The sequence below is a fragment of the Spea bombifrons genome, chromosome 5 (assembly GCF_027358695.1).
Source record: "Spea bombifrons isolate aSpeBom1 chromosome 5, aSpeBom1.2.pri, whole genome shotgun sequence".
NCBI classification, from domain to species: domain Eukaryota; kingdom Metazoa; phylum Chordata; class Amphibia; order Anura; family Pelobatidae; genus Spea; species Spea bombifrons.
In genome coordinates this window covers 57,279,883-57,529,967 of record NC_071091.1, presented here as the reverse complement: position 1 = coordinate 57,529,967, position 250,085 = coordinate 57,279,883, and the positions used below count along the sequence as shown (strand labels likewise).

Genomic DNA, 250,085 nt, shown 5'->3' with positions numbered 1-250,085 from the left:
AATAGAGACACGTGAAGAAAGTTTCAGCCTAAGAAATGAAATGTATTTTGTGGTCACTAGCGCCTCTTACTACACCTATTCACCCCACTTATTGCAGGTTTAACAGGGGTCTGGACAGAGGCCTATTCTGGCCTGTAGGTCTGGGTGTAGGACAGCGCCTCTGAGGCAAATAAAAAGCTTAAAAAGAGGAGTTAGTTGGCAGTTACCCACCTAAAGTATTTTAGAATGTATTTTTATCATAGTCATAGTGCTAGATTGTGAGCTCACTGGACTGTATCAGTAGGAGTATCTTTGTTATGTATTTGTTAGCATATCTAAAATGTACATTGATACGGCTTATGTTGCCACAGAAGAATAATCAGGCACACCGGTGTGCTCACTAGTGACGTTTCCTGGTCTCCACAGAGCTTTTTTCAGGAGCCACATGTCCTTAACAAGCAGAAGGCCAGGGTATGACATCATATCCTGACACTCCATGGCAGTAAGGATGGAGGCCGACAGGCAACGGAAGATCCTGGGTCGGTTTCGACACATATTTTCCACCTGGATGTCCAAGACCAAGTCTTGTACTATTCTATAGTTATGTGCAAACTGCTTACATTTTACTTAAACAGACCCAAATATTATTTACAGCATGGGTTAAGCTAGTCATAAATGTCTAAGTGTGCATCGCACTATATAATGATGGAAAAAAGTGCAACATATTTTTCTTATTACTTTTCCTATTTTACACTATATGTAAAACCCAATAATAAAAGTAAGGAAGATGACATCTTTTTTTTCTACAAAACTCCAGTATCATACCATTGGCCAAGAAAAAATAATCTAGGCATAAAATATTTACTCAATCATGAGATTGTAGTCCGCTAGAGCTCATCTTCCCATTTTTAAATTAAATATGCATTTATATAAATCAAATTTAGAGAGGGGGTACCAGTCACGTCTCAATTTTTCCTGCATGCTGAAAAGTAAGTAATTATAGATCAGCTGCCAGTATGCTAGAATCTTTATTTTTTTTTACTTGCTATCACTTGTCAAAATGTCAAAGTATACAACTTATTGAACACAGAATATCTCATTATTTAAGTACCACAATATAATGTTCTCTTCAGAGGACAGCAATTACAATTTCACAAATTTCATACTGTTATAAATAACACAAATACCTAATCATGTTATTTTATCTGGAGATGCTTGACTTTATCTTAATCCATAACTGTTACCTGTTCTGTAAGTCCATGGGTTTGCGTTAACAATAATACCTGCGTATGAGTCAACTGACAGCCCATCACTAGCGCTTTATTATTTTAGTTCATTGTCTTTCTCAAACAATGCGCCTAAATCACATAATAGTCTAAGCATAACAATTTACGCAACTTTTAAGTTGCTTACTCTACTTATGTAATTATTTAGCCATTTCCTAGTGAGATTGGTGTGCTTGGCACACCTTTGCATCTTTAGTTTGTCTTATCTTCTCAGCACAGATTTTATTAATCCTGATACAAGCTACTTTCACCTGCAAAATTCTTCATCCTATGGGTCTTCACCCGTTTCAAAGGCCCATGGTTTTTTGTAATCTGATGCAAAAGTATGAGACCGCAGCAGAGGGAAAAGACATCTTAATCATTCTTTCAGGTCTAGTCTCTCAACTGCAAGTGCTTGCGAGTTGGCAAAATATGCAATATTGACAAAAGTTCAACTCACTGGCCTACTAAAGCCAACTCTCTTTAGCACTTGCAAAAGAAAAAAATACACACCTCATATGCAGGAGTCATGTGCATACATGCTTTAAAAAAGCAGGCAACTCACAACTTCAGTAACCTGCAAATGCTAGATAAACTCTATGAGGCCCTAAGTCTATTGAGGATGCAATGCCTCATGCACAGACAGACATTTTTCAATCTGCTGCCATGTGGGGAAGCTGAATTAATTTTATTTCTGGTTTTAGGACATTTTTCATCTGGCTTGTTTCCTTTTATTTCTTGGATGGCCCCTTTCCTTGGGGTGGAAATGAAGACTGATGGCTTTGCTGTTCATCCCTGAAAACATAAGGGCTTATCTTTGGGGGGGGGTTCTACAGGTTGCATCCTTTCTGTGCCAAGTGGATAAGGATTTCGAATTTACACCCTTGTGGCACCCAAAGGGTTTTTAAATTGCTCTCTCTTTTAAGGGAGACTTAGAGGTATGGGGGGTAAGCATGGAATTTTTTAACCTATCCCCCTACATCCCACATTCCATTTCTTTCAAACATGACCATTTCTTTCCACAGGCGGATTTAGGTATTTTAACCTCCCTTACCCTAGTTGACAGGGAGTGGAGTGGGAATTTGTATTTCAAACACCCATCTCACTTGGAACAGGATGTAAAGTAAGGGGAAAGAATGGGTATGTTGTTTTTTTTAAAAAAAAATCCCCATGAGGATAGCATGGAATATAATTGAGTATACCCCTATGCCGGTTTATTTTAGTACCCCCACTAAGAGGAAGTGCCGGCACCGGAAGTTGTATACGCGTATTGCGTAGATGTCCCCCGCCGGCCCCGCAAGACACCCGGGAGTCTGCGCTGGTAAGTCTTGGGGGCAGAGGTAAAATGCATCGTGCGCACGTTCACCGGCTGCGGCGATGCACGTAAACAACCTCCGCTGCCGGCACGTCTGCACAATGTGCTTTCACAATCTCCCTTGCCGGGACTCCCCTCGTGGGAATTCCCGGCAAGGGAGATTGTTAAAGCACATCGTGCAGACGTGCCGGCAGCGGAGGTTGTTTATGCGCGCATCGCTGCAGCCGGTGAACGTCTGTGCGATGCGCTTAGACAATCTCCTGTGCCGGCACTCCCCCCGTGGAGAGTGCCGGCAGGGGAGGCTGTTTGAGGCTGGTTAGGGGGTAGGCTGGTAAAAGCTTCCTCAACACGTTTCGCTGACTTGGCTTCCTCACGAGTGTGAGGACACTGAGCAAGACATTGATGGTGGTACAGCATAACTCCCATCACTTTATACTTAGCCAGTCACTGCTGTTGGTACACCATAACTCCCATCACACTCTCACTCACAAAATTACTTATACTTTCTCACACTGTCAAAATATCTCCCTACCTTTCCCACGTCCCTGTGTTCTTTTCTGCAGCACCTCTTCCTCTTCTTTTTCCACCCCCTGCTTGTCTTCTTGTTTTGCCTTCAGGTGGGTGCGGCTTCAGTGCTGACATGATATGACATTAGAGCTGAAACAACGAATCGATAAAATCGATAATAATCGATAACGGAAATCATCGATAACGATTTCCGTTATCGATTAATCGAGTGATCGATTCGTCGTTGGAGCACTAGGCTCCTTTTACTTACCTCCGCCAGCGTTCCCCGCTTCTGCTCCACGCTCTGCAGTCTCCGCCTTCTTCAAGCTACGTGACGACGGATGTGACGCGCGTCTACTATCAAGTTGGAAGTGGAACAAGTTCGTAGCGGAGGTAAGTACTCTTTATGTCTATTGTCTGTGCGAATGTTTATGTGCGAGACTGGGTGCGCGGCAGAGTGTGTGTGTGTGTGTGTGTGTGTGTGTGTGTGTGTGTGTGTGTGTGCGTGCGTGCGTGCGTGTGTGCGTGTGTGCGCGCGGCAGAGTGTGTGTGTGGGTGCGCGGCAGAGTGAGTGGGGGGGTGCGCTGCACAGTGAGTGGGGGGGTGCGCTGCACAGTGGGGGGGGGGTGCGCTGCACAGTGGGGGGGGGTGCGCTGCACAGTGGGGGGGGGTGCGCTGCACAGTGGGGGGGGGTGCGCTGCACAGTGGGGGGTCCGCGGCACAGGGGGTGGGGGGTCCGCGGCACAGGGGGTGGGGGGTCCGCGGCACAGGGGGTGGGGGGGCAGGGGATGCAGGGCAGGATGTGAGTGCAGGGCAGAGTGGGGCCAGGAGACTGGATGCAGGTCAGAGTGGGGGTGGGAGGGCAGGGTGGCAGACTGGGTGCAGAGCAGAGTGGGGGTTGGGATGCAGGGCAGGGTGTGAGACTGGGTGCAGAGTAGAGTGGGGGTGGGGGGGCAGGGCAGGGTGTGAGACTGGGTGCAGAGCAGAGTGGGGATGCAGGGCAGGCTGTGAGACTGGGTGCAGGGCAGGCTGTGAGACTGGGTGCAGGGCAGGCTGTGAGACTGGGTGCAGGGCAGAGTGGGGATGCAGGGCAGGGTGTGAGACTGGGTGCAGGGCAGGCTGTGAGACTGGGTGCAGGGCAGAGTGGGGGTGGGGATGCAGGGCAGAGTGAGGGTGGGGGCACAGTGCAAAGGGGTGGGGGCACAATGCAAAATTCTTTTAAATAAACGAAAAATTTGCATATTGTTTTTTTTATCCGATTAATCGATTAATCGAAAAAATAATCGGCCGATTAATCGATTATTAAAATAATCGTTAGTTGCAGCCCTATATGACATCATATCTTGGCATTCGGCATCAGTATCTGGCGTGCATCTCAAGGGAAGACCAGAAAAATTGGAGCGCATATACATAGGGGAAGAAACAAAAACAACGCCAATAGTGTAATATGTCCAAAAATTAATAAAATAATAATAGTGTAAGTACCACTCACAAAAGGACTGTATGTTCAGGCTCATCAAATGTCAAACTTCAGAAAACGATATCTGTAAAACCAAACATAAACCGGGATGGTGCAATATCTTCTGTAACCTGATCTTAAAAGATCAAAATACACTTACAGTTAAGATGTGGCACAACTCAAAGAGTATTGTGCAAGCGCTATTGGAAATAAAACATCCGGTGTATGGTTAAAATTTCTCCAATTTATTTTCTCTCTCTCAACGCGTTTCGCCGATGGATCGTCGGCTTCATCAGGAGGAAAGGAAATCAAACGGCAACATAAATCATCCTATGTATATGCGCTCCAATTTTTCTGGTCTGCATTTGTACGCACTTTGAGGAAGAGTGCTGTTTGGTAGCTGCTTTCATTGTGGGAAGTATTTATTTATTTGTTCATTTCATTTTATATTTACACGTGGATTTGGGTTTTCTTTTTTTGCTTGCATCTCAAGGGGGCAGGATACAGAGGCCTGTATGATCAGACCTCCCGATCCCTTGATTTTGGGTTAGTTAGAGGGGGATCCATAATCTCCCCAACTAGCCCTGCTTTTCGAGAAGAGAGAGAGAGAGGGCCCTCTCTCTCTCCTCTGCGAGACCTCTACCTCGGTCTCAGTGCCGGCTTGTAATGTTGAGCTCCGGAAGATGACGTCATTTCCGGCGCTCAGCATTACAAGCCGGCACCGAGACCGAGCAGGGAGACTCACCACAGGACTGCTGAAAGGTAAGTACGGGGAGGGGGGGGGGGTAGATAATGGGGGGGCAGCAGGGAGAGGAAGGGTAGATAATGATGGAGGGGGCGGGATTTTAAACTTCGTCCCAGGCGGCATTTTATCTTGGGCTGGCCCTACAAACACAGATCCAGTTTGCCAAAGCATATGCACGATACATCCACAGCCAGCTCTGGCTTGTACAAGAGTTCCATTCCAAGATGTCCACATACGTAGAAAGCATTGACATTCAATTGTGGGGCATTTTGTCCCTGATTGTTTGTTTCAAGCAGCCATAAGTGGCACAAAATTAAAGTACTCGCAAAGTATTTCAATATGTATTCTTCATTTATAAGGCTGTACAGCATACCAGACTGTCCCTTTAACAAAGCATATATGAATGCTGGCTTTTGTTTTGAAATAGAAAATACTATTTATTTATTTGAGAAGTGTATCTGCATGAAAAGTGTAAATGTATTTTTTTTTAATGTGTGAGCCTGTAGTGTTAATCCAAAACCCTGTTCATCATATGTTTTGATATTGGACTAGACAACTACTGTACGTTGACATCGTCTGTGTATTATTATGTCAAGCAGACAACAATATGTACGTAGCTTATTGCTATTCTTTTCTATGGCTGTAATTTTAGGCCAACAGGAAATCTCCATTTACAACTTAACATTGTAACTTAATTTAATATCCCATTGCTATCATAATTTGTGTTCTGTCTTTACCTACTTCCAGACTTTCCAGTGACCCATCCTTTCCTGTTTCTAGTCTTAACTTCCTACACATTTTGGTTTTGCTCTGTTGATTTGAATTTCACCCACCCTGTTTTGCTTATAATGTTTTCCATGTGTCTAATTACACCTACCCAAAAGCTTATCAATAAGTCCCTCTAAGCAGGTTATTTGCTTGGGCCACTGACAGCTTGGATATTAATTCTGTAGCAGACAGGATTGTTGCTGCAGATTTGGTACTTTTGGTTGCGGATGCCGGAGTCTCCTTTACACATTTACTCAGAACAGATTTGCTTTTTAGGAAACATTCTAAGAGGTGCCATCTGTATGCTTGAGCAAAAGTGACCCCTGTGACCAGTAGCATTACTGTCCTGTGACGTTTGAAACTAAAGGAAATTTAAAAAAAGAATGGGAGAATGAGCTTTCTATGAATCATATCCAGTTCTGCCAACCTTACAAACCAGCCTGGTATCTCAGCTACTGTGGGCTATGTCCTGTTGGCCTGTATTTTGGGATAGAAATCTACAGAACCTAAAATGCCGGAGGTTAGATTCTAGTTGCATGTGACCAATGCCATTGCCTTCACTATACAATTCTCGTAAGCTGTGGATGCCCCGCAAATGGTGAATTTCCACAAGTGGCTGCAACTCCATTATTATAAGTTAATTTATGTTTGCCAGCTTTATTTAGCTTTATTCAGGTTGAACACAGTTAATAGGTTGATATAAAGTTCATGATTAATTTGAAATTAAAACCATAGAGTCTTTAGTTGGAAGTGATATTCCTTATTGGACAGACACAGAAAAAACATATAGAGTCACTTAGACTTTTAGTACCTTAGATTCTTTCTTATGACAATATCTATTGTCCGTATTAAATTAAAGCCATATTAATTAGCTGAAGCTGTTTCCAAACTTAAGTAATTTTTTTTTTTATTTACAGTAATACATTTGTCATCATATGAATATTATGTGTCCTGGGAAAATGCCCTGTTAAATCACAACATTTAGTTTCAGGACCACAGACAAAACACAAGATGTAAATACTGAATATATCATTTTGGGTCGTGGTTTTGGCTAGCAGAAGTATATTCTGGTTATGATGCTGTTATACCTTCCACAGGAACTACTAGTCATATCGGCAGCCTTCCAACCCACAAACAAGGAGGCAAGGGTTTGTACTTGTGGTACAGACTAAACGAACTCCATAATAGCAAATTGGATAATTTAGCTGTAAGGAAAGGGAAGTTCACTCCCAGCATTACACATAATGATGTTGATGTACTAGAAAGTGCTGATACTCTAGTCGAGTTGCTCAATAACTACAAATGTATTACTAAATGCACTAATATGGGCACAATGATGCTGATGTTTGCTCCCATTGATTGATTGGACAAAATAAAACCACAGGGGCCAAGGTGAATGTAGATTATTTGCAGACCAGTTATGATGGTGTCCTATTCAACAGTCCCTTGAAAGATGATAACCCTACACAGTTATGTAGACAAGGCAACTATGCAGATACGACTAGTGCAAAACTGTAATGTCATGGTTGCATATGCTGTCACAATAAACAAGACATACATGTGGAAAATGAGACATCAAAACAATGTCTTTCCCACAAGAGTCTCCCTGGGAATTTTCAGCCATGGGCGTTTTTTGTTACGCCAGCTATACTACCATTATTTTATTCTTTATTCCTAAAGAAGTTGTCTTGCTTATTCCAACAGTATGGCTAACCTAGAAAGAAGTTTCCATCTAAAGCAAAGTAAGGGCTTTTGAAAAAATGAAATATACCATATATAAAAGGGACCTCTTAATCCCATATGTGGTGGCTGATTTTCATCTCTCTATGCAGTCTTTTGAGATTTATTGACCTTTTGTTTTGCACACTATCTTCCCATTACATCTCCCCTGTTCTACTCTGTCTTCCTGTACCATGCCCCTGCACTGTTAACGCAGCCTCATTCCCATATAGAGAAGCAAGGAGAGGGCTCTTGGCATGGAAGGACTGAGTTACTAGGTTACTTTACGACCAGCATATGGCAGCATATGTACATTGTAGCACATTACTTTTTTACAGTCAGTCAGCATGTGACCAGGCGTATCGAGACAGACAGGCATGCACACTGGAGGACCCTATCTGCCCCTGGAGTGGCAATATCGGTAATTATGGAGCCCTACTGACCACCAGCCCACCATGCATCTGCCTGGTGTGCCAGATGGCCAGTCCAGGGCTGTTTCTTGTGAAAGTATACCAGGTGAGTTCCTATGTATGATCATAAGCTTGAGATCTGTTCAACCACCCAAGCCTAAACTGAATATAATTTAAAGTTTGCTCTTTCAGTTTACCCTGGTGATTTTTGGAGGGGAATATGATGATGTGGACTAATGAAGGTGAGAGGTGTATTGGTGGTAGGTATTTATTATGAGGGGGGTGCTGTACAAAATAAAAATATATTGAACATACAAAATATGTGTTCTTTACACAATAATGGCACTTTGAAATATGGGGTCATATCCAGTTATTTGCAGGGCTTTTTTTTAATTCCCAGTGTGGCTGATTATTTTCTGTTAATATAACGCCAACATGCGGCCCAGCTGTGAACTAGGAGAAAGCCTTCTGTTGACCATATCCATTTTGGTTTACATACCTCAGAACAACAGTGGTATATAATTGGTGACTTGGGCTTGGAAGCAATTCAGGATTTGTTTATTACGATATCTGCTTCCTGTGTTGGAAAACAAAACACTTTAAAAAGAAACAAACACAAAATACAACCTTGTTTTGCAAAATTATCACCAATTCAAAACCTTAAGAATATTCATCACAGATAAACAGTATCTCACAAAAGTGAGTACACCCCTCACATTTTTGTAAATATTTTATTATCGCTTTTGATGTGACAACACTGAACAAATGACACTCTGCTACAATGTAAAGTAGTGAGTGTATAACAGTGTAAATTTGCTGTTCCCTTAAAAATAACTCAACATATAGCCATTAATGTCTAAACCTTGGCAACAAAAGTGAGTACACCCCTAAGTGGATCTAGGATAAATTGTGTTGTGGATGGAAACCAGCTTCTATATGTCTACTATAGGTTCACAGTAGAAAACATAGTTGCATATGCTTATACCTCTGTAATATTATAGGGTAACTTAAGGATAATTACAAAGAAAATCAAATTACAATTTTATTGACTGGCAGGCTTGGTCTTCCAAAGTACCCTTAGAAGGACAACACAATTTAATGCATATTAGAAGCCTACTTTATCTTTATTTTATGGGAACAGTAGTCCTGATGTTTCTTAAGAGAATTTGCATCATAATTTAGTTATAGTTACCTTTCTTTTAAGATACTTTGATAGTATAACATTGTATTACCATGTCTACATTCTGCTATCATGTATTGAAAAAAAACAAAAATTTAGTGAACTCCCCATGAATGTTTCTGGTATCAATGAGAAAGGATGCTAATTTTAAGTAACATTAATTGGACAGTGTGTCCAATCTAATTAATCTCCAGATGTACTGTATTGGCTCGATTATAGGCCGCCCCCGATTATAGGCCGCAGCCTATAGTTTGATGCTATTTTAAAGAAAAAAATATTTTTCAAGAAAAATACACAGGAGTGGAATGGTTAAACAGTATTTTATCTAATGAACAGGAATAAATGTATTTTTACATTTTTGGTATCTATTATGCAGCATAGGTTATATACAAACAGAAATATGGAAAGCCAATAGCTATTTTAAGGTCCCCTCTTAATTCCTAATGCACCTTATTTATAGATATGCCCCCTGCCCTCCTGATATGCCACTGCCCTCCATTCTGCTTACCATGGTATGCCACTTTGCTCCCCTGATATGCCACTGCCTCCTGATATGCTTTATGCACCCCAAATATGACATTCTGCCCCCTGATATGACCGCCAGATATGACACTCTGCTCCCCTGATATGCTTCATACACCCCAGATATGCCACTCTACTCCTTGGTGTCTAGCAAAGGGCAGCCGCTGGACATCTGCGCAATGCGTGTAGACAACCTCTGCTGCTGCTCACCATTTCCGCCGGGTCTTCTAAGCCGGTGGTCCGTTATAGAAGCCCCAGCAGCAGCGGAAGTTCTCTGTGTCCATTGCATAGACGTTCACCGACCACCACAGAGGAGGATACAGGATCCTCATCTCTGGCAGCCAGTGAACGTCTGCGCGTGTCAGGCTCCATCCAGGCTAAGGAGCTGCATGTCTCATGCCTGCGGCCATATATCGGGAACCAGATCCATACAGACAACTGTAATGACCCAGAGTGCCCAAAGATGGAGTGCAGGAGTTATTGCGCAGTAGTGGAGAAGGACAGGGACTGATGCAGAGTGACTGCACTGTCCAGGGTGGGCATCTAGGGTTGTGCAGCCACATACCAGCGCCCTGACATAGCAGCGGATGATGACAGAACAGAGCAGAACTTGGAGATATCCTGCAGGCACCCTGGAGCAGGCATGAGACATAGCACTGGAATCATGTGCAGGAAACAGCTGAAACTAAACAAGCAGGGAGGACAGAGCAGAGCTTGGAGATATCCTGCAGGCACCCTAAAGCAAAGAGCAAAACTGGAATCAAGGAATCAGAGGTTCAGGACACAACATACCGAAATCCAGAAATGGACCACAGCCCACTGGGGCTGTTATGGTGGAGCACTGGAAGGTAATGTAACGCCAACGCTCCTTCATAGAAGTACGGCGGAAGTGCCGGCAGCAGCAGGGGCTGTCTGCATCGCGCAGACGTCCACCGGCTGCCAGAGAGGAGGATCCAGGTCCCTTGCAGCGCTGCGGGGGATCTGGATCCTAACCCTGCTTGCCCACGGTAGGGCAAGGAACTGCATATCTCAGACGGATCCTTCCACTAAACCCTGATTAAAGGCCGCACCCCCACTTTAAAGAACTATAATCGGGCCAATACGGTAATATTCAATAGCATCTTCTGCCTGTGTTCATCTTCTGCCTGTGTACTTTCTTGTATACAAACTCATGTTAATTGTATGATATAAAAGACCTGAGGATTTCCTTAGAAAATGTTTGGGGAAGGTAATTAATAAAAAGAAATATTAAGGCGATCAGTACACTCTTTCCTGGCCTCCAACCCCTTAAGTGTATATATTACAAATATCCCACCTTAAACCTGTATTTAATCAGGGATGGAATATATCCACATTACTCACACAGTCCTGATTTAAAGGACAAAATGATAAACACGAAACATTAAAGGCTGATAAAAATCCTCATTCACAAAAGAAAATATGCTTTTGTTGTATCTTGATAGCTATCCATTAGACATGGCATATACTTATCCACCATAAAGAACAAAACAAGGTCTTTTGAAATTTAGGTAAGTGCTTTGGTGGCACAAATTAACCGTGAAAACAAAATGTTTTGGAAACAGAAAAATATTATTATGCGGCCAGTGCGGCCAATTAATTCTCACATCTGAAGTGGTAAAATAACTCAGTGGGTGCAAAGGTCTACAAAACATGGCCCCTTAATTGCCCATCCCTGGTTTTATAGAGAGGAAGACCTCATTTTCAAACAGGTTTACTTAAAATATACAAACCCCAAAGTGTGTCTGTGGAGGGGGTGAGTTGGATTCCAGATAGTTTAAGAACCTTCCACATGCTTCAACAAGCTTAAATCTCAGTAGGGTGAGCAAGACTTACATGTCCCTGATAAACAAGTAGTTACTCAACACATTCCCACTACATAAGAAATTGCTGGCTAGTGCTTTCCAGATTTGGCTGATGTGCTTTTTCCCCAATCCTAATTGTTAGGACACAAACATGGTGTCCGAGCAAATAATAATGTAATAGTATACTTAATCAAGAGTGGCCAGAGCCGATAACTCTATTTTGTGTCATAATCGTGTTGTTGTTGGGTTCATTTCTCTCTCAGCCTTCCATGCTCTCTAAATATTCAGTCATGGCTTTGTAAAAGCACGGTACTACATACAGTATAACTGTTTGTATAACAGAAGCCTTGATGGAGTGAAAACTGCAATGTTTCTTTAAGACAGCTGTGGTTCAGAAGCTCCATTATTGGCAAAATAAGAGGCATTGTTTCCAAACCACATATACAGAACTGAGTCCAAAGATGTTTTATAGCGTGGCATGACCAAATAAATTATATCTTTCAATAAATTATAACCCCGGAGTTTGTGTGAATATGCTGTTAGAATTCTGTTGACAATAGAAAGAGTTAGACATAAGAACTTGGGGTCAATGGGTTTCATGTAAAATAAACCTTATGACACTGACAAACAACATAAAAAGAAATCATTTACAGTGGCGAGAGAACGTAAATGAACCCTTTGGAATTTCTACATTATTTGCATAAAATGTCATCTGATCTACATCTCAATCACAAGTATAGACAAACACAATGTGCTGCAGCTAATAACACACAATGAATGTTAATCTTTAATTTCTTTATTGAACACACTCATTAAACATTCACAATGCTGGTAGAAAAAATAAGTGAACCCTTGGATTTAACTGGTCAGATCAGACAACAATGTTCAGGAGGAATTTTGGACAAATATACAACTTCTAGTGAGCTTCTGCTGGCAGACAGCTACCTTGACATTATCTTAATGATACCTTAATAAGGTTGGGAATTCTGTGTCTCTTTGATGATAGCAAGCTGTCCGGGCCCTAAGGTATTAAAGCAGCATTAAATCAAGATGCTCCCTCCACCATCCTTCACCATTGGGATGATGCTTTCATGTGGGAATGCGGTGCCCTTTTTATGCCATATGTTGTGCTACATTTTCTGAACAATTCAAACTTAGCTTTTCATCAATACTCAAAACATTTTCCCAGTAGTGTTTGTGGGCTCAAGGTGCTCTTTGGTAAACTTAAGGAAAACAGCAATGTTAAATTGGAGAGTAGCAGCTTTCTCCATGGTGTCCTGCCATGGACTCCATGCCTGTTGAATGTTTTGCATGAACAGAGATGTTAATCAGTTCCAATGATTCCTTCAAGCCTTTAGCTGTTACTCTAGTTTTTTTTTTTTACCTTATTCAGCATTCTGCATTGTGCGGTTTGAAGTAATCTTGGCTGGGTGCCCACCTCTAGTGAGTAGCCAAAGTACTAAATAATCTCCACTTTTCCAGCTTTCTGCAAATCAACAATTCTTGATTGTAGGTCTTCTGAGACTTCTGAGGTGTGGTTCACATCAGCAGATGCTTCTTGAGAATAGCAAACACAAAATACTAGCTATGAATGGGCAAATGATAACAAGATCTCAATCAACCTGGCCAAAGACATTGTTCTCAATTGTTCCTCATACGGACATTTAAACTCCTAGCGCCAGAGCTGCTGCGGTACGCGTCAACCCCGTATTAACCTCTTATAAAAAACGAAGAAAAACGAACACGAAGAATGTCCACGAATATTCGCCCATAGAGAAGACAGGAACCGGCGAACATTCGCGGAATAGGGATATTTTTTTTGCCAAAGACAAGCCCAAGTCTAGTTGTTATCTTTTTTATAGAGGAGTTATAGGTATGGTCTGGGGTATCTGCTATTGGCAAGAAACCAGTGGCGTCGCTACAGGGGGGCAAGGGGGGGCAATTGCCCCCCCTAGGTTATTCCTTGCCCCCCCTGTTGCCCCCCAGCCGAATTTGTTACCCCTTGACTGCTAACGACGGCATGGTGCCGCCGCTAGCAGTCCCAGTCAGGTGCTAACGACGGCACCATGCCGTCACTAGCACTACCTTACCTTGATGGAGGTCTGTGGACCTCCATCACCACCTACCCCGGCGATCTGCCCCTCAAACTGAAGGGCATCACCGGGGCCACCCGATCTGCCCGGTGACGTCTCGCGCAATGACGCGATGACGTCACCGTCATATTAACGTTTATTAACAACTGACAATTGTCAGTTAAAGGTTTGGGGTTAAAGGTCTGTATCTCAGGCATCTAAGCAGCTACATACCCCCAACATATACCGTTGGAAAGGTAATCGCCTCGCCTTTCTAACGGTATATAGATTGTAAAATAATAAAATGAAAAATAAAAATAAAATAATAAGAAATATTAAGTAAAAAAATAAAACTGTAAAAAAAATGATTTGGGGGTCTCTAAAGGCAGATAAAAAAAGATCAAAATTGCCAAGAGACCCCCAAATTAAATTATGTAAACATAAAGTAGTTTAACTTTAAAAAAAAAAAAGTTTAAGTATTCTAGCTAAATGATCACTGTGGTAGCCAATGTTACCACAGCGATCATATAGCTATAAAAAGTCACATTCCCTTTTTAAAAATGGTCGATACTAATTTTTAATCCCATGATCCCTTTGATCATGGGGCTAAATTTAGCCAACGGTAGAGGGAGGCAATTTTTGAAATCCTGATGAACTGCAAATATTATTAAAATCAGCCATTTAGCCTGTGCGGTACGTGAGTAACCATCTCATCCCTGGAGCGCCTTGCATTTTTACTGCAAAACTTATTTTTGCTGTAAAAGTGATTTTTTTTTCTCCCTTTACCATCATTTCTTTGGGATTGTAAGGGGAAAGAATGGTGTGTGCTTCTGTGAGTGAATGTATGGAAAGAATGGTGTGTGCTTCTGTGAGTGAATGTATGGAAAGTATGGTGTGTGCTTCTGCGAGTGAATGGAGATATGAAAGGCGTGTGAATGGTCAGTAATTAGGGTTGAAGCCTTGACGTGGCATTACTGCTCACGTAGGAAGTTAAATTATGGCACAAAAAGTACACATTTGCAAGAACTACACCCCTTGGCGCATCAAATGAGGGGCTGCATGTGTTTCTAGTACAAACCTGGAGTGCGCAAGACACAAATGAACTTGTCGCTATGGTTAGAAAAAACATATTTTCTAGCCAAAACGACATATTCCATCATTATTTGTGCACTCAACTTTTGTCCTAGAAATACATGTAGCCCCTCATTTGACGCTCCAAAGGGTGTAGTTTCTTAAAATGGATGACTTGTCTGAATGAGGGAGAGCATGCGTTAATATGTGGATGATTTGTCTGAATGAGGGAGAGCATGAGTTAATGTGATTGTGTGTATCATAGATGTATAATTGTGGAAGGGCAAAGATGGCACTAGCAGGATGTTTGAGCCTTGGGGACCAAGATGGCACAGGCAGGGTGTATATGGGACAAAGATGGCAAATCATATGTGTGTTATCTGGGTGTGCAACCTGTGATCTATCCCTGTAATTTAGCGGGTTTTAAATATACCATTAATGCCGTGTTTTTATGTGAATTCCAGTTGATCTATACCTGCAAAGCTGGGTTTGTGTGTTATTCTGTAGATCCATATCTGCTATGCAATGTTTCCATACATTATTTATGTATACGTGCAAATACAGGGTTTGTATGTCTTGTTCAGTTGATTAATACCTGCAATGCTGTTTCCATGTATTTATTTGATCTATACCTGCGATGCTACGTTTCATATATTATTATTGTATACCTGCAAATACAGGGTTTGTATGTCTGATTCTGTTTATTTGATATATACCTTCGGTGCTGAGATCACAAGTGAATTTCAATTGATCTATACATGCAAAGCTGGGTTTGTGTGTTAATGTGTTGATCTATACCTGCTATCGGCAGCAGGGACTAATATTAATATATATATCGGCAACTGGGGCTAATATTAATATATTTGGGCAGCAGGGACTAATATATATATATCAGCAGCAGGATCTAATATATGCCCTGAAATCATTTAGTGCAAAAGTTAAGGTATTGTGTTGTTTAAAGGATTTCAAGGATTAGTCGTACTAAATTGTGGCTTCAGGCTTCCCATGTTGAATGATCAAGTATTGTATTGTCCAACAACAAAAGCATCATTCCATAGCACATTACTTTTGGCAATATATATATATTATATATGTGTTTTTTCAGTGGTATTTTAATGGTGGAAATTATTAATGCCCCCCCAGTTTGACTGTGGTATCTTGTGTGCCCCCCCTATATAGTGTTTCTAGAGTCGCCACTGCAAGAAACCTACATACAGATAATGAACTCTTCAAAATGCATTATGTGACTGCAAAGTAATTGAACAAAAACAACTGTTAGGTATCCACTGTGACCTTGCCTCTCACCATCAGGGATCGGCATATATTGACTCCATGAGCATAAGAAGCCAAGGTTGTTTTTCCCAAGGCTCTTTAATGCAGCTGTTATTTCTCCTTGGTGAGCTTTCTTTCCTGTTTTCTCAGGAAGGTGGCCACTGTGTTGTGAATATAGTGTTTGTATAATTGTTGGTTGGATAGTGGATTTATCAACAGTAAGAGATATGTCAGGAATTGTGGACAGTGGATGGCGGGATTACCATAAACTCATCGTGAAGATGTTGAACTTTAGGTAATGAGATGACACAATTCCTGAAAACACAGTTGGTGAGATGAGTTACAAGAGAGAGTGAAATGTCAGTAAAAGAAATATAGATTAGGGTGTCATATGTATATGGGTGGTACTGGAAGACAAAGGAAGATATCAGTTGTCTGAGGGAAGAAGTGTAGATCACCATCAGGGGAACCTTCCAGTTCCTAAAATTAGCACTATATCTTCAAACAATTCTTGCATGGAAAGAGTTAAAATAATGGCATGTTAAATGCCCATGGGGTGTATACATTTTAAAAAAGTATGATTTGATGGGGTTATTTGAATTGGCTGGGTTCAATAATGTTTCAATTAACACAGGGGGCAGGATGACCAGATGTCAAGTTTTCAATTTGAAAAATAGCGGTACGTAGGGAGTACGTTCCACTGGAGTTGCGGCTTCTTCTTTTCTGAATACATTTTACAGGGAAATTAGCACTATCAGTATTTAAAAAAAAAATTGTTGTTCACACTTAACGGTCCCTTAATGACTCTGAATGAGGATATCATTTTGAAAAGTCCAAGGTTCCTATACAGTACTTAAATATTTCACCTAATATTGCTATACAGCCCATCAACAAATAGATGTGCTGCTGTATACCCAGTAGTGCAAGTCATACCAGTGATGTTATTTAAGCTAGACTAGCCACAAAGAGGATATAAATATAAGAAATGAAGCAAGTGTAGGCTGCTTCCTCCTTGTGGTTTTCACATGCATGGACGGATGTGATGCATTTGCGACAGCTGGTTAGCCCTAAGCTAAATACTTGCCACCAAACCATTATCCACCATTACAAGTGGCACTTGCCAAGTTCAGTTTCTTTCCTGTTTTTTTTGGAATTACAAGACAAATATTTTTATCTTTTGCTGAACTAAAAACAAGGTCAGGTTCACAACATTGCTGAAACTAAGGAAAAGATAACTTAATGGGAAATTTAGTTTCCAGTCTGATAATTATGATTTTCCTTGTGCTTATTCATGATTATGTTACATATGTATTCTGTCTGGAAAACTGATCATAGTTTGAAAATGTATTTGAGGAAGTGTCTAATTCTATTAAAATGTTCTATGTTTGGTTAATTAGTTGATGAAAACCCATATGACAGGTTGCCATGGCTACAAGCAACTACACACTAGCACTTAGAGTTTCGCCTGCTGGACCCACAAATCAGATATAGAGGTGACTTGTGCACAAGGACCAAGAATGATTTGGACCAATTTTTTGTTTTTGGTCCATTAGTTTTCGGACAACCAATTTCCCAGACATTTTTTTTTATTCAGAAACACAATTTGTTGTCACTCACCCTCACTCACTATCACACTCTTTCCTTACAATCAAAACCACACAAGTGTCTGCACACTCAAATAATAAGTGAGTAAATTATACGGGCAACACAAAAATAATATGTACAAAAATACCCTTCCAGCGAGAGTTCCCACACACAGTATCCAAAAGGTTTGTATATAAAAGGAAGAGAAAAGAGAAAGAAAAAAAATTATGGTGTAGTATATCAAAGTACGTTTTTAAAAAAACACTATTAAGCAGATTGTTTTGCTGGTTTTATGATTATTGTGTCGTCACTTTGTAATTCCTTTAGTGCCATTTGTTCCTTTTTCGTTAAATTGTATTTATATCTAAACTTATGTTCCAATTTGTTGACGTCGTCCATTACCATAACCAAAAACATATCCATTGCTGGTGATTTTTGTGATCTTGGAAAAAAAGTGGACTTTTCTTTTAAACCCGTATGAATATACTTTGATTCCTGGACCGAAGGGGTATTCTTAAAAACATTCTTTGCATAATGTTTTTTTAAACATAAATTACGTAAGAATTTATTAATGTCAATAAAAATATTAAAATTATCTAATTTCAATGTGGGGGCATATTTTAATCCTTTATTTAGGACACTAATCTGTTCGCTTGTTAGTTCCTTTGAGCTTAGATTAAATACTCTTACCTCATTAGTCTCTTGTCTTTCTTTTTTCTCACGACTATGTCTTCCTCCTCTCTTTCCTCTCTTTCTATACTTCTCTGTCTTTATCGTTTTTACCTACTCCCCTCCGCTGCCTACCTTCTTTATTTACAAGTACCAGTGTGGGATAAAGAAGCTCCTAAGGAGACCATTACACTCTATGTATGGGCATATTTATGCCCTTTAAATTGTAAGGGTCCGATCTGCTTAATAGCGTTTTTTTAAAAACGTACTTTGATATACTACACCATAATTTTTTTTCTTTCTCTTTTCTCTTCCTTTTATATACGAACCTTTTGGATACTGTGTGTGGGAACTCTCGCTGGAAGGGTATTTTTGTACATATTATTTTTGTGTTGCCCGTATAATTTACTCACTTATTATTTGGGTGCGCAGACACTTGTGTGGTTTTGATTGTATTTAATTTGGAACATTTTGGGGAGTTTGTTCCTGTGTTTTTGCAGCACCACTTCACCAGAAGGTGTAATATTTATATTTAATTAGAATATTGCGCTTCACTTTTTTGTATTTTGACTCTTTCCTTACACTCTGTCTATCAATGTCTTCCTACCTTCTCCATGTCTCTGCAGCTCCACTAGTTGTTCTCTTCAGCTTCTTTTCTTCCTGTTCTCTGTGTCTTTATTTATTGTGTTACTCTGGCCTTTTGGAGCAGTTATCAAGGTGGAGCCTTGGCACACATCACTGGGACAACCTGATTGGAGGTTATCCCCATTGTGCCAAGGCTAGGCCCTGATATCAAAGTGCTTCAGGAGGCCAGAACAATGCAGAAGGCTCCACACAAAACTGCTCCTCTTTCTCCAAATTTCTGTCTGTATTATTCTGGCCTCCTGGTGCACTTCTGGATCAGGGCAGAGCCTAGGCTCCAGGAAGAGCTCCCGGAGGCCAGCAGATTACTGGGACAAGCAGGTCAATAGAGAAGAAAGAGAAGAACACGAAGAAGAAGTGGAGAACATGAAGCAGATGTGGAAAAGGAGACAGAAAAGGTAGGGAGACATTAAGAGAGAGTGTGTGTGAGAGCGCTTGACAGAGAATGAGTGCAGAAAATGAAATTCAAATTAAAATTCTGAGCTTTCAGCTTCATTTTCTCTTGTTTCCTTAGGGCTCTTTCTCATTTTCAGACATTTGTAGTAACTTACGAAACTGGCAAATTTTGTTAAAATTAAGATTCATACGAATCCAAATGTGGACTTGTGTCCAGCAGCTGGCTTTCCTTTGTGTGTCATGCTGGAATCTGGGAGTTAAGTGGAGTCACATGTTGGCACTCTTGGCTACATGGTCACAAGAACTTTGTCAAGCCTTGGTCGAGAATATAGCCCTTTTGCTAAGCTTGCTTTATCATAAGGCTTTTTATCGTTCGGTTGCCCAGAAAATTAGTGACCGCTAATGTATGGCAGTTATTGTTTCTAATCTAGCATGTTGAAGTCAACCATAATCCCTGAGCTAAAATTAGTGTAATATCTGTGCAAAAATGTATTCACTAACAAAAAGTCTGCTTCAACTCACATTTTAATAATTAAGCACCCATACAATAAATGAAATCAATGCAGATGCAAAATGTGTGTACACATGCACACACATATAAATATCTCTGCCAAAGCCTTTCCCTTTTGCCCAGAGTGTTTAGTAATATATAGCTCCCTACCCAAACATCAGTTGAAATTTAATAAAGGGTGAAAACAAAAAAATCTTTATTGAGTTACAGGATTGAAATATAATACCCTTCACTCACCCTATCCCACCAAAAGTAAACATCCTGGCCATCCGGCTGGTACCCTTCTTGCCGGCCCCTTGCTGTACACCATCAGAAGTCACCTATCTGTCACCCAATGTCGGACCTCCAGAACAGCTTCAGGAGGATTTGTTTTAACTCATCCATCAGGGTGGTAGCCTGGCACCCCTGCATCATACTCTGGGGGCCCTCTGCATGTTGTATGCCCATTCTGCATGCAAGTCCTTGCTCCCCTTTTGCAGGCTTCATAGTTTGTAATGTCCGGTAGTGTCAAGAATTGCACAGTACGCCTCAGTGGCACGTCCTGTTAATTTGCTGCTGAGGACTGTTACCCAGTCTGCCCTGTCCAGATCCTGCAGAGCACACAGCCTCTCAAAAATTTGAAGGTAGCCATCAGTATAATATGAAGGTCTTAAACGAGGAATAAGGTAATTTCCTCCTCCCTATGAACATTGTAACTATGCCACCTATCAGTCCACTCCACTGTTCCCTCGCCTTCATCACCTCAGTGACTTGTGCCATAACCTGGAGTTTTACCTCTGCTCGTTGGTTTGGTTTCCTCTAAGCTTCCCGCTGATGATGTGCTTGATTGATGGCTATAGACAAGCTCTCGGATGAATGCCAACTTGGGCTTGTTGCTTAGCACTCGTCCTCGAGCCTCCAGCAGGTCCTTTAAAAATGCTCTGCTTTAGCAGCAGCTATGGCTGCTCCATTCAACAATTTCCACTTTGAGGTGTCCGATAGGGAGGGAGAGCATCCAACTGCTGCCACCAAATGTGGTAGAGCTCCAAGACTACACAAGATTGTCTCCACCAAGGCCTTTTGCCCAGAGTTTTCAATGATACATGGCTCTCCACCCAAACATCAGTTGAACCTTGATGAAAGGTGAAAGCAAAAGACCCTTTATTGAGTTACAGAGTACACATTTAAATATATAATACCCTCCACTCCCCCTATCCGACCAAAAGTGAACATTTGGGGCCGCCTTCCTCGGGCCTTCTTCCCAGCCCCATATTTGGCTTTTTCTACAAAGGTCTAGATTGGCTTACCCCGTATAAACTGGCACCGTATAAGTAAATATGTAGATTATCATATGCTTTGAATAACTTTGATGACTTCCCACCCAAATGTATAACTTGCAAAACGCCTCATGGGAGTCATTACAATTTATTAGCCTTTCCAAAAATATAAATCATTGTATTTTGTGATACACCATGGCTTTAATAAGTACTTATTAATAAATAATTAGTATTGTACATAACACAGTTGAGATTTTCACATTGAAAGTGTTACTGTGAATATGGTTGGGGACTGGGGTTTTAGTAAGAAAATACTTTTTGGATGTTTTTAGTAAGAACTTGGGTTATTAGCATCTGTATGTGCCATCTAGTGGCTAACCTTTATAAATGTGGTAGCTGTTCTCAGATATGCATATTGATCATAGAAGTGGATTTTTTTGTTACATTTGTCACAATATTTTACATGCACAATTTTCTTACTAATACTTTACTAAAAGAGGTTCTAGCTTTGACGGAAGGAACAAATTCATAGCTTTGTGGCCCATTGATTGAATACAGAACACTCAATGTTTCACCGCCACTGACACACAGTGCCAATTTTATCCAAAGCTACAGATACAGGTTAAGTACCGTATTTGCTCAATTATAAGACGACCCCCAAAATCTGAATATTAACTTAGGAAAAAAAGAAAAAGCCTGAATATAAGACGACCCTAAAGGAAAAAAGTTTTACCAGTAAATGTTAATTCATGTAAACTATTTTTTTAAATAAAAGCTATGATTGAGAAAAATATATTTTTTGTTTTTATTTCCTTGTATTTTCCAACCTGTCCCCCAGTTACGCACATCTGCCCCCAGGCTTGCCACACCAATATGGCACTGTGGCCCATGATATGCCTTTTAACCCTCTATATGCCACTGTGCCCCATGGTATGCCCTTTGACCCCTATGTGCCACTCTGCCTCCAGAAATGCCTTATACCCCTATATCCCATTCTGGCATTTAGGGGGTTAAAATGCATATTATGGGGCAGAGTGGCATATAGGGAGGTATAAGGCATTCCAGCAGGCAGAGTGGCATTAAGGGAGTTAAAAGGCATTGTATAGAGCACTCTGCCTCCAGAAATGCCTTATAACCCTATATGCCACTCTGGCATTTAGGGGGTTAAAAGGCATATTATGGGGCAGAGTGGCATATAGGGAGGTATAAGGTATTTCAGGAAGCAGAGTGCTCTATTAAATTCCCCTTTAACGCCACTCTGCCTCCTGAAATGCCTTATACCTCCCTATATGCCACTCTGCCCCATAATATGCCTTTTAACCCCCTAAGTGCCGGAGTGGCATATAGGGGTATAAGGCATTCCAGAAATGCCCTATGCCCCCATTTAACACACACACACGCATACACACACTTACCGGTGCTTCCAATTTCCTGCTGTATTGCCGGGGCAGCGGGTTGACGTCTCCTTCCGCTGCAGCCGGAAGGAGGTGGAGTTGGCAGCGGGGGTTTGTCTGCGTCCGTCGCGGATACCTTCCCCGGCTGTCAGAGATCAGAGTTCCCCGCACCGGTGCCGCATCACGTAGACGTCAACCCGCTGCCCCGGAAATACAGCAGGAGGCACCGATGGGTACTCAACTCTGACAGGTGACCTAAGTCTGAGAATGTGCAGTAAGATATGTATAATTGTTTTTGATCTTGTCCTGATGTCCAGATATTTTGGGAAGAGGTAGCTGTGTACCTTAATCAACTTATTTCATTGACTATTACTCTTACATGTGCTATAGTTTTACTGTAGTCTAATACAAACGGATGAACCGGATAAAGCATTGTTGAAGGATAAAAGTATGTTTTCTCCTGAAGAAGCCTATTTCTGTGGGTGAAACACGTAAAGAGGACATTGAATTTTTTTGTTTGTATTGATCTTCTGGATTTTTCTTGCCTGCATTTTATCGACACTTATTTCAGTGTGGCTCCTGTAAGCGTATACTTTGGCTGGGGTATAAAAGATAAATAAAGTGCAGCGCTCTGTTTGTAATAACTATATTAATAGTGTTGTGCAGTTTTGCATTATAAACACTTGAACATGTCCGTCCTTACAAAATAACACCCATCGTGCATAATAAAAAATAAAATAAAAATAAATATAAAAAAAAAAAAAAAAACAGGTATACTTAGGTTCAGATCACAAATGATGTCTTCTATGAGACTCTCAGCAGGTTTGCATGAAAAATAAAAGAAACATATAGATAGTATAATATTGTTTATACAAAAGATATTGACCCTCCTATAAGATTGGTACTCACAATCTTTTGAGCAACCAAGTTTGCTCAAACTATAGGGCGTCTGTGTAGGAATATCATAGGATCCAATGGTTTCTGCAAAACAGCAGCTTGTGGTGTTCCACTCAATGGTGTTGTTCCTCAATTGAGGAACAACACCATTGAGTGGAACACCACAAGCTGCTGTTTTGCAGAAACCATTGGATCCTATGATATTCCTACACAGACGCCCTATAGTTTGAGCAAACTTGGTTGCTCAAAAGATTGTGAGTACCAATCTTATAGGAGGGTCAATATCTTTTGTATAAACAATATTATACTATCTATATGTTTCTTTTATTTTTCATGCAAACCTGCTGAGAGTCTCATAGAAGACATCATTTGTGATCTGAACCTAAGTATACCTGTTTTTTTTTTTTTTTTTATATTTATTTTTATTTTATTTTTTATTATGCACGATGGGTGTTATTTTGTAAGGACGGACATGTTCAAGTGTTTATAATGCAAAACTGCACAACACTATTAATATAGTTATTACAAACAGAGCGCTGCACTTTATTTATCTTTTGTGTTCTTTTTACTGTCACGTAGGGGTTAAGTGTCAAGTGCTGGCAGCTATTTATACTCACTTAATATATCCAAATATTTATTAGAAGCGCCGTCATTCACTTTATTTTTGTACATTTGGCTGGGGTATGCCTGTGGTTTTTTAGATAATATACCATTGGTGGTGTTTTTGTGTTTTTATTAAAATATTTATTTAAAAAGAAGAAAGAGGGCAGAGTTTCATCTTTTCTCATCTGTTTGTGAGTGTAACTATTTTATTTCTATTTCATTTTTCATCCACGTATTGTTTAATGTTTTTCAAGTTGTCTTGGTGTCCCTGCACCATCCTCTTTTGTTTTCACTGGTTTTGGCATTTGGGAGACGTGTATCGGTGAGAGGCTGCGGTTTACCAACGAAGTATTTACATTTGTCATGTTTGATATTTGTGCTCACAGTATCTTTGCACACATTCATTTTTGGTTTAATTGTGTGTTCAAATCATGAGTAACTAAATATATTAATTTTGACTGTGTAAACTGTAAGTTGTAATTACTATTTTAGATATTTTGCTTTAGTCTTAATATACGTACCTTAATTACTTTTGTCTGGTTTATAGATGTTTATTTGGAAATATAAATAAAAATTCATGCATCATTTTATTACAAAGACTTTGTCTTTCAGGAAATCACTTAATTACAGGAGGAAAACATAATACTTAGCTCACCGTAGACACATTGTAATGTCTATTTGGCAAGGTACAAGATAGATTGTATGGTTGCTATATTGGAAGATGAACAGGGATAGTTCTTCAGTGGATTGGTTGGCATGACTTCTTCTTTTACATCTCGTTTTCTTCATTTCTTTTCTAGATTTTATTAGATTTAGGCTACAGTCTCACCTGGCAATACAAACCCTGTTCCACATAGACAAAAAATAGCTGTACATTCATAAGCAAACTCTTGCTTTAATGAATAAACCCCTCATATTTTATTTTCTTACAAACTTAACTTTGTTTTATCAAGTTCATTAAGCATTCACTGTGAGAATATTATTGTTAGTCGTAGTCTAATAGGAAATTATCAAACTGCATTTCTGTCATGCATATGTCTTGATATTGTCATATCTTGTGCATTGGCATTAAGGTCTTCCTAAAGGGATAGACACAAAGGGTTTCCATGGTCTTAGTTTGTTTTGTGGCTTGGTGATATTGTGGCATGTCTACTGAATGCATTTAGTTGTAGTAAGCTTGATGACCATTAGGTGGTGACAAATCACTGTGAATAGTGAATTCTATAATAAGACTGGAAAAAAATAACCATTAAACTAGTATGCCCTCAAAGACTACTTCACAGGGTCTACTGGAAGAACTGAGGAAGGGACATTTACCATAAAAATATATATATAAATATATTATTTATATAAATAAACAGAAACACACATACTAAAGTAACAAGTACACAGGGGAGAATATCATCTTCCATAGAATTTTATTAGCTGATTCTTATCTCATCGTCTTAAATCAAGTGGATTTGCAAGACAACTCAATACATATATTCTTTTGTTTAATCTTGTTAAATTGGACATGTCAGAGAATAAAATCTATCCTCTATAGCAAGATTTTTCTTGATTTATTTATAGAATAAGTATTTTATATAGTAATTGGTGAAATGAATGATCACATACCTGGGGGCATCAGTATATCTTGGATAGGGCTGCAACAACTAATCAATAAAATCAATAATTATCAACAATGAAAATCGTTGCCAACGAATTTCATTAATGATTAGTTGAATCAATTTTATCGAATATAAGATGAGGGTCCAACCTCAAATTAGTAGCTAATGCAGAGAAATGTCTTAAAGAGTTTCTGGGTACATATCTGGATGATAACCAATTTGGTCCATACCCACTTGAAAGATTTCAAAAATTATATACATCAAGAGATCCAAGATTAGGGCTGCAACAAACACTGGATCTGGCCTCTATGTCAGCCAATGCCAGAGGAGACACACAGCCAGAGGAGACGTAGTCAGGAAGGAAGAGTCAGAACCAGAAGGACGGTATCAGTGCCGTATCAGAAGCCAAGAGGAGAGTCAGAACATGCCGGGTCTACATGGTCAGTGGCAGAGCTAAATCAGGAACCAAGGAACGAAGTCGGAAGCAACCCAGGTCACAACGGGTTAATCCAAATCAGAATAATGCTAGCAGAAGAACAGGGCCAGACAAACGGCAATGCAAAGGCCCGAATGGTGGAATAAGCAGGTATTTATGGGGGAGGGCTGCATCCAGGTAAGTATAAGCAGCTGGTCAGGTTATTAGTATATGGACTACTGATCTGAAAGGTGACCTCTAGAGGCTGAAATGGATATGACACCTATAAATACATACAGAGTCCAGGCTAACGGGGGGATTCTGACAATAATGTTTTATGATTTGCATGTTCTTTAATTAATTCTGATTGTACTGATAATTTGACTGAGATTTTATTGGATTTCACATCAGAACTTAATTTTTCATACACATTATGTATGCCTAACATCAAGTTTTCTTGCGTTGTACAATTTGATATGTCTTTAGAGGTCTCTAAGATCGATTTGTTAACAGATCTATCAGGTGATAATATTTCTCTGGGTGGAAGCTTTTGTATGGCATGGCCAGATTTGGGTAAATAAAAGGTATTCATTGTTTTTGATTTGTCAATATTTTGGGATTTTTCTTTCTTTGGAGCCAAGTTACAGATTTTCTTATTATGACAACAAGTGAAACTTTTGTACATAGAATGCAGTAGCCTGTGAATCTATGAAGTTCGGTGCTTATATTTGAACAATATCCTTAAAATTCCACTACTTCAAGAGCTTTAATTAGAAATCTTATATTCAATTTTAAACTGCTATCAAGTTACCGTATTTGCTCGATTATAAGACGAGGTTTTTTTCAGAGCAAATGCTCTGAAAAATACCCCTCGTCTTATAATCGGGGTCGTCTTCTAATCAGACCTCAAATAGAGGTCTGATTAGGAGACTAAGATCCAGATCCCCCGCACCGCTGCAGGGGACCTGGATCCTCCTGTCGTCGCCCCCCCCCTACACACACACACTTACCGGTGCTTCCGGAGGTGAAGTTGGCAGCGGGGGTTTGTATGCGTCCGTCGCAAATACCTTCCCCGACTGTCAGAGATCAGAGTTCCAGAGTTCCTGATTTCTGACAGCCGGGGAAGGTATTTGCGACGGACGCATACAAACCCCCGCTGCCAACTCCACCTCCTTCCGGCTGCCGCGGAATGAGACGTCAACCCGCTGCCCCGGCAATACAGCAGGAAATTGGAAGCACCGGTAAGTAAGTAAGTGTGTGTGTGTGTGTGTGTGTGTAGGGCATTTCTGGAATGCCTTACACCCCTATATGCCACTCTGGCACTTAGGGGGTTAAAAGGCATATTATGGGGCAGAGTGGCATATAGGGAGGTATAAGGCATTTCAGGAGGCAGAGTGGCGTTAAGGGGGCATTTAATAGTGCACTCTGCCTCCTGAAATGCCTTATACCTCCCTATATGCCACTCTGCCCCATAATATGCCTTTTAACCCCCTAAATGCCAGAGTGGCATATAGGGGTATAAGGCATTTCTGGAGGCAGAGTGCTCTATATAATGCCTTTTAACTCCCTTAATGCCACTCTGCCTCCTGGAATGCCTTATACCTCCCTATATGCCACTCTGCCCCATAATATGCATTTTAACCCCCTAAATGCCAGAATGGGATATAGGGGTATAAGGCATTTCTGGAGGCAGAGTGGCACATAGGGGGTCAAAAGGCATACCATGGGGCACAGTGGCATATAGAGGGTTAAAAGGCATATCATGGGCCACAGTGCCATATTGGTGTGGCAAGCCTGGGGGCAGATGTGCGTAACTGGGGGACAGGTTGGAAAATACAATAGAAAATATAAAAGAAATAAAAACAAAAAAAAAATATTTTTCTCAATCATAGCTTTTATTAAAAAAAATAGTTTACATGAATTAACATTTACTGGAAAAACTTTTTTCCTTTAGGGTCGTCTTATATTCAGGCTTTTTCTTTTTTTCCTAAGTTAATATTCAGATTTTGGGGGGTCGTCTTATAATCAGGGTCGTCTTATAATCGAGCAAATACGGTACTTAAATAATTAATGGTACCGGATACTTTATCGTATCTTAAACATAGGATAGTACAAATTAAAACCCTTTGTTTGTCGCAGACCTTGGGCCCGCAACACCAGAGGTAGGGACTCCACGTCTTCCAATATCCAGCCACCAAGTGTGTTTCAAAGAACATCACTGGTCAATGCATCCACCAGCATCAGTAATCACGAAGTACACAAGACAAGCGATCATGATGGGCGGGTAAAATAAGCTTTTCATGGATTGCCGACCTCCTTAGCTCAGGAACATAGCCACTGTCGCAGCATGTCCTGCATCCTACATCATTATGCACTGCGTACCTCAGAGGGGATTATATGAGTTTACTATTTGAATTGATATTGCAGTTGGTAACCTTTTTGCTTTTCTTTCTTTTTTTTTGTAGAGTGTTTCTTCTTCTCACTATCACTCTAGCTTATCACATAAATTAGGAAGTAGGGTTCTGCAGCAAATGCTCTGAAAAATAACCATCGTCTTATATTCAAGGTCGTCTTCTAGTCAGGCCTCAAATAGAGATCTGATTACAAGACTAAGATCCAGATACCCCGCAGCGCTGCAGGGGACCTGGCTCCTTCTCTTCAGCAGCTGGTGGGCATCTGCAACCTCCTCTGCTGCCAGGGCATTTATGACGTTAAATGACCTTCCGGTACTCATTCATTTGAAGTGTCGGCAGCAGCAGTGGAGGTTGTCTGTGCACATTGTGCAGAACCTCCACCGTCTGCCCCCTACTACACACTAAGTTATCTGAAGCACGGGGAGACGTCTATGAAAGCACTGGTATGTCGGGGGAGAGTATAAGGGCTTTCTAGAGGCAGAGTGGTATATAGGGGGTTAAAAAGAATATCAAGGAGGCAGAGTGGCATATAGGGGGTTAAAAAGAATATCAGGGAGGCAGAGTGGCATATAGGGGGTTAAAAAGAATATCGGGGGGGTGGCCGACCAGCAACTAAGATGGACGCATAAGTCCTAAGCTCCCGCACATCGCGCCCGTTAATAGGCTCCGGTTTCATGCAAGGTCCCTCAAAATGTGCAAACATTCTAAACTTAACACCCCGAAGCCGTCGGGACCCAAAGAAAAGTCGGCACTTACCTCCGTGCTCTCCTACTTCAATGCATCGGACCAAGATTCCCGCGACTCTTCACACAGGCTGCCATCTTCGCCTACAAGTCCTGTTAGTGAAGCAGATGTAGAGGATCATCGCACCTCGCAGCCACCTCGTGCCTACTCGGTGGAGCAGTTATGGCATGACAAGCTTGACTCCCTACCTTCCAAGGACGACATCACGGCTACACAGGGCTACACGTGTGTCTGCCATACAAGCGGACATCCGCCATATTGGGAACCGCGTGGCTTCCTTGGAAGATACACAACCGAGGATCTGCAAGACAGTAGACTCGCTTAACTCACAATTGCGAGACCAAGCCGATGCTCTGGTACAACTTACAAGAAAGCTGGAGGATTTGGACAACAGGGGCCGAAGGAATAACATACGGGTAGGTGGATTACCGGAATCGGTTGCACATGACGACATTACCCCGACGCTGCAACTCATATTTAATAAGATTCTACACCGACCGGCTGACACTGTCATCCACTTTGACAGAGCACACAGAGCCCTCCGACAGAGACCCACGGAAGCGGCACCTCCTCAAGACATTATCTGCTGTCTGCAAAGTTATCCCTTGAAGGAAGACATAATGTGCAAAAAGAATATCAAGGAGGCAGAGTGGCATATAGGGATTAAAAAGAATATCGGGGCAGAGTGGCATATAGGGGTTAAAAAGAATATCAGGGAGGCAGAGTGGCATATAGAGGGTTAAAAAGAATATCAGGGAGGCAGAGTGGCATATATGGGGTTAAAGGAATATCAGGGAGGCAGAGTGGCATATAGGGGGTTAAAAAGAATATCAGGGAGGCAGAGTAGCATATAGGGGGTTAAAAGGAATATTAGGGAGCCGGAGTGGCATATAGGGGTGTATAAAACATATCTGGGGCAGGGTGGCATATATGGGGGTTAAAAGGCATATCTGGGAGGCAGAGTGGCATATAAGGGGTATAAGGCATATAGGGGGTAAAAGGTATATCTGGGGGGCAGATGTGCATAACTGGGGGGCAGGTTGGCAAATAAAAGGAAATAAAAACAAAAAAAACATTTTTCACTTATATTCAGGCTTTTTCTTTTTTTTCCTAAATATTCAAATTTTGGGGAGTTGCCTTATAATCAGGGTCGTCTTATAATCGAGCAAATACGGTATGTGATCGACCAGCAGGAGGGTCCCCAGCAGTATCTGTACAGACCATGATGGGTGTCTATTGCAAGCACCAATGTTTCTCGAAGTGTCAGCACTGATTCCCCTTGAATGGAATGACCAAACATTCAAACACTGTTACTGTGCCGGTTATAGCACCAAGCACTTGTACAATAAATCTCAAGGCTAACAATCAGGGTTAGTCCTACACCACATGGCACCCCATGCAAGAATGCTCTTTGGTGCCCCCCATTTTACACATTGAGATAAAATTATGTTTTTACATAGTTTTTGTATGTGTACACAAATTAATTCATAAACATCACTACCTGCTGATTTATCTATGTGACCTTTAGGTATATATAACACTGTGATACACCCAGCTAACATTCTGAAAAGAGAGAAATCAGAAGAGGAAAGAGGTCCCTCTTTGGGCTCAATAGGTGTACCTGGGAACTTTCCATTGTAGGCTACTCTGAGCTCTCCGTCTTCCGAGGAGTGACGTTGTGATAAAAGGCAGGGATAGTCCCAGACTGACTTTAGTGAATGTGGGGTAGGAGGGGAGTGGGTATTGCCGAAACGGTGCGAAACAGGGATCTACCTAGAGGAGACTCTCAGTTAAACCAAGAGAGTTCCTAGGTATAGCAAACTGGGAATCTGCCCCTATTAAATAGACCCAGGGGGCTGTCACCAATTTAGACCCATCTCTCTAGGAACAACACAGCCATCATCTCACTGACTAAGGCAACGTAATAGTACATTCTAAGGTCATTAAGAGACTAAGCTATTTCTCCCTATTTGTTAAGTTGGTGTGGACTGGTTGAGGTAGTGTTTGCAGGGTTGAGTGAGGAAGAGATACCTTCAGGACAGGAAACTGATTAGATATGCTAGCTTTGCCGCCTTTGCCATATATCTCAGGTATCTTGTAGCAAAATACAATTATACACTGTCATTAAGATTTTTAAACAACCAACCAAGTGAAATAGTGTACTATGAGAAATGATTGGGCTGTATGTTTAAATGCGTAATAAATGAGTAATGCAAGTAGCATTCTTCAAGTTTGAGGCATTGTTACTAACAGCAGCCAGATAAGGATAACCATGGTATACTTCTTTACTACAGTGATTAATGATGGAAATAAACAACTAAGAAGGGAATGTGTTTCTTTGAGATAAGCTGGTTGTTTTATCTAGTACAGGGTTGTGTGACTCATGCCGGCTTAAATTATAGTATTATAAAACATTACATTAACAAAAACATCTGTAACATCTAAGAAATTAGATGGCTTAAATAGAAATTGAAATACATGTCAAGGTTCTTGTGTTTGCAAACATGGATCACAGTTATTAGAATGTTAACTTTCGTAGATGAATGCACATTTTCTACCTTGATTTTGCTTGGTTTGTAAACTTAGAATTCATGCTCCATTCAAAAAATCCACTGGTTGTGAACACAGGAGTACTCAGTTACTATATGCAGAGTTAATATGTTGCCCCGGAAGCCAGCTTAATTTGACACATTTTGGCATGAAACTTAATACAAAATATGGTGGTGGACTAAGGAGTTTGTAGATTACATTTTTAAAAAGTTCCTACTTATACTTGATGTTATTTTAGTTATCTTAGACACTGTTTTTTAAATAGCTGCTGTACCCATTTTTCTTTAAAATAGTTGTGAAAATCCCATCTCTTCCTGCATACCCTGGCCAAGGCTGTATTTAATTTGTGATTTAATTAAGACAGAAACAATAACTAAAAATGACATAGCAACTAAATTTCCTACCCTTCACAGCACCTTATCCCTACCAAGCACGTTTCTATTGGAAACTACTAGCATAGTCTTCTTTTCATGATCTTGCTCAGACACTGTATTACGTAAAGTCAGGATCATGTCATGACATCAGAGCGACTTGCGACAGACAGAAACAACCTACAGAGCAAGCTTCCCGTGACCCCCGACATTAGAAACTACGCAGCACAGAATCTTCTAGATAGTGAACTTACACATGCCTGCTCATATACATATATACATATACATTCACGCTTGCCCTTATGCACAAATGTCCTTGCATACACTTGTCCTTACACATGCTTACTTGATATCATACCTCGTACTCACTTAATTTTGAGCAAGTTACAGGCAGATACCTGATTTCCCTACCTCCTTGGATTGAACTATTTGCCTTTGGAGAAAAATGTTAGGGGGGGACCTCTAAGGGCAGCAGGCAACTGGGGTGCACCACCTCCACCAGCTGGCCTAGGTAAGAGGTGGCAGGATGTCATACAAACCCTGCTCATAGACATTTATGAAGCAGGAGTAAAATGGAAGACAGTTTTCCTGGTAATGACATGTTTAGAGGGAGGGTATTGAGCAGATCAGCTTAGAGGGCACACATGTGGACATTTTTTTTGTGGTGGGTGTGATTTTTTGAGTTGAAGGGGACATTGGAACCTTCCTCACCCAAATAGAAAGACGAGCCTATTTCTATACTACAACCTCAGGGTGATGTAGTAGTTGTTGATTAAGAAAGTATGGCATTGACGTATGTAACAGCTTTTTCCTTATAGTACTCCCTCAGTAAGCCAAAATGTCCACTAATAATTATTCCAAGGTAACTACAAAAGTGTGTATTGCAGTAATGTTTCTATGACAAATTACATTTGGAATTTAATCTAGAAGCATGAGGTAATATTTGCAAGTGTTTATTCAGATGTTTGTGAAAATCGCATTCTGAAGTAAAGTCATATAATTAACCACGAAAGAACGACACCATGCGTGACAGTTTGGAAAGAAGCGGCCACAGCGCTTATTGACAAGCGTAATATAGAACAGGTTAAAACAGAAATGATGGCCCCACCCCCTTTTTATAACAACAGGCATCCTGGGTCCGAGTATACTGCCTGCAACACCAGCCATGCCTTGACACTCCAATTTAACTACCCCAGTCCCTAGCCGTAACCAACACCAGCTAAGTGGCGCCTTCAAGATCAACAAATGAAGACCACGCGGTCCAGATTGCTGCCACAGCTGAGCACTGTTGAACACATTAAACATGCCTGCTCTCCCACTCAGTAAGAGCCCTTTCCAAATATCCAGACCTATGTTGTTCAAATGAATGCCATCCGACAGGAACAGCCTGTCTCCATCATCCTCCAAATACGAATGATGGAGTACCACTACCCCATTCCTTGAAACGAAACAAGACACTCCCTTATTGAATTTCTTCCTTTTCTCTATTCAAGGTCAACTACACCACAGTGTTATCTTGGACCACACAATATTTGATGTCCATGTTCTCCGGTTTAAACGTAAAAGGTCATACTTCATATACTGAACTAAACAACCCCTAAGTCATTACCAATCTCATGGAACACCAAAATATCAGGCAGATGAGTATGCATGGTTCTCTTCACCATCTCCTGCAGGTTGTTATGCTCAAGTCGATGCATTGTTGGCCCTCAATGGTGCCTACTCTGCGGGCACACATCCACCTTACGGGCCGCCCAGTATACATATGAATGACCAAAGCTCCACACCACCACTGGACTGTGACCTGCAAGAAACCTGTCATACATACAAAGATCAACTGCAAGTGAATAACCAAAGTAACTAGCAAATGGCCTAGTTGCTTTGGGCCTAACTTCAAGATATGTCTTTGGAGTATCTCAAGCAGAAACATCAAACACCCACAACCACCCAAACAAGCTCACAAACCTCGCCCCACCTTTATCTGTCTTGGAATCTCTGATTAAAAAAAAACCTGCCCTCTACTGTTGGAGACGTCCCACACTAATACACCACCACCCTGTTTATTGGTTGTGCTAACTAGTTCTGTAAAGAAGGAGAACACCAAACAAAAAGGTAAACTTCAAAAGTCAACTAAGAAACTTATAGCAAATGACCACCAAGCCAAACTAGCAATGAAAATTACACTACAAGACCTGATGTACACAAAAGAGTTTTGTAATATCAGAAAAACACAGAAACTGGAACAGAAAAGCCAAGGCTGCCATCCGCTGGCTGATACTCAATACAGAAACACCTTCTGTGGAGGCCAGGTCCACAAACCACAGAAGAAAATCGTGTTAGCCCAAGAGGAACTCGGCTGAAACAAGCAAACTCTATTCTCTCCATACCCCACTATGCACAGCACAAGTACTTACCAACACAGAGCATTGAATCAGTGAGTGTTCCTCGCAGCCCAACATCCAGAGCCATGTTGCACACAGTTCCCCCTCGCTCAAACCTGCTGGGCCAGCCTCCAAAAACAATCCCACTAATGGTGAGAAAGAGAGTCTGTGATGTTGTTAGTGACTTCTGGTACATGCAGCACCTTAAAAACCACATTCAGCTGCAACCGCAACAACCACATGCAACCAACCACAGCAAGCACCACCCCTGAATTATAAAGGTAGAAACTGATTGCTCTGTTACCAACAACCCCCCAAACCTCCAAAGAAACCACAATGGGAAAACGTTCCAAAATGTTGTGGGTAACGCTTGCAACCACCCACACAGATGGCTACAGTGCACCAACACCCTGCAAAGTAAGCCTTCGAAACTAATTCCCCCTGCCATGTCTGTTATAATCACTTGCTCCACACCCTAAGATCTTCCCTATGCGTTCTAGAGATCTGGGTAAAATGTTGAGGAGTCCTGAACTCACAGGTCACCAAAAATAGCCAGCAATTAAACACTCCTCCCACTACAATAATTCTACATGCACAATTAAGCTTCCCAAACACAGACTATTACTGCGGAAGGGTAACTATATATGCACCTCCAACAAAAACCATCTCCGACCTCAATTCCTCCCTCTTGTCCTGAGGCAGGAGACTGTGGAAGAATACAGGATGACCTATGTCCCATATTCTGTTTTCCTCAACAGAATATTTCCACTAACTACTGATAACACCAGTTTGGATACTAAACCCAAGGTTTGTCTGAACACATCATCCTGACCTTCTTCGCTATTAGTTGTATAAATATGTTTATTAATAAGGGCATAGAACTATTTTATGTATTATGATTGGTTTAGGATAGGGCGTTATTTCCGGTATGATTTTATAAATATATCCATAATGCGTCATAATAAACAGGAATCTTATTATACAAACACTCTTGTCTGTGTGTCTGATTTTCTCTTGGGCCGCTCGATAAAGATATCTACATAATTTGGAACCCCAAGGTAAAGAAGTACTCGGAAGTTCACCAACAGTAAATTGGTGCCGAAACCCGGGACCTGGCAACATCCACGGGATCCGGACCTCGAGGAGGGATGACCACCCAGTGATGGGGAAACAAACCAGCTGCAGCATGGTAAGGAGTTTATTCTTACTTTACCTTGTTTCGCCCTCACTGTGAGGTCACCTTCAGTCCGGGTGAGTGTTTGGTTAAAAAGGCTGGGTCCTGTGAACTAGATGAATACCTATACCTTGTGGGCACTATTGGTATGAGTGGTATGGGTGATGACAGATGTTTGACTTTGGAAATTGTGTGTTTTGTCCAGACCGTGGTATTAGGTGGTGTCTTTCTTACCTGGCTGTTGTTTAAAATTTCAAAAAGTGTACAAAAAGGGCTCTCCCCTACCAGTTTTATGTGAAGGAGAAGTATACCAAGGTTATACTGTCTCCGGCTGACGGAGAAGTGTTTATTATTGTGGTGCAGTTGTTGCAGATTACACTGTCTCCGGCCGACACAAAGAAAACTCCTCTGCAGGGGTGTGTGTTAAATCATCATCATCATATCTCAGTACCCAAAAATAGCCTTTGCCTGTGTTCTGTCTGCATTAAAATCAATCGAAAACAGCTTTTAAGCAATTCCATACAGTGTGTACCTTATTAAAGTGATTAAACGGATACATTTTACATGTACATCCTATCATTATACATTAAGCCAGACGTTGACGTGGTACGCCTCTGCCCCTAAAACAGCCTGCCTGTGCCACCACTGCTTCTAAAACAGCCTGCTTGTGCCGCATCTGCCACTGGAACAACCTGTCTGTGCCACCACTACCCCTTTAGCAGCCTGCCTGTGCCAACTCTGCTTCCCCCAAACAGGCTGCCTGTCCCATTTCTGCCCCGAAACACTCACTCATTCATTAATTTGCCCATTCACTCTCCCTCACCCCCTTACTTCTTTTGAAGATTTCACTGGTCTGGGGGCTGGCTGAGCATCCCTGGTACTGCGCAGATGTTTTTGCGGCCTGACGGCATCCTAATGAGTGCCTGTAACTTACTGCTGTGCAGCTCGCACTCTGCATGAGGAACTCCACAGTGGCAAGCTACGGGCCGCGATAGGCGGCTGTTGGGCCACATAGACATATACTCGGCCAGCCCCATGCCCTCCACATAAGGTACACCACTGGAATCTATTCTTCATGTACTAGGAATTTTATGAATTTTATTACATGCAAGTAAAGGACATTTTCACGCAATCATTTGTGAATGACAAGGCAACTTCATGCATTATCACAGATGGTTTGTGATCACATTGGTACAGATATATACATGTTATTAATAAATTGCACTTTACAAGAAATGTTTTGCACAGCCTCTTTGAATGATCATTTGTACTACTTTAGGTTTGTTAACATTGAACTTCACATGTTCTTTTCAGAAAATAATTTTCTTCCATTACAGATCTGACATTGATTGTGTTTAGTAACATACTGCAGAGCGTTACAAACTAAACCCAAATATGAGATGCAGAGTACTATTATATTTTGAATGGCATCATGAAACTTAACTAATGGGCATAAAATCTTTGCATAAACATAAAGTTCTGATTTCAGTCTTGCCAAACAAATCAATCACATGTGACACAACGTAAGACAAGACAAAGTTTATTTTTCCATGTCTGCCCTAAGCACACAATAGACATCTTTGTAAATCACAGCACATGAATAAATCATTTAATTATGTGGTTTTAACAAACAAAGCTCTGTGTTACAGTCTTCCTCTGAGAATATGAGGCATATGGACCTCGTTCGATGGACATTAAGCAAGATCCAAATGTTTTCAGTTTAGATTAGGGTGCTTTTACTAACTTCCAGAAATGAACAATACCCAATATTTTACCATAAAATTAGCCTTAGCAAACAGTCTGAGTTATTATGGTAACTATGGAAAGTGTGTGTACTGTATTTAATATTTCACATTTTGAGAGTATTCCGCATGACATCATCAGTGTTGATGACTTTTGTATGGCTGGGTTGACAAAAGCATCCTGGATTGTTTTTAAATGAATGAACTAGAAGTTCCTAAGTATAGTTATATTTTTTAGATGTACATTGTTAATTGTTATCAGAAATATTAATTAGAATAGGAGCAAAAACATAAAAAGATTGTCTAATATTTGTAGACGTTATTATTATTAATAATAAATACTGTATAATGCAACGTTTTTTAATTCCAAACATCAAGGGCAGCAAACATTCAATTCAAGGTACTTGTTTTGAGAAGTCTATATTGGGAGTCTATTCATTGTGCTACGTATGAGTGCACACAGATCGGCTAAATGTACGAGGTTGCTAAAAGTCCAATTCACTAAAACCAACTCAAATTTGCACTCAGGGGGGTTGCTAGGTCTCCAAAAGATCTGGAGCTAGACCCCCAGTGGACTGGATAGCAGTCTGCTTTGGGGCTTGACACTGCAGGTCTTGTGGGTGCAATCAACTTATAGAGTTAAAAATGGATGCCTAAAGTACATTTAGACATTCAATTTTAACGCTATAATATGTACATAAGAACTTGTCCTAGATTGCACCCACAAGATTTGCCCCAGCACTCAGATTGCACCGACAGGAATTGTCCACAAAACTTACCCCGCCCTTTGCACCCACAATGGTCTCCTCTTGATCCTCCCCTTTCTCATTATCTCTTTGATTTCTCTTTATCTCAGCTCTCCCATTGCTCTTTAGCGCTTCTTTTCTTTCCCTTTATCTCTCTATTTTCTCTCTCTCACATTTTTTTATCACTCCCATTTTTCTTTTCTTTCCCTTTATCTCTCTATTTTCTCTCTCTCCCATTTTTTTTATCACTCCCATTTTTTCCTTATCACTCCCCCTTCCCTGATCCCCCTTCTCATAATCTCTCCTTCTCTTTCTCTTTATCTCTCCTTTCTATAATTTCCTTTTCTGTTTATCTCTTGCCTTTCTTTTTCACGTCTCTATCGTCCCACATTTACCTTTATCCTCTTTGTTTCTCTTTTTTCAACCCCCTTTCCTTTGACCCCCTTTCTCATGATATTTTCTCTTTTTTTCATTTATCTCATCTCTTCCATTTCTCTTTATCTCTCATCTGATTTCACTGTATCGGGTCTATATTACCCACCTCTCATTTTCGCTCCCCTTTCTCCCTCCCCTCTTCTTTCTCTACTCTTATTAATTATTACACTTGGCATCTTTTCCCCATCTTTCCCTCGCCTCTCCTCCATGAACCTGCATTCGCAGTTGCACACATTTTTACACAAACTCCTGCTAGGTATTCTAACTGTAAGTGATATTATTGGAAAGTGAAAGCGTTAAGGAACAGCAGCAACTCAGCCACGAAGCTGAAGACCACGTGAAGTCACAGAGTGAAGTCACTGATTGTTGAGGCGCATGGTGCATAAAAGTCACCAACATTTTCCTGATTCCATAGCTGAAGAGTTCCAGACTTCCATTGGCATTAATATCAGCACAAAAACTGTGCAGCGGAAGCTTTATGAAATGGGTTTCTATGCGCGAGGAGCTGCATGCAAGCCTCAAATCATAAGGACAATGCCAGGCATTGGATCAAGTGGTTTAAAGCACACCACCACTGGGCTCTGGAGCGCTTCTCTGTTTGGCAGCCTGATGAGCCAGTCTAGGTTTGACAGATGCAAGGACAACGTTACCTGGTTGACTGCATGGTGCTAACTGTTTGGTGGATGAGCTATAATGGTATGGGGCTGTTTTTCAGGGGTTTGGCTAGGTGCCTTACTTCCAGTGAAGCTTAAAGCTACAGCATACCAAGAAATGTTGGACACTGCTATGCTTCCAACTATGTGGGAACAGTTTTCGATTTCAGTATAGTGTGTCAATGTACTGAGTGTGCATCAATGTCTAGAGTGGAAGAACTTCACTGGCCCACACAGGGCCCTAACCTCAACCCCACTGAACAACTTTTGGATGAACAGGAATGGAGATTGGGAGCCTGGCCTTCTCATCCAACATCGGTGCCTGACCTCACAAATGCTCTACTGGTTAAACACTCCAAAATATTGTGGAAAGCCTTCACAGAAGAGTGGAAGCTGTTACAGCTGCAAATGGAGGGGGGGGGGTCAACTCCATTATTATTGTCTATGTATTTAGAATGCAATGTCATAACACCCTGTTGGTGTAATGGTCAGGTGTCCCAATACTTTTGTCCATATAGTGTACATGCTCATACACTTACACATATATGCTCATACATACAAACAGACATACATATACATGCTCATACACAAACATACATACGTGCATGCTCACATTTTTATATTTTCCCTCCTTCCTCCACTTACCCCCCCCACAGCTCGACTGTAGATGTGTGAGCAATCTTTTACCCACAGGATCACGTAACTTTGTGTTACACTTAAACAAATATTCTCATATACAAACAGATGTACACATACATGCTCAGACACAAACATACATACACACATGCATGTATGCATACATGAATTCTCACACTTCTATATTGTCCCTCCTTCCTCCACTCACTTACCCCCCCAGCTCAACAGTACATGTACGAGCAATCCTTTAGCCACGGGATCACGGGACCTTGTGTTACGTGACCACTCTCTGTTCCTGCTTCCCTGGGCCAGTCTAAAATTGGTTACAAACGGCTGATCAGGAGAAAATTTGGGTAAGATCGTAAAAATGTAATTTTTTTTCCTTTTTTAGTATAGAGTTTTTTAATCTATAATCACTAATAAGTATTACTGTATTTGCTCGATTATAACACGAGGTTTTTTTCAGAGCAAATGCTCTGAAAACTACCCCTCGTCTTATAATTGGTGTCGTCTTATAATCAGACCTCAAATAGGTCTGACTATGAGACGACTAAGATCCAGATCCCCCGCAGCTGCAGGGGACCTAGATCCTCCTGCCCCCCCACACACACTTACCGGTGCTTCTGAGTCCGCGGTGTGTAGACGGGGTAGCGTTTAGATGTCTACGCGATTCGCATATAGGGGGTATAAGGCATTTCTGGAGCAGATGTGCATAACTGGGGGGGGGCAGGTTGGAAAATAGAAGGAAATAAAACTATTTCTCTCAATCATAGCTTTTATTAAAAAAATTGTTTATATGAATTAACATTTACTGGTAAAACTTTTTTCCTATAGGGTCGTCTTATATTCAGGCTTTTTCTTTTTTCCTAAATTAATATTCAGATTTGGGGGGCCGTCTTATAATCAGGGTCGTCTTATAATCGAGCAAGTACGGTATGTTTTATGTTGTCTATTATTTTAATTTGAGTGGTATACTTATAACTTATGTTATAAGTTGTGTCATCCATAGTTGATGACACAATTTTTTAATATTGTTGTGTCATCAACTATGGAAAAGGGGAATCATGCGTTACCAAAATATGGTAAAATTACACAAAAATATTTTGGTCCTTTGTCTATGAAAACCCCCAGGACTGAAGGGGTTAAGGACACTACTTTCCTGGGTTGTAGCCTGCTAACTTAGGCTGTTTCTAGAAATAAAAACTACAGTAGAAAGTGTTCTTCACTGAAGTCGACAAAAAATCTTGTCATACTATATCTGCTTAAATACCAACTAGTTAATAAATAGTTACAAAACACACACACTCATTATGAAAAAAGGAAAACTAAATTTTATTGTTGGAGGTTAAAATATAGAATACAACTGCTGCAGTAATTATGTTCTCATGTGCTTTGCCAAACTTGTCATTTTATTTAGGCTTTTAATGTTGTATTGCGTAATGGGAATATGCCCCTGAAAGTCTAATTGTGTCTTTGGCAAAGACTGAAATAAAAATGATTACTCAAAGTTTCTAGGGCTCTAGATGGAAATGACGAGTTTTGAATGTGTTGAAAAGTGCAGACTTTAATTTCAAACAGTTTATAAAACTATATGGATATGTTTAATATAGTTTCTTTTGTATAAAAAAAGAATATGCTATGATTGAGGTGGTTGGTTATAAAGGAACAATTATATAATAGCTGGTTTGTAGAAGCATTATTAAACACTCATCTACACCAGACAAGCCAGAAGGCTTGTTTTTTCCCTCAGAAATCTCATGGTGCTGCCACAACCGCAAGGGATTCTGGGTAGGCACATGCAAATAAGGTCAACAATGATCACCTTTTGCCTCTATATACATGGAACCCTTGAAAGCAATTGCCCGCTGTACAAGACAGCCTTTAGACAAAACTCGGGTAAGAGGTAAGACTCAGGTAATAGCTGGTTTATTAGGGTAAACAAACTGGACACAGTAATATTTCTTCAGCTGGTTTATTGCACGAGGAGTCATTTCCAAGTATCAACTATAGCTGTTTAGCCCAGAATATAAAGGTAAATTTCACAAAGCAACTACTATAGAGCGTATTAATCAGATATGAATATTTGTGCAGATAAGCATACGTGAATATGCTCATGCACAGAATAAATAACCTAATATTGCACAAAACTCTTACAAACCCCCTCAATGGTTAGTTTCAAAAGACAGAAACAGTTGGATCCAGTTTGAATTTCAACCCTTTATACATTTTCATCCAAACCTAGGTATGCAACTATTATGATCCTTATGAAAAAAATGGTTATTATGCAAACATTAGTGTGTATTTTGTCTCCATGCGTATTTGTAGCTGGTTTATATGCTTTAAATTCTGGCAACTACATACTTTTTAATGCTTGCCTATATAAGTTGTTTTAATCATTCCATGTTACAAAATAAAGAAACTACTTTAAGACAACATAATTACAAAATGAGACCGTGCCACTGTAAAAGTAACACCACTCCTTACTCACCGATGCTCTAATTTTCTTTTCATATTCATTGTCTTGTTTCAGGATTTTGTTCCACTACTATATCAGGATTCAGTACCTCTGTACCCATAGCTCTATAGCTTATGTTCATTGAACTCCATCTATTGTTCTTGAAATTCCCCTTCTGTATTCATGAGCCTGACATTCTTAATATAGATTCTATAAAATAGGACATGTGTCTGGGCGAGAATATGCAAACCAAAAGAAAGCAGCCCATATTTTAAATGAAAACCAATATATATTTAGGTGTGAGCTTTCCTGTCTTTTGGCTCCAGCGGCAGATAGGGTGCTGCATCGTTTGGCCAGCAGCAGGATATGCCCGTCAGCATGCCAAGTGAGCATAAAAATGTAGAATGTGGCCAAGGATATCCAGTCGTCGACCGCACCTGGCATCCTCCATGTGTTTAATGTGCTTGAAAGAAATGCCTAAAGGGAAACTCCATTCTCCATAAACAATTTACCTTGTAAGTATTTTCACATGCATTACTTAAATTACACCGGTATTACCTTATAGAGAAACTGCGGCTCCCTGTCACAACGTTTCACACCACTGATTGGCTGCTTGAAATCAATGGTAGAGCTTTTCACAAATGTAACCTGGGGATCTTATTTGACCCTGCCCAGAGTGTTCAGCAAGTCATTGCTGGAGCTGAGTGACGGTAAATATATCACGTGCCACAGCAAATAGCTGAAGGCTGGGAGATTCAGCCAATCACCAATCATATCATATGATTGGTGATTGGCTGTAGTGGCTGTAGTGTCACTTTGACTAGTATGTTTATCCAAATATTCTTAAAATGGGAACTTTGGAACACATTCTAAATACACTGTGTCAACAAAGCCTTACGCCAATAGCTGTGTACTACAGTACACATTTTTAATTATTTGTCTAACCATTACACAATTTCATTCATAGTTTCTCTGCTTAATAGTAAGTCATTCATCACGTTCCTTTTTCTTTGTTTATATTTTCATTTTCTTTTCTTCTTGATTGCTCATGTGTTGTGCCAAATTAGCTGTGAGTTAGCTTTGCCAAAACCTAATGCATGGACCCCAGCTCCAGAAGGCAATAAAGGACTTTAAAAAGGTTTATTGCTTGAGCCGTTGTCTTTGGGTAGCTTCCAAACTAAGGACGTTTTTTCGTAGACTATTAGGGGTCCTTAGTGTCAGATTATTTACTCTGGACCTACCACATTAATCCAACCCTTGCCAAATCTGAAGCATCATGGAGGTTTATTGTCAAACTGCAGAAACTGACCCAGCAAGTGTGGTCCTGATACTACATAACTTCTTAGTCAATTTCTGCTGTTAAATATCTACATCTGGGACAACTTTCAAAATGCTAGTTTATGAGATCAAAAGGCCTAAAGACAGATTGAACATCTGCATGGATAACGTCTCCAGGCATATTGAGTTTGATCCTCAATGTCGTAGACATTAGAAAAATACTTTCTGTGTAATATCCAGCACAGGACTGTTTGAAAAGAGGAACAAGCAAGGTTTAGTTTCAGATTGTTTAGATGTAAAAGATAACCCTCCATGTTCTTTGTCTGTGACAGGCAACACCTGCCTTTCTGGCAAAATGGTGAGAGTGTAAGAAGCTGTCTGTTCCTGCCTGTTACAAGTACAAGCTAAGTGCAGGATATGTATAATGTAAACTAATCAGCACCAATCAGTGTCCACCTGCTTCAAAACATCATCCTCTAGGCTTTGGTTTCAACTGACTGCAACTAGTATATAGCCAGTAATAACTCACAATCATACTTAGGGACGTTCCAGGGTAAGCTCACATTACTTTTTTATCTTCTGTTGGAAAGGCATCCACCTTTACTTTCCCTCCAACGGCAGAAACGGCAGAGAGAGAATAAAAGCATAACATTCAGCTTATCCAGCCAGCATTATTTAGCACTTTTTATCCTTAGTCTGGCCCTGGCCACGTTAATTTAAAAGGAAAAAACTTGAATACGTTTGCATATCACCATCGTAAAAGAGAAGCTTTTACAATTTTTTACTAGTATCAGTAAATTTTGGTTTACTTTTATACAATGCAAAAACTATACCTATTTTCCGGAAGCTGCATAATAGAGAGTTGTATGCATTCTACGGTTGTCATCCTTGTCATACTGACTGTGGTTAAAAAAAAAACCTTGTGTCTTAAACACCCAGTCAGATACTCTGATTAGAATCTATGGGGGAACAGACTTCATTAGCAGTGCCATAAAGATTCTGCTCAGTTCAGCAACACCGAGATTGGCAGCAGGGGCCACGTGTGGCCCCTCCACCAGACAGCAATGTCTGGCGATGGACGCCTGATTTAAAACAGACAGTGTCCTTTTAAAAAAAAAGTTGTAAAGAGGGTCTCTACAGCTACTGCATTCACCCATGGAAGTTGATGGAGCTCAGCTTTCTAATCACAATGTGATTAGTAAAATAAATTTAAGAATAAGAAAATAAAAGAAAATAAATTTAAAAATAAAAAATAAAAATAATTCCCAACTAATTTCCTAAAATTAGCGCAATATCTTCACAAAAATTCTCGCATGTAAAGAGTTAAAATACTGACATATTAAATGCTCATGGTGTGTCTACTATTAAAAAAAATTAAGATTTTTTAATGATGACGTAAATTGAATTGGCCGGGTTTAAAGATGTCCCAATAATAGGACATGGGAACAGATTGACCAGGTGTCCAAATTCCAAAAAAAAGTCTCAAAAGGTGGCCTTTTACCGCTCAAATAACCGACAAACCCATGCACAGAGAGTATCACTGTACTAGGACTGTACAGGAGTGTTGCTAAACACATATTGGGGTGAGATATTCCAGGAGCAGTAAATTCATATCAAAAGTACAATGTGTGTGGGGGAAAAATACACACAAAAATACTACTGCAAATTTTGACAAAGGCTGGTGGTAAAATATGTTCATGGAAAGAGTTAAAATACCAGTATTTAAAATACCTTGGGGTGTCTAGTTTTTAAACATAAGTGGTTTGAGGGGGTAAACTGAACTGGCCGGCTTCAAAGATGTCCCAAATAGAACATGTGGCAGAATTTTCAACATGTCAAAATTCCAAGTTGAAAAACTGAATTGCACATGTCCCAGATGTGGCTTATTACCCCTCAAACAACCTGACAAACCTATGCATGGGTGGTATCACTGTACTCAGGAGATATTGCTGAACACATATTGGGATATTGTTTGACAGTGACATATACCAGGAACTGTTAATTCATACCTGAAGTAAAATGTGTTTGGGGGAAATGGGGGGGGGATATGCAACAAAGTTTGACAAAAACTGGTGGTAGAATGAATGCATGGAAAGAGCTAAAATGCTAGCATTTGAAATACCCTGGGGTTTCTAGTTTTCAGAAATATATGATTTGATGGCAAAATTACCAGATTTGGAAAAAAGAATTGTGAAATAGCAAAACGCTACTTGTACGTACTGCCCTATTACTTGCAAAAAAGAAAAGCAAAAAACATTGGTTATTTCTAAACTCTGAATAAATAGTAATGTTTACTTAGCAGGTTTTTCATTAGCTTATATAGATAAGTAAAGCATTTTTCAATTTTATACTTTTCTTATAGTAAATTATAGCATACAATCAAAATAATGGTATCTAAAGAAAGCCCTTCTTGTCCTGAAAAAAAACAAATAGATAACTTGTGTGGGTTCAGTAAATGAGAAAGAAGAAAATTACAGCTAAACACGACCACTGTAGAAATGTTAAAACAGCCATTGTCATGAAGAGTACAAAAAAATAAGCCATTGTCACATGGTGTTTCTATATTGGCCTAAAGGAAGCAAGAAAATACTTTCTAAAGCAGGACCAGCTGGAAATAACATATCACATCCATATAAGGTAGATAGAAGTCCAGGACTGCAAACAAAATTTAAATTAACTGAACTTGTGCAAAAGAAAAAGACATACGTATGCAAAATGATAAAGTCTAAGGGCTACATGCAATGTGTTGCCCACCCTCTAGTGCTTTGGTATTATTGGCATCACTTCTATATTGTGGAGGATGTGGTGAGTCAGGCTTCTGTTTGCATATGTGGTTGGACCACTCTCTTTTGAAAATGTTTTATGTCCAAGTGTTCTAGCCAAAGCAAATAGTTTTGACAAACCCTTATTTATAATAGAAGTGCTGTAAGGAGACAAATATGGAGGACTTAACAATCTCTCATATATTGCATTAAGAAATTAGTGTTGCAAAAAAAATCCACATATCTCTCTAACAAAAGGCATGATACATATTCTTGGAAAACACAAATTCAACATCAAGAAGAATTTCTTGAAAAAGAATAAGAAATACATTATGTCATTACAATCTGTTTATAAAAGACATTATAATTTTATGTATTGTATAATTTATTATTATTTTTATTATACAGGGCCACCATCGGAGGAGCACACTAGCCAAGGAGGCTGGGCACCCCTGCGTGGCTGCACAGCATTATGTCATGCTGCAGTAGTAGAGAGTAGGTAGATTGATTGATATTTAGCCCCCATAAGCTTGTGGGGAGAAATATTAACCCCAGCAATGCTGTGATCGTGTCACACACAATCGTAGCATTGAAGGGGTTAACGCTGCACCATCGCTTCTAATGAAGAGAACGGGCTGTGGGTGGGGTTGGGGCTGATTTAATCCTTGAAGCTGCCTCTGGCGATTGCGGGGAAGAGCCTCTTTGAGCGTTCCTGTAGAAGTGAGCAAAGGAAGACCACCATATCAAAGTGAAAAAGGGGTATAACTAAGTATAAACAAGCCCCTGTGCCATCATAATTGATCCATTATCAAAGTAAAAAGTATGTAAAATATATGTTCTGATGTTATTAATTAAGGAAACATGCGACATCATATTGGAAATCCAAACCAAAGCTTTTTCTCGTACCCAGTTTGAATATCCAGAATACCTCCTATTGATTAAGGCATGTTACTAAATTACCACCTCAGGGTGAGGAGATAACATGTTCAATTCCCATAAGACTAAAGAGAGATATCCACTAATGGGAGACATTTCCACTATTACACAAAGAGAAACATTTGTCCAATGAGGAGGATTCAACTTTATTTGCCACATCTGAGATATGCTCTCTGGTGAGGTCCTTCAGTTTCCTTACAGTGCGGCACTGAATGCCACATTGGATTAAAAAGATGACATAACCTGTAGAACAGTTGATATATTGGGCTAAGCAATTACAAACCCTATGACTGCAAGGAAACATACCAATGGTGTGAAGCCAGGTAAAAATTACCAGTTTTAATTATATGTTTGTATGTTCTGTCAGATCACAATATAGTCAGATGACTATTTAGAATTTTTTAGAAAATTGTATTAGGCTGGTCAGTAAGAGTAAAAAACTAAAGAAACCGCTGTAGTCCGCAGAAGTGGCCAAAATCGTAAAAGACAAGAAGTCATCCTTTAGTAAATAGAAAAATAGCCAAAGCGAGGACAGATCTATAAGATTAGGCATAAAGAAGCAAAGCAAGTTATAAGAGCTGCCAAATCGTCCCAGGGGATTGGAAATTAGCGAATGTTGTGCCCATTCACAAAAAAGGCAGTAGAGAGGAGTCGGGCAACTGCCCCACGCTATTTTGTACACTGAGCAAGAAAAGAGTTCTACAAAAGCCCTTATATAAAATATATTATTTTATTATTGTACAAAAAATTAGTAAAAAACATATATAAAGTATTTCATTATATAGACAACAGAGATTTAAAGAAGAAAATCAGAGCACATGGAGGAAATATGGCTGTATGTTGTATAAAGTGTCTCAAGTGCATATAAATCAACATAAGAATCATAAAGTGCTAAGTCATTTGGATGTAATTGAATATTACTCTATATAGAGTGCATCTATCAAATATATGACCATCAAAAAGTGCATAATTAATAATACTCACTATGGAGTGCACCTCTTCACTTGATAAATATATAAAGCACTAACGACATCAATGCAAAGTATACAATTCAATACAATGATATAAATACTGTTCTAAGAGCGATATGCTCCTTACCCATATTGTCCACAACTGCCCCACGCTAGTCTGCATTCTTAATAACTAAATCTGTATTAGAGATGAGAGAATTCAATGCCTTACATTGTATATTCGACAGATTGGCATACATAGGTTTGGTGCTGACATGATTAGACAAGTCCATCAATGGAGAAGAGAAAATGTGTGCAACCAACATCAGCAAATAATATTCAATATTCAAAGAAACCATGTTAGAAGAAGTTTTTTGACACCTACCTAAAACTTTTCGCAGTACTCTACATACAGTATGCCGGTATACATATATATGCAGGCATCAGGTAAGTAAACAGCTAGGAATAGTTGTTTCTTTAATACACAGTCCAATAAAACAGATATAGTTTTCTAGATTGTATTTAATACATTAAAGTACACGAACTGCCTGGATTTAGAAGTAGTTTTTTTTACAATGGTATTATGTAACAGATCATTTAAATCAGTACCCTTTGGTAATTATTCAGATTTTCATAGCTGCTAGCATGTTACCAGGGGGAAATTGAAAACATCCACCTTCAAAAGAATCAATAACATTTGACGTGATGGATAACGGCATAAATTAATTGCTAATTACAATGTGCACTTCAATGAATAAGTGAGCTCATGGTTTAAAATGCAACCCTCAGCAATTTAGCGTGATAAACTACAATTTATTTTATGGATACACTAATCATTTTCTTCATTACTGAACACCACTTCCCCCACAATGAGGTCAAAATGTTGCTCCAGATCCCTTGCAATAACATAGTCATAGTCTCCACTGAAGCTGTAGCGAGCTCCTAGCTTTATTACATTAAACTGGAGACAAATATTTTTTATTTCTGAAAATACCAGGATCATCATCTTTTTAAAACCAGCATGAAAATATTACAAAAATCCCTGTGGGCAATGGTTAAATGGTCTTTATAGCATATGGATGTCATCCAATCTAATATTAAAGTATTTCTGCATTAATAATATGCCACATGGTCATTTGCTTTATGGATACAAGATTTTGCTGCAGGTGTAATTTCTAAATGATTCTTGAATCTGCATTCATGCAATATATATGGCATAAAAAGGTAGTCCCATAAAGTATGTTCTCGGGTTTCATTGAAAAATTCACTAAAATCTCTGTTTACTGTTTAAACAGGATATTAAGTTTGGAGGCACACATATAGATTGTTGATCATTTATTAAAGTTATTCTGTGATACATAAGGCAATATTATATTTTACTTTGATTTATTTAAATTGCATTAAAATATTAAATCAATATGTATATCAAAATTAATAACACCATATTTTCCTGACTCACTAAATCAAATAAAAGCTCTGCAAAAGTATTACATTAATCTTTCAAAATAGATAGCAAATGGTTACTCTCACTCTCCTGGAGGAGTGTCTTTGTAAAGGGGTGTGGTTAACCAAATGAAAGGGTGGGGTTAACCCCGGATAACTTTTAGTGGGTGTAGCATGTGATGAAGGTGGGTGGGGACAGCTGCCTTGATAAAGAAGAAACTGACCTCGAAACCGACAGTTCCTAGATACGGCCATAATGCAAGTAGAATCTTATTTAATCTCATGTTTTTGAATTTTGTTTTTTAGGAGCAGTGATAGTGGCTGAAAATTTAGATTCCAGATTATGCTATGAAACATTTAATCAGACATTCCCTCTTTACCAGCTACCACCCCCCAAGGATAACCATTTTAAGTTGAAAAAAGACAGAATATCTTACTATTTAACTTTATTTGTATTACTTGTATCTTCAGAGGTTCAACAAAAGTAATTTTACCTTTTATTCTGTTTTTCATGAGTTTGGAAATAATAATGGGACTAAAGATAAAAAGTACCAAACCTGAAATTCTTATTTTTAAGTATGTTCCCAGGAGTGTGGTGGCAGCAGCTACAATGCTACTAGTAAAGAATGTATGAACATGGGCATCCACAGAAATATTAGCCCTTTTAATGAGGTGGACATAGGCAAAAGGAGGCAGAGCATTGCTGACGATACAAATGTGCAGAATGAGGTGGAGCGTTGGCTTACATTTTGCCATGCTCCAAAGACAATAGCTTTTGAAAGAGAGAGTGCCCTTCGAATGAGTTCATATGCCCCATTTGCCAGAGACAAACAGAGAATCTTGATTCATCATTTTACAGAACACGTTTTCACTTCTCCGGCCCAGTGTTAACTTGCTTTCCACCTATTGATCCAACACTTGGTACTTAGTGATGTGAGGCTTACATGCAGCCATGAAAACCCATTCCATGAATCTCCCGCCACAGAGTTTTTGTGCTGACAATAATTGTTGAAGTTTGGAATCAGCAGAGCGTTGGCGACTTTTACACACCATGTGCCTCAGCACTCAGTGACCCACCAAGTTGCTGCTGTTCCTAAACGCTTCCACTTTCCAGTAATACCACTTACAGTTGACCGTGGAATATCTAGCAGGGATGACATTTCACAAACTGATTTATTGCAAAGGTGGCATCCTATCACAGTACCACGCTTGAATTCACTGAGCTCTTCAGAACCCATTTTTTCATAATGTAAATGCAGACTGCATGACTAGTCAATAGACCTTATTATTCAATGTTTTTTTGTTTTCTGCAATATTACTAGCCTACTCACTGCTCATTATCAGGTCAGTGTACCATAAGCAGTGTTAAATTTTGCATTTGGTGCCCCCTATTGTATTGTAAATATGTTTCCTTTTTTTTTTACCTCTTGGAGCTGCTTTTGGATTCATAGCAGAATTACTGTTCTAAAACAATTTGTAGAGACAATTTTGTGTTCTGTAGTTTTCGATTAAGGAGGTCAAAAATACAATGGAAAATTTTGTTTGACCTCCATCCATGACACCCCCCAAAACACGCAAATTACACCACGTCTCATTTTTGGATACTGCACAAAATAGTGTGCTAGAGAATCGCTAGAGAATCTCATAAAAGATGAAGAGGGGTAAAGAGAGCCCACCTTAAAAGGCTCTGGAAACGGGGAAAGTAAAACTGTCTAAATTCTAAATGGAGTATTACCACCAGCTATATTATCAAGTTGTAGTGGGTCTGGCTCCTGTAGCTAATGGGAGACAGAGGAAGTTAGATTAAGGTGGTAAGAGGAAACCACAAAGTGACACAATAGGACTCTGTAGACTGACACCCAGGATTTGAGCTGGTTTCTTCGGTATATGTCTGTTTATTATAAACAACGACTTTCATTTTAGTGAGTGTAAATGCATGTGTGACAAGGCAGCACAGCATCACTAAGACTTATTAAATGTCTTACTGACATTTTGCTGGCATTGTTGAGTATGTTATTTACAACATGTCCAAGATACAATCTGATTTAGAAGTGTGCTTCCTGCTGTTTAAATACACATTATTATTTTGTTGTAGAGCACTGTAATATCCTCATAAGTACCAGCTCTTGAAAAAGAGGGACAGGGGGTTTTGGTCACAAAGAGGCACTGCCCCGCTTAAGAGAAAAGTTTGAGAGGTAGTCTTTAGGCTAAATTTGTAAACATGTTCACTCCACCACCAAAGGCTACCAATGAAGAAATTATCCATAGACAAAAATGGGGCTGTTAATCTATTCTTGCTTTTCTAAAAACACGTTCAATAGCATAAAATAATCTGACACGCTGAGTTATGGTTAAGGACTGTGTTCGTAAAACAGGAGTACCGTGTCATTTGAGGTCTGCCCGCATTTTTGCTGGTGCTAGAAGTGTTGTACTGTCCGGCCTTCAGTTTTTAGCTCCCTGTGGCTTCGCTTTCCAGACATAGTCTCACATTACGATTTTCATTCCCTCCTCGAGGAAATTGCTCTCCTGATTTCATTAACCAGTTTGCATGTAAGAGCTTCTGTTAAAGTCAACAATGTAATACTGTCAAACGTACATGAAAAATAATATGACTGATATTATAAGGTACAAGGGATTAATTTAGGCACGATGACTTTTTATTCCGCCCTTCTATATATACTGTAACTGGATTTTTGTTTTCTTTCAATAGGCCTAGTAAATTGCAAATGAAAATACAGCAGGGTAATGCTAGGTTTGGAGCGATCATCTTAGAACCATTGACTTTATTTCATTATATTGTTTCTTTTAGAAATGTATGACGAACATTTTTTTTATCTTACCTATATACACATTCATAACCCTTTTAAGCTACATGTGATATACATTATATCATGTGGGGATCTTGCAAAATCTCAGCATATTCACTATATCCAAAATGCAGAATTTGTGGTAGTGATCAGGCTTTTTGGTACAGAAATTAGCTCTCTGAAACTAACCCTAATATGCTTTTAAAAACATTATTACTAAACATACACATATTTATTTGTTAATATAACACTAGTGGATATGTTGAACAAAATTTAAAACTTTGGGCTAGCCCAGGTTGTTAATTTACTAAACTCTTATTTGTCACATAAAAACACCATCTTTCTCACGCTAACTTAACAAGTTGTTACTCCATGAGCAAACCTGTAGTAATGCCTTCAGAAAATTAACAGAATTTATACCCAAATTCAAAATGACTAATAACGTACTACACCAAGCCTTAAGCAATAAGCCATTATCCAATATCATGCTGATGAGTCCCATTAAGGACAAATGGTAATCTGGCTATTGCACCTCTTTCCTTCCTAAAGGTTGTCTAGTACAGATGACATTTGCACTGAAGTAATCTATGTATAAAGTGGATCTAGGGAGGAAAGAATGTGATCATTGTTAACCTTGTTTGCATATACCTAACCAGAATCCCTTGCAGTGGTGGTAACCCTAAAAGATTCAGGCTTGTCTGGTGGATGTAGATGTTTATCTCTCATATTTAGACAATATATATATATATATATATATATATATATATATATATATATATATATATATATATATATATATATATACACACACACACACACACACATACAGGGGTGTAACTGGAAACCACAGGGCCCAAAATTTCCCCAGGGCCCCCAAACCTCAACAGCTTGTCCGTGCCTCCTGTGCCCCTTACACCCCCTTCCAACATACACTCTGGCATTCATATGGTACAAATCCATGCTCACAGACACAATTACACATCCATGCTCACACACACAATTACACATCCATGCTCATGTACATACATACATACATACACACCAACACATATAGATAGATAGATAGATAGATAGATAGATAGATAGATAGATAGATAGATAGATAGATAGATACACATTTAATGCTTTTTTTAAGACTAATGCACTATGATGAAACAATTCTTTACAGTTCTTATTTATACAACAGCATTTGTTTGCTAAGGTGAAATGTTACTCAATTTTATACCAATTTCCATAGGAATGTTAATGTTTTCTCACTTTCTTAGCTTTATTACTAAAGCATCAGTATACCTCATATTGGTAACGTCTCCCCACAAAGTCCTCTGCTACGTTCTGCAAAACCTGATAAAAAGTTGGCAGTAGATGTTTTGTTTTACAGATTACATACTCCTAGTTGTTATTTCTCAGACTACTTTTTGCCTTTTGATGTTACTTCTACAAAATATTGTGCATAGTTTCTGTGCAAGGGCAATTTACTAAATTGCTTCCTTACGAGTACAATATAAACACTTGCTGACATGGCAAATATGGTACTTATGCCTAGCAACCTTCGGCTAATGGACAGTAAGGTTTTCTCCTACTTTTATAACATGCAAATATTTCCAATAAAACTATACATACTGGGTACTACATAAAGTAAAAATCACCAATGAAAAATATGTTGTAAGCCAACACATGAAACCCATAATTTGATTAATTTCAACACAATTTGATTGAATGTATTACACAAAACCTTTGGTTGTATTACATTTTATTCTTAACGTATTGGGGCAGACGCTTGCAAACTCCCAAAACATTATAACCTAGCAACAAGAGTCATGATTGAGACACTGCCAGGAGCAGTAAATGCCAGTAACACGCTAAGCACGCTTACATGCCATTATCTTGGAGTGGGCAGAGCGAAACGCAGAGTGAAACACAGTTGCTTTTATTGTTTGATTAAATATATACCACTCCCGCCTGTGAGACTACAGTATCAATTTGTGTTGAAGACAGTTTGAGCTATGCCAGCAATAGCTATTTTAGGAACATTTCATTGAGTTAAAAAAAAAATCAACTTGGAAGACATTTAAGCAACCTTCCCCCAAGCTTAGTCCAACTGTGCATTAGGTAAAACGAGAAATCTTGTGCCAAAATGTTAAAATAGATCAGTTGTCGGATCTGCTAAATGTCAAGAGCTAACATTAGCCTATTTGTCTGTTGTTTTTTTTATGTATGTTGTTGAAAGTGTGTAAAAATATCTAAAGATAAAATGACTGGAGATAAAATATCTTGATTAATTATTCCCCAGAGATGGTTTGGCTTGTTTTGCTGAAAATCTTAAAAAGTTGTAATATTTCTTCTCCAATAGACACACAGCATTATCATTTATACAAATACGTAAAATGAGCCAATGTTTGAATTTATAATTATATATACTGTATATTAGACTTGTGCATTCATTTTTGCATGTTTCGTGCGTTCATACGAATCAACAAAAATGAGGGTGATCTCCTGGGAAACTAGAGAAAACAAATTGCAAAAGTTACCAAGTTTTTTTTGATTTGTTAGATTCCTTCTCATGTGTAGCCCCCATTGCAAGCCATTTTTATGCCATTGCAAGCCGTTTTGGTGCTCCGTGATGAGGTAAAGTGAGAGGGACTGTGTATAGGAGGGTACATATCAGTGACCGATAAGTAGAAGGGTCCAACATCCTGTGGGAGTTTTTCCTAACATAGTTTCACTCTGGTCAGCCAGCATTTACTCATTACTCATATACAATACTGCCATACCTGGGAACTTCTGGACTCCGGCTACACGGAGCCTTCCCTTGCGGGACGCGGCAAGGACAGCACACTGACGTCAGCGGGCGGTCCTGTGACGTCTGTTTGATGTCCTACTGACGTAGGTGGGCGGTCACGCTGACGTTGGTGGGTGGTCCCGGTGATGTTAATGGGAGTTCCCGCTGATGTCGGGGGAGTTCCCACTGACCGCAGCGGGAAACACCCCCAAATTTAAGGAAAAATGGGCAGGGAGCGGGGCTCCCGCGACCCAGAGGAGAAGCAGTGCTCACCCGGCAATCTCCGGGTCAAACCCGGAATGTTCCCAGGTAATTAATAGTTTATTTTAGTGCAGAAAATGTACTGTTGTAGGGTAGATTGGAGAGGCTGTAATGACTACTTTAGTGTATTACAAGGACTGCAGCAGAGGTGTTGGAAATGGGTAGAGTGTCACCACTTTTGAGATATGTGGTTGGCCTCTTGAGCCTAGTTTGCCAACCATGTATGCAATATGTGGTTCCTGCCCTAACAGTTTTAAATGGTTCAGAAGAATGCATATGTACACACACAGACAGAAAATTCATTACGATCTGCTTTGGGTTTTTTTCCCAGTCCTGGTGGGAACTGGTGGAAAATTTACAAAACAGAGTAGCAGTAAATCAGCATGCCTTAGGAATTATTACAAAGCAGCAAATCACTGCCTGTTTAGAAACGGTGTTCAGTTAGAGATGATGTTAAGAACTTATGTAGAAAGCATACACATTTTTTCATGTGTTTCCTACAACATGGTTTCAGTGGGCATTGGCATTCTCTGATTGTTCATGTTGCAGATTAACCCCTTCGCGACCTTTGCCGGTTCAGGACCGTCATGACAAGAAGGTCACTAAATGACCTTTGACGGTCCTGAACCGTCAAAAAGTTAAATAAGCTTAGAAAGTGATCAAGGATCACTTTCTTCGCTTAAACGGCCTTGCTGCAATGCCTCGATGTCGAGGCATTCAGCAAGGCCGAGATCGGCATCGGGGGCCATGTCTGGCCCCTCCCCGGGGCGTCAACAGCCGCCATACATTGTATGGCGGCGGACGCCCGTTTTAAAAGCGTTTAGGAGGCGATCAACGATCGCCTCCTAAACTTAAATGGTGTCGCTGGAATGCCTCGATCAGGAGGCATCCAGCGACACCAAACACTTACCTTTAGGTGGGCTGTGACCGCTCCGGAGAGCGGTCACAGCCGCAGCTGCCGGTGATCTTCGCCATCAAGTAAGATGGCGGCGGCCCGGGAAATAAAACAAGAGAGACGAAAAAGTTCGCTAGAGGGTCTCCAGACCCTCTAGAGAACTGGCTCCACTTGCTGGTTGAATACAGGTACTGCATTCAACCATGCAAGTCAATGGAGCCCAGCTTTCTAATCACTATGTGATTAGTAAAATATTCAAAAAAATGGAAAAAAAAAAAAAAAATGTGCTAACATTTAAAAATAATTATGCAGTGATGTCACTAGATGAACCATCCAGTACCAGCAAAATGTGTAAAAAAAAAATATAAAAAAAGTATTAAAAAAATAAAAAAAAATAAAAAAATAAAGTTTATTATTTTGAGCAAGTGCTAAAATTTCTCAAAAATCTCAAAGAGTTAAAATAAAAGCACTTCAAATACCCAAGGGGTGTCTAATATATAAAAAAAATGGCTGATGGGGTAAATTGGAGTGGCCTAGCTCACAGATAGGGCATAGGTACAGACTGACCAAAATGGAGAAAAAAAGCACACTTCCCAAATGTGGCATTTTAAATCTGAAACAACCCGACAAACCCATGCATGTCGGGTATCACTGCACTCAGGAGATGTTCCTGAACACATATTGGGGGGTTGTTTGACAGTGACATATACCAGAACCTGTATATCTATAACTAAAGTACAATTTGTGTGAAAAAAATTACTATTACAAAGTTTGACAAAGTGTAGTTCTATAATTGGTGCATGGAAAGGGTTAAAATAACAGCATTCGGAATACCCTGGGGTGTCTAGTTTTCCAAAATATATGGTTTGAATGGGTTAAATTTAGTTAACCGGCTTCAAAGATATTCCAAAGAGGAGATGGAGGCAGAATGACCAAATGACCACCTGAATTACGCATGCCCCAAAAGTAGCCTTTTACCAGCCAAACAATCTGACAAACCCATGCATGTGGGGTATCGCTGTACTCAGGAGATGTTCCTGAACACACATTGGGGTGTTGTTAGACAGTGGCATATACCAGAACCTGTATATCTATAACTAAAGTACAATTTGTGTGGAAAAAAAAATAAAAAAAATTACTATTACAAAGTTTGACAAAGTGTAGTTGTATAATTGGTGCATGGAAAGGGTTAAAATTACAGCATTTGGAATACCCTGGGGTGTCTAGTTTTCAAAAATATATGGTTTGAATGGGTTAAATTGAGTTAACCAGCTTCAAAGATGTTCCAAAGAGGAGATGGAGGCAGACTGACCAGATTTGTTAAAAAAGATTTGGAAATCATAAAACGCTGCTTGTACTTATTGCCCTATAACGTACAAAAAACAGCAAAAAAACATAAAAACATTGGGTATCTCTAAACTCAGGACAAGTAGTAGAATCTATTTAGCTAGTTTTTTTACTTGCTTTTTTAGGTGAGTAAAATATTTTTCAAATAAAAGTCATAAAATGTCTTTTTTTTCAATTTTTCACCATGTTTTTTTTATTTTTTTATAGTAAATAAGATGATACGATCAAAATAATGGTATCTGAAGAAAGCCCATCTTGTCCTGAAAAAAACAATATATAACTTATGTGGGTACACTAAATGGGTGAGGAGAAAATTACACCTGAACACAAGCACCACAAAAGTGTCAAAACAGCCTCGGTCCCACAGGGTAGAAAACGAAAAATGAGCCCGGTCCTTAAGGGGTTAAATATGCCTTTTCTTAACTTAGTTATTATGTGAGCCATGGTTCGCTTTTCTTGGCTAGACCAGGAGTGATAGAAGACCTCAGGGCAAAGAATCATTGCCAGAGATGCTTACGCTCTTCTTTCAATAAGTGTTGCACTCACTTAAATAAACTGATTTTTGTTGTTTTAAGTGCATAAGCAGTGTGGTGCCATGAATAGAGAGCCTATTGTAAATACAATAGAACGTTGAAGGAGTTGGATTTTAGGCCCTGTGTTCTGTGTGCCTCTTTTTGTTTTATAATTTCTGTTTTATATCATTTGTTTTCTTCTTACCAGACATTTATCCTCTCGGCCTCTGCAGAACAACTGTAATTATGTACTTATACCCTTTCCTGAAATGTAAAAAGCTTATTTTATAATTATAAATTATTATTATTATTATTATTATTATTATTATTATTTTACAATGCCTGATTCTTACATGACCATTTTTTCTACAGGTTGGCAAAGTGACAGCATGCAGAGGCTGTTTGTTTAGAAAAGAAAAAGGTTCCCAGTGAAATCTGCTGCTTCACTAAGCTGTCAGCTCCATACACCACTTCCTGGCAGGGGTCAAACACTCTACAGAGAGATCTTGTGGACAGACTGTCAACTTTCTCACTTCAACAATCAGAGCTTCCTTGTTTAAATGTCTATAATGGAAGGCACACATGTATGTGTAACCATTTCACTGCCATTTGGCAACCATCTTACCTGCTACTACAGTATTGTGATGTCACAGGTGCCCCCTCCATACTGTTAAGCCTCTGCCCCCCAACAAAAATAATTAAAAATAAATAAAAATGTAATATATATATATATATATATATATTTATTTATAAACGGACCACCACACCTTGATTGGCTACAACTCCCATCACCCTCGCCCTGATGACAAGTGTGATGGGAATGGTGGCCCTTAAATGCGAGCGAAACAGAGGTGCAAAAGTGTTGCTTCACAGCATATTTATTTTCTAAAAAATAAAAATCAGGACTGAAGCTTAATTCAGGTCTGTTTCACTCCCCCAGAATCTCCATAGAGTCTCACAGAAACCAATACACTGCGTGAACAGTAGGAAGCTGGCTGCGGGAGCCAACAAATAAAGACTCAAACTAGACAATATATACTGTAGTAATTACTTATTACTGTCGATAATCTACCACATGATATCAAGCAGCAGGGTTACACAGCCAGCAGGGGAGATATGGTGAAAAGGTGCCTATGAGTAAGTGCTGAGTTCAACTCTCAGAGGGTTAAACATACAAGGATTATAGTAAAGTAATTGGCTGGGCATCCTTACTGCACTAAAGAAAGCTTTAGTTCTGAGACTGCTGAAAGAGGGAGCTTCAGACTACCACCATGTATGGGATAAGGGGTGACCTCTTACATTCACATGATTGTACCTTTGTACTCCTTTGAGTTCCATTGACTACTGCTCCACACACCTCAGCTCCTGATTTACAATCTGTTTTGCTAACTCTTTGATATACTACCTTTGTCAACGTTCCATTGATATAAGAGAGTTTGGATTCTGTGTAAAGTACCTATGATGAGATGTTTTGCCCCTTCATGCTATAAAATGAACCGTATTATCCATATCTAATTAAGTTTTTCTCACTTTATCTGCCATCCTTGAATTAAAAAAAAAAACTTGCAGTGACTATTTGATAAATATTCCTACATAATAACACACACATTCTAATGGATTGCAATGTTAACATTTTATGAGATGTAAGATTTAAAATATATGAAACTTTACAAATCATTTCTTCTCATTTAATTAGTAATTTATAGTATAGATACCTCTGCATTTATAGAACTAGGGATGCCTTTTCCATCAAAATGTTAACTGTTGCCCCCCCCAACGAATAATTTCATCTATTTATAGAGAAAACGTTGTGTGAGAATGCTTTCAATTAAACCGAACTTGTAATAGGCCACACACCATCTTTATTACTATGATGCAAACATTTAGTTTGCAGGGTCTGGATGAGCCTATTACCAGTTCTCTGTATCATCTTCCATTATTTGTATGGTAGTACCGTGTTTCCCCGATAGTAAGACACCCCCGATAGTAAGACGTATCGGGGGTTTCAGAGGGGTCGGCTAATATAAGCCGTACCCCGAAAGTAAGACATATGTCTTACTTTCGGGGAAACACGGGGGATTTGCCGGGTCCGCCACTCTAAGGGGCCAGGAAGTCCCCACCAAGGCCGGCCTTACGTGTCTGCGGCCGCACAGGATTTAAATTAAAACATCGGGGTTTTTTTTTAACTTTATTTAACATCCTCCATGTTAAATAAAGTTTTTTTAACTTTATTTAACATGGAGGATGTTAAATAAAGTTGAAAAAAACCCCCGATGTTTTTATTTAAACCCTGTGCGGCCGCAGACCCCTAAGGCCGGCCCTGGTGGGGGCTTCCCGGCCTCTTAGAGCAGGGCGCCACACTCCAGGGGGCGCGACGGGGGGCGGTCCGCACCGGGTGCCGCTCATCAGGGGCTGCCAACTTGCGGCACCCGGCACTCCTCCAGAGACGGACAGTAATGTCCGCCGCTGGAGGAGCAGGCTCGCAAGGGAGCGGTATCGGAGGTCTTTAACAGACCTCCGGCTCCCTTGAGTGATTTTAAGCCGGGTTCAACCCGGCTTAAAATCACTCAAGGGAGCCGGAGGTCTGTTAATGACCTCCGATACCGCTCCCTTGTGATCTGCGCGGCAACAGCTGTTGTGCGCCGGGGTTTCTTGTCAGATCCCGGCGCACAACACTGAAGCCGCGCCCACCGCTGTCCGTGCCCTCTGAACCAGGAAGAAGACAGAACTGAAGAAGAGGAGCGAAGAGGAGGAAAAGAAGCTGAAAGAAGAAAGGAAAGGTAGGAAAGCATTAAGTGAGAGTGGATTGGTGTATATGTGTGTGTGGATTGGTGTATATGTGTGTGTGGATTGGTGTATATGTGTGTGTGGATTGGTGTATATGTGTGTGTGGATTGGTGTATGTGTGTGTGGATTGGTGTATGTGTGTGTGGATTGGTGTATGTGTGTGTGGATTGGTGTATATGTGTGTGTGGATTGGTGTATATGTGTGTGTGGATTGGTGTATATGTGTGTGTGGATTGGTGTATATGTGTGTGGATTGGTATATGTGTGTGGATTAGTGTATATGTGTGTGGATTTGTGTATACGTGTGTGGATTTGTGTTTATGTGTGTGGATTGGTATACGTGTGGATTGGTAGGTGTGTTGATTGGTAAGTGTGTGAGAGTGATGGGTGTTATGCTGTACCATTTCCAATGTCTTTTTCATGATCTAATTATGCTCTAAAAGTACATCATAACTCCCATCACTCTCAATTTTTTCCCAATATAAGACATACCCCGAAAGTAAGACATAGTGGGGCTTTTAGGGATAAAAAGAAAGTAAGACACTGTCTTACTTTCGGGGAAACACGGTATATAGTGGTAGACAAGTAATACAGCTGGTGCTTTTCAAATGCTTATTAACCACATGTGCTGATAATTCCACATGAGCCAAAAAGACATTCTCTTGATGCTGAAATTGCTCACAACTGCGATAGCTTAAATCACAAAACCGTAGACTTTTGTCTGGGATTTGCTTGGTGCCCCATGCAGTGCATCTAACTCCTACCCAAATCTCTATTAATTGGATAAAGGAAAGCGAATGTTTCCCCCTTTCTACAAGCCAAAATTCTTAGTTAACCCTGAACCTTAGTTATGGACTTCAGCCTAAAAAGATTGTTGTGAGGTGAATTACTGATAATTCTTTGGCTCTTTCTAGACTACAATATACATTATAACAATGAAGAGTAGAGAGCAGGAACATAATGAGTCTCAGGGTTTCAAATGTGGAATACAATAGATCAATGAAGTTGCTTAAAGGGTAACTCTTACCATCCTGCCTATTTTTTTTCAATAAAGCATTAAATATGTAAGTACCACATACTAAAACCCCTCATCATTATTTTGTTTTACTTACTTTTATGCTTCAGTACCTAGTTACCCATGATACCCTGGCATTTTACAAAGTCTGCTTTGCTCCCTGGCATGCAATGTAATTGTGTAAGTATGGTCCCACATTCACATTTCCAATAGGGAAGCTGTATATGACTAAAAAGGCCCAGAATGTGGTCTTATTTTTGCAAACACATGGCTTCACGCATGGGATGTATGAGATCAGCTGAGGATAGTACTGCCCCATTTGGTCCGTGGTCTGGCCGGGAGAGGCAACACTAGAGTGTTATGAAGAAAAATGATACAGGAGTCTGTGCACACAGAAAAATACAGGTCCAAGTAAGGACATCCATGAAAAAGTTCAGTTAAGTGTTACCCAACACTATTTTATTATTTTTGTCTAGGATATTTCAGACCAGCCTTTCAATTTTCATATATTAATATAATGTTATTAATTTATTATTTTATGAAATATGTTTATTTTTGGACTGACTATGAGTTCCTTAAATGTTTACCAAAGTAACTCTGATGTTTCCAAGGATGAGCTGTCTAAAAATGTGAGTAAAATGTGAAAACAAAATACTACGTCCCTTGAGATGTCTAGTTGCCAATACTAAAAACAACTTATTTTTAGACAGAGTAGTCTATATAAACCTTTGCAAAGCTGGGAATTTAAAATGTGCTTAAGCACAATAGAAAAGTGGTGTAAAAACATTTGTTGCCAAGAGTAAATACGGACTTTATTAAGCAATTAACATACCCATCCATACTCATCATATTAGCATGTAAACACGTAACAGTAACATGGAGACTGAGGAATTTCTAACAAAAGGACAATTAACTGCCTATTAATGAAAAATTAACCTACATCTGCTAGTAACCCAACCTGCAACTTTACTATTTTAGTAAAGCATGTTGAATCCTGGCTTTAATGCAGGGAAAAACCTTGGGAAAAGTTATTATTCAGTAATTAAAACTCAAGACTTGCAATACCCTGGTCATAAAATGACCCAGAATGCATTAAAACAATATTCAGTTTGAGGGTTTATTTAGGCTACAACAAAAATTCTGAACAATTGATTTGTAAACCCAAATCAGAAAACTTGGATCATTGGAAAATGATGCATGGCATTCAGAAATGTAGAACACATTTTAAAAAAACATGTTTTTTTCCAAAATATTGGGCTACCAAAACTAAACGAAAACTTGGACCAAATCATACATCTTCCAATACTTTGGGGGCTTACAGGTTCACTGGAGAACATTGCTTGGAAAACGGGCAAAATACGTGCCCCCGTGATACCATGGATATATATGTTGCCCATTATGGTGAAGAGACTACTTTTCAAACTTTGCAAATATTTTTTTATACATAGCTTACATAGTCTTATCACTCAGTTATCTGAGCTTCATTGGGAGGTCATGCATTGTTGAGACTAAGGACATTTCATAAATTAAAAATCATGGTTTCCTTTGCTCAAATGAAACAAATGTTGTGCTATATGCAGTGGCATAACTACAGAGGCCACAACTGCGACAGACACACTCCAAAAGTCTTGTGGAAAGTCTTCCCAGAAGATAGGTAGCTGTTAATGCCCATGGATTTGAAATGGGATGTCCTCCAAGCGCATATAGGTGTGATGGTCCGATGTCCACATACTTTTTGTCATACAGTATACTTCAGTCCCAAATCTCTGGAGCTACGAACCACCTCAGCTAGCATTCTTCTGAGGCTCAGCCAGTTCTAGGACAAAGTCCTGGTAGTTAGCAGGCTTTCCTGCATAGCGCAAGATATAATGAGATATCATATTATTGAGTGATTAAGTGATTTTGCCTAGCCTAGCCTTAGATCATTATTTAACCTAGCAACACCCCCTCCTGATTGGCAAAGAAAAAGGTATAGGCAGTTTTAATTAAGGAATGCTAAAAATTGGGACATGGCCCCTTTAACTATATAGATCTACTCTTAGTAAGTCATACTGTTGCAGAACTGTTTAAGCAATATGGGGACAACAAAACTAAATATAAACACTGATGGATTTTTCTCACACAACTGTTTATTTTTTTTCTTAATGCTTTTGCCTGTGAAGTGTTAAGATTTCCTTTTCATTGAAACTTGTAGCTAATTTAGCTGGAAAGCCTCCAGCTTCTGCTAGCTTTTATCTATAAATTCACACAAATTGATTTGGCAATACGTGGTGTTGTGGATGCAAAGGCTGCACAGCTTCCCAGAACCTTTAAAAAAATGGCATGCTCTGATTAAAAGAGAAAGGTCTAGAGAAGGTTAGCCCAGAATTAAAGCATACATGATACAAAAAAAAAGCTGCTGCTGAAAAGGCAACTGTTAACATAAACAATCTATTCAATCTATGTTACCAACCCTATAGCCTGAACAAGAAATCTAAAATCTGCCGAGCATTACAAAGACCTAATGTATTTTACTAGGAAGGTTAAAATAAGATTCTCCCTGTATACCAACTATCTACATGACATCATTCATTAATGTGGGTAGTGGTGTATCAGTGGAACTGCCAACATCACAGATTTTAGCATAGTATTTGAAGATACCTAATAGCTTGAATTTTAGGTGCAATTTTGTTTGGAGATATTATGTCCCTTTCAGAATCACATTTTCTACCAGTGAGGGTCCGTAACAAAAGTGGAAAATAACTTTTGGAGCTGCTAGCAGTGGTATAATAGTAAGGTAGGTTTCTTATATATATATATTTAAAAAGCATAAGTATTATTATTTATTGATTTATACAGAGACATCATATCCCACAGCACTTTGAAATGTGTAAAAGGACATAACAACAACTATTTTCTAACCGAAGCCTAACCCTTCGCGTACAATACATATAGGGATTTCCTACAAGGGAAGGTAAACAGTAGAAAATGCACCAAAAAACGATTTGGACAAATTGTTCATTTTGTTTTTAAAACATTCATTTTCGGACAACAAATTTAGTGTCCTGTCCTTTTTGGTTTGGATGAAATACGGAGGGCTTTTACCATTTGTCACTCACCCTCATTGACTCTCTCACACTCTCATTCTGCAAATAGTAAAAAAACAAGAGTACTTATAGTAATTGGAGTAATGCAAGATCTAATGTCTTGTGCTGCTTTAGGCAAATGCTGCGGCTGCTCCACAGCAATATGAAGAGGGAGAAAACATGGAAGAACGCCAAGCGCAACTCGACAAATGCTGCCGTGAACACACTTGCTTTTATTTACAACATAGAGCAGACTAGCAGAGACACAAACGTTTTGGTGCTAACCCTCAAGCAACCCTGAACTATATAAAAAGATCAACCCATGGTAACACGGATAAAAAATTCAAAGCCCCCTGCTTTGTTTTTGTTGGTTTTCGTTGGGGGGTTCTTCCTCATTTATGGACATTAGTACAAATTGACCATATTGGCACATATGAATCTGAATGTGCACGTCTAGAAAACAGGGCTGATTTTAGTAGGATTATGTCAAGTTAATTGTTTTTTAAAAGTGAACCGACTGGCGACCCCCCCCAACACAAATGTTTTCTTTGTGGTGAGAGCCGGCACTTTTGTACTTTTAGGCCAGCTCTATACCACATGCGTAGCTGGCACCGTAAGGATTAAATTGTGTCATTATTTGTCCTTTATTATTTTTTTCTAAACAGTGGCCTATATCTTACCTCCGTACCTCACTTTCTAGATTAAGGGTAGTTGTTCGTTATTTAATTGTTCTCTGGTCCATCTGCTGAGTTTTTCATAGGCTTTCTATGTTATGCACAGAAGTGGTGCAGCCACTGCAAGAAAAAATGTTTTAGCCATTTGTCGCCAAGCATTATAAATCAAAATGTGCCTGGCAAGCAACAAATTGAAAGTACAGAACATTACTAAAGACTGCTGATTTATATTCAAGTTGTTTTATATCTATGGGAGAAATAAGGATCTTGTAAAGAGCTTGTGTAAGAAGCAATCTGGTGTCGTTCCCAGTTAGACTGAACCGTACTTGTTTATACTTTCAAATAATTTAATATCTGTTGAGTGATATGATGTGAAAATATGATGTAAAATTATACATCCTGGTTCTTGATGTGACCTTTGATGTAGCCTTAAATGTATTGCATTAAACATTAGTGGTCACCTGCCTTTGGACCAATCAAAGTTTGCTATTTAACCACTGTGACATTATACTAGAATGTTCATTTTATTGTAAGATATGGTATAACATCTACATCACCCGATCCATGATTCATCAGTTATACCGTAAACTGTTATTTTATTGTTTTGTATTTATAGTACTCATTCTGTTATTGGCATGGCTGCTGCGATTGGCTGGATCAGTAAAGACCAAGCCATGTACCTTTAAGGTTTATAAGGGTGCTCTGTGGAACAACAAAAGCCTGTGAATTAAATTGTAGTTAATGTGCTTGCAAATGTGTTATTTGAAAGTGAATTTTGATGCTCTTGGAATGCTTATATGATAGCTCGTCAAACCAAAAAGTTTGGGTCCTGCAGATAGGGCAACATTTTCTGAACCGGGGTACAATTGGTCCCTTTGGTGTTAAATATATAGAACTCTGTAAGAACCTGTTTAAGGGGCACTTTGACTAGGTCTACAGTTTGGAAATATTTGTCTTGACAGCTTAATAGACCGCTAAAAGACATATTTTATAACCAATATATTGTGCACTTAATATAGGGTAATTGAACATGTGATAGTGTAGGATTCATAAACTGTATGTTTTTGATTCAAGACATGGTAGAAGGGCCTAGATTCAATTGAGCTGACTAAAGTTGTAGTCAGAAACTACAGCATTGGCGCTTTGCACACAGTATGTACAGAGCAATTCAATCCCCCTGACTAAAAGCAAACAAAGGACTGTTGTAAGCCAAAATGCACATAAGCAGTAAACAACACCACCTAATCACATCACAAGGTCTGCTGTGAGAACAGCTAATTTAACAAGTCATTTAACCAAAATGTTTTGTAGAAACTGTAAAACTACAGAAGGACACCTTTTGCTACATTAAAAAGTTTATTACAGCTACAATCTTTTGTTGTGCTACAAACACAGGGCTAAGGGGTGAAGCTTTCTTTTTCTTCAGTTGCTTTGTTTCTTGTAAATATGATTTAAATAAAATAACGTGGTTCAGTTGAAAATTTTAGGGCATATCACATTCAGAAGTGAAATTTATTGTCTCTCACACTCTCACTAACACTCTCATTCTCTTACATTCTAATTCATTCTCTCACACTCTCTCTGAATGTCTCCCTACCTTCCACGTCTCTGTCTCCTTGACGCACATGTTTTATTGCATCTTCTTGTTCTTATGTCTTCTTTCTAAGTCCGCTTCTTGTGTCATGGTCTCCCGGTGAACTCCCAGCGGAGCCTCCAGACATACCTGTGACAGAATGACCTGTCATACAGGGCCCCAAAGTACTCAAAGATGGCTCCAGCCTGGCTGCCAAACAGGCAGGAACTCCATTGTGTCCCATTACTAATCCATAACTAATCCCATTAACAGGATTGCTGCCAGGGGGAGATTCAGTAGCTAAAGGGGTTTAAAGGTTGGGTTGTCTACATGTACCTGTTTATCAATGTTAATTTATGTTAATGAAGTTCTATGGATATATGAGTCTATGTTTTACAAGAATAAACTGTAATAAACTGTTCATTCCTGCTGTACTCAATTCAAGGTAGTTGTGTCTACCTATTGGGTACAAATAGCAGGGTTCCAAGGTGTGCATGCTGACTGGTGCTGGAAGTGATTTCAGGGACAACAGGAGGATACAGGTGTGTGATCTCTGGGAGTTACTACAGCCTGTTACAATACCCTCTCCCCAATAGGCAGAATGTGGAGAGCGTGTCCTTGTGACGCCGCACTTTTGTGGAAGTGCACAGAGAACCCACAACACAGAGAAAGAGAGGTGCAGAAACGCTTCTCTTTCTCAGTGAATCTATCGTCATTATTCTGGCCCCCTGGTGGACTTCCGCTACACCCTCTTCCCAGTTCCTCAAATGAGAATTGTGGAGGTTCACGCAATTTAACAAAGTGGCGGTGTGCCAAGCTGCCACCCCCTTACCCTTTCCACCTGGCCTAAGTAATTGGGGTGTTCCCTATATTAACTGACCTGTTTCCTTCCTCTATTTGCTCAGTTATAGAGAATCCAATAAGATTGCTTGAGATAAGTCATCTATTTCCAAATACTGGGTTTAGAAAATAGTTTCCTTCTTTCATGGTACTATTTGCCCACAATTAAAAAAGAAAAACTTTAATTAAATATCGTTTTGAAGCTTTCCATCTGGGTTGAAGGACCTTATGACTCTGTAACCTCTTTTGGACAAAGTGCAGAACTGGAAGGGACCAAAGTGTCGGAGTGTGGAAGTGTAAGTAGGTCAAGATTTCTTGTTATAGAGACCATTTTTTTAATCTCCCTGATGTAGAAACTCAATTATTATTTACATTTGTACCTGTATCAATAGATACTGTATAGAACTAGCCGATAGCTTGCTTAAAATTCATCTGACCTCAACATTTTCCTTTCCACAACCCCACTACCTTGAGGGTGGTTAGGTATAGTAATCTTCTAATTTATACCTAATGTGTCAGCACACTCCAAGCTATATATCATATACTCATAGTAAGTTATATTCACTGAGCTCCAAGTGAGCTTGACAACATTATATTGCACTTAGTATGGCAAAGGGGACATTCCTACCTTCTCATTAAATGTGGAAACCATGATAATGAGGCATTGGAGAAAAAACTCAGAGCTTGATTAATGTAATTATTTCAAATAATGATTGCTTTGTTAACTTATATTTTAAAAAATGTATTTGAAATGAAACTTATATCATGACAGATGGATTTTCATTTTAAAATGATTCTATAGGGGATTAATAAATCTGCCATAATATCAATCTCCACATGTGGTTACTTGTGTCTGCGCAACTAAAGAACATGTAGTGTTCCAGACAATGGTTAAAACCTCTATCATTAAAGAACAGCTCTGGAAAAAGAGGGTTGAGAACTAATAGTTCTTACACATGGTTATAAACACATCCCACGTCCCTGTAAACACTAAAGCTTAAGAGTATACTCATTTCATTAATACCATAACATGAACAATTTATTGCCAGACTATTTAATTGAAATCAGCCTTTGCAATACAACATTGTACATTTCAAATAAGGTTAGTGCCAGTAAAAACACAACTCAGAACAGATGCAATTTCAGTCTGAAAGTGGTGGGAGGAAAGATTTGACAAAAATAGCACTATGGAATTGATAGTTTTCTCTATGTATCAACTATTGGGCACTTTGCTAGTAGAAACACCCATCAGAAGATGTTCTTGTTAATCTTCACTTAATACACAATACAATACAGCAAGAAATGACAATAACCTCAGTATACAGCATGTGTTAGTGGAATACAGGTGAAAATGGATGCCTGCAGTTAATCGATCCTGCTTGTATACATGTGTCTACAGTGTAGGAAATTATTTAAAGGTATGAGTAGAGTGTAAAACTAATGCTTTAATGTCATAGTACAAATGGTCCTATTACCATAGATTAAAAGTAATAGTCTAAAGACTTATGACTTTGGTACAATTGTGTCTTCATCTATAAACCATTTTTTGATACAAGTGAATGTATATAATTATAAGAGGTGTGATTAGATGAATGTAGTCAATAAAAGTCGGTGACAAGATTGTATCACTTATTTGGGTTGTTTCTTTTTCTATTTTGTAGCTGTTCTGTGTACCGGTATTGTTAACATTGTTAACATTCTGTATGACTAGATATTATTTACAAGAAAGTCACTCAAGGCGCCCTCGTCCTTTTTTAACTAAATGATAGATTTACAATATTATTTCTATTGGGGACCATGAGAAAAGGAAAGCTTGGTCCTCTGGGGCTAAACTTGAAGCCCGAAGGCTATTTTGGAGCCCCCAGACATGGTCACAGATTTGTCTCTCCTCTTTGACAGTCGGGGAAGGTCTGCGCGATGGACCTGACTACACACCAGGGAGTCAGAAGCATCGGCAAGTTTCTTTTGGGGGGAGTGTTAAATGGGGTGCATAATACAGGAGGATCCAGGTCCCCTGCAGCGCTGCATGTTTTCCTTTATATGTGCCAAATATGTATCTTGGGCACCTTGTTTCTTTTTGGCCAAAAGCTTTTAAAAGTCCACCATTGTGGTCAGTAACTTTGTGTAAAAGTACCATAAGGCTAGATACCAAGCCCACATCCAGTGTTCTTTACTCCTATTGTGACTGTATGTGATAATGTGTATTTATTATGTATGTGTTAACCATTTTAATTGTAATTTGTTGGCGCTTAATAAATAAAATGTAATAAAAATAATGTTTTATGTTTTCCATACTTTACATACATAAGCAATCTAGATCAGCGAATGTCATAAATTCCAATTTACAGTGTGGAAAAACTCTTCTTGATCAGTTCTGCAAATGAACAGCACTTTAAGAGTTATAAACCCTGAGGGAACACCAAAGAACCAATGCCAGGAAAAACATATGGCCTCCCCAGATGAAAACAATGTGACATTATAGATCCCGCCAATAAATTAAAAATAGAACACATTCAATATGTTATACCAGTTTGTTGTTCCTGGATATTTTGGCTTGTGATATTTTTGCAGATGAATGGTGTCAGGTGAGAAAGTTTAACACTTAAACTTAATTATAGGTTAAAGTAGAAGGTGTACAGTGCTTCACTTTTGTAGTTAAAAAAATGAAGACATAAAATGAGTTAACCCTACTATAAGGCAAAGTCAATGAAAACAACCCCACATAATTACAAAAGTATTATATGTGCTATGTACAGTCCAGTGGTCGGTTAAATTAAAAAGGTGCAATGACAGCACAAACGTAGTCTACCCATTGGTTAATCTGGAATTTAGTTTCTACCTTCACCCTACCTACATTTCACAAAAACACAAAACTATGTAACTATGCTTAGTGATTAAAATAAAAAATATACATCCAGGGGCATAACTAGAAACCTCAGGGCCCCGGTGCGAGAATCTGTTAAGGCCCCCCCACCCCCAACCCATCTATCCCTTTCTCACGATCTACCCTCTCCCTCCCTACCCCCCCTTCTCACGATCGACCCTCTCCCTCCCTACCCCCTTCTCACGATCTACCCTCTCCCTCCCTACCCCCCTTCTCACGATCTACCCACTCCCTCCCCCCTTCTCACGATCTACTTACTCCCTCCCTCCCCCCTTCTCACGATCTACCCACTCCCTCCCTACCCCCCTTCTCACGATCTACCCAATCCCTCCCTACCCCCCTTACTGTCAACTCCTGTGTTGGGAGCGTGAGGCGTTTGTCTCGGGTGCCGGCGCTTCACAAATCCAGGATGCCTCCGCTCCCCGCCGCTGCTGCCGCCGCTGCCACCACAGCCACCGCAGCCGCCTGCCTCAGCGCTGCCCAGAGTGCAGTGTTGGGAGCGTGAGGCGTTTGTCATATGCTGGCGCTCAGTGTAAAGCGCCAGCACCCGAGACAAACGCCTCACGCTCCCAACACTGCACTCTGGGCACCGCTGAGGCAGGCGGCTGCGGCGGGAGCAGCAGCGAAGGTGGGAGCAGCAGCAGCGGCGACGGCGGCAGCAGCGGCGGGGAGCGGAGGCATCCTGGATTTCTGTCAGTCAGGGGGGCCCAAGAGTTGCTGAGCGGTTGTTTTCAGCAACCGCTCGGCACCCCTTGGGCCCCCCTGACTGGGAGAACTCCAGGGCCCGGTCGCAGTCGCGACCCCTGCGACCCCGGTAGTTCCGCCACTGTATACATCCTGTCTTGAATAAACAACATGGCAAAATGTATCTTAGCTATCTGCTCTCAGGGCTTGCATGATCATCTCTAGGAACCTCCTAGGGTGGCTACCTCGAGCTCTTCCTTTTCCTGGAGAGTTGCTTCATGTGGGGTCAGGGCTAGTTACATGTAGGGACAGGGCTAGCCCCAGCCATCACTTGGAGAAAGCAGGAAGTGGCTTCATCCAGAGAGTCTGGATCAAACACAGAAAGTTCCCAGGTACAGGGAGCCGCTATCAGAAATCTCGGGTACAGATTTATCACAGTACAGACATAAAGCTTGGGCCCTATTCCCTTCTTATCAGCCCGCCCCATGTTAATCTCATTGTCCCACCCATTGCTCTGGCCATGTTCCACCCATCAGCCCGATTTATGACATTCGCATAAGCACACCTTATGAGAGCAAGGGTGAGCCTAGGGCTAGTGGCCCCTGGCTGCAGAATTTCTTTGGCATCCCCATTACGAAATGCAAACATATGAACATGCAAATTTGCTCTAACACCCTTACATACACACACATTGTTTTTCCTGCTCCTCATTTCAGTCTCCCAGAAACTGCTAGGCTTGCCCCGTACCTACTCCAACACCTTAAGCCAGCACACACACTCATACTCATGCGAACAAAATACACTTACATACTCTAAAAACACTCGGTAACAGACAGACACACACTAATACCATTTGCTCACACACTCTCACTTATGCTCTCACACTCTCTCGCACACTTGAGCTATCTTACACACTCAAGCTCTCTCACAATGTCTTCCTACCTTCTCCACACCAACTGCTTACATGTCTCTGTCTCCTTTCCAGCAGCTCTGCTTCTTTTCTGGCCTCTTTGTGTTCTTTCTTCATCTGCTTCTGTCCATTTCTTTTTTTCATCACATTCATGCTCACACACACACATACAAATCCATGCTCACACATACACATCCATGCTCACACATACACATCTATGCTCATACACACATAAACATCTATGTTCACACGTGCATGCAGGGGCATAACTAGAAGCCTCAGGGCCCCGGTGCGAGAATCTGTTAAGGGCCCCCCCAACTCAATCTACCTCCCCTTCTCACGCTATCTACCCCTCTCCCTCCCTTCTCACGCTCTCTACAATTCTCACTATCAACCCTCTCCCTACCCCCTTCTCACTATCTACCCTCTCCCTACCCCCTCTTCTCTCTATCTACCCCCTCTTCTCACTATCTAACCCCCTCTCTACCCCCCTCTTCTCACTATCTACCCCTCCCTACCCCCCTCACACTACCTACCCCCTCCCTACCCCCTCTCACACTATCTACCCCCTCCCTACCCCTCTCACACTATCTACCCCCTCCCTACCCCTCTCACACTATCTACCCCCTCCATACCCCCTCTCACACTATCTACCCCCTCCCTACCCCCCTCTCACACTACCTACCCCCTCCCTACCCCCTCTCACACTATCTACCCTCTCCCTACCCCCTCTCACACTATCTACCCCCCTACCCCCTCTCACACTATCTACCCCTCCCTACCCCCTCTCACACTATCTACCCCCTCCCTACCCCACTCTCACACTATCTACCCTCTCCCTACCCCCTCTCACACTATCTACCCTCTCCCTACCCCCCTCTCTACCCCCCTCTCACACTATCTACCCCCTCTCCTTCCCCCCTCTCACACTATCTACCCCCTCTCCCTCCCCCTCTTCTCACTATCTACCCCCTCCCTACCCCCCTCTTCTCACTATCTACCCCCTCCTCTCACTATCTACCCCCTCCCTACCCCCCTCTCACACTATCTACCCCCTCCCTACCCCCTCTCACATTATCTACCCCCTCCCTATCCCCTCTCACACTATTTACCCCCTCTCCCTCCCCCTCTCACACTATCTACCCCCTCTCCCTCCCCCTCTCACACTATCTACCCCCTCTCCCTCCCTTCTCACACTATCTACCCCCTCTCCCTCCCCCTTCTCACTATCTACCCTCTCCCTACCCCCCATTCTCACTATCTACCCTCTCCCTACCCCCCTTCTCACTATCTACCCTCTCCCCATGCCCCTTCTCAGTATCTACCCTCTCCCTACCCCCGTCTCCCTATCTACCCTCTCCCCACAGAAATGTCTTAGAGTGGATGATTAAAACAGAGAATTAAAACAGGATTAAAAGTGAATTGTAATGCATCGGAACTCAGATGTAAACTGCATGGCAATGTGAAATGTTTAACTGATATGTGTTAGAAAGAGGGGGGGAAAACTAATTTTATTTAAAAAAAAGTTGAATTTTAAAGAAAAAGTCAAACCTTGCTCATAAAGCTATCCCAGTGATACATAAAGTCCATAGAACTGCTAAATTGTCATGTAAATATTAATAAAATAATTTTTTATAAAAAAAAAACTAGAGATGTGAAGTAGAAAAATAGGATTAAGTGAGCTCTGGATATTAAAATAATCTGAGAAAAGCCAAGCAAAAAACACATATCTTGCAAAAGAAAAGCTGTGTGTAAGGAATGCTGTGGCTAAAGCTGTACTGTTCTAGACACCATAGTTAAAGGGAGAGAAGAGAAAAACGGGCAATGAGCCATTTTATGTTGTACTGTACAATGGTAGCTCAAATTTTAGTCCATTTGTCCTAGTCAGCAGTCTCTTGTTTTAGAATTTACTCTAATTGTCTGATATTTTTGGAAAAACTTTAAGTGACATTATTTTTTGTGAACAAACGAAATAAGAAAAAACATAAAGTAGAAGGTTTAGGCAAAAGTTGTTATTTGGTACTCCAATGGACGTAGTGGTTCCACAACCCCACTTTCCTAGCCTATTAGAAGCAAGTAGAGAAATCAATTCTGTACTATATTTTCTATTTCACCTCGCTGGGGAGCAGCTTCAAGTTTTATCAATTCCTAGCACCTTTAGGCAATGCTACCATGGAGCAATCAGGAGGCACATAGGAAAAAAGATAGGTACCACTGAATAATCAACATTTAATACTCACCAGCCAACCCAAATATGGAACCAGAGTGACAAAGGGGCATTAGAGTGTTCAGGCTGCATTTTATTTAATGCCTTTGCTTTATTAAAGTAGGTTTGGCCTATTATGATGTCAAGTCCCTCTGAAGTACTTGGATTCTCAAGTTTATGAAATTCCATGAAGGAATCCATGATGTGGGTGTTGGAGGCTATCAGGTGCTGGTCTGAGAGCGAAAGGCAGGGGCGCATGGGTGCAAATCACACCAAGACACCGAAAGCCAGAGGGTTACGCAAAACTCGTGGTCTACGGTCCAAAGTGCCTGGGCTGGCAGCGGACAAAACGTAGGTAGGATATAACAAGCCGAGGTCAGGGCAAACGGAGAGATGGAGAAACAATGAGGCAAGCCAGAGGTCAAAATCCAGGGAATCCAAACAGAGCTGAGCCAAATGCACGGAACAAGGGGAATGAAGACTTCACAGGAAAGCAACCATAGCAGGGGCGGAGCCTGTATGTGGGACCCCTCCCGAAAAAACATTAATGTTGGCAAGAATACCGTAGTTGCTCGATTATAAGACGACCCTGATTATAAGACGACCCCCCAAATCTGAATATTAATTTAGGAAAAAAAGAAAAAGCCTGAATATAAGACGACCCTATAGGAAAACAGTTTTACCAGTAAATATTAATTCATGTAAACTATTTTTTTAATAAAAGCTATGATTGAGAAAAATATTTTGGTTTTATTTCCTTCTATTTTCCAACCTACCCCCCCAGTTATGCACATCTGCCCCCAGGCTTGTCACTCTGCCCCAGAAATGCCTTATACCCCCTATATGCCACTGTGCCCCATGATATGCCTTTTAACCCTCTAAATGCCACTCTACCCCCAAAAATGCCTTATAGCCCATATATGCCACTCTGCCTCCCTGATATGCCTTTTAACCCCTATGTGCCACTCTGCCTCCAGAAATGCCTTATACCCCTATATGCCACTCTGGCATTAAGGGGGTTAAAAGGCATATTATGGGGCAGAGTGGCATATAGGGAGGTGTAAGGCATTTCAGGAGGCAGAGTGGCGTATAGAGAGTTAAAAAGGCTTTTCTGGAGGCAAAGTGGCATTAAGGGGGTTAAAAGGCATTTCATAGAGCACTCTGCCTCCAGAAATGCCTTATGTCCCCCATTTAACACTCCCTCCCCCAAACTTACCGGTGTTTCTGACTTCCCTGTCATGTAGCCGGGGCAGCGTGTAGATCCCACGCACTTGCGCTGCAGCCGGAAGGAGGTGTGGCTAGCAGCGGGGGTTTCTGCGTCCATCACGCAGACCTTCCCCGGCTGTCAGAGATCAAAGTTCCCCGCACCGGTGCCGGGGGAACTCTGATCTCTGACAGCCGGGGAAGGTCTGCGCGATGGACGCAGACAACCCCCGCTGCTAGCCACACCTCCTTCCGGCTGCAGCGTAAGTACATCTACACGCTGCCCCGGCTGCACACCAGGGACTCAGAAGCACCGGCAAATGGGGCGGGTGGGGGGAGACAGGAGGATCCAGGTCCCTTGCAGCTGCGGGGGATCTGGATCTTAGTCGTCTCATAGTCAGACCTATTTGAGGTGTGATTATAAGACGACCCCGATTATAGGACGAGGGGTATTTTTCCGAGCATTTGCTCTGAAAAAACGCATCTTATAATCGAGCAAATACGGTATTTATTTCACAAATCTGTAAACTGTATGTCAACTGGAAAAAAATAGAAATCGGAAAAACTAAATTAACTTAAATAAAATAAGTTTAAATAAATAACATTTACTGAACAGATATGGTACAGCATAGCTCCTGTTTTCATATACTGAGCCAGACATTGACGTTAGTGCAGCATAACCCCTATCACTATATGGTAAGCCAGACTTTGACGTGATAGGCCACTGCCCCTAAATCATCCTGTCTGTGCCACCGCTGTCCCTAAAACAGCCTCCCTGTGCCACCGCTGCCCCTAAAACAGCCTGCCTGTGCCACCGCTGCCCTTAAAACAACCTGCCTGTGCCACCACTGCCCCTAAAACAGCCGGGAAACTGTCTCTATGAAAAGCAGTTTCCCCTAAAACAGCCTGCCTGTGCCATCACTGACCTTAAAACATCCTGCCTGTGCCACCGCTGCCCCTAAAACAGCCTGCCTGTGCCACCACTGCCCCTGAAGCAGCCTGACTGTTCCACCTCTGCCCTGAAGCAGCCTGGCTGTGCCACTGCTGCCTTTAAAACAGCTTGTCTGTGCTACCTCTGCCCCCCTAAACATTCCTGCTCCCCCTGGGCAGGGAAAGAGTTTCCTCACACAGTGCGTGGAACAATACTGGTATTCTACATATGAGTCATATGTTGTTGACCCTAGGTCCTTACAGCTACCACCGGTTACAGATGGTTAAAAATAAATAAAAAATCGTCTATGTGTGAATTGCGGGTAGTAAAACAGGAACCCACGATCTAAGACGGAACTCTTGATTTAACCTGATTATGCTTCAGTAAGGGATATGCCAAATACGCCCATATAATCAAAATAACTGCTCAATGTTGGGAATGTTTGCTATGCCTCAACCCCTTTTTAGGTGGGTATAAATATATGTGCTTGTACGCAATAAAAGCAGAGATCTTATTATACATACACTCCTGTCTGTGTGTCTGATTTCTCTCGAGCCACTTGACAAAGTATCTATATAATTTGGAACCCCAAGGCATAAAAGTACTCGGAAGTTCTCCGACAGCAGTGAGCTGCAGGCTTGCGTTAGACGGCTGTCGCGGCATCCCCCCCCCCGTTGAGTGGCACGTGGGGACCACCCCCTCGCCCCCCTTAAAGTTTGCTACTGCACCATAGCCTGAGTACAAACAAGCACTGAATGAGAGTAAGAGAGGAGTTTAAATAGTGCTGGTGTTGGCTCCACCTCCTAGTGCAGTAGATCCGCCCCTATGTGTCACACTGACATGTGTGAGGCAGGCCTCTCCATACGAGTACCTCTGACAGTGGTGGGATGTGGCTGGGGGTATTAATAAAGGCCTTAACGAGCGCTGTGGATGTTGCATGGGCCGCACGAACTAATTGAGCCTGTGGATTTGGTCTATTGCCCGACCGCAATGATCCTGGATGCCTGTGATGGAGTCTGCCTGAGGTTGCAGCAGATGAGGGACTTCCCCGTCGGGGGGTCTGGGCCTGACAGGGGCATAACATCTCAACTAATCTGTGAAAGATTTTCCACAATGTTCATGTACGTACTAACATATTTATATCAGAAATGCTAGCGTTGGAAAGTAAAGCAATCCTCTATGTCCTAAATTAAAATAAAGTATATTCCCTCAATGACATCCCTATATAATTAGTTCAATTAATTTGTCGAATCATTACTGGATGAGAAACATTATTCCCCAGAAGTTGATCAGTCATTTAGGTAAATGAAACAGAAAGTATTACCACAGATAATTCATTAAAATGAGTAGAAGACAACAATCACAAATCAAGCCAAAAAAATTTAAATTGCATAACATCAGGAAATGGGATAGTAAAGGGAGAAAAAACACGTAACACAGGGCTATCCAGCCCCAGTAGGGTCTCCCAATGAATTTTGGTCAACAACTCTTTGAAATTGGCTCTTATGACATCTAGTGCTAATAAATACTGTAAATTTTGCCAGATATTCTCAAGGTGGTTGTTATCATAGTTTAATATAAGTGCACACATGCAAATATTGTTTTTAGATGTAAGTAACTGCACGTTTACAAGTTACATACCCAACATGAACTCTGTTACATGTTTTGTCGATTCCCTGCACCCACTTGACATGAAAACCCTAAAAACAAAGACAACCATGCATTCCAGTATTGTAGAATTCCTTCACATTTACCCCCCTGGCTTTGAGTTTGAATACTTACGCCCTAATTTCTCTTTCACATAGTATAAGGGCCAAATGAAATATTGAAGGATCTGGCTCATCTCCAACTTTCGCAGCTTCACAGTAAGAACTGTCTCCTTATTCCTAACACCTTCAAAAAGATCTGCAAAATGCACCTGCCAAACATAACATGGTTTCATGGAATTAATGTGGTGAAAGTAAATCTCTTTCCTCAGCTACAATAACTACATACATATATATATATATATATATATATATATATATATATATATATATATATATACACACACACACACACACACACACACACACACACACACACACATATATATATTCTAATTTGCCAATCTTTATTCCTTGATCAACTGCACTCATCCTAAACTTTCCATTTCACTTGTAATCTACTATTACTACACACTTCATGGATACTGCTATTTTTCAATACAATGAGATGTTCTTTTTAACTGTTTTCTTGAACACATTGAGAATTATTCAGTAAAGGTTGAGTCAAAAAAAGTTATTGATATTGTCAATGTTCCTTTTTCAGGGTCGGGGTCAGAAGAAGGCAGACAGATGTTAATGTGTCTATTTGCAGACAGCTGTCAGCTGTAGCCTTAGACTTTATCCTTGGAGCCATCTGTAGACACAACTGGAAGAAGCAGGGAGCCTTGGAACAGGTTCATAGCAACAGGGTTTGTAGAGGAGACAGGCAGCAATGTGCAGACAGAAAAAGAGTCTGTGGTACGAGCAGACATCAATAAGCAGATGGCAACAGGGTCTGTAAAACTGAGGTAATGCACAAGGGTACTGAAGGATAATCCAAAAGGGAAATCAACATCCAGGCCAAAATAAGCCAAATAGTCCAGATGATCAGAAACAACGCAATGCAAAATGGCAAACCAGGAACATTGGCAGATTTCATGCTAGGGGTCAAAACCAGAGAATCAGCTAAAGTACAAAAAAAACACAGGATAACCACAATTTCCTAGCAAGGAACCTAGGAGCATTATAGGCATTTGATTGCAGGAACAACAGGTGAGACGTAAGCATCTTATGTCCATTGGTGGCCGGAGAGTCACCTGGTGGCTTCAAGGTTTGGTGCAATACCTACCGTATGCAGGGTTGCTTGTTCAAACTTCCATGACTCCTGACAGATGTATATCAGCCTGGAAAGGTAAATCTCTTATGTGCACTCAAACATAAATCCAATAGCCATACGCGCTTCGTAAATCACTTCTTCAGAGGCATTTAATGGAAATGAGTCAATGGGATTTACTGTATAAAGACCCATCAGTTAGGATAATCACTTCATCTTCTCATTTTCCCATTAAGAGATTCGCATAGCTTGTTGCAAACCTGTCCCCCATTGCCATGCTCTCTAGTTGGAGATAGAATGCGTTATTCCCTTGCACAAAATGCAAGACAAATAATCAATGTAGCAGCAGCAATAGAAAAGTCTCTAGACATGGATGCCTGTGAGCAGGAATAGCAAGCACAGATAGTGTAGATGACAAACCTGACATGGAAGAAACCAAAGGCATGTTAAGCAAGGGAATGTGCCTAAGATCGATACCAGTGAGTAAGTTATTACCAGTTTCAGGAAAATGAAAGGGTGAATTCCACAGATGTTGAAAAAATATTTTTTTCTTGAACCAGTATTGAAAATATAGAACCTTGTAAGATAAAGATTTTGTTTGCATATAATTTACATAGATATCTATTTAAGCATGTATTATACATAACATTTTACAGATTTAGAACTAGACTGATTATGAGTTGGCCGTTTATGTTTTGTTGATTTGCCATATTCTGTTCTAGTGACATGTAGCTTAGAATAACCCTACTTTGCCAATTTTGGTTAGAATTACTTTAGTCTACAAAAATGACTACATAAATATTGAGGTAATTACTTAAAGGTTACATACTTATTAGCAATGTGTGAGTCAGTATGGTGCATACGTTGTGGTAAACAGTACATTCCTGCATCACCCCCAACAGTGGCTTACCATGAGTCAAACATCTGGAAGATTTAAGACTGAATATATTTTCCCTATATTTAAACAGCTGATTATTTAAACCATTTCCATTGTTATGCTTTTCAGTATTAATGTCATATAGCTTACTAGTAATAGAGGGACTGTCACCAGAGAATTAAGATAAGCATGTGATGCATTGTAATGTACCAATAAATACATGTAAGGAAAAATGTATATATTTGCATACATAATTTAATTGACAAAGGAAAAAAGGAAAAAGAAAAGAGCTAAGCATACACTCTCCCACACACCAACTCCTTCCTCCTTGCCTCTCATACTCCCCCTCCCATCTCTCTCTTGTTAGTATCTTCTCTGCAACTGCACACTCTCCAACACACTCTCTCTCCTCTCTAGCCTCACTTTCCATCTCTCTTCTCAGTATCATCTCTGCAGCTGGACACTCTCTCACACTGACTCCCTCCCCTCTTATCTCTCCCGTCATTATTGGCTATACACCTGCAAAAAGAGACCAGGGGAGGCCAGGCAACGGCTGGGGAAGGTGAGTGAACAAGTAGGATGGGAAGATTAAACAATTATTTTTATTTTTTTATGAAAAAACACTAAAAATAATAAAATTAATAAATTTTTTACATCACTGGCATAAAAACATATTGGAGAGGTGCCCTATCCATATTGCAGCCTATAGAGTACTTTGTAAGAAATGGATGTGGTCCTATAGAACATACAAAAATATGTATGTGGAGTATGCCTGGTCACCTACTGTCAGGGTCCACTCTGCTGCCTGAACCATGGCTGAATTATACTTCAGGCTAATACATTTGCTACCACTAGTGGCCACCCTCCTCCCTCTGAAGTGATCAGAACCTGATTATCAGGTTCAGCTGCGACTCATGAACTGAGTGAAGCCCTGCCTTTAAAAGACCTGCCTTGCCCTTCAGTCAGGGCCCGAGCCCGAGCCCGAGCCCGAGCCCGAGCCCGAGCCCGTTCCTGCCTGTGCCTGAACCCGTGCCTGTGCCTGAACCCGTGCCTGTGCCTGAACCCGTGCCTGTGCCTGAACCCGTGCCTGAGCCTGTGCCCTTTCCTGCCTGAGCCTGTGCCCGTTCCTGCCTGAGCCTGTACCCGTTCCCGTACTTGTGCCTGAGCCGGTACTTGTGCATGATCCAGTACCCAAGCATAAGCCTGTACCCGTGCATGAACCTGTACACGTGCCTGGCCCGGTAGTACTCCGTTCCCGTCCGCCCTGCCAGTGGGCCTCCGTTCCCGTCCGCCCTGCCAGTGGGCCTCCGTTTCCGTCCGTCCTGCCAGTGGGCCTCCGTTTCCGTCCGTCCTGCCAGAGGGTCTCACCTATGCCTGAACCTGTACCTGAACCTGCCTGTGGGCTTACCTGTACCCGAGCCTGAACCTGAACCTGTACCTGAACCTGCCAGTGGGCTTACCTGCCAGTGGGCCTGCACCTGAGCCTGTACCTGTACCTGCACCCGAGCCTGTACCTGTACCCGAACCTGTACCAGCTGCCTCAGCTCCTGAGCCTGTACCAGCTGCCTCAGCTCCCGAGCCTGTACCAGCTGACTCAGTCCCTGAGCCTGTACCTGCACCCGAGCCTGTACCTGCACCCTCTCCCATCTCTCTGCCTCAGCTCCCGTCTCTCTGCCTCAGCTCCCGTCTCTCTGCCTCAGCTCCCGTCTCTCTGCCTGCACATGGACTCCTACCAGACCTGCTCTCCCAGGTCCTGACACCTACATAAAAATGATGTGCGCTTACTCAGAAACCTCAAGCACTAGGTCTGGATTTCTGAAATGCTAAGTCATGGAAAATGACTGTAAAATTAGAAAAGCTGACATGATGATAGTACTTAAAAATTTAATCCAAAATATGCATATAACTGATAAAACAAAGCTGCAGGATCTTATGAGTCAGCACCCAATGATCCAATAGTTCTAGTAAAAGGAATACAGTATTTCACCCTTTTAATACCAATTGAGCTTTATTCTAACAGAGTTGGCAAAAAGATTTAATATTAAACCTTTAGGCAATCTGGATGCATCAATTACATTTATGTTAAAGAAAATTGGAGGAGAATTGGCCAGTGAGTTTGGGTTACTAAACATGGCTCCCCTGCCCCTGGATTAACCCGGAGACCCAGGGAAACTGCTTTTCACACAGAGAGTGTCCCAGTACAGCAATAATACATCTGCCTTTCTTGTTTTTTCTTCCTAGTCTCTTGTCCCCAGCCCCCAACATACACACCTCACATATCATAATAGTGTATATTCTGATGAATTACAAAGAGTGAGGGAGCATTGTCTAAGAGATACACTATATGGACAAAAGTATTGGCAGACCCGACTATTACACCAACAGGGACTTTATGCCATTGCATTCTAAATACAAAGACATTAATATGTATTTGGTCCCCTCTTTGCAGCTATAACAGCATCAACTCTTCTCCGAAGGCTTTCCCCAAGATTTTGGAGTGTTTCTGTGGGCTTTTTTCCCCATTCATTCAGTAGAGCTTTTGTGAGGCCAGGCACTGATGTTGGATGAGAAGGCTGGGCTCGCAATCTCCATTCCAGTTCATCCCAAAGGTGTTCGATGGGGTTCATGTCAAGGGCTCTGTGCGGACAAGTCAAGTTCTTCCACAACAAACTCATCCAACCATGCCATTATGGACCTTGCTTTGTGTACTAGGGGCACAGTCAAGCTGGAATAGAAAAGAGCCTCTCCCAAACTGTTCCCGCAAAGTTGGAAGCATAACATTGTGCAAAATATCTTGGTATGTTCCCTTTAGCAGTGTAGATGTCCAGTTACCCAAAATCTAGTGATTCAAATGGAATGAATGAAGGGGCATTATTTCATGATGAACTCTCTTTGTCACCATCTAGTCCTGCCAGTGTTCTTTTCTTTAATAGTTGACCGACTTCCCTAGTGGCTAGTGTTGGCTTCATATGCCAAAATAGGAATTTTCTTTTTAGCCTAAAGCTCACTTCCTGACACCTAGTTTTAATAAAAATAATAATGTGTGTATTTAAACATGTCATAACAATGCATAAAAATAATATATGTAGGAATTATGTACCTCATAATATTGTAACTATGGTATATGCTCATAGCAGATTTTCAACAAATTGATTACAAGACTTAAGGGAAGTGTGAATTCCCAATTGCCCAAAATTATAAAACCCTCTGCCCATCACATGTAAGTTATTAAATTGCTATAATGCAGAAAACAAGGGCTGACAGGTCTGGCTTTGGTTTACTTATAACAATCCCAGGCTCTTTTTAATAAAAGGAATGTTCTCAACAAGGATATTTGGTCAAGATTAATAATCATAGTGTGTCAATTGACTTGCAACATTCATATATACATTTGTTCTTATTTAAACGTTTGCTATTATGAAAATCTAGTAATGCAACATTTAGCATACATTTTTATTATAGCAGTTTATATAATTTGGCTACCAATAACCACCATATCACAATTCTTCTCTATTGGGTTTACAGTATTCATCAATACACATAATGTATTTTCCGTCATATAAAACGACTTTTTAACCCGTGAAAATCTAATCAAAAGTCGGGGGTCGTCTTATACAACGGGTACTGAAACTTACCGAGCCGGACTGGGGAATCACGAATCTCTAGGGGAGGGGCGAGCGGAGAAGCCGCCTCCCCTGGGCCAGTCTTCAGGGCCGCGCCGAGGTAGGTGCAAGATCGTGGTCTCCCCAACTAGCCCTGATCAGCGGGCGCCCAATGAGCAGGGCTGGTTGGGGAGATCACGACCTCTAACTAGCCCAACATTAGGGAGCTCGAGGTCCGGCAGGGTTAGGATACAGATCCCCCACAGCGGTGTAAGGGACCTGCATCCTACTCTCCGATACGCTCAGACAGCCTCCCCTGCCGGCACTTTACACGGGGGGAGTCCCGGCAAGGGAGATTGTTAAAGCACATTGTGCAGACGTGCCGGCAGCGGAGGTTGTTTACTCTCGCCGGTGAACGTCTGCACGGTGAGCTTTAACAATCCTCCTTACCAGTGCAGAACGGTATACAACTTCCGGTGCCGGCACTAAGTTGTATACCATTCTGCGTAGAATAGATGTCCCCTGCCGGCCCCGCAAGACACCCGAGACTCCGGGAGTCTGCACTGGTAAGTCTAGGGGACATCTCGGGGGGGGGACACAGACACAGAGTGGCAGCATATCTCGGGGGGGATACAGAGTGGCAGCATATCTCGGGGGGGGTTACAGAGTGGCAGCATATCTCGGGGGGAACACACACACAGAGTGGCAGTGTGTGTGTAAAGGCAGGGGTGTGTGGTGAAGGCAGTGTATAAATGTGTATGTAGCATTATTTGTGTATATGTTTTTCAGGTGTTTATTGAATAAAAGAAGAAAATGGTGCAATATATTCTTGTACTAGAAATTAATTTATATACATAAATTAACTTGAATAATCTATGACTTTTGAAATTTGAACCCCATGATGACCATATTTTTTTCCTACCTGAAGCTTTTTTGGCAACTTTGCCATACAGTTGTTAGACATTGATTCCCCTTTCCCATGTTTGATGTAACCACATATAGACATATTTTTCAGAGTCTTCTTTAAAAACTATAGAAATTCGTAATCCATATTAGTGAGAATATGTAAAAAGAAAAACTATACATTCAAACAGCAAATTATACTGAGCTATCGACATGGAGCCAACAATGGTGGCTTCTGCATCATTACACTGGAGTTGTCAGCATGGAATCAACAATGGCGGCTCCTGGTGATACGGGAGAGTATGGAATGTATTCAGACAGGCTGATCTTCCACACAATTGCAGGGATATCTCCCTGCTACTGTAGAAAATGCTGGAGGTATATTTGTGTCCTATGGTTGCTCTTGACACATTTTTGTCATGTTCATTAGGACAACAGTACATCCATGGAAACTTTAAGGAGTTAAACATCAGGCATCAGCCAGATGAATTATAAAAAAACAGCATGTTTTCCGGTGATATAGGATACTAAAAGTTCATGGACCTCAAAATTTTGTTTTTTTTGCCAATTAGTTTAGATTGTCAAAATGAACATGAAAAGCACCCCACTGATATGTTGGACTTCCTCTAACAATCCCATTAATTGTTATTAGTGTTAAGTGGTCATTGCTTTTTGTACAGCTCAGTGGGTATTCTAACATGAACTTTAACTTGATTTTCTAGGTCACTATTGTGCTCTGATTAACCTAAACCTACAAATGAATGTTATAAAACAGAGTGTTTATTTAAAATGCTGTTTCACATTTTAAAAAGTATTGTGACTCCTAGAATTCCCTCTACAACAACATTTTTTTGTTGGCTTTTTCAAAAAAGCACGTACAATGCTTATATATATATACGTTCTATGTATGGATGAGCTGACCGTGTCTTGAGGAAAAAAATCCTGGCTCAACAAATGCAGAGCAATGAGAGCCACTCATTTTGGTCTTCTTAAACGTTTGTGATTACTGTATACAGTAAATACATATCATAATGGGAATATGCACCCTACTTACTCTTACCTCAATACCAGCCTTTGGCTACATCAGTCTTATTGGAAACTGTGATCCACATAACTTCTTTCACTGGGGTCTGAGATCTTAAAAGTACTAGAGCTGTTGAAGAAGAAACAATGAATGCCATTAAGGTCCCCAAATATCAAAATGCCACCTAGCTTATGCTTGTCTATCTTAGAAAAAAACGTATTTGATTGGTATTAGGGGTGTAAGAGGATAGGAGTATATTCTCTGGAGTTAATTACTGTACACAAAAGAGAATCGGACCCCTGTAGGTCCGACACCCTTTGCCTTAAAGTAAATAACAAGTGTTTAGACACTCCTGCCATTTTTGCCTGAGCCATGGAATAGTGTTGCCATGTTTGAAGTATGTCTCCTGAGCTTTCATGCCATTTACATTCATTGTCATTATGTTAATCAAAGCCATATGAATACCGTATTTCCTGGAATATAAGACAATGTTTTTTCAGAGCAACTGTTCTGAAATACCCCTTGTCTTATATTTGAGGTCATTTTAAAATCCGACCTCAAATAGATGTCTGATTATGAGACTAAGATCCAGATTCCCGCAGTGCTGCAGGGGACCTGGATCTCTTCTATGGCGCACAAACAACATCCGCTGCTACAGCAGCATGACATAACCTTCTGGTGCTCAGTCATAGAGGTCCGGGCGGAAGGGCCGGGTAGCAGTAGAGGTTGTCTACGTGCATCGCACAGACGTTCACCGGCTGCCCCCACTAGACACCAGGCAGTCTTAAGCATGGGGACAAGTCTGGGGATGCATTGGTAAGTCTGGGAGGGCAGCGTGGCATATCAGGGGTTATAAGGCATATGCGGGGAGGCGCCAAGACACAAATGATTACTAGGCCCTCCTCCGGCGACATAGTTGGTGCTCCGTTCCATTGTACTAGCAAGTGGACTGGATAACCCCATCTGTAGGGAATCTGATGAGGCCGAGGAATGGTCATGACAGACTCAAAACATTTCCTCCGTTATAAGGTGAGTTTGGAGAGATCTGTGAGCAGTACCAGCTTTTGAAGTTGTGGTGGCAGTGTTGGCTTTAAATGAGCACGTTGCACTACTGCACCTCATACCCGAGTTTTGTCTAAAGCCTGTCTTTTACGGTGGGCAATTACTTTCAAGGGTTCCATGTATAAAGTGGATATAGAGGCAAAAGGTGATCATTGTTGACCTTATTTGTATGTGCCTACCCAGAAACCCTTGTGGTTGTGTCAGCACCATGAGATTTCTGAGGGAAAAACAAGCTTTCTGGCTTGTCTGGTGTCTGTAGAAGAGTGTTTAATAATGCTTCTACTACCGCCTTAATTTTAAGTGGAAGGGTTTTCTCTCACCTTTACCCACCATAACTTTTGTTATTAATTTTATCCTTGACATCAAAATTGTGAATAAGTGTGAGGACATCTTGTGGGAGATTTGCTTTGATCCCTTTGGGTTTTGATACCCGCAAACAATGTCTGAGCATATGAAGGTAGTGAAATCAATTTAGGGATACCTTAAAGGCATCCCTATGATTCTGCCAAAGAGCGGTCCTCTAAGTCCTTGATTTTAGTACGCAGGGTTTCTAACTTAGCATGGGTACTTGAGAATCTGCAATGGAAATATGTGCGTCAGCGAACTCTTTTATGTTTCAGATAGTTGGTACACAGGCCAAGGCCCTCTATTCTCTATTGCTGCAGATTTAATGTGTTCTGTTGGAGCTGGTGGATGTTAGAGACTTTGCTCTGCCCACCTTCCATTTGAGGATGCCCCACAGATGCTCAATAGAGTTTAGGTCTGGAGACATGCTTGGCCAGTCCATCACCTTTACCCTCAGCTTCTTTAGGAAGGCAGTGGTCATCTTGGAGGTGTGTTTGGGGTCATTGTCATGTTGGAATACTGCCCTGCGGCCCAGTCTCCGAAGGGAGGGGATCATGCTCTGCTTCAGTATGTCACAGTACATGTTGGCATTTATGGTTCCCTCAATGAACTGTAGCTCCCCAGTACCGGCAGCACTCATGCAGGCCCAGACCATGACACTCCCACCACCATGCTTGACTGTAGGCAAGACACACTTGTCATTGTACTCCTCACCTGGTTGCCGCCACACACGCTTGAAACCATCTGAACCAAAAAAGTTTATCTTGGTCTCATCGGACTACAGGACATGGTTCCAGTAATCCATGTCCTTAGTCTGATTGTCTTCAGCAAACTGTTTGCGGGCTTTCTTGTGCATCATCTTTAGAAGAGGCTTCCTTATGGGATGACAGCCATGCAGACCAATTTGATTGACGTATGGTCTGAGCACTGACAGGCTGACCCCCCACCCCTTCAGCAATGCTGGCAGGCAGGGCCGGCCCAAGACAAAATGCCGCCTGGGGCGAAGTTTAAAATGCCGCCGCCCCCCATTATCTACCCTTCCTCTCCCTGCCACCCCCTCCATTATCTACCCTTCCTCTATCCCCCCATTATCTACCTTTTCTCTCCCCCCCATTATCTACCCTTCCTCCCCCCCTCTTATCTACCCCCCCAATATCTACCCTTCCTCTCCCTGCCACACCCCCCCCCCGTACTTACCTTTCAGCAGTCCCGTGGTGAGTCTTCCTGCTCGGTCTCGGTGCCGGCTTGTAATGCTGAGCGCCCAAAATTACGTCATCTTCCGGCACTCAACATTACAAGCCGGCACCGAGACCGAGGGCTCGCAGAGGAGAGAGTGAGGGGCGCCGAGTGGGTACTGACAACTTGGTAAGATAAAACCACTCGGCGCCCCTCACTCTCTCTTCTCGGGGCTTGGGACGGCAAAGTGCCTCCTGGAGCGGATGCCCTACTCGGCTCCATTGTCGGGCCGGCCCTGCTGGCAGGACTCATACGTCTATTTCCCAAAGACAACCTCTGGACATGACGTTGAGCATGTGCACTCAACTTCTTTGGTCGACCATGGCGAGGCCTGTTCTGAGTAGAACCTGTCCTTTGAAACCGCTATATGGTCTTGCCCACCGTGCTGCAGCTCAGTTTCAGGGCCTTGGCAATCGTCTTATAGCCTAGGCCATCTTTATGTAGAGCGACAATTCTTTTTTTCAGATCCTCAGAGAGTTCTTTGCCATGAGGTGCCATGTTGAACTTCCAGTGACCAGTATGAGAGAGTGTGAGAGCGATAACACCAAATTAAACACACCTGCTCCCCATTCACACCTGAGACCTTGTAACACTAACAGGTCACATGACACCGGGGAGGGGAAATGGCTAATTGGGCCCAATTTGGACAATTCCACTTAGGGGTGTACTCACTTTTGTTGCCAATGTTTAGACATTAATGGCTGCGTGTTGAGTTATTTTGAGGGGACTTTACATTGTAGCAGAGTGTCATTTCTTTAGTGTTGTAACATGAAAAGATATAATAACATTTCTACAAAAATGTGAGGGGTGTACTCACTTTTGTGAGATACTGTATAATTGCATTGTACAATTTTCCTCGACCTTTTGTAAATATGAAGGCCAAATTATAACCTAAAGATGTGGGAATGCCTAAACAAGGCACATAAAAAATAACATAAGTAAAATACCTCCATAGTTAATTATGAAAACACAGTGAGCCGTCAAAGCAACATTTAAATATTAATAGGTATTTTTGGGCAATTGGAAATTCCAATAAAGAGAAATAACGGAAATAAAAAGGTGTCATAGAGGTGATACCATAAATCCCAATATGAGTAGTCCTACTTCCAAGCAGTATACATATGGTGCAATTATACAGTGATGATATATAAGCTGTGTGGGTGCCCACAAAAAGAAAATAAGCGTAAAAATGGTCTCATGTTTTTGGACACAAAACACCCTCAGTAAAGAAGGGGTAAAATAAGTGTTGTGTAGCATGCCATTTGTAAAGGAACCAGTAGATGGCACTGTAGTTGACAAGAATGGTCAAATGTATTGTGTAATTTTCACTCAAAGATGAAGCGCTAAATATATAAAAAATATGTACTTATGGAATTTCTGCAAAATTAAGAGTAGAATATATATATATATATAAAATATATAATTTAAAGTTATACACATTTTAGACATAACTTTACATATGTAAACCTGGTGTTGTAGGAATCATTCATAGATAAATAAATAAAAAAATCTTCAAGATGACAATCTCCCAGGTGATTAATGTGGTGAACACATGGGAAAGCAAAGTATAAAAAAGCCTCACAAATATGTAAACTAAGAAATACATAATAGAGGTTATCGTTGCAGACATTGTAGTTTTGGTATGAACTCAAGCAGCAACTTGTTTATAAGCAAGAAATTACTGTTGCTTTGTACATTTAAAGTCACTTGTCTGATTGGCCTAGGTTGAATACAATTCGTGTCCTGTTGATCATCAAGTCTTCCAATGAGTTTGATTGTGTGAGTGACAGTTGTTTCTGTGGCTATGTTGTGTATATTTTTAATATTTGAGATGCCTCGCTCCGTTTTATGGCCCTTTTTTGCAAACTTGACTTAAATTGAATTACTTATAATAGACTAGACCTGTTGCCTTTAGCTATGAGGTTTCCTTTCTGTTCACCCAGAAAGATCATCTAACGAAAGAAGGGGACTTGTTAGTATAAGCAGAACTTCATTAGCTCTGGCATACACAATCTTCTCAGTATGGTATTTGAGTAGGGAATGCCTCACAAATACCTCATGACTTCTTACAATTATGGCAGTCTCCTGGTCTGGAGATAAACAATATGTAACAAAAGTCATTTTTGTGCAGAGCTAAGTATACTACTATGTATGACAATGTATTTCATTCTTGAATAATATGAGACTTTTACAGAAAACATTTTTTTCCGACTATCCACAATTATGGTTTAGTCACTAAGCTTAGGTATATAAAAATCGGGGGACCCTCATTTTCTTGATGTATAGTTGTGTTGTTAGTGGGGTACCTTGTGTTGTGGACGTAGTAATAAGGTGAAGCTGCTGTTGTTTATTCTGTCTTTACATTGGTCCTGCATGAACTCACATTTCTGGACTTCGAACCAAACAAGACTGTGACATTCTTTGCTGATATGCTAGGGTGAAGCTGCATATTGCTGAAAATAATATTTGGCAATATGTAGCTTCCATATGGGATGTCAGGTGCCATTTTCAGCATCTGTATTTACACAATAATGTTGTGTGCAATGTTGTGTACTACATCACTACTGCAGTCTTATGAGCTCCAGGAGAACTTGCAGGCCTCCAGGAGAATTCCAGAGGGTCATGGTTATGTGTGTTCTCATACTTCCACAGTGCTGGGAAACACCAAATGTATAGAGAGAGGATTTTTGATGCATTTAGAAGGAAAAAAGGCTATTGTAAAGCTATTATTTGCATTAATATGCCTATGAGGGCTGGACCATACCTTCAAGTTATGTCACATGCATTCACATATTTTATCATAAACAAGGTCTTTTTCATATGGTTTGTGCATCGAGTTACTGACATTAATGATAATATGGATAAAAATCACTGTACCATCTTATTGGGAAAAACACATTTTTTTGAGATTCCTTTTACACTATGGGTGGTCCTCTGAACGAAGCAGTCTAGTTTGTTTCACGCAAATTCGTAAATGTACCTTACTTGGATTTCTTCCAAATATATCTGGCAAAGCACAGAAAACGTTAAAGAAATAAAACATACAGTACTCCGATATCCTCTAGAGCATAAACTATTGACCTAAAGATAAATTTAACTTGAAACATACATATTAATGATGCATTCTTGCTATAGAAGAAATTAGAGCTTTATGAATTTTACATTTGTGTAGGACCTCACATCACAAAATTAAAATATTTGACCTTTATGGTCATTTTTTTTTGCCTGGAAGTGCAAGCTTAGTGTTTTTTGGCACAATGGAATCGGTCCCATAGAATGTAGCATAGCTACAGCAAGGTAGAGATGGGAATGGAACAGGCTTGATATGTAGAATACTTTAAGGTCAGATTACAAACACACTTTGCGGGTAGTTATGTAGCCTGCACCTATGATTTTACCATTCTTATCAATTTTAAAGAATTAAATCATTAAAAAATGTACTTCCATGTAAAGATGAAAACCTTATCACTAATAATACATCCACAATCTAATATGAAATGAAATACCGTATTTGCTCGATTATAAGACGACCCTGATTATAAGACGACCCCCCAAAATCAAAATATTAATTTAGGAAAAAAACAAAAAGCCTGAATATAAGACGACCCTATAGGAAAAAAGTTTTACCAGTAAATATTAATTCATGTAAATTATTTTTTCATGTTTAATAAAAGCTATGATTGAGAAAAATATATTTTTTAAATTTCCTTTTATTTGCCAACCTGCCCCCCCCAGTTATGCCACTCTGCCCCCAGAAATGCTTTATACCCCCCTATTCTGGAGGTATATAGGCATATCATGGGGCTGAGTGGCATATAGGGGGTTAAAATGCATTTCTGGAGGTCCAGAAATGCATTTTAACCCCCTATATGCCACTCAGCCCCATGATATGCCTTTTAACCCAGCATGTACTGGCTGCCTTGGCTTGATAGGAGTGTGATTGCTGTTAGCAGTTTGATATATATATATATATATATATATATATATATATATATATATATATCAAACTGCTAACAGCAATCACACTCCTATCAAGCCAAGGCAGCCAGTACATGCTGGAACCTGGGGATGATAGTAGTGGGATTACAGCCTCCCTATGCCATGCTACAACCCCCACCCCCCTTACACATCCATGCTATCACACACAAACACATTTAAATACTCATTCATTCCATTAATCACACATACTTCACACATTAAACACACATTAATCACACATACTTACCCAAAAACCCTCCCCCACCCCCTTACCTGAACTGCAGATCTCTCACTCGAAGACTTCTGCAGGGGACCGGCTGTAGAGCAACTTCTCTGGCCCCGCCCCCAGAGGAGGGAGGGGGAGATAGAGCTCTGTGAGGACGCTGCAAGCTTCCTGTCCTCCTGCTTCTAACAGAAGAGACGCTGCTCGCGACCGGTAAGCAGCGTGGCCCCAGCAGACATTTTTTGGGGGGTCTGAGAAGACGACCCCGATTATAAGACGAGGGGTATTTTTCAGAGCATTTGCTCTGGAAAAAACCTCGTCTTATAATCGAGCAAATACGGTATAACATTTAATTCAATATTCTTACAATAACAATTCTTTATACCCATAACCCCCCCAAAAAAAATGCTGTCGATGAGAAGCACTATGAAACACAAGTGCAGTCAGCTGTTGAATAAGTCTTTTGCAACTAAGCATATTTCAACAACAAAAAATCCACTACCTGAATCATTACATTGAACGGCAGCTGTTAGAGCCCTGACATAAAACATGGGCCACCAGAAAGCAATTACTAATATTAGCACCAAAATTCTGTAAACTAATTTAGGCTCAATGTAGTGGGTTACACACATTTCCAATTTCCAATCCCTTGCATCCATGTAGAGCAGCTACCCTAGATCCACCAGAGCATCAGACATTTGTGTAGTGGACCTTAATACTTTGGTGGTTAGCATCCAAACTCACCAAAGTCAGACTAGCACCTCTGAAATGGTAAAATTAAAGTTCTATCCAGACCTTCTTGCATTTAACCATGCAAGGTCAATGGAGCCTAGCTCACTAATCAGTGAGATAAGTAAAAAACAAACACAAAAATATTGGCATTATAAATGCCCATAGGGTGCCTAGTTTTAAAAAAGATGTCCCAATTATGGGACGTGGGCACAGACCGACCAGATGTCTAAATGGCAAAAAAAAATACACACCTCACAAAGGTGGCCTTTTACCTCCCAAATAACCCAACAAACCCATGCATGTGTGGTATCACTGTGCTCAGGAGATGTTACTGAACACATATTGGGGTGTTGTTTGACACGGAAATATACCAGGGGCGGTAAATTTATACCGGAAGTACAAAAAATACAAAAAAAATTTACTACCATAAAGTTTGACAAAGGCTGATGGTAGAACTAGTGCATGGAAATGGTTAAAATACCAGCATTTGAAATACCTTGGGGTGTCTAGTTTTTAAAGTATATGGTTTGATGGGGTAAATTGCATTGGCCAGCTTCAAAGATACCCGAAATAGCACATGGGGCAGAATGACTAGCTTTGGGGAAAAAATGGTTTTGAAAAAGCAAAATGCTGCTGGTACTTATTGCCCCATAACATGCAGAATAAAGCAAAAAAACATAAAAACATTGGGTATTTCTAAACTCAGGACAAATAGTAGAATCTATTTAGCAGATTTTTTCATTCGTTTTTGCGGATGAGCAAAAGTTTTTTATTAAAAAAGTTAGAATCACTGTATTTTATCATTTTTTTATAGTAAATTAGATGATATGATAAAATAATGGTATCTAAAGAAAGCCCTGTTTGTCAAAAAAACAATATAGATTATATGTGTGGGAGCACGAAATGAGAAAGAAGAAAATCACAGCTAAACAGCAACACAGAAAAATGTTAAAAGAGCCATTGTCCCACAATGTACTACGAGTAAGAAACAGTCTTGTCATTAAGGAGTTAAATGTTGTCACTGAAGTGCCTCGATAGAGAGGCATTCAGCAACACAAAAAACCCACCCCAGGACGGACCGTGACCACACCAGAGAACAGTGCCACTGCAAGAGATTTTGCCTCTCGCAAGGTGGAGGCCTTCATTAAAAAATAATAGTTTACAAAAATAAGCATTTGGTAACATTTAAAAATAGTTATGGAGTGATGTCACCATCAGAGGAATCATCCAGTTCCAACAAAAAGTTTAAAAAAATCAGAACTTATAAAAAACAATTTCCGCTGTTACTTTCCAAAAAAATCCTGGCATGGAAAGAGTTAAAATACTAGCAATTCAAATACCCATGAGGTGTTTGTGAGATCCCATCTGTTTGTCCCCTATATTATTTTGGCCCAATTCCTGTTTTCATGTATTGCACCTCCATCCCTATGTCTTAACCCCTCAGCCAAATAAGTATATTCACCGACTTTCCCAAGAAAAATGCACACTTCCCCAATGTGGCACTTTATCTCCCAAAGAAGCAGACAAACCCATGCATGGGTGGTATCACTGTACTTAGGAGAGGCAGCTCTACACATATTGAGGTTTTGTTTTGAAGTGACATATACCAGGAGCTGTACGCATTTATACCTGAAGTACAATTTGTGTGAAAAAAACACAAAATAAATTACTACCAGGAAGTTCGACAAATGGTGGCAGTAGAATGACTAACTGGAATGTGTTTAAATACCAGCATTTAAAATATCATGGGGTGTCTAGTTTTAAAAAAAAAATATGGTTTAAAGAGGGCAAATTGAATTGACCAGCTTCAAAGATGTCCCAAATAGGACACTGGGAAATGATTCCCAGATTTGGAAAAATGGTATTGAAATAGCAAATACTTATTGTCCTATAAGTTGAAAGAAAAAATGCTTTGGGTATTTCTAAACTCAGAGCAAATAGTGGAATCTGCTTAGCAGTTCTTTCCATTATTTTTTGTAGATGAGTAAAAGATTTTTCAAATAAAAAATATTTTTGATATGATCAAAAAATGGTATCTGATGAAAGCTCTTCTTCTGAAAAATCTGTATGGGTACACTAATCGAGAGAGAAGAAAACTACAAATAAACATACAAAGTACCACAACAATGTTAAAACATTGGTACAAAAAAAAATAAAAAACAACCTGGTCCCTAAAGGGTTAATACAGTATAATACAAGACCAATGTTTTTACAGTTTCATTGCTTAGATGTGGCATCATGAGCAAAAACATTTGAAGCCACCTAGTAAAAGCTAAAAAAAAGTATTGCCATAAAGTGGAAGATCAGCTCTAAAGGTGCCAAGACATGAGTGGACGTGAGTCAGCATGACAGTTGTGAACGTGGCAGGTACATTTTAATAATAAAATAGTGCATTGTACAATATTTTCCTACTTATATATGTTATAAAACTTTTTTCTGAAAATGTCTCTTCATGTAGGTTTATGGAATAATTGTCTGTCTTACTTGAAAAAATTAATATTGCAAAAAAATCCTTCAGTAACAAGATTTAACCTTGAGATTTAGATGTTAGTTTTGACCCACCATAAGCAAACAGGATCTCTGCCTATAAACCATACATTAAATCATTTTGTCTAGCAATGTTCTCCCTATTTGTGTTAAGAACATCAAAACATAATTTTATTAAAAAAAAACTGTGAAAAATAATCATAAACTTCTTCCTGGCATCACTTCTTCCATGATCCATACCATATGGAAGGCTAGCGAAGTACACCTGCTATTTATGTTAAATCAACAAAATGCTGAATTGCAGATTGGCAAGAATATTACACAAAAAACAGCAAATTAGCACCAACAGCATGAACAGATACAAAAACACCACTTAAATTTTAATCGCATATCCCCAACTGACTATTGAAGTTCTCTTAACTTTCAGTAATCCTCTCCTAGAAATATGTGTCAAGTCTGGAAAATAAACATTTCCAACAAGGCACTAATTAAATATAAACATAACACACATATATGAAAATATATTCAATAGTTGTGTCTGTCAATGACTTAAAGGTGAGACACCAAGGGGGAAAAATGTATACATACATAAAATGTTGACAAAAATAAATATAAAATTTTTTTAATGTGTTTTATATTATAATTTATTGTGCTGTGTTACGCAACCTATAATTTCATAGCTGGAAGTATTGAAAGTTATACAGTTTAATCAAAAGCGTGGAGCAGCATAAACATATTCCTCCATCTCTGAGGTACATGGAGTCAAGTAGTAGAGTCATGATCAATTTTCATAATTTATATGATTCTCACCAAGGGGCATATTTATCTTTGGTACCACCATAGGCCTAACACAGGGTAGTGCTACCAGCAGCCCCCTTCAAGCTGCCTTCCTTACTGATGGGTGTCCAGACATGAAATCATATTACAGTGCTCCACCTTTAAAAGATATGCAGTGCCAGGCGCAATTGAATGATGTAGGCTGTCCTGACTCGGGACAGTCCGCCATAGTGTTAGCGGATTATTTTTTAAATGACAGGAAGTCTGATTGCCCAGTCTTGGTGAATTAATCAGCCACAGTTTATTGTTAATCCTCGTTAATCCTTGTTGATCCCCCAAAATTCCTACAAACAAAAGCCTAGCTCATCTGAACTCTTACTAACATAGATGTCCCTTACTAATCAGGGTCTAAACTAACCAAAATGTAGGCTTACCAACCTTTTAGACTTGCCATGCTGCTTCCAGCCCTCAAACAAAACTCTCCTCTTCTGTCCATCAGGCAAGACTTTATTGCAGTCACTGCAGCTAAAGACTTGCAGCTGACCAGTGTTTTGGAGTCAGCCTTAACTCCTGGCATGGATTCTGTTACAGCGGGGTGGAGCACTGGCCCGCCCTACTCTCCCCATGCTCCACCACAGGGGCCCATATATAAACATATTATTATATGGCACAACACATACTCCCCCTGGGGCTACATATCATTCCAAACATTACAAAACCTAGGGGTGATGTATACACCATCAGCAACAACACCCTGCACCTTATCACAATATATATATATATATATATATATATATATATATATATATATATATATATACACATACATGCATATATGGTAAATATTTAATATATGGACGAAAGTATTGGGACACCTGACCATTACACCAAAAGGGGCTTTTATGACATTGCATTCTATATATACATAGATATTAATATGTAGTCGGCCCCATCTTTGCAGCTATAACAGCTTCCACTCTTCTGGGAAGGTTCTGCATAAGATTTTGGAGTGTTTCTCTGGGAATGTTTGCCCATTCATCCAGTAGAGCATTTGTGAGGTCAGGTGCTGATGTTGGACAAGAACACATGGCTCGTAATCTCTGTTCCAGTTCATCCAACAAGTTTTTGATGGGGCTGAGATCAGGTCTCTGTGTGGGCCAGTCAAGTTCTTCCACTCATCAAACTCATCCAACCATGTCTTTATAGACCTTGCTTCATGCACTGGGGCACAGCTGGAATAGAACATTTGGAGTTGGAAGCAAAGCATTGTAAAAATGGCAGTGGATTGAAAAATATCCACCTATTGCGGCTCCAAGTGGCTGGAGGATTGATTGCATCATCCTCTGACTTAAATGGGTCTAGGATGAACTGTTAAATTTAAAGGCACAAATATAGAAAACATTAAGAGACTTCCAATCTGGGGACTCATCACAGAGCAAGACAGTAAGTGTTGCTTGTTTTTGAATAAGTCAGTCCCAGACTTATTAAAATGGTAATTCAACCCTTCAGCAAATCAAGCCAATTCTTCTTCATCTAAAAAAATGTAGCAGTTTTATCAAGTGATCTAACCTCAGAGACAAATATTCTACACAGTAAAATACATTATTTGCTTTAGCTAATAAATTCCTACAGTGATGGATCTAAAGGGTTTATGTGGCTTGAGTGTTTAGCATTGCTTTTTCCTCTGCATGTTCCAAATATAATAGCAAGGACTTTAAAAACAGCCAGGAATAAAGTTTTTTTTATAAAAACCACTTGTAGTTGGCCTCTGTATATGGTATAAATAAAACAGGCCTTGCCCAGTTCTGCAATTAAATAAGACATTACTATGATATATGATCGTATATTTTCGTCAGTTGCTACATTTGATTCACAAAGCAATTACAAATACATCTGAATGTAAATCAACATTGTAAATGTATTACATTATGTCAATGACACAAATCCTTATAAAATTTACTCATAAACTCCAAGTGCTGTTGCCCGTTCTCTCATATATATATAGCATAAATGTGAAATTAGAGCAAAAAAGTGCCCCTGATGTGAAAAAAAATACCAAAAATATTTTTTATAAATATCCTTAGCAAAAAGAAACTGGACAGCTACGGCTGTCGGTTGTGTGTAAAAAAATTATTCTGGTACAAAAGTTCTAATAACCTTAGAAACCCATGGAATATTCTAATTAAATGAAGTGCAAAGTTTACCTGTAAGTGTGGTAGATTAATGAAGCAGAACTTACTGCCTCTGTGGAAACTTCGTTAATGGCTTGGGGTCTGTCCTCAGCATAGGGGTTCTTATTATTATTTAACCACAAATCACTGCATCCAGGGTGGGGAAGAGGGGTTAAAAGGGTCCTGGAACCCCCTGTTTTTTTGTAATTATTATTTAATTTTAAATGCTTTTAATTTAGCAGAGGACTTGGAAAATATGGGAACATTTTTATAGGCAAAAAAAAAATACAGAAAGGGAAGCATACCCTAAAAGCATGCACATTCCAGTCCTCATGCTGACCAACATGTACACACAACAAAGCAAAAGTGTGCACACCCAGCAAATACTATTTAAGAGCACCAATCTGAGGCATAAATATTAGGGAATCCCACCACTTGTCCAACTACCCTGATTTTGGACAGTCCTATCTAATTTTACATGTATGTATATATTTTTAAGGGTGTGCTTTCTGTATTTTTTTGCGCATATTTGCTGCTTCGCACCAAGCACTCCAACTACCATACAGGAGCTTCAATAATTATGACCAAAGAGGTCAAGAGAGTCTCAGTGGATTAAAAGGCAGTGCAGTCCCACTGATTTGGCTCCTTAATAAGCAATATATTAATGTAAATTTAGAAAGGACTCGCCAAGCTTGGGGTACTTTGACGTAGTTGTCGGCTAAGCAATATGAGGCCATATAGTGTGGCAGAACGCCCAATATTTATGCCTTAGATATGTGCATTTAAATAGTATTTGCTGGATGTGCACTGATCTTTGGCTTTGGTGTCTGAACATTTTTTTATTTGAACACGGCCTTACCAGAGAAATTTTAAACACATTCATAGGAGACTATGAAAAGGAAACATGTCAGTGCAGTCTGTAATAGTGAATGGGTAATATGTTACTAAGGTGTGTAGAACACAATGTTAATGAGGTCTTTGTTAGTGATGTCTTGTGAATGTGAACTTTGTCAGTGGGATTGGTATAGTAGAGTTGTGGTGTGAGCTTTATAGTAGGGATGCAGTGTAAGTTTTGTGTAAACTGTTTGTGTGCGACTCTTTTTACCATCTAGGCCAGGGGTGTCCAAGTTTTTTCTGCAGTGGGCCACTTCATCAGAATTGTATATGTGCGTGGGCCGCACTCATTTTTCACTGTGAGAAAATATGGTCTTTAATAAAATATGCAGATTAAAATAAAGTAAATGACACAAAACCTTTACCCTCACTGATTTCTGGGCCTAGAAAGTGTTGTGACTACAAATTAAGGATAATAAAAAGGAAATTGTTCTATTTATTCTAGGGATGCACCAAAATAAAAATTCTGGACCAAAACATTCACTTAGCCAAAACCGAAAATGACCCCTCACCTTTAAAAATAATAATAAAAACTCAAATTTTTAATAAAAGTAGGTAACACACCACAATTGGACAAAAAAAATTAGCAAATGACTTGGCGTGATAGGAGTGTGATTGTTAACAGCAATCACACTCCTATCATACCCAGGCAAGGAGTAAATGCTGGTACCTAGGCATGATGGGGCTGTGCTTGCTGTGATTGCTGTTAGCAATGTTAGCTGTTAGCTGTTAGCAATCACACTCCTATCATGCCAAGTCAGCCAGTACATGCTGGTACAGGGTGGCTGTAAGTGATGTGCAGACCCCATACTGCTGGCAGCATCAATACACAAGGGGGCAGCTAGCTAGGTTTCAGCATGTACTGGCTGACTTGGCATGATAGGAGTGTGATTGCTAACAGCAATCACAGTCACATCATGCCTAGGTTCCAGCACTTACACATCCAACCAGTAAATGCTGGAACCTAGGCATGATGGGACTGTGATTGCTGTTAGCAATCACACTCATATCATGCCAAGTCAGCCAGTACATGCTGGCACAGGGTGGCTGTAAGTGATGTGCAGACCCCATACTGCTGGCAGCATCAATACACAAGGGGGCAGCTAGCCAGGTTTCAGCATGTACTGGCTGACTTGGCATGATAGGAGTGTGATTGCTAACAGCTATCAAACACACACTCATTCATTCATATACTCATTCATTCACAGATTAATTCCCTCAATCACGCATACTCATTCAAACACCCTCCCCACCCCCTTACCTGCACTGCAGCTCCTCGATGCCGCTCACAGACTTCAGCAGGAGGCGCGGCCTCCCTCTGCGTTCTCTGGTACTGCACAGAGGAAGCAGTACTGGAGCAGAGTCATGTGATGTCACGTGAACTCTGCTGGATTCCACTTCCTCTTTGCAGTACAAAAGACCCTCCCACTGGTAAGTATCAGGGCTCTTGTTGTAGCAGGGCTCGGGGTACGTCCCGCATAAGATCGGTTGCCCTGGCTGCCGATCTTACGCGGGCCGCACCTCGAGGTCTCGCTAGGCTAATCTCCACCCACAGTGTCTCCACATTACTACTGTCATCATGCACAGCTTCCTTAATACTGGGCTTTAGTTTAGGGTTTGCATATAAACAAATCCCTCCCCTTTTTTCTTTACTCTGTCCTTTCTAAAAAGCAAGTAAATTAACTGACCAGTCATGTGTATCATCCCACCACGTGTTTGTGATACTGTTCAAATCGCACTGTTCATCACTTACCAATATTTCCAGCTCACCCATTTTGTTTGCCAAGCTTCTCGCATTTGCTAAAAGACATTTACGGTTACTACCCATTTCTGGTGTAACAGTTGACAAATAATTAAGGTTTTGTACTATGCAGCTCCATATTGTCTATGCTAACCCCACCACTGCTCTCATCCCCTTTTCCCATAGCTAGACCCCCTTCCCTGTCTACTCTAGCTAGCACACCATTCCTATCTTTATCCTCCCCCCCAGAACCTAGTTTAAAAGATCCTCGATTCCTCTAGCCATCCTCTCACATAGCACTGCAGCCCCCTCTTGAGTTGGAGTCCACCCCTGCTGTAGAGTCTGTAGCCGCCTGCAAAGTCTGCCCAGTTCTCCAAAAACCCTCTTTCTTACACCACACTCTTAACCACGCATTGATCTCCCTAAGGTCCCTCTGTCTCCCTGAAGTAGCGCGTGGTAGCGGTAATATTCCAGAGAATATTACCTTGGAGGTCCTTTACCTAAATTTCTGACCTAATGCCCTAAAATCATTTTTAAGGACCCCCCACCTGCCCTTAACTTTGTTGTGTGTACTAAGACCGCTGGATCATCTCCAGCCCCTCCCAACAATCTGTCTACACGACTCTGCAATATGTCGAACCCGAGCACCCGGGAGATAGCTTACTGTTTGGCATTCGGGGTCCTGGCGACCTTCCTTATAATCAAATCCCCTACCACCAGCACCTGTCTAGCCTTCCTAGCTTTGTGGCTCCCCAATATGCTGGGGAGGCTACTCTCCCGGCTGCTAGGAGAGTCCACCTGCCCCAGAAATTCTTCCTCTGAGCTGGTTTCCCCAGCATCTTTGCACAAACTGGCAAACATGTTGGGGTTATCTAGTCCAGAACAAGCCTCCCTAGCTCTCCGGCCCCTGCTGCCCCTTACACAACTAACCCATCTCCACGCCCCTCTAGACTGGCCCCAGCCAATGCCTGCTCCGTAAGCAGTAAGCTTCTCTCCATGTTGTCTGTGTCCCTCAGTGTTGCCTCTTTAGATCTAGTACAGTACACATTTAGTTGTTGAATTGCACCTTAAAAAATACAAGCAATGGATCATTAAACGCTATGTAATTAAAGCATTACATTTATGTGTTATAAATGGTTATCGCCTTTCAATTTTAGACAGTCTTCAAAGTCTAAAGACTTATGTGGTAGAAGAGGAATTTATTGTAATAGTAGTGGTGTGAAGCTTTTCCCTATGGGGAATAAATACAAAAGAAGCAAATCAAAACCAATGTGGTTTACCAGGAAAGTAAAACAGGAGAAGAAGTGAGGGTTCTTGGCAATTAGCTTAAAGTACCAAACACAAAATATCCGTGGGTTTAATAATTTAAGAATAAGGAATGTAAAAATCTAATTTCAGAAAATAAGAAAAGCTTAAATGCCCTCATTATATTATGTATCAGTTTGTCTGTGTCTGGCCATTTCAGTTTGGTATGCCCCATATACTGTGTAAAATGGTCTATAAGGCATAGATGCTATGGAACTACATTACAATAATAATACATATTATGTTTTCTATAGCTCTAAAATAAAAACATAAGCAATATACAGTTCCGGATTATTATATTAGGTCACTTCGTAGTTTTTCAAAATAAATTTACTTGATAAAATGAAACATCACCTTATATACTCGTAATCATATTTAATGTGGAATATACAGGGATATAACTTTAAAGATAATTAGTTACAGCTTGATGATCAAATGAGACTTTTGTGTCAAGAAGTACATGGGTGTAACTGTAAATACGGTTGTGCTTTTGGCAACTATCGTCAGATAAATACATCTTCCTTTTGAGTTTGTTCTTAAGTTTTCAAATATTATACTAAAGTAATTAATGTATCACTGAACACATTTTTGGGTGTCCAATATACGTATCTCTGTTGTATTATTGTTTTTCTTTTCAAGGACGGGAATATTTAGTAAGTTTGGCTTCTATATACAAGATCTTCACATACAAAATTGCTTCTAGCTATGGCAATGTTTTCCCCCCATTTTTTTCCTGACAAGAAAATGTTCTGTGCCAAATCAACCATGGAAATGAGACTGAAAGCATGAAAAGAAGAAGTTTAAATGTCTGTTTGTAATTATAGTTGAAATTGGTTCATATGGATTTGTTTTTATAAAAGCATATAGTAAAGGGAAAACAGCAAATATAGGTACATAAATCTCAGAGTGGCTACATCCACTACGTAAAAACACAGACTGAAGGTATTCCATCCTCTTCGATGTTTTTTTGTGTAGTCTGGCTCTGCGGTAGCTGCGGAGATGGCAAGATGTCTGTAAATTCCTCACTGTACTCCTTTCCATGTGGTTTTATTAGGATATACAATACCTCCAGGAAAATGGCTCCAACACCACAGACTGCATTTTCTGATGTCCATTTTATTAAAAAAAAGCAAAATGTTTAGCTAAAAATAATCAAGCCAGGGTCAAATAAGCACTTCTCCCACTAAATATTAGTTATGGACAACATAGACTAGGATAGTAATTACTGTACATTCAGTCCATGGTTGAACATTTTCAGATGAAAATAAGACAGTTATCAAAATGGGTCCAAATATAGACCTTGCATGAAGCAGTTTAATGTGGATTTTACTTATTTTTATTATGTGCTGTTTTATATAGCCGTCATATTCTGCAGCCAGTAAATTTTAATGTACTAAAATTTTAATCGTATTTGTGGCTTTGATTTTATTATTAACTACCGTTAACATAGCTAATAGATACAGTTGGTAAAGTATGTACCATTTTCCACTGTGAAGTACTAAGATACTAAAGTAAAATTAGCTCTTTGAGGCTTAGGATACAACAAGACATCTGACTTATCAGCCACTTAAAGCCAATATATTTTCCCATATATTACATCCTATTTACAAATTTGAATTATTATGCACCCCCACCCCAGGATGTGCTTTTGTGACCCAAATATCTCAAAAACATTCACTGACTACAGGCCATTGTAATACATTAATTATAATTAAAAATTAAAAAAAAAAATGTAAGATTCTTGCCAATCAGTTTCTAAGAAGGAGGCTAATTACATCAACAACTAAAAATTAGAACTTGGTGTCCCTTGTTATACATTGATAGAAATGTATTTCATCTTACTAAAAAAAATAAACTACAACTTTGAATCTGTAAATTCACCACAATTGAGATGATTTATTATTATTATTTTTTAAATGATGTCTAGGTCTTATCTCCCTTAATCCTCCTTGTTAGTGCTGAAGCAAAGATTCTTTGTGTGAAATAATTTCCATTTTACTTACAGTGCTGCCTGTCACTATTTCCTTTCACAGTTTTAGAGGAAAGTTGTTAGGTCAACTGAGGTCCAACATTAAGAACAATTATATCACTATGAAAACATTTCTGTGAGCTGTGTAATGTCAAAGAACTTTTACTTTAATTTTACCTATTATGCAGCCATTCATTTACTGTATGTTTTAGAAGGCAACATGGTAACACAAGGGCAAATTGGAGTGATAATATGGGGAACTTTGTTTCCTGTATTATATTGTAGTGCTTTTTTCTCACTACATTTCTTATCTCATATATAATTACACAGGTAGTAAAGTTGAAAAAGTCCTTTAAACACAACCTTTCCTATAAATCCCTTTTACGGTATGACTCTGTTCTGAACAAACCCTACACAAAAACAATTTCAATTGCTAGTCATAAATAATACCCTTTTTGCCAAAAATCAATCCAGTTCTTTACAGCTTCCAAAGAACTGCCATCACCAGAAAAATGAAGCAGTCCTTGCTGTGAAGAATGTCCTTTTTTGTTTAAGATGGAACAGTGTCTCTTCTAACCTTAACAAGTGACCTCCTGATATCTACTCTCTCTGTGGTGTGAAGAGTTCCCATACAAGGGGCCCATATGGACCCCAAATGTATTAGACATTGTCATGTTGTCTCCCCTTAGGTGCATCTTTTGTAAATTAAATCAATTTAACATCAATCTAATCAATCTAAAACCCCCATCTGATTCATGTTATATGCCTTCTTTGTACTCTTTAAATTACATTCTATATTTCTTATGAATTGATGGCCCAAATATTGCATATTCTAAATTAATGCTAAATTATGCTTTATATAGAGGCAAAATCAAATTTTCAGATCTTACATTGATACACTTTTGTAATGTGTGCTAGTTATTTGTTAGACCTACCAACTGCTACTTGACATTGTATATGGTTATTGAGTTTGGAGTCGGCCCCATTTTGCCCATCACTACTATGTACTTTTATCCACCAATTGTATTACATTTTGTAACATTTTGCCATTTCTTAGCCATCTTTCAAATTTAACTATTTCTGAAACACACATGAGGTGAATTTACAACCTACACAAAATGGTGTTAATGCAAAAAATCTAAAGGTGGTTAAAATGACTTGGTTCATGGACAACAGAATTGTTTAGTAAATCACTTTTCTGCACTTTGACTTAAATGCTTATTACTCACATACTAGGCAAGTATTAGTTGATTTTGTATTGTGTATTTATTACAATGTATTTGCATATTTTCACATGTGTATATTTATACTTAACACACAGTATCGCATAGTGCATGAACAAACTATCAGGGGTCACACATGGTCATAACTGGGAACTATCCTTGGTAAATGAATGTAAAACTGCACTGTTATAAAAAGTGAAACTCAACTTGCTAATTTGAAAATTATTGCTTGTAATTGTCTTTGCAAAGCTTCATTAAGTACATGGATTTAATTTTAAAACAATCTATTTTTTTATTTCGTTTATTTTTGCATGTGCTGCATTTTTTTCCCTGTGTAATGTTTCCGGAGGGATCTGTTTCCATGTATGTTTTTATTTTGGGTATAGGAGAGGAGAAAGGAGACTTCCTGTTATTCTCCTCATCAGGGGATGCTAACCGTCTGACTTCTGTATTCTAAGCAGAACATCTCTTATTCCAAATGGCATTTGGGAACTTTCAATTAACCACTAAAATCTGTTTCACATTTACTGGATAAAACAATAACACTACATTTTACAGTAAAGCTGGATACTAGCTCGTATATGCACATAATGTATGGCTTGTATGCTAAATTGAGAAGACAACATTTCTCTGCCATCTTTTTTTTTTAATCTGTACACTAGATGTCCCTTATTTGCGTCTGCTGGTCTGTTCTGTCTGATTTGGTAAAGGTGGGTTATGGAGGTGATCTAAAATCAGGACGTCGAAGCAGCTATGGTACAAAACAAAAAATGCATTTTTCAAATGTGAATTCATACTTACTAGTTATAGCTTTTTTCTCACAGGGTAGTCTTATATTCAGGCTTTTTTCCCCCCTACATTAATATTCAAATTTTGGGGGGGTCATCTTATAATCAGGCAAACACGGTTATTAAAAGAACATAACGTTTTCTATCATCCTTATTCAGTCATAATACAGTCATTATTGCCTCATTTTACAATATATAACTTATTATATTATATTTTCTAGTGCAGGGGCGTCCAACATGCGGCCCAAATGCGGCCCGCGGCACCTCGAGGTGCGGCCCGCGTGAGATCGGCAGCCAGGGCAACCGGGATCACAAGAGCCCTGCTACTTACCTGTGGGAGGGTCTTTTGTACTGCACAGAAGAAGCGGAACCCAGCAGAGTTCACGTGGCATCACATGACTCCAGTCCTGCTTCCTCTGTGCAGTGTGTACAAGAGAACACAGAGGGAGGCCGCACCCCCTGCTGAAGTCTGTGAGCAGCATCGAGAGAGCTGCAGTGCAGGTAAGGGGGTGGGGAGGGTGTTTGAATGGGTATGCGTGATTGAGGGAATGAATCTGTGAATGAATGAGTATATAAATGAATGAGTGTGTGTGTGATAGCATGGATGTGTAAGTGCTGGAACCTAGGCATGATGGGACTGTGATTGCTGTTAGCAATCACACTCCTATCATGCCAAGTCAGCCAGTACATGCTGAAACCTGGCTAGCTGCCCCCCTTGTGTATTGATGCTGCCATCAGTATGGGGTCTGCACATCCCTTACAGCCACCCTGTACCAGCATGTACTGGCTGACTTGGCATGATAGGAGTGTGATTGCTAACAGCAATCACAGTCCCTTCGTGCCTAGGTTCCAGCATTTACTGGTTGCCTGGGTATAAAAGGAGCGTGATTGCTGTTAGCAATCACACTCCTATCATGCCAAGTCATATTGTTGATTTTTTTTGTCCAATTGTGGTGTGTTACTTACTTTTAATAAAAGTGTGGTTAACACACCAAAATTGGACAAAAAAATACAATAACAATATTAATTTATATATGATTGTTGACAGCAATCACACTCCTATCATGCCCAGCCAACCAGTGCATGCTGGAATCTGGGTATGCCTGAGATTGCTGTTAACAATCATAATATATATATATATATATATATATATATATAAACATTGTTTATTATTTTTTTAGTACAATTTTGGTGTGTAACTTTTATTAAAAGTGTAGGATTTTTTATTATTTTTAAAGGTGGGGGGGCATTTTCGGTTTCGGGTAAGTGAACCCTGAATTTTCGGTTTTGGTCCAGAATTTTCATTTCGGTGTATCCCTAGGATAAATAGAACTATTTCATTTTTACTTGTAGTCACAAAACTTTCTAGGCCCAGAAATCAGTGAGAGGAAAAGTAAAAGTCTAGAGTCATTTACTTTATTTTAATCTGCATATCTTATTAAAGGCCATATTTTCTCACAATGAAAAATGAGTGCAGCCCTCGCACGTATACAATTCTGATGAAGTGGCCCACTGCAGAAAAAACTTGGACACTACTGTTCTAGTGGCATGGCTGATGGAGCGAATATGCCTTTTCCACAGTCCCAGCAGGGTTCTCTTAGCTTTTAAAGACCGAAAATGCTTCAGAACAATGGGTCCTCCACCTGAAATGGCACCAGAGTTATTCCCACCAGAAACACTTTGCAAATACTAAATACTTTAACTAATCCTGTAAAATCTTAGATATAAGGCGCACAATTTAACCCTGAAAAGCAAGATGCATCAAGATTGAAATAGTTAAAATAATAATAATAATCTTCAACAGCACTGACCTGAAAATAAAATGTGCTTCCAGGTTTGTTTCTCTCAGTTATCTGCAGCAGTTCACACTGCTAATGATCAGATCACTGCTATTGGTCAGAGGTTACAGAGAGGGGTCTTCCATTTAAAAAAAACATTAATAAAGATTTTTTATTATTTTTACATTTATTACATAACTGATTACTATCTGATCACAGATTAGTTACATTTTAGGTCACTGGTTGTTGATCACATTCACCAATCAATATCAGTGACCTAAACTTGTGACTTACAAGGGATCTAATGGTGGATACAGATTTTTATATTTGAACATTTTTTTATTTGTAACAATTTTTAACCTCATAAGTTGCTATCCGATTAATGATTACTGGCTTTTTTGGTCACTGATCATTGATCCATCTTACAACCTTAGCAACCTTATCTGCTTTTATGTACTTAACATAATCAAGTTTAAAGTTATACCTGTATATTATACAAAAGTGCGTATCATACACAGGTTTTTATGTCAAGTAAAAGAGAAAGGTAAGAAAAAGCAAGTACAACATATAAAAATAAATGGAGAAAATGAATGAAACAAAATAACTTTAATGTTTTGTAAATATATACAGTATTTAATAAAGTGTCTGTCTCTTCCAATACCATGTTATAAAGTAAATAGTGAGAGAAGCATTGTGCCATGAAATATCAATATAACGCAGAACCATTTCTTGATATTTCATGTTCTTTCATTCTTATTGTTCTTTCTACCTATTTTCATCCCAAGAAATACAATGTAATTTTTTTTTTTGAAAGAGCAAAGAGAGTGGAATTACAACCTCTACTATATCAAGAACTATGGTGAGGTAATAAAATAATATACACTGGACTTCATGTAAGCTGGAACATCAATTATAAGCTTTTTTGCTATAATCATGTGTCATCTCTACTGGTGGAGTAAATCATTTGTAGTATCTCAGATACAATGGCAGACACTGCTAAATTCCTTTGGGATGGAGACAGATGTTTGTTTATATGAAACCTCTTCCTAAAATTAAGTGCATTAGTTACATTGATTTAATCTAATAATGTTGTAGGAATCTAAAATACACATAATCATCTAATTTGTGTTGCAGAGTAAAGGAGGATATATATAGATAATATGTTTATTTTATGTCAAGCATACACAAACAGCATACGCAAGGGAGTATGAGCACTTACAGGATAGTCATACATTTATCCTTAATCTAAGACAAGATCAAGAACTGATTAAGGGTTGAGTCTTGACAGCATGAAAATTGGGCAGACTAGATGAACCAAATGTTTCTTACTTGCTGTTAAGTTCTATATTTCTAAATATCTATAATTCAGTGATATGTGTGACAATTTCCTGTAATATGCTGGTATTTTTTATGTTGTTGTTTGATAGCAACTGTGTCTCTTCATCTCATGAAATAATGTAGGCTCCTGTGAATGTTTAGTATAGTGGCCAAGTGTAATTAAAGCATGATGCAGCTGTCCCAGGTAATGAAATGTCATCCCAAATGGCAAGGGAGCTTAAGAAGCACATCCAAAGCATTACTTGTATGGGGCATCTTAAGAGCCAACAGTAGATGGGCTGTCTCGACCCTCTGTGCTCTACCTATGAAGCCTTTTTTAATTACGCATTTTTGTGGACTGTGAGGGGTACCAGATATAGTGAGGGAAATTAAACATGCATGGGATGGACATAAAGCTAAGAAGAGACCGATGATTGATTTGGGAAAAAATATGCAGACAACATGGACTGAATAGTTCTTATCTACCCTGAAATCTGTGTTTCTATGTTTGGAAACCATTAATTTAAGTTTTCTCTACAGAAAGTAAGCACTGAAGCACATTCATTGTTAAATCTGTCTTGGTGAGTAATATGGCTATAACAGTAATATGGCTATATACACATACTACCCATACAGTGGCATTGGAGCCTGGTGTTAAGATGCTTAGGGTAATTGTGAGGGCTAGATGTATTCAGCATTATTAAATATAATAATTTCATATCTGCCTATTACAGACAAATCAAAGAAGGTTAATACTATAAGATCCTTATTAAAGGATGTCACATGTATACCTAAGGGTGATGAAAAACCTACATCACTTAATATTTTCTCTGGATGAAGATAACAAAGCCACCCACTATAGTTTAAACAGCAGCCATTGTGGAAAGCAGCCAGCTTTAGTAATTTAAATTGTGGTCAAGTTTTTTTCCTTTAACTCCTGGAAAAAAGTTAAATGTAATTGGATATTAACAGAGAATACTTTGCCATCTAAAATACAAATGAATTTCTTTTCAGAGAATATTCTCTGTTAAAGTCATGTCACATAGCCAGTGAAATAAAATTAAGATTATGGGTGTGTGGAGATGTCTGTCTGAAGAAGTCTTTGAGATAGCTAAGGACAGGAAAGCTTGTGCAGACTTGACCTGTGTGTCTTGTTTGTCCTGGTTCAAGGGAGTGAGCAAGAGAAGAGTCAGAACTGGCTTAAGATTTGCTTCCCTTCAGTTAGTTAGTTCTCACAGTGTAGCTTTGCCTCAGTTGTGGCATTTTCATGTTGCACCTGTAGACAGTGCACTTTGATATGACCCTCTATGCCACATAAAACCACCACTGAGGGCAATATAGCAGAAATGGAGACATAGCTGTGTTTTAGTCATCCCCGAAGGTTGGTATGTTGTATAATACTGTATTATGTTTCAATGTAACCATTTCCTAAATGCCACATAGAAACGGCAGATAAGAACCATTCGGCCCATCTAGTCTGCTCAATCTATGAATACATTCCTTAGTCCCTGGCCTTATCTTATATCTAGCTTACCCTTACTTGTATGCCTACCCCCATGCTTGTTTAAGCTTCTTCACTGTATTAACTTCTACTAATTATATGACCGGAAGACTATTTTCATGCATACATTACCCTTTCAGTAAAGTAATGTTTTCCGATATACTTTTAAACCTTTGCCCTTCTAGCTTAAGACTCTTGTTGTGGTAGTATTTCTTCTTTTATCATGATGATTCCTTTAAGTATATAAATATCCCCCGGTAGCCTTTCTCTGAACTCTCTCCAAAGTACGTATATCCTTCTGGAGATACCGTCTCTAGTACTGTACACAATACTCCAAGTGAGGTCTCAGATGTGCTCTATACAACGACATAAGCACTTCCCTCTTTCTACTGCTAATACCTCTCCCTATACAACCAAGTATTTTGCTAGCATTTCCTGCTGCTCTATTGCATTGTCAATTTATTTATCGGCGTATAACACGCACTTTTTTAACTAAAATATGAAGCTGAAACCCTACCTGCGTGTTATACGCCAATAAATCCTAGAGCCAGTGGCAGAACTACCGGGGTCGCAGGGGTCGCAACTGCGACCGGGCCCTGGAGTTCTGCCAGTCAGGGGGGCCCAAGGGGTGCCGAGCGGTTGCTGAAGACGACCGCTCGGCAACTCTCGGGCCCCCCTGACTGACAGAAATCCAGGACTCCTCTGCTGGCGGCGGCCGCCACTGCCACCTGCCTCAGCGCTTCAACTCCTGTGTTGGAAGCGTGAGGCGTTTGTCTCGGGTGCCGGCGCTTCACGCTGGGCGCCGGCATATGACGTCAGACGCCGGTGCTCAGCAGTGAAGCGCCGGCACCCGAGACAAACGCCTCATGCTTCCAACACAGGAGTTGAAGGTAAGTGACCAGGGGGGGGTTAGGGAGAGAGAGGGGAGATCCTGAGAAGGGGGGTTAGGGAGGGAGAGGGGAGATCCTGAGAAGGGGGGTTAGGGAGGGAGAGGGGAGATCCTGAGAAGGGGGGTTAGGGAATGAGAGGGGAGATCCTGAGAAGGGGGGTTAGGGAGGGAGAGGGGAGATCCTGAGAAGGGGGGTTAGGGAATGAGAGAGGAGATCCTGAGAAGGGGGGTTAGGGAGGAAGAGGGGAGATCCTGAGAAGGGGGGTTAGGGAGGGAGAGGGGAGATCCTGAGAAGGGGGGTTAGGGAGTGTGTGTCTGAGTGTGTGTGTCTGAGTGTGTGTCTGAGTGTGTTTGTGTGTCTCTGAGTCTGTGTCTAAGTGTGTGTCTTAGTGTGTGTCTTAGTGTGTGTGTCTTAGTGTGTGTGTCTTAGTGTGTGTGTCTTAGTGTGTGTGTGTCTGAGTGTGTGTGTGTCTTAGTGTATGTCTGAGTGTGTGTCTGAGTGTGTGTGTCTTAGTGTGTGTGTGTCTTACTGTGTGTGTCTTACTGTGTATGTCTTAGTGTGTGTGTCAGAGTGTGTGTGTCTGAGTGTGAGTGTGTCTTACTGTGTGTGTGTCTGAGTGTGAGTGTGTCTTACTGTGTGTGTGTCTGAGTTTGTGTGTGTCTGAGTTTGTGTGTGTCTTACTGTGTGTGTCTTACTGTGTGTGTCTGAGTGTGTGTGTCTTAGCGTGTGTGTGTCTTACTGTGTGTGTGTCTGAGTGTGTGTGTGTCTGAGTGTGTGTGTGTCTGAGTGTGTGTGTGTCTTACTGTGTGTGTGTGTGTGTGGGTGGTTTCCCAGATAGCAGTGATTCTGATGAAGTTTTTTTTGTTCAGTTTTTTTGTTCAAAGAGGTGCTTTTTCTTGTCGCTAGTAATTTGATGGCAGATAAAACAATTTGACCCATCTAGTCTTGACCCATCTAGACCTGCCTTGGTCTAGTCCTAGATTCACGATAGACGTATGCCTATCCATATGCATGTTTAAATTCCTTCATTTTATTGGTCTCTACAACTTCTGATGGAAGGATGATAGTTTTAGACCATACTCTTAGTACAGTAAAATCTCCTTGCATCTAAGCTTCTGGGAAACATGCTTCCTCTTTGCTTACATGTTTCTATAACCCAAGGGCTCAATAAGCAATAACTAGCACCTAAGGGGGGAATATAGAGAGAGAAGGAGAGAGAAACAGGAAGAGAATAGAGTACTTCTGCAACAACAGACAATAAAACCTGCAGGTGGTGTCCAGAAAAGGAGCACGTACCAGCAAACCCAGGGTTCGAATATATACAAACACATATAACACATAACATCCAACCTCCCGCCCCCTCTTACCTTTCACCGCTCCTGCAGCTTAACCTCTGGCTGCTCGCACACGTGACCCCGATACATTCCTGTCTCCCTGTGTTGGTTCAAAAAAGTTTAGAAATGGCCCTTCCGACCTGGTGCGGTCCAGGTCAGAAGGATCATTTCTAAACAATTTTGAACCGGTACGAGGAGACAGGAAGAAGGCGTTGCAAAGGTCACACCAGGCCCCCTAAATGCACGGGCCCGTTGCAGCTGAGATCTCTGCGACCCTGTACTAGTGGATATACCTGTGCTCATATGTGGATATAATAACAATTTGCTACATGGTTTTGTTCGCAGAATATGTTTCTATTTTTTCTATAGATATGCTTGAATTTAATATGATTGGCTGGATATTTCCCACAATAACAAAACTGTCTGAAACACATTCCATGTAAAAAATAAATTAGCCATCTTGTTATCATTTTACTTGCTAATCAGCTGTATGAAATATTACATCCCATAACAATCAAAATGAGCACTTATCTGTTAACAGGGAATCTTAAACAAAAACCATCACTTTGATAGCCTTTCACTATCACCACTAAAAACCATCACTTTCACTAACACAGCAAGATAATTTATCAAAACTAATTTATTAATTGATTTCTGGTCCAAATGTTAATCCCACCCGTCGTTATTAAGGCAGGCCATAACAAATAGGAACAGTAACAATAGTCACACACGTTTGCTGCCTCTTCTGGCTTTGACTTTGTATAAAGTGGTTTATCTTATTCTGTAAATGTAAAGATTTACTAGAAAATCAAAGATTGTGTGATTGCATGATTCACTCTGCACAAGAATAATCATAACATGACTTACGGCAAATAATGTATAATGTATTTTTTTGTAAGCTAATTTGTAAGTGATGCTTCCTTGGCTTCTTTTTTGAATTACCATACTTGCCACAATAGCAAAAACATATGTCTCTCTTTCACCACTAGGCACAAAGCTTTACAAGTTCCTGATCTAGAAGCAGTATCAGTTACATTCAGTAGACCTCATTCTCAGTCTGATTAATTACTTACCATCACCACACCCCTCCAGCATCTTGTTCATGTTATAGGATATGCTGAAAGAAAATATTTTGGCTAAAATATAGTTTTTCTTCATATACCCTATGCACGTTTTTAACTTTAATTCACAACTTGTTTAATATTGTTTTATTTCACGTAGCAACAAATAAGGTGATGGTCCATCTACTCTGCTTAATTTAACACCTTTGTAGCTGAATGCATTTTAATGCAAACTAGTACTGTTTAAATGACCTGATTATATATATATATATATATATATATATATATATATGCTCATTTACTTGTATAATGTTCAACTTTACTTTTGTTTATTTTTTCATTTCCCCATCTAACACTATTATGTTGTTTTTAAATAAAAAAATATAATACTTGATTCTGGGGGAAAAAATAATTTCATTGCCAATTAAATGAGCTGACGATATTCTGATGCCAAGTATTTCTGGGACTTGCTATTTGAGCAGTACTGGCAAAGTAACACAAGGGAATAAAAGTACAAAATTAATAATCTCTATATTTCAATGCCAGGCATATTTTTAGGAAAACAATATAACAGAATCCTAAAATTTGGATCACAGCTACAGGAAGCAGCTGATAAATTATACCAATTATTTCAAAAAAGGATATTTAGTTCATAAATTTTACTCTATTTAGACTGTTAATGTGGTAATACTTTGTATTTTGATTCAATATTAATTTCCTCTTTTAGTCGCACGCCTTTAGTTTTTCACTTTATTGTACTTGTCACATCTCCTTGAGAACCATAATAAGTAAGGTAGATTTAGAAGTCAAAATCTCTTTTTTATATTCTAGTCTAGTTGATGTTTTATGCATCAGTTCAAATCTAAATAATTTTTTACATTTTTTTTTAATTTAATATTGTAATATAATTATATATATTTTTTAACCTAAGTGGTGGAATGGAGCATATATTAACATTAGTAATCATATGTTTTATAATGTATAGTCATGCTGAATGTGAAATTTACAGCTGGTCAAGATGGTCACATTTGGAAATCTATATTGGTGTACACCATCTTTTAATTACCCAATTTTATCTAAAGGTCTGGTGAGACAATTTATATATATATGTTTAAAAAATGATTGTTTAATAATACAGACAGGGATGTCTTGAGTTATGGAGGTGTTCAGTTTCACCTACATCCTTTGTATTCTTAATGTTTTCGCCTATAAATATGTTATACCAAGAAATATGTTTTATGTTTTTATATTTTTTCTTACTTTATTGTTTTAATTTATTTCATTAGTGGAGTCCAACGCCATATTTATGGAACAGTAATAAGGACCTTTAGACATCAATTTGTTTTACAATGTATAGTGAAATGTTTTATAAAGGGAAGAGCAGTGTGTCTGCATTTTTTTTCTTCGGGAGTACTTTCTTCAAAGCTTGCACAATGGTTCTTCTTTGCAATGGCTTTCTGTGGCTTGCCTGTTGCGGCCCAGTGTAACGGTTTCCTGCCACCAAGTTTCCCCAAATATAGGATACTCCAGATACGTGTTGCTTGATTAATATGCAACTAACTATCACAATGTTCATTTCTTATCCAGTCTACTAACAGTGTTGTCTGACTACTCAACCTCTTCTCTCATGGTAGGAGAAGATTTCAACATAATAAATAACCCCAAACTGGACCAATAAGGAAAACACAGGTAACTAAACTAGCAAGTATCTCACTTTCTTATGCATACATTTTATGTCATCAATCCCAGGAGGGCACCTCACTTTGCAGAGAAATAGCTCTCACACTACTCTAGGGCACATGCTCCCTCATATAGGTCAGACTATATACTGACATCCTCAAGGGTTATGCCCATTGTTTACAGAGCCAAGATTAAGAACATAACATGGATCATGCACCTATATGGCTCAACCTTTTTCCATCCCCCTCACCTCCTCCCCTTAAGTGATGACACTTCCCTTGTTCCTTGATCAATAATTATAATTTGAATTGAGCAACCATGGCACAGAGGTGATCCACTAAACAGCTAAAAATAGGAGCGCCTCTTTGATGGCCCCTTTTTAACACACTCCTAGATGATAACCCAAATATTATCTCTATGAAGCAATGTATAACTATATTACGTCTAATACCTGGCAAGGATTCTTCTGTGTTACAATCTTACCGCTGTTTTGAATCAAGGTATTAAACACCTAACTAAACTTATGGCAAATCGTCTGCAGCAAACACTCCTTTTTCTACTAACTCACTACTAATTGGATTTTGTCACAAGATGCAATAATGTTCAAGGGATTACAACAGCATTGGCAGCTGTAATACTGTCCCACTCCTCCTCAAGGTCAAACTCGATGGTCCTCAGTTTAGATACTAAGAAAGTATTTGACGCAGTGGCTTGGCCACAAATCTGCAACCTTCAATTTTGACATTAGACTGTCCATTTAAACACGTGCTACCTACTTCACTCTTAGGTCTTGTGGGTAGTGGGTTGTTGTGAGGACAACAGGTGCCAGATCAGGTTGTAGTCGTGATGCAGGGGAAAGATCAGGCCCAGTGCATTGCTGAAGGCAGGCAGATGGTGATGTGTCCAATTCAGAACTTCTGCCGACTATAGTCTTATAGTCTTCCTGTCATGCAGAGCCTGTGTTGGGCTAATGCAGGGGTTTGGCGTTGGAAGGGTTAACCTAGCCAGATGTATTTTACAGCCTACAGCTTGCCTTCTTAAGCCACTCAGACTGACTGACATCTTGTACATGCCAGAGCCCTATCATAAATTCAGTCAGGTTCAGCTGCAGTAACCATTAGTGGTAACTCCCCTATGATATGGAATTTAGGGTGAGGGTTTTCTATGCTGGGTTTGGGTCATCTTGAGGGCACAATGGAATCTGTCAATTTTAACAAATGTATGTTAAGATGTAGCTTGATATTTGTGTGGTAATAAGGGCTAGGCCTGGGACACTGGAGGGGCAGAACATCTCACCAGAGAATAAAATTGACTGTTTTTTGGAAAATCAGAGAACCTCTCTATGGATTTGGATCACTGAAAACCCTAAAACTCAACAAGGACATTGAGGTTCACGCAGATGACCTAATTAAATTTTTCTGTGTTTCTCCTTGTTTATTTTTACAAACTGTTTTGTATACTAAATACTAAATCACATTTTTTCGTATAATTTTGTACATAAGCAGTTACTTTTGTCAGATTAAACTACATATTAATCTAGATTGTAAACTTGTTCGAGCAGTGCCCTCCTCACCTGTTATTATTATTATTATTATCTTTTATTTATATAGCGCCAACAGTTTACCCAGCGCAGCGCTGTTGTTTCTGTAAGTCAAATAGTTATGTTATATGCTACTTGTTATGCCCTGTCTAGCCATTCTACAGCGCTATGGAATTTGAGGGTGCTTTATAAAACAATAAATAATAATTATAATGAATACAGTTTCCGCCTTTGTGCTCTAACTGAACTCCACCTTCCGAGAAAGCCGGAATAAATCACGTTACTTAACTGTTTTACTTAAATTGGGTTTTATAAATTTTTGATTGGTTCAGTGTGTTACTGGGCGTTACTGAAACGTCCATAAGCTGTACTCATCTTAAAATATAACTTGGTGGTGGCAGCGTATTACCAGTCTGTTGTGGTTCTGTGGTGTGCTTAAGGGTTGAGTGACCAAAGGGCTGGTATTATTAACCCTTGCACACCGACACCCTATGTGTCCAGTTATCCAATAGCTAACCAGGACACTTTTTGTTTAGGAGCCATCTCTAGGAAATCCGTTAACAGGCAAGATACAAACTGTAGCTAGGGACACACAGCATTGAAAGTCCTCGGATGGGACACAGTGGCTGGATAGCCCACAGACAGGACACATGACTGGATAGCCTACTGACGGGGGCCCGCCCATTGCAAACAAGCAAGCATCAGAGTTCAAGCAGGGTCAAGCAAGGTGAATAACCCTCACACAGGTTGGTGAACACACAGCAGGATATCCCAAAGGCAGATTCCTGAACGCACAATAGGATAGCCCACAGGCTGGACTCACCACAGGAAAGCCTTCAAGCAGGGCACTTGGACTGATGGCAGGGAAGGCTGGCAGTCAACAGTAGACCAGCTAGCGGCAGCAGACCAGCAGAAAAACCAGGCAGATGGCGGCATGCTGTCCAATAAGCAGTACAAAGGATGTCGCGTATCCAAGAAAAGTTGCAGTTCAAGCCCAAGGTCAGAAACCAGAATATCAGGATCAGCTGGGTACCAAGGGAAAAACATTAGAACCAGGTCAAAGTCCAAAGCTAAAAGTCAAACTCAGAAGGCAAGATAAGATGCAGTAAATTACTAGCTCAGTATACAAGGTCAGGGACACAATGCTCTAGCACTGAGGCTTGGAGAATTCCTGGTTTATATAGGCCCATAATGAAAGAATGAGGGGCAGGTGTGACTCAAGAGCATGCAGCTATAATATGTCCATCTACAGAACAAAAGAACCAGCAACTGAAAAGCTACCTGGTGGTGTAATGATCAGGTGATTTATCTACCATGCCCAAGGTTGCTGGCATGAGTCACTGTGGTGGTTTTCCAATTGGTTTATTAAACATGTTTACTTTCTACATTTTCAATTTATGTCATAATAAACTGGAAATATAAAGTAATGTCTTAATGGCCTGCCAAGCACCCGTGTATCTCTGAGTATGATCAGATTAGAAGAGAGATGTGATTTTACAATAATCCATTGTGAAAAAGAAGCTTCACTGACCAGTCTTCCCAAATTCAACTCGGAACCTTCTATTACAAAATAGGTTCTTTTCTTAAATGTAACCTCAAACCAAAGAAAAAAAATAACAGAACAACTTCAAAGGCCTAACCAATGTGTGGTTCTTCCAAAATCACTCACCAAAAAATATAAACATCCTAAATTCTTCAATCTTAATGCCAAACCATTATTTAATTTAACCCTACATTTTCAGTTTCTTCCTGAAAACAGCTACATTTTACTGTTGGAATAATGTTATTCCACTCCTGGAATAACATCTGGCCAAATAATTAGAGGCTTTGGAAACAATAGGCTAATTTGTGTAAAGTCCCTGTACATACTATTAAATAATTCCACCAATCTTACATTACTTAAATCATTTCCAACAAGTATAATTATAACTTTTTTTTGCTGATGCCATTTCATACCCAGACATATATTTTGTCTTTTAGGTTATAATGCAAATTGTGTTGAGCAGCAAAATCATAGCTCTTTCCATATTGTCACACACAAGTGTTTTTTTATGCCCATCAACGTATGAATCCACTATTACCGTAATAAATAAATTGAATAATTGCTCAGAACATTCAGGTTTTATATTTCTAACTTGAATGAGTTTCCAGAAATAAATCTATAGTTTACAGTCTAGACTAACAATAGCGAGCCATCCATGAATGAACAACTATCTTACATGTGTGTGCATGGTGGTAGTTATTTTTTATTACTCGACTATCTAAATCTAAGAATTCTCTACTATTGGAGTACTTCAGTGGTTGATAGAACAAAAAAAGACCAGGGTGTGGACAAACGCACAGTAAGCATGTACCTGGGCAGGGCTAGCATTAGCCTAAGCCTCAATTACAATCAGACTTCTAATTTTTTCAAAAACGATTCATATCATTGTAAGGTTTTGTGGTAAACTGGCTCATTTATGCAACCCAAGGGCATGGTACAAAAAAAAAGCATAATAAACATTTCACATAAAAAACAAGACATATTTTATTTTGTTTAATTATGATAATTGAATTGAAACATTGATTTACTATAAACTGTTCTTAATGGTATTCCCAATCTACTGTTAGAACATTTTACACAGCTGTTACATCATGCTACATAATTAAACTAATTACATTTGTAATTTAAGAACATTCGGGGACTATGACAGAACTATGTGTATGTTTTAGCAAGGTTATTACGTAACCTCTAAAAATCTGAAACATGGGCATTAATTGATTTCTAATTGTGTAGGTAACTCCTATTCTGGTTAAAGAAAAACAAACCCAAAATGAAACAAAAGGCATTATTCTGAATCGATAATTGAACATTTTTTTTAATTAGAAGTAAAAGACATATTAAAACGGAGACGCTTGTTAATCATTGTTAATGATAATGGTTAGCAGGTTCATAGATGTAATAATTACCGGACTAAGGATAAAAATCATGCTGGCCTTTCTGCATACCTGGAAACTCTCATGGTTTGACTCAGGGTCTCCGGGTGAAGGGGCAGATCTCTGCTTAGAGCTGACTCCTTGATATTCTAAACGTTGGACGCCCCTGAAATAGGTAGTACTTAGTACCAAAAATTGTACATTTTGGAGATGCGGTCATGAAGCTGGATCATAGATTCATATCTGGTGGGCTTGTAGTAAAATATGGGCAGGCTGGGTAAAGGCTTTTCAAATAACTTCCACCTTACAGGGACACAGAATCGGCCCCTCTCCACAGATGGCATTATTACACCAGAATTGGAGAAGGATAAAGAAAAAAACAGCAGTGGTGATTCTACATATTCTATTAGCAATTACATTGATACTTGCTAGGAAATGGAGGAAACCAGTCCAAATTACTTGGGAGCATATTAGAAATCAGGTTAACTTACAGAAATCAATGAAGAAAGGGTACTATAGTAAAAAAGGGAATACTGAGAAACATGATTCAATTTGGGGTGGTTAAAATATCATAACAAATATACGCTGAACGTTATGTCTGTACATTGTGTCTATCGTGACAGCTTTGTGTATCAGATACGGATAATATATCTATTTTTGTTATAATTTTTTTTCTTCTTTTTATATGCTTGAGAATGTTGCATAACGACAACACTATTGAGTTTCAATAATTTATTCCTTTATCTGATTGTACTTTTGTATTTTAACAAACATTAGGAAAAAATTTGTAAATACAAAAAAAGTTACATGAGGTGGAAAATGATACTAAATACATCTTCAGAACAAAAATGTACACTTTGCAGTCTAACTGCACTTTTGACTAATATAAATGGCCAATTTTTTTTTGTTTTCTGCTCACACATTTAAAAATAGGACAGTTTCAATGACTGAACTAACATAAATCAATTCCTTAAAACTTAAATTAGCTTTTACACACCATTATTATATCACTCATTCCATTGGGTATTGTCCAATTTATAATGAAAAGAATACCAACGTAGTTGTAATTTTCTGCTAGGTGCGTATTCATACAAAGTCATATTCTGGATTTGCAGGCATTCTGCTGGTTTCTAGTTTGTCAATGTCACAATTGGCTTTATCTAATAAAATACTGGACACTTAGCACAAGACATATAGGGTTTATGTACAAACTAAAGTTATAGTGCAAAGTTTGAAAAGTATCCGTATCACCACAGAAACCAATGCCTAATGTCCCCTTAAGGACAATGGGTGGTCCCTAAACCCATTGAAAACACTGCATTTTGAGCCCGTACCGCTTTGTCGTTAAGGGGATGTTGGACTTTGCAATCACTTTTTTGGACCATAATCAGTCTGGTTATGGGATGTACCTTTTATGGAGACAAACCTATCACTAAAACAAGTTTCTAGAGCAAGCAATCAGTGCAGACACCTATATTGTAGATAATTTTAGTCCAATTCTTGTATTTCTGTTGTGCATTGACTGAAATACATACCTGGGAACATCCCAGGGTAGGCTACCCAGAGCTCAGATTCTTCTGGGGATGGCTTGTTGAAATGATGAGACTAGTTACACATAGGAGCAAGACTAGCCGCAGACAGCTCTAGATTTGCAAATATAAAGTATTGTCACATTGACCAAATTAAGGAGATCACTATGCATCAATAACGTCACATCATTAGACCTTGATGAGCTGACATTTAATATAGAGCATTTAAAAAAACTTAAAATTGCATTTAATTTGTTTTAACATTCAACATGTAGTTACAGTAATTGATACCTTTTAATTTAGTAATTCAAGTTATTTCTGCTTTTACTGTGAATGTCATTTAACCTATAAAATACATGTCACCCCATAACTGTTACATTATATGATTACAGTAGTAACATACATGAAAGCATAATTTTCATTGAAATCAAACTGTTTTCCAGACCATAACACATAAATTATCCCTAAAAGCATTTTATGTTGGTAAACCTTTTAATTCTAATGTACACTTACACGTTTTATTTCATTTTCTTTCCGTGATATGTCATACCACTAATGATTTCCTGCTGGGTTATTTCCTGGAACTTTGTAGTCATTTTATTAACTCATGGTGCTTGCTTACACCACCTGTTTAAGGCCAATTACTATCTTGTTTGTTGTTTGTTGGTACAGTTGATTCAAGGATCATGAAAATTAAAGAGAAACAGGGCCAGACTGGAAATAAAAAGCAGCCCTGGAAACATTTGGACACCAGCCCCATATATTTTATCACGTGGTTGATGTGTAAAAGGTTCTCCCTTAAGGGGAAAGGACTGTGAACCTTATGCTGTAGAGCATAAAAAATTCAGGCCTTACAATTAAATTGGGTTTCACAGACTCTGAAGAACCCAAACACCATCCAAGTTTCTGTGACTATACCTTTGTGATGAGATATGCAGACTGAAATAGATTAAGTGACTACAAATTGATGAGGGTGTTGTATTTCCGGATAAGAAAAAATAGGTAGTTCAATTTATGCCTACAGTAAGTGCCAGGAAACAGATGACCAAACACACATATCAGGACAGGCTCTGCCACACTGACACCCAAAACAGGACAGGCTCTGCCCCACTGACACCCAAACACACACACACCAGGGCAGGCTCTGCCACACTGACACCCAAACACACATCCCCGGACAGGCTCTGCCACACCGACACCCAAACACACACACCAGGACAGTCTCTGCTACAGCGATAACCACAGTAGGACAGACTAGGCCACAATGAAGCATAAACAAATGTATTTCTCATACTGCTTTGTTAACCCTCCCCTTTTGTATTTTTACTCTCTTGTGTACTGATGCCCCAGCCAGGCCCCTTTGTGCATTTGTGCCCCCACATCTATTAGTATTGATTGTCATGTGTATTGCCCAGAGCCAGCCCCTCTTTAGTATTGATTTATGTGAGGCCTCAGCAACCCACTTGTGTATTGTTGCCCCTACTGCCATGTGTAATGCCCCCAGCCACCCACTCCCCGTTTGTATTGATGAATGTGATGCTCAGCCACCCTATTTATGTATGCCTCCAGCCACCCCCCTTTTGTATGAATTTTTACTGATGTACCAAAACAGCCACCACCTGTGAATATGAGACGTCTATCACCCCAACTATTTTTTTTGCAACTAGTGGTTTCCTTCCCCTGCAGAATGCTGCTCACACTGGTCTCTTCCGTCGTGACTGACTTCTCCTTGTCACTTCTGTGTGAGCCCAACCCCTTGAGCATCACATCGTGTCTTTAAAGGGGCGGGATGAAGAGCCTCACTGAGGCACTAGGCGGCAGGGCGCATTTATGACGGCCGCTTTAATATCATTAGGCCACTTGGAATCCCACGACTGCACAACGGCCGCTTGGAATCTTGGTCTGCCAGCCCACAAAATGGCTGGCCCTCCAAGAAATCTCTGTTTCCTGGTGGGCCAGTCCGGCCCTGAAGAGTTTAACTATATAGCAACTTGGTAGCTTACATACTTTGTATCTATCAAGCATGGGTTCCTTTGTTCATTTACCAGCAGCTTGGCAGCCAATAATCCATACTATGTAAAGGTATAGTCTTGTGCTTTATCAGAATAGGTCAGAATAACTTGAAAGTGCTCGTACTGCACTTTTAGGTCCCCATCTTGAAGACCACCCAGCTATTACATGTAAAAAAATGAATAAAAAATAAAGGACTTAGGGCAGGGTCCAGAACATAACCAAGCTCACATAGAATTTATGCAGGAGAGGACTGGCAAGGGAGGCAGGAGGTGCAATTGTCCCTGGACTGATTGGGTGGTTTACTTGCATTCCCACCTAGGACTTAAAACTAGGTCTTAAAACATAATTTACACTCAATTCCAGCTCTCTTTATGTCTTCCTGCTACAGAGCCTCTTGGGGAATGTGCTTATATGAAGCACATTAAGTATTATTATAGAAATCAGTATTATCTACTCAGTAAATGTCCAAAATTGGACAAAAAAAAAATTAAAAACAATATTAATATATATATGTTTAAAAGCAATCACACTCCTATCATGCCCAGGTTCTAGCCTTTTTCAGAGTTTGCTGTAGTATTTCTGTGTGTTTTTTCCCCCACACACATTCTATTTACAGCTCCTGGTATGTGTCAATGTCGAACAATACCCCAATATGCACTCAGCAACATCTCCTGAGTACAGTGTTACCATCCATGCATATGTTAGGCTATTGAGCGGTATAAGGCTACCTTTGCAAGGTGTGCATTTTTTTTAATTTCGACATCTGGTCAGTCTGTGCTCATGTCCCATTTTTTAAGACATCATTAAACCCAACCAATTTGATTTACCCCATCAAATCATACGGGTTTCTCTGATGGTGACATCAATGGGGAATTATTTTTACATGTTACCAAATGTTTCTTTTTCGTATTTTTTTTTAAATGTATGTTACTCTTCACATTGTGAGGGGGAGGGACCCTCTTGAGAACCTGTTTATTTTTTAGAGAGCGCCGTCATCTGGGAAGTGTCACTGAATGCCTCGCTATCGAGAGTGAAATGACAGCGATGTCAGTGTCACAGTTCCTGTGACTATGATAGTCTCCCAAACTAATATTTATGCAATGAATTACACTGCTCGCCACCCAACTTTCAGCTTCTCCAAGCAGCAAAACTGGGATCCAACGGATGCCATGGAGCTCTGCCGATTTTGGGCCCTTGGCCTTTGCATGGGCATAATAAAAAAAACCTCTATACGCTCCTACTGGAGCAAAGACATTGTTATGTCTACCCCCATATTCTGCCATACAATGCCTAGGTTACATTATGAGATGCTGTTACATTTTCTTTATTTCAATGATAATAGCCAGTGCCCCCCAAAAGAAGACCCCCAGTATGATAGGCTATATAAGGTACAGCCCCTGCTTACCCACTTTCCGGCCAGATTTGCCGAGTTGTATACCCCCCAGCAGAATTTGACCATTGATGAGTCTCTCATGAAGTTCAAGGGGAGACTCACGTTTAAACAGTACATACCATCAAAACGCTCCACGTATGGAGCTAAGTTCTACAAACTCTGTGAGAGTGAAAATGGGTATGTTCATGCATTCCAAGTCTATGAGGGAAAGGACTGCCACCTTGACCCTCCTGGTTGCCCAGAACATCTGGGAACCACTGATAAAATTGTGTGGGACCTTATACTACCCCTGATGAACAAAGGGTACCATCTGTACCTTGATAATTTTTACACCAGTGTCCCTTTGTTCCGACTGCTTTACTGCTTCGAGACAGTCGCCTGTGGAACTATAAGGAGTAACCGCAAGGGGTTCCCAGCAAAATTAGAAAAGACCTGGTTAAAAAAGGGGGAATTCTCTGCTCTGTGCCAGGAGGAGCTGCTGGCACTTAAGTTTAGAGACAGGAAGAATGTGTGCATGCTCAGCGCCATCCATGACGAGAGCACTATGCGCGTTCCTGTCCGTGGCAGAGCTGGGGTTACTTTGAAACCAGCGTGCATCAGAGCTTATAATAAGCATATGGGAGGTGTGGACCTGGCAGACCAGCTGCTACAGCCATATCTTATCATGAGGAAGTGTAGGGCGTGGTACAAAAAGGTGGCAATCTACATGATGCAGATTGCCACCCACAATGCCTTCCTCATTTTTAAAAGGTCACACTCTGGAGGAAAAACTTTTCTCCAATTTCAGCTCCAGTTGATCTCCGAGGTGTTGACTTCTGATGCACCTCGCCCTTCAGCAGGTCCAGGAGTGGGAAGGACTGCTGAAGCCCACTTTATTTATAAAATCCCCCCAACAATCAAAAAGAGAACCCCCCTAAAGGAATGCTGAGTGTGCCAAAGGAAAGGCAAAAGGAAGGACACTTCATTCTACTGTCCTTCTTGCCCTTCCCAGCCGGGATTCTGGGTCGGCGATAGTTTTAGGGAGTACCATGCTGCTCTTGTTCAACCCCCCAGCAGCTGCCCATCCCTAACTTTCACCTGCCCCCTGTTAACCCTGTTGCCCCCTTATAGTTTTCATATAAAGTGCACTGTGTAAAAAAAATGCACCCAAAAACTTTGGCAGAAAATGGTAAAAAATTGGCACAAAATTTCACCTGCCGCGTTGCCTTGGGGGTCTACTATTGCAAACAGACTGCCAAGATGGGGTAAATTAAACTTGGGGACTGCAAGGGGGTCCAAAAACAGACGTGGACCCCTACAATCAAATGGTCCAAATTCCACGTTTGAAAGCTGAAAATTGCACGTCTCCTATAGGACCCTATAACTAGAGAAAAGCCTGGTATATGCATAAACTGGAGGCACCGCTGTACTGGGGGGACACAGCAGAATGCAAAATGGGGGGTTTTGTGGCAGCAGCATCCACCAGGTGTACACAATTCACAAAAAATGTTCACTTTTTGTGTAAAAAAAAATGACAAAATAATGTTACTCTAACTTTTGGCAGGAAATGGTTAAAAAATGACCACTTGAAGAGGTACAAAATGCCACCTGCCGCGTTGCCTTGGGGGTCTACTATTGCAAACAGACTGCCAAGATGGGGTAAATTAAGCTTGGGGACTGCCAGGGGGTCCAAAAACAGACATGGGCCCAACATTGTCCAAATTTGTTCCTTTCAATATATGATCCATAACTAACAAAAATACATGAAAATCCTAGGCATGTCAGGTATTTCCAATCCCAGGACAAATATGTGAATGTATTTTGAGGCAGTTATCTTTAGTTGCCCTAGTTTTCTATAGATTATGTTTAACAAAACTGGGGGGAAAAAAACATTTTTTTGCATAATTTCATCCATTTTGCCCATTATAATAAGAGTAAACAAAGGGTTAATTCTCTAAAGATGGTTTCAAAAGAAAGCCCTGTGTGTCCTTAAAAAAAAAATAATATATAATATGCGGGGATTCGTTCAAAAAACAAGTGTGCAATTCTGTTTGAACGCACACATAGCTAAAGGTAGCAAAATGGCTCTTGTCCCAGAGAAACATTTAAGAAAATAAACAATTGTCCTTAAGGGGTTAATGGTCAGGGGTGGCACAGGCAGAAGTTTAAAAGGTAGAAGTGGCAAAGGCAAGCTGCTTAAGGGGCAGTGCTTTCAACCCCCTCTGGCTGTTAAATGGCAATTTGTATTTAGGGCGTAGCAGACAAGTTTGTCTTGTGGAGCTAAGGAGCCTTTCGTCTTGGAGCAATTCCAGACAGCTAGGTTATAAATCTTAAGGGTTGTATTCCTTCCCTCCTACCATAAGCCCTGCTTCTTTAGGATGGTCACCTTGACCTGGTCTGCTGAGGTTCATCCCTCCCAGACACCGAGAAGGGGATCTGTAGACGTAGCAGCTGGTTGTTTTGAGGCAGAAATCCATTTTTCTTCCATTGTTTTATTTGACATGTGATGCTATGTAGCGCTCCTGAGGGTATTGCAGGAGTGAGGTAAGGGGGAGGGAAGGAATCGTGCCTGACGTGTGGGTTGGGAGGAGGCAAAGGAGGACCGGGGGGCTGCTGAACCTCCTACATTTGACGAGAGGGTATGGATGTTGGAAGAGTTTTTCTTCACTTTGAATGTAGTGTGTGAGTGGATGCAGCAGACAGCAGCCTCCCAGCCTTCTTCTCTTTAATGCCCCTGGGTGGGGGGATCTCTTAAAGCAACACGTAGATGCAGAGACGTCCTTCCAGAGTGGATCTGAGAGGTGATTAGGAGTGACAGATACAGGACAGATCTGTTTGCATTCACCAGGACAGATAAGCCCTGTCTTCCTCCCCATCTCTCTCCTGTGGATTATAATGTCACGGATCTGTGTGTGTAAATCTCCTTCCACCGCAGTCTGGGGGCTGAAGCCGTCTGTGGATATCGCACTTATTCTGGGGAAGAGCCTCTAATCTGCTGTGATTTGTCTGTCCCCCTCCCCATCAACTTTATTGCTTGGGGGTCTTTACTAAATTAAGGGGGCCTGTGCCATGGAGAGTTGCGATGTGTGTATTATTGTTTGCCCGATGGAAATACCCTGCGTCTGTGTGATAGGAGCATGAAGCCATCAGGATGGGAGCGAACAGTGGCAAATACGGCAGTGAGGGTGAGTAACAATACTCCTACTTACCCTCTACCCGAGGTGGAGCCTCCTCTGCTTCATTGTTCTCAGGAGCTCCACCGATGATTGTCTTACTGGGTAGATCACTTACTGTCTAGAATTTGCTACTTTTTGTGTCAGATTATCCCTTTGCAGGACATATTTTTGCTTACTAATCAGATTCTGCTCGCTTTAACCCATGGGGAATGGATTACACACCATCCTGGCATTCAAGGGGTTAAACGCCGTTACAGTATTGCCTTTATGTATACCTACTAATGAGTATCTGTTTGGAGGTTTGCACAATGATATATGAAAGTTTGAAGTTACCATTACTTTAAAATAGGAGGAGAGCCCTTGTATGTAGTCGAAGTTATTTGCCCCATTGTAGGGTAAAAGTGAGTTATCAGAGTGTAGAATGTGATTGTCACACAGCGGCTGTCCCCTGTCAACCATGTAGAGGGGATTCTCTTGGTAGAGAGTTTCCTTAAGTTTTCTTAAAGGAATGTCCAGCTCAGGGCTTTGTCTGGTTAGAAGTGATGATAGGCAGGAATTACACTATGTAATGCCACTTGTGGATGTCATAGCATTCAGTTTAACGCTTTAAGTGTCAGGGGGTAGTTGTAAAGCCCATCATGTATGCACAGATAGGGTTAAACTGGAAAAAAAAAAGTTTTTTTGTGAATTATTGCACAATATAGCTTGCTGTTACAAATGAGGATGTATTTACAAATTTTATACTTTGTAGCTTCCATCATAAATTATTTGCATCATCGTCTTATTTTGTACTAGGACAGCTGTCCCTGTATTTGCAGTTGTCCCTTATATGACAAACTGAGGAGCAGTTTCTTGCAGACAGCTATTGGTATATTTTTTTGGTGGCTTACAAACTTTGGAGCACACCCTGTCCTACTTTAACTACCTCTTAAGTTCTAACAGTCAGACTCCTTCTGGTGATCAGCTGTAGCTCCTCCTTGTCTTAAGTGTCCAATCACATGCACTGGATACTTAGATGGACCTTCTGTCTTAATGTGGTGTAAGAGATGTTTTACAAAAAATTATAATGTTTTTTGGTTTTTGAGAGAAAATTGAATAAAGAAAAGTTGATTTGACATGTTCTAGCTAAGTGGTTTATGTAGGCCATTGTAAGGCCATGGAAAACCCACCAAGAAACCCAAACTTCCCGAGCCATTTTAAATAGTTGGGTGTACTTCTTTTTTCTGCCTTCCAAAATTGTCCAGATACAAATATCTCTCCATCTGTAGTTGGCTTCCACTTTACTCAGCAAGCAAATTAAGAATCAGGGGAAAGGTAGGTTATCCACACCCCGCAAGCTATTCCTGATCTAGTTATTTTATTGAACAGAAGTGAAAGAAGATGCTTAAACATTAAGTCAGTTAATATGGGAGACTGGCAAAAGATTGCTGAGATCACAAAGCTGACGTTCTGTGATAAATGTCCCTTTTCATTTGCACCACCAGGTGGTGCATGTGCAGATCACATGAATGATCCTCTTAGGTGTCAATGGTACCTGTATTGAACTCATATCTTCAATGAACCTCTTGGAGCAAGAAGCGGTCTATTAACTCATATGCCTATAAAACTGCCATCAGTTCCTCCTAATACTAAACTCAATTAATGCCTTCGTACTCCTTAAAAGCTGTCCAGTGGTTCATAGGCTGTGTGGATTTCACAAATACTGGTGATGATGATGATGATAAACCCACATGGTGCTATGTATTGCACATCTCACAGATTTTGCTGTACGGAATCCTAGCCAAACTTTATTTGCTTTGTGGTATGGCCTACAAAATATCTCGTACTCCATGTTACCTATAGGTAAATAGTTTTAAATGGGCAATACTGTCAATCCATTCACATCGGTTGACACATTTGCGAGCTTAAAGTTGGAGACAATATGCTAAGTAAAAAGGTAAACATGGTTTCTGTGCTCAAGAGGCCCCAATTCAAGGGATTCCTTGACACCTCTCTTGTAGGCAACTGGAATCCACCTTGCCAATTTTTTAACTTGTGTTTTTGCTATTATAGCTACATATCTGGATGTGGCTCTTCTCTTGTTTCTTTGGAAGATATTTGGTTTCCTTTCTGTAAGCAGCCCTGTGTCTTAAGTCATTTTAAAAGTAGTCTTTTCATTATTGGACTATCTCTTCTGACTGGGCCATTCCATTGGTTACTATAGCAATAAGTTTGCACTTTTTATACATAACTCCTTAGTGTCCTTTCCCACTACCGGCATATTATATATATATATATATATATATATATATATATATATATATATATATATATATATATATATATATATAATGCCTGCATTATTTGTCAATCAGTTGTTATAGAATTCACTTTTACAATTATGTACCAAAGTTATAGCAATGTAGTATATGGTGCATAACAACATGTAACAATGAAAACATTGCTCCAACGCTTTAAAAAAAAACTTTTTCCAAGGTAATTGTGTATCCCACAATTCCTCCACATACTGCTCAGACCCTGACTGCATTCCTTCCAAGCAGCGATAGAGCAAACCCCTGGAGAGGGAGCTGAAACCAATGTGTTCCAGCTGTTTTGTGTAAATGCTACCAATGTAATTTCTCTCGACTTCAGGCATATACTTTTTTTTTGGCTCAAATGTACATGAAGTTTTTGAGGAGGAGCGGTTGGGATGGTCAGCTTAAGAGAACTTTACAAAGCACATCAACTCAACGGTATATATTTATTTTACAGAGCTTATTGAAATTTGCAGCACAGGAGAACTTGTATAAACACACACGCACGTGTGTATGTATATATATATATATATATATATATATATATGTATTAGTACATTATCAATGCAGCCGGAGACCAGTTTAAATTGCTGTTTTAAAGTCAGTTGTTTCTAGGCCTGTTAGCTAGATGTGTGCAAATGGACCACGCATTTTTAGATTCAGCTGTAGCGTGGTCTGTACAAAATTAATATTCAGCTCCCCAAATAAAAACAAAATACTATTAATAAACAGAATAGTATGCCTATTGTTATAGCATACCCACTAATAGTAACATTAAAGTATAGCAGAGTCATTGCAAATACTACTAGCTACATTGACTTGTTGGTACCAAGGCGTATCATAAAGGATGTGCTCACTAAGAGAAGTGGGCCTAAGTTGGCCTTTGAAGAATTATGAGTGAGTTAAAGGCAAACTACCACATTTGCTCGATTATAAGATGAACCCCCAAAATGTGAATATTAATTTAGAAAAAAAACCTGAAAATAAGACTACCTTATAAGAAAAATAGTTTTATTAGTAAATATATTTAAAAAAAAAAACTATGATTGAGAAAAACAATTTTTTTGTTTTTATTTCCTTTTATTTGCCAACCTGCCCCCGAGTTATGCGCATCTTCCCCATGGCTTGCTATTCTACCCCCTGCTATGCCTTATACCCCCCCTATATGCCACTCTGCCCCCTGATATGCCTATAACCCCAATATGCCACTCTGCCCCCTGATATGCCACTCTGCCTGCCCCAGATATGCCTTATACTCCCTATTTTTCACTGTGCCCCCCAGATATGCCTTATTCCCCGCTATTTGCCAATCTGCCCCCTGATATGCCTTATACCCCCTTATATGCCCCCCGACTTACCAATGCATCCCTAGACTTGTCCCTTGTGCTCCAGACTCCCTGGTATCAAGTGGGGTCAGTTGGTGGACGTCTGCACGATGTGCACAGACCACCTCCGCTGCTAACCAGGACTTCGGCCGTGGCTTCTATGACGGAGCTCCGGCATGGATGCAGTGTCGGGTAGCAGCGGAGGTTGTCTGTGCGCATCAGTGCGCAAATGTTCACCGGCTGCCAGAGAGGAGGATCCAGGTCTCTTGCAGCGCTGCAGGGGATCCTCCTCTCTGGAAGCCGGTGAATGTCTGCGCTATGCACGTAGACAACCTCTGCTGCTACTTGTCACGGACAGGGCTATCGGCCGAGCCGTGACGTGGGAGTACGGGCGTAACAAGGGTCAAACGCCAACCAGACTTCCGGCGCGTTTGGTCACTTTCCCCGCAGGGCACCAAGCAACCACCACCAACCCCAACCAGTCACCCCAAAACTCCCAGTGTAAAACACGCTGCCACCACCAAGAACTTTAAAACCGGGCGTCTTAGGTTACCCAAAAACAATTAGACTGCGATAACTACACAATCCCCAAACTGATATCTATATAGTTAACCGCTTAGTAACGTGACTTATATGTATACAGAAGGCTATCTCTAGGCTGAGTTCGATTAGAGAACAAAGACAGAACTGATTAAAAATGTTTAATCTGAGCATAAAATGGGTCACAGTGCTGTTATACAAAAATGCATATAAAAAGAGACATAGACTAAAATAGTACAAGTACAAAACAGTGTAAATTAAAAGGGATAAAACAGAGTATCATACCATACTTCCTTGGAGCCTTGATGTTGTCTCTGTGATGGTAAAAACAGGCTCTTTCCCTTACCAATTGCCCACCTTTTTATCCCCCCCCCCTAAGACCGCCCTTTTCCTGTTACCTGAGCAAGGGGATGGGAGTAGGGGGTTCAGAACTATGACCTTCTGAAGGCGGGGTTATATCTTCTCAACTTTGGTCTGGGATCAGAAAATATGTAATATGACGCCGGCCGAGCTTGGCATAATTATGACACCAGGATCATCATAATTCTCTGGGCCTAGTGATCATTTTCATACCAAACTCCACACCTGTATCAGTTGGCACAAGGACACATTCGCATAACACTTGCTATGGACATGCCTGCATGGCGTGTTTGGTCTCCCTGAAACCAGCACATCACAGGCATAAGGATGCAATGTATGATGGGGCCCAAAAGTTATGTACTCATCATATTTTGGACATTATGCATTTATTAATTTTACCCTGTGTCCATTGATACCCTGTCTCCACACCCCAGGGAGATGTTGCCAGGATGTCTGGCCTTTCACTCTTCCACAGGAATCCCTTCCTGTCCAAGGTGACAATACCCAGCATGGGGTAATCAAGTCTTATTTTGGGTTCTGGCTCCAAAAGGAAAGGTGTGAACAAATGTTACTGGACTTAGCCTCAAATCCCTTAACCCATTCAGTGCCAAGCCCCAGTTACTCATGCCCTGGCATGACACTACTGACCGTTACTACGGCCGGGACTTTTATGGTGGAGCTCCGGAAGGTCATGTCATGCCGGTGCTCAGTCATAGAAGTGCTGGCAGCAGCAGAGGTTGTCGGCGCGCATCGTGCAGATGTTCACCAGCTTCCAGAGTGGAGGATCCAGGTCCCCTGCAGCACTGTTGGGGATCTGGATATTAGTCTTATAGTTAGACCTCTATTTGAGGTCTGATTATAAGACGACCTTGAATATAAGACGAGGGGTATTTTTCAGAGCATTGAGCAAATACGGTATATTAAGAACTACTTATGTCAAAGAAAGTTAGAGAACCTTCCTAACCACCTCCCATAGTAGTTACTTTTAAACTACCAAAGCAGAGTAGCTTCCGAATAATGACTGTACAAGAACCAGGGGGTTGTTGTTGCATGTACACATGGAAACAAGGGGGGTCCAGCATCCATTAAATTCATAATTATGGCAAATATAAATAAAAAATATACAAATAACTTGAACAGAACAACAAAAATATAATAATAATGATTTAACAATAACATTTAGATATTCCGCTTTAGGCACAATTATACTAAGCTATAACGATATAGAGTAAATTATACATAAAAACATATTAACAATCTGAAACAAACAGAAAAACCTTAATCAACGGAATATAACCAAAATCATATATATATATATATATATATATCATATATTAACAAGACCATATAATGTTACAGTGACTGTATCCAAAAATTACAATGCTCGGTGTTCTTTTATGCCAACTGGGGGCTTGTCATGTATGTTGATTACCTCTTAAGAACATATCATGATATAAATTATATAGCAAGAAAAAAATAAAGGGGAAGGTGAACAAATCAAGATAAACAGAAACATATGGAAATAACCTTCAGAAAAGAGACAAATGCTGCACAAAGGTCACTAATCTATAATGTGAAAGCCGCATACTCGTAGCATTTTTTATGCATTTTTCATTTTCCTTTGGGATATTAGCAATCCATGTCTCCTTTGTCTGATCATGTAGAAGATTCCTGTTTGTCTTTGAGGATTCCGTTGTCAGTGATCAGTCCATGGTGTGGTTGCCCAACATTCAACTATAGAGAACTCTGATGGACAAAATATATATATTTTTTTTACAGCAGAAGTTTTAAGAGTTTCAGAATGGCTGCAGGCAGGGCGTACTAAGGCAAGTGCACCCAATTTTACATGGGCCTTCAATAGTAGTAGTGAGAGGCAGGTAGAGGGATATGTACGTACATTATTGTATGGTATTAGTGTGTAAATGTATGGTGTTGAAGTGGTTGAGATTTTGTTAGTGTTTATTTGCATAACATATGCTATTCCACAAATTAGTAATGTAGGTTTATAGCACATGCATGCTAGAATCATCAGACCAGTAATGAATGATGCAGGAAGCTGCAGCTTCTTCCTAAGTTGTTTTTTTAACCTTTTCAAAAAATATTAAAGTACATTAACCTGTCCCTTTAAGATTCCCAGACATCACATGGAGGTTGGCAGTACCTTACAGGGGTCACCTCCATTATAATTTTCTAGTGATGGTGTACATTCTCCACTCCTGCTACTGCAGCTGTGTGCAGCACACTTCATCATTTTATTTACAAGCTGGTTTTGTGAGCAGATGGTTTCCCTGTTGCCACTAGTAAGACGAACTTTATGCATGCAGAGTGATTTTTACCTGTTAGAATATTGCAATCTGTTACTGAGCTAAATTCTCATCATGTTCTGCTCAAGTATGTCGTCTACCCCAAGTTTCAGGATGGCTTCGGTGTGACTAATTGCAGATATCTGCAAGAGGCCAAACGAAATACCGGTATACCGACCATTTCCGGTCTAATATACTTAGTATTGATATTTAATTGATAATGAACAGTAACTTAAACATTCAGTAATATGCATTATACCGTATTGGCTCGGATATAGGCCGTCCCCGTATATAGGCCGCACCCTAAAAGTTTGGTGCTTTTTTAAAGAAAAAGTTTTTTTCTTTAAAAAAGCACCAAAAAAACATGCTGCCACTCTGTAAACCCCCCCCCCCCCGAGATATGCTGCCACTCTGTAAACCCCCCCCCGAGATATGCTGCCACTGTCCTCCCTCCCCGAGATATGCTGCCACTGTCCTCCCTCCCCGAGATATGCTACCACTGTCCTCCTCTGCCCCCACCCGAGATATGCTACCACTGTCCTCCTCTGCCCCCCCCCCGGACTTACCGGAGCAGACTCCTGGATGTGCCGGTACCGGAAGTTGTATACGCGTATTGCGTAGATGTCCCCCGCAAGACACCCGGGAGTCTGCTCCGGTAAGTCCCGGGGGGGGGTAAAACGCATCGTGCGGACGATGCGCTTAGACAACCTCCCGTGCCGGCACCCCCCCCGTGGGTAGTGCTGGCAGGGGAGGTTGTCTGAGCGTATCGGGGAGTAGGATGCAGGTGCCCTGCACCGCTGCGGGGGATCTGTATCCTAACCCCGCTGCCTGCCCGGCGCCCGGGACTGCATGTCCCGGGCGTCGGGCGCTAGACCCCGAATATAGGCCGCACCCCCACTTTAAAGACTTAAAGTGGGGGGAAAAAGTGCGGCCTATATTCGAGCCAATACGGTATATGCATATTTAACGAACCATGGAAATCCTGACCAGTTCTTAGAAAATTCAAAAAGTAGAACAAGTGAGATACGTGACATATCAAAGGGGAGTTAAAATTACAACTAAATTGATAACATTTATAAAGTGATTGTCACCCACTACCACAAGTTTTCATTTGGCCTTTAGAAGGCCACTCTACCTTTGGTAGAGTTATTGAGGGAAACCATCTTGTCTCCCAAAGAAGAAAACTTGAGGGTTTTACTTTACCAAGATATTGGTAGATAAGTGAGACAACTTCCTAGCAGGAGTGGTAGAGGGTAATACAATGAAGGAACTAATTGGGATAATCATATGGCTATCGTGAATATAAGACAAAACCATGGACTGAATAAGGTTTGATATCTTCCAAGGAGAAAATAAAATGGGCAGACAAGATGGGTCATAAAAATTATTTTTCTGTATGCAACCTTACCCTCAACCTTCGTTCTGGTTTATTAGCTCAATGCCATCATGTCAGCTGGGTCTTGGCTAGGTTCAGTTTGTGAATTATTGTAATTGTGAACACAAAACTAGGTTCATAAAGCTAACCTTCAATGTCAGTAGAGAAGGGTGTATTAAATATCTCATTGTTTTTAGTAATACATGAAATACACAGCTTTTAAACTAGTGGGAAATAAAGCAATACTCCATGTTCCCATTAAAGTGCAGAATTGGCTTTAATGCTTCATTCTGTACTGTGTTACAGTACCATGTGTTCTCTCTTTCTTTTCAATCATTATAAAATTCATACCAACCCCAATCTGCATTAGCTTCAACTTTAAACCCTTTTTCTCCATCTAGCATTCCTTACATGTTTTAGTCTGTTTTTATGATGCCAGCACATTTTTACTTCTATTCATGTTGCATTTTACACCCTATCTACGGTATATTTGTGATAACATACAGCATTGATATGTAGCGTTATTGAATTAACTTAATTTTAATTGACTTCACAAACATATTTTGCTATGTTTTCGAATTAGGTTAGAGGTTATAAGTCCCTTCCCTTCTTTTTTCGCTTGTGCTCTGTATTAAGGTTTAATTGGGTGAGGCATATAAAACCTGGTATTTTTTTTTCTTTCCACAGATATCCACATGGTTCATCTATTTTATGTTAGCTATTAATACCCCACCTCGCATGGGGTAACTTGACAGGCGTGCTTTGGTCAAAATACAGCACTAAAGCCTGATGATATTTAATTTGTTCTTCTTCACTAAGATATAAGTGCCTTTTTTTCCCTTTATTGCAATACTACCATTTTGGGATGGGATGGGATGGGCAGCCAGTCATTCCAAATGAAAGTACCTGCCTTCCCTATTCCGCATTTATACATACGGACAATATCAGTCATCAGTAGATACTTTTAGTTATGAGTAATGTGTTATGTTCACATCTGGTAACTGTCTGTTTAATCAAGAGTCTCCAAATGAAGCCCTGCTTAATTGGGTCTCAAGGTCAGTTTCTTGTTTCTCCTGGCAGGGGAGCATTGTTTGGTCATGCCTATTCCTTACCAACTTCCCCTCCCACTAAAGGCCATCTGGGGGTAGCTCTGCCTCTACATGAAGTCGCTTCCCCAGAAGAGGGAGCGCTCCCGGTAGCCGACCCTGGGTATGGTTATGTTATTCTAGTCTTCTCATTTTTTGAGATTGGTGGATGCAAATGTATTTATTTACCTATAAATGAACTGTAAATATTTCAGTGTTAATAGTCTGCTTATGGAATAAGCAAAATGTCACCATTTGGTGACATGTTGTATGTAGGTACAATTTTGTAATTTAACTTTGGCTCTTAAAATGTCATGAATCATTCACTAAGACAAATAATAAACATCGTTTATCTTAGGGCTGCAACTAACGATTATTTTAATAATCGATTAATCGGCCGATTATTTTTTCGATTAATCGATTAATCGGATAAAAAAAAACAATATGCAAATTTTTCGTTTATTTAAAAGAATTTAATGAACTGGATGTTAAAAAACAACTTAAAATTTACATTAACATTCTTATTTTGTTATGATGTAATAAAAAACAATATTTTCAAAGTACAAGAACCCAAACACAATATTTATGAAACAAAATAACCCCAAACATTCTGAAAAGAGGTGGACTATTACTGTTCAAGAAACTTTGCCCCAGCACTTTGCACTTTGCACCCAGCACTTTGCACCCAGCACTTTGCACCCAGCACTTTGCACCCAGCCCTGGCACTTTGCACCCAGCACTTTGCACCCAGCACTTTGCCCCAGCCCTGGCACTTTGCATCCAGCACTTTGCACCCAGCATTCAGCACTTTGCACCAGCACTTTGCACCCAGCCCTGGCACTTTGCACCCAGCACTTTGCACCCAGCCCTGGCACTTTGCACCCAGCACTGGCACTTTGCACCCAGCACTTTGCACTGTGCCCCTGCACCCAGTCTCTAACTCTGCCCTGCACCCAGCCCTGCCCCCACATTCTGCCCTGCCCCCACACTCACACTCTGCCCTGCACCCACTCTGCCCTGCACCCACACTCACACCCTGCATCCCCACCCCCACTCTGCCCTGCACCCAGTCTCCCACTCTGCTCTGCACCCACACTCACACCCTGCATCCCCACCCCCACTCTGCCCTGCACCCAGTCTCCTGCCCTGCACCCCCCACCCCCACTCTGCCCTGCACCCCCACTCTGCCCTGCACCCACACTCACGAACCGCTCTGTGCGAATGGAGCCACTCGCACAGAGCGAACCGCTCTGTGCGAATGGAGCCACTCGCACAGAGCGAACCGCTCTGTGCGAATGGAGCCACTCGCACAGAGCGAACCGCTCTGTGCGAATGGAGCCACTCGCACAGAGCGAACCGCTCTGTGCGAATGGAGCCACTCGCACAGAGCGAACCGCTCTGTGCGAATGGAGCCACTCGCACAGAGCGAACCGCTCTGTGCGAGTGGAGCCACTCGCACAGAGCGAACCGCTCTGTGCGAGTGGCTCCATTCGCACAGAGCGATTCGCTCTGTGCGAGTGGCTCTGTGCGATCCGTGCACATAGACATGAAGAATACTTACCTCCGGAACGCGTCACATCCGTCACGTAGCTAAAGGAAGGCGGAGACTGCAGAGCGTGTAGCAGAAGCGGGGAACGCTCGCGGAGGTAAGTAAAAGGAGCCGAGTGCTCCAACAACGAATTGATCACTCGATTAATCGATAACGGAAATCGTTATCGATGATTTCCGTTATCGATTATTATCGATTTTATCGATTCGTTGTTTCAGCTCTAGTTTATCTATGCACAGGGGGTAGGGAACATTAAATATTATCAAAATTAAATGAAACAAAATAACATGTGGTTTGGATCTTGAATTTACCCAGGTTAATCTCCACAATTTATGACACGTGAGTCAAAGCAGAACTTCAGTGGGACCCACTGATTGTTGCTGTTATCAGTAAACAACATCTGTTAAGATGATCTAAAAGCCCGACCTTGATAATTCCAAGGAGACTTCCTCCTCTAGTGGTTTCTTCCTGTTGCCATCTTTTAGGTGTTAGCTGGGGATTTGTCTTTCTAGACTGAAGAAGAACTTTACCTGATTCAGCATTATGTTATCCACTGGGTAAAATTCTCTGAGAATACTTACCAAAGTTTCGGAATTTCCATACATAGAAAGATGCAGGTATCGACCTTCTGTGTATCGCATGGGAGCAGCATCTAAACTTCCCATTCAAAGAGTCTTCATGATTATTGTTTACCTTCAGTTAAAATCTACTAAGGTGACCATTATTTTGTTAGTACTGAGATTGCTTAACGTATAGTGATAGGGGATTTCTGGGGACACTAATACTTACTGGTTTCAAGCCTTACCATTAACATGATTGTCCTATTTTGTCAAACAATTGAACAATTTTAATATTTGAGGATATTTTTACTGTGTAGTAGCTATGAATGGGGTTATGTAACTATGGCTCAAAATGTTTGAAGGTGGACTAATCTGCAAGGTTATTCCATTGATTATTATTGTGACTGCTCAACTTTGTCCACTTTATACCACAATTACCTACAGGACAATGATTGACCGTGTCAGTTGATGGTTGTGTTTCCACCATCTGTAGGTTGAATGGATAAAGGTTAAGTGACTTTTTAAAACAATTATTACAATGTACAAATGCCCTAAAGTCCAAAGATATAAAAAGGAATGTGTTGTGCTAATCAAACAGCTTTTCTTCTGTTGGTGTAAACTCAGTGATAATAGCTAGTTCATTAGAGATTCCTTGGGTTTGCATTCCATGCCCTAGATACTCTGTCTGCTTTCTAAATAGTTGGCATTTTATACCAGTCTGTTTTCAGCGTGGGAAACATTTATTATTCTTTCTTTTATCTAAAGAAACACATCATCACCTTTAGTACTTTTATTTTGACTCCATTAAAAATCCAGCACATATATAGTGCCAACTAGAAAAACAACACAAATCGATTTATTGAGATGTAGTAAAAAATTTTCATATTGAATCACACTTTTTAAATATTAAATGTAATTTTGATTCACATTATGATGCGTACAAAGTGTACTAATAAAACCTTAAGAAATTAACTATTTTTCTATATTTATTTATAAATATAATTATTTTAATAAATATTTATTTAACTAATGAGATGTGTCCTTCAAGTGTTTTTTATTTAAAAACAAAAGATGAGTTACGATGAACTGTTATTTTAGTTAATTCAAGAAACAATTTACATGGTTACTTTGGGGTCTAGAGTCTCCTTGACTCCTTTCTAATGGACTTGTTCCCTTTTTGTCTGAAGGGTCTTGAGAATGACTTAATGTGACAAGGTAAGATCAAATCATTTAACCTTATAATACAACTAATAATAATAATAGTATCAGTGGCTATTTGAATGAAGTGTGTGCATACTTTGAATATTTTCAGACTTTATAAGCTACCATATAATTCTTTTCTGGGAATATACTTATTTGAGCCTTCCCTGTAGGTCTTCAAACCTGAAAGCAGATAGTACAAGGCCTTTGCTGTAACAAGTGTCTAGAGTATCTGCAGATGCGAAAAACATATGGACTTTTAATGTCTTCAACAAAAAATCAAATGGTTGTAATTCTTAAAGTAGAACCTAAATCGATGCTGCTGCCCTCTGGAAATTATGGTAAATGACAGACAAAGTTGGCTCTGGCTGGTGGGAGGGCAACATCAATAGGGCTTCCCCGGAAGAGGCATCCATATTTTTATCGATTACGATTTTGCACCTAACCTTTTGAGTTTCGGGGAAATATATATTTGCGGGAGGCCAGCGTATTTCCATAGTTTTGCTACAGTTAGAATTATATACGCGGTTTGCCTAGGATAATGTATCATTATATACATATTTTTTTCAGGACAGGGTAAGCTATTCAAAGATTCTTAATTTAAGGAAAGCAACCATGCATCCAATCACGTAATTTAACGGTATCTATGCCAAACCAAATAGTGAATGTAACTAAACTAGATAATTTTCTTAGCATCCATATATATTATGTACATGTAGATTGCACATGTATGTGATAGTACATAATATATTCACATAGCAAGGAGTTAAATATCATAACTATGCTATAGAAACGTAACATAAGTAAAAAAATACATTTCCAAAAGCATGACTTCTTGCACATGCTTTAAGGGCTACAACTCCCTTCACCCACATCCTTATTGCTGTGTGTGATTGGAGTTGTGGACTACAGAAGTTCATTATTAAGAGCGGTAACTGGATTTTAAATTGACTCTATTCTTTAATTGGACAAAATTCTGTGTATGTGGCTGATTAGCAACATCATCTTCAGAAGAAGCCTTGTGAATATGTTGGCACACATGACTTCCTCTGTGAGAGACAAGATGGCTGCCAGTCAGCAGCCTCCTACACTACAGAAAAATAATTTATGCAATCATTTTTAGCAATTGCTGAGAAAGGACTTTGTTGGGACCCCACATATGAGGTACGTAGCTGGCATCACATACACGGTTGACTACTAAAAAGTTTAAAGCGCATAGCATACTAAAGGAGCACAGTCAGGAATGCATCCCCAGGCCTAATCAGATACATTCAATGATTTAAAAAAAAAAAAAAAAAAAACAACTATATCAAAGAGGAAGTTCATTCTCCTGCAAACACATTAGCCAGGAAATAGCTGCATAAATTTGACTTGGATATTGTAATTGTGTGACATTCCTTATTCCCAGGGTTGGCGGAAAGAGCTTCACGCTGTGTAGCAAGGCAAAGGATAGCGAAAGCCAAAATTCTTTCTTTGTTTTATATTCCAGTTTGGGAACTGAATTTGTGATTTTAGCCAAAAGGACCATCAAACTGGAGTAAAAAGAAAAAAAAAATTAAAGAAACCATCAAAACCATGACAAAATGTATTTATGATCACAAGATTGTTATATTGAAACTGTCACTGTGGGCCATAAACATACAATGGGAGAATAATTAATTATATATAGTCAGGGGTCTAACTAGAAACCACAAGGCCCTGGTGCAAAAATTCCCTGGGGCCCCCCAACAGATGGCCTGTGCCATCATTGCCCCGAGACTTGTCTGTGCCTTCTTTGTCCCATGCCCCCCTTCCAACATACACTCTGGCACACATTTGTAAACATACTTACACAAATTACACACACTCATACTCACTAACACGCATGCATTCATTCTAACACAAACTCCATCTCACCCAACTTAAACATACATGCTCACACATAGAAAAACCTACACATCCGTGCTCACACACACACAATTACACATCCATGCTCACAAACACATACAATTACACATGCAGGCTCTCACACACAATTACACATCCATGCTCACACACACATAATTACACACGCACACAAGTACACATCCATGCTCCCACACACACAATTTCTAATCCATACTCGTGCGCACACACACACACAATTACTCATCCATGCTCACACATACAATTACACATCCATGCTCACACACACACAATTACACATCCATGCACGCACACACTGTTACACATCCGTTCTCACATTATCACACATTCATGCTCACATACATACAAACAACCCCTGCCCCCGCTTACCTCTCACCGCTCCTGCAGTTTGTGTTTCACCACGGGGTCACATGGTGTAACGTGAACCCAATACACTCCTGTCTCCCCATGCCATTTCAAAATAGTTTACTTTTAGCTGTGCGGTCTAGGTCGGAAGGGACCTTTCTAAACTACTTTGAATGAGGAGAGAGGAACAAGCACCATCGCAGCTTCGACCTCTGCAACCCTTGTAGTTTCTCCAGAGTATATAGTAAAGCTCAAATGAGGGACAAGCAGTTCAGAGCTTGCAGGTCCTCGCTGCTTTTGAAAAGAGTTTTTTTCCTGTTGGTACCCATAATCAATATAATCACCAGTATGAATCGAAATCTGAAAAAATAACAGCAACTAGTTGCCAGTACAGAAAGAGTACATAAGAGGATCCTCTGCCTTCAATAGAGGTTGGAGGCAGCTAGCATTTGATGAACTATAATTGCCAAGATCCTATAAAATGAAGTTTGTAAAAATCATCTCTTTATCTGGAACATTCACTACCAAGTTCTTAGCTTCCTGTGGAAGCAATATCAGCACCAGAACTGTTTCTCAGGAGCTTTATAAAAAAAAAGTTTTAATTGGCATCCCACACAGTCCTAGGGTCAACGTACACAATAGCAATTATCAGATCAAGTAGTGTAAACTTTACTGAGAAAGTGGTAGATAACATAGAAAGATACAACGATCAGCCACAGCATTATGACCACCTGCCTAATATTGTGTAGGTCCCCCTTTTGCTTGCAAAACAGCCCTGACTCATCGAGACATGTACTCAGCTAAACCTCTGAAGGTGTGCTGTGGTATCTGTCACCAAGAGGTTAGGAGCAGATGCTTTAAGTCCTGTAAGTTGCAAGGTGGAGCCTTCATGGATGCATCCAAATGCAATGTGTTCTCCAGGTAAGCGACGCACCCAGTCATCCATGGCTCCGTGGTACAGTTCTTATGCTCACATTTCAGCAGTGGACACGGGGCAGCATTAGCACCCTAACTGGTCTACAGTTACGCAACCCCATACACAACAAACTGTGATTCACTGTGTGTTCTGATACATTTCTATCACAACCAGCATTAACTTTTTCAGCAATTTGGGCTACAGTAGCTCATCTGTTGGATTTGACCATGCGGGCCAGCCTTCACCCCTTGGACCACTTTTGATAGGTACTGATCAAAGTCGCTCAAGTTTGCCCATTTTTACTGTTTTTAACACATTTTGAATCTAAGACGAGACCAATGACTAATTTAACGGTTTAATCTTTGCATCAGAAAAAAAAGCAGGCAGATTTCCTGTCTGCTCTCATGCGCGTTTATGTAAAGTTTGCCGGTTTGGAGCAGGGGAAACATGTTCACTGGCAATTATGAACTACTGAACTACACTTCATCTGGCAGCTGATCTGATGACAGAGTTGACGGATGCAAGGAGAAAGCTGCCAACCTGCCAAAATGCCATCTGTAAAGTTTGTTTGAGGCAGAATTATTGAGGCAGAATAATGGAAACATCTGGGGATGTTTCCATTATTCATGAAAGTCCACCTAGTTCTACTGATAAGACGTGTTAAAGCTACAACAAAGTCACATTGTAGACAATTCTTTGGGTCCAACTGTGACAACAGTTTGGGAAGGCCTTTTCCGGGTTTATGAATGAAAGTCAGTTTTATAAAGTAATGGTTGTAGAGATTGTGGGGGGATAACTTGGCCATGCTACAGAGAGCACTGAGTTTAACACAATCAAACACCTTTGGAATGAATTGGAATACTGCAGACCACAAGCCAATCCTTATTGTTCAATTTTACAAATCCTCGTGCAGCTAAATGGAAGCAAACCCAACAGCAATGTTCCAATAATTGATTAGAAAGAATTCTTAGGCTGTAATACCAAAAAAGGGTGCATCAACTCTGTAATAATGTCCTGGTAATGGAATGTTTAAAGATGCTGTTCCATCTACTTGTGACACACACTCACGCTAACACCCTGATAGGAAATACTAACACCATACTACTGTTGCGTGGGTCAAGCGACTCATGTTACAAGACCCCACTTGGCACCTTGGTTACCATCTTAACTTGCCCCTGGTTAGAAACATCATTCCTAGTACCGTTGAATGCCTAAATAAATGTTTTTTAATCATGTAATTATTTTATCATTTTTCAGGGAAACAGGGAAACAGGGAAACAGCACACAAACACAACAGAGATAATCTGTATAAAGACAAAAGAAGAAATGGAAATGATACAAATACTAACAAAGGGATTTCAAACAAAACACATTTTATATGTAAACACACATAAACGTATACTACACTTTAAAATGTTGGACTTTAAGAAGGTAATTTTGAAATCCTAAAAGTAACTAGAATTTTACTTTACTGATATCTTTGAAGTGATTTGAAAGTAGTTCTCCTTGTACTTCAGCTAACATGGGAAACTATTACTTTTACTCACTATACATCATTGTCATGATGTTCCGTTGTAACACATGTAATTGCTTTGTTTGTCAGATCATTTCCTTGTTTGCCTTCAGGGGATGGACGTTTGTCCCACAGAAATAATTTTGATTAGCATCCAGCTAGAAGGACAGCTTATTCAATATGCTTATGGCTGGTAAGATCAAATATGTGACAAGCATAGCCTACCTGAGGGGTAAACACAGTGCACAGCTTGGACTAAATTGTTAACTCCCAGATTTATCAAGCTTGACTACTAAAATACAATTCCAATGGAGTCCACTGCATGTGTTTAATACAACTCAAGCTGCAAACTTCAACTAGCATCCTATGCAGGCGGCAAGCTTAACAAAAAATTGGTATAAGACTTAAAAATAAATACTGCTTGCTTATTCACAACTATTTCCTATACCCGATAGGTCTCCTCCTTACCCATCTTGCCCCTCTACAATCCACCATGAATGCTGCTGCCAGAGTTATCTTCATCTCCCATTGCTTTATTAACACCTCTAACCTTACTTAATATTACAAAATCCTGACTCTTAACCATCAAAGCCCTTCATAGCGGTTCCCCTACTTACGTCTCCTCACTCATATTTAAATACACTGTTGCCAGTAATTCTGTTCATCCGATTAGCACTAAGGCTCAAATGGAACACAATTACAGCTGAAAGTTGTTCTGTAGCCAGATATGTATAATATATTGCTTATAATCTAGAGGAAATGGGGTGAGAAGAAACATAAGGTATGGAGAAAGGGAAGAGGTACTGTGAGGTTATATTAGTAGCAGGAAAGTTCTTGCTACAGAGAGGGTATGCTTCATGAAGAACATTGGGAGGGAGGGTGAAAGCTGGAGGTTAGGTGGAAGTGAGTTCCAGAAATATGGGGCAGCGCAAGTGAAGTCTTGTAAACCCGAAATATGTTTGTTCTTTTGTATAAATGTATTTGAATTTTATTAATAAAAATCACCTTCTAAGATATATACATTCTTTGTCTTCTTCATGGTGATGGAACAGTGAGGCCTTTCTGATATGTGTCTGTGCTCATTCTACGCAATATTGTGCCCTCTTAATAAGATCTGCAGGTAGCTGTGGATCAGACCTGCACAATGTTCATTTTAGACCATTATTCCTTACAGAACTGCCTTAACTCAGCCATTTTCCTAAGATGTCTGATGTGAACGGCTCTTTTGAGGTCATTCCACAGCATCTCTAATGGGTTAAGGTCTGGGATCTGATAAGGCCACTCCAAAAGGCGGATTTACTTTGATGTTTAGTGTCATAGTCATGCTGCAATACACATGTTCTACTGAGCTTCACCTGGCCAACAGCCACTCTGACATTATCCTGTATGATACCTTGATAAACTTGGGAATTCATTGCCCCTTTGATGGTGGCAAGCTGTCCCTAAATAATGATGCTCCCTCCACCATACTTCACCATTGGGATTATGGACATATGTCCTGGCAGCAAGCTCCTACCTGAAATTTTAATACATCATATTTTGCTGTTATGGTACCTTGTATGGCAGGGGCGTCCAACCTGCAGCCCTCCAGCTGCTGCAGGACTACATCTCCCATCCTCCTCAGCCAGCCCCTTAGCTGGCATTATGGGAGATGTAGTCCTGCAGCGGCTGGAGGTTGGACGCCCTTATTGTATGGTATTAACACTGGGGTGATCATGCCCCCCCCCCCCGTTATTTTTAGCATACTGGTAATAAAACCCACTATCTACCTGATAGCTAGGTGACCTATTCTTTCTTCTTATGCCCTGTTAACCCTCTCCTGCACAAAGCACATATGTTTTTGTTAATGTGATTAGCCTAGGGTGTCAGGGTCCATACAGCAGACCCCGACGAGGTTACTCACCGGAATACCTGCAACTCACGGGTATCGAGTCCAGTGCTGCATCACCGGTCCTCTCCTCCTCCGTGGCTGTAGCTAGAGGGCGCGCGCTCTTTCACATAACTTTATTGTTCCCGAACAGCAGGAACACACTCGAGTGACGTCACGGGTGGCAAGTTTAAAATCGAGCACTGAGCTTTGCTCAGTGCTCAGTTATTGTGCCTCGTAGTCGTTTCATACGCCAGCTTTGTGTTTCCCTGTTTGCTCTCCGTGTACCAGACCTGGCTTATCCTTATCTTTGCTGCTCTCCTGTTCCCAGGCCCTTGGCATCTAAACGGTTTTCTGACCCTCCGTGTACCGACCTCGGCTTGTTTCTGGGCCTTGCATTTCTCTACTACTTACTGTGTACCGAACCCCGGCTTGTTACCCTATGCTGATTGTGGGCCTTGTCTACTAAACTCCTTGCTCTTGTCTGTGTCCTGCATACTGGACTCCCTTGTACCTACCAACAAGCCTGACATAGGGGCTCACTTTTTTTTTTACATACACTGTGAATGTTTGAGTAGTGCATTCAATGTGGAGAAGAGCAATACAGTAATTTGTTATTATTTAAAACAGATTGTGTTTGTTCATTATTTTAACTTAGATGAAGTTCATATCCTAAGACACAAACACTAATTCCAAAGTGTTGCCTAATGATTGCTGTAGAATGTATAATTAACTCCTTCAAGACCGGGACGTACCTGGTACTTCCTGGTCAAAGGTCACCGACAGACCAGGACGTACCAGGTACGTCATCGATGATGAGCAATCCAGCGTCACTATGAACGCCGGGATCGCGAGGGGCGGCTGCTACTGACCGCTGGGTGTCCCCAGCGATCCGTAGCAGCCACTCCTCCTCAATTCCGTGCATGTGATCGCTTTGAAGCGAATCACAAGCATGGAATTAAATTTTTTTGTTTTTAAAACTGCGGTCTTCAAGGGAAGACGCGGTACAAGAATGCCGGTCCTGAATGGGTTAAACAATTGTAAACAAAGTCTACTCTATTGAACGCATTGTCTCCCATCAAACCAGAAGATTGCAACTTCATTGATTAAAATGGATATAGTGACACATTGCATTGTTTAAAGTTAATTATGCTTGACTTAATTATGAAGGCTAATGTTCATTTTAAAGGAGTGGACTTCCTGACCTTACATTCCCATGCATATTCCCATGTGATGTCATGACTTAAAGGACCTGGGCCAGAAAGGAAGTAGCAAATTAAGGCAAGACAAACATACTGAAAATACAACAATAAGGACTCAGTTCATGGAAGTCACTCATTTGTATGAAGTACTACAGTTTTGAAATTTAAGTTATAATGCTTAATTCATTTACTGACTATGAACTTTAGGAATTCTAATCAAAGGGCAGGTGTGTAGCTGAAAACTGGTCAAAGAATTTCCCTACAAGACCACAAAACCAAACCTACCAAACAGGAAATTGCTTAATGTTTCCTGCTATTTGTCTGTGTATTTAAATTACCATTAGCTGCCATGTTAGGCTCCTGCTTTCTCTGTGGTCAATAAATCAAGATGTATTTTTATATTATCCATTTGGATATTCCGCTCTATTCTAGAGAGCCCTGTGCTTCTCCTCTTGTCTCCAAAATACATCACCAGAAGGCATTTTGTGAACTTTAAGCATTGGTAAGCTAACCTTGGACTTGGGTTTGTATAGCCTAGTTGTCTCTGATGAATTTATCATTTGTTTATTTTCTAGATTACGTGATATGTGGTTGTCATTCTATTATAAAGGAGTGTCTTATCCATAAAGATGAAGTGAAGCATACTTATCATTATTGTATTCTGTCTTCTTTCAATTTTTTTTTTAATAATAGATGGCTGAGTAACTAACTATGAATGCAATATTCCTATCTTGGTGAGAATGCTAAAAATTTGCAATATTGTAATCCCAGTTATTTAGTGTGATTGAATATAGCTGCTTTCCAAATCATCATCTAATAAGCCCATTACAATATCATGGTTTCATTAGTAACCAACAACCTTCATGTGCCCATAACTGTAACTGCTTGTTTTGACCAATGGCTGTCAGCCGCGCACAGATGGACCAGACAAAGATTATGAGTGTCTAGGTAAACAAAAAATAAGAAATGGCAATAAATGCTATGTTATAATAGCTCTAGGATGCATTAAGTGCATATATTAGAAACCAAAGAGATTTGTTGATGAAAGGCATTTAATTAAGTTACTACATTGCAATATGTTCATTTCAGTTCTACAACTTCATTCTGCACTCCTTGCTTCACCTGATTTGAATTTTCGACAGAAGAAGCAATTTTGTTTTCTGATGAAAATCTTTTTGATTCTCTGTAGCCTAAAGGGAAGATACTGCACATCATTAATTGTTGGAACAAGTTCTACATATCGTATAATCAACAAGGCCTAAAAAGAGCAATACAACCATATGAATTTAGTTTGTTCTCATTTAGTTGTTTACCGTTACAATTCAAAGATTGTACAGGCTCTGAAATCCCATCACACAACAAGACACGTTGGCAGTGATGATGAAGTCTAATTGTATTCTTAATCTTTTAAGATTTACTAGTACATGTGTCTAGCTCTTCTCTACAAACAAACATACAGAGTAGCCACAAAGGGTGTCATGTCATGAATTGCCCTTTTTGGTTAGATACTTACAAACACAAAAATAAATGTGTTAAAATGAATCTGCTATCAAATACTTACATAGTTCATACACATGGAGGAAATGCTTTAACCATTAATCTTCTACTTCTACATGTTCTACATGCAACAATATTTACCTGGATTGTGTAAAAAATATTGTTTTGTGCCTTACTTATTTACATAAATAAGTATGTAAAATCTCTGTAAAGCTCTGTCCATAGCCACATCTCTAACCATACCTCCTAAAATAAAAAGTGTCCCTCATCGGCCGTTTAGTTGTATATTGGGAAGTATGGTGTATTACACGTATATGAGGGTTGTAGCACTAATAGGGAATTTTGCTTTGTTCAGTGTGGGTACATGTTTATATCCAATAATTTATTTAAAATTACTATTATTTGTTTGGTATAAATCAACATGCTGGGAAGTAAATTGCTGTGGGCAAGTATGTTCATGTTTCAAAAAAATGTTTCAGCAGACCTCCTGGCAATCATACATGCGCTATTAAATGACTTCCAGATAGTTATACTAATTCCACAGATCATCCCAAGATATTTATATGGTAGGAATATGCTAGCCAATATTGTGATTTGTCAGCCAACTTGGAAGGGTTTCATGTAATAGAAAATACAGACACTGCATACAAATGCAGGAGGCTGGCTTGTTTTAGGTACAGAAGTGCTTTGTCAGCAAAGTATCTTGGATTTATGTTATCACCTTTTAGGTAACCAAATTTTATTATATCTGGTACACACAATACTGCAGTTATGACAGATGCACTGTATATTGACTATTTTCCTTAGATATTTGATTTCTGTTTAGATGTTAGTAAAGGCTTGCTTGCTGGACTATTGGTTTGTTGGTATAAGAGCACAGGAAGAAATGGGGCCATACGTTTAATTAAAGACTATGCATTGAAGTCATTTTGTTCCAACGTTTCGTTTTACAGCTCGAATTCTTACTTTACAGCAATTTCTTTCACACCTGCCTATAACTTTACTGTATATACTGTATATACAGTATATATATATATATATATATATATATATATATATATATATATATAACCATGGGCTTTTCTGGATGTTTCTGCTTTTTTTTAAACTGAAGGATTTTAAACAAATATCTTGCCCCTGAAATGAACTAACATTTGTTTTCGCATAGTGGTGTTGCATTAGTTCTTTATGTTTTCTGAATGTTCTAAAATATCCCTCGACAATATTCTACATTCTTGCCCATACACAATGGTGAAGAAATGACATGGGTACGTGACTGAATACAAACATCTGTAACACTGAATACCAGACACAGTTGGGGTTAAGGGTTCATGTTCCATTATGCTAAATAAATACTTCAGACTGTTACCTTTGTTTACATCTATGGAAATGTCCTATGCAATATGATACACACAGTGTGTTACAGCTAAGGTAATGTACAACATAATACTAAAGACTGTTTTGGTGTCCTTCTTTGCATTGCAAGTATCTACTGTTGGCGTCTGACATCCATACCATGCTTAATAACATCAGGATATAAAGAGGCCACTTTTCATTGCAACTGGGTAAACATGCCAGACCGACTAGTTTCTTTTGAAAAATAAAATCATCCTGCAGATGACAAATCTAGCCTTGACAGCTTACATGGTTTTTGTTTGTTTTTAGATATAAAGGTCAAAAATCAGTTTTTGATCTGGTTGCCACTTGTCTGATCAGCCAATTATGTACTGGAGCGTGGATCCCAAGAAGAGAGGCTCTTTGAAATCACATGATTTGAAATAGACCTGTCATCCATAAACGTTGGATGGTTACGTCTCCCTTTCACATACTAGGGTTTGTAGTTTAAATTGAAGGAAACTGTATATCGTGCATGTATGTAAAACAGAGGATAGAGAGAATTGTGTGAAATGCATTGTTTCATTATATACATTTTGTATCTGCTGTTAGTTTGTATTTTTAATTGTATTCCTGTACTCTGATTCCGGGAAGACTCGGTGGCATGTCCTGGTGAGTGAGGTGAAGGCTCGTCTGTCGGGGGCCTTATTTTTTTACATATACATACTTACCATTGCATGCAACCAGGAAAGATTTGGATGACACCACAAGATTCACCATGTAAACAGTGACTGTAAGGAAGGATTTCATATTACATCCCCTGGGGGATGGGAGGTGATTTGTGAGTCAGCGACATCAGTAAATGATAAGCGATAGGGTATGGAGTAAGGCATTGGATGGATATAAACACCCGCCGCAGGGTTATTATAATAACACTTTTTAAATAATTTTAATTTTGCTATAAAGCATATTCTCATAAATTAGTTGAGTCAAGTTTTCTACTGACCACTTGATATCTTACTATATGGACCCAACAGTAAGGTTTTACACCAAATAGTAAAATAGGGAGGCAATTCAAGTTTGACATTATACAGAAGTATAGCATATTGATTATGCTTTTTGTTATAATGAAATGATAAATTGGAAGAAATAGTTTTCTATGTATGTAACTATAAGAGTAAAGTTACAAATACAAACTATTGCATATTTTCCCTTTTTTTAACATTTTGTCTATGATTTTATCTAAAAAGCATAGACAAAAGGACATTTATCTATGTATATACATTGTATATAGATTATTAGTATCCATAATAGCCATGGTTTATTGTAGATAAGACTTTTGTTATATAACCTAATATATTCTGTCTTCCTGGTTTGGGTAATCGCAACATGCGGTTGGCATTAAACTTCTACACTTTAAGTTACATAGGCACAAAGCTTAAAAGTTTGAATTCATAACATTATTGCCAAGAAATGCATTATCCTAAAGTGGTCTTCAGAAGAAGACCACACAGAGTGGGATTGCAACTTGAGATGGAACATCTTTAACGCTATAGTTCTGTTATTTTTTTTGTGATGATATATCACCAAATAAACTAGTACTTATTTTCTTTTTTGACTTCAAAATGAGTAGGTGTAACTTTACTTTAGAAGTATATATTTTTTGGAAATATGTTTATCCCTTCCATAGCTTAGAATGTTAAAATCAGAAGCACGCCGTTATTCCCCAATTGTTAAGTGATACCAGCTTCTTATGTTACTAACAGGTAAAGCTTTGAGGGAAATGTCGGTTTATAGTTTAATAGCTGGGGAAAAACGATGTGCAGAACCCATTAATATTTCCTTTATGCCATAAAAATACCATATACAAAAAGCTGGGGAGACTGCAAGTAATTTATACCATTAAGGTTTACCACTAACATTTATAGAAGAAATTTCATATATTCTGCTCTTGCCCTACCCTCACCGCTTCGATTACTCCATACATTTACTTTTCCAATTTATTTTTCATCTGTTTTCAATATTTTTAAATGGTACAGGTTTTAAATCATAAACTCACCATAAAGAATTCCACATATAATATCTTTTAGATCTATTTTGCCTCCAAAAGAGGCGCATGTAGGGAATATGTTTTTTTTTTTAAGGTTTATGTTATTTTAAAATAATTGTGCTAATGATGTTGGCTCTCCAAAAGGTATCATTCTCACCTATAATAGGTGCTATTCATTCATGTGGGCTTCTATACTTTTAGACCACCAAAATATCTTTTTTTTTTTTCATTTTTGTGGATGATTGGTTAAATCTTAGTACTCAGTATGGTTATATTAGTGAATACCATATGGTAATCAGAGTGTAGTAACCATCTTTAGTGTGTGGCCGCCTTCTGGATACACTCAGGGCTCCAACACAGTCACAGTCTTGCTTATCCTGTTGTTTTGTAGCACATTCCTAGTTTAAACCATCACACCTTTTCAGAACCACACTTTTGATTGTGGTTGTGTTATGATGGCTAACAGGTTTAGGTTGCAATGTCTTACTAAAAAGATTTCTTCAACATGGTAGAACATGGTATACATTGTTCTCTGCGCTACTATAGTGTGAAGATTTTTGGTTACAAGCATATCTGCAATACATGGGTCCTTTCTGTGTCCCATTTATGAGTGTTCTATGCAGTCTATTTGGAGAATGTGTAACGCACAGAATATTATTTAGATTAACAAATTACATTTACAATTAACACTTGGGTTAAGGGCTATCAAAACCAAAGGGCAAAATGGCAATTGACCAGGGGCCTCTAAAATTGCCCATTTTCTCTAGTCTTTTTAGTACCATAATTGACCCTTGCGTGCCAACTTAAGGTTAAGAAACATGTAAACTGCAGGAAAACTGAGATAAAACTATGGAGAAGAGATGCTATCCCCTGCCTTCAATGGTTTGTTCCATGGGCACTTCTTGTCTCCAAAAAAAGGAAATGAGAAAAAGTAAGCTTTATTGAAATTCAACGTGAGTTGCCCTATAAAATATGATGTTCAGATGAAACAATTAGATACTAATATTAATAATAATAAAAGAAAACAAATGCATAAATCAAACTACCAGCCAGTTATTTGTCTGTAATAATATTCTGATTCATAGGCTATATTTGTTTCTCAATCTGTTTTTTTAATGTAATATCTTATACAACATACTGCCCAATGCACCAACATCTAAACGTTATCATCAGACACAATTTGCATTGAGGGTGTGCTATCTGTAGGATTTAACTTCTTCTCTCTCTTCCCTCTCATCTATCACCTCTTTCTTCTCTCTTTCCCTGCACACAGCACTATCCCGCAGGCTTGCCCTATACACAACACTATTGGACATCACCTCTCCTCCCTGCATACAACGCTATGTGTCACCCGTTCCTGATCACAACACAATCGGACATCACCTTTTCTACCTACACATAACACTATGCAGCAGCCCCTACCATAAACACCATATGGCACCCTTTCTCCTCCTTGCAGATAACACAATGTGTCAGCCCATCTTACTTCTCTTACACAACACCATCCAGCATTTTTTCTCCTTCCTGTACACAACATTATGCATTAGCCCTTTGTGAATGCAACAGAATCGGGCATCCCCTTTCCTACCTATACATAACACTATGCAGCAGCCCCTCCCATACACAACACCATTTGGCATCCTCTCCCCTGCCTTACACAACATTATCAAGCGGTTCCTTTCCTCCCAGCACACACTATATCGCAGACCTTCTCTCTTCCCGTACCCAACACTATATGACAACCCCATTTCTCCCTGCCTATGTTCTGCAGTAGACTTTCCCTCCCACTACATACAACATGATACAGCAGCCCCACTCACCGCTTGCATACAACATCATCGTGAAGCCTCTATCTTCTTGCACACAAAACTCTCTGGCAGAGCTTTGGTTGGAATTTGGGTTTACACTGCGGAGGGCTTAGGGTGAAGATCAATAAGTCTTTTCTGGAGTGACAAGGCCTTTATAAATAGAGAGATGTAATTATAAACCTTTAAAATATTGATTAAACTGTAGATATGCATTCCAAACCTATACATGGATATGACAAAGTAGTTGAATTCCCTCAACATATTCTATATGATAGGCAGACGATACAAAAAATATAAGTGGACACTAATATTCCACCATTAAAATACTGTAATAATGAGGAGAGCTTAGCTTGCACCTCATAAAACCCTTATTAAAAAGCGTATCAGCTCTGCTGAAAAGGTTACGTTTATTATACTCATCTGAGGGAAAGAAATCCATAGTCATTTGTGCATTTTCTTGTTAAGTAACAATAGCACATTTTAATATACCATAGGTGCAAACAAACATATCATTAAATAAAGCTATATTAAGAAAATGCAATTTTAGTTTCTAGGATTTTTTATGTTTCCAGAAAATAGTATGCCTTAAAGTTTTCTAAGCTTTTTGGTATTTTAATATCTTTTTTATGAGAATTTGTTGGCAGAAATATATCAGAAAGTGCTTAAGGCTTATAAATAGAATGGCTGTTGTATGCTAAGAAAGCTGCTTAGATTTAAAGTACTATGCGTGATTTTGTGCCAGGTTTTTAGATGTTAGTTTGATGGCATTTGTTTTGCATAACGGTAGCCAGTTTGCATTTTGCCCAAAGAATTTGACTATGACAGCTTTTCATAGGCTGCCCGGTTATTTTTTGTACTTTAGGTATAGGAAGTGGCTTTGCCCACTTGCCTCCTGGTTCCTTAATCTCCCCCTAAGGCTTGTTATGCCCCTCTAACCCTTACCTACTCTCCCCAGCTGTCCTCCATCACTGCAGGCCGTCCAAAAGGAGTAGGCCGAAGCCACGGTCTGTAGTAGCTGCGTCTGCCCGCAATCAGGGGGGCCTTAAGTTCCAGCAAACCCCAGGTGTTGCCCAGATATCGGCATAATGTTGCACACATGTGGAGGGGTGGTGAAGGCTGCCTCCGCCATCAACTATCCACCAATAGTGTTCACACACATAAACAGTGAACCAGGTGCTGTGGAATCACTCCTCTCTGATAACCAATAGAGTGAAGAGCTTGTTTAACCCAGGGGAGGAGTAGATACCTGCAGCACTATAAAACCCCTCACACTGTGACCACTTTACTCCAGTGTTCAAGAACTTTGGTTCCTGTATGTCCATGGACTCGAGATCCCTGTTCTTCTCTTTGGCTCTCCTATTGAACTACCCTGTTTGTCTATTTCCTGATCCCAGCTTGGACTACCTATTGGACTGTTCCCGACATTGTTTTTGGACTATCCTCTGCTCTTACGCTCCAAACCCAATCCTGACAAGGCTATGTAGAATTTTTCAAGCCCTCCCAGTGCAAATTCCTAGGATGGCACGTCACTCTCGGAATACTCAGTCATGTTGGGCAAGGCTTAAGCACTGCCCAGTATGACTTAAAATTCGTGCAGTGATATCATGTCTGATTGTTAGTAATGAGAGAGACCAAAAAGTAAAAAGTTTTGAATGTGTAAATGATAGACACATGCACTATTCCAAATTAACCACTTAATTTAACTTGAGTATGACTGAGACTCACGTGAGAAAGTTTTTATTGTAGATAGCATGTTAGTAGAGTTGCCAGTTACATTGCTGGTACCAAAAACCCGGTGCAGATGCTTCAAACAGATAGGGGAAGATGGAGGCCCCTCGGGCCTGCTTTTTTTCCAGAGGTAGATCTAGGCGTTTCCACATCTGCTTTGCATGTTTTTTTATGCTTCTAATGACATACACTTGCAAGATTTACAACCTGGGCTCTGTGACAAGCCCTCTAGTGCCAGTTAAAAGTATTTGATAACATAGCCATAAGATTGTCCATTATAGGCTAATGTTGGGTCACCAAATGAGAAACATATTAAAATAAAACACAGCAATATTTTGAAAATGTGCAGGGTTATTTTTATTTTTGCAATGAGGCAGGAGGATTGGTTACAAATAATTAGGAAAATGAAATCAAAACTACAAAGAAAAATATTTCTCAATGAACTGTAACTAAACAGGGTCTCTATGTCACCTCTCTGCTACTCCATTTTGCCCACAGCAAGTTAAGACACCGGCTAATAAGGGACAGTTGAATGGGTAGATGCTAGGAGGGATTCTGGGTCTTATATCAGTTTGCCATACACTCTGTTTTACCCCTCAAATTCTAAACATTGTGCAATATGGGTCATGTATTCTGCTTAGGAGGAGTACTGTGAAGTTTCGGACATGATACACGCCTGTGTATAATATGTAGCTATAACCTTAATACTTGTGTATAAGAGGCACCCACCAATTTAGCTGATGATCAGCGAGACAGATTAATGATGGCTGACATAATCATTGATCACTACTTATTAGGTTAAAATTGTTAGAAAAATAAATAGTCTTATACAAATCTGTAACCACTGATCACTTGTAAGTGACAAGCTTAGGCCACTGACATCGGTGAATCCAATCAACAATTAGTGACCTTTAACACACACTTTAAAAATATATAAAAAAAGAATAATTAAATGTTTATCTTTATTAATGTGTTTGTGTTTTGTTTTTTATGACCCTCATAGAAGCAAAGCATATTTCAACAAATATGTTCCGGTAAAAAGGTTACATACATGCACTCATCTTATCATACTGCACTGTTTTTCACAGCATTATCTGTTATGCTTCTCTAGGACAATCTGGGACAGTCCGATTTCATATACATTATTGGTTGCGTTTCCATTACAAAATCAAATATCCTATATTTACACCTAGCCTATGTTTACATGATATTTAAGCAGTTTCGACGTGGATGCCTATAAACGGTTATTTTTGTTGTATTTTGTTTGGTTTAGTCTATTTTGATTAATGCAATGTCTTTGTTCCTCATATAAACATAGATATAACAGAACCCACGTTCACAGACGCAAGTAAATAATTTACTATATTTGTCTGCCCGAAGGCTTGATATAACATAACTATTTACACAAAGGCTGAAAATTAGTGAGTTTAGGTTTACATTCACCCATTCGTACAAACAGTAGAGGAGTGAAACATGTTGGAATAGATTTAGTTTGCAGAACAATGCACGCACATATACTCCATCACTTGTTGTTATTCTGTGTTCACATTCTATACGTTTCCTTAAACACTTCCAAAGATGATTAATTCGGAGAAGTTAATGAAAGAATGAACTATTGGTTTGCTTTATAACATGACAACATGCATAAAAAAAGTTGCACTATAAATTAATTGTACTCAGATGCTTTATTTTTATTACAAAAGTCTTTAATTCTAATGGGGCCCTCGACCAACATCTGTTATTGAGCCCCTAAGCCTATATTTAATAAATGTATGTGGACACAGAGCAACTCTATACAGTCATCTTAAGTAGACACTATGGCCACATTTCACATTGTTGCTGTCACAGGCATGCATGCGATACACGCTCACACTTCAGAGGGGAAATGCCCCTGGAAGAAACCCCCTGATCGGGGTGGGATAAGGCGCTATGTTAAACAATAATAATAATCTGTTCATTTTAGAGTTTGCTTACCTTCCTAGCAATTTTCCCCTCTATGTTTAAAACCTGACACACGAGGTCAGCTTTCGTCAATAAACCACTTAGTGTTTAAAATTGAGCCATAAAAAACACACAAAACCTGTACACATGTCATAAACATTGAGTTATTAACCCCTTAACGACAATCCCCGTACATGTACGGGGTTGCCGTGCAACGGGTTAACGACAATGCCCGTACATGTACGGGCTGCCGTTAAATAGCTGCATCGCCGCGATCGCGGCGTTTTCGCCGCGATCGGCGGCTTTGCAGCATCCACGGAAGCCTCACAAGTGAGGCTGACCGTGGATTCGGGGAGGGCAGCCCTTGGCAGCCCTCCCCGGAAGAAAAATGGCCGCCGCCGCACCGATCATGAAAGATCGCGGCGGCGCCCGGCTAAAACTGCTTAGGAAGCGATCTGAATCGCTTCCTAAGCATAAATGGTGTTACTGACATGCCTCGATATCGAGGCATATCAGCAACACTACCCCCCTACCCCGATCACCTTGTGATTGCTCCGAAGAGCAACCACAAGTGCCATCCTGTGAATGACGTTGCCGTCATTCACAGGATGGCATCAACAATAGAAATTAGTTCATAGAGGGTCTATCCAGACCCTCTTGTGAACTCTCGAGCTCCTCCTGCAGGTTGAATGCAGGTACTGCATCCAACCATGCAAGGTCAATGGAGCCCAGCTCACTAATGAGTGATTAGTAAAAAAAAAAAAAAAATTAAAAATTAAAAAAAAATTAAAAAAAATGTTTAAAAAAATAAAAATAATATGGTAACATATAAAAATCCCCACTGTCACCAAAAAAAATTAAAAAAAAATTAATAAGCAAGTCCTAAAATTATTTATCTTTACAAAAATTCCAGCATGGAAAGAGTTAAAAATATTGGCATTACAAATGCCCATAGGGTGTCTCGTATTAAAAAATGCATGAGTGGATGGGATAAATTGAATTGGCCGGGTTCAAAGGTGTCCCAAATATGGGACATGGGGGCAGTAGGACCAGATGTCTAAATGGCCAAAAAATACACACCTCACAAAGGCGGCCTTTTACCTCCCAAATAACCCAACAAACCCATGCATGTGGGGTATCACTGCGCTCAGGAGATGTTACTGAACACATATTGGGGTGTTGTTTAACAGGGACATATACCAGGAGCGATAAATTTATACCTGAAGTACAACGTGTGTGAAAAAAATACAAAAAAATTTACTATCATAAAGTTTCACAAAGGCTGGTGGTAAAATTAGTGCATGGAAAGGGTTAAATTACCAGCATGTGAAATACCTTGGGGTGTCTAGTTTTTAAAAATATATGACTTGATGGGGTAAATTGCATTGGCCGGCTTCAAAGATACCCGAAATGGCACATGGGGGGAAGAATTACCAGATTTGGAAAAAAAGGTTTTGAAATAGCAAAACGCTACCTGTACTTATTGCCCCATAACGTGCAGAAAAAAGCAAAAAAACATAAAAACATTGGGTATTTCTAAACTCAGGACAAATAGTAGAATCTATTTAGCAGGTTTTTTCATTCGTTTTTGCAGATGAGTAAAAGTTTTTTGTTTAAAAAGTGAGAAAAAGTAATTTTTTAACAAAAAATCCCCATATTTTATCATTTTTTTTATAGTAAATTAGATGATATGATAAAATTAATGGTATCTAAAGAAAGCCCTGTTTGTCCTGAAAAAAACAATATATAATATGTGTGGGAGCACGAAATGAGAAAGAAGAAAATCACAGCTAAACAGGAACACCGAAAAATGTTAAAATAGCCATTGTCCCACAATATACTACGAGTAAAAACCCCTATTGTCCTTAAGGGGTTAACAAAATATAATTTTTTTTTTTAAAAACAAGCAACATATGTTTACTTGATTTTAATTGATACAGTGCTGAAAACAACTATGTGGACAGTTTGCTCTTAAACACCGAAGCACTGAATTACTGAACACTATTGTGTCCATATCACAGTATAATATTTAACAAGATATTTAAAGAAATAGAATAAATGCCTTTTTCTTCCCCGCTCTCACACATGTGGCTGATCATTTTGCAATCTCTGATTGCGTTTAAGATTCTCTCTCATTCAGCATTAATCTGACACTTTATCCCTGATGAAAGCAGCTTGAGTGGCCTTTCTCATGATTAGATCTGATGTGCAATGCCACACAAATCCCACTTAACTACTTGGTGACATATGATATCAATTATCGCTCATCTAGTGTTGGGGCAATACGAGTGCCCGTTAATAGTCCTAATGCTAGTGTGACAGATGCACTGAACCAGACTATTGTCAACACATATGCCGCTGACTTTGTACTGTTAATTAGTCAGAGGATTGACCCAATATAAAACCGAAATATAATATTAGATACTTCAATAAAGATTGACTTTCATTTGTAAATAAAAACGTGGAATAAATTACACAAGGAACATGTCCTCCTTACTAACTCACACCGTACATAGACATTTCATTTATAACAGGGACAGCAAAAGATGGTAGGATAATGTCTTGGGGAAATTTAGAGAAATAATGGCAAAGCGTAGCGTAACTTACATTACTTGGAAGAATTTGGAAATTAGAAAAGATTCAGGACTTAATAAAGATGCTAGCTGGTTATTAGAGACCAAAGAAAATGTGAATAAAACTAGATGAATATTAATATTCTTACTTAGCATAATTGGTTTTAGCTGTTTTGTTGGATTGTTGAAATGTATGAACAACTTTAAACCGCACCGGCAAGTGGTCAGTCTTTCTTAACAATTTATCTGTACAGGTTAATGAATGCATATTAAAGGACCTTCATTTTAGGAGAAGCTGTATCTGCAGAGCTGCAGTAGACGGCCCTGTCCATGGTCATGTTGCCCCACTCTTGGCTGCTTGAAATCAGTAGTAGCACTTCCTGTGCATACATGCAGAGCACCACTAGAGCTGGCTGGTAGTGAATATATAATTAATGTGCTTTGACCAGCAGGATATTAATCCAAATACACCTTCTGCAAACCTAGGAGCTGGGGGTTAAAACAGAGGCAAACACATAGGGGAGCATTCTTCAGAAAGCCTCAATGCACTTGCAAGGAGGGCAAATGATAATTTGGGGGCCACTTGGCTATCATGAGCTTTAAAGTGATTATGATGGCTGGAGTGTCTTTTTAATAAGTGTTTACTTAATATGTGTTGACAACTTTGACAAGGTGCTCTGAAGACTGAAAAAATGCGTCATCCTAATCTATGAGCTCTTCATATGGTAAAGATGACCCCACTTAAGGTTCCATAGCTCCAGCATGAATTTGTGTCTTTAAATTAATCTCACATGAGACTGTTTTATGGTCACTCTTCCCAAGTGCTCCTTATCTAAATGATTAATATAAACTCATGGTTATTTGATACCATCGAGACAATCATATTTTCTAGTTGCTCCATTTGCTTTTTGACATGAAGGTGCCCTTTAGCTAACTCACAAATCTTCTAGCCAAAGTTGAAATACCTGTCACATTAATACTGTCAAGTTAACTTTAATCAAAGTTACCCTAATGCATGTATGACCTAGTTGTGCAGACTTTTCTATTTGTCATTAAACCTGAGCGTTCTGCATTTAATATCCCATGCATCATAGAATCTCAAAGACAGCTTCGGGCATCCCTCAGCGAAGCGACTTCGATCTACAGATGACTTTTCTTTAGCGCAGGCATGTTTTTTGACAATGACTTGGATCTACCTATTGTCTTTGGTGTAAATTTATACTTGGCAAGACAATTTGTTTGCAGTAGTTACATAATGCATTTTATTGGCTCTGGCGTTTTCATTTTTTTACACGCTCAATGCTAGCCTACAAATTAATCGGGCAAAAACACACGAAAATAGGGAACAAATTAAATGAAAATATGTTTAACATTGTGTTGGTATGGTAAAGATGGCTAGTCTGTTAAGAAAATTTTTTAAACAAAAGGCTGGAAAAATATATATTTTGGTGAAGTTTAAGAATCCATGCCGAGCAATTGTTTCCTGTGCGCTTGACCTTGTAGGAAACACCTGTGCAGCCCCCTGTGATATCATAGAAAAGAGAGGATGTGGAGGAAGTTCACTACTTCCCTATTTTCAGCGTGAACGCTCCTTAATGGGTATATCACTTGTTCACTCCAGTACTGGACCATAAGCGTTAACATAAGTAATGGAATCTCTGAATGTTAATCTTAATATAATATTCATAGGATATGGCAATATCCCTTTCTTTTACTTTTTTTTTAATTTTCTTTTTATCGATTTCAGTTTCATTTCATTAAAATAGTAAAATCCAAAACTAGATAAACAAGAGACAATAACAGATTTGATAACAGGTTTGATCTACCTTGACTTACAGCATGTGCATTTACATTAAAGGGCACTAGCATTACACAGCGAAATGTTGAATTTCTTTTGTGATTGCCATGCGACTTAAATCCAAGCTTCAGAGATAAAACTGAACCAATTTTAGGGACGTTTCTTCAACAACCTGACTTAATGATGACAGAGTGCTATGCAATTGCCATGCAATTGTGCTTTGAAAAGGCATTAGAACAATAGGTTATGGGAAAATAAATCAGGAACAGCATGTCTTTGACACTGAGCAAATGCAATTTAGTAATACGTGTAACTTAATGAGCTTGGTGATCCAAATTATACTCAGACAGAAGCAACCTAAAAGTGTTTGTATACCACATTGTTCATATGGGCTTTGACCAACTTAAAGATGTACGTTAGTCATGCCAAATGACCCATAATATATCAAATGGAGTCATATTATGACATTGTATAGTAGACAGTGCCTTCAGTGATGGTATGTTTTCAATTATCCATGTGAATTATAATTTATGGTCTCTATGCCATGAAGTGCAATATGATCATCCTTTGCAAACATCTACACATATGCTTGTCGTTTAGAGTGAACTCTGGGCCAAATCTGATCTGCATACTAAACTATATTATTTTATATGATCATGCGACTTTGTGTTACTTAAAATATGAAATCGGACCGCTGAATTTTGGTGAGGGAACATTGAGCTGCTGTTTGTTGTTGTGTATTTAATTTTGCAATACCACTTTACTAGGAGCATCATATTGTAATATTGTATATAGTGTTATAAATATACTTTGTAATGATGATTGGTGAGCACAGCATTCTTTCATATTTTATATAAAACTATATAAATCTACTTGGAATCAACACATATGGAGTGTAATATTATTATAGCTACATTTTTAAACCTGGGCAACAGCCAGTACAACAGTGAACCTGGACTAGAGGTTAAAACTGAGTGTGGTCAACCACCTTTCCTGACGATGACTACTCTGGATTCCATAATTCCCCAGTAGTTGTAGCAACCTGCCAAACAGCACAGTGTCCTGTGGATTATTGTTGATTCTCATCTTCTTTGTAGTTTAGGACTGGACTGTAAAGGGAAATCTTGGGGATAAGGGCACCTTTATGGCAGTAATTTAAAATCTTTAATTTGATTTTCTAGGAGCTCCACTGTGAGACACTCTTGGCTTCTAGCACTACTTTTTCAAAATAAAATAGACTCCACTGGCAGCTACTACATAGGTGTAATGCCTGTTACCATATCATAGGTTCCCGTGAACTCTTTTGTTTAATTTCTGGTCCATAAATACTGTGCATTTATGTTTAAAGGTACATAAGAAGCTTTTGGTGTCAAACTTCGATCCTAGAACATCAAATTCTACAATTGCAAACTTGCCACCTACATGGTTTTATGTATTGTCAATGGTTTTTCAAAAAGGATTTTTCTTGTATAACACTTATAAGTTGGATACGAGAACATATGGTAGAGGTATGCTCTTACTAATGGCATGTAAGAAAAAATGTATTGAATGTATAACATGGCTCCATGAGTAGATAAACAAAACACAATAAAGGCTTGGATTATTTCTCTTCTATGCAACATATATAACAAAACATGATATAACTTTTAGCCTATGTAACAGATAGACTTTACTGCATATTGTATCCATAGCAAGTTACAATTTTTCCATTCAGTAAACCATTAGTCTGTTGAACAGCTGTAAGGTTTCAGCTCACCCACTTGATTATACACTAAGTAAGGTCAACCCTAGGGAGTTTATTCAATATGAAGGTCTGGGTTTAATCTGATTAATGCATAACTATATCCGTGATATCATTCACTTTCATATTCAGTTCACAAGGCTGATGCTTCATCTTCAGAAATGCATTGTGTAGATGGTGAGTGGAAATGTTCCTAGCCTTCCGTATTGTCTAATATGACTGAAATTGCAATCCCTTAATCTGAACACTGATTGCCAAATACCTAATGTTATATTTCTGTTTTATTTATATTATATCATTTATGCATGGCTATAAGGATAAGATTAGTTATAGCTTGCCATTTTGGAGTCAGGAAGGAAATTTCTCCCTTTATTATTATTATTATCTTTTATTTATGTAGTGCAGACAATTTACACAGCGCTTAATACAATATATATCCAAGGGGTAAAATAAGATGAAAATTGACAGACTAAAACAAACTGATACATTAGGTGTAGGGCCCTGCTTGCAAGCTATTATTATTAGGTGCAATTGTAAATCACTTCAATGTGATCAACAACAAGGTTGAACTTGAGAGACTTTTTTTACCTAAATTACTATATAAATCATGGATGTAATATATATACAGTATATTTTTATTTTCTTCCGGAATCTTCTTCTATTACACCTCATCGCTCAGTGCATTAATAGGCTATGTTGGTGGGAGCATGCCTGATACTAATGTGCACTACACACAATATAGAGGAGAAAATTCCCTGGTGTGGTTTATAGACGACTAACCTCATTAAAAGTTGCTGGTGTAATTCCATTACAGCTGAGTTCACAACAAACATGCCTTTAATATTTGCATATTTTCCGTAGTAAACTTGGGTTCACATACCATAATTACACCAAGAATTCCAAAAACTACATAGAATACATATTGTATATGTAGTGTAGCGTAATGCTATACAACTTAACATTAGCATACATTTAAAAGTATAATACATGGATGTTATTTTTAAAGAATGTTTCAAATAACGGTAATTATGTTGGTGTGTCTATGCATAATTTCAGAATCAATGTGTGTAATATCTTCAGGAAGCATGATTACTTTCTGCTTTATAACAGATCAGACATAGCACAGAAACCACAGGAATGTGTGATTGAAATTACAGACCATGGAAATCTCCTGTGGACATTGTTCTGATTACAGGCTTATTCAAGTGACAAAATATGTCTCAGTTTTATTATTCACATTTTATAACCCGTGCACAAAAACAATAAAGCTGATCTACTTAATGTTTAACATTAAGGTTTTTTTAAAAAATACATAGTTTTTTTTTTTTATTTTAACGCTGGGTGCCCAGAGAAGTGTGACGTGTTTGTGTAGGCTAGCCAAACTAATACAGTGAATCATTAGGATTCATCTACAGAAACATATTTTTGTTGGTTACTGCCCTAGGCCCTACCTACGGGCAGTGACACAGCCACGGGCGTAGGAACCGGGGGGGACGGGGGGGACAGATCCCCCCCAGGAAATCATACGGGGGGGACCGATAATAGAGCAATCCCCCCCAGTGCCCTCGGTGCACAGCTGCCCGGTCAGCAGCTGCAGCGTGCAGGACTGGTTGGGGATTTCCCTAACCAGTCCAACACTTACCGGTGTGCTGTCTGTCACTGAGTGCCGGGCGATGGGATATGACGTTTATATCCCAACCCCGGCGCTCAGCAGAAACAGCTCTGCGCAGCTGCACTGCACTAGAGCGGCAAACCACCAGAAGGGGAGGAGGAAGAGCAAGCAGAAAGCAGAAGAGAAGAAGAGAAAGGTAAGAGATGTGCAAAACGAGGGGGGGGGGTCTGATGTGCAAAACGAGGGGGGGGGTCTGATGTGCAAAACGAGGGGGGGGGTCTGATGTGCAAAACGAGGGGGAGGGGGTCTGATGTGCAAAACGAGGGGGAGGGGGTCTGATGTGCAAAACGAGGGGGGGGGTCTGATGTGCAAAACGAGGGGGGGGTCTGATGTGCAAAACGAGGGGGGGGGTCTGATGTGCAAAACGAGGGGGGGGTCTGATGTGCAAAACGAGGGGGGGGTCTGATGTGCAAAACGAGGGGGGGGTCTGATGTGCAAAACGAGGGGGGGGTCTGATGTGCAAAACGAGGGGGGGGGGTCTGATGTGCAAAACGAGGGGGGGGTCTGATGTGCAAAACGAGGGGGGGGGGTCTGATGTGCAAAACGAGGGGGGGGGTCTGATGTGCAAAACGAGGGGGGGGGTCTGATGTGCAAAACGAGGGGGGGGGGTCTGATGTGCAAAACGAGGGGGGGGTCTGATGTGCAAAACGAGGGGGGGTCTGATGTGCAAAACGAGGGGGGGGTCTGATGTGCAAAACGAGGGGGGGTCTGATGTGCAAAACGAGGGGGGGTCTGATGTGCAAAACGAGGGGGGGTCTGATGTGCAAAACGAGTCTGATGTGCAAAATGAGGGGGGTCTGATGTGCAAAACAAGGGGGGGTCTGATGGTAGATATGTGTGTGGGCATATATATATATATATATATATATAGTGAGGCATGTATATGGGCAATGTCTATGAATGTGTATGGGCACTTGGGCAGGCATATGTGTGTATGGGCACACGCATATAAGGGCAGTGTATGTGCATACGTGTGTATGGGCAGTGTATATGTGTACGTGTGTGTGTGGGCAGTGTATATGTGTATGGGCAGTGTATATGTGTACGTGTGTACATGTGTATGGGCAGTGTATATGTGTACGTGTGTATGGGCAGTGTATATGTGTATGGGCAGTGTATATGTGTACGTGTGTGTGGGCAGTGTATATGTGTATGGGCAGTGTACGTGTGTATGGGCAGTGTATATGTGTATATCTGTATGGGCAGTGTATGTGTGTATGGGCAGTGTATATGTGTATGTGTGTATGGGCAGTGTATGTGTATGGGCAGTGTATATGTGTACGTGTGTATGGGCAGTGTATATGTGTACGTGTGTATGGGCAGTGTATATGTGTACGTGTGTATGGGCAGTGTATATGTGTACGTGTGTATGGGCAGTGTATATGTGTACGTGTGTATGGGCAGTGTATATGTGTACGTGTGTATGGGCAGTGTATATGTGTACGTCTGTATGGGCAGTGTATATGTGTGTGTATATAAGGAGTGTATTTGTCTTATAGTGTATACGTCTGTGTAAGTATGTGCAAAGGCAGTGTATATTTATGGGGAGGCGTGTGTGTGTGTGAGCAGTTTATGTATGTTTGGGCAGGCGTGTATAAGGGTAGTGCATATGTGTGAGTACTGGCAAGTGTGTATGTGCAGGCAATTGCAGTGTATGTGTGTGTTTTTGTGGGCAGGCATGCGTAAGGGCAGTGCATATGTGTGTATGGATAGTGTATATGTGTGTATGGATAGTGTATATGTGTGTATGGATAGTGTATATGTGTGTATGGATAGTGTATATGTGTGTATGGATAGTGTATATGTGTGTATGAGCAGGCATGTCGTACTTAAAGGGAAGATTATGATTCCCTGTAACACATGTTTAACTCAGGGGCACCTAGGGTTAAATCCAGGCCTATTTCTGGTTAAAATGAGTATGTGTGTCACTGTATGTCACAGCATTCGGACACAAGAGAATATTTCGGGGTGCTACTTGGTCTAGGGCATCACTAATACAAAGCACCACGAGTTAATCTAGGGGTAGGCAGAGTAAGTGAAGGATGTGTTTGCGTGTCTGGGTGTGATAGCGTATGTTTGTGGGTTTGTTATTGTGCACATCTGTTTTTATGGGTATGATAGTATGTTTCCAGGTGTGTTATGGTGGGCATGTGTCTAGGTATATTAGGGTAGGAATGTTTTGGGGTGTATTATTGTGTGCGTGTGTATGTTATTCAAGTGTTTAAGTGTGTGGATATGTTCCTGTGTGCATGACGTGTTAGGAGTCTTAGATGGTTCCTTCAATACATCACAGTAGTGTCTGTGTCCGTGTCCAGTGGGGTCCATCTGTGGTTGTAAGATTTTTCTGTTTCTGTGGGAATTTTCTCCCATTCATCCAGTAGAACGTTTTATGAGCTGTAGGTGATATACCTTTTTGGACAGCACTATGCTTCTAACTTTGTGGGAACGGTTTTGGGGAAGGTCCTTTTCTATTCCATCATGACTGTGCCCCAGTGTACAAAACAAGGTCCATAAAGGCATGGCTGCAAAAATTCCCCACAGAAACTCTCCAAAATCTTGTGGAAATCGTTCCCAGATGAGTGAAAGCCGTTATAGCGCCAAAGGGGGACCAACTTCATATTAATGTCTATGTATTTATAATGTGATGTCATAAAGTCCCTGTTGGTGAAATGGTCAGGTATACCCTACCAGAAAAAATGCTATCCCCCCCAGATTTTTAGGGGTTCCTACGCCCATGGACACAGCCATTCATGACCTACCTCTGTGCACACAATCCACTTCAGAAGGAGCCATGGAATCAGGTAAGGAAACTATGTAGGTTGTGTTGGCGAACCCCCGACTACCATAGTGTTTCCCCAACCAAGCCATTAAGTATCAACGTACTAGGGAGTCTCATCACCAAATAAAGCGATCTGTTTTACAGCAGACAGTCAAATACCCTCTTGTTCGTACTGCCTTAGGCCTAGTTGGCTTAGGTTAGTATACTCCACTGCTTATTAAATAAACTAACCTTCTAAATTTACACAATATTGACAACATTGTACTTATAAACGCACCGCTTACTGTCCTGTAACAGATTCTTTGTTTCCCTTGGGTTTGGGGTTTGCTAATGTCCAAAAATTATCTATGTTTTAACACATGGAAATTGGTCTGACATTTCTTAAACTTATACTGGCCTCTGTTTTTTGCTTCATTACCTCAGTAAATGTGCCATTAAGTCGGTGAATTATTTCTTTCAACTAAGCAAAGATGACATAATTAACTGTGACTTAAAACCTTACACTATATCAGGAGATAAGCGAACATGTCAGCCTTCTACAGTTAACTCCTACTTGGTGTCATATGAACCAGCAACAACACCCCATGCCCTTTTGCCTTATCTAAAACCAGGCAATTCATAAAAAAAAAAAAAAACATTTCACAGTTTTAAATATCCACAGATCATATTATATGACATATAAGTTCTAGATAAATATAAGTTTTGTATATGTTATTTTGAATTTACTTGGATTAAGCTAGTATTACATATATATATACATGTTACTCTGCTCCATATCTTAGAACATCAAAAACTAAAGATGATGACCACATCTGCCATTTTATCAAAGACATATATGTGTTGTTGCTGTTACCCTGCATTATGTGGGATGTGTACTTAGGCAAGTGATTCCCTTCTTTGAGTGCATATATCCCACAAACGGCACTTTACATGTGTAGATCCCCAACATGTTTACCAGGGATAGGCAAATCCTTGTCCATGACAAGGTTTGTGAAGGTCCATAGAACATTGTTAGATTGTCGACCACAGAGCATAGTAAATGTCTACCATGAGCAATGTTGGTGCCTACCCCTGAGGTTTACTGTACATGACTTGTGGAAAAAAAATGGCCATCTCAGTGACCATACGACCATATCACTAAGCCAAATGGAAAAGCATCTAGCTAGCACCAAGTTTTGGAAGGCATTCTTGCTAAACTGATAAGCAACACTAACGTACAGTATGTTCAAAATGTCAGATATGGCATTTTGTATAAACATGGCGTGAAAGAGTTTTTATAAACCATATCGTGTTAATAACCATATGTAGATACATATTACATACTTAAAATCTTAAACGTTTTATTATCAGAAAACAGTGTTGTTGAACATTAGTAGACTAACGACCATTCCTGCCTTAGTAAAAGGAATTATAATTACCGTACTATATAACGGATAAACCGCATATGTTTGCTTTGATCAATAAGAAACATACTTTAACCCCTTAAGGACCGGGCTCATTTTTCGTTTTCTACCCTGTGGGACCGAGGCTGTTTTGACACTTTTGTGGTGCTTGTGTTCAGGTGTAATTTTCTCCTCACCCATTTAGTGTACCCACATAAGTTATATATTGTTTTTTTCAGGACAAGATGGGCTTTCTTCAGATACCATTATTTTGATCGTATCATCTTATTTACTATAAAAAAAATAAAAAAAACATGGTGAAAAATTGAAAAAAAAGACATTTTATGACTTTTATTTGAAAAATCTTTTACTCACCTAAAAAAGCAAGTAAAAAAACTAGCTAAATAGATTCTACTACTTGTCCTGAGTTTAGAAATACCCAATGTTTTTATGTTTTTTTGCTGTTTTTTGTAAGTTATAGGGCAATAAGTACAAGCAGCGTTTTATGATTTCCAAATCTTTTTTAACAAATCTGGTCAGTCTGCCTCCATCTCCTCTTTGGAACATCTTTGAAGCCGGTTAACTCAATTTAACCCCCTCAAACCATATATTTTTGAAAACTAGACACCCCAGGGTATTCCAAATGCTGTTATTTTAACCCTTTCCATGCACCAATTATACAACTACACTTTGTCAAACTTTGTAATAGTAATTTTTTTTATTTTTTTTTCCACACAAATTGTACTTTAGTTATAGATATACAGGTTCTGGTATATGTCACTATCAAACAACACCCCAATGTGTGTTCAGGAACATCTCCTGAGTACAGCGATACCCCACATGCATGGGTTTGTCAGATTGTTTGGCTGGTAAAAGGCTACTTTTGGGGCATGCGTAATCCAGGTGGTCATTTGGTCATTCTGCCTCCATCTCCTCTTTGGAATATCTTTGAAGCCGGTTAACTCAATTTAACCCATTCAAACCATATATTTTGGAAAACTAGACACCCCAGGGTATTCCGAATGCTGTTATTTTAACCCTTTCCATGCACCAATTATAGAACTACACTTTGTCAAACTTTGTAATAGTAATTTTTTTTCACACAAATTGTACTTTAGTTATAGATATACAGGTTCTGGTATATGCCACTGTCAAACAACCCCCCAATATGTGTTCAGGAACATCTCCTGAGTGCAGTGATACCCGACATGCATGGGTTTGTCGGGTTGTTTCAGATTTAAAATGCCACATTTGGGAAGTGCGCTTTTTTTCTCCATTTTGGTCAGTCTGTACCTATGCCCTATCTGTGAGCTAGGCCACTCCAATTTACCCCATCAGCCATTTTTTTTTATATATTAGACACCCCTTGGGTATTTGAAGTGCTTTTATTTTAACTCTGAGATTTTTGAGAAATTTTAGCACTTGCTCAAAATAATAAACTTTATTTTTTTATTTTTTTTATTTTTTTAATACTTTTTTTATATTTTTTTTTACACATTGTGCTGGTACTGGATGGTTCATCTAGTGACATCACTGCATAATTATTTTTAAATGTTAGCACATTTTTTTTTTTTTCCATTTTTTTATTTTTTATTTTTTTTTGGAATATTTTACTAATCACATAGTGATTAGAAAGCTGGGCTCCATTGACTTGCATGGTTGAATGCAGTACCTGTATTCAACCAGCAAGTGGAGCCAGTTCTCTAGAGGGTCTGGAGACCCTCTAGCGAACTTTTTCGTCTTTATTGTTGTAGTTCCCGGGCCGCCGCCATCTTACTTGATGGCGAAGATCACCAGCAGCTGCGGCTGTGACCGCTCTCCGGAGCGGTCACAGCCCACCTAAAGGTAAGTGTTTGGTGTCGCTGGATGCCTCCTGATCGAGGCATTCCAGCGACACCATTTAAGTTTAGGAGGCGATCGTTGATCGCCTCCTAAACGCTTTTAAAACGGGCGTCCGCCGCCATACAATGTATGGCGGCTGTTGACGCCCCGGGGAGGGGCCAGACATGGCCCCCGATGCCGATCTCGGCCTTGCTGAATGCCTCGACATCGAGGCATTGCAGCAAGGCCGTTTAAGCGAAGAAAGTGATCCTTGATCACTTTCTAAGCTTATTTAACTTTTTGACGGTTCAGGACCGTCAAAGGTCATTTAGTGACCTTCTTGTCATGACGGTCCTGAACCGGCAAAGGTCGCGAAGGGGTTAATAAATGGTTGTTTTCCATATATTGTAGCTTTCGTTGTATTTATGTTATTTTTCCTATCATTTTTTAGGCAAAGGCAGCTCAAGCATCTCATCCGACGTGAGCTCCAGTACAGATTACACACCGACTAAAGCACTGAAGAATGTGGCTACCAGTGAAGGTACACATCTTCTCCTCTTAAATGTCAGCTCTTGCCAGCCTTGGGAGTTGAGTTCTGAACCAAATTTGTAAAAATGAATATCTAAATCATAGTGCACATTGTTTTATTTTACTCACATTTTCCAACTATAGAAATACCACTGACCTACTGACCTACCACTGACCTATCTACAACTACGTGGTTGTTATTTGGTTATAAGACCTAATGATTTGAGTGCAAATGTCAAACCAGATTATAGGTTGTGGCGCTCACATATTAGGTTTCTCCATTCGTGCATGATACAAGGAAGAAAAATAGGTATTTTATTAAAGTGCAAGCTTAAATCACAAGCACATTTATTCGCCAAATAGGGAGTTTGCATGTACATTTTTGTAAACTCCTGCACAAATTAATGTTTTTTGTAGTAATATCTTTGACAGTGCTGTTCCATAGAGTAACGCTTCCAGTAACGCTGGAAATCTCCTACTCGTAATTATAAACAAAGTGGAGTCCCTGGGTCCTACACATATACCCACATGTAAAAACCCATAGGTTTGGCATATCAGCATTGTGTTATACAGTTGTACAATGAGTTTCTAATGAACTGTATAATGAGGTTATATATATATATATATATATATATATATATATATATATATATATATATATATATAAATATATATATATATATATATATATATATATATATATATATATATATATATATATATATATATATATATATACAGATTAAGAGTTTGAAATATGAAACTAGGGTAGGAAACTAGGGTATAAAAATTACAATTATCCAAACTAGCATTATTGGAAATTTGGAAAATCATAGATGAATAGAGGTAACAAATGTATGATGATACAGTAGCTTCTGTATTGCAGTAATACATTTTTGCATGGTTCTGGTTGGCTTAAATAGGCATATTTTGATTAAAAACTATCATATGATTCATGTATATAAGCCTTTATTATGAATATTATTATATTATTAATCCTAAAACTAAAGGCAGATTCAAGGCCAAGAAATAGTTATTCAGTTGTATTAATAATAATAAATGATCACATGTGTGTTTCCTCTGTGGAGACTTGAAGTGTAGTGTTATACAAAATGTAAACTTGTCCACATGGCACCCTATTCCAGATTGATAGAGGCCACACCTACATTAGCCACTAATATAATGGCCACTTTCCTTCTTCTCCATTAGTCCAGTTGTACAAGATTACAACATGATAAAGATTGCATTGCATAGATTATTACTCTTTAAATGCCGGTTGTGTTTTGCAATTTTACACAAGTGACAAAGAAATTGTAGTCTTTGGTGAATCATATTATTTACCTGTGATTTTCATGTTCCTTCTCTTGGACCTATATGATTACACACAGATACTTAACCTTTTCAGTCCATGGGGTAAATGTTAAGCATTGTGTTTCACCATCAGCCCCTTTCTGGTACTCTAATGGTTAACTGGAGACATTAGAAGAGCTTAAGTATGTGATCTAGACCCTTTTCCACTCTGACCCAGCTTCCCAATGTACATTCCAGCCATGAATTTACTTTTAATTCTTTCCATTTGTCCCTTTTCTTTCTACTAAAGAGCTGCCCAGCCCTTTCAATTAAAGGAACAGTCACCACGAAGCCTGAACATGTCTTCAGCTTGGCATTCTGGACTTCTTTAAATGAGTTAGAACTGTCTAGGGAATCCTCTCACATGTCCAAGTTTTGAGAGCAATATAATACATTTCCAAGACAGTTTGTCTCATCTTTCTTTCTCTAAGCACACGCTTTTGGAATTTGGCAAAAAAAATTGCAATGTGGCCTAGTTCCAGATGTGTATTCATTGGCCGATTCTTTGAGACAGCCTCCGTTTAAGACAATTCAAGAATGTTATTTATTCAGTTTTTCCCCATCCTCCACTACTGTCCCTCCTCCTTTTCCCTTCAGTGCTTAGCTGGCATAGAAAGCAATGAAATCATTTTATAGTGACCTTCTACATACCTTCGCTAACAAGCCATAAAACCCACATAGTGAAGTGCTTGTTAAGTCACCATGGGACTTGAATATCCAACTTTTTGGTATTCCAGGTGCAGGGAACTGTAACTCCCATTGTACCACACAAATGCCTATGCATGTTGGGAGTTTGGATTAAAAAAAAGTACAAATTACTAGCAATCCCTGCTGCACAGAATTCATTTTATCAAATGCTTTGTTATTTGGAAAAACAAATACAATTTTTAAAATGATAGTTTTCTTATTCATCAGACGTTGGATAAATTAATAAAACATAGATATTATGGTATATATCGTGGAAAATGCAGAAAGATACAGTTTTAAATGTATAATACTGCTCCTTCTTGTTCTTCTTTATTTTTAATCCCTGGGGTTTATTGCAGTTTCTCGATTTATGCTTAAAAACCTTTGTCCAAAAGAAAACTGGATATGCTGTACTTAAAGTAATGTTGGATACTTTGGTGAGGTTGCAGAAAGGGTTACAATATTTAAATACTTTATTTGAAGAGTTTAGAAATATAGACGTGTAGGTTATATACACACAGTTTTTATATTTTGGATTTGTTTAGGGGGTTTCATGAAGGCTTTTATGTTCCTCATCCTCAACCCTTGCATTACAATTGAGAACTGGATGGGATAATGTCAAACTTAAACTAAATGCAGAATTAGAAACATCATTCACAGAGCAGCTAAATGGCCAGAGCCTTTGCAAAAGGGATTCTTTCTTTTGCCTCATTCAATTTCTTAAAAGTCTATGACTTTGATTTTTGGGATGTGGATAAACCTTCAGAGGAAGGAAAACAATGATGGATCTGCTAAGGTTTATTTGCTTAATGTGCTGGTTAGAGCATAAAGTTTTGTCAAGTACGTCTTCCAAATGTGATGTAAGCATTATTATTTAATCCCAATCCCACGTGCATTCCTTACACTGTACACACATAAAAAGGAAGCACTTTCTGGTTATGAACCTAAAAATTTACCGTTTTACCATTTTGAGTACTTCGCCTGTCCACAACTGCGATAGGCTCAGGACTCCTGCTTGTGATATATATGTGCCTCCCTAGACCACCAGTGATTGTGGCCCAAGGATAGTCCTTCCCCAAGAAACATGAACATATGGGATGTGATCAAGAGGCAGAGGGGCTCAGAAAACATCACTTTTACGTTGTGCTACGTATTAGGTGTTAATTAGAAAAGTAGCACGGGTTACAATGCTACTGTGACAAAAATGAATTACTTGTGCAAGTACATTCAAGGAATGGCCTGATTCTGCAATAATTAATCTCACTTGGAGCCAGATGCTTTCGTGATGTACTTGACCTCCTAGCTGTGCACTTTAGCGATAATCTCCAGTTTACAATTGTTAATACTCTTATCAGTGATTTTCTTCCTGAGAACCCATTAACAAAATTAAAGGAAGCACTAGATGTAAAAAGAGCTTGCAGATTTCTGATGTTCACCCATAATATGACTCATTATGATTTTGTTTTGTTCTCTCTTAATACAAAGCAAATTTACCATGAACCTTCTGTCACTTTGCTCTTGAATAGAAGTATAATTAAGTTTAAATTATTACAACTTGTACTTTTTCTGTTTGGTCGCCTAGTTACGTTATTATTTTGTTTTCTTGTTATTTAGCATTTCTCTAAATTAGGCATTTTTCTTGATATTTGCCTCAGTGTACACAATCATTTTTATGTTTAGTATTATCCTACATATACATTTTTGGCTGCTGATTGTAATGCAATACAATTTGAATAATAAAATTATTAATATAATGAATTATTAGTAAAATCATATTAAACATACATAGGGGATTACGCACATATGCTAACTGTTGTTTAATAGTTACTAAAACAATGTCACCACATTGATAAAAGTAGCCCTCACACTCTGCAATTAATCTAATCAAAGAAAGACAAATTATCAGGACTCCATCCAATTGGCTTAATAATAAAGCTTAAGATATAACGGTCAGACGATGTGCTCAATGAACACTATGCAGTCCTTTCTAAAACACTTTTACAGAAAAGCCATATGCATAGAAAGGACCCAACCAGAATGTGAATTAAGCCCTCATTATTGTAGGTAAATAGGTAAAGGCCTCAAACCCTTAAATGCTTAGAGCAGCCAGGAGGACAATTGCCCACCAGCCCTCTGTTTAGTACTAGGATTTGTACCTCACCTGCCACATCAAAACACCTCATGAGTGGCAGGTCCTAACTGAAATACAGTGCACTAAACCAATAAATAAAATGGCTCGGCTTCTAAACCAAGTATCTGTGCTAAGAAAAGGAGCACCTTTTCTGTAAAAAGAAATTAGCTATGCATTACGCACGGCCAACTTAGGCACACTTGTATGTAACAGTACCTGGGTTTCCCAATAAATGCTCAACTCTATGGCAGCGGGAAAAACTAACTTGCCCACACTGTGCCATGTGAACAAAACATTAACACATCCTAACTCTGTAGCCTATGTCAGCCACCATTATCACCGCCCCATGCACTCAAATTATTTTACCTTTAACCAAAGTGATTCAGAACACATAGGGGCTTATTCACTAAAGTGAGAATTGACAGGTGAGTTGTGGTTTCAACTCCTTGGCCTGACTAGACAGTATTAAGAGCCAACCCCATTGAGCTTCTGTTGAAAGAAGGCTGTCACTGTATTATGCTTTACTAAATTAGTGGGAGTTCTCCAAAGTCTCATTGAATTATACACAATGCAAGATCAGTTCAACCGTTGTTTGAATAAACCCCATAGATCACTCTACCAAAATTATGTACACTCACACCATCTATAATGTAATTGATTCATCAGTGAGTTGAATTACTAAGTTGATTAGCATTTCTATTTATTATGTGTATTGTTTTTGTATTTATTTATTATTACCCTCTCAATGGCTTTCCGTAAGGTTAATTTATCCATGCCCTACAAGACCCTAGCATTTAAGCTTTGGTCACGACTTCCATTATGCCCAACTGCCTAAGAACAACTTAAACTATTAAACAAATAATAATAATAATAATAATAATAATAATAAAAAGTAGTGCTTCCTACCCAACCCAAAGGGTGGTTAAAACAGTAATATTATTGGAATATAAAAGGGTTCTGCATTAATAAGGATTTTCCTTGTCTGAGAATCAAATTAGGCGTTTAATAATTAATAAGGGCAACCCTTACTGAGAAGTAAAACAGTTGCTAAAAAGTAACAATTTAGTTAGAAATGATCAGTTCTCAAGGTATTGAATCTTATATTGAAATCTGACAGACTGCTAAAGCATGGAACAGTAGAATTTAAGGATTAAAATAATCTTTTCAGACAACTGAGTAGGAGCTCAGCGCAAGGGTGGGGGGAGTAGCCTGTTCTACCACTCATTCTCGAGTGGATGAGTAGATAGTAGATTTTTCCAGCCCTGCTTATTTCATTTCTAACACAATAAATATTCAAATTACAGTACCCACCGAAAAATATTTTTTATCCAATGTTTAGGTTTCTGTACTCCAATTGTTTGCAAGCCTTTGCGATAAATCTTTAGATCTTCACTGGTGTAATAAATTGTGTAGACAAGCAGAGTCTGTGTCTCTGTCTAGATGTGTGGCCAATCATTAAAAAACAGAAGTCTGTTTATAGATGAAATAATTAACCCCTAGTATTAGTATTGTTTTGTGTGGACCTTTTTGTGTGCGTCATCGTTGACGTGAAAGTTTGGTTCCAGTTAAATGATGCAGTTATTATAACATTTGGAAATTCTGTTTTAAAGAGAAAGTCAAAAGGTTAGTTTTGAAAAAGATAAAAATCAATCGCCCTTGGTATTTTGGGGAGATTTACTGCCGGTGAAGAATGATCCATTCATAGGCCACATGAATGCAATAAAAAGCATGGGTATGTCATACCGACAAGCCACTTCACTGGGAAACATGCTAGACATATGCTGTGTAAATAACTGCAGGGATATATTGCACAGAAAAAGTATGTGTTCCTTTCTTCAGTCATTATCAGGTCATATTCGCTGTCTGCGACCATAAATTTAGCCATTCCTTAACTCAAATGGTCTGCAGAAGACCTTCCATGCCTAGACTGCTCAGTGGTAAATAGGTTCACACATACTTGAGTTAACAAGCCATTGTAAATATGTTTCAAGGATGTACTATTGAGATTCATCATCCTTGCTCGTTTACACTCTGTGTGAGGTAGGTGACATGCTGGAGCCAAGAGTGAGACAGAAGACTAAATAATAAAGCTTGTAGGTTAGGCTAATAAAGTGGCGTATCACTTGATGGTTTCTTTTCATAAATTGATTTATTTAGAAATACATTTTATTTTTCACTGCTTTAAGTAAACATCTTAAAATGATACCACTTTTGAGATTATTTTTCATTTTATTAAAAATATTAATAATAATGTAGTACAAAGTTACTTGTTTTGATGTGAATAAAATACAATTTAGTAAAAAAAAAAAGTATGATCATATATATTGTATTTGGGCATTTGCTGGAATAACATGCATTGGTTTCTTACCTGGGAGCATTATGAATGCGCTGAGCGTGAGACGCTTTTAAGGATTTTACTGCAGTGACATGCTAATGGAGGCAGTCAAATGGTTCTAAAAATAAACTATAGTACCTACTTTAGACCATGGAGAACTCATTACTGGTAGTATGACTAATATGTATCATACTATTAAGAATGGACTATTGTGACTAGTCCCTATAATGGTATTTACTATGTTTTGCACCTTGGGCCATACTTGGTAAGTGTGCTACTTGTTCAAATAACTTCCACGGGATGATAAATTGCATTTAAAGTAAAACCTGATATCTAACATTAATAAAACACCAGCATCTGGAAGGTGTTTAGAGATATTATTTTACCAATGTTATAAATCTGAATTTTTCATGCTGTTCCCAATTCTAATGATCAGCATTTCCAGTAAATCCCTGTTATCTAGAATCCTACTAAAGAACATTTTTGTGCTCCTGAACTTGTGCCACTCAGTGGCTAATGACTACAGCAGATGGGTTTGCTTTTTTCCATTTATTTCTCATCTCTTAAGGAACGGACATAAAAGATGCTATTCTCTCTCCTCTCACTTCTCTTTTTTCTTTTCTCTCTCTTCTTCTCTCTCTCTCGTCTTTCTCTCTTTCCTGTCCCTCTCTCCTCTCTTTCTCTCTCCTATATATATCACAGTGGCAACAAAGAAAAAAATGAAATGACCTCCTTTCAAAAGTCTGCATACCCTTAGTTCTTAATATTGTGTATTGCATCAATGACAGCATCAATGCCTGCAGGTCATGAAAAGTCTTTGGTAGTCTTGCATGAACTGCACATTTAATATCTCCCCAGAATGGCTCAATAATATTAAGGTCAGGAGACTGTGGTGGCCACTCCAGAACCTTCAACCTTTTCTGCTGTAACCACTGCATGGTCATTTTGGCCTTGTGCTTAGGGTCATTGTCATGCTGGAAAGTCCAAGAGCGTCCCATGTGCAGTTTTGTGGGAATGGTATTCTTTTTGCTATAGACCTTGTTGACCCCTCTCCAAATATAGCGCTTATTTATTATAAAGCTCTATTTTGGTCTCATCACTCCAAATTACAGTGTGCCAGAAGCTCTGAAGCGTGTCAAGGTGTTGTGGGGCATATTGTTACCCGGCTTTTTTTGTGGCATTGGCACAGCAAAGGCTTCTTTCTGGCAAGTCGACCATGGTCAAGTATCGTCATATTGTGCTCCTCGAAACAACCACATTGTTGTTTTCCAAAGCAGCCTGTATTTCTGTGTATATATATATATATACAAAATAATTTTATCTGGTAAAGGAAAGAATGACTATTATAATGAAGCAGTTAATATACAGGGGGAAATAAAACACTGGATGGACTTTAGAACCATAAATGGTAAAAAGTAAGTCTGATTGCCTGCCAAAAGGCTCAGCTAAGGGAGTAAGGTTTTGATTTACAGAAACAGCAAAGTTAGGTCTGAGTAGCAAGTTTCAAAACTGCTATGCGATTGTGATTATTGAGGGATTTAACAAGAGAATGGCAGCAGGAATCATTTTTAATTCTTGTATTACAAAGGCTTTAGGGTTTTGACTTTTTTTTTTTTTTGCAGAACAGCATAGGCAGACAACTCTGGCACTATGTACTGAAGGACAAAAGGCCTCAGGATCTTTGGATTGTGGCATATAGCCCTAATTAAATGTCTGAAGCTGGCAAGTCTTAAGCTGGCAAGCTTTAAAAAAGTTGATATGTAAAATATGGCTACGTGTACTGTTGCCCGAATGACTGCCTAGTGCCTACAGTATCATGATAATGAAGAAATAGCTACCAATTTGTACAAGTTTATAGAAACATCTTGCAAAGGTTGGAGGCGAAAGCCTAAATTGTCGACATTTGTATTATTTTGTACAGTTTATGGCCATTTTAATTCCAGTTACAGATAATGTTTTTAAATGGGTCTTGTGGAAAGAAAAATAAAATGCCTAGATGATGAGAGCGGACAACAGAAATATTGTTGGCAGGTTGAAATGAAGACAATAGAGATAGAGAGTATACAGCAAGAAGACCATTGAAACATTTGTAGGTTTTCAGTCTAGTTCATTAAACTAAGTTCAGATGATAGAGTAATTGGGAGGGTTTAGGGGAACTGCTTTAAGGGGAGGAATCAGTGAAATAATGATGTGTTTTATTATCACGGAGCTAAATATGGGTATATAATGTAATGATTGCAACACTATACTACAACAGGACCCAGACATAGATCTTGCATGATATAGTTTAATCTTCAGAGCAGAGAATCTCTCTCTCTCCGGGGCCCTCTGCTTCAAGGTGTTTTGTTAGTGTTGTTGGGGTGTATTGTTAGCGTTGTCGGGTGTTCCGTTCACAGTCCCAGGGCGTCTCGTTTAGAATTTGTGGATTTGGCTGCACCTCATCGCTTGTCTCTCACCTCCCTGGGTGTTCCTCTCTGTGCCTTTTGACATTCTTCCTCCCTCCTCCATCTTGAAACTGAGTACCCGTTCAATTCCTCTCATCTGCTCTTCTAGGCACACTGGTGTGGGGGGGGGCTTGTTTGGGGTTTATATCAAGAGCTGCTGCAGCTCTACTCATTTCATGTACAGGGAGGGAGGGGCTTCCATTTAGGCAGCGCTGCTCAGCAATGTTTCATGTGCAGCGAGAGAAGGAGGGGCTTGTTTAAGGGAATGTAGCCAGAGCTGCTCAGCAGCTCTACTTGTTTCACAAGTAGGGAAGAGGAGGAGGAGTGGTTAAGGGCAAAAAACTCTTTCTCTCTATATTCGGTTTTACCTTTTGCCACCTTCACTATCAAATGATACATTGCGGGCATACAACATAAGGTTTCCCTGGTTTTGACAAACCGTTGCAAATAGGACTTGTAAACAAGACCAAATAGCAAGGCAAACAGCAAGGCAAAAATAGGCTCTGCCTCCACATGTTTTTAAGTATTTACAATTAATTTTAAACTGAGCTAATACAGACCATTCATTTATGGATCAGTGTCTTTTCAGTTGAACATATCAATCAGTTTAGAAACGTACAATGTGACTGTACAGGGATTAAAATACACGATTTGATGGCAGGTAAAAAACACTGGCCCATCTAGTCTGCCTATATTTATATATTTATAGTCTTGGCATTGTCTTAGGATAGCAATTTGCCTATTCCATGCATATTTAAATTCTATAACTGTATTATGCCCTACCACTTCTGCTGGGAGACTGTTCAGCTTATCTACAACCCTTTTTAGAATTTGTGCTGCTACTAACCTTCACAAGGATTGCCTGCCTTCTGTATACTCACATGTGCATGCGCAAAGAAGGAAAAAGCCAGGAAAAGAAACACATTTATTTTGATGATACTTCATTATTATCAAAGTATATATGTCTGCGATTTTCCGATAAATGTTTCTATAACCTGTAGTACAACTGAACCATGGTATTTATATCAGGTCCACAGAACGTTCCTTTGTTAATATGCTCTGCACCTCAAGCATTTTATTTTTATTGTTTTATATAGCGCCATTTTATTCTGTAGCGCTATACAATGGGTGAACAGGACATATTTAACAACAGGTGAGAAGGGCCCTGCTCAGACAAGGTTAGACAATCTAGAGAATTTCTTCAGTACAGCCTCTGTATGCAGTTTTAGACCACGTATTAGGCTTATTAAAGAACTGAAAATGCATACTGTAAAAATATGTTTTCAGATTGCAAAGTTTCATGAATGCAGAGTTAACCTCAATTAAATAACTTTACATCACAATTTAAGTTTTTTTTAATGTTTTATATTCTAACAAATTTAACAGAAAAGTAAGCATATAAGCATACCTCTTATATTGTTTATTATTATTTTATGCCAAGAGGCAGCGGCTGAGGAAATAAGGCATGTTACCACTGCTAGGTATACACTTTAGAGAAAGAAAACATCTGGCTAAAAGTCTTTTTCAATAGCACAGAGAACATCGACGGAGGATCAAGTTTCAGCTCTGTCTAGAAACAGCAAGAGTACTCCAATGCTGAAAGGTAATCGCTAATTGAGGAACTGGAGAGAATCCTCCTGGGAAATTCATGTGAAAAAAAGAGAGTGAAACTATAATTTAATATATAACAAGAAAATAATAATAAATATAAACTGCAGGGAAAAGGGGAATTGAAGATTGTTGAATAAAGTTAAAAGTAGAATTATAATCACACTTGGACAAGTTTTTCAACGTGTCATCTTGGAAGCCATACCAGATCCCTCTGCGGATATTAGGAAAATTTAAGCAAAAGAATAACAGAGCGCTGGGTAATCTGACATGTCTTCCATGCATTGCTTGTTTCCAGATGTTCTAAAAGAAATGTCTTTTTCAAATTATTTATTACAGAGATGTTTTCTGTATTGCTTGTCCTGAGATGCATTTCTTGGCTTTTTCAGAAATACTTTTGGAAAATACAAAAGTAACTCGTGTGCTGCTGAGCATCTCCGAAAAGAATGTGATCAATACCTGGCAGTAAACACTTAGTTTGTGATGAATAACAGTGTCCCTGCATTGTATTTGGGGTGCCAAAGCTGCTTTGAGTTAAATCCTTTCTCAGATGTGCATATTTTTTGCGAAAAAGCAAAAAAAAAGTCCCTTTATGGTGGCTAAACCATCAGTATCATCGAAGAGGGCAACATCATGCCAATGTTTGCTATTAAATTAAAATCCTTGTGAGTATTTCCAAGTTATTGTATAGTACAGGTGTCTATAAAATGTTTAAGATCCAAGGCCATCTATGGGGCTTTTCCTGGTAAGTCGTGTAACCATTTTAACTATGCATTCTTTCTAGAAAATCTCAGCTTTTTAGTCCATCCTAATGTATAGAAAGGTCAGTGACTAGAAATGTTTTAATCAGAAATCACCTGTAAATGCGCAGTTTATTGAATAAACCTCAAGTTATCTATGCAGGGCCGGCCCAAGGCAAAATGCCGCCTGGGGCGAATTTTAAAATGCCCCCCCCTTATCTACCCTTCCTCTCCCTCCGTCCCTGCCGCCCCCTCCCCATTATCTACCCCCCCCTTGTACTTACCTCTCAGAAGTCCTGCGGCGAGTCTCCCTGTTCGGTCTCGGTGCCGGCTTGTAATGCTGAGCGCCGGAAATCTTCCAGCACTCAGCATTACAAGCCGGCACCGAGACTGAACAGGGAGACTCGCCGCAGAGGAAAGAGGGGCGCCGAGCGGGTACTGACCACTCGGCGCCCCTTTCTCTCTCTTTCGCTTTAAAAAAAAAAAAAGGGCTTGGGCCGGCGAAGTGCCGCCCCTTCAAAAGTGCCGCCTGGAACAGTTGCCCCACTCGGCTCCATTGTCGGGCCGGCCCTGTATCTATGCATACATATGAACCCGTGTCAACGCATGAGCTCACATGTGATTTTCCATTTTTTCACACTGCAGTGATGTCATATTACATTGGCATGTGTGTTTATATAGATTCTGTTAAACCTCATGCTGCTGGGGATGTAAGGATAGCAGTGGATGTCCGTGGGAAGGTGTCGGCGTTGAGGGTATGAGGGTAAAGTTTCCCCCTGGGTAAATCAGGGAGAGGGAGGGTTGAAGTTTCCCTCCAGAAAGATTGGGTGGGGTGTCTTGGTTAGTATATTTGCAATGTTGGGATGTATGCTTTGTATGTGTTCTGATGTTCAGTGATTTTAATGCAAAGTGATCACCATAGTAATGCCATTTCCCTTCTGATTTAGGATCCCCTCATTTGCTATAGGGATAAGACCACTTTTTAAACATAATCCCAAATTGACTGATGCACTAAATATGTGTAATGAAATTCCATGGAACCCGTTTGAAAACAATGTTCCACACTTTTCATTAGAATTTCCTCTCATAAATCTTCAAATATATGACTTCAATTGTTATTAGTGTTGATAAGGACCAATTAACTTAAGGTTTCCATTACTCGCAAGATTGTAAGCAAACAATTTGAAAAAGAGGAAACTAAAAATACAACTACGACCCCTCCCCCAAATTGTATTAATTTAGGAAAAAAAGAAGCCTGAATATAACACTACCCTATAGAAAAAAGTTTTATTAGTAAATATGTATTCACATGTAAACAATTTTTTCATATCTAATAAAAACTATGGTTGAAAATTGCATTTGTTTTTATTTCCTTTTATTTGCCAACCTGCCCCCAGTTATGCACATCTGCCCCACGGCTTGCCACTCTGCCCTGCTGATATGCCCTATACCCCCTTATATGCCAGTCTGCCCCCAAACTTGCCCCCAGTACTCCAGACTCCCTGGTGTCTAGTGGGGGCAGCCGATGAACGTCTGCATTTCCACCGGGGCGTCTATGATAGAGCGCCGGAAGGTCTTGTCACGCTAACGCTCCGTCATAGAAGCCCCGGAAGTGCTAGGCAGCAGCGGAGGTTGTCTGACCGGCTGCCAGAGGAGAGGATCCAGGTCCCCTGCAGCAGGACCTGCAGCACTACGGAGGATCTGGATCTTAGTGTTATAGTCAGAGCTCTATTTGAGGTCAGATTATAAAACGAATTTATAAATACGGTTTATAGGCAACAATATCTATATCATAATATATTTAACATTGTACTCTTGCTATATGGGCTTTTTGTTAAAGGAAGTTCGCTATATGCAATGGGGCTACCATAATCCCACAGTAAAGTCAAAACAGGATCTTGGGCTCTCATCTGCATTTTCTGGATGTTGTGCAGCATTTTATAACTGTGTATGTGGCAATATACCCATAGTAGAAGTATTGCCAGAAACAACAATTCTCTTATACAGGATTCCATGCTCAAAAACAAACATATCTATCTGGAGCACATTTACTCACTTAATAAAACAATATATTAACAGATGGAAACGGTCTGCTTTTTATCAGCTCTGTCTTTAAATTCATTCTTCTCAGATCTCTTAAAGTAGATAGAAGAGGGGTAGGATTTGGGATTTTCACTATACTCCTCAGCGTAATCCTTGTTTGGTGTGACCACTAATCCAGCAGTTCTAGAACTACACTAGAGTAATAGTAATCTGAAAATATGGTGGCCTGATATTATTTTATTCGTGGAATGTATACAGCAGAAACAACAAAATCTTTATGGAATTTGTAGATATTTAAATGTGGAATATACAGTATCTCACAAAAGTGAGTACACCCCTCACATTTTTGTAAATATTTTATTATATCTTTTCATGTGACAACACTGAAGAAATGACACTGCTACAATGTAAAGTAGTGAGAGTACCGCCTGTATAACAGTGTAAATTTGTTGTCCCCTCAAAATAACTCAACATACATACATTAATGTCTAAACCTTGGCAACAAAAGTGAGTACACCCCTAAGTGGAAATGTCCAAATTGGGCCCAAAATGTTAATATTTTATGTGGCCACCATTATTTTCTAGCACTGCCTTAACCCTTTTGGGCATGGAGTTCACCAGAGCTTCACAGGTTGCCACTGGAGTCCTCTTCCACTCCTCCATGACAACATCACGGAGCTGGTGGATGTTAGAGACCTTGCGCTCCCCCAACTTCCATTTGAGGATGCCCCACAGATGCTCAATAGGGTTTAGGTCTGGAGACATGCTTGGCCAGTCCATCACCTTTACCTTCAGCTTCTTTAGCAAGGCAGTGGTCGTCAGGGAGGTGTGTTTGGGGTCGTTATCATGTTGGAATACTGCCCTGTGGCCCAGTCTCCGAAGGGAGGGGATCATGCTCTGCTTCAGTATGTCACAGTACATGTTCACATTCATGGTTCCCTCAATGAACTTGAGCTCCCCAGTGCCGGCAGCACTGATGCAGGTCCAGACCATGACACTCCCACCATCACGCTTGACTGTAGGATAGACACACTTGTCTTTGTTCTCCTCACCTGATTGCTGCTACACATGCTTTACACCATCTGAACCAAAGTTTATCTTGGTCTCATCAGACCAAAGGATATAGTTTGCGGGCTTTCTTGTGCATCATCTTTCGAAGAGGCTTCCTTCTGGGGCGACAGCCATGCAGACCAATTTAATGCAGTGTGCGGCACGTATGGTCTGAGCACTGACAGGCTGACCCCCCACCCCTTCAACCTCTGCAGCAATGCTGGCAGCATTCATACGTATATTTCCCAAAGACAACCTCTGGATATGACACTGAGCACGTGCACTCAACTTCTGTGGTCCGTGGTCGACCATGGTGAGGCCTGTTCTGAGTGGAACCTGTCCTGTGAAACCGCTGTATGGTCCTTCTGACCTTGCTGCAGCTCAGTTTCAGGGTCTCTGCAATCTTCTTATAGCCTAAGCCATCTTTATGTAGAGCAACAATTTTTTTTTGCCATGAGGTGCCATGTTGAAATTCCAGCGACCAGTATGAGAGAGTGTGAGAGCAATAACACCAAATTTAACACACCTGCTCCCCATTCACACCTGAGACCTTGTAACACTAACGAGTCGCATGACACCGGGGAGGGAGAATGGCTAATTGGGCCCAATTTGCTCATTTCCACTTAGGGGTGTACTCACTTTTGTTGCCAAGGTTTAGGCATTAATGGCTGTGTGTTGAGTTATTTTGAGGGGACAGCAAATTTACACTGTTATACAGACTGTACACTCACTACTTTACATTGTAGCAGAGTGTCATTTCTTCAGTGTTGTCACATGAAAAGAAATAATAAAATATTTACAAAAATGGGAGGGGTGTACTCACTTTTGTGAGATACTGTAACTATAATAAGCTAACCTGTAATCATGAAGGGAATACACCTATAACCGTATCTAATTAACGAAAATCTCCTTTTCAGGAGATAGTTCAGGTTCAACTATCATTAGATCCCTGTAAAGGTACTCAGTTCCAGACTGGGGAAGAACATCAGGAAATGAGTAATTATTGTTCGGTGACTCACATTGCAATCAGGTCATCTATTTCCAAATCAAGCAACCCCATTTTGTATCATAAGAGAGCATATTGTTTAAAACTGGGTTACTCCTAAGTGAAGAATTATAACTCCGTTTCTATAGAGATTAGGAAGACCACTTCAATATTAATTGGTTTAGAGACAACATATCAACACGTAAATAGTCATATGTAGTAAATCTACCAATAATTAACAGTTAGCTAGCAGTAAGGCAAAAAAATAATAGCTGTGTCTATTATAAGAGGATAAATGAATTATTAATAAAATAAGTAAATGTCTCAAGCTGTCCCTAGTGTGGTTATTGGCACCGTCATTGGGGCAAAAAAGCAAATTGAGATGGTGTTATCATGCGTTAAATAATCGTAAGTGGCACTTTGCTCCTTTATTGTCACTTGCCAGATGTGATTTGATTCATATAACAACTACGCCCAAAGCTTATAGTTCATACTGCAGACTTTCAACGTGATACGTAGCATGCAAGTAGTTAAGTTTCCATCTCTTAGGTTACCTTGTGGCAGCTGTTCAATGTAAACTCATATAACCTTGAATTTCTTAAGGGTCCTTACAGTTTTCATAATAACATTAATTCTAAGTCTAAATTAATTAAGTGGTTCTAGTCAATAGGATTTTGTCTGTCTGAAAGTAGAAGCAGTGACTCTTTCAACTGAACTCTTAGGAATGTTTTGTTTTAAAGGATATATTTTTCCAAGAGAGGAGGAATAAGATAAGAAGCAAGGTTATAGTCCACCTAAAGCCTAAATTCATAAAACATGATTGGCAGAGTATGTTTGTAGTGAATAACTCTTATTTATTTTACAGTAAAAAAGAACCCAGAACCCAAATTAATTGCAACTTTAAGTATAAAGCTTTTAAAAAATGTGGTGTTTTTTTGTGTTTTTTTCAAGAACAGCATTGATGGTCATCTGCTCAAAACACTTGTCCTGGTTAAGTAAGAATATGTTAAGCAACATCCATAATTTGCAATTACCTTGAAATGCAACCTCAATGGCTCAGAAAATATGGTTATGTTAACCAATACATGTGTTTGAGGGCCTCAGTTGACTCTTGCAGTAGGCTAGATGTTTTGTGCTCTACTCCAGACTCAAGACCAATTTCTGCTATCATACTGCTACTACATAGACACTCTTCTCGTACTCTCATATTCTACTCCTGCACTACTTACAAGCGAGTAAAGTGGATGCATACACATCATTTTAATTGTTTGTGATATTTGGGGCACCAGCTGACTAAATATTGCTGGACAGAATTTATGATGTCCTATTAACCATTTAGAGAGCCACTGCAGCTAAGCAAAGGCCTTTGATCCAAATTATATTAGCTAAATTCTGTGTCATGCGTTTGGCAAACCCCTACCTTCGTATGTTTTCTTATAAGATAGACTTTTTACCACATCTGGGCCGTTACCCTGGATTGTGAGGAAATCCCTTTCTTAAATACTGCCGCTTTGTCTTATCGTTTTAACTCTGCTGGATTAGGCTATAAGAATGGGAGTGTGTTATTTTTAAAATGAGTACATCTGAACGCTTAAATACACTTTTTGTTATCCTGAGATCACATTGCTTATTTATACTTCTGGCTAACATTTATGCTCTGCGACTAAAAATGGAACTTTAGAATAAAAAAACAAACCTGCCACTAATGTCAATTTAAGGCTTAAATCCTCTGCTCTTAAGTATCGTATTACTGCATAAATTATATACAGTGTGGTATCTACCAGCTTGCTCATTTCCAATGTTCTTGTCACACTCTTTGCTATATGGTTAATAGGAAACAGAAGTTGTCTGCATTACCAGAGGTCTACTCCGATTGCCAGTACTGATTCAACCTAAACAGGGTAGTTGGGGTTATATCGAAATCAGGCACAGTGATTTCCTGGAAAAAAAAAATGGGGGGGGGGAGTGTTTGCTATGTAACTTTAGTTATCACGCTATCAACTCTTATAATAATGGTAACAACTGGATCAGATTTGTAAACAGGTGAATGATTCCGAGTGTGATCACTCTGCAACCCTGCATTAATATCTTTTACTCTTTTACTTAATCAGCTATGAGTGGCTTCATGTTTACAAATGAAATAGTTCAAGTTTACCCCTCATTTTCAAAAGAGTTAATACATGTGTTAGTGTATAGATTTTTCATATAATAGCCCATCTTTAATAACAAATGTTTATATTTGTCAAGAAAAACTAATCCCCTCTAAGTGAGAGACCTAATACCAAACTGGCCAGCAGCACCAGCAGGGATGCCAGTGTTGGCAAGGGGGTTAGCACACCTGCTGTTTTTTCATTTGCTTTCTTTATTTTATTATTAAAATCATTAAAATAATGTTCTTGTTAATGTTTCTTTAAAGAGTGTCATTTTGCCATTAGAACTTGGACATTATAGACATTATGATATGTTGTTGTACTAAACTAATCCCTATAGATCTCACGATGAAATGAACGATTTAACTGTATCTTTATGGTTGAGTACCAAATGTCTGCTAGATTCACTGCCTGTAGATTCTACGTTAGGTCACTAGATACTATTATCCTGCCAAAGTTTAAGATGCTTAATAATTTCTATATAGTTATCAAATTTAGTTATGTTCCTCTAAATAATAAGCCAAGTATCACCATCTTGGTGTTATAGCTCAAGTTGGACAGCAGTGGTATGCACAGTGAACTGATAAAACAAACTGTAAAGCCGTAAGCACTACTTTTACTTGCCCAACATCTACCCCCAGTGTCACAGTGCTTTGCTTTCCAGGAAGATTGTTGGCCAGGATATGCTGGGTCTTGCCTGTTTTGTCAGTCCAAAGCTTTTTTTTGTGGAGAGCAGCAATAAAAATGACAAATATCAGAACCAGATGAGTAACTTGGACTTTGCGTTAAATAACTAGTTAAAACTCGGCTATATAAGCAAGGTCATCCAAATTTAACTTGATACCACAGTGAACTCAATAAATGACATCATTATATTTACAATGAGTTTTGAACATGATGTTTGAAGATAATTTATAGGTTATCAACACTGAACTTAATAAAACTATCTTGAAACCATTTTTATCACCAAGGATTATATTTTTTCCTCTATTCTTGACAATTTATTTTCCCTCTCTGTGAAAAGTCAGCAATTTAAGCTGTTGTAAGAATTTCACAGGGGGGGGTATTTTAAGGTCATTACTTCCCAAAGACCCCCAGGAGGACAAGACTGACTACTGCAGAACTCAAGTATCTGTAAGGTCTGTTGGAGATCCCCACTGTTATGTTAGACAGAGTTATTAATAAATTGGGGAGCACATTCCTGTAGACATTTGATACATAGTATTTACGTCTGTTTTCACTTATATCCATTACCAGAAAAAGGCAAAGTAAATTGGTAGTTAAAGCCTCAGCCCACTTATTATGCTTATCTTTAAAAGATTACACGTTTCTATTTTAATGGAAAACTCATTTGATTTGTTTTTACTTGACCTTGAAATTTAAAAGTACACCCACACCATGTCCATGCTGCTGACTGGAACAGTGTTCCAGTCAGCAGCATGTTAACTTGCACATAGGTTCAACGACAGAGGTTTGGTGGGGCTGCCTGGACAACACCAGAAAATTACAAGCTGCCTCAGGTGGAAACCCGTAAAATGTCATATGCAGTTGGGATTCTATAAATAATATATAGGGGTCACATAAGATACCACAGTCAAAATGGGGGGGACTAATAATTTCAACCACTACATCATGCAACTGTTTTCCTCTCTTCCTGAGGTATTAGTTCAGACCTTTTCTTTATAGTTTACAAAAAAAGTGCAGAGGCAGAGCAACAGTTGTTGTGTGCAGAGCTATAGCAAGTTCTTTTTTGCGTCCAAGGCAAGAATGGAAAAAAATGCCTTTACTGACACCTGTCCATAAACACACATATACACATATACTGTCCTTACACATGATTGCTTATACAAGCTGCCTTTTACACATACCTGCCCAAACATGCAGCCTTTACACACAACTTCCCATTAACACACATATACACACCCCTTTCTCCCCCCATCTTTTACCTTTCTCCTCTTCTAAATTCTATATTCTAACTTCCAGATTTCATCCTGTTGTGGGTCTGTCAATTCAGACCTCTACTTTAGTGCTCCCTAATCCCAATGCGCCAGCTATCGATGCAGAGCACGGAAGCCGAGGTCTGAAGTGGCAGACCTTGTGCTCCCTAATGATTATGATCTCCCTAACCAGCCCTGCTCATCAGGCGCCTCCTACCCAGACTAGCCTTAATGGTGCCTGGGTGCACACTGCCCACAAGGCCGATTGATGAGCAGGGCTGGTTGGGGAGATAACAATCTTGGAGCCTCACCGCTCGCCCTCTCCTCTATACATTCGCTACTGTTTTAGGGGCTCTGTGGTGAATCACATTGCTGTCACCAATGTGATTCACCACGGGGCACCTACAACATGTGGCCTCTGGGCAACTGCTCAGTGTGCCCATGTGTTTAAACAGCACTGTGCCAATTGGTCCTGAAGCTGGGAGTTCCAAATTTGCCCCCCCCCCCGTAGCGATGCCTATGATCACATGGCAAGGCCAAACACAAAGTAGAACAGTATTATTTTTAAAGTTGGTTGGGCATAAAATGGTTTGACAATAGGGACATAGTGTTCCCATGATAAAATAAGAGGAGTGGAAATTAAAAAATAACATTAAAATTGAGAATATACAAAACTGGCAACAACATTAACACAAGTTAAGACATACTGGATAATTAATCTGCCTTCAGATTATTTGCCAAAAAATATAGTTTTTATTTTATTTTGTGCACAACCATTCACTACCTCCTGGCACAAAAAAATGTTCTGTAATAAAAACTAAACACATCATATCTTGAAAAATCTTAGACATGTTTAGCAGTTGTGTACATGCTACATTGAGGCCTGCAGTCTAGAATTTCTATGTGTATCCAGCAGTGGTCACTTTATACTAATGTACTTTATTCAAACACTTTCAAGGGTGAAACATTACACATCACATTCTTCAAAGAAAGAGAAACACTAGAAAGAGCTTGAGGTGGAGACAGGGGAGAAAATGTTAGCACGTGGTGGCTTCACGTTTCATAACTAAAGGTCCGTCTGGGATTGTATTGATCAAACTTGTGCTCCACTGCTGTTTTTGTAAGTTACACGCTAGGCCATAAAAAGAGATTTTTATTGTATCCTGCCAAGTCTCGTCATTTACCTTTTTCCAAAAAGCTGGACTGATAAGCATTAAATTTGGCCTGCAAACTGTAGATTCTGTGCAAGAATATATTAAGTTGCCTATTAGCAGCCATCTGGTTATGGATACCAACATCGACTCCTGCAACATGATAATCTGTGAGAAAATACCCGGTGCTCTAATGCTACGGGACAAATTGTTTTGTGTGCCACGGTTATTTAATCATTCTGCCCTGACATATTAGACAAGGAAAATTATTTATCATGGAAGCAAAAATAACCAGACTTTGCACCATTTCCTTTTCAATAAGCTCTGTGAAACAATTGAACATTCTGGCAATTGAAGTCTGCCCCACCTTCACTGACAGGGTTTATTCATCAACTGAATTCCTCTGGGTTTTTATGATGAATGACCAACTGGGTTTGTTAATGGGAAGGAAAGCACAAACGTGATTGGCGCAGGCTTACATGTCCTTATATCCAGACTTAACCTTAGTCATTGGCCCAATATTACAGTAAGTCATGTGAAAGTGAAACAAATGCATATTCATAAAGACTACACAGATTCTAAGTTTATTGGGAAAAAATGGCCCCATGCCTGCTTTACTGGAGAAAGAAAAACATCAGCTCAATATCATTAGGCATAGGTTCCACTCATGTCAGATTAACAACCAAGTGTGTTAAAGTAATTGGATAATATAGTCATTAAAAATACATATAGCTAGTGCTGCAACAACTAATTGATAATAATCGATAATGAAAATCGTTGCCAACAAATTTCATTATCGATTAGCTGAAACGATTTAATCGAATATAACATGAGGGTTTTTTCAGCGCAAATGCTCTGAAAAATACCCTGCATCTTATAATGATACTAAGATCCAGATGCCCCGCAGCGATACAGGGGACCCGTATCCTCCTCTCTGACAGCCAACGTGCGTCTGTGCGATGCGCACAGACATCCTCCGCCACTGTCCTCCGCTTCTGCCAGGGCTTCTATGGTGGAGCTCCAGCATGTCATTTCACCTTCCGGTGCTCCACCAAAGAAGTCCCAACGGAGGTACCGGTCAGTAGCGGCGGAGGTTGTGTGAGCGCATTGCGCAACGTTCGCTGGCTGCCAGAGAGGTGGATCCCTCGCAGCGCTGCAGGGGACCTGCGGCACTTCCACTGGGGCTTCTATGATTGAGCACCGGCATCACGTGACCTTCCGGTGCTCAGTCATAGAAACTCCAGCAAAAGTGCCAGCAGCAGAGGTTTGGCTACGTGCATCGCGCAGACGTTCACCGGCTCCCCCTACTAGACACCAAGGAGTCTGGAGCACGGGGTTAAGTCTGGGGGTTGCAGAGTGGCATATAGGGGGTATAAGGCATATTTGGGGGGCAGAGTGGCATATTTGGGGGTTATAAGGCATATTAGGGGGCACATTGGCATATAAGGGGTATAAGGCAAATCAGGGGGGCAGAGTGGCATATAGGGGGTTATAAGGCATATTGGGGATACAGTGGCATATAGGGGTATAAGGCATATTTGTGGGCATGGTGGCATGTTTGGGGGGAAGAGTGGCATATCTCGGGGGCAGAGTGGCATATCTGGGGGTTATAAGGCATATCAGGGGTAAAAAGCATATTTGGGGCAGAGGGACATATCTGGAGTATAAGGCATATCAGGGGGCACAGTGGCATATAAGGAGTATAAGGAATATTTGGGGCAGAGGGACATATCTGGAGTATAAGGCATATCTGGGGCAGTGGCATATCTGGGGGGCAGAGTGGCATATAGGGGGTTATACGGCATATAGGGGTATAAGGCACATTTGGGGGCAGAGTGGCATATCTGGGGGTTATAAGGCATATCAGAGGGCACAGTGGCATATAAGGGGTGTAAGGCATATTTGCAGGGCAGATGGGAATATCTGGGGTATAAGGCATATCTGGGGGGTAGAGTGGCATATAGGGGTTATAAGGTATATTGGGGCACAGTGGCAAATAGGGGGTATAAGGCATATTTGGGGGCATATTGGCATATCTGGGGAATAAGGCATAGCAGAGGGCACTATGGCTTATAGGGGGTATTAGGCATATCTGGGGGGGCAGAGTGGCACATCTGGGGGGGCAGAGTGGCACTCTGGGGGTATAAGGCATATCAGTGGGGTAAAAACCATATCAGAGGGCACAGTGGCATATCAGGGGGATGAAAGCCATATCTGGGGGGCAGAGTGGCATATTTGTGGGGGCTGAGTGGCATATCTGGGGTATAAGGCATATCGGGGGGTATAAGGCATATCAGGGGGTATAGTGGCATATCTGGGATATAAGGCATATCTGGGGGTAAAAGGCGTATCTGGGAGGCAATGCGGCAAGCCTGGGCTCAGATGTGCATAACGGGGGGGGGCAGGTTGGGAAATAAAACCAATTTTTTTTATTCTGCTGTTTATTTATTTTAAATAAACAAACAATTTACATTTATTTTTTTATCCGATTAGTCTAAAAAAGAATCTGCCAACTAATCGATTATGAAAATATTGATTTCCAAGGACATACAGAAAAAAGAGAAGGGGAAAAAAGGTAATTGGGCTAAAGAGGAGAGGTGCTGGGGCAGCAGTCGTCACCCACCCAGTCAATTTCAAACCAACTAAATCCAGCCGTGTAATCCAGGTTGGAGTGTATGCTTGCATCCTTCCAGCAGAAAAGTATAAACTCCTTCACCTCCCTAACCTTCTCCACCCTATCAATCCAATTTTTATATGAAGGCTTCCCATGAGGTGATTTTTAGTCATGCCTACACACTATCCAGGTTACTCTCACTCCTGCCTACGCTTCACCCACTCCCTCCCCTTCAATCATTTGGGTAGGGGTATTGAGATGGCTTCCTCTGGGATGCTGGGCAAAATTGTGTAGTTTTGTTACATGCAAGTGGTTTACACTTTACCCAAGAAAAAACTAGAGAGAGACTTCTGGGAGGTGAGGGAAGGTGCTAAACCAACAGGTAGATGCATTACAATAGAAATAAGCATTCAGATACATACATAGCTGACATCTTGGGTCCAATTAGCCTGCTACATATCTCTTACACACCTGGCACTTAAAACAGCTACAGAGCAACTGAGGCTATACTGCCCCTGCTCTTATTACAGCCACACTATTGGGAGAGGGGGAATTCTGTGCAGCCAACCCTGGGAAGATATGTCATGTAATAAACTGCCTGGTAATCTATTCACGATGGACCTGACCCAAGACAGTGCCCCCAGCCCCCTCTTCCATGGCCACCATCCTCATTACTGAGCACTGCAATACGATGTCTCATTCTGGTGCCTTGTATCTTAAAGGTGCATGGCAAAACACTATGGAGGTTCTGATAGCACAGCACAGTCCTCCTCCATAGTATAAGTGGCCAGAGCACTTCATGCTTGTCACCACATGAAAACACTGGATACCAGCAGCATCTCATTTGACTTGAGTGAGCAAATATAAACTTACTTTGTGTCTCATACATTTATTTATTAAACAAATATTGAAATGATGTCGCCATTAACAATGTAGATAAATCATATCTGACAAGGAGGAAACATTTATTATAATCATATCCAGACAAAATATGTGACTTTTCTAAACATGCAACTTTATCTCTGTGCATGATATCAGATCGTTTTCCACACTATTGTCTTTTAAAGCCTTTCTACAAGAGAGTGACTGTTTGAAAGAATGGGATACAGGCAAGGTCAGTGCTCACACAATTGTTTATTTTGCTCTAGAGACTTTGCATTGTAACAGAAAAACAATTGTTTAGAACCAAGAAATGAAATTCACCATGACCTATTATGTATAAATCTAAACATAGCCTCTTTTTATTACAATTATAATAGCTCTTACTGCTTTATTTGTTCATGTTCTGTTTCGTATTGTTTTACAATTAAATGACTGTGCACCACAATTACACCAAAAAATATATAGTAAAGTGAAAATAATACGTTTAATACTTTTTTATATGTAATGTCATAGCGGCATTGAAAAAAAAATAGGTTTTAAACATTGTTTATCTGAATATTTGGATATCTTGATTGTTTTGTATTGTTTTATGGTAATGCCAATTAACTTCTTCTTATGTTTTTGCCATACAAATAACTATAAAACATTCTTTTTATCACATTATTTGTATTAAAATTGCAGAAAGCAAAAGTGTTAAAAGGCCCTAATAAATTAAATACATTAGACACAATGGAATCAAAACATTTGCTACTGCAAACATTTTTAGATGAAAAAGTTCCATTTTATTCAGTGGAACAAAACAGTGATCACATTATTCTTCACGATATTCTTGTAAGAAACTTTTATTTCTTTATTAATTCATGTAAACTGTTTTGTCATATTATTATTATTTATTGTTTTATATAGAGCCATCAAATTCCATATTTAACCCCTTAACGAGGCTTGCAGTGCAATTTTATAACGACAATGCCCGTACACATACGGGCTGCCGTTAAACAGCTGCATCAGCGGCTTTGCAGCATCCACGGAAGCCTCGCAAGTGAAGCTGGCTGTGGATCTGGGAGGAAAGCCCTCCCCGGAAGAAAAATGGCCGCCGCCACACCGATCATCATAGATCGCGGCAGGCTAAAACAGTTTAGCAAGCGATCGGAAAACAACAGAATATCATAAACTTAAACACAGGGCCGGACTAGCCCACCGGGATACCGTCAACTTTCCTGGTGGGCCAGTCCGGCCCTGTGTTTAAGTTTATGATATTCTGTTGTTTACTACAAGCCAGTATGTTAAGAACTTGTGACTGCCATATAAGCATATGTATAATGTAAGACTAAATGGTCCACTAAATATCCTTGGACACAGAACTCCTACAATCCTCTTACTCCTAGTTGTGACATGGCATGACTGCATAAAAGTTATAAAATACACCAAGTGGATAGAGTTGTATTATACTTACCCACAGCAAAATGAAGCTTGTAGGGACCTAAACAAGCAAGAGGAAGAGTCTGAACTATGCTCAGGCCCACATTACTCCACCCTTGATAAGCCATTCCTTAGCCCAGTTTGAAGCCTTGTCTTGCCCAGAATTATTAGAGATAGGTCAACAAAATACCATTGCACAGACACACATCAAAACATGGGTACACCTGCTATAAAACAACACTTAAAACAACCTATTACTTCCAATCCTAGTTGAGTTGACTAATGCCATGTTTACCAGTGCATGAAGTAGAACAATATAACACTCTTTAGTGGCTGAATTAAGCTTTGCTACAAATCTGTAGAGAACATACATCATGTCTCAATGCTTCGGCCTGTGGCCTTTAGGATTGTCCCAACTTCTTGCAAGGCATTAAAAAGTGATTTTATCGTCCATCAATCTTTTTACGATGACATAAAATTACCTTCCATATGTTAATCGTTGGCTTTATATTAAGTTTATATTTCTGAAACAAGAATTATACACCTTTCTCTTTTCTGCAGGGAAAGTAATTGCTTTTCCAGGGGCTCTGGCAGGTTACTTGACGCTAGCTAGCTTTACACGGCTGACATGTGCCATCTTTGATTTGTAGCTTTGGGAACAAAACCATTCAGATTTTATTTAGAACTATAATAAGACATTAAATGCCTCCCTTTAAAGAAAGTAGCTCCACTGATCAGTTTATTATGATTTTGCAGTTTATTTGACGTTCTGCACTACATAATTTGATGGTGCCACTTCATTTATAAGCCTATTATTCTACTTCTGTCATAACTGAAGATAGTTTATGATAAATAAAAATTGTTGTACTTTTACATAAATGCATGGGCGTAGGAACCGGGGGGGACGGATCCCCCCAGTAACTCATGCGGGGGACCGATAATGAAGAAATCCCCCCCAGGGCCGTAGGAGCCCCCCCAATAGAAACGCTGCAAATGCGCCCCGCAAGACCTCGAGGTGCGGCCCGCGTAAGATCGGCAGCCAGAGCATCCGATCTTACGCGGTCCGCACCTCGAGCCCTGCTACAACAAGAGCCCTGCTACTTACCTGTGCGAGGGTCTTCTGTACTGCACAGAGGAAGCGGAACCCAGCAGAGTTCACGTGACATCACATCACATCCTGCTTCCTCTGTGCAGTACCAGAGAATGCAGAGGGAGGCTGCGCCCCCGGCTGAAGTCTGTGAGCGGCATCGAGGAGCTGCAGTTTAGGTAAGGGGGTGGGGAGGGTGTTTGAATCAGTATGCGTGATTGAGGGAATGAATCTGTGAATGAATGAGTATATGAATGAATAAGTGTGTGTGTGATAGCATGGCTGTGTAAGTGCTGGAACCTAGGCATGATGGGACTGTGATTGCTGTTAGCAATCACACTCCTATCATGCCAAGTCAGCCAGTACATGCTGAAACCTAGCTAGCTGCCCCCCTTGTGTATTGATGCTGCCAGCAGTATGGGGTCTGCACATCACTTACAGCCACCCTGTACCAGCATGTACTGGCTGACTTGGCATGATAGGAGTGTGATTGCTAACAGGAATCACAGTCCCATCATGCCTAGGTTCCAGAATTTACTGGTTGGATGTGTAAGTGCTGGAACCAAGGCATGATGGGACTGTGATTCCTGTTAGCAATCACACTCCTATCATGCCAAGTCAGCCAGTACATGCTGAAACCTAGCTAGCTGCCCCTCTTGTGTAGTGATGCTGCCAGCAATATGGGGTCTGCACATCACTTACAGCCACCCTGTACCAGCATGTACTGGCTGCCTGGGTATGATAGGAGTGTGATTGCTGTTAGCAATCACACTCCTATCATGCCAAGTCATATTGCTATTTTTTTGTCCAGTTGTGGTGTGTTGCTTTTATTAAAAGTTTTTATTATTATTTTTAAAGGTGGGGGGTTATTTACGGTTTTGGCTAAGTGAACCGTCAATGTTTTGGTCCAGAATTTTCATTTTGGTGCATCCCTAGAATAAATAGAACTATTTCATTTTTAATTATCCTGAGTCCTGAATTTGTAGAAACAAAACTTTCTAGGCCCAGAAATCAGTGAGAGGAAAAGTAAAGGTTTTGTGTCATTTACTTTATTTTAATCTGCATATTTTATTAAAGGCCATATTTTCTCACAGTGAAAAATAAGTGCGGCCCGCGCACATATACAATTCTGATTAAGTGGCCCACTGCAGAAAAAACTTGGACACCCCTGGGGTAGACAGTGAGAAGGGGGGGTAGGGAGAGGGTAGCTAGTGAGAAGGGGGTAGGGAGAGGGTAGCTGTTGAGAGGGGGGGTAGGGAGAGGGTAGCTAGTGAGAAGGGGGCGATAGGGAGAGGGTAGCTAGTGAGAAGGGGGCGACAGGGAGAGGGTAGCTAGTGAGAAGGGGGCGACAGGGAGAGGGTAGCTAGTGAGAAGGGAGGGTAGGGAGAGGGTAGCTAGTAAGAAAGTGTGAGCGGGGGGAGAGTGGGTAGATAGTGTGAGAAGGTGGAGAGAGGGTAGATAGTGTGAGAGATGGGGAGAAAGTGGGGATCTGATGGGGCAAAATGCTGTCCCCCCCAGATTTTTAGGGGTTCCTACGCCCATGCATAAATGTATCAATATATTTTGAATTTGAATCTTAAACCTCTTTCTTTCCTCTTAAACTGATTCTAAGCATTTAGATCAGATTTAATGTAACATAAATGCCTCCTTGTAATATCTATGAATATTTTAATTTAGTTAATTAGAATGTTTATTAATACAAGGGCAAACTTTAAAGGCTTATATATTATATATACTTATAGATCAATACATTTGAATGTATTGATTGTTTATTAGGTACAGTTTAATTAACATGGACACATCATTTACAAAATGTGTGCCAGTCAACAACTTTAACTAGTGTATATTCTGCTTTTATTGAGCATAACAAATATGATTATTCCGTGTGGCATATTTTTATTGGCAAATTAGAGAGCTTCATATGCTTAATTTAATTAATCAGTTAAAGAGAATTTGGTAACTACTTTTATAAAAAAAATACAAACATTTTAAGGAGCTTATTGAGTTTATGTAAATAATAAATCATCTGGGAATTATGGTGAGCTGTAAGCTTTTTTCTTCTCAAGTATTAGTTTCAACCAGTATAGTCTTTTCCTACTTGTAGTTAAGGTGTATTTTGCACACTTTAATGGTCCTAGAAGTTATGGCTACAGACTAATTTGCAGGCTAAGGGGTGGCACTTATTTTTAAAGAGGCGATAATGCCACATTTTACTGGCATCAGTGGTTTATTTTTTATTTTAATTAAGACTGTAAATAATGTAAGGGCAGTAACCTGTGTAAATAATTATTATGTCCGAAATGCAGGTTGTAAGTGTTGGTATTAGACCTACCTTGGGCTCAGCCTTGAGCTGTTTTAAACACAGAGCTAGCTGCCAAAAATACAAATGCATATATCTGAATAATATAACCCACACCTTGACCTATTTTCAGCATCTTGACTGGTTTTAATAATAACAGAAAGTCAGGATTAATGCTCCCTTTGTGCTCTACATACCTTTAGGCATTACTCTCAGCAGGTGATAATTAAATATGACACCTTCAAACATTCCCAGGTACAAAAAAAAATAACAGTTACATTTCCAGCCAATCATAATGGAATTTTTCAGATATACAGTGTGTGTGTGTGTATGTGCATAATGTATGTGTAATATATATATATGTTATATGTAATATTGCTAGGTGTATTTTAAAAAGTACTTGTTTACTCTATAGGCAACTATGTTAGAGTCGGCACATGTATTACACTACTAACTACTACTAACCAATTCTCTAATTTCATTTATCCCCCCTATTCCCAAGGGTGATACAGACTAAACTGTTATTCTTCCAGCAAATACCATATCACTACTGCTGCATATTTCTAAATAGGGGAAATAAGCATTTAGAAACACCAAAACATATAATTTGATGGCAGATAAGAACCATTCGGCCCATCTAGCCTGAGTGATTTTCCTGCTGAGACCCCAGATTCAAGAAGCCATAGGCCGATTCCATGCATGTTTAAATTCTATTACTGTTTTAGCCTGTATGTGTATCATAGCTTTATGTATATTGCAACTTACTGATAATATTCTGAAGGAAAAAGCACGATAGCCTTCTTCAGCACAAATGGAATGGGTCTGTACAATGTATAGCTAAATCAATGAAGACATTTTTAAAAGATCTCCCAAGAAAACCTAAGTCCGGTTCAGGACATCTAATGATAATGCATAGTGCTTTCAGACAGTTCAATGCTCAACACTCATGCAGACTCCATTTTAGTGAACATTTATTCACTAAAGAGGCACAGGTGACACTGCATGCAGTGGCGTACTTGGGGGAAAGGTGCAGTCCACTCCGGGTGCCCTTCATCAAGGGCTTGCCACATAGGGGCAGACTGCCCCCATGCTGTTCCAAAAATCATTCTCCAAGATTTGGTTCTGAACCATTCTGAGCCAGGTCAAACCAGCCCTTTGTGAAAAATGTGGGACCGGACCAGGGAGGCAGGAATGTAGCAGGATACAGCCAGAGAGAAAGCTACAGTTGAGGTAAGGGTGTAAGTGAGGGAAGGAGGGAGAAGCCAAGGGAGGAAGTATGCATGTATGACTGTATGTACCTTAGAGTGAGAGTGTATAATTGTATGTGAGTATGTATGTATGTGTGTCAGCATGAAAGTGTATATGTGTGTGAGCATGAATGTGTATATGTAAATGTGTGAGCATGGATGTGTGTTTGAGCATAGATGTTTATGTGTAAGTGTGTGAGCATGAATGTGTAAGTGTTTGTGAACATGAATGTGTATGTGTAAGTATATATCAGAGGTAGAATGTAAGCTCGTTTGAGCAGGGCCTTCCTCACCTGTTGTCTCTGTTAGTCAATTTGTTATGTTACATACTACTTGTTATGTCCTGTCTACCCATTTTTCAGCGCTACGGAATTTGATGGCTCTATATAAAACAATAAATAATAATAATAATAACATGAGTGTGTAACAGTGTGTTAATGAGTATGTGCGTGTGTGTTGAAGTGTGTAAATCTGAGCAAATATGAGTGTGTGTGTGTAAAGATGTGTGCCGGGGCGTATGTGAGTTACTTAGTGGTAACAAGGGGTCGATGGGGATGCCAAATATAGGATCTGCCCCAAGTGCCAAATACTCTAGGTACCCCCCTAACTACAGGAGTTGTTTCACCTGCATTTTTTAGGTCAGGCATGGATGTTGAATGAGAAGGCCTGGCTTGCAATCTCAGTTCCAGTTCATGCCGAAGGTGTTCAATGGGGTTGAGGTCAGGGCCAGTCAAGTTCTTCCACACCAAACTCATACAACCATGTCTTCATGGACCTTGCTTTATGCACCGGGTCATAATCATGCTGGAATAGAAAAGGGCCTTCCCCGAACTGTTTCCACAAAGCATAGCATTGTCCAAAATGAGTTGGTATGCTGAAGGGTTGTTGGTCATGGTCAGGTCTTTCTGTAGCGTACAGGTCTGTAAAGTATGCTTCATTAATATAAGTGTGTGTGACTTTTGACTGTATTTATCTACATATGTGTAACACAATTTAAGTATAGCCACCTCCAAATCTGTATAACTGTGAATAAACAGACAATGCTGGCTTATACATTTTCCTTGATACTACCTAGATTGTGCCCAAAATATGTTCTTGCCTATAATGCATGTACTTTATCCATTACATGTTTTATTGTTTAGTTCAGCTCACATGAAGAAAGAACACATGCTTTACAGTACTCTGGCAGTTAGTACTATAGGTGGCTAGGAGCACCAATTACCAAGTAGGAGCCTTTGCTGTGGTACAATTATCCTGACAGCCTCACAAGCCCTGTGAGCCAATTCCATGTATGACTTCATCTTGAATATTCAAACCAGGTGTTTTTTTCTTTTTGAGAATGTCTATCTATTGTTCCTATGCCCAAATGTTCCCATTGTATCAGGAGTTCCTTTTCATGTACAGTTCAGAAAAATGTTTCATCTCCCGATTTTGCAGAATAAAAAATCACAACAGCTGTAGAAATCAAATCCACAAGCATATCAATCCACTTGTTTTTTCTCAGTTTATCGTCAATTTTTTGTTCTGTTATGACCGTTTTGATATAGGACCAACATAACAAAAGGGTTAAAGTTACATAAACTGTTGCGAGCTCAGAGGTCTCTTCTTCAGATAAAACCAATGAATATTGCCATATTTAACAAAATAGAAAATTGATGTATTTTATATGTTTCAGTTACATAATAAAACATTGCATTCCTAATTAGTACCTATGACAATTTAATAATGAACCACATAATTTAGAGGTATCTGTGTATGAGTGCACAAAATATATAAAACCAACCTAGTATAAGAGACATTGACCAAAAGCCATGGACACAATTTAAGGGCAGGTTATTTAATGTAATTAATATGTAGTTTTACAAACTTTCTGCCTTATGGGACTGTAAAAAATACAGTGTATCTACAATTTTCACAGTAACTCATACCAGAAAAGTCTCAATGCAGTTAATGTTAAATAAATTAATACATTAGCAGACACAACAGAGAAGAAATCATGCCTTGTTTGATACGTTCAATATAGTAGTTAATCATGGATCAGCGATTAGGTGTAATGTACCTTTCATGGTGTGCTAATGATCTGCTGTTTCTGCTAATCCGCTTCATACTAGAGTGCCTTTTTTTCTACTTTGCCTTAATGACTCAAGAAACATGTTTACCAACAATGAAAGCTGTGTTAAAAGTCTAGCTGCTAGTGGTTTTCTACAGTTCTATTGATTTGCATTGACCCCAAAGAGCAACATTCTTCAGAATTAAAACAACGTGTACCATGGTCCATCTGAGCTTTTTTTAGTGGTTGAAGAAAAAGATGTCACTATAGAGATCATCAGGAAAGGCTTGAGTTAAGTCGATGATATTTGGCAGATGACAAGTGCTATATGCTGTTAGTAGTATTTAACATACTGTACATTCAGCAAAAAGGGTCAGAATAATAAGCCCCCAAAATGAGTTCAGTAAACATTCAGTCATGGTCGATGCAATACTGTGGTCACTCTAGACACCCCAGTGGCTAGATGTGGAATTACAATTGAATATTCTCTAGCGGTCTAGGATGTTCAGACCAGTGTGTAAGAAAATTGTCCCCTGCTGCTTTTGTAGAGGGTATACAACACACATACATTTGTATGACCAGTTTACCCATTTGTACAGGGATGTGTAATATGATGGTGCTATATGAATCAATAAACAAAAGTAATTCATATTCCACATAAATAAATACACAAAAAAAATTACTAAAATGTGTCCGGGGAAAATAAGGTCTTTGTGTCTAAGCAACACAATTATAAGGAACATACTTCATATTTAATATGTACTGCTTTACAGGTTAACAAGGAGCAAACATGTAAATCTAATTGGTACCATATGCTTGTTAGAGGAGATGCAATTTCTGATGACTAAAAAACAATAAATCAATTTCTATTTTATTGCTTGGGAAAAGTAAAACCATTTTACCTTCAATTTTAACAAACTATTTTTTAAAGGGGCATCAACAGTACTTTTTTTCTTGGATGACAGCTTTGCTTTTTGCTTGAAATATAATATTGTTGTTTTATTATATGCTAGACTCTTGGTACAAGGCACTGATCCTTCCCTAATTATCTTTATCATTTCAAATACTTGAATATCACTGTGGGGTAAAATTGGTCAGGCAACGTTTTCTATAAATTTAACATTGTCTATAAATCAGTACAAATTCTTCTGTCAACAAAGATGTGGCGCCTCCATGCTGTCTATAGCTTCATGTTGGGAGGTAAAAACATAAAATATTTTCTGGGAGGAATAATCTAATTTGACAGACAAATCACTTCATTGCTTAAACTAATTCCAGAGCACATAAAGTGAGGTTCTGTGTAACAGTTTGCTAAGCCTTGCAAATGGTGAAGTGTTTACAACAAAAAGGGAATACCATAGGTCCCTTTGGCCCTCATAGTGAATAAGGGACCCCCAAGGTCTTAGGGCCCCCAAAGGCTTGTTGGTGCCTAAAATCATCAGTTGGTACATACCAATAAGCACCCGTCTTCGTGATAAAACTTGTAGACATGATTAATATCTATGGAACATATAGATTATAGAAAACCAATGTAAACAGACAAAATCAATTATATAATTTATCTCTAGATTGTAAACTTGTGCACTGGGCCCTCTTTACCTAATCTATCGGTTTGTTGTCATCTGTCAGTTCTAGCTTTGAATATATGTACTTATTTATTATTATGATTATTATCTTTTATTTATATAATGCCAACAATTTAGGCAGCGCTTCTTACAATGCATATATTAATGGGGTACGACAAAACTAGAATTGACATACTAAGAGAAACCAATACATTAGGTGGAGAGAGCCCTGCTTGCAAGCTTACAATCTTGAGGATATTGAAAAAAAAATAATAATAATACCATCTCTCTCTCTATATATATATCTAGATATATAAAATAAATAAGCACTGACAAGCACCGAGATTATAAAATATAATGAGCTTTGCATGTAATACTAATGCCGATAATGTGTGTGTACATATATACATCCAATTTTTGGTTTATAATTGGAAATATTGACAGTGCAAGGCAACATCTAGTGAGCATTCCAGTTAATTCACGTGCACAGAATTGAGGGGGAGTGGCTGCTACGGATCGCTGGGGACACCCAGCGGTCAGTAGCAGCCCCCCCAAGCGATCCCAGCGTTCATAGCCACGTTGGATCTCGCATCATCGATGACGTAACTGGTACGTCCCGGTCTGGCGGTGACCTTTGACCAGGAAGTACCAGGTACGTCCCGGTCTTGAAGGGTTTAAGTGACTAACAGGTTTAGTCTTCCATTCATATTAATAATTTCAGTTTGCACACAAATTTAATTCATTGCAATTTGTGCTCTAACATAATGTGCATACTTGTTCTTATGTATCACTGTCAAGTTATTTAATTGCCAGAGCACATCTGTTTTTTCCCACTTCTCACAAGGATTTCCCATGTGTTCATATTCAGGCAGTGTCTTATGGTTGGTGTGTGTGGAACACATTTTAAATCATTTATTAGTCTGGCACTAATGCTTTTATTGCACTTGTGTAACACAGTGGATCTACTAGCGAAAATGTCTGACAAGGTTTTATCATCATCAAGCCCATTACAACATGTGTAACAGCAAAGTGTAACAGTATATATATATATATATATATATATATATATATATATATATATATATATATATACCATTACATAAGTTATGGTGGGTAAAGGTGATGGAAAACCCTTCCACTTAAAATTAAGGGGGTAGTAGAAGCATTATTAAACACTCATCTCGACAAGAGGCTGCCAGAAGGTGAAAAGCTCAGCTGTGTCCTCTGCATGTAGAGTAAAGCCAATGTGATTTCCATTGCTTATACCCTGACAAAAATGGGGGTCATCATAGGGGTCCATGCCCCTCCAACTCAGCAAAGCATGGGGATATAGGTGCTGTTGGTAGCCAGGTGACAACAGTTGGCAACTATGTACTAGTTGACCTCAGTGTCTTAACATCTACTTACAGACTAAGGCCTATTAACTTGGTGCTGATACTTTCCATAATAAATGGCTGTGGTTGTCATCATACAAAGTTATTGACAATGTTACAACTCAGACCATACTGATTTAATCAGTCTGGCAAGGGTTTATTATTACTATTTTAATGTAATCTCTGCAACTCGGTTTCGCATTAACATTTTTTTTTCTTTCATACGAAAAGCTTGCCAGAAAACCTCTTTGGCCCAGATTATTTTGTTTACAAATCACGTCTGCCAAGGCATTATTTTCTCCTTTGCTATGACTAAAAAAAAGCGAGGCCATTCAAAAACGTAAGCGAAATGAGAGCTTGTAAAGTTTGCCAAGAATGTAAGTTTTAAAAAACTATAAAAAAAACTTGGGTAATTTGCAGACTAGACATAAATCTGTTTATTTTTATTCCGTTGGAGGATCCAAGATCAAGACCATTGTGCGTATAACTGTATTTACTCTCTAAATATCTGGTTTCAATGAGAACGATCATTATTTGTAAGTAAATAGCAAGGTGCATACAGTTTCCAGCATTTGGCATTGCTGGAAGGGGCAGCAACGCAATCAAGATATATTTAATATTACTGTTCTGATAACATAGAAGTTTAGAGGAATCACATCTTAAGCTGCTAGCTTTTTTAAAGACTAGATGCATATAAGTTCATAGAATCTCCTTATCAGGGTTCAAGGTTATATTCACTAAACCTGGAGTTTGCTAATGAAAGGGCTGTAACTTTCATGAGGCTAAAGGGGCAGTTTGCTTCAGTCACCCAGCCACAATACCCCTGTGCCTCCTTGTTCTTCGCTCAGTTTCCAGAAGAAAATCAGCTCAAAAACTGACCCCTGACCAAGCCCTAGGAGCCAAGATCCCAAATTAAGAGTAATAATAACATTTAGGCTTATGAAGGGCTCGTCAGGCTAAAGAAGCTAATTGAAGTTAGCCAACATACTCTATAATAAAGTCATGAATTTAAAATGTTCAATTCTAATGCAAAATTCTAGGTTAGTGAATCCACCGCTCTCTGTCATATTCAAATACTGTGAAATATAGGCAGTTGCCACTGATCTCTAGTCAGTACAGAGAAGTGATACATAACTATAGATGTTTTTTCCCCCAGCTATTTACTGTTCAACTTTTAACCACTTAGTTATGTCCAATCCCCACTTCATTTAAGGTCATTACTAATGAAAGTCCCTGTTCTACCCAGCTTCACTCCTTTAATGAAGTAGAAGGGAGGAATCTTGGAGAGCAATCTGTCCCAGGTATATACTTTGTTAATGAAACATACCAGAGCCCGTTTGTTTTGGAGGTGGTATGATGTGGCCCTCTGGCACACAACCATGAGAGACAGGTTTTAATAGTGCTGTTATATATATATATATATATATATATATAATGCGCTGGTGCTGGTAAGGCCCTCTTGTCTTATGTATTATTTTGTGAATAAATGTTGTGGTCATTATTTTTCACATTTTCAGTCTGGTTATAAGCATGGATCCATCTAGTAAGTGTTGTGGGCAAAATGCACTTAAGGCAGAATAGAAACCACCTTCTGGTCAGCAACATATTAGATGCATATGAGTCCTGGGATAAAATGGCTGATATGGTAACCCTACCTGGTGGTTCATTTCATAAAAGTGTTGCTGTTGAATGACATTTGTAGATTAGCAGGTGGAGAAAGATTTATGTTTTGAAAGTTTACACATTTTCTCTTATGGTAGTTTAAGAATTAAGCCTGCTAAATCAGTGCTTATTTCTTTAATATTATTTTAACATCTTTTCAAGTCAACTTATTTTTCATTCTGGCTCTCTAGGGCCTTTGCATCGACTTCATGCCCTGTTTTGTTCCACTGCACCAGTAAAAGCCCTGTAAAAGGTGTGAAGCAGACCTGTGCTGTACCTTAAGTTTGTTCAGGAAAGTTAATATCTGCTATTACATGTTAAGGAATATAAACATACCTCTTGGTCAAGAACTTGCAAGCATTTTTTGTGGTTCCATTCCATTGAATTTTCTGCTGAAACGTCAGTAATTATTTTAAACAGTCCGGGTGTTTATTTAGGTTTAGAACGCTATTGGTTTTATAGACATAGCACTGGCAGCATAAGGACATGGTCTCCATTGAATTTAACTTGTTTAGTGGTCTCCTTATTAGAAGATAAAATAGAGGGGCACATTTCCAGTTTTTTTTTACTGAATTCATGGCTAAAGGGACCATAATGTAAAGGGACAGTTAACGGTCAATCAGTGGCAAAGCTCTCTCTTTGAAATCAATGAAAGTGTTCTGCGCACATATAGAAAAAGTAGGGCATCCAAAAGTAGAATCGATTATAATGCTACAATGCTGCCCTTTACATGACACTTTTTACCATATATAAACATTCTTTAGCAAGACACCATGAAAGTCATCCTGCTGCCTTGTACAAGAATCAGAGATTAGTTTCCTTTCTCAAGTTTTGTAGAAACAAAGTATGAGAATACAATATACTTTTTTCTTTTACTTTTTGCATTTTTTTTATATTTTTTTTAGCACAAAAGCATTATAGGATTGAAAGGCTTAGTGTATATTAGGACATTGTGGCTGAAAATAACAGTTACTCTGCAATAATACCCCATCCTCCAACAAAATGCACATTCCAAAAGGACACGGATTCCTAAAACATAGCATTATTTACAACAGCCACTATTTGTAGATGCAGATAACGGAAGAAAGCTCATTTCTTCACAGGAGAAAAAAATACAACTCATAATTCCTCCTTTGTCTTCTTTTTCATTTTTGGTTAAGACAAGTATAGCACCCAGTTAAAAAAACAGTGTCATGTTTAATGTATTCTTATCATTTACAAAAGAGTTACAGGCTGTTCCTTAAACAGTGAATTTGCAGAAAGTCTAAGAAGCAGCATCCCATACATTTTGATATTGCTAGTATCAGAAGGTGCCTCCAATACTTGTTTGTTAATACAGAAATATAGGTGGCGTCCATATAATACACACGTACCAAAATAAGTTTTCAAATGCATTGTGGTGTTTTTGTATAATATACTGCTTTAATTACCATTGGCTACTCTGTTTGAAAGCCACCCTGACTCCTTGTCATACTGCTTTGTGGTAAACAAAAGAAAGGTTTAATCTTGATCACCCAGCCCAACACTCCTGGGTCTATTCAAGTTCAGTGGTCAGACAGGTTAAGGGTTAACGACTGACCAGCCTTGCCTCCACTTGAACAGGGGATGGGGCAATAAACCCCTCTTCAGATTTCTTTAATTATGCCCCACAGGGGAATGAGGAAGGCAGTCTTCACCCCCTGTGGCTTTTCTTTACTTATCAGCTCAATGTTGTGTTTGAGCACAGAAAGTCACCCAAAATATCACGAATACCAATAATAGCCGTCTTCAGATCTGCTCACGTAATTGGAGTAAAACTAGGTTTAAAACTAGTGTTGTAACGTTACATTACATTTACGTATAAAGTGCCAGCTGTTACAATCAGTGGAATAATTAAAAGTCACACACAATAACAAACTGGTACAAAAGGAAAAGAGGGTCGGTGGTTGAAGGGGAAGTGAAAAAGTAGGAGAGGGCTGGTTAGATGGGGATGATTTAATAGAGTCCTAATGAGTCCTGATGTTCTGTTGAGGTTGTTGATCATTCAGATGGCATGATTAGGATGATGTGTTGGGAGTAAGGGTTGTACTCTTCTCAAAAAAGGTCGGTTTTCAGAGAGCTTTTTAAAGTTGCGTATGAAAGAGAAAGTCTGACAGGATAGGGAAGAAAATTCCACAGAGGGGAATACTACAATATTTGTAGTGTAGTTGTAACCCTGAATCCGGGAGTGGGGAGTGGTAATGACGGTAAAAGAGACAAAGGTTGTGAGAGAAACGCAGAGGCCAGTATTTGGATAGGAGGGCTGAGATATAAGGGGGTGCATAGTTGTTAAGGGCTCTATAGGTCAGGGTCAGAAGTTTAAATTTTACTCTGAAAGGTATGTGAAGCCAGTGGAAAGATTGGCACGGTGGAGCAACATATGAGAAACATTGACAACGAAAGATTAATCTAGTTGCAGTGTTAAGGATGGGCTGGAGTAGTGAGAGGTGGGAGAGAGGGAGACCAGACAGTAGGGAGGTGTGATAGTCCAGACAGGATAGGTAAATGCTAATTTACTTTGCAGTATCTAGCACTGTATTCGATGCTCAATGAAAATATGTTTTTGTTCATGTTACGTACATGTACGGGCTCAGAATGTATTGTTTTCAATGGGTTTAGGGACCGCCCATTGTCCTTAAGGGGTTAAACATACAGGATTAACTCTTGGCCCTTTACCCCTTAAGGACCAGAGCATTTCTTTTGCATCTTTTCCTAAGTCCTGTATTTCCCTCTTTCTCATTTAGTGCAAACACACCTACAATAACCCAAAGAATGCACAAATGTGCATGCAGTAAAATGCATTGAAATCAATGCTATATAGCCTCAAATATGTATATAAAAAAACATTTTTTGGAAACTAGACTGTTTTGTTTTCTAAGCAGTCTAAATCTATTTTCCATGCTTGTCCATTAAATATGAAATGCCACCTTTTTAGTGGCTCCCCTCGAACCATTTTGTCTCCAACAAAAATGTTTCTCCAAATAAACCCCAGGAACACAGCCAATCTCTTATTATAAGAAATCACATATACTCAACGTAATTAATAGGATACTTATCTCATTGTTTTAACAGAATGGCTGGAAGCATCCAAGACACTTCTCATTTCATTTTGTGTAACCAGCAATCTATGTTTCTGGCACAGTGTCGTTAGTGTTTTTTTTAAGTATATTTAAATTCCAGAATAAATAAATAAATGCACATGGTCTGCAATATTTGTAGTGTGTGCAGACCCTTCTAGGCAGTGTGAAAAGTGCATCTTGCAGGAGCCATTAAACTAGATGTTGAACTCTTTCCAAGAACAACAGAATCAAGCAGAGTTGGAAGCCAGAAAAATGTTAGCTATGCATGGGGTGTTCTATAAATACACTGGTTACAACGGTACTGTTCCCTAAAGCACTCGATTTAGAAACACATATTGTTTCTTTCATCACTTTTGGTCCTTACAATACATTTTAGCATGCAAACTGATTAATATTCAATGTAAAATATGCTCATTTTTTTCTGGAGATGCAGATGTGCAAAGAATCTCAAATAAACTTGCCGTACCCGTCCATCACTCTTTTTTTTTTTGCAGAATGAATTTAAAATACATTTCTTTGCAGAGACATTGAATGTCTTTTGGATATACCATCCAGTACAACACATGCTGATATTTGTAGGAAAATAGGACAATACATGTTCAAAACGTTTTAGTAATACATAGATCTTCTAAAAACTTGCTGTTTTAGGAAGATGGTTATAACCAAACATTAGCCCCAGCTTTGTGTTGCCCAAATCATCTAAACTTAACCCTTTATTTTTTCTGTATTTAGGTGGGGGATTATGTAGTATTTGTGGCAAGTCATTTTGTTTTGTAATGCAACCAATTCTTCTAAGTTCCATCCATGTATCTATGTATTTGTATATATAAGACATAAAGACAAATTATGAATTAATATACATTTTGTAAGTTTATCTCAATGCATTAACTTAAATTACCTAACTCATCTGTTCAAATCCAAATTTATCTGTCTAGATCTTACTTACTTACTCATTCATACCATTTTAAAATATGCAGCAATAGGAAATGAACAGAAGAAACACTTTATGTAGTGTTTAAAATAACTGAGTTTGGCAAAATTATCTGACTTTGTCATTTGTCATGCTTTGTACTGAACAAATTATTAAGAGTTATGCAAAATTAAAGTTAAATCATCTTTGCCAATGTATCAAAATATTATGCCGCTAATCCCTAATCTGTAATTTAAATGAAAGTTTAAAATGCTATTTTTATTTTCATTTATTTATTTTCTTCTAATCTACATTAGAATAGATACATACATAACCCTCTTTACAAGGGTCACTAGTAAACTGCCAATGCAAGACACAAAGTGACAGCCCATGGCAAAAAACAAAATAAATATAGTAAATTAGCTCTTTATCAATATGTATCCAAATGTTATTGCAGATAAGTTATCCTTCATGGTTATTTGGATATTATTACTATAACAAATACAATACACTTAATATTAACAAATAATATTAAATTATAAAACAGTATAAAAAAAAGTATAAAAACAACACAAAAAACAAATGTAATAGTCTGGGACAAATATTTCCTCTTTTTTTTTTTTTTTTTTTTTACAAGAGAATACTGTATATTATACAGTAAATTGCTTACTTAAACTTTCCTATATTAACAAAATACAGCAACACATGGTTCTTACTGACGCCAGTGAGAAACAACTCATAGACTGAACCATCATGTATCTCTATGAGTATATAAAGCACAGCCATCCTTAACAATCATCAGAGCCTGAGATTAATATGTATCCTAAGTGCCTTTCAGCACAAACTCTAGAGCACCACCAACCAAAAATTTAAAGGAAGATATTATGTATTTTGTGAACTGGGCACAGGTAAAACTTGATAAGGTGACACTGACTGAATGGATCACCTGCATCACACACACTTACAGCCATTTTCATGCACACTTTTATTTGTGTGCTTGTAACATTAAGTGTCTGCCTCTACAAGCGGCATGTTTCCATCTTTTACCTCCCTACTGATGCAAATGTTTCATGGGTTGGACTGTGGATGGACAATCATTGGTGGTCTCCAATAAATGGCTTTATTGTCTTAGTGACTGAAGGTACCGAATATGATATCACACTAAAGAATTTCTGTTACTTCATCTGCTTCTGTTTTTTTTGTTGCCAACCACCACAACACTACTATATATTTACAAAAGTGTTTACGCAGCACTTACTTACTGTGGTAAGTACATACTTTATTTAATAGGCACCCCCATGTGATAATACAAACAAAAAATGAATATTAACACAAATTCCTATAAGCGTCTCTGTGGGCCAGTAATTGTATTATTTCTACAAGCCAGGAAATTACTCATAAATGTTCCTACAAGAAATGTCACATATAAACTAAAGTTCATTATTAAATAAAGTACTATTCATCTAGAAATAGACACAGATCCTTTGGGTCCCCATACTGTGTCCTTGTACTTCACGTGGGCAAACATTTTCTGTAAGCTGAAACAAGTTGTGTTGCATAACTATTGCAGAACACAGTATTAGTTATAACCGTGACACTGTGAAACCAATAACACAATTACTTATTAGCATCTAAGTATGGTTACCTGTGATCAGACACCAGCTTTAACTCTATAGAATTGTAGGTTAAGTTGAACTGATTTAATAAAAGAAATGCTTTAGAATATGTATTCTCCAGGGCTGCATTAAAATCATTTCTGCCGGCCTGCGTAATATTTTTTTTAATACGTGATCTCTCTTAAAGGAGACATCTGATCACACTTACTTGGTTATGTGTGTACATTGCCTGCTGGGAAATCAGATATGGGCTAAAGGTGACTCTATACAGTTTTGTACATTACCACTAGTTATGAAGACGAATGATGTTGAATGATGTTTGTGCAGAAAAAACCCATCCTTGTCTAAATGAGGTCATTGTAAATGCAGTGAAACATCTTTTCCATCTGCTTTTATTCAGATAACCTAAATAATCTGCTTTTACATTTTTGAACTATGCACTTATATGGTATGCAAAGTGCTCGATCCTTGTAGACTATACAAGGCCCTCTTCTCTCCCTTACCAGCTAGCTACAGGTGTGATATAGAGAAAACATATGTGTTATATTATAATAACCATACTTATAAACACCCCACTTTTTGGAATCGGTGTCTCCATATGAATTACCACGAGAATGCTCGCAGGAATAGATTAAATTTGTTGAAGTGGTTTTTACTGTAGGCCTCCCAGAGCTACAGAGCAACATGGCCTCACTAGGTCAATTAGCTGATCCCAGCTGAACACAGATAAAAGTATAACTACAAGTCAAATCTATGTATATATATACTTGCTAATTGCAAGTGATGCTGCCAGCACGACATAAGCAATATCCTGTCACAACGTGAGGCCACCCAGTAATAATCTCTGTATCGGGCCTAATGGAGTGTGTCTGTAAACAAAACAGCTTGTGTCGCAAACTAAATGATTGATGCCTTGGAAGACCGATAGTGCTCGAGAATGAATTTAAATGCATTTAGCTCATTGTAATTCTTGAACCATACTTTTCTTTTCTGAAGAATGCATAATGCAGTACTAAATTGATTCTAGAATACCAAATAATTCCAGGCCTGGAAGATATTGTAAGTCTAATCACAGTACCGTACCTTCTAGTTTTAAAAACATAAAAAAAAAAGATTTATGTAAAATAGAATGAAAATAGGGCATTTCTGAATATTTGAGTATTCTAGATACGTTTACTCTGTAGAGAAAATTTTGTAAGACACCTTGGGGGTTTATGTGAATTATGCCAATGAAATGTCATGTTTCACTTTGCATCCGAATTCCTCTTTATAAACGACCACAAGGAACCATAAAAATATTGTAGTCTTCTTTGGAAGAAAAAATGTAAGGTATTTTCGAAACTATTTGAAGTTTGATGTGATTTAGTCCTCAAAGCCCTAGGTGTCGAGCTTTCTCCATTCTCCAAAAATCTCATGTTTGATGAGACAGCAATATCCGTCAGAACCTCAAGGAGGTTCCTCAACCTTAAGGAGCCACTTAATCATCTTAGTTTGCATTAGCTGTGTCCTTCCTCATGAATAAGGCAGAACAAAAATAATAAAATTGAATACAGACTTGAATTTAACCAAGCCAGGATTTTTTATATCCCAGCATTAGCACCAGCAGCTAAATCTCAAAATTTCAAAGGGATCATAATTTGTACTTCTACTAAGCTATCACTGCTTTAATTTTTATGATGTACGCTTTCTTTACAGAAACAATACATCTGCGACATTTATTTATCATTTATTGCCAATTCTAATATGTATTCAGTGTTTACCAGAAAAGTTACTTATTGTAAATACTTATTTTGACTATAGGTTCAGCTAGTTTGTACCTAGGACTCCTAATTTTTTTTCTTTTTTTCCTCTTTTTTATACTAGTCTGTGGACATAATTCTCTTACTGGCGTCGAGAATATCCCTCCCACTCTAAATTCTACACATACTTAAGTAAATTAGCACCCACAGAGGGATAGTTTACTATATTTAAAGAGAAATGATAACAATATAAAATATGAGACGGAATATTTTGTTATGCCTCATCAGTTTTTAAAATATTAATGAAATGAATGCATAACATAGCTCAGTTTCAAAGGTTGATTTGTTCCAGATGAGTATAGTCTGACATTGCTAGTGTCTCTTAACCCCTTGAGTGCCACAATGAATGTGAGGTATTGCAGAGAATCACACTCATAGGAATCAATTAACCAGTATGATATCTAAAAAGTATAATTTGGTGTTGCTAGCATATAGGGTTACATTTCGGCCATACTGCTCTCTGATGATATAAATCTTTTTATCCTGCTGGCTAAAATTTGAACTGCTCATATCTCTGTAACTGCATCAGATTTAAAAGAAATAACATAAATTCCTTTAAAGAGGAGACAATAATTTTTGAAGTACATACAGATCTCCTGAAACTTGATGAGACTACAACCTAAGTATGTATTATTTCACTCCTAAAATTAAATAATGCACCATTTCACACTTTCTAAATGTTTTTGCCCACAATTCCATGTGTAATCAGTACAACACACCTAAACATAAAGTCAAGCCCCCCAATGGCAATCCTATATAGTGCTTTGTCTCTATTAACACTGAATTTTTGAATTTAGAGAAGCACATTCTGTATAAATCTACAAAGTATACTTTCCATTGGCTAATAATTTACAAACACAACACTTTTAATACTTTTTATTTATTTCTTTTCATAAATGTAAGGAACTTATTTTAAATGAACCCCTTTGTTTATGGTTGTTTCATTTTGCTTATCAGAAAAAGACTAGTTTTATGTACCGTGTTCTTTATCCTTTGACTTCCACTTAGTTATTCCCAATCCTCAGTCCTATATATGGTCAGGTGACCTCAAAACCCTTCAAAATATTATCCCTTCAATGTATTCAAATATTATGTATAATGACTTGTCACATAAGTTAATTAACCATTATAATAATGTTTCTAACACTTTGGGAGGGTCAGCTTTTTCAAGTAAAAGTGACGTGTCAGACAGAAAAGGGTTATATTGAGAAAAATAGATGATTACTGTATTTTTTTAATTGATAGTTTTAGCCACCTAAACACCTTACAATTCCAAAGAATGTATGCGTAATATACTAAGTTTTAAAGAAATACATTCTTTCAGTCCTCTTCCAGTGTACTAATTTAAGTTACTAATTAAAGGAAAAAAATGATGGCTTAGGTATGGGTTTAAATTGGAATGAGTGTGTATTAGTGACAGAGAGTAAATGGGAAGGGTGAATTTATGGCACAAATGACTGCAACTAGCAATGGTTGGGGATTGCTGATTGCTACCACTTGTATAAACTATATTTTGAGAAGTGATGTTTATACTGTATTTTCCAGCTTCAGTAAGGTATTCATTTTTTTCACAGTAGAAATTTCAAAGTATTCAGAAGGATTTGCATTTTAAAAAAGTGATATATTTGTGAAATTCAAGTGTTATAATGTCTTATATTATGTATTTAAGAGATATATCTTCATATAGAAATCAATGTGTACGCAGTGTAATCGTGGTTGAAGCAGAAGCATGTGTCTATTTTGTGCTTTTGGCTAACTTGCTAAAGCTAGAACGCTTCATGAGCGAGCTCTGTGCATGCTGCTCAGCCTCCTTGCAAGATGTACGGCTGGAACCCTCAAGCTCATTCTACACACGCTAACATACTTACACACACTAACATACTTACACACACTAGTGTATTTACACATACATGAACTAACACACTTACACACAGGCTAACATACTTACACACACGTGAACTAACACACTTACACACGGGCTAACATACTTACACACAGTAAATTAATGGAGCTGCCCAGCACATCCAAGCCATTCCACTTGGGCCAAAGAAATCTTCAAGCTATACACTCGGGGTTGCCATTGTGTTCCTGAACCACTTCTCCCGGGATTTTTGGTTAACCATAAGATTTTGTGATGCTTCATGCAAGTCATTTATCTCTAAAGATAAAGATGTGATTAAACTAAATACAGCAGAGTTAATTATAGTTTTACACAGAGCTAATCTTAGTGGTTAGGTCTCAGAAGACCAACACCATTCCTTTCTAAACAAACAGAGACTAATATATCTTATAAAGACAGGGTACTAATAAACTGAGTGCAGAAATATGGTCAGCCAAGTTAGCAGTAGTGCTCTAAGTATATCTATCTGAAACTTAGTTTTGAAAAAGCTGTCAAATCTTCTGTTGTACATCCTGGGGACCTGGTCCAAGTTTACATTCTGGAAAGGCATTTTGCTCCTTGTATTTATTCCTATTAAGTAGAGACAAGCTCTGGGGATTTCCTGTATGCACTCTTCAATAGCAGACATTGTTATCAGGGTAGAAATATATGATATATTTGAAGTCATCTACACAGCCAGTGTTATGAAGAACATATGATCACCATCATTTCATTTCCAAATTTTATTGAAGATGCAGCCAAACATATAATTAAAAAATATACAGTGGAAATATAATTACATATTACCTTGGTAGTACCTAATAGAGTACTGAATAATAGTGATAATTTGAAGAAGGCTAGCTGTTCATTTATAATTATCACAAAACCTGTATTTACTTAAAATGGAAGATGAGATGCACATAGTATGTGTAACAATTCTTTCAACATGTCAACTATTTGGTTATATATTATCCATGTCTTATAAAGAACACCCACTTTACTCAAATATAATTATTATTCAAAAAGTAGTATTAGCAGTTATCTAGGACAACCAAATCCTACTGTTACCTTTTGTTAGTTTATACATATTACATACTGCAGGGCAGCACTTTAAATGTACTGGCCAGCAGCATATGAACATGGCATGTGTCCCAAAAATGGCTAATGTTATGACCCTACTGTATATTATGAGAAATATATAGAGAGAGCACGCTTGAGAAAGTTCTTCTAGCACCTTCACGGTTGTAGTGGCAGTTATAATGGGCAGTGTGTGGCGACCTAGTTGAAGAGAAAATCTGGTCTTGTGTAGGAGAGCAGGAGCCCTGACTGTAGCTGGAAGTCTAGTGGACTTGAATCCTAACTTCAGTAGTGGTCATGGAGGGAAATGGTGTTGTATACTGGGTCTGCAATGGTGTTCTGTGTAAGTGTGGTGGAGGTGCTGTGGAGATGAAGGTCAGAACGAAAAGATAGAAGGAAGGTGGAAACAGGTTTGATGGAGGAGATGGAGCCATCTAAGTTATGAATTGGAATGTGTGTAGCTTTGTACTGGGCAGTAGCTTTTTAATATGAGGCTCATTGCAGGTGATAAGGGATGTGAAGTGGAGCAAGAGAAGGACCTGTTAGGAAGGAGGTCGCTATGTGGCAAAAAGGAAAGACAGAGGGATCTGTTAAAAGTGAGAGAAATACATTTACCAAGATGTGGTAGAGGGGGAGAGAGATATGTCAGGAGGTGGGAGAGAGAGTAGAGTCGGTGAAGATGAAGGAGAGACATTTGTGAAGAGAAAGGAAAGTGAGAGACATAGATTTGTCAGGAGGAAGGAAGAAACAGAGAGGAGGGGGGAGATCTGCCAGGAGCAGGAAGAGCTGAAAGAGAGAGATGACCCCCAGAGAACGGGGAGATCTCTGGTCTGTCAGACAGAGGGAGAGAGTGAATGATAGAGAGAACATAAACAAACCTGGTTTCTTTGCACTCCAGAGCTCTGCAGCACAACAATGCACCCTCACTTGGAGATTCTTTTAACATATGTCATTGGTTTGTGCGTTTGGACAAAGTCTATGTACAAAGGGAACATATCTCAGCGCTCAAGTATTTTTCACAGGACATACTGAACAGACAATGAGAACATTGTTTGATACATAACAAAACCTGATATATATCATGGAAGGCCCACTACATGAGGTTTTATGATGTTCTTTTTGAATGGTCTTTCAATACATCCATTTTAACTCTGTGGTGATACAAATCACACCTGCCCAGCTCCAGTACTTGGAACTCAGTATACACTGAGGAATTATCAAACATCTGGAATCTAGGATCTAATTCTAATTGTAGGTCTTTGGGGATTCCTAACTATCTGCTAAAACTTAAACGTTATCTCAATGATCTGAAATTTCAATATTATTGGAAATCCTACTATTTAAACTGGCCGGTGTTAAGTCACACATTTTATTTAATAACTGCATCCAAGAAATGGTGTTGGTGTTGTAGACCTTTCAACAAATCCAGAGGTAAAAGGTATCATTTTCCACCACAAAAATATACATTATTTTATAGTTTGTGGTCGCTTTTTTATTGAAACATTAATCTTACAAGCTTAGTTTAGAGACCTGTCTGTATTTAATTTCTGTCCCATTTTAGACGATGAAGTCTAGAGCAATATATATATATATATATATATATATATATATATATATATATATATATATATATATAATATACAGTATATACTATATATATATAACCTTGTACAAGGTTGATGCCCCTTTAGTACCAATGTGTGAATATGCATGACATGGAGAAATCACTAAGATTAATTTTGAATAGAAACCAAAGTCATTTTTCAAAGATGAGTCAGACAGTCCTATTTTTACTAACACATAGTAGGGAAAAATTGAAAGAAGTCTGTTAGTATAACAGCTGACCATCTGTAGAATAGTATACTTTAGAAAGTATGGATTTTTGTTATATTTTTCTCTAGATTGTAAGCTCATTTGAGCAGGGCCCTCTTCACCTGTTCTTTCTGTATGCCATCGTGTTATGTTATATATAAATTGTTAGGTCGGAATATGATGGTGCTATTTAAAACAATAATAATCATAAAAATAGACATTAACCCCTTAAGGACAATGGGCGGTCCGTAAACCCATTAAAAACAATGCATTTTGAGCCCGTACATTTACGGGCTTTGTCATTAAGGGGTTAACTGGTATAGTCCTTTGGTTTCCATGGTGATAGCTCAATATTTCTAACATTGCTTCAGAGTTCCAGAGAATGTAACACTAAATAGTGACTAGTTTGCAAGATAAAAAGATCAAAATGTATAGCTTGGAGGACAGAAGGGAGAGAGAGGGTGTAATAGAAAGGTTGAAATACATAAATGGATTTAGCAAAGTACAGGAGGAGAGTTTATTTCAAAGGAGAAATGTTAGAACGCAAGGCCATATTCTAAATCTAAAGGGTCAAAGGCTTAGATGTAAGGTAAGAAAGTTTTACTTTACTGGGAGTGTGGTAGATACGTGAAACAACAATGTTCTGGTAGAGGGTAACACAGCAAGGGCAGTTACACATGCATGGGTTAAGCATATGGCTAGCCTGAACCTAAGGCAAGGCCAAGGACCAATAAGGTTTGAGTCTTTACTTTAGGAAAAAGCGACAGACTAAACGGGCTGAATGGGTCTTATCTACCGTCAAGTTTCCTGTTTCTATCACTATTTCTGTAGGGTCCCTGTAAACATTGAATCATTGCAGAGCTCACCAGCCATACATTTAAGTTGCTCCCATATTAAGAATGCTTTAGTTAAAGCAAATGTGTATCAAGATGTGTAAGGCAATGGGATAGATGGGAATTGTTACTGTCCTCAGATTACAGAAAGCTTTGATGCAGTTCAGGTCACTTGGCCCGTCTCTTAGTCTCATATTCACCATATATTATTAGTCCTGCTTCGACTGACGGCATGCCTCTTGACAATATTATCCATGTTTCCTTCTGCTAAATACTTGTTGGAGCCACAGCTATTTGTTATCAGACATTACAAAACTTGGTTTACTTCTCCACATCCAGTGGAAAATAATATGTCCCCACAATCTCTGATCTGTAAAACAGGCTAGCTTGCATTTTAAGAGGTATTTAGCACATAATGTAACTCTAATGATAAAGCTGTCTGAAAAAGAATACTTACAGACTTTATACATACACTTTATACTTTATTACAAAAAATGTATCCATGTTTTTGTAACAGTAATATTTTTGTGTACATGTACATGTATGTATATATACACATGTAAACATGTTTAATGTCTACATGGCCCATCTCTCAGAATCTCTAGCTCGCCTTGCTTCTCCCTTTCAATTTTCATTCCATTGCTTGCATGCAAATATAAAACAATCAACAATTGCTTACTTTCTTTAGTGATCACCATGTAAACAATAAACAACTGAGGTCTGTGTTTGTTACAACGCAAGAATAGTTTTCCAAAACATTGTACAATATTTTACTTTCCCTAAGCAATTATGTTAATTCATTATTTCAAGAAATATTAAACAAGTTAACCATTCATCTTTATTTCGGTAAGGTTTTGGTCTGATATACATTGTCATGTGAGATGCAGTTGTTGAGGAAATGATGCCACTGAAGGCCTTAGTAATGGTAGTATCCCTTCATCTGTTTCTCTTCCCCTTCCAGGATGTCCCTCACAGGCACTGTTGTGAGTACATTGAGTAGAGATTGTTGCCCTTTCTGACATAGATCTTCATAAGTCCTTGTGTGTTCACGCAATGGCATCATATCCAACTACAGCCAGTAGATGGCCACTGTGCAAAAATGAATTGTATGAGTCTATAGAAGTCTAAGTTTTATAGTATTATGGGGCAGATCTAACTTTTTATGGGCTCTTTTATTATAAAATAAGTTATTATAAAATATATCTCAGTCATACTTTCAAAAAAAAAAAAATCTATATCACGCTATTAAAGTTAATTGTATTCCATGGTCTAATTGGGCACTACTGATTAATAAGGGCCCTAGGCAGCCTAGGCCCTAGGCCCTAGGCTTAATCCACTTTATACTCCTTTTTTTCTTCCAAGTGAAAGGTATTAAAGGGCTTATTTCTAGATACCCAGTACCTGGCAAACATATGTAATATTAATATTAGACTTTTTTTGCCTCTATAATTTTCAATGGTTTTGTGTAGATTCAGTTTACACCACTGGCCACAAATGAATCACATTCTGTAAATAATATAATATTGTAACATAGTAATTTAGGTTAAAATGACAATTCCACAAAGTTCAACATTAAAAAATAGAACCAAATAATTATAGCTAATCATATATATTTTACCCAAGCAGATAATGTTTCCAGTTATCTTGCAGCTTTAATTATATAATATTGTATATACCGGTAATTGTTTGAAAAATTATATTATTTTAGCCCAACCTAGAATCTTAAAATTTGCCAATCCCAGCTCCCCAGGGAACCCTTAATGGGGTTGAACTCTGAGGTCTGTAGCATGCAAGCCTCAAAGTCAAAGAAATCTACTTTAAATTTATTCTTGCCATCCTGATATTCAAATTGCTTAATGGGTTTAGAGATGACTATTAAAAATACCAATATTTAATGAGAACATTTGGAAGTAGTGAAGCATGCATTACGCTAATCCATGATTCATTTAACAGAAATTTAACTTGTGTTCCAAAAGTTCAAATGATGGTCCAAAAACAGCTCATTATAGTTTAACTGCACTTCCTGCAATGTCTTCGATACGGTATTTACATTTAGTCTTTTGTTGACAATCTGCTTGTCTGGCTCCATCGTTTTATGGAAAACTGTGGTTTCCAAAAATGATGTACTTGTAAATCAATCAAATAATGCAAAGCCAGTGTTTTACCTAAAATGGCTGCTTTGGTGCTGGATTTTAACAACTCTTTAGTAGTTGTATTTACTTTGCTGATATTTCGGGACACACTTGCCACTGAACAACACATGCATACTTAACTGTTGCTTTATTTATTTTTTATAAATACACATACTTAACCGCTACAAAATAACTAAATATTTTTTTGCCTGGTTGATCTCATGTGCCCATATGGTACACCAAAACAGCATGTCTGTGGCATATTTTACCCCCAAGCAGCTTGTCTGTGCCATCTCTTCTCCCAAACAGGCTACCTGTGCCATCTCTGCCCCTGAAACAGCCTGCCTGTACCATCACTGCCCCGTAAGCACCCTGCCTGTGCCGCCACTGCCCCTTAAGCAGCATGTTTGTGCCACCTCTGCCCCAAAAACAGCCTACCTGTGCCATCCATGCTCCTCTTTTTTGCAACCTTCAATGCAAGGAGGTTGACAGAAAACTATGACATTTTTTAACCACAGCCCTTAAAATGAAAGTCTTCCTTTTTGAACATTTCATATTTTGAAAGATATTATTTACTATAGGTCCCCATGCCCTTCCCTGGTGGTCCATGAGTTGATAAAAATGTGAAACATTAAAAGCTGGAGACAATCATTTCTTAAATAGGGCAGATTCTTACATTTCTTCCAGAATTTAAGATTAGTTCTTTTGCATTTTTTATTAATGAATAACTTATTAACTAGGACATCCAATTTGTTTCTAAAGTGGACCTTATTCTTGAAATTCTGAGAACTCACTATGTTGCAATGTAACAGTTTATCAAAGATCATTTTAGTAATTTTTCTCATAGATTTTCATTTTTAAGCTCTGGAATCTTTTTTATGTGTTTTTCTGATTGTACTCAAATCAGGTAATCTAGTGATCATAATTAGCAAACTGAAGAAGTAGAGGATGATGTATTTGGCATGTGTCTGACAAGCAGTGTCTTCAGTTGAGCAATCACTGAATTCCACAGTTGACTGACCACCCAGAAGGGCTGTTTGACCAGAAGAGTTATGGTGTTGTAAACCAGATGATAGCTCTGGAGGCTTAAAGATGTTTAAAGACATAATCTTTTCAATATATACTATGTTAGTTTGTGCACACATGGGAAACGTCCCCATTTAATGCTAATGGTTGTCACAAAGATCATGAAAATAAATCGGTGGAATTTACCTTCTACTGACAGTTTGACAACAAAATCACTGTGAGGTGATCAAAACTGTGTTTATGAAAACACTCTCTTTCTTTATGCAGTTAAATGCATACTGTTCATGTTTCATATGTGTCATTTAGCTACAGATTTGACACAGTCATATCACAATATTTATTTATAAATGCAGAGAGTCATTACTAAAAGTGGGATCTCCAATTTTTGAATATATCTCAGGGTGTTTTTGTCCATGACATTTCCGTAGATCTAATTGATTTCCTTACTAGGTCACCAGGAGATGGGTTTTAAGAACAGAAGACACTTTATATTCATGACAGATCCAGAATCCTCTGCTGTAACACACTTGTCTTTTAGCAATCTAACACTATGGTTGTACATCTAGACATAATACTACCCAAGTTTGTGAACCCACTGACCTCATTCATAATTGTTAAGTCTCTATGACACAAATATACTGTGTTTTAATGGGAACATTACTAAATATGTGTTTATGTTTTGAAGTTCTGTCTCTGAATTACAGTGACTACAAAAAGTCTTATTTAAATGCTATGATGTATTAAAAATAATTTGTCATATTCTGGGTGATCTATATGTTTCTGTCACTATTAGAAATGTTACTAAATGTAGCTACCACAGAAAAAATGAATATGAAGAATTTTCCATCTATATTTTTAAGTACAGCTTTGAGGAGATTTAATGACCTCAAAATGTGTGTGTATATATTTTTTCATTTGCTGTTCACATGCTAACATTTTTTGTGTTATGTTCCTTCCAGACTCCGACTTGAGCATGCGAACGCTCAGTACTCCGAGCCCCGCACTCATATATCCACAGAATATACATGGCTTTCAGAACGGTAGAGGATCATCCACTTCATCATCGTCAATCACTGGGGAAACAGTGGCAATAGTTCATTCTCCACCACCAACACGCCTGACCCATCCTCTCATACGTCTCGCTTCTAAGCATCAAAAAGAGCAGGCAAACATTGACCGATTGCCGGACCAATGTATCATCCAAATTTTTTCTTTCCTACCCACAAATCAGCTATGCCGCTGTGCTCGAGTTTGCAGACGATGGTATAACCTAGCATGGGATCCCCGACTATGGAGGACTATAAGATTGACTGGTGAAACAATAAATGTGGACAGGGCGTTAAAAATACTGACCCGAAGACTTTGTCAAGACACCCCCAACGTCTGTCTCATGTTGGAGACAGTAATTGTTAGTGGCTGCAGGCGGCTTACAGATAGAGGACTTTATATAATCGCACAGTGCTGCCCAGAACTGAGAAGACTTGAGGTTTCTGGCTGTTACAACATCTCCAATGAAGCAGTGTTTGATGTGGTATCATTATGTCCAAATTTGGAGCATTTAGATGTATCAGGTAAGGAAGTAATCAACTTAAATGGTCAAACCCTTTAACTTTCACAAATTATGTATCTATTTTGTCTACTGTATCGATCTATAATTACAATACAATATATATTCAAAGAAGAACATGCACAACAGTAGCAAAGTGAAGCTGTCATTTCTGCTCTTTTGTTCTTCAACCGTGATAAAGAAGCACAAGGAACCAAGTTGTTTTTATTAAACCTGTATTTTATTCTGTTACTTTAATATGAATAGTAGAATTTAGAATAGCGAACAACAGACCTTTGGATAACCGTACGTCTGCCGTCCCAAGAGACACATGGCTGTGCTAGCTAAACTTCTGGCCTATAGTGTCTTGGTTTTTCCATTACAGTATCCTATTAAATCTCAAGTTAAGTAGCACAAACTTTTGGGACACTTCTGTACAGCAAGTCTTTGTTCTTTCAGACATTGCAGAGCATTATAGTTCAAAGGAAGCTTTTACACTAACAGTTACTTGTGGTGAAGCTAGAAATACTTTTGTTTTACTTAATTCATTATTTACTATTGTTGACATAAAGCTTTTTAACAAGGGTTAGGTTATCGACCTCCATAAATGCATCACTGCCCACAAGGAAACCTTTCTTGGCCGACAGCAGGTATTTTGGGTAATTTATGCCTCCATATTATACATAAGGATGTTCAGCCCTAATTTGGCACCAGGGGTAGGGAAAGAGTCCCTACGCAGACTCCAGGGTCTGTTACATGCCTTGTGGAAGTCGCTGGTGTATGTGGGACAATTAGCGAAATGTCCTTCATATAGTCCATTGATGCTTACCCTTGTTTGACTCCCTCAATGCAAAATTAAACTTCCAAAAGGTTGCTGGTTACTAAACGTATTAAGAGATATCCCATACAAAAATGATACTTCTCCAGCACTTATTGGCCAGGGGAAAGTAAAATATTCTTTTTATGTTTAAACATTAAAAGAAATCCAAGATGGGTCAAATGATAATTCGAAAGACTCTCATGCTTAGCTTTAGTAGCATATAATTCTGAACTAGCGAAGGGCTGGTGCCATCTTCCCCTTGCTTCCCTCACATACACACTGGCACACATATTTACGCACACATGCACTCAAACTTACACACATACTTGCAGAAACACATGCTAATACATAATCCCTTACATGCACACTTACACATTCATGATCACACACATACATGCATGCTCACACACACACATACATGCTAACATATACATGCATACACCCTCACTCTAACATACTGTACATACATTACATGAATGCACTCATATATACATACATGCTTACTTGCCCCTTACCCTCTGACTTACTCACCCCCTCAGTTACTCCGCAATTGCCCCCTGAGCAAATCTGCCCCTGCTGACCGCCCAGGAAATTGGAATGACATACATACAGTGACATTCAGATGGCATATTAAAGTAACCCGACTAAAGCGGGGTATAGTGTTATAAAAAAATGCCTTAGTGCTTAAGTATTGTGCCGCCACATTACCTCTCACCGTGTACCCTTCATGCCTAATGATTTTTATCTGTTTTGCTGTGTATGAGAAACAGTTATCATGTGCTTTTTAAGTAAGATGTGTCCAGAGATAAAACTACAATTGAATTTTATCAATCCATTTATCTGGTTGAAAGACTTTAAAATTAACAGATGCTGCAGGGCAGCGTTTGCCATACCTCTTAATTCATTTGAAACATTTAACTAGAACCAGCGGCTTTAGCTGAAGTAGTGGTGATTTTTTAGGACTCCCTAAAGGCGAGTAGATCGCTGGAGTTTGCAGCATGCCAATAAAATCTACAGTTGATTTTGTTGTTTAAAAAGCCAGTTTATTTTGGACTGATTTGAAGATTCAGATTATAGAAGCAGAGTAAGAAGGTAATATTTACTATTTTCAGCTTCTAGAGAAACTGACATTGGTCCCATGGCCTTTCATGGTGGTCCTCTGTATGATAATAGGACATACCTCACAAATGGTCTTCATTAGTGGCTTTCCTTTTTGCAGAATATTATTTACTCATTAATTTACAGAAATTGTAATTTAGGCTTAAAAAGACTGAAGCCCATCAATTACAGTTTGTATTTTCCCTGTACGTATTTGGATAACGTTATCATATCCCTACTGAGATACATACATGAATAATATGTTTATTCACAAATGTTTCCCAAATTGATCCACAAGGTCCTCAACTCCTGCCTAGGGACTGCAGCCAATCATTAGACACTGTCAAGGACACATTGTGCATTATGTTGTCATTCGTGTTGCATGTTGTATATGGTGCAAATTGTAAATAACATGCAATAAGGATGTATCTGTGGTACCCTGCCTAGGACTAGTTTGAACTTCCAAATAAAATTAGATACATAAGTAGGTTTTCACACATTATCATAGAATTATTATATATTTTATTCAATTTTATATATTATTTTATATGATGATATCAAGTATCCTAATGTGTTCTATTTTATTATTTTTTATATTTTGCCTTTCTTTAGCGAATTGTAACCATTTTCTTTATTAAACTTCAAGAATTTGTTATAATGTCTTTTGTACATCTTTCCCTTTACAGGTTGTTCTAAAGTGACATGTATTAGTTTAACCCGTGAAGCTTCCATCAAGCTGTCTCCAATGCATGGAAAACAGATCTCTATTCGATACTTGGACATGACAGATTGCTTCGTATTAGAGGATGAGGGTCTTCATACAATTGCAGCACACTGTACCCAACTAACTCACCTATACCTACGTCGCTGCATACGCATTACAGATGAAGGTCTCCGATACATCATGATCTATTGTACATCTATCAAGGAACTGAGTGTAAGCGACTGCCGCTTTGTAAGTGACTTTGGTATGCGTGAGATCGCCAAGCTGGAGTCACGTCTGCGGTACCTAAGCATAGCCCACTGTGGCCGGATAACAGATGTGGGCATCCGATACATTGCCAAGTACTGCAGTAAGCTGCGCTACCTCAATGCACGAGGATGTGAAGGTATCACAGATCATGGTGTGGAATACCTAGCAAAAAATTGCACAAAACTGAAATCTTTAGATATTGGGAAGTGCCCTCTAGTATCTGATATTGGCTTGGAGTTCTTAGCCTTGAACTGTTTTAACTTAAAACGTCTGAGTCTCAAGTCTTGTGAGAGCATCACGGGCCAGGGGCTACAAATCGTTGCTGCCAATTGCTTTGACCTTCAGATGTTAAATGTACAGGATTGTGAAGTCTCTGTAGATGCTCTCCGGTTTGTCAAACGCCACTGCAAGCGCTGTATCATTGAGCATACCAATCCTGCCTTTTTCTAAGTGAGCATTTACCGTTGTCATTGTTCTTGCCATAACCCTATGTGTGCCAAATGGTTTTGCAACAAGTCGTATGCAAGTGAATGACTCAATCCTTCTGGTACCCAGAGGGTTAATTTTAGAGAACTGTATGTATGTTTTCTAGAATAAATAGTTAAAGCGTAAATACACAAGTAACAAATTATCCCTAGCGGGTTCAGCTTTTTGTATTGTCTGATATGCAAACAAATGTCTTTTTTATAATTATTTTTGTCTACAACTGAAATATTTAGCTTCAGATGCATAATGAACATGCATTATTCCATTAATGCATAAAGTATGTGTATGGCGTATATATGCAGATGAAAGTAAAAGAGTTGTTTTTTTTTCTTTCCCATACCTTTGAATACCATTATGTAACATGAAAGATGTTTCTGTTTATTGCTGACCATTTTGTATGTTGTGTGAAACCTGCTAATTAAAAATATCACTTGTTTTCATCTGTAACATGATGAGTTAGTATCTGCGAAGCAGAGTAGCTATAAGTGGAGACTTTTTATGATAACGAATAGAAGCTGTGAGTGTTTCTAAATCCTATGAGTTCCGCAGAACACTATGATGATTGACACTTTTCTACAGCTTGCTGCTCACATGCTGGGTGCTAGGGCCACAGTGGGTGAATAGCAGCTGGGGCCCATACTACCGAGTGCAGCTACACCGCTGTTATTTAGTAGATGTTATCATCGTATTAGCAGAAACAGATAAATCAAGCCTCAGTCATCATGAAAGATCCACATATACTACATGAGATAAGATATGATCCAGCAGCTGCAGAAATTCGCAATTTTGGGAAAAGCAAGGATCACCGTAATATATCAACCCACCCCCTCTTCCATGTCTTCCTTTATTAGATTTATTGTCAAATTTAACTTCAATATTAACTTTAATGTCAGGCCTTGTAACTTCTTTAAAAACCCTTACTCACAATGGGCCATTAATGCCGCAACCAGATAAGATAACCACAAGAATGATTCCTGAACCCGGGAAAAACAGCCCCTTAAATAATCTGTCCCCAACTCCACCTCCTAAATTCCCTGTCAAAAAGCCTACCCCTTCTCCTCTGCAACACAGTCAGGGTCCACTATAGCCCATGCTGGCCCACCTGTGGGCATTAATCTATCTTGTCTTAATCTTTCAATGTTAGCTACACACAAAATAAAAACCCTCCAATTTATACGTTATAGGTTAACAGATTCTCAATGGCAATATTGTAATCCATCTCTAAATTTGGGGTAACACTAATGCAGGATTTAAAGCTTCAAATATTCGTGGTCATTGTTTAACATTTAGATTAGATTAAAGTGACCCACCCCCGCTTCCACAGGGTAGATTCAGAACTAGGGTAAAATTTGTCAAATGCACCCCGCAAGACACCACCGGTTTTAGTGCAGCCCTGCTGCATATTTTCTGTTGATGGCCTTGGTTACAGGGAGCATTAACTATGGTGACACGTTCACATTGGAGTACAGTGAACTCATTGTCATGTTCAAGAATCAAGTTTGAGATGATTTGAGCTTTGTGCCATGGTGTATTATCCTGCTGGAAGTAGCCATCGGAAGATGGGTACACTGTTGTTATAAAGGGATGGAAATGGTCAGCAACAATACTCAGTTAAACGATGCTCAATTGGTACTAAGGGGCCCAAAGTGTGCCAAGAAAATATCCCTCACACATATATATGTATATACATACATACTCTCATACTTTTCTCACCATAAGTGCAGCTGCTCCCCTTCACTGCTGCGTCCAAACTCTGTGTGTACTGCTGCACTTCTTCCACCCTACTACCAAAGTAACTGGGGCGCCTGGGTGCCATGCACTCGTGTCACCCACCTTAGCACTCCCCTGTGGTATAGGGTCATACTGTTAGTTTCAGTACAAACAGCCAGCTACTCACTGTATAACATATATTGAAACCAAATCTAGTGCTTTTATGCCTATATCTAGAAAGGCATGAGAGGTCATTATCAAGGTGCAAGTCAGTTTGCAAAGGTTTAAGTTGTCAGTTGAGTTACAAAGGTGACTTGAAATCCCTTGACCGCAGTTGACTATGCCAACTCCAATTCAAGTCAATTTTGGGTGATAACATTTTCATAGCGACTCACTGTGAGTTGTCAGTCAAATCAGCCTAACCTGCTCAACACAATTTGATAATTTTTACTTTTACTGTTGGTAAACTTTCAAACCAAAATATGTTTTTAAACTATTGGCGAATGGAGCTACACCCTTTGTTAAACAGTATTTCATCCAGTGCTACAAAGGTACCTGCATACTAGAAGCTGATCAATTATTACATCACATTTTCCAGTATGACAGAAAAGGTATTTTAAAGGTGGTGTGTCAGCAAATCTGTGCAGCTTGCATTAGCACTTAAAATAACTCAACATGCATGCACTCCTGGCAGGAGAGTCTAATGAATGTAAAATGTATGCGTGTTCAAAAAAGCAGGCAACTAGTAGATTCATTAATCTGTGAGTTTCAATACTTCCAAAAGTTTCAACTCATAAAATTAAAGTCACTCCCAACCTAGGAAAATATAAATCAATAAATATGACCTCTGTTAACCAAGGGGGTGTAACAACTGACCTCCCTCTTTCCCCACCCCAAACGTAATATGAGGTAATTAAATTAACCTTAGAAGGTTATGGTGGCTAAATACCCTCCCTTCTCCCCATCTTTTTCCAGTGGGATGGGATGTTACTGTACATTTAAACCCCTTAAAACCCCACTCCCTGCCCAGTGGGGCAAAGGGGGTTAAAAGGTTTTAAAAAGTCTCATTGGTGGGATGAGAACATCATGTACCTCTCTATCCACTGTCTACCATCTTGACATTAAATTGATGAAAATATATTTGGGGGGGTCATCATTTACCTTTTCAAGACCCATCAAGCAAATATCTTGAAGGAAAATGGACATCCAACTTAGCAAACAAAAAAATGGCCACTGGTTGTGGGCGAACATATCTATACTCCTGCAGCTATGTTAGAAAATGCGTAATGCTAATGGTATAAATAATACATTGAAATGTATTGGCATGTATAATGTGTGAGGTAGCTCCCAATCAAACGAACCAAAGAGTTCGGTAGTGAAACACAGGAGCAATCTGGCCACAACTCAGGCAGAACTTGGGCATGTTTTTCATCTTGTAACACAGACATGTCCAAAGAGCTGACGTTCACATTATGGGACTAGGTTTAGGATTCAAAAAGCTTAAGTAGTGGTCTGGTTTGGCCATAAATCTGTCCAGAAAAATGAACACATTTTCCAGTTCTTTAGAAATGCAAGGACTAAGATGACCCTCGTGACACTGGTATTCTCAATGTTATTTCTCATTTCGTTGGCCCTGTGACAATTTTTTTTTTTGTTTAACAGATTTGCAAAATTCAACATTTTAAGGAAACTTTGAAAATGAAATGTAATCCAAAATATTTGCAAAACTGCCAAGTTTCTTCTGAATCTAAGTCATTTTCCAAGCTTTCAAGCCATTGATAAACACACTGTAAGGTTGAATTCTCCATGGATCTTGACTGTGTCTGGTAGTCCTGCCTTAGACAAAACAAAAATGTGACAAGGCTTACAGTGAAACAAAAGCAATAATACAACACAGCTGAAGGCCTTGAAGTGTTGGATTATCAATGCAAAACCCCAACCTCCATTATGTGTTCCATGCGTGCATTCCCTCTTCTATTATTTTGGAAAACTCTTCATTTTGTTTTGTAACTACTTTTATCTCTGGTTTAGCATGTAAAGGAGGCGATCAAAACCAAACAATGCTATGCTCATGATTACTTTGACATTTCAAAAAAGTCTGTTTTGCCATACTATTGCTGTGTCTGTTAATACGGGGTTCCATCTGTGCTTTTGTTTTTATTTTTAAATAACATAGTGATACACATTACCGTAAGCAACAGAAATGTAAACTCCAGAACCGCAATAAATTGTTTTTATCCTCTCTTCTTGAAATTCTTTGTTTACTGGCGAGCTGGAACTTTAGTGGGAGGAGAGTTTGGAAAATTCTGCGCTATATCAAATATATCAAATATCTCCAGCCTGTTTTATTCTGCTGTATTTGAATTAGTCAATGTTTTTGACTTTGAAAAATGGAACATTAAATAATAACACAAAGGACAGATGCTTTTCAGTGCTGGGTGTAATTATGATTGTATCTTACACAAGACAATTCCCCTTTAAGTTATCCAAATTTATATTTTCCAACTCTTGACATCACATCTTCCTTAACTAAATAAATAATAATAATTTTTATTTGTTTCCCCAAATCCATCAGGATAGACTTGAATCTTACTGTCAGGCCAAATACGAAGTTTTAACATACTTCCAGGACTGGTCTAAGCCGACTAGGCATCAGGTGACAGCAGTCCTTGTGACACAAATTGAGGTGGCAGATCACGTTTTTGGGCAATCAGGTTTCCTAGTGCACTTCTGCTCCACACATAGACCTAACCAGACCCACTCATCCTTCTTAGGCAGAAGGTCTGTATATGACCTCATAAATCAGCAGACAGGACAGTGGCCTTGGAGGTAAATTTCATGGCGATTAATGCAATGCAATGGAAAAAGTGTATTGTTTCCCAATAAAGCACCAAGTTGCCCACAGGAATATTGTAAATTAATGTTTATTGATTTTCAGCATGGGGTACAGAATAAAAGAGTGAAGAGATAAGAGTCAATAGGTTCAGCACAGGATTAAAAGATAACATTGACATAAGACCAACTGGAGTGAATGCCATTCTTGTCATGCCAGAGACACTTTGTTCCTACAACCTCACCACCACCCCAACCGAGCCCACATGTTTGTGGCTGACCTCCCCAGTTACCTCATCTTCCATGCACTGGTGCACTCCATCGGTACTGAACAATCTAGGGGTCCATGACATTGGCCAGCCATATTATCAATACCAAACCTCTGAACATAAGGACAAAAGCAGAAGAAGAAGAAGTCAGGTAGGGAATGAAGAAGAAGAGAAGAGGGGAAGAAAAGAAGAACAAATAGTTATAAAATTGTGGGGGGAAGGAGAGTGAAAAGTGTAACATGCCATGGAATGCTCAGGTGGCACAGAGAGAAACAGGTCCAGAGGCATTGAGAGACTACTCACTGGACAGTTCAGTTATAGTTAAATCTACACATGTGATCAAGGTTGCAATGAATCGTTGATTGCGCCTATGGATGAATGAATGAATTCCTCTGTTGCCCTTACCCTCTCTATTCTAGCTGCCCATTCCTTGTAACACGGCACTGGAGGACTTTGCCAATGGAGTGGAATCAGACATTTAGCTGCAAAAGACTGGTCGTGGCGCATCAGCATTCCTCCCTGGACATGGAGGTGTTGTGAAAGAGCATCACATAAGGAGAGAAAGGTGGTGTCGCGGAGCTGGATAGTCCGACCGACTACCTCCGCTGTCTTGTGCCCCCTTAGCCTGGGACACACTCTTTCCCCGGTTCCCCAGTCACTAGCCGAGACTCAGTGTAAGGTATAAACAGGGCCGGCCCAAGACTTAATGCCGCCTGTGGTGAAGTTTAAAACGCCGCCCCCTCCGGATGCCGGGGGGGCGGCATTTTAAACTTCGCCGACGCCATTATCTACCCTAACCCCCCTTATTATCTATCCTAACTTACCTTTAAACAGTCCTGCGGCGAGTCTCCTTGCTCTGCCACGGTGCCGGCTTGCAATGCTGAGCGCCGTAAATTGACGTCACTTCCGGCGCTCAGCATTACAAGCCGGCACCGTGGCAGAGCACGGAGACTCGCCGCAGAGGAGAGAGAGAGGGGCGCCGAGCGGGTAAGCAAAAACCACTCGGCGCCCCTCTCTCTCCTCCACTTAAAAAAAAAAGCGCTTGGGGCGGCAAAGTGCCGCCCCTTCAAAAGTGCCGCCTGGGGCAATTGCCCCAGTCGGCTCCATTGTAGGGCCGGCCCTGGGTATAAACAAAAACAAAGACTGATTTATACAACACATTAATGCACCATGGGGTGGGGGGGATTTGATGATAAACTGAAACAATGGTGGTCATTCTCTGTTTACAGATTCTGGCTGTCTGCTGGAGATAATCCCCTCAGCAATTGCTGGGGTGATCTACTGCGGGGGGGGTGACACAGAAGTCTTTACAAAGTCAGGACCCATAGTCAATAGGGAGGATGCTGGCTGTCAGGCCTCTCCAGTGGCTCCAGTGATGGAGGTTTCCGTCACAGGTGGGGAGCGATCTGTGGGCCTGATAAATGAGCATCCCCCCCCATATGCAAAGGAAGCCCCCCTATGTCTCCAACATCTAGTATCCGCTTCCAGGAACACTCTGTCCAAGCTACTTGGCGTCTGATATCATAAGGTCAGGACATTGTACACATTCTCTTGGAACCTGGATTCAAGGGAACACCCATGGGTCAATCTGCAAATCTTTAACCATCGGGCCTCTGGTATGGGATGGCCTAACATGTCCTCCCACCTACTCATGTAGCTTGGCGTTTGGGACTGGCTTTACATTTTCCGAAACCTGTGAGACCCCTTGTCTAGGCAAAGATTCCTGGTAACAAAGTTCATTAAATCCCGTACACTCTCTCGTTAGGTTGTGCCTGCCACAGAGAGGAGAGACGTAGTGCATTACCTAGGCAAGTCGGTATGTATCTAGACCCATGAGGGCACTGTCAAGGAGTAACTCTCTTAGCGGGTTCACCCTTTCCCCCTCTAGCAACTGGGAGATCCTGATCAGAGCTGAGACCCCAAGACACTCCCAAAAACCCAGGCTGCCCAAGACATTTGGGTTGTCTGTTAAGAGTCAGTGAAGAGTCAGTAGCCACAAACAGTGGATGTGAGCACATCCAATCCCTGAGTAGCTGGGGTCAGAGCCACATGCCCGAGCCCAATACAACTGTTGTGTGATTTTGTTTCATATGGATCCAGAACTTCAATGGGGGGGGGTCATATACCCACTCCATGATGCTCACTAGGTGAGACACCTGCTAGAATCTATACATACTATACAGTCAAAGTTGAGAAAATGTTGTTTACTGTAACAATATGTAAAAATATATCATTCATATTTCTTTGTGATGTTCTGAATATTCTTTCACACTGGAACAGCAGCCTAAAGGGCACAGATGGGTCCTTAAATCTTTTTAAAACTCACATCAAAAATCAATCTGAAGATTACAGGATATGCCTAATCTCATAAGAAACTCTGTTTGGCCAAGAATAAAACTCTGGTGGGCATATAGCAGGTCTTATATAAAATTTGTCTGGTATTTTTCAGCATGCTGTTTCTAAATTGCTTTTAAACATGGTTTATCGATGTAAACCATTAAAAACTAAAGCAGACAGATGATGGCATAGAAATGAAAACACTGGTATCCATTTAAGATCTTCTCCACTCATTATGGCACAAACTTCTGTTACTAATATGGAACAGACACACAATTATGTTCTGAAGTGGGCCCATTTGATTGTGCAGGCATTGTTATATTTTATTAGACTATACTTACCATAAGTTTGATGTATTGAGATTTGTTTCCGTTGTTTACTCTTAGGAGCAACATAAATGGAATTTAATTATACACTTTAGTCTTTTGGACACCAGTCTATTTACTATTTCATACTTAAATCTTGTTACAATCAGAGTTATAATACGGATTATGCTTAAAAAACCATCCATGTTACTGACATTGGCTAATCCCTACACTCATTAAAGCTTGATGGGGGGCTGGGCATCCCAAATGTAAATATGTCACTGCCTATAGTGGTTAAACAAAGTGATGTCATATTTTAGCATCTCTTGGGGAGGCTACCAACTTTTAACACAGAAGCAAACTTACTTAGCTTGCTTAGTGATATACTGCCTAAAATACATATTTGGTGCACACAAATCACTGCAAGCCCAAAGTATGATGCTTTATCTTGTTAAATATAACATTAGTTGTATGAAAAGCTGTAGAGGGTGCATGGAAAAGACTGGTAAAAGGTCGAGCTAAGTAAAATATTATAACATATCACATATGATTCTTTGCATTTTGGAATAAACAATACACAACTGACAATGCAATACACAGTACAATGTCCCAATTAGTTAAACAGACTTTTGTGACATATAATAAGCTGTTCTTTTAATATATCTACTTAATTTAAAAGTATGTAGTTACGTATATCAAAAAACTTGGTACCCAGTTGAAACCCAGTTAATGTGTAATAATATGTAATACTATACAGGCCACATGATCTTTCAGGCTAACTTCCTACTTGCCAAGACTAAAGTCATTGCAAAATGTATTCAGTTATTCTACCTTTTCTTTCTTTTTTATGATCTGCATTAGATCAATCAGAAACTATAATTTCAGCTGTGTAGCACGTCTTCTTAGTTTATAAATATGGAGATGGAAAATGAATCCCTCCAGGTGTTGTTACAATACATTTAGTGGTCATATGAGTTGTTTAGTTAACTTATGGGCCAGCGGTTCTCAGTCTGTAAAATATGCAAACTAAGAGGCATTTATGAGAAGCTAATGATATAATTGGAGGGTTTCTATTGAAACAACACATCAACTGCACCCTCTAGAGCAGTGGTGCCCAACCTTTTTGGCACCAGGGGCCGGTTTTGTGGCAGATCATTTTTCCACGGACCGGGGGTGGGGTGTTTTGGGTTTGATTCAAGTGCATTACATTTATTCTGAACTTTACTTCTATTATTATTTTTACTATATGTATTATTATCTATTATTATTATTATAAAAAATGCTTCCCACACTGGTTTGTGTTTGTGTGTTTCCCCCTTTGTATATTGATGCCCCAGCCAGGGGCCCCTTTAGTTTTAATGTATCCCCCCCACCTCTGTGTATTGCCCCATGTGTATTTGTGCCCCCCAGCTGGCCCCCACACCCTTGTGTATTGATTTGTGTGATGTCCCCAGCCAGCCCCCCTCCCTTGTGAATGTATTGATGCCCCCTTTTATATTAGTTAATGTATCCATGTGTATTGCCCCCAGCCACTCACCCCCCTTTGTGTATTGATTTATGCGATGCCCCATGTTGTACACTTATACCCCCCCAGCCACCCCCTTTTTGTATTTCATTGTTGTCCCATTTGAAAATGGGTCCCCTTCAACTATTTTTTATTTTTTTTTGATACTTACTTTTTTGCTGGCTTCCTTCCCTGCAGACCACTTTCCTCTTCCAGCTGTCACAAGGAATTGTTCCTTGTGAGCCCGCCCCCTTGAGCGGCACACCGCATCTTCAAAGGGCAGGACAAAGAGCCTCACTGAGGCACAGGACGGCATGGTCCCGGCGGTCTTGCGGCCATTTAGTAAAGATTCAGGGCGGCCCAGGGGGCAATTGCGCCCCGGGCCAGCCCATCCCTGGTTGTGACGCTGCGGCCCTGGGCGAAAAAAAAAATTAGCGCTCCGTCGCCACAATGTGGGCCATGCGGCCCAATTGTTTATAGGCCACAGACCAGTACCAGTCCGTGTCCCAGTGGTTGGGGACCCCTGCTCTAGAGTGTAAAGTAAATAAACCTTAGCCTATCTGCCGTTGTATTATTTACTATGAAGGTTTAACCACATAAAAATTATAAGGAAATATTTAAGAAGATGTTTCTCTTCCTATAGGAATGACCTATCAGAGACTGCTTTTGTGTGTTCCCAGCAGGAATGAGATAAGAGTTTATTTCTGGTAAGAATTATTTCTGGGAAGGGTTTGTCCATTCAACAGTTTCAGGAATGATGTTTCTAATATGTTGCTCATATAAAAAAAAAGTGTTAAATACTTCAGAGGAGCTTGTTAATGGACAGAAAACTATTGTCATGGAAAAAAAAAGTAATGTATTAGCATTGCGTTCCAAAAAATATTCCTGCACAGAACATATCAATCATCTAATGGGGTTAATTCAATGAAGTGACATTACAACACAAGGCTTAAAACACAACCAACTGTTCTAGGTCTAGTTACAGAAAGTTTTGTAAAAAGTAGACAACATTAAATGAGCTGTAATCACTCAAACTAAACCAAGAGAGGATAACAGGACGGCACCAGGAAGAGACTCCTTCACGAGCAAAAGAGACTTCCAATGGAATATAACTACATTTAAGAGAAGTGATTCTAGAGGAAGGAGGAAAGAGGAAAGAGTTTATATTCAAGGGTTTACAAAGGGATGAGTTGGTGTAAAGGATGTGTGTTAGACCAGCAGTGGGAAGGATGTTGGCTTGGCTAATGACAATAGCTGGTTAAGAATTTTGGAAGTAATTAATGCAATTAGCTGAAACAAATTGTGTTTTTTCATACATAATGTCTTAAAACATAATTTAGTCACATTCAATAATGTAAAAGAGAATGTGAGTGTGAAAGAGGCCATTTTATCTAGGACAATTTTACTTCAGGCAGGTAAAAAAAAGCTAGTGTTAAGAAATGACAGGCATTTTGTCGTTAATACAATGGGGAGTCTTGTTTAAGGGGGTTTGATGAGAAATCCTGCACATAAATAGAAAGCGATCCGATTGATTTCAATGAAAACACTTTCTTGCATGTTATTGGCTGTCAAAACTGGCGTCAAAACTGGGCCACCACTTTAGACCTGCAGCTTCTCCGAAAAGTTTTTTGTTGTTGTTGTTTAAATCTAAAAACTTACAACTGATCCCTATGGGCACTGAAGTGTCCCTTTAATGATGTATATGAAAAATATCAGTAACAGAGTAATTGTTAGGATTTCGGTTAAAAGCACCATGGAAAATGCATTGTAGTGTTACATTGGAGAAGCACATATGTATTGGAGTGCAGTGACATCTACAGGCATAAAGGAATACAATTGTGTTCCGAAAATATCTTCAGAAATTTCACGTTTATAATGGACTTATCACATTCATTCTTAATATGCTATTATTGTGTTTTTTAATATAACTGAAATGAGAGTAGTGTAATAAGCAACCTAAGCATGGTACAGGCGAAAAACTTAAATGTGATTTATGGCAGCCCTTCTTGCTTCATTAATTTCATCATTCCAGGAGACTAGCCTTTATATAAGAAGAAAGAAGAAAAAAAAAAAAAGGAAGAAACGCTGAAACGACAATTCAAAACCAATAAACTATATGTATCTCTACATGTAAAGAAGCAACACAATTCTCTGAGGAAACTATGAGTACTAGATGAGTTACAGTGAAAGGAAATGTTCAACTTACCATTGTAGATAAGAATAACACAGGCTCAGGATCAGGATCAGGATCAGGAAAGACTAGGGAATCTCTATATGTATAAGCTTGGAGAAAATACTTGAAATCCTTAAAGGCATTTAACAAATCACAGGAGGGATGTTTTGAATCAAAAGAGGAGAAATGGTTAAACAACGTCATAATCTGAAACTAGTGAGTTAGAGGCTTAGATGTAATGTAAAGAAGTTTTACTCCTAGAGTGGTAGATAAATGGAACAGCCTCCCAGCAGAAGCGGTAGAGACTAATAAAGGGAGGGAATGTTAGCTTCAAAGACACAACGCAACAGAAAAGGAATTGAACAGGACATGTTAAAGCTATGGAAAGAAGAAAAACTACTCATGATAAGTGAAGGAAAATACATTAGTATTATTGGAGACGATAGGGTCTGAGACACCTTGTGCCTTCAGTAACAGCAAAGGTGGAAACAGGAAAAAAAAAACTAAAACACAAAAGAATAGGGCCAATGGCAATATAAAAACAGAGACAGGGGAAATACTGTACAAAGATAAGCCCTGGCCTGGACACATCCCACTGCAACCACTGCACCTGGATTTCTCAAAGAAAATGAACATCAAAAGAACCAAGGGCTGCAAGTGAAGCTTAAATTCCCCCCCACCCCCGGGTCTCAATCCCAATGCCTGGTTGGCTGGTGAAGTCACTTGACCAGGTTCAGCCAATCAGACACATCCCACTGCAACCACAGCACCTGGATTTCTCAAAGAAAATGGATGAGGACAATACACAAGGGTGTGGGGGGGCAATGGGGCATTCATTTACATGTAGGGCTGGCTGAGGGTCATCACATAAATCAATACACAATGTGGGGCTGTCTGGTGAGATAAATGCACAGTGTGGGGATGTATGGTGGGATAAATATACAATGCAGGGGTAATTTTTAAGTTGATGATTTTGTGTGGCCTGTGAATGATGATATAAATATCCAAATGTGGGGAAAATGGCTAATGCTGACAGAGTGACTCAAATCTCTTTGAGTAAAGCATTCAATTTAAATGCATGAACTGGGTGGCTTGTGTTTTGGTCTACCTGGTTGCTAACAATAGTTTTTTTCTCCCTCACCAAACAACAACAAAAAAACACAACTTAGAAGAGAGCTGATAGAAAGTTCAAGATGGAGCACAAGGGAATTGAACCCAGGACCTTAAGTACTCTAGCTCAGCTCCTTTACCATTACTCTACATAGCCATACGGGAATGGCACCTAGCTTGTCTCCCACACAAACACAATTAATAAACAAAAGAAGGGTAGCATGTACACTACAGACACTAGCAAACCTGTCCCCTGCAAACAATCCATTGGTTTTTGACCTCATTCCAATCTTGTAGCATGCCTTCCTCCCAAACAAACACACCAAATAAATCAATTGGAGTGAATTAAACCCAGAACCTCAAAAACTAAATCCAACATCTCAACCATTGCACCACAGAGAACAGGTATAAGGCCCTACAGAAACAGTCCTTTAGTTTTTACAGCCCTTTAGCTAGCCTGACAAATGCACTAAATAAACCAAAGAAGAGTGGCTTGCAAGGGCAAAGTCAAAATGGCTTGTGTTTTGGTCTATGTGCTTACTTAAAAACAGAACACACACAGTTGAAGCCTAGGGGAATTGAACGCAGAACCTCAAGGAACAAAGTCCAACACCTTAGCCATTAGGCTACAGAGTCTGGACAGAAGGGACTGGAAAAAAAGTCCTCTAGCTGGCCTGACTTCCAAACAAACACACTAAATAAACTAAAGAATGGTGGCTTGTAGGGGCAGAGACAATATGGCTTAAATTTTGGTCTACGTGGTGATCCACGTAAAAAATAAGCCTCAGGGAATCACCTAAACTAAAATCACGCTAACACCTAAACCAATGTGCTACAGAGATGGGCGAACTCCAGTATCTCTGACTTGGAGTTGTGGTTAAGTTGTTGGACTCTCACCCTGTTGCTTGTGAGTTCAAATCCGGCTACTGCCGGCTCGTTCCCACGCCAGTAACGTCAGGTGTAAACCCTACATAGCAAAAGTGGTGCCTGTAAACTCAAGTGGCAACAAAAAAAAAAATCTCATTATTAATGATTCCATTAACAATTTAATAATTCATAATTATATAATAATAAATAATAAAGTGCCATATGATACCTCGCACCAATCAGTAGGCTAGGGCAACCCCTGATTGGCTGAGCCTAGTCAGCTGACTCCAGCAACCAATCAGCAGCCAGCCCAGGTTCCCCTCTCTCTGATTGGTCAGCCCTGGTCAGGTGACACCAACCACCAATCAGGAGGCTAGGGCTGAGGGGCAGCCCCTGATTGGCTGAGCCTAGTCAGCTGACTCCAGCAACCAATCAGGAGCTGGCCCAGGTTCCCCTCTCTCTGATTGGTCAGCCCTGGTCAGGTGACATCACCCACCAATCAGGAGGCTAGGGCTGAGGGGCAACCCCTGATTGGCTGAGCCTAGTCAGCTGACTCCAGGAACCAATCAGCAGCCAGCCCAGGTTCCCCTCTCTCTGATTGGTCAGCCCTGGTCAGGTGACACCACCCACCAATCAGGAGGCTAGGGCTGAGGGGCAACCCCTGATTGGCTGAGCCTAGTCAGCTGACTCCAGCAACCAATCAGCAGCCGGCACGGGTTCCCCTCTCTCTGATTGGTCAGCCCTGGTCAGGTGACACCACCCACCAATCAGGAGGCTAGGGCTGAGGGGCAGCCCCTGATTGGCTGAGCCTAGTCAGCTGACTCCAGCAACCAATCAGGAGCTGGCACAGGTTCCCCTCTCTCTGATTGGTCAGCCCTGGTCAGGTGACACTACCCACCAATCAGGAGGTTAGGGCTGAGGGACAGCCCCTGATTGGCTGAGCCTAGTCAGCTGACTCCAGCAACCAATCAGCAGCCGACCCAGGTTCCCCTCTCTCTCATTGGTCAGCCCTGGTCAGATGACACCACCCACCAATCAGGAGGCTAGGGCTGAGGGACAGCCTCTGATTGGCTGAGCCTAGTCAGCTGACCCCAGCAACCAATCAGGAGCTGGCACAGGTTCCCCTCTCTCTGATTGGTCAGCCCTGGTCAGGTGACAACTCCCACCAATCAGGAGGCTATGGCTGAAGGGCAGCCCCTGATTGGCTGAGCCTAGTCAGCTGACCCCAGCAACCAATCAGGAGCTGGCACAGTTCCCCTCTCTCTGATTGGTCAGGCCTGGTCAGGTGACACCACCCACCAATCAGGAGGCTAGGTCTGAGGGGCAGCCCCTGATTGGCTGAGCCTAGTCAGCTGACTCCAGCAACCAATCAGCAGCCGGCCCAGGTTCCCCTCTCTCTGATTGGTCAGCCCTGGTTAGGTGACACCACCCACCAATCAGGAGGCTAGGGCTGAGGGACAGCCTCTGATTGGCTGAGCCTAGTCAGCTGACTCCATCAACCAATCAGCAGCCGGCCCAGGTTCCCCTCTCTCTGATTGGTCAGCCCTGGTCAGGTGACACCACCCACCAATTAGGTGGCTAGGGCTGAGGGGCAGCTGCTGCTTGACTAGGATAAGCCTGTCTTGGCTCATCAGGCAGGAGAAAGTCTCCAGCAGTCACTTCCTTAATTGGAGAGTATTCCCTGGAAGGAGGGTTGACGGGAGAGTCCATATTGCCCATACTTACAGTTTACTCCTGCTAGAATAGGAATAGGAATTGTGCTGCTCCTGTATAGTGCATAATTAAATGGTCAGGGATTTTTCAGCGACATCTCATTGACTTAGCTATGCATTATACAGGGCCACCCAAGCTCTTTACGCTGCAGAAACGTATTAAGTTGGCAATTAGAATGTATAGCAAAGTCAAGGAGTTTAAATCAGGTCTCTGCCGTAGACTTGCTTCTGATATTGAGGTAGTCTGTTATAGCAACAATCTACAAATAGCTAGGACTATCTTGTCCAGAGCTGCAAATTCACTCAAATTAAACCCCTATGTTTGCTTTTGTACAACAGTCCATGAATCCTCACTCTGGAGTAGGGAAAGCAGAAGGCTACATACCAAAGGAATATAATAAAAAAAAAAATACACACACTTAAATAATTCATTTTATTTCCATAAAAGATAAAGAAAATGTGAAGTTCCTTAATGTGCCACGTCAAGCCACTTCCTATGTGGGAGTTGCGTCTCTATTGGCTCAGCAAGACTCCATTTGTGATTGGGTGTAGCATTTTCCATACTTCCGTTAACTCCAAACTGGGATAGCAAACTCCACCGAGCCGTTAATGTGACAAAATAGACAATTGATGCAGGAATTTTTTTACATTTTTTATACTCATATAGTCGTGTAATCATTGACACAATTTGGAATTTGTAAATTTTAAAACACAGAGTTAGTCAAACAGTTAAATCTAGCTTTAATCCACTGTGACATTGGTGGTTAATGTGGTTAGTGAACAATCCATCCTCTGTGTGTATTTAGGGGAGTATGTTAAAGCTACTCTGAGTACAGTCGATTAATGTGTCCATAAAATAAGTTACTGTTCCTAAAGGTTAAGATGGACAGTACTGCAAAAGCATAAACTTTCTGTGCTCTCTATTGCTGCCTAGTGTCTGTCTTGTCTTGGAGCTTTCAATGTGGGGTATATATAAGTACGCTAAATCAATAAATAACATATGCAGATACAACAGATTAATAAATTGCTCTAAATGATTTACCCAATTAATTAGCTATTATTGTAATATTGGGTGAAATATGACAGAGGACAGGGGGTTATGGAAGAGGCCTGAGGTAAAACCATATGACAGGGGGTTGGGGATCAGGGAGATGTCATTCTATCTGTCAGATAGCTAAGGTTAAAGCATATGGCAGAGGACAGGGAAATTCGTCAAAGTTGGTGGTTTAATAAGTGCATGAAAAATGTTTAAATGTAACCATTTGAAATACCCTGGGGTGTCTAGTTTTCACGGATATGTGGTTTTATTTGCTGGTTTGAATGATGTCCCAAATAGGACATGGATGCAGGGTGACCAGATAAAAGTTCCAAAGTGAAAAATGCGCACCTCCCAAATGTGGCCTTTTAGTTTCCAAACAACCTGACAAATCTATGCACTGCTGTATTCAGGAAATGTTGCTGAACACATAGTTGGTGTTTTTTTGCAGTGCCGTATACTAGGAGCTGTAAATTCATACATGAAGTACAACGTGTGTGAAAAAAAACACAAAACAATTGCTTGCACAAACTTTGACAAAAGTGCATGGAAAGTGTTTAAATACCAGCATTTTAAATACCATGGGGGAGGTCTAGTTTTCAAAAATATATGGTTTTTGAAAAAAAAAAAAAAAAAAAGGAAGAAACACTGAAACGACAATTCAAAACCAATAAACTATATGTATCTCTACATGTAAAGAAGCAACACAATTCTCTGAGGAAACTATGAGTACTAGATGAGTTACAGTGAAAGGAAATGTTCAACTTACCATTGTAGATAAGAATAACACAGGCTCAGGATCAGGATCAGGAAAGACTAGGGAATCTCTATATGTATAAGCTTGGAGAAAATACTTGAAATCCTTAAAGGCATTTAACAAATCACAGGAGGGATGTTTTGAATCAAAAGAGGAGAAATGGTTAAACAAGGTCATAATCTGAAACTAGTGAGTTAGAGGCTTAGATGTAATGTAAAGAAGTTTTACTCCTAGAGTGGTAGATAAATGGAACAGCCTTTCAGCAGAAGCGGTAGAGACTAATAAAGGGAGGGAATGTTAGCTTCAAAGACACAACGCAACAGAAAAGGAATTGAACAGGACATGTTAAAGCTATGGAAAGAAGAAAAACTACTCATGATAAGTGAAGGAAAATACATTAGTATTATTGGAGACGATAGGGTCTGAGACACCTTGTGCCTTCAGTAACAGCAAAGGTGGAAACAGGAAAAAAAAAACTAAAACACAAAAGAATAGGGCCAATGGCAATATAAAAACAGAGACAGGGGAAATACTGTACAAAGATAAGCCCTGGCCTGGACACATCCCACTGCAACCACTGCACCTGGATTTCTCAAAGAAAATGAACATCAAAAGAACCAAGGGCTGCAAGTGAAGCTTAAATTCCCCCCCACCCCCGGGTCTCAATCCCAATGCCTGGTTGGCTGGTGAAGTCACTTGACCAGGTTCAGCCAATCAGACACATCCCACTGCAACCACAGCACCTGGATTTCTCAAAGAAAATGGATGAGGACAATACACAAGGGTGTGGGGGGCAATGGGGCATTCATTTACATGTAGGGCTGGCTGAGGGTCATCACATAAATCAATACACAATGTGGGGCTGTCTGGTGAGATAAATGCACAGTGTGGGGATGTATGGTGGGATAAATATACAATGCAGGGGTAATTTTTAAGTTGATGATTTTGTGTGGCCTGTGAATGATGATATAAATATCCAAATGTGGGGAAAATGGCTAATGCTGACAGAGTGACTCAAATCTCTTTGAGTAAAGCATTCAATTTAAATGCATGAACTGGGTGGCTTGTGTTTTGGTCTACCTGGTTGCTAACAATAGTTTTTTTCTCCCTCACCAAACAACAACAAAAAAACACAACTTA

The 250,085-nt window shown here is 39.5% G+C and overlaps 2 protein-coding genes and 1 long non-coding RNA gene across 4 annotated transcripts; all 3 read left to right on the top strand.

Moving 5' to 3' along the window:
* The first annotated feature begins 125,979 nt into the window (after positions 1-125,979).
* Positions 125,980-127,200, top strand: LOC128497669 (piggyBac transposable element-derived protein 4-like). The gene has a single exon (XM_053467832.1). It carries the CDS (start codon positions 125,980-125,982, stop codon positions 127,198-127,200), a length of 1,221 nt encoding a protein of 406 aa, XP_053323807.1.
* A 1,744-nt stretch (positions 127,201-128,944) lies between these two features.
* On the top strand, positions 128,945-232,780 carry FBXL7 (F-box and leucine rich repeat protein 7). Of its 2 annotated transcripts, XM_053466312.1 has the most exons (4): positions 128,945-129,436; positions 174,343-174,432; positions 228,370-228,981; positions 231,561-232,780. In XM_053466312.1, the coding sequence occupies exons 1-4, from the start codon at positions 129,403-129,405 to the stop codon at positions 232,295-232,297; spliced, it is 1,473 nt and encodes a 490-aa protein (XP_053322287.1). In that variant the 5' UTR covers positions 128,945-129,402; the 3' UTR covers positions 232,298-232,780. The 2 variants fall into 2 exon arrangements, with proteins under 2 accessions (XP_053322287.1, XP_053322288.1); XM_053466313.1 differs by lacking the exon at positions 174,343-174,432.
* Positions 232,781-234,159: 1,379 nt separating this feature from the next.
* LOC128496611 (uncharacterized) lies at positions 234,160-236,289 on the top strand. Its single transcript, XR_008354247.1, has 3 exons — positions 234,160-234,343; positions 234,378-234,665; positions 234,738-236,289. It is a non-coding gene; the product is annotated as an uncharacterized LOC128496611 (long non-coding RNA).
* The last annotated feature ends 13,796 nt before the right edge of the window (positions 236,290-250,085 follow it).

Coding starts and splice junctions, on each gene's coding strand:
- LOC128497669 (XM_053467832.1), top strand. CDS start 125,980: ATGAATTACACTGCTCGCCACCCAACTTTCAGCTTCTCCAAGCAGCAA.
- FBXL7 (XM_053466312.1), top strand. CDS start 129,403: ATGGGAGCGAACAGTGGCAAATACGGCAGTGAGG. Junction 129,437..174,342: donor TGGCAAATACGGCAGTGAGG/GTGAGTAACAAT, acceptor ATCATTTTTTAG/GCAAAGGCAGCTCAAGCATC. Junction 174,433..228,369: donor GAATGTGGCTACCAGTGAAG/GTACACATCTTC, acceptor TGTTCCTTCCAG/ACTCCGACTTGAGCATGCGA.